Below are 288,358 nucleotides of genomic sequence, written 5' to 3'. Positions count from 1 at the left end.
AAGGGATACAAATGGACTCAATCAGGGTTTGTTGTCGGTATCCAGATCTGGATTCTCCCTGTAAAGGACAGCGCTGTTGTCACGGGGAGGGTAAGTGGAGATTTTTGTTACCATTAGCAACAGCCCGTTGCAAGGTTATCTCTGTGTGAAACGTCGTGTGTGTTCATAAACCTCAGAAAAATAGCTTCAGTATTTTTTTAAAACATAGATGTGAAACTCTTAACTCTTTAGATGCCAAAGGTGCAAAATTGCGACAAGCAACATTTCTGACTGTAAAGAGCCACAGTTGCAGATTTGATAGCTCATTCTGCCAGGAGATGGCAGACATCTGTAACTTCAATCTAAGGCACCTTTCATGTGTGTTATCATGTAAAATGTTGGAGTAAATACAGTTTGAAATAATGCATTTTAAAAGTGTCCTTACAAATGAAATAAACAGATATTCCTACCAGCTTCTAAAAAATATTTAAAAAAAACATTACCACAGTTAAATGAATTAAACACACACACACACACACACACACACACACACACACACACACACACACACACACACACACACACACACACACACACAAAGGAAAAACATGACAACACAGACAACAGTAAAGAAGTGGGAACATATCAGAGGTTCACACTTTTTATAAAAGATTTTTGTCCGACAAAAGCTGAGGTAAGATAGCCTAGTGAACTAGACCAAATTCTTGCTTTGCAAAAAATAATACATTTATTTAGTCTGGCTTGCCAGACTAGAGGTAAGAGGCTGTGGAATTAAAGGTTTCAGCTGTAATGACTTGTTTCTTACACAAGATAGCGCTAACACACAAAAATCATCAACAGGCACAATCTCACTCAGCTGACGTGCTTAAAGTCACAGATGTAAAACAACATTTTAAGATGCAGTGTTGTGATGAATATTTTGATTTGCAGACTGAAAACCGTTTTTAAAGTGAGCCTTTTTTCCTACAGTAGTAACCCCACCCCAGGTGATGCAAAGGCAGGTTACTGTAGAACGTGGAAGTAGTCCTCTGACTGGAGCAATACTGACGGTTTTCCAGATCTGTAATAAACTGGAATAAATTTCCAGTTTATAAAACAACATTTGCTCGACAAAGTCATTCTTTTGTGTTAGAATGCTGTATTCCCAGTTTTTAATTATCTACAAATGAGTTTATGCTGTTTGTTTCAGCGGAACAACTTCCAAATTACTTCACAACTGCTCTTTTTCTGCTGCCACTGCTGCTGACTGGATGCAACATGCCATTTCCCCTGGTTTCCACCTAGGTGGAGTGATGCAGCAGAAGCAACAGCACATCTGCAGTGTAATTCAGAGTTTTCCAAATGAACACACAACCAAAGTGTATTTGCTGCTATCTTTAACCAGCTCTAATCTCCTAAATTTTGCAGTGATTAATGTGAACTCACATTAATATGACCAACATATCATTTTAAGGTTGATTGAAACACAAGCAACTTTAATTAAAATAACATTTCTTTAAATGTGTGTGCAATACATCCATCCATCCATGGACACCCTGGACAGGTCTCCAGTCCATCACAGGGACAAACAGAGACAACCAGTCTGCATGGACAATGTAGAGCTTCCGCTCAACCTGACGTGCATGATTTTGGTCTTTGGGCGGACCCTGGAGCACTCCAACCATGCCGAAAGGCTGCAATCAAGATTTGAACCTGCGCCTTTCTTGCTGCAAGATAGCACTGCAACCAACTGCATCACAATGCAGCCCTACACTACAGTGTTAGATTAAAATTCTTAAGAAATGTATACATTTTTATTGAGGTTTTCTCTAATTTGATGCGGATTTAATTCCAGTTTCAATTTTGAAATTCTTAATTCAAAGCTTAAATATGTACCAATGCTACATCCCCTTTTACTACATAATTATCTTCTAATGTTAATATAACAGCCATATAATCATCAGTTGTATTTTATTATTTAGTTGTATAATAATTTAACAGTAAAAAATAAACCAAATTGGCTCTGACACTCCACCAGAGGGCAGTAGACATGTACAGGACTAGATATTCCAGGTTTCTGGTGAAGGTACTAATCCTGATTCTCCATCTGGATGCTTTGAGGCCCGAAGTGGTCTGATGAGAACTTTTGATGGTAATCTACAAGGAGTTAATAGTCTCTGCATGAGCAGGTTCACAGTTATTTACAAACTAAGAAGCAATGCACATTTTTTCTCGTAACATTTAACATTTTTCACACTTGTTGACATGATTCTCCTTTACCCTGTCATTCCCAGGCCCCAGATGGGTTTTTGAAGAGCTTGCAGACCAAACAAGTCTAAATGTTTATAATCCAGTGACATATGCGTGTACAGAAGTTGTTCTATTGAGTTAAAAAAAGTTTGCACATCAGTAACTCCATAAGGACAGATTTTTTTAATCAAGTGCTCAAACAGAGTGACGAACTGATTCAACTGCCAAACAGCTAAAACTTATCGTGAGGTTAATGGTTGGACGAGTCTTTATTTCCTGTAAGAAGATGGTCCCAAACCATTTTCCCACCCATTCATTAGAGATGTTTCAAAGTCAAATCTAATTTTGGAGCCATCTGTTATTCTTTGGTTCCCACCAGCAGTCACACGATGTTCGAGGTCATTAACAAACCTAGGATTCAAGTTTTCATGCCCAAACCCCTTTTTCCTTTGATTTGCTTCAGAATTTCATTTTATGATCCATGAATTTCGTAGGATGTTTGGGATTAAGGAATTAATTTCAATGTCCTTTTATTCCTATTGCATTTCACAAACAGGCTGCATCAAAGAGTTCACAAAGCAAATGGCAAAATTATATATCGATGTACAAAGTATTACAAAGAATAAACAAAATAAAAGAATAAAAAAGACCAAATCCAAGCAATGGATTCATGATATTTGTTATAAAAGTTATCTATTTCTGTTGTTGGCATTTATATTTAATGACACCCATATCAACACCAAGCTATTCTTATTGTTCAAAAGCTTTTCAAAGCCCACCTAATGGTGAATTCTACATTATTTTTGGAGTCAATTTGTTACTCTGATAAAAAAAAAACAATCTTTAGTAAAAAATAGTTTGTAAATGTAATGCTTTATTTATTATTCATAAGTAAGGAGCACGAAAGGCCCGAAACAGAGGAATACAAGGAGCTAAATTAGTGAATAATTTGGGTCCTCAGAGAAGAGGATATCTTCTCAGTTAGTCATCCTAGATTAAGATTTCACAAAACACAGAAGGCAAATGCAGAAAACTCTGTTGGATTTGGGCCTCAGCAGTATGTCCCACTTTCTGGTTTGAGTCAGAGCAGATGGAAGAGAAGTTGAGCCCAAGTTGAGCCCAGTGATCATGTGTGAGAAGATCATCTGAGACAACCTGCAGTCAGCTTTGTTCCTAGCTACAGTCTAACGCAGCTCATATGCGACGAGTGGCAACACTTGCATCCATGTCATTTGGATTAGGAGAGACGTTGGTCATGTAAATATGGACTCCATATCTTCAGTTCTATGAATCTCACTTCTCGTTTCCCACATCCAACACATTCTTTTTCATGCCATGCTCATTTATATTACTAGAATGGAACGATTTTGTATTCAGAGTCTACATTTGGATATCCAGATGTAGATGTGGGACTTTAATCTAAATTTTAAATTAGAATGCAAATTAAAATAGTAGAAAAACAGAAGTAGACTACCAAAATAAAAGTGGGATAACAAGATTTCCTATGTAAGGTCTTTCATAGTTTCTGAATGGGTTATCCCTGCAAGTTAAATAATTAAAGGTTAAAGAGACAGAGAGGGGTCTCTTCATCCTGCTGTTTCTGAGATTTCAGACTTCCCATTAGTCATCAAACACTGGTAAAAGTCTTCTCCACATTTCACACATTCCTGTGGTGAGCTCCACCTGTGGCTGTGCTCAGGAACCATTTGGTGGTTTAACCCTCCAATTCAACCCCTTAAAGTTGAGTATCAAGCGGGGATGCATTGGGTCCCATTTTTTTTAAAAGTCTGTATGACCTGACCGGGATTTTAACCCTGATCTCCCATTTCCAGGGCAGACACTCTTCCACTAGGCCACTGAGAAGGTGTGGAGGGTGTGATAACGCTTGCATCCATTTATTTTGTCTTAAAAAGAGAGACGAAAAAGAGAGACAAATTTAGACAAAATTAAAGTAACACTAGACAGTTTCTAGCTTCTCCGTCCTACTCATTGAAAGTCGAATTACAACTGTGGTAAACAACCTTGCAGCAGCCTAGCTAGCGCTAACAATGAGCTAACACTAACAACAGGCAACTCTGAAACTAAATGAGCCACAAATTAAAAATTTCCACACTTTTGGACAAAAATATTATTACTTACAAGTCCAGTAACAACAAAGCTAGGTCACCATCATTCTGTGATATCACAGCCTCTTTTAGCTCCCTCAATAAATGTAGGCCGCACTGATGTTCACTCTGGTTTTAGCTCTGCTTCACCTAAAAAAAATAACTCTGACTTTTACTTCCACACTCCAGTATGATACCAACAGAAAAGCAAACTTTTTTTTTGCTGGTGTTTTTTATTGATAGTCAGCAAACTGAAAAAGATAGCTGTTAGGGTGTTTCTCAATGTCAAGGTGCCTGGCCTTGTGAGGCGATGTCTTGCGAGGCCAGGCACCTTGCTTACGAGGACACTGTCCTTCCTTAGTCAAAGAAAACAGTTAAATGGAACAAACTTGCATCACGTGACCGTGGCTTCCATGGTGGTCACATAACATCACGTGACACGGGAGATAACATTATATTTTATACGTATTAAGTTTCAATATAAATATATAATGAGCCTTTTACTTTTTAAATTGTGTATATGTTTATTAGATTAAAAATATAAGTGAGTTACTACCCGCTAGCCACCGAAGCTGCAACTACTAAGCAACTAACCAACAATAGAGCTCCGGGAGTTGACGTCACTTCTCCCGGCATGCAACAGTTCAAATCGAAACGGCGCCATATTGGCAGGTAGAAGCCGGCAGCTGGACTATTTGTTATTGTCAGAAAACTCAATCAGACAGGAAATATGGAAATATGTGCCCCAGGATGCAGAACAGACATGGACGACATAAGGGATGAGCCATCTACAGGATTCCCCAAGATCCGGAGCTCTGCAAACGTTGGATCATTGTAATAAAATGCGCTAGTAATGACCGGGCTTAAATGAAGCTGTGGGATCCCGAGAGTAAAGGTTTTCGCTTATGCAGCGACCGCTTCATATCAGGTACTTAAACCAACGTTTCCTCAACTGTGTATGGTGTTTATTTTAAATGCTTTTATTATGATTCTTAGAGGGCTTCCTAAACTTATTTTGGCGTGGCTTTTTCTGTCTTATTACTCATAGCAACAAGCAAACATCACGTTAAACGTTGCCTCGTGATTTCTGCGTGCTGCCGTTTACGTGTTTTATGATCACAGCAATGAACCAGCTAAGCTGTATTTAATTTTTAAGCAATGGTTGATAAATTGTCAGATCACACATAAAAAGCACTTTGGATTGCTATTATCTGTCTCACCGAGACAGATCTCAGACAGATCCTGAGACGCTCCTGCCTGACATATTTATTTTATTCACGGAAAACAATCAAACTAGTGATTTCTCTTGGCGTTCAGTTTATACATTCAAACAGCACAGCACTCTATTTAAACTACTTACGTGTAAATCTGTTATTTGTCCATCCATCCATCCATTTTCATCCACGTATCCGGAGTCGGGTTGCGGGGGTAGTAGCGTCGAGAGGCCCAGACTTCCCTCTCCCCAGCCACCTGAGCCAGCTCCTCCGGGGGAATCCCAAGGGGTTCCCCGGCCAGGTCCGGTAAGAAGTCCGCTCCGACAGCTTCTGGCGTTTTAAAAAAGTACCCCAGGGGCACGGTAAGGGTCGGAGATGTTTAGTCTATTTAATTTCTGACTATATAAAACGATTCGGTTTTAAACTGTGAAGTAAACTCCGATGAAGTAAAATCCAAGCCATTCCCGTTCATGTTCATGTTTACGATCCGTGTTTGTTTAGCTTCTTTTACCTGCCAATATGGCGTCTACTAACTGAGAGTCACGTGGGGTCCAGAGCTCTATTGATAACTTCTTTAGATCTAAAAAAAAAACCATTTTAAATTAGATGACTTACTTTTAAACTTGAAAATTGTCCCCTAAGTAGCTGCTGGTTTCTGATCTGCCGTCCTTTTGGAAATACTGCGGTGTGTTCTGGGTAATTTTTGACCATGGCAAAGCTACAAGACACCTCCCGTGTATCCTCGCTTAGCTAGCTAAACGGCTAAGAAATGGAGAACACACGCCTCGGTAGAACATGAACATTGGAGCACGTCTTGGTGGCTCCCGATGACGTATCTCCTGGGCAACCAGGGTGGGGCCAAGACATCAAGGCAAGGTTCCTTGGCATTGAGAAACACCCTTAGGCTTTATAATTAGCTACCAGCACTGTAAACAGCTAACAGCGGTTAACCCTATAGACGTGGAGCTGCATCTTTTGAACAGGTCTGATTTGGGACGTTGTAGCAGCAAGACTCCGCCTCTCTGAGTTGGGTTTTGAATTGCAAGTTTAAAATGGAGATTATAAACTACTCCTCAGTTTTTAAATGTTATTAATAGGCCAAGTAAATGTGGAGTTCTACTACAACCTTTTTTTCAGACAATCAGAGAAGTAGTGAAAACCGTGATTATGAGCTGTCATGGAGTGCAGTAAACTGTGAGACAGACATTGAAGGGAAACTTTAGAAATTGGAGCAATCGGTAACAAAAAGATTATAATTCCTACGTAGTTGAGTGGCTTTTTTTAAAGGATGAGTATGATGAATGTCGAGCAGCTCAGATGTTTTTTAGCTGAAAGACAGGAGAGTGAGACTCGCAGCTGGTGTCTGACGCCAGAGCAAGGATTTTGATGACAATGTGTTGGCAGAGTGCTGTCAAACGTGTAGTTGGTAAAGTTTCTCCTTACACAATCACCGAACCCCACTTTTAAAGGAATTGGTTAAAGTGTTAACAACTGCTTAGTGTTGCTTTAAATGTATATATGTAGATTTGATTCTGATTATTTATTTAAGCATTAGCATTTGAAGCCAGTTGTGGTAAACTGTGGGTTTCACTCATGACTGATAGATCAAAATTTTCTTTCTAGTTTAATTTAACAGGGATACAATCAAGTCTTCCCAGTATTTTGTTTGTTGAGCTGTCGCTGCTTGTAGTAAATGCACAAACTGAAATTGCATTTCACTCTCCTTTAATACAGTATTGTGCATCCTCATCTGTGCTGTGGGCAGCAGATATGAAGACCAAATAAGAGCGTAGCAGCACTTAGGGTCCTGAGAGGCTCAGTCAGATCAGCAGTAGTAGCAGATTGGTTGTGTGGGCGCATGCATGACAAAGTAGGAAGTCATCTCTTTGGTCCTGCTGTGCTTTGCTCTGTGCCAGGGACTCACACTGCCAGAGCTGTGATCAGGAGCCTGCAGAACACCTCAGCAGAGATTCATGCTTTCCTCATGGGCTCGAATAATGGATTCTCTCCTGCAGTGTAGAGTTTGAGTGGGTGACACGCTGTTTTTATCGCTACAGTTGCAGAGTTAAAATTCACAGAAAGGTCACAGCATGTTTTGCTGATGGAGAAACCTTCTACAGTATGAGGTTTGTTGTGACTGAATGAAAAAATTTCAGTCAGATGTGAAACATCAGCAGGGTTCTAGAGGAGTTAACAGCATGAACATATTAAAAGGTGAGATCCTCACACAGGCAGGCACGTTTTCCTTGATTGATTTTAAACCCTGTTTCCAATCATCTACCTGTCTGAGCGGGGTAAGAAAAAAGAGATAAAAGAGCTGTGGTGCAGCTGATGGTCATCCTGGTGTAGTTTTCACATTGCGGTGAGGAACACAAGCATCACATGATTCACTGTGACTTGTTAACAACCATTAGGTCATGTGGCTGCAGCCGTGAAAAGAAGAGAATAGGTGAGATGAGGTCCATCAAAACCAAATGCCTTAGCACCTTCCAATAATTCAATGTGTTTTCTTTATTTTCATGACCATGACCATTTACAAAGGGGCCAACAAGTGCTAAACACCTCTGGGAACTCCTTCAAGACTGTTAAGCTGTTTTCTCAGGACCATAGAGTTTGCAAAACGGGATTTGCTCCGGCTCCCTGGGGAGGATTTTGGCATTTATAGTAGCAAAGCTGAAGCTAGAATAAACTGTCATCAGGCACCTCTCAAACCAAGACATAAAGGGAGGTCCGCTCACACGGCCAAAAGCTCCGTGGTCTCCGCGTCTGTCCAGTTTGCCTTGTTGTAGGTGGTGGAAAGATACTAGTGAGAGGCCATGTTTATCTGTGCTTGTATCCCTTCCGGCTGGCACTCGGTGCGCAGTAGACGTCACTAACGCGACCACCCTCTTTTGCGGGGGGGCCTCCCACAGTCGCTCAAAAGGGATTAGCAAGGCTGACACGCGTTTAGCCGTCAGAGGCGAGGGGCTCATGCGGCAATATTACTACGAGGCTAAGCGCATCAGAATCGAGTTTTATCACCTTTCCTCTTTGCTCCTTACCGCATTTACAAGACCCACAAATTCAGATGTATCACTCTGTAATGACGCGAGGCTTTAAAAAACCATTTCAGGTGACTATCTCTTGAAGCTCATCAAGAGAATGCCAAGAGTGTGCAAAGCAGTAATCAGAGCAAAGGGTGGCTTTTTTGAAGAAAATAGAATATAAAACATGTTTTCAAATATTTCATGTGTTCATTCATAGTTTTGATGCCTTCAGTGAAAATCTACCAAAGTACATGGTCATGAAAATGAATGCATTACATAGTATTACTAAACATATAATCTAATTACTGAACCTAAGGGTCTGAAACTCATTAATTATGGTTAAGTAATGCTTAAGTAATGCTTAGGCATCAAGTGTTTATAAATGGATAAATGTTACTGCATTAACTAAGGTTCAGTAATAGACATTACTTAACTACTTAATAATTCATTAAATAATATGTTTAGTAATGCTATGTAATGCGTAAAAGCAGTTGTTAACACTTTTTAATGGTTTAATGCAATGGCACTTGTTTAATGCTTTATAATGCACTACGAAACATTAATAAAGGGACCCTTATTGTAAAGTGTTATATATATAAATATATATACACACACACACACACACACACACACACATATATATATATATATATATATATATATATATATATACATATATATATATATATATGTATTATATATACACACATATATATATGTACAGTTATCTCTCTCTCTCTCTCTCTCTCTCTCTCTCTCTCTCTCTCTCTATATATATATATATATATATATATATATATATATATATATATATATATATATATATGGGGTGAGGGGGCTTGTTGTGTTTTAACTTGCTGTCATTGTGCTGGAGTAACAATGCTGCATGAAAACCGAGCCGAATGGGAAGAGTGAAGACCAGCTTTCATTTTTTAGCAGTAATCTGAGTGGTGATTTATTCATTACTTGTAGGAGGTGAATAACAAATGAGTGTGTGTGTGCTTAAAGGATGCATAATGATGAGGTAGAGAGTCAGTGTGTGATGAGGGCTTTCCCTGCTGTGTGATCTCTTACACCTGCCTCACTGAAGGGAAATAATGAAAATCCTCAGCTGGAGGAGCTGCAGTAGGTAAGCTCAGCTCAGCCTTCTACTCTTAAATGTTGCTGCTTGCAGACAAACATAACATTTATCCACATTAAGTTGTAAACTGACATCTCTAATGCTCCTCGAAGTAATACTGAGTGGAAATAGTGTGTGTGTGTGTGTGTGTGGGGGGGGGGGGGGGTCTCTTACGTGGGGGGAGGAAGTAGAAACTGCTGCATTGTTTCATTCTAACACACTTTCTGTTATGTGTTCATCTGCATGCTTTTTCAGCCAATTATGGGACATTTTTTCCAAAGAGCTCCATACATGAGCTCACGTAACTGTTATAATTATATACCACACATGTACAGTATGTGAAGAAAAACACATTCCCAGCCAAGAAAATGATTGTGACGCTCCATTATTTATTAGAAACGGTGATGAAAGTGGGATGAGCATGGGGAATCATCAAAACTTCCAAAACACCTGGGATGAGCTGAGTTTACAGAAAACACTGCGTGTATCCTGACAGAATGCTGCATCAACGCATATGTGAGAACACACTGGGGAGCAGAATCTGTTTCCATTTTTAGGCAGTACCAAGGACGTGAGATTTTAATGGCTACAAGTAGTGTCTGTTCAGCAGGTACATTCAATCAATCAATCAATCAATCAATCAATCAATCAATCATCAATCAATCAATCAATCAGTCAATCAATCAATCAAAGCTTTATTTATAAAGCACCTTCCGCGACCCTGTCAGGAAGCCCAAAGCGCTGAACATGGTTCAGCTGAAGGTAAATATATTGAATTAATCAAAAATAAAAGCAATTTCAATTACAAAATACAAATTACAAAATAGGTGAAACATTCTGGTACAGGACAAATGTGTAAAACAATGGATTGAGTGAACCAATGAAAACTGTGAAATTAATTCAACATAAAAGAGGGCCAAAATCAAACATGTTCAGGAAACGCCAAGCGGAGGAGGTGGGTTTTTAGGTGACTCTTAAAGACTGGCAGAGATGGGGACAGTCTAACTGAGGGTGGCAACTGGTTCCAGAGTGACGGTGCTAGGACTGAGAAAGCCTGGTCCCCGCGAGGTCCAGGTGGGCTCTCGACAGCATATGCTTGATTTTTGCAAGGCGTCTCAGGTGAAAGAAACTGGACCGGATCACAGAATTGATGTGAGCATCAAATTTAAGTCCAGCATCAAGTTTCACTCCCAAACTGGTAACAACTGGTTTTGAGTATGGAGAAAGAGGGCCAAGATCAACATAACGATCCACATTCCTGCTGTTGGGGTGAAAAACAATGAGCTGTGTCTTTCCCTCATTCAGATGTAGATAGCTGGCCAAGCCATAACTACAAATGGGGTTTTTAAAGTATTTTAAACTTGGCTACACATTGTCTAATACATTTTGTATGCTAAAGGTACAGTGTGTAAGAATAAAGTAAAATTTCTACTGTGAAATAATCTCAAAGTTGTCTAGTGTCTCAATCATGTTGGAAGGAAGATTATGCTGAAACATATTTCTTTCTCAGCCAGCTGTGGGGTTTGTCAGTTTTTTTCCTTTCAAAAAAGGAAGGAGAGACGTATACTGTTTCCCATCAGTGAATATGGGATTGCCGTGTCTTCTGCAAGCTAACGCTACAGTGCTGGCATTTGTAATTCGACTACGGTCGGCAAAAAGTTACTGAGTTGTTTAAGGAACAAAAGGTAGTAACAAGAGTAACCCAGAAGTTATTTCTTGTACTCCTAAGAAGCATCTTTTTGTTTTATTCTAATATTGGGGTAAAGATCGGCTAGAGGCTAATGTTGAGCTAACAATGCTAATAGTAAATTAGATGCAAATAGTTGACTATTAAAATATCTCAAGCCACTTTTTCACATACCAACCACTCGATATTACAGTGAAATATATGTGAAGTGATTAATGAGTCAAACATGACATTTCACTTCTTTAAATGAGTAATTCAGAGCAATCACAGCGAGCTAACAGCCAGACGGTAAAAACAACACTTCTTCTATGTCAAAGGCATATTACCGTAAAAAGTGTAGAAAGTGCTCCCTACCACAAAACATTAGCTGTTTTTACGGGACCATGGCGTTTGCAAAACGGGATTTGCCACGGCTCCCTGGGGAGGATAAAGGTCGTTAATAAGATCAGACCGTGGCGGTAATGTGGCGCAATCGTGGTAATTTTATAAAAGATTAGGTGATGGTGGCATAAAGGTGGTACGGGGGTGGCCTGTGCGCTGCCGCAGACTTCAGTTTATCTTGGACATAATTTGCTTTTTATTGCGATTGAAGCCATGATCGTAAAGTTTTTTTTAAGAAGCAGCTCCTAAAGGTGTCTTTCCCCATCAGTCCCTGTGCCGTCTCTGGTGATCTGAGCTTCAGCTCTAACAGAGAGGCTCATGAGACTTTTATGGCAATAAAATTGCACTCCAGTTTGCCATCTCAGCTGATTTTGTTCAAAAAGCTAACCTTATTGCCTGTGTTTACTTTCATTTTCAATAAATTTGCCAGCCGGAGCTCTGCAATAACTCCCCACGTCATCATGACGTCTGCCTCTGTTGTGCTAGGGCGCATACGACAGACCATAACCGCAATATTACTACCAAGCGAGGCGGAACAAATGCCGCAAAATTCACGCAACGCCATGCCGGCATGGCGCGTTTATAGACATACCATTGCGGTGATATTACGCCGATTTGCTGGCATGGTGTGCCTTGTAAAAAGGGCTAAAGAGTGCTAGCATCAGCTATGACAATGTATTTAGCTACTTATCAACTTACTGTTAATGGTTCATCTTAGCTTGTTATCTACAATCTTCTGGTGCAGATCCATGAATGGAAACAGCCATGAAACTCATGAAACAGGACTGAGAATGTCCTTGCAGTGACCAAATTTGACCACAGGATGTCATCTTACTTAATTCTTACACACTGCACCTTTAAAGGGGACAAATAATGCAGTTTATCAGCAACCTAAAACAGTGCTTTGAATCTCTTAAGAAGCATAAAAAAATTTCTTTTGGCTTTCATCTGTTCCAGGAGCCTTAATACAGGCTATCCTACGCCCCCCCCCCCCAAAATGCTGCGAAAAGAGCTGTTTACCCATCGACATATAAATATTGGACAATGGGTTTCCATAGGCTCCAATTATAAGTTTTTGTGCCAAAATGGGAGGTGGCCACCACCGCCACTTTGACCTTGTCACAGGTACCGTCAAGCCCAGACAATTCCATAAAAGGGAAGAGAGGTGGAGCTGAGGGTGTGGCTGTAAGGCTGGGGTCAACTGACGACACCCGGTCGAACTAGCTGCAAGCTAACCTGAAGCTAACCCAAAGCTAACGCGGAGGTGGGAGCTAAGCTAACGGAGGTAGCAACCTGGCTACAACCGGAGTTAACTGTGCACAACACCAGAGCTTCTGAGTCAGAGATACGCTGGGCTGACCACTGGGTAAAACCGGGTGGAACACAGAGGTCTCCCGAAAGCTGCTGAAAGCCGGCAGCCCGCGCAGCAGACAGACGCCGCGATCAGACAGAGATGCGCCGAGCTGTGGGGAGGGGAGAACCACAAGCCAGCCGGCAGACCTCACAGCAGACAGAAGCCGCGATCAGACAGCGATGCATCGAGCTGCGGGGAGGGGAGAAACGGGTGGAAAACATCGGTCTCCCGAGAGCTCCACAAGCCGATAGTCGGAACCCAGCTCCACCAACATGTTATATTTCAACCCATTTTCTAAAGTGCAGCATTATGTTAAATGCACTGGGTTTTACCCTATTACATTTAAATTTCATGGTTAAACAGTACATGTTAAAATCTAAGCTCAGCTTGGCAGTGACCTAAAATACATAAATATACTATTTTACTTACCGAAAAAAATGAAGTGGAGACTCCTTGGACGCTCTATTAGTGCAATTAATGCCACAGCAAGTCATTTTGTCCAACAATTGCACAAATAATATCCAACAAAGAATACACAAACACAGAGACTCAAAATCCCAGAAGTTTCCAAGCCAGACCGAGGCTCTACTGAGGCCTTTCCACGGAGCTAGCTCTGTGGTCACTTGGGTCGGATGCTCAGTAATTATACAGAATATTAGGCTTTTAATACACTTTAACAGAAGAGTGAGAAAAAAATCCACCCCCCTCAGAGTTGTCATGAGTGTAAACTAGATAATTTAAACCAAAAACATGTTTTGGTACCAGGCTGTAAACATGTTTATTTCTGCTGTGAAATTGGTATTTTTAACATGGGAGTCAATGAGGATTTGCTCGCTTCTGACACCAGCCCCAGGTGGATGAGGGTGGAACTGCAATTTTTGTCACTTCCGGGTTGGCCTCAATTTTTGAGCCGCATTGTGGGGGCTTGTGCTTACCCCATCCACTTGGCCAGGACATGGATATGCTAATGGACTGCTTGCTGATTGGTTGGTTTAACCCAGAAGGCCTCAGACACTGGAGACTGCAGATTGGAGGAGGAAGGGCTCCACATTGTGACATTTTTATGAGAGGTTTCTCAGAAAATAAGTTTTTCTCTGGCATTTTTAAGCTTTCTAATTTACATAAAAAGTAGGTCACACACAGCTTTGACTTTTTTTGCATGCAACTTTTGACCACCCAAGCTGTCTTTATCCACAAACAACAACAAAATATTGGTTCAGATTATTTGTCCTCCTTAACATTTGACTGTGGTTTTGTGAGTATGGAGGACTAAAACTGACAAAAGCAGTTATTTCCATCAACATATAAGGTGAATTATGTTAGACTGTGGCTTTTTGTCATAACTCTAGCTGGCTGTTATTAAAACGCAGTTGCTAGCATTTAAATAAAGTGTGGTGATACATTTTTAAAGTATGGCTCTGAGAATAAGGTGAAAGGTATATTATTGTCGAAGGTTCATCCGATCACTAACGGGGTTCTGATGTAGACCATTTCCTTTGTGTGCTGCTGCTGTTTCTATTTGGGAACACGTGTGTGACATGGTTTCTTTGTACGAATTGATCAAACTCCATTCAACAGTTTTTGATTACTGTGTCATTTTCAGGCCACATTTCACCTGTTTTATGAATAAAGATTGACCAGCAAATATTAGTTCTTGTACTTTAAACACAATAAACATTATGAAGTTTGTATGTTCCTGCTAGTTTAGTCCTGACATATTCACAACAGAGTTTGGTCTCAAATGGATGATGGCAAGCATGTGAACTTAGCAGAAATGGCATTTGACCTTGATTCCCTCACTGGATAAAGCTTTTGACGTCATTGATGTGAAAATAAATGTAGTTCAATGGGCATAAACACCAAAAACAGATCTTAGCATACTGGCTAACATTAGCATCACCTTCATCTTCCAACATGAGAGTATCTCACCAACACAGTTTGAGTTATGATGGTATTGTGATTTCACACTCTCCTAAAGTGGACAAGCTCTTATCTGCTGTCAATTTAACCTCCGTCATGTTCCAGCAGAGATGGCAAGGAAGACTATATGTAAAAAAACAACTTATCTTTCTGATGAGCTTTTAATTTCTAAATGAACAAATTAGGGTGAGTGATACTTTTTCTAGTTGCTCTTTTTCTCAAATGGCAAACTGGGCAGGGCTGCAATCGGTAGCACTGTTGCCTCAAAGTTAGAAGGTTGCAAGTTTGAATCCTGGCTGCAACCTTTCTCTGAAGCACATGCTTGTATTTCATCAAACTCTTAACAAGTTTTAGTTGGCCTCTTGCCAATTTTATTTACCAAACTCACATCATTTTTAAGTGAAGTGTAAGATGTGCTTGGACGTCTCTTTTAATGGAGCTGTCACTTTTCTCTATTATTTTATATGGCTTCAAAGCAGGCGGGAGCCCATTGGTTGCTCTTGTGTCTGTTTTGGTAAACAGAGGAGTCTTGCTGGTGGCAGTTCTATTTTCTGACACAAACAATCCAGACACAGAAACCAGTTGTGCTTCTGTTTAAAATGCACCAGCCTGAAATACTGCTTTGTTTAGTGCCAGAGCTAAACCAAGCATTGTTGGAACCTGCATGGACCATCATCGCATGGAACACAGAAAGGAAACCAAGTTGATGTACAAAACGTTGAATTCCCTCCTTGTATTTAATGTCTGTGTTGTTTTTGGCTTTGAATCTCCAATTACATTCTGCTTCACAGTGATGCAGGAGAATATTCAGTTCTGGTTCTGCTGGAACTGACTGCAGCTTTCGACACTGATGACCATCACCTGTTGAGTAACTGGATAGGCCTATCAAAAACTGCAGTGGAGGAGTTTTCATTTTATTTATCTGAGTGAGTCAGGCTTCCTGAACCTCCCTCACTCATGGTGTTCCACAGAGTTCTGTTCTGGGTCTCTACTGTTCCTCCTTTATGTTCTCCTTCTCCAGCACATCCTGAGTTCTTTTAAATTAATCTACTACCATCTTCATGCAGATGACATTCAACTGTACATCTCCTTTAGGCCCCATAAGATGTCAGCTGTTGCACACCTGTTTAGACTCTTATTAAAAACTAGATGGCTGGGAACTTTCTACAGGTAACTGAAGATTAAAAATATCATTATCTGTGCTCTGGACAAACTCATTAAAAAAATCTGGGATTCTTTTGGTTTATGTATCCTATCAAACCCTCTATCAGCAATTTTGATGTGACCTTTACCTTAGTTTTCACTTTCGATTCTAACGTCAGTTCTGTTGTTTGCTCTTCCTTCAATCATCTCAGGAATCTGAGTTCCATTGTGTCATGTTTTGAACTGGAAACTGTTATTCATGCAAAACTTCTCATGCAACTTGCTTTTCACATATCTGAGCAAAACCTCCCAGAAATTGTTACAGGTGGTTCAGAATGCCTTTCAACCTTCTGACCAAGCCCTCCAAAGACACTCAAGCACCTTGCTCCACTTCCAGCTTCACTGTCTGCTGGTTAACTTCGAAGTTCATTTCAAGATCCTTGTTCTGGTTTTTAGGGCCTTACATGGACAAGCACCAACATAAGTTAGTTATCTTCTCTGTCCCTGCACCCCCAGGTCCCTGAGGTCCAGTGACCAAAGTCTACTGGTTGTGCAACGCACCAGGCTAAAGGCCAAAGGTGACAGATCATTTGCTGCTGTGGCCCCTAGACTCTGGAACTCTCTCCCTCTGAGCCTGAGATCAGTGGACTCAGAGGTCTCCTTTAAAAAGCAGCTGAAAACTCACCTGTTCAGGCTGGCTTTTGCGTGAACTTCTGTTCCTCCACCATTTGCTTGTTAGCTTTTCTTCCAGTTTGTGTTTCTGTTGTTTCTGTATATTATGGTCTCCCTTGTGTTTATCAACCTAAGGCCCTGTGTCCATATATGTGGACCTTGGCTTCTTGCACAAAAACATTTTATTCTTTTCAACCTACACCTTTTTATTATTTAGATACACTTTATATGTTCACTTTAAGTAAAAAAATGTGTTTTCATTTTTTTAAGGAAATTTGACAAAGTTTTAATTTTAATTGATTTTTTTTATTATGTTCCCGTTTATATGAATCTGTAATAGCTAGATGTTTTTTCTTTGAAATCACACCAAATACAAATTGGGGTTACAGGAGGTTAAACGTTTATTTTTTGTGCTTGTGAAGGGCCTTTCAATTTTTTTCTTGAAAAGCCCCATACAAATAAATTGTCATCACTCTTCTAATACGCTAGATGTACTGTAAGTTATTCCTCAGACTGAAAGTTTCCCATTTATAAATCTGGTCATGTAAAAAATAAGCATATTTGTCACTTTGAATGTACGTTAACACACAGAATAGCAACAACCTCTGTGCATAAAGCCCTGGTGTGGATTCCACCAATCCTTGTATGTCAGCTTTGGTTTTATTCAACACTAAAGGGACGGCCTTTCTTATTTCTAGATGCAATACTGGTGAGATTGATCAGATGTGGAACAATATGACAAGATAATGAGAAAAAAATATTTGAGTAGACATACTGAATCAGTATGTTTGGCATCTTTTTCATGTGACCTAGTTATTTTCCATTGTGAGGAAAGGTTCAAGCCCCCCCCCCTCCCATCCCACCCCCATGTGGGTCATTGTTCCCCAGAGTTGACCAGCACCCTGGGGTCTTCAGCTGAAAAAATAAAATCAGTGGTCTCTTTCTTCTGGTCTTGGATCATCAAAGCTGACTGTCACAGCTCAGCAGATGCAAAGAAGGGAATAGAAGTGGTAAACAGTCATTTGTCATTTCTTTCAGCTCCTCTGATGTCATTCATTATAAGAGGGATGGTAACACCGATCAGTGTTTGGCTCCCACACACAATCGAACACTTGGCTTCCTTTTCCTGTTTCTGGGGGAGCAGGAGAGTGCTCACAGAGGATGTCTGCTGTGTGTGTGTGTGTGTGTGTGTGTGTGTGTGTGTGTGTGTGTGTGCGTGCGTGTGTGTGTGTGTGTGTGTGTGTGTGTGTGTGCGTGTGTGTGTGTGTGTGTGTATGTGTGTGTTTCTTAAGAAACCACACACACACATTCATGTGTTTTTGAGAAACACAATTGTGTCACAGTTTTTCTCAGTATTCGCTGCCTCCCATGATATCGGGGGTAACAAACTCTCGTCTCAGATAAGACAAGTCATCTATCATTTTTCCTAGAATTCCCACCTCTGCAGTGGTCCTTGTTGACATCTTGCCATGCTTATTGACCATGAAACTTAATGAATAATTTACTTTAATTGCTAGAGAAACTGCGATCACAGGTGAAATTTTACAACTTGTCAAACAGAATTATTTTGTTTACTGATACTAACATTTTAAGAGAATATTCTATACTGGAGCTGGTTTAGAGTCACACTAGTTACTGCCGCTGCTAAAGGTTTAGGGAAGGGGAGTTGGTACCAGATTTTCAAGTCCAAATGTTTTTTAATTAATAACTACATCTGTTTATACAAAGAATCAACATTTCATTTGGTGGTCTTCTTATTTTAAGATCTCTGAAATTCACCTTAGAAAGTTGTCAATCAGTTTCTTGTCCAAATCCTTATTAATGGCATTCCATTCTTTCATATTTAATGCTTGGAGTTTCTCAGAATTTGCGGACCTTTATTTGCTCACCAGACCTGATGAATGTCCTAGGCTATGTACCTAAAAGTGCAGTGTTTTAATCCTTCAGCCACCTTGATCAGACCTTACAGCATCTTGGTTCTGGAACGAGTCCAAACTGTTGTTGTGTATTTGGAAGTAGAGATCGACTGATTTGAGTTTTTCTATTGCAGAAACCAATGCTGATATGTAGAGGTGACGGTCAGCCGATGGCTAATATGCACTGCAGATTTTTTTGACCAATCATCATGGCCGATATCTATACATTTTCTGCCTTATTTATCTGCTAAAATGTCACAAATAACAAGGGTTAGATTTGATTTTGATTGGTTTATTAAGCGATTATCATTATTACCACAATAACCACTATTTTTGATTCATTCTTTTTCACAGTTTAGGTTTTTTTCTCATGTCATAGCTTTTTCACACTTTCAAATTAATTCAGCACGCATTAATTCAAGTGACCAGATACCCTTTACTCCTTTTATCCTATTCATGTAAGACTGAACCCATACCCAACATACTTTTGCAAGAAATCTACAGGATGAACACAAATAATGACAATGAAAGTAAGCACGTCAGGTCAGCTTCTCTTTTGAAAACCAAATCAGCTGAGATGCCTAACTGGAGCGATGCAGAAATCCGGAGCCTCTAGTCTTTAGATCTGAACTGGCTAAAACTAATGAACAAGCTTTTGCCATTGCTGTTTTGTTTTTTCTGCTGGTCCATCCCCTAAAGAGTATAGGCAGCAAGTGTAACTTTTATGCTCCTGCATGCTTCACTGCTTTTTTTAGGCATTCATTTATGAATGTTTACAAATTGATTTTGAATCAGCACATGTCAGATAGCGATGCAACGATTAAATGGTGAATCGGCACACCCCATACCGGTGGGTTGCTGGTTTGAACCCAGGCCTCATTTGTGTCAGTTGTTGTGTTCTTGGGTAAGACGCCTCTCCCTCCTTACCTGCTGGTGGTGATTAGAAGGACCCGTGGCACCTGCACAGCTGCCTCGCCCCTGTCACTGTGCCCTGGGGCAGCTGTGGTTACAATGTAGCTTACCACCATGCAGCAAACAAACGTAAATATGTGTGTGAATGGGGTAATGACTAAATGTAACGTAAAGTGATACGGCGTACTCTGGCCCTGAAAGGTGCTGTACACGTGCAGTTATTTTATTATTAAGTGAAAATTTGCAATTAGCCCAAGACAGGACTGAAATCCAAGTGACAAGACTGGGACTAACGTTTAGAGGGCTTTATGGTGTGTGTGTGTGTGTGTGTTTGTGTGTGTGTGTGTGTGTGTGTGTGTGTGTGTGTGTGTGTGTGTGTGTGAGTGTGTGTGTGTTGAGAATCCACTAAAGTCTATCAAGACAATTAGCAGACTAATACTAATACTAATGTTTGCAAAAATCAGTGATACATTGTTTTAGTTCACAAGGTTATGGTGTTCTGTCCTCCGTAGAGGTAGTCTTTCTGCCTCACAGATCAATTGTTTCTGTCATTATTACAACAAAGCTGCAGCTTTTTTCTTGTGCTTTCATCAAAAGACTAAATCTTTGCTTGTGATCACATCAACACAGGTGTTGTCCCTTAGACGATTCTGCCAGCGTACAGCAGGGGTACCATGCGATTCCAGTCTGCAGCCGACTGAAGGTCTGTGCAGAGAGGTAGACATCATGTAAACTCACCGACTACCTGTCTGCCTTGACTCAGCAGCCTTGTTCTTCCTCCTGTCTGTTTCCTGTTGCAAGAAGAATGTTGTGTACCATGACATGCCATGGTTTTGTTTGCCCATTGTCCTACAGTGGTCAAGGAGTTTGCAGCCTTTTTCCTTGGGAGACTTTCAAAGGAGGTGTCATACAAACTGTACTTTTGTACTTTCCAGTTTTGTTTTTATTTTTGCAAAAAGCAATCCCACATGAAAACATGAACATCAAACAGATATTTGTGCCTACATGCACTCTCAGTACTCAGTAGCTTCTTGTGATGCCTACATTTCCAACAGAAGTGTGTGCTTGAAAACATCCTGGGTTTTTCAACCTCACACACTTTGAATGATAATAAAGGAGAGGTTAATCGTAAAGTTTATGTAAAAAAAGATGTCAGCTCCATTTAAAAGTTTGGATAAATCTCCTAAAGATCGCTTTTAGAAGATTTTCTGAACAATTCAGTAAATATTCATTTGGAAATCTACAACGGTTGTAACCATTGTAGATTAACATAGAAATAGAACCAAGCTGTTTTTGACTAAACCCATTCCTTATTTTCAAGATCAACTTGAATCCAAACCGGATCTTCATTTGACAAAACAACAGGCTGATGGGACCTATCTTCACCTCTCAGATGCAGAAGGAAGTATGTGCATTGTAATAGAAACTAAACTACTTGTTCTATATGTTGGAAACAGACGTAGATGGATGCACAGTGTTTTCAGGCTGATTGAAGATTCAAAGGTTAGAGTGTGGGAAGGTTGGACTGAGTGTGTCCTGGATGTGGTGGGAAGAAGATGGTTGTCATGAGAAACCCGTGGCCTTGTGCTCAGTCTGCCCACAACAAATACAGTTAAGCGAAACATCTGCAAATGCAAATACCAGCAAGGCTTTAGGTTGTAACAGTGCCTTTAAGGTATCGGTTCCCTAAGGTTTTAGTTTGTAATCCACAAAATTACAAAGAACTCAGATGGTGATGTCTTCCTTACCATTCTCTGACTCATCCACTTCCTCTCAAATTTAAACAAATAAAAAGACTTGTCTCTCTGGGTTCAGGTGTTACGGCACCGACCCGCATCCTGGACTCTTGCAGAAACTCACCACCTATGTTATCTTGTGTTGGCTCGGGTCATGACCCAGTTGAACAATGTGTCTGAGAGCGGCGGGTCAGAGATGATGGCTCAGGTCTCGGCCACACGCCTTTATCCAAACAAACAACCAGGATGAAATAATGTTTGTTTTGGAAGATCTAAACCCTGCAGCAGCAAACATTCTATTTTTACTGAGAAGTTATAATAAATTAAAAGTTTTAAACAAGTGTCACAAATTACAGTTTAAAAAGAGTGAAATATCTTATTGACCTATAATATGTTTCAGATTAAATACATTAATCTATTACTGATTAATCTGGAGCTTTCTTTCAGTGGAACACACGACCTAAATTGACAAATGTTACATTTACAGCTGTGTTTTGTTGAGTTTAAGGTGTTTGAAGACCCAAAAATCTGACATTTACAGGAGCCAACTTCATTATTTATTAAAAGGTAATTTCTAGAAGGTAATTTCTCAATCTATATTCCAGGAGTTTGGTAATTTATTATACCTTTGTACCGCATCCGTAACCACAGCAATTGAAGTTCACCACCATTCGCTAACAAGGCTAAAAATCTGTCATTGATGTCTGTAAAATCCTATTCAAGCTGTGTGGTAAGTGGTTTTTGCACAACATTAAGACAAAACAGAATTTACATCTAATAAAAGTCTTAAACACACAAGTTTTATAAAGCTAGGGGTTCAGAGGAGTTGCCATTGTAGTAAAAACTTCTCTGTTCTTGTTTGGTTGGATGCATCCAGCTGAATCCAGTTCACAGTGAAATGCACTAACCAGAAAAAATGACCCCGTGTTTGAATTCTAATCAGCTGCATGCTGCTATAATTGGCATTGTAAGGAAATTAAACAAGGAACCAGAAGCTGCAGGGCAGGTTGGCAGTTTCCCTGCTGATCTAGCTTATCAGTGGTTTTGTATAAACACTAATGCTCCTTGTCCTATTGGCAGTTAAACGTGTCATTAAAAATTCCATTTATAGTGAAAATGGGATGTAATGAGCTGCTAAAATGCCTCAAGTCCATCTGTTTTACATCAATGTCAGCAAAGCTATTTCAAAATTCTGTGACTTGCACATCTCTGAGCGAGTGTGTTTACTTACTATACGTGATTCTTGATATCATCAATGTCTGAATCCTAGGTCATGCTGAGGGCGTGCATGGCACAAATAATGTCCTCCAAAGGGGCGCCCCTGGTCTTATAAATAAACAAGATCCAGTTTTTTGTTTTATTTTTCTGCTATTGACAAAATCTCATCCTATTCTGGAGAATAATTCACGGCAGGATGTGTGAATGATAAATATTAATAATCCAGGGGGCCACTGTTTTGAGAGCCGCTCATCTGGGAGAAAATTCTGGACCAGGAAAACCCAAACATGCTTCTGCAGATGCCGAAGTGACTGTGGGAAACTGACATATTCCGGAAGAATAATAATTCTGTATGGGTCAACGCCCACAAGTTAATCTAACCAGTTAATGACTGTTTTTCTTAACTGTGAGATTGTTAAATTATAAAACTTTCTGTGCAGTTTGTGGAATTATTTAATATTAATTTTTTGGCAGTTAGTTGGAGACAATTAATTTCAAAAGTAATGACTTAATTAATAATTATAAATTATTTAAAAGTATTTCTAAAATGCAACATTTGTGCAAAGTTTCTGTAATTGAGCTTTTTTTGCTGGATTTAGTCACAAATTGCCTGAATGATGTTGTCATTTGCTTGCAATTAATCAACAGTTTTGGGGTAATTTGCTGATTTGATTAGTTTGATTCCACCTTAATCAATATGTGTGTGTGTGTGTGTGTGTGTGTGTGTGTGTGTGTGTGTGTTTGTTTCCTTGTTAGATTCCACAAGTTTTTCTCCACTTGTTTAGATAAAGAAAATAATAATATTAGATAAAGAGTTTAATAATCCTTTTAATTAAAAATTGCATTATTTTAGCTGTTTTGTAGTAAATTATGATTGCAGAACATTCAATGAAATAAAATCTTTAAGATCAAGTGACAAATCTAATAAATATTGTTCCCAATGAAGCTATGGGTTTATGTTTGACATCATTATCACATTAATTCAATCACACAAAGCACCATTATATGTAAATAGTACTTTTATCATTATGTTAACTTAATAAAAAAGATATACATGCAAAACCTCATAAAATAACATCAAGCATCTCCAGCTGCTCTCAGCCTTCAGGAAATGTTGGGCGGGCACTAAAAGAAGGCTGAGGATGGTACAATGATGTGATTAGAATCAGTGACTGTCTCAGTTACATGATATTTAGCAGAGAAAGGCAGAAAGTATCTATAAAATCACAGTACGGTCTGTTTCCTTCCTCCACCCGTGCAGACGTGCATCGCACTCACAGTTTAACACCACCAGCTCATGCCCGAAAGCGTTTGCATCGTATTTGGTTTGTGTGATTCCCTGATCAACAGCCACGCAAATGTCTCACGCTGTTGTCATCTAAGCAGCATCATGCAGCGCAGAATGAGGACGTCCTCGTGCAGCTGATCACACAAACAAATACAGCTGGGGATGAACGTGAAGCGAGGTGGGGGCAGACGTAAACAAAACAAGATGTGTGTGTGTGTGTGTGTGCCTTGTAGGGTGCCTGCAGACTGTTTTGAAAAGTTCACCGCTTTTCTTTCCAAATCAGCTCAAAGTCAGCAGAAGTGAGGGAAAGAGAAGACCCTCGTCCCCTTCAGGACAGCAGGAAAAAGGCTGAATGAACTTAAAGCAGACATCCGAGAGGCTCACTGTGTCCCAGAGCGCACAGCGCGGGAATCAGCTGCCAGCAGCCTGCTGGACTGGGGGGGTAGGGCTTATATGCAGTGATAAATTATTCATTATGTTTACCACCATCACACGTGAAAGGTAATTCTTGGCATGACCTTTGCCGTGTGTGTTTATTAGCTTGAATAACTGCCCAGGCATTCTTCTCTCTGATTCAGCGGAAATAAGAAGACATTGTGATCTGAACCTCTGAGCTGCAGACTCAGACGCATTCAGCTGTGAAACCATCAAGGACACCGGTTCTTGTTTTTAACGGTTCACCCACTCCACTGTTGTTGACCTCTTGAAAGTCAAAAGTCATCAGAGAATTAGAGAGGAAGGTTTTTTTTCCCCTCTTTCATTCATTAGTTCTGACCAGTGTATCGCTTTGGCATTTACTACTTCCACTTGAAACCGATTGCAACAAAGGTTGTAGCTCTTTGTTCACAGAGGTAAGAGGTGACGCAATGTCCTTCTGACCTCAAGCAGAACTTTTATTGCAGATGTTGCTCAGCTTCAACAGCATTAAGGGAGGGGCCCATATTTGGAGCTGTGCAACTTAATTCCTTTATGTTTGCATTTAATTATGTGCAATTGGCTCTAAAAGTGTACCGTGCACATCCAAAAACAAAAAAAGTTACTTCAAAAGGAAAAGTTGTGAAACTGTTAAGTTGGGGGAAAAAAGAAGTTGAACAATAGTGCAACAAGTTATTACTCAAGAGGCTTGTTATGACAGTCGTGCTGCAATAAAGTGACTTCAACTTTAAAAGAGGGAGGCAACAGCAAACTGAAAACCTTTCTGATTCAGCTTCGTGTCAAATAAAGCTTGCACACAGTTTAGTGACTTGAGCTGTGTCTTAAAAAATTTATGAATCAGGGGTTGCTGTTTCATTTCTGATGCAAACCATGGTCGTGTATGCAGACAGTACAATATTTAAAGACAACTGAACACGCAAATTGTTTAAAATCATATCTTTCCACAGTAAATGGCCTGCATTTGTTTAGAGGTTTCTCGGGGTTCTACAACCCCATAAGACGTTTCACAACACAATCAGTCATTATGGTGGGGATGAGCTACGATGTAGCCACAGCTGTCCTGGGTGCACTGCCAGGGGAGAAGCCATTGGTCCTTCCAAGCACCACCAGCAGACAAAGAGGGTTAAGTGTCTTGCCCAAGGACACCACAGCAGCATTTTCTGGTCCGAGCCAGAATCAAACCTGCCACCTTCCGATTCCTGGACAAGCCGCTCTACCTCCTGAGCTGCTGCTGTGCCATTAAGAATACATAAAAACTATGTTTGGACCGTTTGGACACAGAAATTTGCTTGTGCCAGAAGGATTTTGGTATTCAACTGTGTTCACATTTTACTCCACAAAACAATTGATAATAGTAACTATTTATTAACCTATTATGACTTGTGTTACTTATTACACTCTATAGGTGTTAACTATTTTCAAATGTTTCAACCTGCAGTAGCGTAAAGCAACACTGACTTTGTCGAACCTCATTAAAAGTCCTTCAGACATATGAAATAACATCACAGTTTAATTAACAACCACCCAAGGTCTTTGAAATTTAACATTTCGCAGAACTCAATAAAATGATTTTACAGCTCTTGTCTTCTTTTATGTGTACTTGTGCTACACTTTTCTGTTATTGTTATATAATAAGGACGTTGCTTTGCTGGGAGGGGATGGCATGCTGGGTACTAGCTCTTGGGAAGTTGTAGTCCAGTGAAAGAAATGATCTGGTGTGTGTAGTATTCACTGCTGTGGTTGTCTGTGTAAGGAAGCAAGAGGAAATGGAAACAACGCACATGCAAATAAAACATAAGGTCATACTGACACATTATGTAGCCTGTCTATTTTAAAACAGAAATCCAGAGTTTTTCCTTTTTCAGGAATTAGGAATGATTATCTAAAAGTGTAAAAGTGACAGTCTGACCTTGGTCTGTGATACATTGTAGGCGATACGTCTTTTCTTTTTTGCTAAGGCCATGCCCCATCCTGTATAGCCCCATGAAATTTTACTTGAGCACTGCTCAGCATTAGCCAATAACAAATCATAGGGCAGCTACAACCGCCTTCACAGCAACAAAAAAAATAACGATTCCACAACTGCAGGCTTGAAGACAGAAAAAGGTAAAGAAATGCCCAATGGACTAAAGGTGCCGAGAAGCACCTGAAAGACTGGCTAAGAATTGACTTTGCACCTGTGGTTGAAGGTTTTCGGCATTCAACTCGGGCGACAGATACAAAATTGGTGACATCTCTAAATATATATACATACATATATATATATATATATATATATATATATATATATATATATATATATATATATATATATATTAGGGCTGCACGATTTTAGGAAAACCTGCGATGTGTGATAACAGTGATTAATATTGAGATGACGATCTTACTTGCGATAAACAAAAACTTAACTCAGGAACAAAAATAATCAAAAACAAATAAATAAAAAATGAGAAAAGTAAAAGATGCGAGGAAAGAGAAAAAGAAAAAAGTGTGTGTGTGTGTGTGTGTGTGTGTGTGTGTGTGTGTGTGTGTGTGTGTGTGTAAATAAACAGCTTATGACTTATGAATAATGACTGTAATTGTAGAGGTGCATGTTTGTGAATGAGTGGCATCACTATCAGCTTTATTACAAAAACAGGAAGATGGGCTAAAAATTGCTGTACATTTTTCTACCACTAGGTGGTGACATCTGAGGAAAAATTCCAGATTTCTGCTTTAACGCCAAGGGTTAATTGAGTTTATCACACAGTTAGGATTCCACTAAATATCTTATTTGTAGAGCAAAAATCCCCTGCTACATCTACACCAACTTGTTCATGTAAACCATCACTTTCGGACCCTGACGCAATAGCAAACAGCTATATAAATCGTGCTAGAAATTTAGTTTTTCTTGTATATCAAAACAAAATTATTTAGCTCTGCATGGCCTACCATTGGCCTGAGCAGTGTTGTGTCATGTCAATCACAGCGCTGTGTCGGTTTGGTGGGCCAATCCCAGCACTCTATTGGGTTGGTTGACGGGATGATGTGAAGAAGCAAAATAACAAAAATGGTGATTGCTCACATTGTTTGTTGTACAATAGCATGCAGAGACAGTTGGACACACAACCATAGATTCAGCCAATAAACGAGATTGGTCCATGGGTCGTGGCTAGACTATAAATTCATGTACGTATATAGGATGGCTTGTTATGCTACCTTTGTTTAACTCACAAAGAGAAAACATGACAATATTTGTTATTCATTACAAATACAAAATGTGTCAGATTCTATTTGCAACTGTTTAAAATATTTACCTTTGCACAGGAGCTGGCGGTATTAGCATCTCAGGTGAATTCACTGAGGAAAAAAATAGTACAGCCTTAGAAAGTCTACCATTGGTCCAAACAGTTTTTGGCTTGCCAAACAGCACTCTACATTTGTTGGGCAAATTTGCTGTAGGGCCATGATGAAGAAAAACTACAAAGATGAAGTCGGCTCAGGGATGGTACTGGTTTGTAATGGCTTTAGCATCAACTTTGGACAATTTAGACTCTGGCTTTTCTTGAGGCATGAGCAGATTCAGGTACTCAAGTAGGGATGGGTACCTTTGACATTTGAATCGATCCGGTACTAATTCCCGGTACCTACGAATCGATACCGGTACTTAACGGTACCAATTTTCGATACTTTTGGGTGTTTATTATTTTAATTCTCTTTTATAATTAAATATATATTTTTCTCAATATATAACCATATTTGATAAATATCACGATAAATAACTTACAACTGTTTGTATTTTAACATTGTCCTTGTAGTTTTATAAGCTGATAATTAAACTGAAGCAAACATCTTTACTGTGAGCTAAATTTACTGTGTATCTTCATTCCTTTTACCGTCCTTTTTCAATTGATTTTTCCTACTGGGAAGGTAGAATTTCCAAGGAGAAAGCGAACGCACCATTAGATGATAACAATGGTAACATAGGAAGCTAACATATCAAGCTAACATTTTCTTAAACCATTTATTTAGCTGCTGGAGCAGATTTAAACGATGATGCCTCACACTTAGATCGTTGTCACTGGTTTCAGCTTCACCCAATCACCCGTCACATTTAGGAAAGTGAAGCCAAACTTTAGAGCGTGTTCATGTTCTTCTAGTCGGAATTTCGGAGTTCTGAGGAGAAAGCGAACGCACCATTAATGAAACGGAAGCTAACAAATCAAGCTAACGTTATCTTAAACATTTTATTTACCTACCGGAGCAGATTAAGATGAGGATGTCTCACTTAGATCGTTGTCGCTGGTTTCATCAGCGACCGATGACATAACGCTCTTGCGCATGCGCAGTTGTCTACGCAAGTTCTCGTTGTGAAGGACGGGTACCGAAACGAGGCACCGTTTCAAATGAAGTGAATCGGTGCTCGGTCGGTACTGTGGAATTCGGTCGGTACCTTAAAAAGTACCGAATTAGGTACCCATCCCGTAATTTATTTTACAAAAGGTTGTTTTTGCTTCTTCTTCAATGGTGTAGGACGGACTTCCCCTTTGACTGATTGCTATAGCGATGAATACATCACGTTGTTTGTTTGAAAGACAATTGTAATTCTATCCCACATCTGAGTTCTGTCTTTGGGTCATAGCCCTTATAGGATGGCTTACCAAGCTAAGAAAATGCAGCTCTCGCCTTCAAAACAAAATACGACATTTAGAAATGCCATGTTTAAACTGCTAAATGACGTTTAACAGAGCATTTACCAAATGAGTCCACTAAGAGAGTGGCTACAGAGATCTGTTTCTGCTAAAGAGTCAGAGGCAAGTGCAGAAATGTAAACAGAACAGAGTACCATCGTGTCATGTAAACAAAAATAGACTTTCCACTTGGTTTACTGATTCATGTGTTAGAGCTGACCCTGCGTGAGCTTTTTTGAAGTGCTGTACAGTTAATAACTAATAGATCACGCTCAATGAAACGTTAACTAAAATATTGCATGTCATGAGTTTTGAGAAAGTCAGATGAATTTTGAAATAAATGTAACAGGTCACACAAGCTACATGAGTGTTTTATTCTTTAATCTCCATCAGTTCAAATGTTCTCTTTCACGGTGAGGATTTAATCATTGGTAGAGCTTGTGAAAAATGTAATAAATCAGATAAATGTCACAGTTATTGCCGGAAACCCAAAGCTGTGAATTAATACTACTTTCTTCAAAGGACTGAAAAGAGTAAAATCCCATTTCTCGTCTCTTCCGTTGCCTGTCTGTAGCTGGCTCTGTGTCTGTCCTTCAAAAACATAAATATTACTTTGAGAAAGGAACAAACATTTTTTCTTCTTTGTATCTGACGTGTGTTTGAAGGAGAGCCAGAATTCAGTTCTTTCCAAATGTTTTTTCCCTCTGTGAGGCTTTTTTAGCATGCGGAAGGCAGTAGATCTGAGTGATGGTGGGTAAGAGGCAGAGTCTCGATAGTGAATGGCGGCGGTGGTGGTGGTGGGGTGATGTCGTGATGCAGCAGCAGACTTTCTTTGTCATAGCAGCCAGTTGGTGTAACTTATGAGATTCAGACTGGAAAACTTACAGCCATCCAGGAAAAAAAAAAGGAATCCAGTGAGGATGGTTGCAATGCTTGATTAGTCAGTCTGGTGCATTTTCTCCTCATGTGTGGATGTGGGAATATGATCAGCAGCCAGATCTTTGTCTGGTGTTCAGATAAGATCTGAGGGTAAGCTCTGTGTCCTGCTGAACCGCCTCTGCACATTTCACACATTTTCAGAGATGCTTTTGGATCCGTCTAAAGTTTAGCATCAGAGTATTGTCAGAAATATTAAATATGTGCAATAGTGGACACATTTCTCTTACAGCTCATTGAAATAAAGTTGGATTTGTCTAATGCTGTCTTGTCTGCCTTCAGTTTGTAGAGAATAAAGTTGTATGAACAAAACCCGTGTTTGTTAAAAAGGTTTGGATTGATTTCATTTGTTTACCCCAAAGAGACTCGTAATCCTACATCTAACTGATCAGATGGATGGTGTGGATGGTAGACAAAGAGCCAAGGGGGCCATTTAAGACCAGACTCCAAGATCAAGGTACATTACTTTCTGATCTCAGCATCCACAATGAGCTTCAAAGAAGAAGACCCAAGAGGGCTTCACTACTGACAGAAAAACGCTTAAAAGATTGGAAATTACCAAAAATACATGCTGACGAGGACTAAGGCTAGGAGACGATCCTTTGGAGAAAAAACTGGACCTTTTTTTTTTCTTTGGAACTTCAGTTCTATGCTTGCAGAAGGAGAAATGAAACTTTCAAAGAAAGGAACATTGGACTTCCTGTAAAACATGGAGGGTATTTGCTGCATCTGGCACAAGGGTTTTTAAAAATGTAAAGAATAATGAAACATCCAGGCTATCAAGGCATCCTGGAGCGAAAGGTGCTGCTAGGTGTAAGAAAAGCTGGTTTCAGTCACAAGTCATGGGTCCATCAACAGGATAATGACCCAATAAGGGCTGAAGAAATTAGACTGACTTGTGCTGCCATCAAAATTTACATTGATGGCTCCATACATTCACATCTGGCCTTGCCATTTTAACTCAATTATTAAATAGTCAACTTGTATCAAAGCAGTTGTTTATTTTTACATTGTGGGAAAGTACCAACAAATCTGAATGCTGCTAACTATTTCCTAAAACCACACCAGGATCTGGAAGTTGTTGGTTTAAACCTGAATAGGGAAAGCCGTCATTAATAAGGTTCAATCAGGAATGCAAAATCAGCATAAAACCTCACATCACTCCTCACTTCTTTACACGGTCACCCCGTTCCCGGAGAACAATGCAGCTAAAATGCAATTGTTGTCCAGAAATAGAGCAAGTTTGTATCCCATTTGTTGTGAATGCTAACAGGTATCTTTGTTTCTGTTCATCTCTCTCTCCAGTCTGATCCCTGTTCCTGCTGGCTAACGCCTCGTCAGTCCAAGTCTGCTCTCAGGTCACCCTCGAGTGCTTTTTGCAACAAAAATGCCAGGATGTGGGCTTGTGAACTTTGTGCACACTTGTATTTTTATCTGTACTGCAGAACAGAGGTCAACTTCTTTATCCTGGGTTTTTTCTGAGACTTTGTTAGAGTATATTTGAGGTAAACTCGCCGTATCTGCTTGGTGGATTTCACACAATGCTGGCTCTTGTGTCACAAGTCCTATTGGACAATCTGACAGAACCAGAAGCAGAGAAGGTAAAACTCACTCTTTCAGTGCTGCACACCCTCAGACTTTTGGGCAACTGGACCAAATGACATTTTATTTGTGTTAGATGGAAGTGAATTGTCAGTGTTGGCCAACAAGGAAACTCAATGCTGCACCACTTTCTTTACTGTCTTTTGGCAAGAAACCCCACAAAATGAACATCTACAATTTAAATCAAGATGGCTGCCACACTTAATCCGTCTTTGCAAACAGAACAAATGAAAACAATTTTTTACTCATTCAGTTTCATGGCAATGGAACTAGAATTCCATGTAGTAGCTGAATGTCCTCCAGTAGTTAGAACCTTTATTTGTAAGAGAAATGCTTCAATTCTGGTATTTTTAAATGTATTTGTGTTAGCTCGCTTTGGTATGACTGACCCAGTTCACAATAATTGTCAGAAGCAGCCTAAAGCTAGGCGTTGTACTTTACAGTAATTATGAACGTTTTTTTTAATGCCTTTTGCCTGTATAAACTTCCTGTACACCAGGGGTATTCCATTCTGGGCCTGGAGGGCCGGTATCCAGCAGGTTTTAGTTAGAACTCTGTTTCAATACACCTGATTTCAGTCATCAGGGAGAGGAGCCAGTAGAGGTGGCTTGGGCATCTGGTCAGGATGCCTCCTGGACGCCTCCCTGGTGAGGTTTTCCGGGCACATTCAACTGGGAGGAGACCCAAGGGAAGACCCAGGACACGCTGGAGGAACTGCGTCTCTCGGCTGGCCAGGGAACGCCTTAGGATTCTCCCGGAAGAGCTGGCTCAAGCAGCTGGGGAGAGGGATGTCTGGGCGTCCCGGCTTAGGCTACTGCCCCCACGACCCAAGCCCGGATAAGCGGCTGAAAATGGATGGATGGACTGTAAATAACAGGCTTCTGCAGAGCCTGATGAGCTGCTGTACAGGTGATTCAACCACTGAATCAAGTGTGTTGAAGCCGAAAGATCACTAAAACGTGCTGGACACCGGCCCCCAACCCCCAGAATGGAATTCCCCTGCCACGCACAATCAGATCTAAATTAGCCTTTCAGATGAGAATTTATACATCTTCAACAAATGTCAAATGTGTGTGCTGACCACACGTTCTCACTCTGCTGACTATCTTTATCTTTGTTTTTCACTGTTGTTACAGACATTAACGTTGTTCTCTGCTTGTCTCTTTGTCTCTCAGGTCAGTGCTGCTAAGAATGATGGGAATTCTTTAAAATTGTGCTTTAATCAAATTTACTGGTTCCTTTTCACGCAAACAAATTAGACTAATTAGCATTTTGTGATAAATGTAGTCCATTAAAATTTTATTGCATTTACTGGAGTCAGTTGACTTGAATCTGGGCCTGGTATGATTTATATTTCTGTCTTGCTCAGTGCTGTGTGACGACTTCTCTTATGAACTGATGGTTTATAAATAGACCTGAACTGAACTAATTTTCACCTGTTGTAACCGTGGAAACAACGCCATTGTGTGGAAGATGCAATTCTAGCCAGAAGCTTGGTTTCAGTGGGGCATGAGTAAAATTGAAAGTGATATTTTTAATAATTATCGTGTTTGAGTGTGACTTTAGGACATCAGGCTGGCATGGCAGAAAGAAACTAAACTCTTTACACTGAAGAGGATGATTACTGATTAATTACAGCTGGACTAACTAACTGATGGGAAACAGGTGAGTGGCGAGCTGAGGGGAAGTAAGAGACGACACAGGGGTTAACACAGGAGACACATCTCTGCTGTAACTAAGAAATTCATCGCTGAGAGCAATAAAAAACCACAAAAACACCAAAATCCAAAATGTTATGTCCCGTGAAATGAACAGAAGCTTCTGCTGTTATGGACTACGACCCCTGCTGCATACCTGGCGAGACGTGGGGTGAGTTATTCTCCAGGCCTGGCTAAAGTTACATTATGGCCACAATAGTTGGCTGACACCTCTGTGGGTCTGGTTATATCACTGACAGCACAATGATGACGTTAGCAATATGAGTTGGGTCTGAAATGTTAGCAACAGCTTTGTGACGGGAACTGTGTGGAGAGAGGTGACTCTGTTTATCGTGAGAGTGTTGACACAAAGATCGACCCGGTGACCTTTAACAGCAGCTGGCTATCTGGTTGGAGGCAGCGTGTGTTTCGGTGTAGGTCACATTCACAGTGAAGATGTCTCTGGTCTGTTCTAAAACAGTGCCCTTTGTCACACAGGTCCAAGGGATCTGGGACGTCTGATGGGACATTTAGAAGTGAGTTAGGCTGCAAGTCCTTTTAACTTAAAGATCACAAGGTGCCACTCCCAGATATGGAGCTGTGACCCATTGACCTGCCGCTCCCCCTGCCTCAGAAGAATTTGAAACCTATGCAGGGAAAAGAAGGGATCATTCATCCATTCATACTTGATGCATGCTTCTGTGGCAGGCTTGTGCTTCAATAAGCCTTTTTATTCTTCAAAGACACATTGGGCATGGTCAAAAGAGTAGGGGGTGACTGAGTAGAAGTACAATTTTAGATGGAAGATGGAATGCTCCTACAGTGTTTGGGATGAGCTGCCGTCTCAGTTGCAGAGGTTCAGACGTTGGTGTCTTGGTAGGACGGAGCTAGGTGGACAAACAGGGTTTTGTCTGCTGCTATGTGTTTGTGGGCAGGTGATTGTCCATCAAGGTGAAGAAGGAGCTGGGCTGATTGCCCGATCTATGTTCCAAAACTCACCTTGATCTCCTCTATTGGATGTTTTATGTCATCTCCGAGATCTCCGGGAGGAGCTAAAGGGTGTCACTGGAGAGGAAGATATCTGGGTTTCCCATCTGGACCTGTTAGATCTGCAGCTCTTTCATAGATGAGAAAATTGATGAATAGACTGAAAGGAGATGATGAATAATAAAAAAAAACTGAAACTCACCCTGTGGATCATTTTCATTAAAACCAAGTCTTGAAAAGTAAGGATCCTAGTTAGATGATCATGTTTTTGCTTCAGTCGCTGCAAATTTGAATAAAAATGACACAAATCCTTAAATCTTATGTAGACTAAAGATTTGACTGGCATAACTTTATTTTCCTTTAATTGTGTAAGAAATGACAGACCCCTGCATCAACACGGTCTTTGGAGGTTAACCGTTTTAACAAAGATGTGAAGCAGAAGACATTAGTATTAAAAAGTCATGTAGTTTATTGTTCAGCAGTAACATTCACTATATGAGCTTTACAACCTGACAGTCCTGTGTGCTTTAACATGAGTAAACTTGATGCTTCATATATAGGTTTTCTTTCTATAAAAACAATGCAATACATAATGACTCATGTCAATATAAACATTCAGGTACATAAATACACTTGCGCAATGACATGGTATAGAAATATAACTTGATTCCTTATGAAAAAATGGAAAACACAGATTTTTAGTCTGCATTTTAGTGCAGCATTGCACAGATCTCTCTCCAAAATACATTAATAGTTCTCCTTTAACGAGCAGAAAACAATGGGGTGTAGTTCAAGGTTGATAACATACAAGCATGTGCGTTGGCACGATCAGCCCACTGAAATCTGGCTTTGTCCTGGGAAACCGTGCCTGAGGCCTCACTCCAGCAGCCCATCCATCCATTTTCAGAGCCCGCTTGTCCCCGTAGGGTCGTGGGGGGTGGCTAGTGCCTTATCTCCAGCAGTCAATGGGCAATCAGGTGGGCTACACCCTGGACAGAGAGCCAGTCCATTGCAGGGCAACAGAGACACACAGGACAAACAATTGTACACACACTCACACCTAAGAACAAGTTAGACAGACCAACTAACCTAATAGTCATGTTTTTGGACTGTGGGAGGAAGCCGGAGTACCCGGAGAGAACCCACACATGCACAGGGAGAACATGCAAACTCCATGCAGAAAGATCCCAGGCCGGGAAGCAAACCCAGCACCTTCTCGCTGCAAGGCAACAACTCTAGCCACTGCACCACCGCGTGGCCCCACTCCAGCAACCATGAAGCTTATATTAAACATCAGGAACATCATGACATGCAGCTTTGTGCGTTTCACATGTGACTTACAGTACATGAATGTAAAGAGGCTGGTTTGGAAGATTTGTTGTAGTTGTTGAAGATGTTTCCTTTTGACTCTAAACCAGTCCAATGTTAGAAAATCTGCATTTCTAGTTATTGTTTTGGGTGATCTATTAAAGAAGTTTCGGTGCTAGAACAAGAGTGGTTGTGGTTTGGTTTTCCACCATCAGGGAACAAAGTCTCCTCTAGTAAATGTTTGACATTACCTCTGTTTTATTCAGAGTTTCTGTAGAGGATCACCGGCGTTCCCTCAAAATTCCTGATAAACACACTTAACTGCACCCATTTCTTTAAACACCATTTTAAACAACAGTCATTGCTTGGGAACCTTCTGCAACCATCTCCAAAGAGTAAACGCTGCTATAAGAGAGAGTTTCACACATCCTTTCAAACTGGTTTTATAAACACCAGCTGGTGATAGTAAGAGTAAACAAGAGTAAACAATGTTTATAAATGATGCTGGTGAGGGTTCTCAGGTCATCCAGGGAATGGTAATCCACTTCTTGTGTTTCTTGAAGATGTTTTGCTTTTCATCCGAGGAGTATTATCCATTCAGAATTGAAGAAACATAAGTTCAGTTGCCTTCATTCGAATCCCTTTAGTTTATAAACGACGTTTAAAATTGCGATTTAAAAACTAACCTGTAATTTTAATAACACACAAACTAGATGAGCTCATGCTTTGCTAATTTCAGTTAGTATTCATGCTGAAACAAAGTATTTTGTCTTAAGTTAAGCAAATTTAAAAGAAACTGCGTTTTTAAGCACAGCGTTTTGTTTTGGTGCGCTAGACTCAGATCTTTTAGCAGTGGAAACAGAAAGAGCTGGTGTTTAGCAGGCTCTTGCTCCAGTTAGGTACTGGAACCAGCTTGTTTGCTCTTTACGAATTTTCTTCACAACAAATTACAGAGGACAGCTTCCTTTGTCTGATCAGACAGACTACCTAGAGCCAAACGGCTGACTGCCTTGACCATTGGCTTTGTAATGGAGCTTATTTTGTATGACCCAGGTCTGCTATCTATAACTCCATGCTGTTCACATACTCTGTTAAGAACAATGTGCCAAGTCACGGCGCCGACACCGGCTCTCAGAGCTAAAACCATTGGCAACTCACGGTGGTATTAACAGAGACTAAATTTAACCGACACTGGACAAGGTGGATGAGGCCTGATAATAAGTGTGTGTGTGTGTGTGTGTGTGTGTGTGTGTGTGTGTGTTTAACATGAGAAAATCACAACCTGATTAAAGGCTCTTGAGTTTGAGTAATCCCTTTAACTGCCTGGTATCCGTCCTCATGGCGCAATTGTAACGCTTAAATAAAATTCACTACTTCAGCAGACATGCGTGAACGCTGATCAAACCCTTACAGCACCTCTCATAAGGCATTCTTCAGATGCCTTTGTCATTTGTGTCTGAAGGGTGAGCAAAGGGAGTACCCTGCACTACGACGTGGTCCATCACCGTAGCAACCAGATGAAAAGAATGTTGGAAACACGGACTGAGATGAGGGTGTATGTAGACCTGTGTTGATGGATGTCGCAGTGCAGAAGAGCGTCTCACTCTAGTTCTGTTAGGACAGACCCATCGTCATGGCGAGGGAAGCCACCAGAAGAGTCAAGCTGACCAGGAACACGGCTCCTGCTGAGCGGAACACCTGCCGGCCATTGAGAGACTGAACGGGCCTGAAGTTCTTTATCATTGGCTTGCCATCATGATACTGGACCGTGGAGAACTCTTTCAACTAAAGAACAACACAAACATTAAAGGTTCAACGTTGATGTTGATCATCAGAAATATTTTTAAAGCAGCAGTAAAATCAGGTGGGCTCCTTCTGCTTGTTTCGCTCTCTAACCTGCTCCGCGCTCAGAGGGATGGGGTTCTCAAACAAGGTCCAAACCACAGACTCTGTACACCCCGGTGTGGTGAGAGAACCTTTGTAACGGTAGTAAGAGGTCAGATTCTGCTCAGGTGGGATCAGCTGTGCCAGTGAGATGGAGGGCAGAGAGGTATTGCCGTCTAAAAGCAGAAACCAAGTAAGCAGCAAATCTTTACAGCCATGATTTGGATTTGTGTAGAACTTCACTGCTGCTTACTTGTAGCTTTGATTCGCTGCAGCGTGTTGATGATGGGATCGTACTTTCTGTTTGCGCTGTTGGATTTCTAAAAGACCAAAAGATGAGAACTGTTGTTTCATATCACCTCAAAAAGGAGAACTCAAACCAAGAAGAACATGTGAGAACTGTTGTTTTACCTCACCGCAAAAGGCGTACTTCAATAGAAGCCTAAAAGGATTACCTCATAGAAAAATCCAAGAACAGCAACCCCTTCCTTATCTCTGAGCGCTGTGGTCAGGTCGGTATAGTGGCTCTTCATGTGAACGATATGTAACTGAAAGAAAAAGTTGCCTTTTTTTTACCAAAGTCTCATTTCTTACAGCTCAGGAGGAACTTTCAGTAATAACATTGTGATTAAAGCAAAAATCTGTTAGTTTAAAGAACAACAACCATCAACAACATTCTTCATTCTTCTGCTGAAATATTTGATCAAATGAAAATGAAATCAAAGTAATCTTCAGTGTTGTACACTGTTGTCTTCACAAAGCAGATGTTTGTTATCTGGTGTCTGCTCATTTGGATAGACTACTCACTTCCATGGGATACTGCTCTCCATCAATGGTGTGTTCAGAACCGGGCCCACCGTTGTCGCCCCAGTGCAGGTGGAACTGCACTGCCTTGTAGGTCGCTGGCAGACCTCCACCAGAGACTGTGCTGATGTGAGGAACTCCAACCTGAACTGTAAAAACCATAAATCGTGCACGGAAGGTTTTACATTTATTGGCCGTGTTAGATTTTTGGTGTTTAATGGATGCTAAACTTACCCGAGTGGCCGTTGTTCTTGATGATGCTTCTGAAGATCTGCTGGTAGTTTTTAAACTGTAGAGGAATCAGGCGTTCATCTTTCAAGGTCTTTCTGGTGACGATGTTGATGGGAGACTGGTTTGTTCCTGCACAGTCCTGGTTGGCATGGTTCCACTTTTCTGGTGCTGAAACATGATCAGCAGCACCAAGTTTGTTGGCTTGTATAACTTTCAAAAATAAAAAATTTCAGACTTTGGACAGACCTCTCAACATTGACTTATTTTCCAGTGTTAAACATCTTAAAATTTTGTTTTAAATCTTTAACAATCATTAGGAACTTTTTTGGTGTACCACATGGATGTGTCATCAGTCCCATTTTGTTCTAATTCTATAATTATCTGTAGATGAAATCAAACACACATTTGATTGATGTTTTCTTATAATGTTAAAACAGATGTGTTTATATTTGACTGAAGTACAACACAACTGGCAGCTCATTTAGTTTGAGATGTTTTACAGGATTCAGATCATTAATAAGTTTAACCCTTTGATGCATAATGGTCACTACAGTGGACAGGCATTCAAAATTGTTATTTATTTTTGCTATTAAGCACAGCTGTTGAAGACTTTATTGCATTTGAGCCCCTCCATTTGGACTTCAGTAAGTCATGCCAACATATTTCATGTTCAGAATGCATGCTGTCCACTGAGGTTGACATGTAATAAATTATTTGTAAATTAGCAAAATATCACAAAAAATATTTGTTGAAATTTGTTTCATTCACACCTAAAAATGAATGAAAAAAATGTTTAAAAAATCATGGTTGAAGATTTCATAATTCATACATCAAAAATGTATTGGCATGACTAAAATTATTCTGGAGTCAGAATCTAATGCAGTAAGTTATTTAATAACTTCTAAAAACAGTGCTTTCTAGTGGAAGACTTTAGTGAAATGTCACAAAAGTTATCATTTTTATCTCAAACGTGTTAAATCTTACCATTGCACGGATGTTCGCAGATAAACTGAGTCTGATAGCACCAGTCTGAAACAGAAACACATTTAATCAGTAAAGATTCAGTCACCATTAAACTCTGTGTGACACCACCTGAGCAGGATGGGATGTTTGCCCTCATCGTATATCCCAACAGCAGTTCAGCCAGATATACACATTTACAGACAAGTTGTTGTATTAATAGGTTGTTTTTTCCCTTTATTACAAACCATTCATTGTCATGCTGGTTGGTGCTGGCTGTTATTTACAACCACAAAGGCCTCCTCATCCACTAGAATTGTCATCCTATTGCCGCCGCTGCTTTATCTTGTGCAGTCAGAACAAACCCAGATCCAATCTTTTGCATATGCAGGGGCTTCAGTCTCACGTGTTCTTCAGGGTGTTTATTAATATTTCACAGTTGGTTTGCATGTCTCCACCCTCCTAGCTTACAGATCAAATATTTATGAGAAACACTCATTGAAGAAATCAGGCAGGGTCTCTGTTAAAACGACTACTTTCTCCCTGTGTTTGGTTATTTATTGTGTTATTGAGGCTTTTCCTGCTGCTCTGGCATGAAAATGGTGCTGAAAATAAAACTAGATCAGTGATGTTTTCTCTTATTAACTCTCAGTGGAAGGTTCGAGTGGCTGGTGGGTGTTTTGGGGGAGAGAGAGAGAGAGAGAGAGAGAGAGAGAGAGAGAGAGAGAGAGAGAGAGAGAGAGAGAGAGAGAGAGAGAGAGAGAGGAGAGAGAGAGAGAGAGAGAGAGAGAGAGAGAGAGAGAGAGAGAGAGAGAGAGAGAGAGAGAGAGAGAGAGAGAGAGAGAGAGAGAGAGAGAGAGAGAGAGAGAGAGAGAGAGAGAGAGAGAGAGAGAGAGAGAGAGAGAGAGAGAGAGAGAGAGAGAGAGAGAGAGAGAGAGAGAGAGAGAGAGAGAGAGAGAGAAGAGAGAGAATGAATCTCTGTGGTGTGCGCACAGGCGCGTGCGTTTCTAGACGGAAGGAAAGATTTAAAATGCGCCACCACATCTTCACATCGACAACTTCATCATGGCACAAAGGACGGTTTGCGCAGCGCAGATTAGCGCCTGAAAGGTTCATGGTCGGATGGACATCAGGTCATTGAATTAATTTAAAGAAGCTTTATTTTATTCTTTCTCCACATACTGGGACCTAATATTATTGGTTCTTGGTAATTAGGAAATAAAAGAATTTGCTTTTAGCGTAGAATCTAGTCCAGGTTAGAACATGCTGGTGCTGAAGCTGATGGTCCAGATGGTAAGCTTTCGGTTAAAATCGCGTTTCATCCACAATCGCGAACTCAGGAACCGGCAACCTGTCCCAAAATGGTTTTGTCTCATTCTCCCCTTTGGAGACGTGATCTGGGTGGATCGCAGCGGGGGCGTGAGGGGTGGTGTGTGTGTGTGTGTGTGTGTGTGTGTGTGTGTGTGTGTGTGTGTGTGTGTGTGTGTGTGTGTGTGTGTGTGTGTGTGTGTGTGTGTGTGTGTGTGTGTGTGTGTGTGTTGTGTGAGGGTCTGCTCCTGAATGCAGCTGGGTCTCTCAGTCGTGTTAACAGCCAGGAACCCCCTGCCTGGAGGGGAGTCACGTCCTGCGCGCGCGGGACGCAGCAGGTGCAGCGCGCCGTGCGTATTTTTGGTGCTGATGGTGCGTTCAGTCATCACCTGAATGTATTTATTCCAGTTCTGCCCTTTTCTTTTCTTTTTGCTTAATTTCATTCTAATAAAACTTCTTGGAATTCAATAAATTTGTTGTAAAATTAAAAAGAAGAAGAAATGAAAATCATCATGCTGGTTTGGTCTTTAACTTTTTCTCTTCAGGACATGAAGCGCAGATTTAAGGTTACATTAAACAGTTTTTAAATATTAAAATGTAATTGAGGGAATGTCAATTAATAAATTGAAAGGCTTAAACCAAACGTGGACATGAACCGGAGTATTTTAGTTCCCCTCACCCTCTAAAAATTAAAATCAGTAAGACGTGAACCAGTGACTTACCTCCAGAACCTGAGCAGACGGTCCAACCTGAAGCCAGGAGAGCGACCAGAACCAGCTGCTGCATCTTGAAGCGTCCCTGACTCAACCGGCAGACACTGAGACTCGGTGTGATTGCATTCCTGTGGGGTGGGGGGGTTCTTCTACTTATCTATCACCATCCACCGACAAAAAAGAAAGCGTGGCCCCTCCCCTCTGGGCATCGCCTTGAATAAAGCTCTGCAGGGGAGATCTCCGGGGGGGGGGGGGGGGATGTTAGGTATTAATGCTGATTGAAACTTCCTGAAAATCAATGGGTGCTGCATGGGTAATGAGCTAGGGTGTGTGTGTGTGTGTGTGTGGGGGGGGGGGGGGGGCACAGGTGAACCTAGGAGGTTTAAATGCGGAGCATTTTGGACATAAACGTTATGTTGAAGAAAATCCTTCAGATCCTGGTTAAAATGTCTGACTTTATTTTAAATAAAGTTGCCCTTTTAACCAAAGTGACTACTGAGGCATTCAATTGGAAATCTTTATTTTTGTTGTGGAAGTCACGATCCAGGAGGGAAACCCAGCCACCCCTTTCCCAAGCTCCACCAGAAGGCATTCCCAGACTGTGTTCTCTCAGAATCAAAAGGGTTTTATTGCCAAATGTACGGGAATCACAACATTAAGAAACTGCTAATTTCAGTGGCTGGAAACCTCCACAGGGAGGCATCCTGATCAGATGTCCAAAACACCTCAAATAATTCCTTTTGGTGAGGAAGAGCAGCAGGATGATGGTTCTCCTTGCTTCATCTCTTATAATCTCTTATTTACAGTAAGTATACAAAAATATGTATACGACTACAACTTAGGGGCTCATTTATGCGATGTCAGGAATGCAGATGCGTCAAGTAAACAGGTGCAGGAACAACCAATCACACATTAGCAAGTATCAGCAGAGCCAACAGATGAGCTCATGGACGTTTTTAATGGGAAACAGGCTTCAACACAAGCAATTGTTTTCTACTTGGTCCTAATGCTCAACTACTATCTATTGGTGTTTAGTGGGGTGATGGTGGCACAGGAGTTACGTGCTCGCCCCGTAATCGGAAGGTTGCAGGTTTGAGCCCCGCTCAAGCTGTCACTGTTTTTGTTTCCATGGGCAAGCTACCCCCTTACCTGTTGTTGGTGGTCCGAGGGACCGGTGGCGCCTATGCTCGCAACACATTCTCACTCCCAGCGCGTCAAAAACAAACGCTTGGTCAGCCACCCTCCGGGTCAGACCTTTGACGTCAAACGTGTCCTTTTTTGTCACTTATATGTGTGAAAAGGGTTTTTTCCCTTTTCTGACTGCAGAGCCCAATGCAGCGTAAAACTGACGCGATGGGATATCCGCTGATGCGGCACCGAACCACCTCATTTAACTGCACCTAAACATTAAAGGGACTATAAGGAAGTTTGACAGCCAAAACATGTATAGAAATAATAAATGTCTTCTTCATACATTCTCCTGCAATGCCCTGGTCCTGTATAATGAGCCCTGGCATTCTTACTGTGATTGCCTGTTTTCTGTAAAATCACAGAAAAAGAGAGATGCTCGGGTCGAGCAGGCTGCTTCATGCGCGTTCACGCTCAGGCATAGCCCTCCGAACCATTCTTAAATGGTACAGATACAAAAGTTGTCACTGGCGCATTGGCTCGCCTAGGTAGACGTCGGACTTTCGGGCAGACAACACGGGTTCGATTCTGAATGTGAACATAGTTTATTTAGAGTTCCTTTTTTTCATTAATGGTATATTTTTTTACAGTAAGATGCCCAAATTTTTATTTGAGACTCGCTGAACGGCATTGAATTCACAGATAAAAAAGATGTGGGTTCAACTTTCATTTTGGAACAATTTTTCAAAAGCATGCAGGAGGACTGACCCATCTTAAACCTTTGTCGGCTGTGCTGAAGAGAAAGGTATACAGAACCAAATTATTTAATTAATTAGCTGCGTGTTCTCCTGTCCTCTGGGCCACACACACACACACACACACAAACACACACACACATACACACACACACACACACACACACACACACACACACACACACACACACACACACACACACACACACACACACACACACACACACACACAGGACTGTCTCAGCTGTTATTTTCGTTAAGGAGTGTGCACGTACAGCATGTGCGCCTCGTGCACGAGCCTACTATTGAAGCTGCCGTTACGCTTTTGGCCTGAGGGGGCAATCGCGAGCATGAAATTTCAAAACTCTGCAATGTCCCTTTAAGGTTTTACTATTTATAACCTTCCCCTCTCCCTCATCCTAACCTTAACCCTCTTGCTACCTAAAACGTTACTCTCACTGTAATCAACCGTTTGTTTCCCATGCAGTCCGACTGTGAATTTTCGTATTTGCTGCCCAAGGGGAACGTTAGAACATACCATCTGGCGAGGGGGGAGGTTACAAATACCCTCTACTTTTAACTTCCACCTTGGTAGTTGAAACCTCCCCCTCGCATTACCTCGGTCCAAACCCGACCAATGACGAGGCGGCTCCCGCTGTTCACTTCATAGAGCCGGCTTTTAGAGCGACCGACACATCACTACTGTGTTAGCTAGCAAGATGGTTAAGGTTAGGATAGGGGTGAGGGGAAGGTTAAATAAGAGTATAAGGTTAGGGTGAGGTGCAATGAGCTTGTTTGGTGCCCCAGCAGCGGACATCCCATCGCATCAGTTTAACGCTGCATTGGAATCTGCAGTCAGAAAAGGGAAAAAAAAAAAAAACCTTTTCGCACATAAGTGACGAAAAAGGGCACTTTTGGCGTCAGGGGTCTGACGCGGAGGGTGGCTGACCAAGCGTTTGTTTTTGACGCGCTGGGAGTGGCAGCCTCGCCTCTGTCAGTATGCCCCAGGGCAGCTGTGGTTACAATGTAGCTCATCCCCAATTGTGTGTGAATGGGTGAATGTAAAGTGCCTTAGGGGGTTCCAGGACTCTAGAAGGCTCTATATCAAATACAGACCATTTAATATTGTTTTTGGACGGTAAAAAGTGCAGGGGACAAAAACTAACTTTGGCAAAACATGTAAACAGCTTATAATCTAATTGGCTACTATAAACCAAAATAAAGTCAAAGCACAAAACCAATAATTATTTGGTGCACTGTTATCAGTAATTATGACATTTTCCATGAATAAATGTATAAATTATTTATGATAAAGTTAAGATTTTTTTTCTGACATTGTAAAGTCAGGATTCTTTTAGAAAAGAGAGGAGGGTGCACTTTGAATGAAGTAGAGGTCATTTCCAGGCATTTTAGTGCATTTTAACGTTTTGTTAAATTGTAATTACTTTAATATTTTTGAACTAACAACAGAAATAAGTGAGCTTTAAAACTGAAATAACATCAAAAGCAAGAAATTAAATTTCTGGCTTAGTTTGTTGTTTTGTTTGAACCCAATAGTCTCATTGTCTGACTTTCAGAAATGGTTTGGAACATGCACCAATCTATATTTAGTGCTGAAAATACTAAAATATTATAAAATGTATAAACTTCAAAATGTCCTCTTACTTTCTATTGCTCACAAATTATTCATTTATTTATATATTTGTTTGTTTATTTTATTTATTTATTTATAAAATATAAGGACAGCAGTAGCTCAGGAGGTAGAGCGTGTTGTCCAGTGATCGGAAGGTTGCAGGTTCGATCCCGGCTCCGACCAGAGAATTCTGCTGTTGTGTCCTTGGGCAAGACACAACAGCCTTGCCTATTGGTGGTCGTCAGAGGGAACGGGGGCACCAGTGCTAAGCAGCCTCACCTCTGTCAGTTTACCCCAGGGCAGCTGTAGCTACATTGTAGCTTATCCCCACCAGCGTGTGTGTGAGTGGGTGAATGGCTGATTGTGTTGTGAAGAGCCTTGGGGGGTCGTAGGCCATTTACCATTTATTCTTTATGTAACCAGGAAGGTCCCACTGACATTGAAAACCTCATTTTCATGGGAGTCCTGGCCAAAAGGCAGCAAAAGTTACAGTTACAAATTTTTGAGTAACGGAATGAATATATTGTACATTTTTATTGTTCTAGATGTTTTACGGTCTCAGTTTTTGGGGTAGCACCTGAGGTGGCCAGCCCTTCTGCAACAACCCACCCCCCACCCCCATTGGTTCCCCTCTGCACACGCCCTGGAAAACATGAAGAAGAAGCCAATTAAGATAAAAAAAACATGAGGCGCTTCACAAGAACAAAGAAACGGATTTAAAAAATACCATAGAAAAAATGGGAAAAAGGAAAATTTTAGATAAAAAAAATGTGAAGGAAGAAAAAAAATGTATAAGAAAAGGTAATCACAGGACCCGATAAAGACAGCACTGGTAGAAACAGCAGCATAAAGAGAAGGTAGTGAAAAGGAATCAACATCAACAATAGGAAATAGAAACTATATTTACCTTATGGCATACCTTAATGGCATTTCATTCTAATGCATGACTTAAAACAAGGACGTGATCTTAAAAAACAGGTAGCTTTTTATATAAAGACTTCCAGCCTGACATGCAGAAATGGGATTGACAAGAGACACTTCTCTTTTAAAAGCTTCATGTTAACGGGGGAACCTTTTAAAAAAGTTTTTATATTTTTAGGCCAAGTTCACATTTAAAGATGTCAGGGTAGTGCCAAGCATTGCAAAAAATCTCAACACTATTGCTGAACTTTTCATCAAAAAGAGTTAGAGCTGTCACCTTTGTTTTCAGTCACCTTGCAGAGCCCTAGCTCACACTCGGTTTGAATCATTGATCGTGCTGAGTTAGTAGAGTAAGCAACATAAGCAAAAGTGTCTCCTAAAAACCATCTGGTGCTGTTCATCTGAAAACGTTTCACCTTTGACAAATCTGGAATGAGTGTTAGAATATCAAGTCTCAAGGGTTTTGTTTTTTGCGTCTTTTTTATTATTAAGGGAACTGATACATCAGAATCTTCTCTCAAATCTTTGACTTTACTGTGTTTTTTATTAGAAAGTTTATATAAAAACAAAATGAGTAATTATTTGGTTTTCAAATATAAAATAGTAAACTAGAAGGTAAGCTATTGTCTACATAAAACAATTCAAAGTAGAAACACTTAAATAACACTGAATAAACCGTGATGTAATCAAACAGAACACATTGATATACTATAAATGTGAAAATAAGGGCATTTAAACTAGAATTTAGTAGGTATAGAGGTTGTACATTTGGCTCAGATGATGGTACAAAGCCGTGATGTATCTTGTAAACTTTTCGTCTTTGGTTTCTGCTTCTGCGGGATAGTGTCGCCCCCCTGTGGGGATTTTGTGGCATTGTAACAAACACACAAATTCAGAAAAAGCAAACACTCCATGATTTATTGAACAATAAACAAATAAATAAACCTTAAATTTACTCATTAAATGATAAAACAGGGCAGATTTAAACCAAAGCAATAAAGGTTTGAGATTACATCTTAAGAGCTATTTGGCTTGTTTAACATGTAGCTGGACAGTGTTGGTATTAGGACGTTTTCACAGAAGAAGTATGCACTCTTTATGTAATACCACTCTTTAAGTAAGAAAAATTTAATTACATTTTAGTCTAATATTTACTCTTAAAAACAAGGTGGTTTCAAACCAAAGTAGAGACGTTTGGGAACAGCTAGTTTAACAGCTAGTGGACTCTCTTGTCACTTTTCATCTTTGTTTTCTGCTTCTGTGGGACAGTGTCGCCCCCTAGCAGGAATTTTGATGAAATGACAACAAACTTAATTTATATAAAGAAAACGGAAAGTATGGACACTCTAATATAACACCACGATTTCAGTGAGAAATTTTAAATCAAATTAACACGTTATTCCAATCTTTACTCTAAAAACACTGGGCAGCTTTAAACCAAAGTATGAAATGAAGTTAGCTAGCTAGTAAGCTGCACAGAAATGAAAGTCAGTAAACTCTCTTGTAACATTTCCTCTTTGTTTTTTGTTTTTTTGTTTTGTTTTGTTTCTTTGGGACAGTGTTGCCCTCTTTCGGTGATTCTGTGACATTGCAACAAACGTAATTTGCACGAATTCAAAAAATATGAACACTAATGTTATTTCACGAATTAATCTTTACTCTAAAACAGTGTGGTTTAAAACAAAGTTGGAGACATTTGAGAACAGTTGGCTTATCAGGTTATTAAACGGCTCGGAAACATAAAGCAGTGAACTCTGCTTTCTGATATGGCTGGAAAGCGTTACCTCTCTTGCAGGGATTTGTTGGTATTACAACAAACGTGATTTTCACAGAGAAAGTATGGACTCTATGCAATACTACTATTTGAACAAAATTAATTTACTCTTTAATCAAAAATTTCTTCGGAAAAACAAGGTGGTTTTAAACTAAAGTAGAGGCATTTGATAGCAGCTAGTTTAGGGGGTTATTAAAGCAGTGAATTCTCTTGTAACTTTTAATCTTTGGTTTCTGTGTCTGAAAGATGTGTCGCCCTCCTGCGGAAATTTGGTGACATTACAACAAATAAACGTCACACACACAAATTCAGAAAATATAAACGCTTATGTAATACCGGGATTTATTTGAGCAACTTCTAATCAACACTGCAATCGAATCTTATTCTAAAATCAGGCGTTTTCAACCAAAGCACGAGACATTTGAGAATAGCTAGTTTGTTTGAAGCACTTTTTATCTTGAGAGGTACTTTATTAAAAATCGTTTCCTCTTCTTAGTGAGCCGCACGTAAATCAGTGACCCCTCTTGAAACTTTTCATCTTTGGTTTCTGCTTTTGTGGGACAGCGTCACCCTCTTAAAAAATATATCTAATGTAACTGAATTAGAAAAGATAAGTTCAATCAACACTTTAATCAAACCATCACTCTGGGAAGTTTTAAACTACAGTTTTTAGGTATTTATTTTGTATTTTTAAACCAAATTGGGCATTTGAGAATAGCTAGCTTAGAGCTCTTTTAACGTTGGTTTATGTTTCTTACAGACAATGTCGCCCTCTTGCGGGGATTTGTTGATATTACAAGAAACGTAAAGTACAATATTAATAATATTAATATCGATGCATACAACCAGCGACTATAAAAACAGCAAAAGTACAACCAAAGTGTACACCGCATCCACACATTAAAGGGGCATTATGGAAGTTTGACAGCCAAAACATGTATAGAAATGACAAATTTCTTCTTCATACATTCTCCTGCAATGCCCTGGTCCTGCAGAATGAGCCCTGGCATTTTTACTGTGATTGCCTGTTTTTCTGTAAAAGCACAGAAAGAGAGCTGCTCGGGTCAAGCAGGCTGCTTCATGCGCGTTCACGCTCAGGCATCGCCCTCCGAACCGTTCATTGAACGTTGTTTCAGCTGTCATTGAGGATAGAAATATTACAGATAAAGAAGATGTCACTGGTGGTTTAGCTTGTCTAATAAGATTGCAGACTTTTGTGCAGAAGACCTGGGTTCGATTCTGGATGTGACATGATTGTTTTAGAGTTTCCTTTTTACATTAATGATATATTTTTTTACAGTAAGATGCCCAAATTTTTATTTGAGACTCGCCGAACGGCATTGAATTCACAGATAAAAAAGATGTGGGTTCAACTTTCATTTTGGAACAATTTTTCAAGCAAGGGAAGGGAATGATCTGAGCATGCAGGAGGACTGACCCATCTTAAACCTTTGTCAGCTGTGCTGAAGAGAAAGGTACAGAACCAAATTATTTAATTAGCTGCGCGTTCTCCTGTCCTCTGGGCCACCCACCCACCCACCCACACACACACACACACACAAGGGACTGTCTCAGCTGTTATTTTCGTTAAGGAGTGTGCACGTAAAGCATGCGCGCCTCGTGCATGAGTCTCCTATTGAAGCTGCCGTTACGCATTTAGCCTGAGGGGGCGAGCTTAAAAATTAAAAACTCCGTAAAGTCCCTTTAAGGTTAAATAAAACTATTTGGTTTTAATGATGGCCACCAGGTGGCACTGTGCTTCTTTGGACTTGGATAAAGGAATTGTCAATCCTGATGAAGGCCTCTGACTGAAAGCTTGACCAATAAACTCCTACATCTCAGATTGAAGTGTGTAGATTATTATTTTTGTTTATGCTTTTATCTTAGTAAAGTCATCTTTTAAGGCATCTCTGGCAGTAATTAGCTGCTCTTTGTGTTCGCCAATGATGACTTATTTTTACAATCCTAAATGTAAAAGAAATTTGAACTGCGGCTTTTTTTTAATGAAAATATTTTTTTAACAAAATTAATCTTACAGTGCCATCCAGGGGATCAAACACCAGAACAGCTGCGAGTGCTCCCTTAGTTGTAATGAAACTAAAAAAAATTAATAGGAAAGTTTAAAGCTCATGAGATCACGGTTACTCGTCTCTCTTCAAATTTGACCCTTTGCTAAATGAAGTTTTGGGACTTAAGTTTTCATGGAAATGGATGAAAGTAAAGCATCGCTAGAGGGAATTGATCTTTGATATATTCTTTTATTTAACCAATGGGATTGAACTTTTACAGTGCATTTTCTTTACAACAGTTATCAAGAGCCACCACTACTGATCAGATAGCTGTATGTTACATTTTTTCAGCTCCTTTTGAAGATTTGACTTCATCAATACCGTGCAAAAACTCCCAAATATTACACAATAGATAACCACAAAGGTTTACTTATTCATTAATATCCCATTGTTCTGTTTATCTAACTCAGCGATTTCTTAATCCAGAATTGTCTCAAGTGTTATAAAGCAGCTAAATGTATGCACCATTAAGTCAAACACAGATGAGGCCAATCAGAAACCTGCTGCTGTTCAGAGGAAAGAAAAAGGCTTAAAAATTAGACAAAACTAAATATGGCACAATTGGAACATCCAGTAGACGAAACATTTCTTCAAGGGAGTTGTTAAAACAACCTCAACAGAATGAAAAATAAATCTAGGTTTTCTGCTTGTCTTCTCTCGAGCGGTCTGCATCTCCAGCTCGGAGTAGAATGGAGGTTGAGCTTCGTGCAGACACTAAAGGCTGAGCACAAACCTACAAGAGACTCTCTCAGTCACGTGACAGAAAACCAACAGCACTTTTCATTTTGTCCTTTACAGATCCCTGCATCTATTCTGTCTGCACACAGTCCTCACAACGGTGATGTAGCCACCTGGCTGCACTGGAGGAAAGCATCGATAGACAGAACCACACGGACGGTGCGTACACAGAACTTTGAGAACACGTCGTAGCAATAAACATTTACATAAATCCAGGTGAACATGAACTCGATCCAGTCATCCCAGCATGTTACATTCCAGCTCCAAGAAATAAGATGAAAAAAAGCAAAGTAAACAGCAGATTTCTCCCTTTTATACTCAAGTTTGGTCTCCATCAAATTCACAACAGCTAGTAGTGCACAAAATAAGAATACAAAATTAGACTTTTAAATACTGTAGCAGCAACTGCTCTTTTTTTCTCTCTTTTAAAGATGAAAGCCTCCAGTAGAGATGGTGAAGGTTTCAAAGTCCCCGGTGCGTGGAGGGGAGAGCGATTGTCCTCTGAAGAGCAGGACAGTGCAACTGTTGAGGAACATAGGTGGGTGGACAGGTTGGAGATGTGTCTCAGAGAGGGACACTGTTAGGAGGACTGAGCCATGTGGGGCAGCAGGACGCTGCAGCACTCCAGGCTGAGAAATGTCCAAACAGAAAGGGGCTGTTCTGCATGAACTGCCTTCCTTCCTCTGAAATCACCTACTCTACACGTGCTAACATGCTCCCAACTCGTCCCCTTCCAGTCTCATGGCGTCTGTTTAAAAATGGAGCCTCGCAAAGAGAAACACTCCATCCTCGTCGCCCCCTCCTCCGCCGAACGACAGCAGGTTGAGGTCGCAACAAACCGCACTCAGCTCATCGGTCTGAAACAAGCAGGACAGAGCGGGGGCTGACCACGCTTCACTGCTCTTCTCTCAGCTGGACGCTGTGGCGATCGCCTTCTTGAGCTGCTGGCTGCGGATCTCACGTGTGCGGGACTCTAGGAGCAGGTCGTAACACGTGTTGCACACCAACACCGGGTCGTACAGCTGCTGGTCCGGGATGGGCAGCTTCAGGTGACAACAGTCTTTACAGAACACATTACCACAATTCCTGAAGGAACAGAGTAGAGGAAAATGACATTACGGTTAAATGAAAGTCCTCTTTTTGCCTCTAACAGCCCTGCTGAATTGATCAAAATTTTTCTTTCAGTTTTACTTAAAAAAATCAGATTTTTAAAGTATGTCTTCCACATAAAGATAACGCTAATGTAAATTAGCACTTAGCGATAATGAGTTAATCTGTCAGATTGGCTAATTCATTTCCAGTCATCAGGATAACTGTGGGTATAAGCGGATTTGTAAAGTTAATGAAGCTCACCTGCAGTGGTGACGTCTCTTGGCTATCCAGAACTCACAGTCACAGTTGAAGCAATGGGAGGCCATGTGGTCAGGCACCCACCTCGTGACCTACACACACACACACACACACACACACACACACACACACACACACACACACACACACACACACACACACACACACACACACAGAGCAGATATTAAGGAGGTGCGGTTGTCCAGCGGGGTGTCGTGTTAGAGAGAGAGAGATGGGTAAGAGCTGCTGACCTCCGTGTCTCTGCGCTCCACTCGGTCCCAGCTGCCTTCAGACAGGCGGTCCTCACTATGAGTGGACAGAGAGTCCTCCTCATTGCTGTTGTCCGACTCCCGCAGACACGTCTGCAGGAGACACCACAAGAGCCTTTTTAGAACTATTTAGAAAACCAAACACTTTGTTTTGTGGCTTAGTTACTCACAATGTCATCTTCGTAGTCGATATCCGGTTCAGAGGGAGGGGTCTCGTACTGTTTACTCTCCAGTCTCATCTGCAGCTGTCGCACCTGCTGCCGCAGCATCTCCACCTCCTGCTTGTAACCAGCTTCGATCTGACGCAGTCTTTGCTGCACCGCGTCCATCGGCACTGGCAGCCCGTCGTCGTCGAGGTAAGCTGGGGCCTGGGTTGGGGGTGGGGAGCTGGAGGTGGGGGGTGAGGAATAAGTTATGGGCAGGAACTGATGGCCTGCCAGTGAAAAGCTGCTGAGAGCAGCGACAGCTGGGGCACACAGGCCATTGTAGCCTGCAGTTCTGGCTGCTAGCACCATCCCAGCCTGCTGAGTGCTGCTGGGACAGCACAGGGCCTCCCGGCGGCAGCACTGGGCTCCAGAGGCAGTGGCGAAACCCTGCATACGCAAGAGTCTACTGGCAAGCCGGCGACCTTGGTATATGTTGGGTTGCAGGGCTCGGATGACACTAGTGTGGCTGCAGGCTGACTGGACCAGACCCTGGACACTGTCCCAGTGAGAGCCAAGCAGGGCCAGTTCAGAGACCTGGCTCTGGGAGCCTATGTGATGAGTGGATACCTGGGGACAGTCTGAAGAAGCTGCCAGCACTGCGACTGCGCTTCCTTTAACCACATCCGTTCTCATATCTTCTTCTTTCTGGGGATGAACATGCTCCTCGTCAGTAAAACGATTCTGGGGAAGCTGCTGGATTGCAGCAGAAGGTAAGGTGGGAGGAAGCTCTCCCTCATCTGTGAGAGTCTCAGTGGAGTCCTCCAGTGGAACCATCTGCTGCTTCAGAGCCAGCAGGCTGGCAGGTTCTGGGAAGCTGTTTGTTGGTCCATCAGTGTCACCATTCAGCAGAGGGGACAACACGTTGGCTGCAGGGTGAGTGTTCTTGCAGGGGAGAGGCAAGCAGGGATCGGATTCATGGGGAGGGGGCGTGGGGCTCTCTGCTTCAGGGGGAGGTAAGGGTGGTGGGGTTGCAGTCTGATGGAGGGCTGGAGTGGGACAGGCAGTGTGTGAGGATGTAAGAGTAGCAGCCATACCAACAGGAAGTGGGGGAGATGGCAGAGGCTGCGTGGTGAGACAAGGCTCCTTCAGGTGGTCTTCAGAGCTCTCTGGCGAGTCTTCAGAGTTTATCGTAGGACTATGATCATTTGATTGGTCCTCCTCCCGCAAGTTAGTCCTGTTCTCCTCAAAACCATCTGCAGACGTGTGGCCCACAACAGCCGAGGGCTCCAGAGGAGAGCGACCCTCCGGGCAGTGCTTATTGAGATTCGGGTCACTGGAGGTTCGTGTCAGAGGTGGCCCGTTCTCCAGTGCTGACAGCAGGTTGTCCATGGAGCGAGTCTTGGGAAGTCTGGACATCAAAGGCACACGTTTCATTTTAGTTTTTACACATGTAGAAATGACAGATTTGGACTCTAGGTGGCGGCCAAACAACAGAACTCTGAATCCTACTGCTAGGCTGATGCAACATGCAGACGTACCTGTCCAGAGAGCGGGAGGTAAGCTCGTCTCCCACCACACAGGGAGGCCAGTAGAGATCAACAGATTCATCCACTGCAGTGCAGGGAGAAGAAGTGGGTAGGTAAACAGCTGTCCACAGCTGGAGTGCTCGCGTATGGCAGACAGGCTGCAGCACCTGGCAAAGGACGAGCGACAAGGACACTGTCAGGAGTTCAAAACTGAGTAATGATGCCGTCAGCGATGTGTGAAAACCTTTGATCAGATGATTCCTGTCAACCTATCAGCTGCTGTTAAAACGAGTTCTGTTCTCACCACTTCATGACCGGGTACGTAGAGAAAGTTCTGGAAGTTCTTGTTTCCCGCACGGAGGAAGGACCACACCGAGCATGTGCGTTTATAGATGTTCTTAGCCTCCCTCTCACGAGCATTGTTGCACAGGAACGTGCCGTAGAGACATGAGTACGTGTGCTGCACCAACTTGACCTGGACAGGACGAGAAGATTCACCATTACGTCCCTCTCCTCATCACGTGATCGGTATTCTAAGGTTTGTGGGAGAAACGGCCACAGAGAACATATGAATCACCAGAACCGCCACCCACCAGGAAGGCTTCATTGAACTCAAACAGGCAGGGAAACTGTTTGAGCAGCTGGTGAACACAATCGAGCCACTGCAGGAAGACGGGACACTGCTCGCTGACGTCGTCCGTGTTCTCCTGGTGGCCACATCGGTCTCCAAACTTATGGCCATAATCCAACCACTCTGTTTCCACAAGCACCTGGAAGCCCTGTGGACGACATGAAGTCAACCGTGACGATTTCAGTGGTCTAAATATTGCTAACATCCCACTGAAATCCAAACATCTGTGCTGGTAAAGCCAGGAAAACCCTTACCTCTAAGGTCCTATAGTAGGGGTCCAACAGAATCTTGGCGAGGGCTGCTATCTGGGGCGTGCGGTCCCACCCATCAGAGCAATGTATCAGGACAGGCCGGCCCTCCCACTCCACAGCCGAACTCACCAGAGTGGCTGCCTTCAACATGACGGACAGGTGCTGCAGCCAGCGGGTGCTTTCAAGAGCAGAAAGCCAGCTGCAAACACAAAAACTCAAATGACACAACTGACAGACGTATTTTTGTCTGCTGGGGGGTGATCTTTGTAGAGCGCGCTGATCAATGCAGCAAACCACAATGGATTTAAACAAATAAGCTTAACATTAATGTCTACGATTATTTTCATTCAGACTTTTTTCATTAACTCATTCGCTGCCAGCCGTTTCTCACCGTTTTTACTGTTTTTTTAAGAGTGACAGAACGTTGCGCGCTAGCATGATGTCGATGCCAAACCAACCAAAACAAAGCGGAGACTCGCCTCTTACATCAGGAAGAAGCCGCGCGTTTCGAGCGTTATCCATTCTTTCATAATCCGTTGTTGAATTGTGATCGGCAGACGCTTTTCCGGTTTGCGCCTCACTTTTTTTTACAGGAACGGCCCAAAACGATCTCCTAACACATGGATGGTCTGCTTCCTGATCATGTGATCTGTGACGTATGCGGATGAAGATCGGCTTCAGGGCTGAGATGTTTGCTCTCTCAGCGCGGGGACTCGTTCCGATGCTCAAACAGTAAAAAAAATGCAAATGATGACTTTAGTCGTCATTGGCAGTGAATGAGTTAAAAAGCAATGATTTCATTTTTTAAAATACTCATGTAATTTCTGTTTTCTACGTCCAAATATCTTGTGTTGCCTGTAACTTTAAACTGTGTAGTTTGTCCTGAAGTTGAAGTGGTGGCAGCCAGCTGTTTTTCCTGTTCTGATATTATTGAGCGGAGAACCTCTCACACCACCGGTGACTGCTAACTGTTGCAAACTGCGGAAGTGCAGTAGTTTGGTGAGAGACAACCGGACGGTCCAATTGTTGGTGTTGGGACAAATGCAATAAAATAAAATAAAATAAAAACACTTCATTAATTTTTCTAATCTCCACAATATATTTACAGCTACACTATGTTTGAATGTTAAGAGGTTTGAAATAATTGTTTGAAGCTAGCTAGTTTTGCATATTTTCCATTGTAGTTTTAACATAAATGTGCAAATTATTTTCAATAAAAACAGTTTTAGATGATCATCACTTTGTTTTGTGAATGCTCGCTAAATGGATCAGGCTCAGAATGTCGCATTAAATACAGTCCAAGCTGAAACGTACTCTGTTAAGTTTCTGACTAACAAAATGTGATTTTAAAACACCGAGCATCTTTCATTCTGAAATTCATCAGATTTTTTTAATCATGCTTGAGCAAAGGTCACAGCAGTAGGTTATTTTTCTAGCTGTAGTTACCACAGCGAGTAGTGAGCAACCCTCAGAGACTGTCGTTCTTGTAGTAAAGTTCCCACATATCAATTCTTGTTACTCTAAGGTCACTTAGCAACAGTTTAAAAACAGATATAATCGAACACAGGGAGCCTCTGACCTACTTCTGTATCACTACACACCTCAATCACAACAAAAAGCCTAAAAATAACCTGCAACACTCTAGCTGCTGGGATCGCTCGGGTAGTTTATATTTATCCTCTCAGTAGCAGAAAACTCATTGAAAAACAAACGCAGTCACTGAGATGGTCATTTTAGTCTGGTGTTATTTTACTGCATGCATCAAAAAAAGACCGGGGGGGGGGGGGGGGGGGGGGGCGCTAAAGAGATCGACTTACTTTCCGGGATCTGGGATCTGACTGCAGACAGCCCTCAGACCCTGGAAGCTGTTGCGGATGGCATGGATGTTGGCCATCCCCATGAACATCACCTCACAGTTCGGGTAGTACTCTAAACACAAAAACAACTCAGATGTAGGTCAAACTCTGTAGGATACCAACAGCATTCAGCCCATCTTTAAATTACAGCTGGGGTGACCATCAATCAAGTTTGAAGCACTGGAGATGGTGTTTGAAACTAGAAAACAAAAGTCAACAACTACTTAATTGAAAAGATTTCATAAACGTTTGATCACACTAACCCTCGCATTCACAGCCTCCACCCTTGGCTCTGTTAGCCACTGCAGCAGTGTAGGAGCGAGCGTCAAGGATCAGCAGCTTTTGTGGTACCGAGCTGTCGTCACTACCAGAAACACCTGCCAGAGACGAGTCTGAGGAAAGAGACAGCAGGACAGAAATCAAGAATCAGCAAAGTGATGTGGACACAGACTAAAAACTATATGTAAGCAACTGAAAGTCAATATTTCTTCCTGATGACGACTGCTGGAGGTCTGCTAATATTGTTGTTGGACTGATGGTGAGTGATTGCTCACTGAACACTCTGCACATGTGTCTGAAAAAGTCTTAAACCGCTTTCAGCTCTTCACACTTTGACATGTGGTGTCATTGCCAAAAAGTGAAAATCGCATTAAAAAAGGATGTGGGGTTGTTTGTGACCAGATCTCATTCTGAAACTTTCCATAACCCGAACAGATTTCTTTTCTAACACCGCAGATCGTCAACAAAAGGACCAAAAATACAAAATGATAAATAAATGCTCTAGTAAAAACTGGTGATGCTGCTGAATGAGACTAAAAGAAATAAACAAATTCAAAATAAAGAAAATGGAACACATTTTGACTTCTATTAATGAAACAGATAAATAAAAATAGAATGTGGCTTCTGCTTCAATAAAGTAAACGCACAGACCGAGTGTTTTCTGCTAAAATGTTTATGTTTTAGTGGGTTAAAGCAGCTTATTTTTGCTGCCTGTCTTAATGCCTATTTCTGAAAATTTCTTCTTTGCCTTCATGCAACATCGAATCAAAGCTTAAAGCAATACTTAAGCATTTTAAACAGTTTAAGTTATTGCTTTCTAACTAGTGTCAGTGGTTCTTGAGGACTTGAGCAGCTTCACATTGAGCAGCCCTCTGCAGCACTCTGCTGACCAGAAACTGCACTTCACAGTTTTGTGGTTCAGGTCGGTACCAGTGGAAAGCGCTCTACCGGCTTTATAGCAGTAGCTGTTTAGTGTGCTGGTAGCTAATATGACTAGCAGTTCGCTTTTTCAGTTCCTCGACTGTCAACATCATGACTGAGCGTGGAAGTATAAGTAAGCAAGTGATGTTTTTGTAGGCAAAGCAAAGACATAAAACCAGAGTGAACATTAGCGTGGCCTACACTCACTCGAAGCTGAAGAAGGCTATGAAATCACAGACTGATTGTGACCTGGCTTTGTTGCTACTGGACTTTTAAGTAATATTATTGTGGCTTATTTAGTATCAGGTGGTTCATGTTAGTGTAGGCCCATTAGCACGGTCTACGACAGGTTCATGACAGCTGTAATTCTGCTTTCAACCAGTAGGAGGGAAAAGCAGAACATGTATTTGGTAATGCTTTAAACATGTTGCGTAAGACTGTTGGGTAGGATTTTGTTAGTGAATTAAACTGGCACTTGGCTGTGGTTTTTAACCTTTTATTATTTATTCCTGAACTGCTTGTTTTAAAGTCATGTTTTTTGCTTGCCTGTAGCCCTTTGAGATCTCCTGCTATAAAGGGCGCTGTAAATTAAATTCATTATTAAATCAGAAACCATTATATTTAAAAAATGGAGACAATATATTAAGCTTTAATTATTTACTCGTGATGCACAAACTCCAGACACGAGGTCTTCATGTAAGAATGGGATGTGTAAAACAGTATTAAAACCTCAGCTGAAAAAGGTTTTTGAATTTTCACAGCTGGATTTGGAAGAAAATCCCGTGTTTTTAAATAGCACTCAAAATAAAAGATAGCTTCCGATCTGAGCCCAAACCAGCTGATGACATCCTGCCGGGAACAGTGGCGGTGTAGGTACCGGATCTGCTCGGGCTGCCAGACTGGCTTAGGGCATTGCGCTTGCCAATGATGTCACAGTATAGACACACCAACCGGCTTTCACGCATACATTTTTGAAAAAGTTTAGTAGTTTTGTTAATAAATTCTTGTTTCTTATTGCCTAAATGTTTTTATAGCTGTAATTTGTTAATAAATCATATTGTCTTTATTTTGTAAATTATGTGAAACTACACAAAAGGCACAAGAGTCCTTATAGGTGAAAATTTTTAAATGTATTTATTTAATTAGAATCCATTTCCATTTGTATAAATGTGGAATTTCTTCTGTATATTTGACAATTCTGATGTAAATATAGAAATCCATTAATTCAAAATGTTTGCCACTTGTTCAATAAAGTTATTTTATTTTAATTTGGCCCGTTACATCAAAACCAAGAGCTGCTGAAGGTCTTAGTTTATCAGTTGATATTTTGTTTTAAATTTTACATTTCCTTTGGCAATACAAACATTTTCCCTGAAGTGTTTGGACCAATCAAAATTTGCTGCGTCAACGTGGTACCGTACCTTCCGTAAGTCCTACGTTCAGCCAATTAAACATTAGTCAGATGCAGCTTCTGAAACCTCTGATAGTCAGTCACTTTTTTCCCTTTTGGATACAACGATGAGACGTTTAACCAAATTCCGACCAGCTGGAGGTGCAGACGTGTTTGAGACTGACTCAGAAGGCCGGCAAGTCAATATGGACACCAAGGGGAATTCTGTACATCTTCAGAAATTGGTACCATTTGTTTACTTTGTTGAATGTTAAATTTTCTCGTAGTGCTTCTACCGGGAGCTTGCTGCTGATGAGTTCTTAGATGACTATAGGTCTTAGCTCCATCATACTGTCCCAATAGGGAGCCTAAGTCTCCTCTCTTTCTGGTCGGCTCAGGGGTCCCCAGAAGAACGAAAAAATTAGGGATGTCCCGATCCGATCACATGATCGGAAATCTGCCCCGAACACGTGGTTTCAGACTGATCGGGACTTGGGCTTTACTTCCCGATTCAAGCCCCGATCCGGAGTTGGATGCTGGGTTCAAATTACAGGAGAGCAACTTGGTTCTCCTTAAAGGTTGCCAGGCTCCCCTGATGCCCTTAACTTACACACCCAGAAGGAGCACAGAAAAGATCCAGTTTCTACCTTTATTATATTATTTATATGGACTCAGCGTAGCGGGGATCCTTTTGAGCAGAGCAGCAGGCAGACCGCTGATTATTCATGAACTCCAGCTGCGTTCTGCACACGGCCACAGTAACATTTTCTAAGTTTCTAAGTGGCGTCACCAAAAATATATAATTAACACACAGTCGTTCGTGTCCGTTCATTTTCTCTCTGGTAAGTTCCGTCTGTATTTGAGCATGACGTGTGGACGCGCTCGCGCTGCAGCACTCGTCACTGGCGCAGCCGGGCAGCGCAGAACACACTCCGCTTTTTTTGCGGTCAATAGATCAACTTGATCGGCTAGTTAAAAAGTTACTTGTGAAGTGAAAAAGAAGGAAGCAGGCAGGAGTTTTTCTGGAGGACTGGGAGATGCAGGAAGATCAGAGACAGACAGGACAGGAAGATAGAAAAATAAAAACCAAGAAAACAAAACAAAGTTCTTAACAAAATAAAATGTAGGTAGATTTATCCCACTACACGTTTGTATCTATATAAAGCAATAATCTATCAGCATGTAGTATTTATATAGTTGATACGATTCAGATCATCTTCAAAACTCCGACCCATGCCCAGGGACGTATCTAAGCATTTTGGGGGCCGAGGCAAAATAGACCCCTGCCAGGTATTTTAAGTTGAAGTGCTATCTGTTGTTATGTTAGACTTTTTATATTTGTAATAAAGACCAAAAGTGAAGAATTTATGTTATTTGTTACTTGATTGTTCAAGCTACCTCACAGAAGTGATCTGTTGTTAAAATAAAAATGTAATTAAATAAAAAATAAGGAACATTCTGGAACTGTTTCTTCCGTTTCTTTATTTTTTATTATGTATCGAAAGTATCGGATCGGGACTCGGTATCGACAGATTCTCAAAATCAAATGACTCGGACTCGAGGGCAAAAAAAACCTGATCGGGACATCCCTAGAAAAACATTAATGCAAGTCAATGGGGCTAAAAGAGCTATTTTCTGGATCACACATATGTTATACCTCTTTAAATGAAAAGTAATGACGGGTGTTTTGACCACGTCAGTGACATACTTTGAGATTGATCAGCTTGTAAAAGTTTAAATCTCTTCTCCCCCAGCGTAGCTGCTACTTGGTGGTTGGTTCTTTCCTCCTGAAGGAAGGATCTGAAGTTCACTGATCTCACAGCCATTTTCCCTCTGTTTTTCTCTCTGTTTGGTTTGATGATGTCACTTTTGTGAAGCGTATTTGTAGTCCTAACCTAAAATGGCATTTCCCCCTGTTCAAAAATAAGCGCTTTCTTGGTATCAACATGCGTCTTTAAAATTCACGAACATCATATGTGAAATCCATGGCACATAACAAGCGGAATTAGAAAATTGCCTTTCAGCCCCTTGCATTCCTTTTTTGTTCTCCTGGGGAACCAGGGTCCGGAAGTAGACGGGCGTAACTTAGGCTCTCTAAATAATCCAATAACCTCCAGAACAATAAAACAATGAGCTGCCAGTATTACCACTGTGTATATACTGATATAACTCCATACATATATATTTTTAATATTCAGTCGACATCTTACCAGAATATTTTTTTGAGGTGCATATGGTAAAGTGTAGTTACACTGAATTTCAACAGTTTTCATGCAGAGTCTGACCAATATCTTAAGAACAGCAACTTTACCAAAATCACTGTCAGAAGGGTCTGGGGCGTCCCCTCGCTGTCGGTTGACTGTTGTTCCTTTGGCTCCGGTGTCCATGTGACATGCCTTAGCTATGGACGTGACCAGGTACTCATCATCTGTGTTTCTCCAGCCCCACCAGCTGATCTCAGGCTGGCTGCAACGAGCAATCACGGCTCCATTCTTTTGGTGCCTGAAAAACAAGCTAGATTCAATTCTAAGATCCATACTACAAAAGGCTGATGCTCAGCCCACCATGAGTCTGGAAACCGCACCTGTAGACCACCACAGGTATCCTCTTCCAGGACCTGAAGGAAGCCACACTCTCCAGCTCCTTATCTGTGATCCATATTGGAACCAGAAGCTTCTGCGGGTAGCTGGAACACAACCTAGTGGAGAAGGTGAGAGTTTATTTTTAATGCTGCTCTGACAGAAAACCAATCTCCGCATCACTGCCACTCCATCTGTCTCTGATCTCCTCAGTAACTCTCCCATGATACATCTTCAGTTCCTATTCACCTGCTGAGAGACGGGCTGTGTGAGGAAAGTAAAACATTAAGCTGAGTCATGGACCTCAGCAGGTGGCTGTTTGTGTAATTAGTCAGTTGTCCTGTGTGTCCGTCTCTCTCAGCAGGATGTGATCTTCAGGAAGACTGACCTTTTTATTGCAGGATCACAAAGGAGACACGATGCACCGACTGAATTATCTGTTTATGCTTAGTCTTTGGAAACGGTTGTGTTACTACTAGGGATGTAAGAAAATATCGATATGGCAATATATCGTGATATTTTTTCCTGCTATTATTACATCGATATTCAAAAGCCGTGTATCTAATTCTTGAAAAAACTAACATGCAAACATTTGTTTATTTTCTTTTCGTTTTGTGCAATTCAATTGCCACCCGCTAGTTGGCAGCAGTGTGCAATGGGTTTTGTTTCCACCATTGAAATGTAAAACCCTCCATCATGGTTCAGATACCTCATGTTAAACATGTTACGTATCAGTTTGGACTGTTTATTGAACATTCTTACAAAAAATTCAGTAAAAAAAAAAATGCTTGTAACGTCTGACTGAATGTATCGCAATATATCGTGATACATCGTATCGTCTCACCTGTATCATGATATGTATCGTATTGCCAGAATTTCACCAATACACATCCCTGGTTACTACTACTACTAATAATAATAATTGTTTTTATTTTTAATCTAATTATTCAACACAGTTGGTTGTTTTATATTGTTACTTCCTCAGGAAAAACACCCCCTAAGTGGTTTGTGGCTTCATGCATGCATTTTTCTGTCTAAGCTGCAAATCGTCTCGCCTGCCTAGCAAGCTGGTTGGGAGGGGGGCTGAGTTGGACATGATGGCATGATTCTGTTGTCTCTGGGTCTGCAGTTGTGTACTATATTGTGTAGAAGTAATGCATCTCGAAAATAACTAATATTTCATCAAAAATTACAACTCAATAGTACCAACGGTAATATTTTATCATATGATGTGCCTACCATTGCTCTGGAAGGTGTAAAATAGCATGATACAGCCCCTGTAACGGCTAGAGTCATCTCCGTTTGTCAACACAAATCTCATGAACCACTGGAGGGATTACAAAGAAACTCTCAGACAGTAATCTTTGGATGTACCTCTACAATGAAGGAACTTTCAGATTGTCTTTGACAATAGGCAATTGCTTACTGATAAATAACCAAGGATTAAACACCTGACCTGATCAAGTACACGTGTTCATAAAGAGTGAAACAGCTTCAGCTGAAAGGACATTCTACCGATGATTAATCACAAACTTTTCTTCACACAATCTCCTGTGTTTAGAGTTTAGATCACACACACACAAAAAAAAGAGATGGACAATATATCGGCATCAATATCTGTATCGGCCGATGTTAGTCATTGTTTAACATATCGATATGGGTTTGATAAATAAAGCCAGGCCGATATTAACAGATATTTTTTATATCTTGTCTCCATTTGTTTGCCTGTTTCAGAGGGTGAGGTGTAATTGTTTAGACATGTGAACAGTGAATGAATCATCGCAGAACCATAAATGTGTGTGTTGTGTGTACATAATAATGTAAATTCAGCTTTAATCATTTTCATTCTGTACAAAATCTGCTGATTTTAGAAGAATTTATGTCAGCAGCGGCCCAAAAATTTCATATCTATCACAAAAAAATAAAATAAAATAAAAAAAAAGCACAAAAGGACATTTTGCAACTGTTAGCGGCAGCGCAGCTTAAGTACTTTATACCATTACTCTGTTAATGTGACATACTTGTAGTTGCAGTTGATGTCAGACACCCTCCAGACATTTTGTGTGTCGAAGCCCATTCTCCTGACCTCCATTTCCATTCTGTAGCGCACGTGATCGCCTGCTCGGACAGAAAACAATTGGTTTATTAAAAAAATAAAATAAAAACAGGTAGCTCAACATCATCGTGTTGTGGGATGCAAACCTGGGCGACACAGATGAACATGCTGGTCTTCGTCATCTACATTGCCTCCAAGACACCACGCATGATAGGCCAGGGCAAATAAGTCCTCTAACCGAGACGGGTGGGCTATAGCCCGGTTCAGACGCTTCACCCACTCCTGGCACTGCTTGAATGTTGCAAAGTGGCATCTGTAAAAATTATTACATTTAAAGACATCCATAATAAACATAGACCTGCAGAGCTACAGCACCAAAAGCATCTCAAGTCTAGCCTGGCCAGCCAAACTCGTCCTCTGTTTATTTCTACACAGATAACTAGTCTGGATACTCAAGAGCCAGAGAGGCACATGAGGGGTGGGACGAGCCAGCTCAAAAATAACCAGTCAAAAAAAAAAGGCGGATATGCTGACTGTACTGTAGTTTTCTTTTAGCTGTAGTCAAAAATGGCGTCTGGCAATGATGCAAACATTTTTCTTTAGAAAAACGATTTTTAGTACTTCTTGTTGTGGTGGTTTTAAAGACATGTTCAAGTCATTTAGAACAGAGGAAAGAGCCGCAGTAAACGCCGCTTCAGTCTTCGTTGTTTATGAGAAACCCAGCGTTGCGGTGTGTGTGTGTGTGTGTGTGTGTGTGTACGCTGCTCAGCACTGATTGGCTCGGTTGGAATTCTTAGGTGGTGAGGTTATTTGAATAGAAGAGTTCTCAGACCCATTCCCATAAGGAAGTATGGGACTGGCTGTTCAGACTGTCTAAAGTCCCCACTGTTTATACAACTTTACAGATAATTATACTAATTTCTCCCTTAAACCCTTTTTAGTTTAATGTACATTTTCTTCCATATGTTCTGGGAAAAATTAGGAGTCACAGTGAAATCTAATAAAAAATACACCAATAAAAACGACTACACTGAACTTAAACTTGTCAAGTTTATTATAGCGACATCTAATGGCCCAAACTGTAACCTGCAAACAAGGTAAAGCCTTCTAATGAGCTCAAAAACAGTTTGCTGCAAGTTGCATTCATGCATTCTTTGTTACTTACAGACTATAATAGTAAACAACATGACAGCGAGAGAAAGGTGAGTAGAAGTGTTGTAGGATGCAAGATGCCATTTCTACAGTGACAGTAAAGCAGAAATTCTCATTTTTACACAGTCAAACATGAATAAAACCATTCACCTTTAATTCTGTACAGAGAAACTTGCAATTTTCTTTTGGCATCTGATTAATTATGAAACTAAAAGGGACACAAATGAAATGTCTTATGGTGATGTTGCAGTAAATAACAAGAAGATAAAGTAAATACTAAAATAAATTCTTATTCCGAGTATCAAAACTACGCAATAAGCTCAGCTGAAGCGTTGGTCTTGGTTGAAAGCTTTGGTCTTTCTGGGAGTTTCTGTGGATAACAGACTTGCTGCAACTGGAACTATTTTAGATGGTGGAAAGAACCATCAGTCATCAGAACCACACTGCCTTTCTCGGATTTGTTTATTTTTAGTCTGAGATAGAATGACAACTGATAGAAAGCATTGATCCTTACAAGAGTATAACAAACAGAAATGAACTTCAGTAACCGTGGTTTCACTGCTGTCACAGATTTTCTCTGTTCGGCTCCACTTTGTACTGGGAGAGGTAAAAATAAAGGTTCTGCAGATACCTCCTAAAGTTTTTTTTTTTAGAAATCTGTATATTGTTGATCAGCTACTTGTCATGAAGGCAACACTTTTTGACACTTAACATCTTTTTATTAGCAAACAGGAGCTGAATCATTTTCACCCAGGAGGGGGCGGGGCTATTGCGCAGGGCCAAGATATTGAATTAAAACCATCGACATACATACATTAAAACTAATAAGAGTTTCTAAAGATATTCTTGTATAAAATATTTAGAAGTAAAGCTTGGTGAACTGTGGTAAATTACTTAAGAAAATTGAATTTTTGCACTGTATATGAAAATAAACACCAAAATCAATAAACCTAGCTCCTCTTCCCACCTGACAACTTTCGAGTCTTTGCAGATTATGTGCAGCTGGAACATATCCCTGCTTTCCACACTTTCTATCAGTCTGAGCGGCACCTGTAGAGGGAGACAGAGAGCATTCATAATCAGCATGATGATCTGCTGACACAGCAGAAAGCACATCTGAGACCATCACCCTCCAGTCCAGCACAGCACAGTCTGCGTCCCGACTAGCTACACAAAGGGAGACTTTAAACACAGTTTGAAAGGAGAATACCCCTCTTGGCCTCTTATGAGCCTAAATCACAGCTCTAAATTTAATGCATTCTCTTGTTTTTGCAAAGACTGACACACTTTTGGACCCATATTCATTTGCAGCATCTTTATAATTGCCATTTCTCTGGGTAACCCCAGTTCAACAATCAGAAAACTAAGTCATTGTCACATTCCTGCTTAATAATAGTGACATGCTTGTTAACCATGTAGTGAAGAGGAGCTGAAGCACAATGCCGTCTGGACTGTGGTAGAGTGTGATGTTTAATCACCGGGTACTCACAGAAATCTCATTGTCCACACCAGGGTAGGTCTAAAGCACAATGATACCATGGAGCCAACACAAAGAAGGGGGGGAGGACATGACAGGAGGAAATGGAGAAAAGAAAATTAAACCTAAAAGTAAATTAAGACGTAAAAAGGGAAATGAAGAGTTAAAAGGGAAAAATAAACACCTAAGAGTGCAGGATGAAAGATAACCGTGAATCACACATACTTGCAACTCATGCCCAAAGCAAATGGAAATCACGGAGAGAAAGACAAACAGACAGGGCAAAGGGCAGGAAAACAGCTTAGAAGTAAGGGGCAAGTTGTGTAGAGAGTTGTAGGTGAGAGGTTGTGGCTTGCTGACATTCATACATAGTGCATCTTTACAGCTAAAGTCAAGGCAGGAGCCCTCAGCTGTATGTGGAATCTGAGCCGACGACATTTAAACCCGATGACTTACTTCCCCTTCTTCTCCACTCAGACTTAAACATCCAGGTGATCAGGATTTCTTTCCTTCTGCTTTTTAAATTCCTGTCATTCTTTCCAAAAACCAAATCCCACAGGAAAAAGTGAAAGGATTTTGGGGAAGAAGGAGGAATTTCACTGCCACTAAATGCAAACAATATGCCTGTTTGTGTTGGAGTGAAGGCTGACGTCAGCAGGAGCGCAGGTGGACTTCAGCGCCAGCAGGGGCCGAGCTCGGTGCTAGGATCTCACATTAAGCCTCTCTCCTTCAGAGACTCTGTGACTTCAGTGGTGTAAGCCTGATGCACATACCTTAGTCCCAAATATGAAGAAATGCGACTAAAACTACTTTTATAAGTATCTTGACTAAAATTCTCACAGGCTTGTTTTCCTAATAAGCAAAGTTTTGAGTTTACAAAAGTGATATGAGGGAAAGAGTAAAGAGGAGAGGCAACTAACAACCCCTCCTCTCGTCTCCGATTGGCCTCTGCAGTGGCGTGGCATGGCAGCAGCAGGAACCACTCAAACACTTGTGCCATTTCAACCAAAGCTACAGAAAAGTTTGTTTTCCAGTAAATTTAAAGCATGAAACGTGCACTCACGTTGACGACAGAGTCCTTGAACTTGATGTGGAGCCTGTAATTGGAAATGGCAATGATGGCTTCATCTGCACGGCCAAGATATTCCACCCCCTCCCCCTGAAGAACTGGGAATGGCACCTGTGGAGAGACAAAAATCTGTTAAGGTTGGATTATTGGAAAAGTTGCTCCACAATTTTCTAATGGGATTCAGACACTTAAGCAAGTGTGGAAAATAAGAACATTTTAGGAGGAAATGGAGAGCTGATTGAAAACAAAAAACATGAAGGTAAACGGAAAAAAGAAAACCGGATCCATAATTACGTAAAGTAAATTTGCTCGACAGAAAAACAAATCTTGACTGATGTACCCAGCCACAGAGAGAGCTTGTTGCAAAAATGAGGTGCGTAAGAATTTAGCACCATTTCAGCCGACACTGCACATTTTTCATCCATCTCCAAGTAGACACCAACTCACTCTAGTCCCATTTTTAGGAAGGGGGTCACTGAAAACATCTCCGCAGATCTCTTTGTTTACTACACTTCTTTATGATCACTCACAAATGCATATACAATTAGTGCTGCTGCACATCTTTTAAGGAAAACGACACATCAATCACTACAAGTCACATTAATGCCAGCGTCCATGTTTAGTCGGCCAGTTAGAAGAATCCAGAGGTTTTACAGTCATCACTGGTGGCTGGATGAAGAGACAGGACTGAGGGAGGGATCTCACGACTTTCCATTAACAATCTTATTGTAGCCATTTAATTACAGTCACAGCCAAGTTTCTGGTCTTGGCTGCAGCAAGACCCCTGCATTAATGTAATTGGTTTCCAAGGGAGGTCGATATTTATTTTATTTTTTATATTTAAACTCGAAGTGAAGAATTACCTTTAAAGCACAGTGAGTAAATGAGAAACGGTTAAGTCTGCCAACTTCTAAAGTTTTTGTTAGTGGAGATAAAGTGAAGCTTTTGACTTCTCCGTCTTCAGCTTCTCACTTACCTTCAAGGCAAATGTCACTACACAGCTTTTTTATTTTTTGTTCTGACTGATTAAAATGCTGGGCGTCACCGAGAACCACAAATGGCCTCTCAGAACTTGTTTAGGTGGTGGTAGGGAGGACAACAGCGTTGCCTAGAGACAACACGAGCATGTATTGCTGACTCACGCAGAGCAAGCTCTCCACCCGTGCATGCAGCGAGTAGATGAGGCAGAGCAACCAGGCAGATTGGAAACAACAAGGATCCGTAGTGAAGTGAGGTCACACACAGGATCTGATTGGCTAGTAAAAAGAGGTAGTGAATTTAAGAAAATATGTCACTTTCAAGCCAACGAAAGGTCTGCTAATTATTTAGCCTCAAATGATTCTTCAAATACATTTTTTAAATCAGTTTGACTCTTGCCCTGCTTGATAAATTTATTTCACCATCATTTATAATTTATTTAATACAACAGCTAAAATAATAATGAGGCTGTTAGGTTGAATGAGTCCAAAATGCCACCTTTTCTTACAACTTCCTTCAGTCCTTTAACAACACAGGCCCCAGTCAGACACGCCAAGTACTCTCATAACATTAAATACCACAGTCTCGTCTTCACTCAAAAAATTAAAGTAGACAATGTACAACCTTACTGTTGAACAATACCCACTACTATCTGATCTTTATTGTTTGTAATTATCTTTATTTTATTCACTTGCATTTAAAATATTTTTTTCTTAGTTTATTGATCTTGTTTTAATTTTGATGTGGTTTCTTTGTGAATCCCTATATAAGGTAAGTAAACCTTACTTTCTCTTATTTGTGTTTGTGTGAAAGAGTGTTTTATGCCCATTTGCTACACATTTTTAATGCTGTCAATATATATAACTGATGAATTTAACAAACTTGATGTAATTTTCTAATACTATTTCATCCTTGGTCAGTGTGAAATATTGTCTTTTACTCTAGCCAACACTGCACATGCAGCTGCTCCTCTCAATTTAAAATCAAATCCTCAGTCCAAATAAGACACAAGCACAGCTCAACCTGGGAACTGGAGCACTATACTCAGACATCAGAGGCAAAAATAAGTACCAGGCCTCATCCTGGCACAGCAAAATCAACTTAGATATATTATTTTTAAAATTCATTAACAGCATGTGCCATGCTTTAACGAAAATAAACGGCAACTTTTAAAAATGGAAGATTAAAAAAGCCCACAAAAAAGCAGAGCTGAACAAAAAGAGGCTAATTAAAAAGAAAAGCACATATAAATGCTTTTTTAAATTTCAGGGCAAATTTAGCAAAAGCTTGTGTTAATACCACCTCGACAGCAGCAGATATGATCAGAATGAGATTGTACAGGTGCTCCTTTCTGCTGTGGGAGATACCCAACATGTCCTACTGAGACTATCATAGTTAACAGGCTGTCCAGACTGGGCACTGCATTAAACAAGCTGGGCTCTAAAAGTGGCCGCATGAGTCATGAGCAGCCAGCCGGTGCAGCTGAAGATGCTGTGTGACGTTTCCTCTGTGAAGCCTTCAGCAGCAGAAACATGAAAAAGAGAATCGGGGAGGGGAGGGGGAGGGAGCAGAAAGACCCGCGAATAGCAAGTCGTGACTTCCGCTTCAAGCAGCTTGCATGTCGGAGCATGCACGCACATCTCTGAGTGTGTACAATGGTCTGCAAACACACAAGAGGAGAGGCAGCGAGGTTTAAGCGTTGTGAGGCAGGGAAAGACTGCAGTTTGCTTGGAGAAAAAGGTGTGGCTAGAGACATCAAATATAAGACAGGAAAAAACTAAAACAGAGATTAAATGTGTGACTGGAGTGAGACGGCAAATACATCATTTATAGAATTATTGCAATGAGTTCATTTATAAAGCACCTGCTTCAAACGGATCTCAATCTTTGTACTCGTCTTGACTGGAAACCTTTTAACCCTCTGGGGGTTACACTGGGGACCCTCGCACAAAAAAAAACAGTTCAAGGGACCTCTAAGGGTTAAAGAATGGCCCTTTACAAAATAAAAGCGTTAGACTGATTGTCATTTCAATTCAAGCGGAAACATGCTTTGGTTGAAACCCACAAAACACTGGAGAATGACCTGCGGCTGGGCGGATGCCTCCACCCTCCATCTTTCTTTTGTCAAGTTCTCCATAAACACATGATTTGCTCCATTAAGCATCAGGAAGCCTGAACGCAGCCACAAAGGAAAGAGCTAAATCAGACCATCATTGTTCTGAATCTTCATCCAGTAACAGCTTCACAAGTGCTTCTCACTTTGCTATTGTAGAAGAAGAGCACCATTTAATGTAATACTCAAAAAGTCTCCAACAGAAACAACAAGCAGCATTACAGGTGTGAAACTTTTCAATCTCTCAAACCACATGGTCTGGAGTCATATCTGTTCAGTTCAGTTCAAGTTTATTTATTTTAGCGCCAAATCACGACAAGAGTCGTCTCAGGGCACTAATATATCTGTTCTGGGCCGCATTAAAGTCCCACTAGTTGTCTCACGCACGCGGTACGTGAACACCGCAGTACCACCAAAATGGCGAGTATTTTTTTTGTTTTTATTCTTTCTGACTTAATATGAACTGCAAATTATATTATTAATATTTCAACTAAAGCTATTACTGTTCAAACAAAACACCTACTTTTTATCTCGCATAGAAAAATAGACAATTTCTAATGATTCTTTTCTCCATTTGGAAAATGTGAAATTTAGATTTATTATGCGTTGTTAAAAGTCCAATCATCAGAAGCTCAACTTCAAGTCTCGGGGTCAAGCTGGACGCTGGACTCACAAAGGCCCCACAGATAAACTCCGTAGTGAGGTCTTGCTTTTATTAGCTTCGCCGCCTTACTCGCCTCAGACGAATCCTGAAACGGAGGCATTTGGAGTCAGTCATCCATGCCTTCATTACCTCTCGCTTGGACTATGCAAACGCCCTCCTCGTTGGTGTTCCAGTATCCGCCCTGAATCGGCTGCAGATCGTCCAGAACCCTGCTGCCAGGTTCTTGACGAGTACACACCGACGTAGCCATATTACCCCTGTCCTGGCACATCTTCACTGGCTCCCTGTCATTTTCAGAGTGCAGTTTAAGTTACTGACCTTTGTATTTAAAGCTCTCAATGACCTAGCACCTCCCTATCTCTCTGAACTGCTCACTCCATATGTGCCCACGCGCAAGTTGAGGTCGGCTGACCTTTTGCTGCTGTGCACTTCGCGGATGCGATTCAAATCGCGGGGTGAACGAGCATTTGTCCATGCTGCCCCAAAGCTGTGGAACTCGTTGCCCATTGGAGTTCGGCAGGCTCCATCTCTGGCGGTTTTCAAATCTCATTTAAAGACCCACTTTTATGCTTTGGCTTTTAGACAGTGACTCGTTTTAGTGTTTTATTGTATCATTGTTTTAATGTGTTCTTAGAATTCATCATGGTTTATCTGCTTTTGATTGGGATTTTTATCCTCTGTTTTAGTTCTTTCGAATGGTTGTGTTTTGTTTTAGCCTGTGCAGCACTTTGGGCAGCTCCCATGCTGCGTTTTAAATGTGCTATGTAAATAAACTATGCTATGCTATGCTAGCTAACAACTGGTTGGTTTAAATTTCTCTCATACCAACATCAATTCTTAATGTTGTACTCAAAAACTTAAGACAAATAACACAAATTGAAGCTTTTAGATAATTATGTGATAAAATAAAGAGTGCAATTGATTTAAAAACAAAAAAGGCGTTGTGCTCAGTGTAACTTTGGGGTAGTCCATGGTATAATTTGGTTCTAATTTAGATTTAATGAAAACAACACCTGGGTTGAGGATGGGCAAGGATCACATCAGCATGTCTCATGCCACGTAAAGGCTCTACAACTGTCAGCAACAACTCGCAGACAAAAAGTGGCAAATGTTTTACAAGCTGCTATTTAACAAAGGAAAATAATAAATCTGTTTGTTTCAGTTGGTGTTTGTACTAACCTGCTTTTGGTCCTAATAGGAAAACACATAGCTGCTTCAACACCTCAAAGCTTTACCTTCAAGCATGTATTTAATTTTTATTAAAATGCTCCATAAATAAAAGCCTTATCTGAAACAGCCCAGATCAGAATTACTGTCTAAAAAAAACATGAACCACGTTTAAGAGTTTAGTAGAAATACGTCTTATCAGCAGGGCCAGCAGCTGCATTCATACAAATATTGTCTTTATCAAACTGCATAAACAATTTTCTTGGGCTGGATACTGTGAGGGATAAAAAAATCCTCTCTACTTGATGTGAGGCTGTAAATCTGTCAAGTTCTTACTCCTGCTGCAACATCGCAGCAATCCCCACATGCCTTTCCACCCACGATTGAATCTCAGAGGGCGTTTCAGAGGAACCTTGTAGTTAAATATTGAACACAAGTGAACAATCTAAGAATTTAGGAATGTGTCTTTTTAATCAGTACATTGCTAGATTCCACAGACGTGTTACTGGATGTTTGAGAATACAGGATTTTAAAAGGTTGACACAAACTGTTCGGCTCACCTGCAGACTTTCATCTTCCTTCACCAGTTCCTTCTGGGGGAACAAGTCCTTTGCCTTGATGTACTCCAGACTGGGAGGCCCCTCTTCACCCTGGTTGATATAAACACACACAGAATCCCTCAATCCAACAGTCACAGATGAAGCTAGTATCCACTGTGGTTGAATTTGGCATTTATCTGTGCAATTAGCCTCTCATGTATTAGTAACATTGGACTTTGTGAGGCAAGACCTTTAACCAAACAGCTCTGTACCAAACAAGGGGAAAGTATGGCATATTTTATGGTATGTGCTTTTAAAAATACTCACACAAGACCAGACACTTCCTGCGTTTGTGCTGCAGTCGTGTGCAAACAATGACTAAAGCACTTAGTATTTTTTAATAATTCACACTGGTTTTAAAAACAAATATTTTGATGAATGTGAAATTTAAATAGCAATTCACCTGCAACCAGAAATGTTCCTAAAAAGCCAATAACGCATTAAGAGGTCCTCATCTATTTCTAATGGATGGGCTGCTAAATTTAGACTGCAGTACTGTAAGGAGAGAAAGGCGGAGAGACAAAAGAGGCCGATCAAAGCTGCCCTTGTAGCTAAGGGCACTGGTGACTGACTCAGACTGAATAAACAATCATCAGGTCATTCTTCAGTACAAAAAGAGTCATGAAACTGAAGGACACGTTCATGCCATTTATGCTCATCAATTCTAATGAATCTCAAACTCAAACTATTATTACAAGCATTTAACGTAAGTCGAATTCAGTTTGTTGGAGCTCTCAAGTGGGCTGCGCAGTGGCTAGAGTTGTTGCCTTACAGCGAGAAGGTCCTGGGTTTGCTTCCCAGCCTGGGATCTTTCTGCATGGAGTTTGCATGTTCTCCCTGTGCATGTGTGGGTTCTCTCCGGGTACTCCGGCTTCCTCCCACAGTCCAAAAACATGACTGTTAGGTTGATTGGTCTGTCTAAATTGTCCTTAGGTGTGAGTGTATGAGTGCATGATTGTTTGTCCTGTGTGTCTCTCTGTTGCCCTGCGATGGACTGGCTCTCTGTCCAGGGTGTACCCCGCCTGATTGCCCGTTGACCGCTGGAGAGCCTTTGGCTCTGTGGATCATAACATCTTCCTTAGCATGCTCAAACATATAGGACTTTCTCAGGCATCCGTGGCATGGTTTGGAAGTTATATCTTAGGCCGTACACAAACAGTGAGAACAGAGAGTTACTAATCGGCTTCTCTATCCCTATCTATGGGCGTTCCTCAAGGGTCGAAACTGGGCCCAACCTTATTCTAAATCTATATTGATAACATTGTTCATGCTGTTGACAGTTCTCATATACATTTATATGTGGATGACACCATTTTATATTCATGCAGTTCTTCTTTGAAAACAGCTTTGTCCTCCTTGCAGCACAACTTTAATTGTCTTCAACATGCCTTCTCTAACAATCATCTTCATTTAAACACAAGTAAAACAATGTACAAGATCTTCAACCATAACTTACTACAAGCACTTTCCACCCTAGCATTGTTTCCCTGGATGGTACAGAACTACAACTTGTCAGTTCTTATAAATATCTGGGTAGGGCTGCAACAACGACTCGATAAAATTCGATGAAGAATGGCGTTGGCAACGCTTTTCGTCATCGATTCGTTATGTTGTGCAACTTTTTTTCGTGTTGTGCAACCTTTATATAACAGTCAATGCGCACAACTCATCTGATGCAGCAGCAGAGCAGACCAAGGCACATCAGAACGAGATACACATATATGTTGCACGTGTAATTATTGTGTAAGGAAGAGGTCTTTTACGGGCACATAATGTGCTGTAGAGGAAAGCAGAGAAACCAGCAAAGACACGGAGGCAGAAACAGTCCAAAATGTGGTATCAAAAGTGTAACTACAAGCAGATTAGCTAATGCTAGCAGGTAGCAGGCTCACGATCAAGTGGGTTCAGAAAGAACACGATGGTTGTGAAACTAAGAATACCAACACAACTGAAGGAATACGGCAAGCCAGTGTAGCATTAAATTCACAAACGTGTCTATCTGTTAACATAATTTAAACTGGATTATTGTTAACCCGTACATAATAAATATGTCACAGTTACATTTTAAGCAGTAGAAATGAAATATTATTAGCATTTCCAGTAGCTTACTAATGAACATGTTAATGAAACACATTAAAGTTTACTGGTCATATTTTAATTATGGATATATTTAGGTGATACCATGTTATTTTGCATGCTATTGAACAGGTTTCTAATCATGTTCTGTTTTTAAAGTAAAGGAAGGAGAATAAATGTTTCCCTAGCAATGTTTAAATTTGAAAAATGAAAAAAAAAGTTTTTTTTTCCTGATCAGGTTTTTTTTGCACTCGAGTCCAAATCATTTGATTTTGAGAATCTGCGGATGCAGAGTATCGACCTGATACTTCAATAAAGAAAGTGTAGAAACAGATCCAGGATGTTTATTTTTTATTTAACTAATTTTATTTTAATAATTAACAACTGTTAACAAACAGATCACAACAATGTTCTGTTGTTAAAGTAAAGGAAGGAAAAAAAATTGTTTCCATAGAAATTTTAAATTTTTGCGTTTAATCCGATCAATAGAGTAGAGACCCCATCCGATTCATCAGTGATTCAAATAATTATTTGTTGCAGCCCTATAGCTGGGTATTTGGCTTGACAGCAAACTTTCATTTGACATTCACATTAATTCATTACTTTTAAAGTCAAGTCAAGAATTGGGTTTCTATACTGCAACAGGTCATCCTATACTCATTCTGCAAAGCAAACCTTGTTCAAAATGACAATCCTTCCCATCTTAGATTACGGTGACATCATTTATAGGACTGCTTCCAAAAAACTTATTCATAAACTCGATGCCATTTATCACTCAGCAAACCATTTCATTGCTGGTGCCCTTTCACTACTCATCATTGTAATCTGTACTCTCTCGTTAACTGGCCATCACTCCATTCCTGCAGGTTGTTACATTGGTATCAGTTCATTTACAAAACAATCATCGGTAGAACACAGTCATATCTTCGCTCATTACTCATCACTCCCAACAACCAGCTCAATTTACTTTCCAGTAACTTAATCTCTATGGTTATTTCCAAAGCTCGCACCTTTTTTGGCCTCTCCTCATTCCAGTTTGCTGCTTCCAACGACTGGAATGAGCTGAAAAAAATCACTGAAGCTCACTACTTACATTCCATTGTCTACCTTCACTAATTCATTGCAATCAATAGTTTCTGATGAATGTGCCTTCTATTGATTACTCAGTGTTTTAAGTGTTTTGATGACTTGTACATACTGAAAATGAGAACAATCTACTGTCTTTATGTCTAATTGTTTTATCTTATGTTTATCTTGTATTTTTTTTTATCTTACCTGTTTTTCTTTGATGTAAAGTTAACTACGAGTCTGTTGCTGCTGCCTTTTGGCCAGATCGTCGTCGTAAATGAGAATGAGTTCTCAATCGACTCATCTGGATAAATGAAGGTTAAATAAAACAAAGAATAAAAATACAATATTTTGGATGCTTTGACTTAGATTATTCTACTACACTTACCACTGAACTGCTGATTATTATTGTGTTATGTGTGTAGATTATGTGTTAGACAAATTAAAGTGATGATCCACTACACAAATGGAATATCTCTAAAGAAAACATGCATACAATAATTCTTCTATGACAGCGCTAAAACTTGACATGACTAAAACATGCTTCAGCGCTAACTGCTGTCTGGCATTACTGATGGCATCATCAGCTTCAAATGATGCCCTTATATTCACAATAAACTCCTGTTTTTACTGTCACAGATGCACTCAAGGTGAAATTAAAACAGGGACTTTGACAAAATGCTGCATCACTGTAATGTCTGCAGGGAGAGAACAGGGACAGGAAATCCTGCAGTAAGTTTTTTATTCCAAGATGGTTTCTCCCTCTATAAACCTTGTAAGTATAATAACACATAATCTAAAATGAGATCATTTCATCCGGAAACATTTCTAACAAGGAAAAGAAGACAGTATTTTAACATTTGCAGGCATCTGTTTTTGAATATTAGCTTTCATTACAGTCAACTGCTACCAACGTCCGCCCATGCTGCTAATCATTAAATCTTAAAATTATTATTAGAGGAATGTTATGAATTATTTTCTCTCCCAATTTAGATCTTTATAATTATTTATATAATGTGAAACATGATATTAAACAAACACTTGAAGGTGCAAATATGTACGAATGTAGTAAGAAAGACATCCTGTGGTCAAATTTGGGTACTGCAGGCCATTTTTTATGAACAAAAATGAGACTCCTTCCCCTGCTCTGTTAGTTTCATGGCTATGATCTGTTACAGATTAGCGCCAGAAGATTCTAGAATCTAGATGATGAGCAAAGACGAGTCATACATAGTAAGTTGATAAGTAGATAAATACATTATAATATCTGGTGTTGGCACTCGTCTGTGTTTTACAGCAGTGGGCACTTACTACACTTATTACGACAGTATGCCTCCATCACTAGAGGGAGTGCAGTTATTTACCACTTTTCTGTTTGCTTGCTGTTATAGTTCTAAATGACACAAAGGAAGTAAAAAAAATAAACATAATTGTCTCATTAACTTCACGCATACATTTACAGTAGGGATGTGTATTGGTGAAATTCCGGCGATACAATACATACCATGATACAGGGGAGACGATACTATGTATCACGATATAACGCGATACATTCAGCCAGATGATATTAGCGATTTGTTTAGACTAAATTTATTGTAGGAAAATTCAATAAACAGTCGAAACGGATATGTAACACGTTTAACATGAGGTATCTGAACCATGATAGAGGGATTTCAATGGTGGAAACAAAACCCATTGCACACTGCTGCCTACTAGTGGTCGGCGTTTGAATTGCACCAAAAAAAAAAGAAAATCTTTGCATGTAAATTCTTTCAAAAATTTGGTACACAGCTTTAGAATGTCAATAAAACATTGCAAGTAGGGATGTCCCAATCAGGTTTTTTTGCCCTCGAGTCCGAGTCATTTGATTTTGAGAATCTGCTGATACCGAGTCCTGGTCCGATACTTTCGATACATAAAACAAGATGGCGCCTGTGCTTGGCTTAGCCGCAGTCACCGGCCACTTTTTCAAACTTTTCTCCTCTAACCTCCTCTTTTCCACCTTGCTCCTGTCTGCGATCCTCTTCAGTAGTGTCCCTGCTACCATCTCCTATGATCGCCAGACCCTTTCGTCCTTCCGTTCGTTCACGATCGCCCAAGATGCACCGAGGACATATCATCCTGTTTGTTTACTTGAGCGGCGCACTGGCCCGGAGCCAAACGACGATCATGAGCTACGCACCTCCAGTGATGTTTGTCCAGTCCTGGGAAAACGTCGGAGGAAAAGAGGTAAACGAGCAGGAATCCAGGTGAGAATAAGACTTCTCTTAAAGCGTGGTTTACCTAGTGGACACCGTGGATCTAAACCCGCTAATTTACGTCCACTAACTCCAGCTATTTCTGTAGTTTCTGATTACTCCTCCTCACTCAGCATGGCTCTATTGAACACCTGCTCTGTTAATAAGTCCTTCCTGCTCAATGATCTAATTCTCTCTAGAAACCTGGATTTTCTGTTTCTGACTGCAGCAAACATCTGATTATTCTGGTCTGATAGAACTCTGCCCAAGTGGTTATTCTTTCCTTAGCCAGCCCCGGGGTTCTGGCCGTGGTGGAGGCCTAGCCTTTTGCTTTCAGAGACCATCTTCCATGTAGCTCTACAACCTCCGGTCACTTTGCTTCCTTTGAACTGCAGCTGATTAAAGTCGGGCGTAAGGACCCGTTCTACTGTGCTGTGGTTTATCGTCCACGTGGCCCCCCAACCTGTAAGGGACGCGTCCGTCGTCATGGTAACTCTGGACACCACCGCCCCCAGTGGAACCCCAGCTGTGAGAACATTTCGGTCTCTCTAAGGCTGGAGAGCCGACATACGCCTGAGTTATCTTCACTCTGCGGTGGAGATGACGGTGGGAGCACAGTCTTAACGACCTCACCCACCGCTGAACATCTCTCATCATAAGAAGCCCCAGTCGCACCACAGAAATCATCGACGCCATGAGGCCGAGAAGGCACAGGCTAAGTCTGTACGACACATGGATTCCTAACTGAAAACGTGCGACACATTGTGCGAAGAACGCGATCCTCTCTTCTGACAGCGAAACGGGATAAGAGAGAGAGTCTATCTGAAGACCCAGATATTCTGTCCATTGTCTGGGGAATAAACTGCTCTTTGTCCAGTTTATTTTGAACCCCAGGTCAGTTAGATGGTTCAACACCACCAGCGCGTCGCTGGCTGCTTGCTCTCGGGAGGGAGCGCAAATCAGATAATCGTCTATGTAAGAGAAAATTCTGATTCCACGAGTCCTCAGTGAGGACAACGCCACCTCCACACACTTGGTGAACACCCTCGGTGCTAATGACAGCCCAAACGGGATGGTTTGAAACTCGTAGGCTGTGCCCCGATAGGCAAACCTGAGAAATTTCCTGTGTGGAGGATAAATAGAGATGTGAAAATAGGCATCCGCGAGATCGATCGTGACAAACCAATCTCCTGGGCGGACGGAACGGCAGTGTTTTGTGAGTCAACATTCTGAAAGTGTACTTGCGTGTCTGTTTAACACATGCAGGTCGAGTATGGGACGGAGAGATTTCCCGTCCTTCTTTGGAATGAGGAAGTAGCGCGAATAAAAACCCTGGTGGGCCTCAATGCTCTGCACCATCCTGATCGCTTTTTTGTCCAACAGTGAAGCGATTTCGTTTTCCAGGATATGCGCAGAATCCTCTCTTGCCACTGACCGTATTATCCCGTTGAAACGGGGCGGTTTTGAGGCAAACTGAAGCTTGTAACCCCAACAAACTCATCAGAACCCACGAGGGAACTGCGCATGCGCGCCACCTCTCGCCCCGCGCCGAAAGCGAGCCGCTGTTGGGTGACGTCATCACCCGAGCAGCCTCGACTGGTCCCGTGGGAAGAGTGAGAGGGCCCTCTGCTGGGTGCAGAGGGACCTGATGGGGTTTGTTTTTTATTTTTTGTGGGGAGCTGTCTGCCCTTGGCTGAATGCCTGGCTGCAGAAAAGCTGTCTTTATTTTTAAACGATCCCCCTGAACATGTTTGCACACATTTGGGAACAAAGTGCTTGGTGACACTGACTGTGTGCTCATTCGAAAACTGAAAAGTGTTTGGTGACACTGCGTTTTCTGCTCCACACCCTCGTCTCTCTGAACTGGCGAGGGAGGAGCTAACAAAACTCCTGCTGGACTGGGAACCACAGGAGTGTCTGAACCCTGAACACAGAGGTCTGTTTGTACCTCTGAAAACCTCTTCTTCCGGAGAGGAGAAGCAAGAGCAGCTAGGATGTCTTCTTCCTCTTGCCCTCGCTGGGGTGAGATGAGCGGTTCCTGGCAGCTGCTGCTGCAAAAGAGTGCTTCCCCCACGGGCGAGGGTTCTCCGCCTTGTTTGGCTGACCACCTGCTGATCGCTGTGCTCTAGCCCCACCCTGTCGACCCTTTACCGCTGAGGCGGCGGCCGCAAATCCAGGCTTTGGTGCCTGAGGTGGCTGATGGTTATATTTACGAGGCAAGCAGAGATTGAAGGTCTCACCTTCCTGCTTTCTGTGGGTACTTGTCTCAGTCATCTTCTCCAAGGCAGGGCCAAAGAGACCTTTGGTAGGGTCATATGCTGCATCCATGACATCAGCTTTCTGGATGTCACCTAGGCCTGACAGGTTTAGCCACAAGGCTCTCTCACCCGAAACCGCCAAACCCATCACACGACCACAGCCCTGGACTGCTCCTCTAGAGGAGCGCAGGGTGAGATCATTCACCACACAGATTTCATCCCATAAAGCCGGGTTAGGCGCCCCAGAGTCCAGCTGACGATCCATTTCCTCCAAAATTTCTCCTTGATAAGCCGACAAGAGAGTAACCGCATTGAGAGAACACACAGATTGGCCAGCATATTTATACATCCTCTGCAAAATTGATGCCGTGAGACGATCCGTTTTAGATGGGAGAGAGATGCTGGATGATGCTGACATGGATCTGCGGTTGGGGTGAAGGTGGTATGCCACTGAAGGCTCTACCGTTGGGGGTTCGGCCAGCCCCAAGTCCCCCATTCCATGCACCTCCAGTTTAGAGCATCCCTTGGTGGAGAGTTTGCTCTTAAATGGGCTGGACCAGTAATGGCTCATTTCTCTCATGCATGCTGGGACAGCCGGCAAGAGCTGCTTCGGTGGAGCGGAGGATAGTGGGAGTCTCTTACCATCATACAGGTCTCATTCCACCCCTTCTGCCCCTTGGGCTGTAGGCCACTGAATGTTGAGCTTTGCCGCCGCTCGTCTGCAAACCTCGTACAGATCGGCGTCCCCCTGCGATGCCACCCCAGTGCCGCTAGACGGCCTAGAGCGTTGAGCTGGGAAGGTGGAATCCTCTTCCTCCTCTTCCATGTCCAAGTCGAGGAGGTCTGAGTTCGCATCACCTCCAGCCTCGTCATCACCCGCATCGAGCAGCCCGCTGTCCACCAGCCCCTCGAACAGAGGAGGTAGCGAGGGCTCCTCTTCCATCATATCCGCCCAGCTAGTGGAGGCTCGTGGCTGATGGTTGTCACCTGTATCAACAGGCGTGCCCAAGCCGAGGCCTGGGTCCCAGCCGTTAGCCACTGCCACTCTTAGCCTCCTTTCCCTTATCTTCTCCGGCATGGAGGAGCAGTGAGGGCATGTCTGCGGGTTAGCCAGCGATGCCTGGGCGTGAGCAGCACCCATGCAAGCTATGCACATAGGATGAGGGTCCCTGCCTGAAATGGAAGCCCCACATGATGCCGGGCACAGGCGGGATGCGGCCTCTTTAGCCTTTGGTTCCGACCCGTCCGTCGAGGCAGGGGTGGAAGCCATAGCTGACAATCTGACTCGTCGTGACACGTTAGTCTGAAAAAGCGTAGCAAGCTAATTAGCAGGTGTAAGTCTGCAACTAAAGCTATATTACATATGTAGGGCAACTCGTCGTGACACGTTAGCTGCACCAAAGTAGCTCATTAACAAATAAATGCTAAATAAGCACAGGACAAGCTCGCCTCAACGCGTTAGCTTGAGCCATACTTGCTAATACTACTCTGTCAATGACAACCGAGTAGCAGTAGGAGCAGTTCGCCGTGACGCGTTGACTGTTCCTAGTGAATTATGTGTGACAAGTGACTAGAAGCACTTACTCAGCTCAAATCCAAACTGCGTTGGTACTGCGTTCGGCGACGTATCCTGACGGTACGCCTGGGAACAGTTAAGCAGCTAACCAAAGATAGCCTGAAAATCGCTGAGGGAGTAAATTGTAGTTTCTCACGGGAAGAAAGCGAGAATGAGTAGGAGGGGTTGGTTGACCGTGTATATACTGGGTGGGCGGAGCCTGGGCACGGCGTAACCAGTCTGTCAGGGACAGACGTGATGTCATTGGAGCTTCCGTAGTTGGTCACTCCAGGGCGATTCCCATAGTGAAACACCGAACGAAGTTAGAAAAAGAACTTCAGCTTAACCAGGTATCCTGCCACTTTCAAAGCCAAGTTTCTTCAGCGTGCAACATGCCCTCCACCAAAAACATATCTCCAGTTTTTACACACAGAAGGAAACAGACTCCAAGTGACTGGTACATGAGATTCTTTGGCTCCAAAAAGATTTCTGCTGTGCCACCTGATTGAACTTGGCACTCTTCACTCAGTTATGACGCAACTCTGATGTTGCATTCTTGTAAGAGTCATGATTGAACAGAATGTTCTTAAAAAAAATGCAAGCGGATGTAGATTTTATGCAGCCCCAGAAAATAAACTGTTACCCTTAAAAGGTCATTTGTTTTGTTGTGCTTTAATTTCTTTTTGTGTTTTCTGTGACATTTTTATTCATTATTTAATCCGAGTAGCAGGATTTGTGACATTTCCATTGAAGAAGACTTAGATATTTTCAGCATCTTAAAACCTTCTGGAAAAAAAGTAACTGATGAAGATGGTAAAAAACAAACAAGTAGCAAAGCACCATTTTTTGGTTAGTTTTTGGTTCACTTTAGACAATCAGCTTACAGTGGATTAAAGAGAAAAACTCAGACTTCCAACAGACTCTCAAAAATGGAACACAGCTTGCCCTGCGCTGGACACATTTTTGCTTCGTCACTGCTGTGAGCCAGAAGCCCCTCCCAAACTGTTGTCTAACCAGCCATCCTAAAGCTGGAGCTGACTGCCAAACATGCATTTATACACACACCTCTATGCATTATACAAGGAGAACTGTCAGAGCCGACACCACGTGTCAGGAAGACAATGTGAAATTCCAAAAGGACGTACGGGCGGACACACACACACTTTTACAAACCTCATAAGGGCATGCATGTGTGTGAAAACTGTTTCGCTGCTATTTGTACACACGTCAGAGACAATACAAACCTTATGAGCCTTATGTCACAATACAGAGACAGGATTTCTGCAGGAACTGAAGAGAACTGTCACAGATTCAATTAATAAGTGTCCGGTTGCCATTAGTGTTGGGCATCGTTTGATTTTGAATGATTCCGATTCCAATTCCTCGTTTCGATTCCGGTTCCTATCGATTCCTGATTCCGATTCTTTGAAGACATGACATGTTTTACATGAGCCAGCTAACCACAGGTCCTACTTGATGAAATAATCTTAACTTCAACATGAATTTTAATTCTATGAACAACAACATCACCTTCATTTAGACAAAAACATGTTTTGGAGAAAAAAAGAAAAAGACTTGCAGCACAACCAATGTGTTTGTTTCTGACCACAACCAAAGTCTGGAAGAAGCCTCTGGGATGAGAGGCTAAATGTCTCCAACATATCCAGAAACGTCCAGCTGTTTTCAGCTAAAACTCTCAGGATGATCATTCCCAGGAAGACTGAGAACTACACCTCCATGCTGCAGCAGCATTCAGTCAGAACAGAAAATGAAACCTAAATGCAGCTGCTGTCAGTAACAATCTGATTTTAAACATTAAAACTCTCAACAGAAATAGTTCAGAAAATAAATTAAAATGTTCACAGCTTTGTGTGCGATTTATTATTATTATTATAATTATTTATTGTGGCAGAAGCTGGTGTGGTTCACCACAGAGAAGCTGCTCTAGCATGATGACTAATTATTCTACAGGTAATTGTTCCGTCTTCTGACGCTCACGTCTGACTGCTGACGCTCCGTGTTTTTATTTCTGCAGTGAGACAAACTCACCCCACACCGTACAGAGTTAGTTCTTAAAAGCTTCTATTAAATCCACCGTGTTGACGTATTTAACAAGTTTTCTCTACGATGCAGGAGTTAAAGTTTACGTTACGGATTAAACGTTCAGCAGACGCGTTGGTTTATATCTGACTGCTGCGCCGGGTGGGGGGAGGGGGGGGGACTTGTGCTGTACACAGACAGCTGGTGTGATCAACTCTGAAAAGCATTGATCCCAATTTGTAGATCACGTTTATTTTTCATGGAGATCGGCCGTGGATTCCTCTTCCGTTGGCATACTAGGAATCGAAATAAGAAACGCTGAGCGATTCCGGGAAAAATGAACAGTTGGAACCGGTTCCAATCGATGCTCGATGCCCAACCATAGTTGCCATAACAACGACCAGCACTTTTGGTGGCAGAGTTCTTGTCTCTCTAACAATTTGTCATTTTAGCCAGATTTACTTAATCTGAGCAGAGCTTTGTCCCAGAGTTGTGCAGATTAGAGATGCTCTATGCCAAGGTGACCTGCCAAAAATGTGAATGCTGTTTCATGTTTGCATTGGACGATTTAATATGAGACTGAAACGGTGTGGCTGAAAGCTCAAAATTATTAGAAATAAGTTTATAGGTGCTTAGAAGTAAACTGATAGTTGGAAACTGAATGCATAAAGAGGAATGGAAAAAAGCAGCAAATTTTACCTTTAAAAACAGATTTAGATAAAAACAAATTGAGAGGAAAAAGTCGAGATGAAATAATGTTTGAGTGGGATGAATCCACCCACCCTTTCCTCTCATTCCAAATTAATATTTCATTGACCACCATCTTCTAAACAATTGATTCTCTCTCATGTTAAAACCAAACTGATCTTTAAACACAAGAAAAAGACAAGACCTTTTCATAGAAAATAAACTCCTAATGACGCTGTTCACTTTATTTATATGAAAAAACATATTTATTCAATACTTATTTTTAGGATGTGCAAAAAAGAACCTTCAATAACAATGAAATATTTAGCATTACTTTAAACTAATTATACTGAAGATGATTTATGTCGTTTAGCACTACAGCTTTCTTAGCTCTTTGCCACTGCTCCCATGTTTATAAACGTGTCGTATAAAAAGTTTAAATCCAGATTGATCGAAAAAGAAAACAAGATCTGAAGCCAGAAAGCTTTAGGTTTTACTTACAGTGATGATTCATTTAGCTAGTGGTATAATATGATCTGAGTCATGGAAAAATCACAACCAATTCAATAAGACGTTTTATAGTTTCACTTAGTCAAGAAAAAATATTGAACATTGGCATCAACAAGGATGGCTAACAGACGTTTTTCTTTCATTTCCTTTTATTTCTTAACGACAGCAGGAGGATGAAAATCCAGGAGCTGCTCTTCAGCCTGACAGGACTGTGATCCACTTAACAGAGGATACTAAATTATACAGACACTGACGCAGAGCAAGTGCTGAATCAGCTGCACAACAGACATGTTTAAAGACTGATAATAAAACATTTGACGCGTGACAACAATTGTTCATAGAATTGTAGGTATTTTTACCTACATTGCTTTTTATATAAAAAATTTGTACCCCAAAACCAAGATATACGGAGTCAAAAAAGCCACAAGATGCAGTGGAATATATACATATTTATATGTGTAAAAATAATTGACGGTTCAACCTTAAACTACAATAATCTTCAATCCAGTCCTTAATTTAATCAATTCTTAATTTCCCCCAAAGCAGCTGGAAAAGTGTCCGTATGTGAAAATGTAATTCATTTTGTAAAAACACGTTCCTTATTTTGTATCCAAAATAATTCTGTTGCAATTGAAATTTAAAGAAGCGGGATAGAATAGCTGTCCTTCCTTTATTTCTAGCCATGTTAGAACAAAAACAGTAACTTTATGCTGATTCAGCCTCATGTTAAGAGTTTAAGACAGCGTTCAAACTTTTGCATCTTAATTTGAATAACAAAGGCTTCCCTGAATATATTGTTAACTGTTTATAATCAAGGCCAGAATACTACGATGTGATTAAGATGAGTTACAGCTGGGAAATAGATTAAATCATTAATTTCATTGTTTGGTCTTTTGTTGCATTTTTGTCTTGACCCTCTATTATAAACACCATCCAGATCAACAGGCTAACTAGACTAACTGCTGACAATCTGCTGCTGTGACAGTCAAAGAGGACCCTAAACATTAAACCCGTTATCAGGCTGCAAAAGTATTACCGCTGTAACTTACATATTGCTGTAGTCTACTGCTCACACTTGGCTGCACATTTTATTTAGTGCCAATAAGCAAAGTTTCGCAACCGTCACTGAATGTGTAGTGATGCTTCAATAAAATTTTTGTTCACAGCGAAACTTTAAACCACAGCCAGGAGAATTGTATTATTGAATTATTGTATAAGTTTGTAGCCAAGTTTAAAGTGGGAGTCAAGGCCTGGGTGGAGACTTTTTTCACCCGCACTTCCTGTTAGGAAAATGCTTCTAAAAGAGGCGTCGCCTAGCGGACCGAGAGGCAGTGATAGAACCACCCTACTTGCGCATGCACGAAAGCATTCACTCACTGACTTACCGCTGAGGAGAAAAGACACAGATTCTGCTGCAGCAATCTGGAGGATTTCCTGTTAACTGCAATCATTAGATGAAAAGAGGAGGAGGGCATTTTTTCAAGGAGGCAAGCGGCTCCGAGCGCCAACGTGTTAAATCGCCTGGTGAGTAGTTGAGCAAGGTGGAGGTGCGACTGTCTCACCTGGAGACCAGTGCGGTGCAGCCACGTAGTCATTTGCTGGCGTCATGTTTTTCAGCCACAGCTGATTCTAAATACATTTGGAGCAGAGTTTTTAACCTGAAGATGGAGAAATAATTATGGTTTGGGGCTGAAATATTACATTTAAAGTAAGTTGCACTAAACTGCCACACTAATGATTACACAAGTCTGCAGCACTGTTAGGCACTCATCTATACAGGTTATCAGCAAAAGAAAGTTATTTTTGTGCTTCTGTTTAACAAATGATTTGAAGAGTTTATTTCTAGCTGCAAAGAACACGTGGGACGCACTTACAAGATATTTGCTATGACACTATTTTATTTTCCATTCAGGTTGAAGAAGTCAGCTGGTCGGTGAACCTGGAGGAGTTCAACTTAAAAGTAACTTGCTCAAAGTTAGCAGCTGCTGAACAAATACATCAGTTAAGTAAAGCTAAAGATTATGAATTTTTTCAATGATTGATAAACAATTGGCCTATGAGAAATATTTGTTCTAAATCTGTTTTATTTCCCATAATTTTACTCCACTGCAGTTAGCACAATTCATCACTGAGAATGCAACAGTGGCACACTATGTCCTCACACTAGGTACAAACATTTAACTTGACCTTCTACCGAAAGGACTTCTACAACTGTAGAACATTTATGTGGCTACTTGTCTTCTCCCTAACAAAATACTTAATAAAAAAATCCAACTGCAGAGCTCATATGCCAACCAACATCCTCCACCTCCCCCACTGACTGGAAAGCAGGCGTGCACACAAGCAGCAAGGCATGGTGAGGAGAGATGTGATTCACATCCATCCAACCTAGTCAGAACACAAATAAACACTCTGACAGAAGCCTGAACTCACAAAGCAGTTGATCATGGAGCAGGAAACTCTTCCTGCCAGGCTCATGTCGAGGAAAAGCAGGACTGTGCCCGGAAGACACACAGCCAACAGAGCAGCAGCACGACCAAAGCACGATGACCCGGCATAACCATCCTTCTCCCAGCCTCGCCAGCTCTCGTCTGATCCAAACGCCTCTGCCTGCCACCCTGCTCCACCCGGTCACTTCTGCACGTTTTCCTCTCTTCAGGATGAACACACCGGCTTCTGTCGCCCAAACCCACACCCCTCCACCACTCTAGGGAGGGGAGGGGGAGCACGCTGGTGTGTGAAGATAGTCCCTGTTACACAACTGAACAACTGAAGAGGATAGTCCATAAAAACGAACAAAGAGCAGCAGTCCAACTGATGAGCGGAGTTAAAGTGAAGGAGAAATCACTGCAGATGTGCCTGCTCGGTTACAATGAGCATTTTGGGGAAGGGGGGGGGGGGGGGGGCTGCTGGAAGAGAAGCAGCAGAAAGACAGACAGAGCAGAATGCTAAGCTCCACCCTCTGCAAGTAGATCAGCCTCCCTTTCTCACATTCACGTGCTCAGATTTCTCCTCATGGTCTCCCTTTCACTCATTTCTCCTGCCCCACCCCCTCCCTGTTCATCCTTCACTCATAGCTTCTTATATAAATACGTTTCTCACTTGCCAGTAAAGCAGACAGCCAGAAGTTGCTACCTCACATAAGTACCATCCAAATCAGAAAACCACTGCTTACTGAGCTCAGACGCATGCAGCTTATTCTGAAACAACAATAATACAACCTGATCCCAACACAGAGAGGTGAGAAACATCACTTCTGGTTGGTAAAAGCAATCCCATCAATAAACCTTAGGGCTGGTCTCATGCAAAAAGCGAATGAGTGGCTAAGGACAGAGGTGGGAGGGTGCGGAGGAGAGTGAACCTACTGGGGATCTCTGGTGACACAGCGTTCTGCAAAGACTTTCTCTGCCGTCTCTGCACCTGTCTTCAGGGACACATCCTGTGCTGCATCGGGGCATGCAGAACCATCATCTGATTTTTCATTACAGAAGGTCACAGAATTTGAGGTGTGTATGGTGCACCACCCAACACCCACCACCACCAAGCTGGAGTCGTGACAACCACTCACCTGCATGACCCCCACATTACGTAATACCCGCCGTGATGCATAAAGCAGAATGCAGCACTACAAAATGATTATCCTTAGTGAACAGGGCTTTTAATGTCATCTTGTCATGGTAGCGCAATACTCATGATACATTTTTGCAGCAATTGAGGCAATTCTCTTACTAGTCCTATTCAACACATCTGATCAAAAAGGCCCATTATAGCAAATGAGAAATTTCTTTAAAGCCTGGAGCGCAATGAGATTTGCGGCCGACTTAGCCAAATCCCTCATCGGGAGCAGAATCATGTACAAAAACAGTGAACGTGAGGGTGAGTTGCATTTCTGTGGTCGTCCAGTCTGACCGGCTCTGCAACAGCATTTTGAGCTGTTTCATGACCCAAATCAGCCTCCAACAGTCTACAAGCACTGCTCGAATACCTGTGAGTCCTGTCTGCAATCGACCAATGAAAACAGATCTTTGGGATGCAGCACTAGCAAGACTCCACCTCTCTGAGCTTTGGAGTCGGCATCTGACGCCAAAGCGAGGGTTTTGAAAAAGATGCGTCTTTGAGGACGATGAGCTGACGCAAAAGTTTTAACGGTGGCGCATTCTTTTATCTTTTCAGCTTTGTTTTGGCTAGCGGTCTGCTTGGTGACGTATGCTTTCGGGATGTGCACTCATGATGTAGCGTGTCCTGTTGGAGAGAGACGTCATACAGTCTGACTCACTGAAATATTTCGCCATAATGTGTCCCACCTTTCTGGAGTTCCCACAGTGTGACACGAACAATCCTGTGTGATGGCCGCAAATCGAACAGTGTGATCCGGCCTTAAAGTAACAATGTGTAGTTTTTACCGATATTCTCTAGAAATATCCATCAAAATTTGGAAAATGAACAAAATGATGTCCAGTTGTTGAAAAATGGTGGGGGCTTTGTACCAGATAACTAAAAATCAGGTCTAAAATGCATGAGGGTGGGTTGAAGTCTCTGGACGACGCCGTATTAGACGCTGCTTCCTTCTAGACGGTTGGGGTTCTGCAATAGTCGATGTCACACTACATGATTGGCTGGACTTTACAACTTTACAATATGAACATGTGTGAAAACATTTAGGCAGTAAGAAACAAAAATTTAAGAAACACCGCTTAACTCTATCCAAAATGCGTGTGAAAGAACCAAATCGAAAAAGAGTTGAAATATATTTTGGCTGAGCGGTATTGCCGTCGTTTGAAGTCATCGGCAGGGGCAAGATTTCGAGCAGATCGGGAAGCAACACCGCCAGTAAACTAGCATCGGCATTGCCTTCTCTTGATGGAATTAACTAAAGGATCATTAAAGTCTGAGGTAGGGCTGCAACTAACGATTATTTTCATAATCGATTAATCTGTCGATTATTTTTTCGATTAATCGGTTTGTTATTGTTTAGCTATTTAACCTATACAAGTGATGAATACATTTTAGTTAAGGAAAAGAAAAACATAAGAGAATTGTGCAGTTGACTGCAATCTATTTTATTGCACATGAACACAGTCAGCAGTGTAAAATGAGCTAAACAGTGCAAAATATCAGTCCAGAATCATTTTTTGGCATCAAAATATAAGAGGTAAATTCCATAAAAAATAATGTAGAATCTAGAACAGAAATTGTAAGTGGTATGCATTGCTGGGGGTGAGTGTCTTGTTCCCCATATAGTTGTCCACCGTTGCTTGTTTTTTTTTCTGCATGAGAAACACAAATAGACTGAAATAAGTACACATATAAAATAAAGCAGCACACACACTACAACACTAAATCAATATTATATTATTTGAATTAATTAACAATATACAGTGATCATTTATTTTGAAAAAAATGTGTTGTGTGAGGCGTTTTACGGCGTTAGATAGTAAAACAGCCTTTTAATAGTAAAAAAATGACTTTCTGAATTTCTCCTGTATTTAAAAATTGAAAGCATACAACTATGCCGCGTTATATTCACCTGGACACAGCTCGTCTGTATATTTTTCTCCGCGGAGTTGTCCTTTTTTGAATGAGGAACATAGTTATGGGTTTGTGCCGTTTTTCTCTTAACGAGAACATTCTTATAAACAGACGTGCTAAATTTGGCAAGCGCATGATTCACAACACGGAGGAGATTCACGATTGCATCTAGTCAATCAGAAGTAGAACACCGTAGACTGACGCGGCAAAAAAACATGTTTAACATCCACTATAACGAACTCAGCTAAAACACTAAGTCCCAAATTTGATCGACGTGCAGTGATGGACCACTATATTTACCTTGTTTATTTTCTGTTACCGGGCTGGCGCTTCCTCTGCTGCATTTGCCCCCACATGTTTTCGTCTCAAATGTTCACTTAGGGACGTCGTGCTTCCGTGCCATGCTAGATGGTTTTTGCATATTTTGCAGGTCACCCGTCTTTTCATGGCATCTAGAGTGAAGTGCTCCCATACTCGTGAGGTGTTTGTCCTGGGTTTCTCTTCAGTATTGTCTCTTCTATTTTTCTTCCGTATTTCTTCTTGTTCCGCCATCTCTCACAGCAAGATGCGCGTCAGTAACGTGTTACGTCATGAAAACCGAGGGCACTTATTGGCTCGTTTCTTCTTCTACGGCTCCACTGGTAGATCAGTGGCTCATTACTGCCACACACTGGCGGCAAATTGAACAGATTGTAACCGATGTCAGATTGTGGTAAAAATAAGACGTTATGCGGTAAAATGTGATTATTAAACAACTAATCGATTACTAAAAAAGTTGTTAACTATTTTAATAATCTGTTATAATGATTAAATCGATTAGTTGTTTCAGCTCTAGTCTGAGGACTCACGCCGAGGTTGCATGCTTTCTACTCCACAAGTAACAACATTTACTATAATGTTTTTTAAAGTAGCGACAGTCACAGTGATAGGGTGTACAACTATCCTAAAATGTATTTATGTACTACCCCCTAGCTGCAAGAAACTGCACAGTGCACAAGATTATTTAAAGAGCAAATTGCAGGTTAAATATTTTTCCTAATTCATATAAAGTGCTGTCCAAAAACACTCGGCAACAAGATGGCGCCAGTGTTTGGCTTAGCCGCAGTCACCGGCCACTTTTTCAAACTTTTCTCCACTAACCTCCTCTTTTCCACCTTGCTCCTGTCTGTGATCCTCTTCAGTAATGTCCCTGCTACCATCTCCTATGATCGCCAGACTCTTTTGTCCTTTCGTTCGTTCATGATTGCCCAAGATGCACCGAAGACGTATCATCCTGTTTGTTTACTTGAGGGCCGCACTGGCCCAGAGCCAAACGACGATCACGAGCTACGCACCTCCAGCGATGTTTGTCCGGTCCCGGGAAAACATCGGAGGAAAAGAGGTAAACGAGAAGGAATCCAGGTGAGAATAAGACTTTTCTTAAAGCGTGGTTTATCTAGTAAACATCTGCGTGATCTTCTAGCTTCTTGTCCTTTGTTTGGTGACCTGAGCGCCACTTCCGCATTCCCGCCAGGCCGCATTGCAGCGCGGTTCACCCGTCCAAGTTTTTTAAGGTCGGTTTGTCCTCATTCCTCAGTGGTTTCTCCTTCTGTTCCCTCCATAAGTGGTTTTTATAAACACCGTGGATCTAACCCTGCTAATTTACGTCCACTAACTCCAGCTGTTTCTGTAGTTTGACTCCTCCACCTCACTCAGCATGGCTCTATTAAATACCCTCTCTGTTAACAATAAGTCCTTCCTGCTCAATGATCTAATTCTCTCTAAAAACATGATTTTCTGTTTCTGACTGAAGTTTGGCAGCAAACATCTGATTATTCTGGTCTGATTGAACTCTGCCGAGTGGTTATTCTTTTCTTAGCCAGCCCCGGGGTTCTGGCCGTGGTGAAGGCCTAGCTGTTGTTTTCAGAGACCATCTTCCATGTAGCTCTACAACCTCTGGTCACTTTGCTTCCTTTGAACTGCAGCTGACTAAAGTCGGGCGTAAGGACCCGTTCTACTGTGCTGTGGTCTATCGTCCACCTGGTCCAAACAGTTCTTTCCTTCAGGAGTTTAGTGACTTTCTATCCTCCACTGTGAAGCTGTCCAGACTGGTGATTGTTGGTGACTTTAACATCCACGTTGATGATCCCTCTGATCACTTTGCCATGAATTTCTCCAGCCATATGGACACCTTCGGCTTTACCCAGCATGTTTCTGGCCCCATACACACCAGGGGGCACACTCTAGACCTTGATTTTACCCCGAGTCTAAATGCTGACGGTGTTTGTCCTGAGGACGTTTATATTTCAGATCACCATTGCATTTTCTTTAACTTGTAAGTTTCTGCGTCCCCACCTCCTGCTCGCCGCATGGTTAGTTCTCGTTTTCTTAATGAGAGTACAGCTAGCAATTTTTCTGCTGCTTTTGATCCACCCTGTTCTTCTGATAATGACCCAGATTCCTTAATTTCTCAGTTTAACCAGCACTGCCTCTCCATTCTGGACAACATCTGTCCTGTCAAAACCAGATCAGTTGTTGCAGTGAACCCTACTCCCTGGTTTAATGACAGCCTTCGCAGCCTGAAGCGCCAATACAGAAAAATTGAGCGTTTGTGGAAGAAAACCCATCTCCACGTCCATCTGCTGCACCTAAAGGATCTTCTGACATCCTTTAACTCTGCAGTCAGAGACGCCAGGGTTTCCTATTTCTCCAACCTGGAGTGCAGTCAGAGACGCCAGGGTTTCCCATTTCTCCAACCTGGAGTCCCAGAGCAAAGGGAACCCCAAGGTGCTGTTTAACACCATCAGCAGCATCGTCTCTCCTGCCTCTCCCACAGCCTCCATCCACTCTGTTACAGACTGTGAGAACTTTCTGTCTTTCTTTGTGGACAAAGTCAATAAGGTTAGATCTAGCATCTCTCCTTCAGCCTTATCGCTGCCTCTCCCGACTCCAACCAGGCCCATGATCCTAGATAGCTTTGCTCCTGTTTCTTTGCCTGAGTTAACTAAACTAGTTAACTCTATGATGACCTCTGCATGACCCCTCGACATCTTACCCTCATCTTTGTTTAAAAGTGCTTTTCAGTCCATCGGTTCCAGCGTGCTCTCTATAATTAATGCTTCTCTGGTTTCTGGTCAGGTCCCTGCTTACTTTAAGAACGCTGTAATCCACCCGCTTCTTAAAAAACCGAGTCTCGACCCCTCTCTCCATAGCAGCTTCAGACCCATCTCTAAACTTCCGTTCATCAACAAGATCTTGGAAAAGGTTGTGGCTAAACAACTCACAGCTGCTCTTGATGAACAGAACATCTATGATAGCTTCCAGTCAGGTTTTCATAGAGCTCATTCTACTGAAACCGCTCTTCTTAGGGTCTCTAATGACCTTCTGACCAACAGTGATGCAGGGGACTGTTCTGTTCTGGTCCTGCTGGACCTGACTGCAGCCTTTGACACAGTCAACCATCACCTGCTACTGGAGAGGCTCAGAGACTGGGTAGGCCTATCAGGATCTGCTCTGGAGTGGTTCTCCTCTCATATTTCTGAGTGCTCCTTTTCTGTGGCCGTCTCCAAGTTTAGGTCCTCCACCACCTCCCTTACCCATGGTGTCCCACAAGGTTCTGTGCTGGGGCCTCTGCTCTTCCTCCTCTATCTGCTTCCTCTTCAGCACATCCTGAGCTCCTTCAAAGGAATCTCCTACCATCTTCATGCAGATGACATCCAACTGTACATCTCCTTTAAGCCCCATGAGATGTCTAAGCTGCAGCTGTTACACACCTGCTTAGACTATCAAAACCTGGATGGCTGGGAGCTTTCTTCAGCTGAATGAAGATAAGACTGAGATCCTCATCTGTGCCCCAGACAAGCTGGTTCCCAAAGTCAGAGACTCTCTTGGTCAGCTTGCTTCTCACACCAAACCTTCTGTCAGGAATCTTGGCGTGACCTTTGACCCAGTTCTCACCCTGGATTCTCATGTCAGTTCTCTTGTTCGCTCTTCCTTCTTCCATCTCAGGAACGTTGCTAAGCCGAGTCCCATTCTGTCCCGCTCTGAACTTGAGACAGTTATCCACACCTTCATCTCCTCACGCTTAGACTACTGTAACTCTCTTTTCACGTGTCTGAGCAGAACCTCCCTGAACCGTCTACAGGTGGTTCAGAATGCCTGTGCTCGGCTTCTGACCAAGTCCTCCAAACACATCCACATCACCCCGCTTCTCCTCCAGCTTCACTGGCTGCCAGTCAACTTCAGGGTTCATTTCAAGATCCTGGTTCTGGTCTATAGAGCCTTACATGGACAAGCACCATCTTACATTGGTGATCTTCTTAGTCCCTACACCCCCAGCAGGTCCAGTGATCAAAGCCTACTGGTTGTGCAACGCACCAGGCTAAAGACCAAAGTTGACAGATCATTTGCTGCTGTGGCCCCCAGACTCTGGAACTCTCTCCCCCTGAGCCTGAGATCAGTTGACTCAGTGGTCTCCTTCAAAAAGCAGCTGAAGACTCACTCGTTCAAGCTGGCGTTTGTATGACCTTCTTCACCACTCTCTCTTTATTCTGCTCTCCCCACCTATTCCACCTTCCTCAGGATCCACTGATTTCCCTCTTTCCTATTCACATTCTCTCTTAACATTTTTTATTTTTAATCACATTTGCCTATTTTTGCTCATTTTAAATATATTTTTAAACATTTTCTAAATGCCTTTTTATATTTTTACATTTTTTGTTTTTGTGAAGCGCCTCGTGATTTTTATCTTGAGAGGTGCTACAGAAATGATATTTTCTTCTTCTTCTTCTTCTTCTACTAGTTAGTTTAAGCTAACATTTGTAATGAAGTCAATAGAGGGTAAATTGGATTAAATAAATTGCTTAAGAGCCATTTATTTTTATTGTCATTACTTGTGACCCATAGCTGTAATACTCTAATATTATAGAATATCACCTTGCTTGGCCTTAGGATGATTAATTAGAAGGTTCTTATTAAACTGCACACAGACGCTATCTAACGGTGTTCTACGTACCCAAGTGGAGATGCCCTTGCGGATCCGAGAGGTCAGGGGGTTGGAGACCCCGGGTACAGAAGTCCGTAGACTAACTCCTAGTACGACCAGGTCGGTCCAGGATCGCTCCAGGTAACACACGTGGACTGGATGAAACCAAGCGTCTCAAAACCACTCTGAAGGAGTGTTGCAAAATCAGCTTTGTTCTGCAGGAAAAATCTCTCGTTCTCGGCAGGTGCAAAGGTTTAAGGGTTTGACAGCGTGTCAAACTCCTTCCTTTGAGTTAGAGATCTGCTAAGAGGTGGCCGGCCTCCGCTTGCTCTCCAAACTCTCGTTCTGTCGGATTTTCGGACTGAACAAAGGAGAAGCAGAGCGGCTGGTTTATATAGCCTGCTGTTTATCTATTACCAAAGTTAAAGAATTCTCAGAACGTACACTGTGATGCAGAGCTGCTGAGTCTGTGAAACAAGGTTAGTTTATGTGTAATGCTTCTTAATTTAGCCTTACTTCTTGTCTGGTGTGAGTGACCTAATCCAGTAAACATACTTAGCATCATTGAACAGATTCATGAAACATTTCATCATTTATAATTATACATGGCAATATTTAGTGATTATTAATTGTAAGATCTTCTTTTCTTCAAGGATTATTCTGAAATATAAAATGATTACTTATATTATGAAATCGTCTTTTAGTTTATTTTAGAAGTTCTCTTTTGAGGAACCTTGGGGAAAGGAATGCTACTGTTCATCTTTATTATCTGATGAAGCTTCAGTTCAGCTGATGAAGTAATCTGATTAAAGAGCCTGCGTGCAGACATTCCATCTCCTGTCAGGGTAAAATACAGCAGAATGTGTGTAGCCAGGGTTATTTGCTCTGGCACATTGTTAACTCACAAGACGCCTGCTGCTTAATGAGAGTCTCCAACTTGCAATTTGCTGTTTAAGGTTAAGCTAGATGGTTTCTGCTGCTTTAATTAATATTGTTTAAGAGCACTTTTAGGACTGAAGCGTAATATTTTTATTCAGTTTTACCTACGATCTGCAAAATATATACATAGTCTCAGAATGTATAATAATTTAAAGCAGAGATGGGAGTTGTGGCTTCAACAAGTCATCTCTATGCCATGTTTTTGTTCTGCTCAGCAACTTAACAAGATTCATTGTCTGTGCTGCTGATTGAAGTTACCTGGTTTAGTTGCTGAGCTGAAGAAAAACATGGCATGGAGATGAGTTGTTAATGCTACAATTCCCCATCTCTGATTTAAAGCCCAGGGCATCAACCACACTTACAAACAGATGCATGTGTATTTTGTGCGTTGGAATGATTTAATGCATTGTGTGGTATTTACCATTCTGCACTTGTCAGTAGAAATGTACCTAAATAAAAGAACAGTTCTGACCATGCGTACAAACAGCATCTAGTGGTAGAATGGGGAACTGCAATACTGAAGGTCTCAGCCAACCACGCATGTTCCTCATCCAGAAAATATTTTTACCCAATAACTATGTCAGTGGAAAAACAGCTTTATCACATAGTGTTAGAAACTATAAAACACACCTGTGACCTGTCAAAAGGAAGGATCCTTCTGGAGCTACACCATGCTTTGGGTCTTTTTGTGGAGCGACAGTCAAATAGCACAAATCCGATTACAGTCCCCATTTAAAAGTTTGACAGCTATGAGACCCCTCCACCAAACATACACTTGCTGGTATTCCTGATTTTCGCAGCACAAATCTTCTCACTGGTGTTCTGCTTACCTTAGAAAAATGCACCCAAACTTGGGGTATTTTTTTTATTTTTTAGCATTTTCATCCACGAACTGCAGAGAAGTGTTGTTGAAAGGAGATGCGTCTCTTCCACTCATAACGTCACTCAGGATCAGTCATGTGACCCGCGGTGGCACATTTTAACATCTTTTCTGATATCGGTACCTATCGAATGTTTTCCCAAAGAGGTCCAGAGTTCTGGCACCCAGCCCTAGGAGTCAGTCAACCTTTCTATGGCTGAGATTTTACGCGTTTTTCCTCTGCTGAAGCTCTGTGTGGTCTGTGTTATGTTTACCGTTTTGCATCACTGCTGTAGCGTGGGAACTGAATACATCATGCGTTCAGAGAATTTTGACCTGAGGCTGCACTGCGTTCTCAATTATTGGTTCTGCCACTCTTTATTTATGCTACATTAATTAATACAAATTATTGTTTGTGACAAATGAAACTCCAGAGGACAAATACAGTACAGATAACTTACATTCAGCATAAAGTTTAGGACCCAGTTGTCAAAATTCAAGACTAAGACTTAAGGTATCATTTCCAGATTCCTAAATTCAATGCTTTTAGGACTTTAAGACCCCGCATGAACCCTGACAAATCAGGATTTTTCCCGTTTGTTTGAACATTCTAAACTTCACTCGTAGGAAGGAATACGACATTTTCTATGAACATTTAATAAATGAGGGCCCAGAAGTCTAGAAGGCTTACTTAAATGTGAAGTCTTTCACAAAATGTCCATGTAAATAAAGAAAAAAATGCTTTAAATACAAATGAAATTAAATAAACAAATCTGTTCAGTGTAAAACGACCCTTTTGCTGCATCCAATTAATTTTTATCCATTCTAGGTCTCTGATGGATCTTTGAACTCTAAGCACAAAGATTTTCATGCAGTTGGAATGTAACTCGCTGTCCCACTTTCTCTGAGGTGCAGCGACGTATCAAATGGGACACACTAAACAAATCGGAAATTCTTGCGTGGATAACAGCAAAGAGCTCATTAGGTAAACAGAGCAGTAAAGCTGACGACAAACGCATGACTAGAGATGAAAAAAAACTTGCCAAAATCTGTTTCATTACATTTGTTTTAATAATAACTGTTTACATATTTAAATAAACACTCTAGACTAACTTTTCTTTTAAGTAAAAAAAAAAATCCTATTCTTTTGTAAAGAAAATGGTAAATGAGTACAAAAGTTGATTCCTCTTATAAACCATTTATTTGTCCCATTTAGGGACTCATTTATTTAGAAAGATTCAGATAGTGTAAAATGCTGTAAAACAACAATTTACTTCCTCAAAAAATAAATAAAATAAAAGACAGACAACGGGACACCCAGTAGTTGGAATGCACGTTTTCCAATATTTCTTTAACCGGTTACTGATACCCCTCAACAGTTAATAGCCGGTTAACTGGAAACCAACTCACCCTAACCCTACTCTTTACACTTTTCCTTATTCTTTTAGACAGATTAGAAGACGGACGCAAGCAGGAACGTCATGGCAGACTGATCTGCTTTTGCCGGTTTCGCTTCAGTTTGTTGTGCCATGTTCTGCCAGGCTCAGCGCTGTGATGCGAACCTTATTGTGTTCCAAGAACGAAATAACTAAGAATAAACGGCTCCCATGCTGTGCTCTTTGCTAACCGCTACATGGTTTGAGCACATTTGTTTGGTCATGTGACGAGCTTATTTCTTCTTCTGTGGTTGCCCAGTAAACATTTTGATAATGACGCTCTTGCACCCTCTAGTGGCACAAAATATGTTACATCCAAGTACAGCAGAAGGACTTGAAGCAATTAACCGGGCAAAACTATTTTAATCAGTTTCAGCATTAACAGAAATGAACCGGTTAACTATGTATATCCCTACCCAGTGGTTTAAGGAAGACAACTCAGCAGACGTAAAAGTGCCGGAAGTCACAGAAACTGTTCATGCAGACATGCATATTCAGCTCGGTCCCACAATAGTGAGCACCAGGCTTTTTGCCTTGTGTGTCTCAGGAGTTAGTTCGGGAAAACAGTGCAGCAAGTCTCCATCGTAGGGTGTCTGAGTACGTGTCTACACTCAACTGTGGGGTTGAGTGTCTATGTGGAAGTAAAATATTAGAAATTATCTACGCTGTAGTTATGTGTGCAAGTAATGCACAAGTACAAGTTGAAGCAAAAGTTATCCAGCAAAGTTGATACTTTGACACTAGATAGAGACAATAAGGAAAGCTTTACACCTCAAATGGCCAAAAAATATTTAATAAAAAAAATCCAAACAAAAACATACATACCAGAAATACAAATGTAATAACAGTTTTAAAAGAATTAAAATTAGCAGGCAACCAGAAACTTTACAGACAATAAGGTCAAATTTTGATGGAAGCAAAGGTCTCTTCAAGCAGAGTTGCTGTCAAATCATTAACAGAGACCTAAACTGAACCCTCAGGCTTCAATTACAACAGCTACCAGTCACCCGTGTTAAGAAGAAAAACAAACCACATCCAAGTGACTTAATCCTTTAGAAACAAGGGGAACAGTGGCCTAAAACATCCATGTCTGTATGGTTCTGGTGCATTAACTCCTCTCACTGACTCACAGTACAAGGTAGCATTACAACACAGAGCAGGAGCCGAGAGTAATAACAACCTTAATTGTTTCCATGCTCATTTTATCCTGCTAACAAACGCACAGCCTGAATGGACAACGGTGTGAACGTGATACTTTCCAGCTTAAGTGAAGGGGAAAAAAAGCTCGAGGCTGGTAAGCAATTAAAATGTGCCTCAGAAAAAGAGATTACGGGGATTGTGTTACCTCAAGTCACACAAACCCACCTGGGAATGTCACCTTTAAAGCTGCAGACAGCCAGAAACATTATTAGCTGTGGCCATTTGGACCAATTGATGTAGATTTACACCAAAAAGTCACACTATTTGCAATTTTAGATGAACAAATGCAATCAGTGTGAATGGATCTGATAATTATACTTAAAATGTTAAATGTTGCTCTGGCTGATCTGCTGTGAATGAAGTAATTCAGTGTGTGTTCAGAGCACCTGACCTTTCCGTTTGAGCTTGATTTCACATGCTGAGCAGAACTGTGACCACACCCAAACACACCCACCTACAACACACCAAGCAGTGCCAGGTAAGTGATATGATCCGGGCTTTGCAGGACTACTACAAACTGCGCCCATTAAAAGGCTGAGAGCTGGGAAACCAGCCACTGTGGCATTCATTGGACCTAGCTGACCAGACCTTCAAGACACATTGGGTGTGTCCAAATCCATGGGAAGGATGCTTGTAAAAGTGCGATGACGTCACAGCGCAGCGACGAGTACTGTCCGAATTCCAAGAATACTCATTCTCACGTCCTCAAACGCGTCCTCACTCCGCCCACATTTCGAGGACGGGTCTGTTGTCTCCTCACAGAACAAGGCTATCCCAGCATGCTTTGCGCGCCGGCTGTGGATTTTCAACAGGCAGAGAAAATGGGGAGAGCTACAACGTTTTAAACGTAAGTTTGTTAAAAGCTAGCCATAGAAACCTTAAAAGCTTAAAGTGGTTCAGTTTATAGACATTTTTCGTTTGTATATTTGTTTTTTAAATTACATTTTAGCAGAAATCAGCCAGAGCGAGTTTGTATCGCGGGTCCCAGTTATTCCCGTGTGTGCGTGTGCGTGTAGCGAATTAAACTTGTCATTTGTTTTAAGGACAACGGAGCAAAGAAGTATTTTTATTAAGCTTAGAGGTGAAGAGTTTACACACAGCCACAGAAGTTTTTCTGTGAAAAGTAGTTTTACATTCAGGGATTTACACAGCTGACACGTTTTAATGAAGTAAAAATAGTTTGTGTAAAGAATAGAATTTTTATCTTCTCATGTGGATAAATGTAAAAAAGTGTTTATTGCCTTTTTGTCACCTGTGATCTGATTTTCTCTGTAGGACTGCAGGTGTCCAGGGTCAGGAGAGGCTTTACCTGGTGGTCATCCTGGGAGAGAGGCCTTCTACTGTCATCATGCTAATGTTATTTAGCTGTTTGATATTTGAACACATTTATTAAAACAAATACTAATAACTTTCTGGTCATTGATTTTATCACCAGTTTTATTATTACAGATGTTTTTTGAACATGTTACATGAACAGAAAATGAAAAGATGATAAGGAGACAAGATTATTTATAATAGGTTACACTTATTTACATATTGAAACCAGAATGGACCAGTTTTGTATGGTTAAAGCAGGATTAACCTGAGTGACTCTTCCTGGATCATTTATTTAAACTGAGTGAGCAGGAAGTCTTTAACAGTGCAGCTGGATCTGCTGCAGGAGGATCCAGACGTGGATGGAGGGCTGGAGCAGACCCGTGGCTGGACGTTTCTGGCCAGAGGAACATCATACAGGACGGTCTGCAGAGAGAGCTTTGGGACGCTTCCTCTCACTGTCCACTCCATCGTCCATCTACAGGGACCGCTGGGCTGGCTCAGACGACGGCTGTTACATCTCTGAATGACTTGCCTGTTAACAGTAGTGGTGGTTTGCTGGTACCTCCTCCAGGACAGAGCACCACTGACCTCCTCCACACACATCTTCCTCAGGCTCATCCTCCAGACCCACAACTTCACCAGCACCGATGCAGATGTTCAGCACAGTGCATGCTGACCTGTAATAGATTAAATAAAAGTTTGTTTGTTTTTTTTAATACAAAAATATGAAACAAAACAAATAACCTGCAGTACACTGGTTCTGTTCAGTTTAAAGAAAAGCAGCAGGGAATAGTTAAATAAAAACTACAGAGAATTTACATTTTTAAGACAGATCTAATCATTATTAGGCTTAAATTGAATAAACAAATGCACATTGAAAACAGTTCCATGCTATTTTATTAAAAAGCCTGTTTTTTAAAACGTTTTACCCTCATTTGATGCAAAATAAGTTCTACGGTCCAATTTACATTAGAAAACATCCTACTGCATTCAACATTTATAATGCATTTGGTTTATATTAATTACCTACATGTTAATACTCTGTAGTAATGTGTTGTGTATGTTTAACAAGTTCATTCTGTAGCTTAAAACATACATGAAACCATCTAAAGTTAACACTTAAGTCCTGAAAGCTTCTAGAGTAAACAAAGTTACTTTACCTGAAAACGGTTGTGAACAAACGCTGCTGATGGACGTGAAGCTGCTGTAGCTCCTTAATATTCCTGCTCCATTTTCACTAGCTTTAGCATTTTTCCTTTGCGTGTAGCTGCCGCCACGGCTGTGACGGGACCTACGGGCCACCGTAGAGGTGAAGGCTAGACTGTCCGAATTCAGAGCCGCTGACTTCCGGTTTCAGCGGTCTTAACAGACCGGCGAGGACCTGTACTCATAAGAATCCTTCCTGTGGATTCGGACACACCCTTAGCCTCCTGTTACACTTCCTGTTCTATAAAATCTGTCTTTTAGTTTCAAAGGAACTAGATAGACTAGCGTGTTCACCACTTCTCTTTTCAAATAAAATGTCTCAGACTAAAGATTGAGAAATATCGTCCAAACAGACCTTCAGCTGCTCAGAATTCTTACAAATATCTCAGCGCTAAGGAGCTATTTCCTAAATGCACATCGAATAAGATCTCACTTATAACTTATGCTAAACTGTAATAATATAATATGTATTGGAATTCATAGTCTGAGAAGTGCATTATGCAAGTGAATGTTTTCAAAGCTCTGAAAATGCAGTCAAACACATATTTGGTATGCTGATTAGATTAAGGTAAAACTGAAAGTTGATTTATCCAACTTGAAATGAAAGAAGGGCAGTAAGTTTAAACTAAAATTATATTACCATGAACATTTTCACATAAAAATAACACATTGTATCTGAATTTTGTAAAAATGACCAATGTCCTTCACTTGAAGGACGGTAGTTAAGTCTAGTAGCAGACAACAGGCTTGGTCTTCTGTGATTCAATGCTGCTAATTTATTTTAATATATCCTTGAACATTCACATCTTCCTAGGGAGCAGTTATTGCTGATACATTTCACATTTGATATTTTAGTTTCTTCATATAAACGGGAGTTCAGCCTCATTAAAAGGCACCAACTGATCCAGGATCATATTCTAAACTAGTATTCAACAATTCAAGAGGCATCCCCTGCAGAGCGGGCAGGAACCTTAAGGAATGAGAAGCCGCTGGTGAAGCAATAATTATATCATCAGTAATTATTATTCCACAATAAAGCTATATTCAAAGAAGATTGAGCTAATGTTATGTTTGAATAATATGTAATATAGTGATGTGTCGGTCGTGAACAAACCGGCTCTAGGAGCCGGCTCTTTGAAGTGAACGAGGGGAGCCGGCTGTCATTGGGAGCCGTCCCCTCCCCTCCCCTCTTGCTTTGGTGAAAGCTACAGGCGATTGGTCAACATGTGTGACTGCGTGTCCAGACTGTCCACACACAGAGCAGTAGGGGCGTGGAAGAGGAGGATCAGACTCAGACACACAGCAGAGCACATGCGGGTGGAGGGAGAAAAGAGGGAATGAGGAGGAAAAAGGCAAGCGAGAGAGGAGAGTGCGACGAAGACGGTGAGAAAATGAACGCCAGCAGTCAGAAAGTGAAAATTTCTTTAAGTGCTCAGTTATTAAATCCTTATAAATGATAAATATTTGATATATTGCATTTTTCTACAGCAGTAAATCATTTTACATATAGTTTTGCATTATTTTGGTTATAAATGTACTTTACGCAACAGAAAATCTGAGGAGCCACTTGGGAGCCGGCTCTTTTTGGTGAGCTGAGCCAAAAGAACCGGCTCTCTAAAAAGAGCCATAATTCCCATCACTAATGTAATAAGCGCCTTATTTTAAATTTGCATGCAACTCTTTGCACCTAGTTTAGACTTGCAGTGGCACTTTGTTATTTTACTATTAAATGAATGTTTTAACTTGCAGTTTCATTTTCTAGGAAGTATGTAGAAGAAAAATGAATCAGATATGTCCAGCAGAGTTTGTATTAACATAAAAATCCCCTCCTCATCGTTCGATTGGCTCACCATGCTGCCAGCCCCTGGTGTAGACAGTGACGCTGGGAGCTCCTCTTCAGATCCCTCCCTCCCTCTCCTCCCGTCTCCTGGGCTTTGTCGTGCCACCAATAAATCCTGTAAAGATAAAAAAAATAAAAACACACTACCTTCAGACTTGTGAGTGTGGGCGGCTGTGAAGTATGAGCAAGTGCTTAGATCCCAAAGCTTCTTGGTTCAAGGTACAGCACACAGAAAGGAAGCTGGAACTGAAACAATAAAGCTGCCAAGTGTAATGAATGTGCATTTATTTTACAGAAAAAAACAACAACAACAAAAAAACTACAAAATTCTTATAAATGTGTGAGAAATAAAGCTTTGATGCTTTAACTGGGTGCCTGAACACAGACTGTTCTCAGTAAATGAGGTCAAGGCAGAGTAAAAACACAGCAGCACACATGCAGCGCTGCAAGCAGACATGCAGGAACGTGTCAGCCGTGTACTCTGACACAACTATAGTGACACTAGAACAGATCAGCTGACTTAACTGGAGACTCCCCGATTCATAGGAAATGCCAACTCAACATTCCCCATCAGATTACCAGCAGACACAACATTCAGGATAGCTTTTCTCCACACTTATATAAAAATATTTTTAAAAAGTCAGGGTTAGGGTTAGATCAAGATCTTAACACTGTAATGATAAATAAGTTTCTAAAATCAGTGTCACCAAAATGATCATAAATTGGCTTTAAGGTGTTCATCTAAAACTAAACACTGATCATTCTTTCTTCTTGTGACTTTATAAGCTCAGTCAGGAGGGAGAAGTGTGCTCAGTTAACGTTTAAAATGAAAATAAAACTTTTCAGCTGCTATCAGACAAAACATGGACAGTTTCACATCCTGAGGTTTAAAGATCAGACTAAACAAGAAGCTGAAGGACAATGTGAAACAGCATAGGTTTTGACTGTGAAGGGCTGTCTTCTTGTTTCTCACCACGTAGTTTTCCACCCCAGACACACCCCCTTTTGCACACCACTCTACAAAAATACAATGAACACGTACTCAGCTCACAAAATCCTCTTTTGAAAGTTTACTCATCTTACCTCTGCGGAAAGCTGAAACAAACTTCTTATTAAAACTTCTTCACTTTTAAAAGCTGAATTAAGGCTCTGTGTTTTGCTAAGTCCCAGTAGCAGCCGTCTCCTAAACACGGACGGGTTGTAATCCAGAGCATGATGAACTCCCCCTCCCTTTGCGTTGTTCCCTCCCACTTTGCTTTGCACTTCTATGAAAGAAATGTTACTACATGGCACTGACTGCAACCTATTACCCACCTTCAGCAAGCCAATAGTTTATCAGAAGGCATAGATATCTGATCAATCATACAGAAATATTACAGCATACATGCAACTAGCAATTACTGTTTTATGACTAGTTAGTTTCTAACATTTGTTTGGAGTGGGTCATTTAAAGTCTTGTTGTTGAAAGAAAAAAGGACTCAGAAAACAAGCTAATCTAGACGTTTGATTAACCTAAACAGAAGAACTTTAAGTTTTTAAGCAGAAAACAGATCTACAGAGAATAAAAGTATATTTTTAGCCAGTTTGTTACTAGGTAAAAGTTAAAAATAGTTAACTGCTGTTAAAAGCCTTCTAAAAACTGTTTACATTGAGCAAGATTGATAAGCAATTGGCTAGTTTAAGTGCAGCCATGACCAAAGTGTCCTGTCATCTTCAAACAGCTCCTACTGCCAAACTTTCATAGAAGTTGTGAGATCATTTCATAAACTTTTCACACCATAAAACCAATCCAATGGTTATTTACAATAGCAAATCTCACCAACAGCAGCAAAATGTACAATTTTGGTGCATTTAATATTTCTTTTAAATGTCTGAGCAATGTTGAATTGACAGCTGTTTGAAAAGTTTAAAATAAATATAATTTGCATGACCTGCTGTGAACCGTGGTTTTCTGACACCCCCCAAATAAATAAAAAAACTGAGCACAATCCAGAGTGGCCTTTTATTGTGGCTGGTCCATGGCACACCTGTGCAATTTTCATGCTGTATAATCAGCACCTTGATACGCCACACCTTTGAAGTGGGAGGGATTTTCTAAGCAAAGAAGCACTCACTAACACAGATTTAGACAGATTTGTAAACAATATTTGAGTGTAATTGGTCTGTTGTGAATATGGAAAATGTTTCAGATAATTATTGTTCCTATTGTGTTTTATTTTCCTGCTATTTTTTAACTGCTTTAAAGGGACTTTACGGAGTTTTGAATTTTTATGCTCGCGATTGCCCCCTCAGGCCAAAAGCGTAACGGCAGCTTCAATAGTAGGCTTGTGCACGAGGCGCGCATGCTGTACGTGCACACTCCTTAACAAAAATACCGCGTGTGTGTGTGTGTGTGTGTAGCCCAGAGGACAGGAGAACTAATTAATTAATTAATTTGGTTCTGTACCTTTCTCTTCAGCACAGCTGACAAAGGTTTATGATGGGTCAGTCTTCCTGCATGCTCAGATCATTCCCTTCCCTTGCTTGAAAAACTTCCAAAATTAAACTTGAACCCACATCTTTTTTTTTTATCTGTGAATTCAATGCCGTTCAGCGAGTCTCAAATAAAAATTTGGGCATCTTACTGTAAAAAAATACCAATAATGTAAAAAAGAAACTCTAAACAAACTATGTTCACACCCAGAATCGAACCCAGGTCTCCTGCACGAGAGTCCAACGTCTAACTAGGTGAGCTACAGCACCAGTGACGTCTTTGGCATCTGTAATATTTATATCCTTGATTAAAGCTAAAACAATGTTCAAAGAATGGTTCGGCACGAAAATGGCTATTTAGTTGCTAATTTGCAGGAAATATCTAGAAGAAAGTAGCTAAGGGTCCTCAGAAATGTAGCTAGGTTCATCACTAGGCGTTAGGAACAGCGACAAAGTCACTGAGTTGGCACTACCTTTCTCTGCTGCTAAAGCTACTGATAGCAAATGCTACGGGCTATGCCTGAGCGTGAACGCGCATGAAGCAGCCTGCTCGACCCGAGCAGCCCACGTTTTGTGATTTTACAGAAAAACAGGCAATCACAGTAAAAATGCCAGGGCTCATTCTACAGGACCAGGGCATTGCAGGAGAATGTATGAAGAAGAAATTTATTATTTCTATAAGTTTTGACTGTCAAAACTTCCATAATGCCCCTCTAATTCTCTAATCTTTATTTTTTATGAATTTATCTATTTTTACTGTTCACTGTTTTATCCTTCCCATTATGGACCTTAAAGGCCCAGAATAAAGTTTGATGATGGTGAATTGAGTTGAGCTCAGCTCATGAAAAATAGGAGCAAAAACAAGTAAGGATGGGTAACTTTGACATTTGAATCAATCCGGTACTAATTCCCGGTACCTACGAATCAATACCGGTACTTAACGGTACCAATTTTTGATACTTTTGAGTGTTTAATATTTTTAATTCTCTTATACTTAAATATACATTTTTCTCAATATATAACAATATTTGATAAATATCACGATAAATAACATTCAACTGTTTGTATTTTAACATCGTCCTTGTAGTTTTATAAGTTGATAATTAAACTGAAGCAAACATCTTTACTGTGAACTAAATTTACTGTATATCTTCATTCCTTTTGCCGTCCTTTCATTAGATTTTTCCTACTGAGAAGTTAGAATTTCCGAGGAGAAAGCGAATGCACCATTAGCTGATCACAATGGTGGCAATGGAAGCTAACATAACAAGCTAACGTTATCTTAAACAGTTTATTTAGCTGCTGGAGCAGATTAAAACGATGATGCCTCACACTTAGATCGTTGTCACTGGTTTCGTCTTCACCTGTCGCATTTAGTAAAGTGAAGCCAAACTTAAGAGCGCGTTCATGTTCTTCTAGTCGGGAATTCGGAGTTCTGAGGAGAAAGCGAACGCACCATTAGCGAAATGGAAGCTAACATATCAAGCTAATTATATTTACCTACCGGAGCAGATTAAGATGAGGATGTCTCACTTAGATCGTTGTCGCTGGTTTCATCATCACCCAGTTACCCATCACATTTATTGAAGTGGACCCAAGCTTTAGCGTGCATTCTTTCTACCATGCTGTTCTGTTTACAACTGGCTTGCAGCGAGCGACGACATAACGCTCTTGCGCATGTTGTCTTGGCAAGTTCTCGTTATGAAGGACGGGTACCGAAACGAGGAACCGTTTGAAATGACGTGAATCGGTGCTCGGTCGGTACTATGGAATTCGGTTGGTACCTTAAAAAGTACCGAATTCGGTACCCATCCCTAAAAACAAGTGTTCGTTTATATTTTTGATCACTGTATTTTTAGCAGAAATGGAAGTACCAAAAAAACCTTTATCAACTGTTTGTGCACATAGTGAAACATAAAATCAGATATGCAAACTAAACTAGGAGCCAACCGATGTTTTTTTTTAAAGGCTGATGCCGTTACAGATTTTTAAAGAATTTTGTTGCCGATGGTTGATATCTAAAGCAGACTATTAAGGCCGATATATACATTTTAGCAGCACGTTGATTGTGAAAGACAACAGAACACTCACTGTGAGCAATATAAATTAAATAAGTCAACAAATCTCTTAATATTTACTCAACTTCAAATATAAAACAAACTCAAAACATAAAAAACAATGTGTTGGGGTCCTTGGGTTCCTTCTTCAGTCTAGTGGTGGTGGCAGTTGGCCACACAAGTACTTTATTAGGCCCGAGCAGCGAAGCGCTGCGAAGGCCTATTGTATCTGCTCCGTTTATTAGGCCCGAGCAGCGAAGCGCTGCGAAGGCCTATTGTATCTGCTCCGTTTATTAGGCCCGAGCAGTGAAGCTGCGAAGGCCTATTGTATCTGCTCCGTTTATTATTAGGCCCGAGCAGCGAAGCGCTGCGAAGGCCTATTGTATCTGCTCCGTTTCTTTTTTTTTTTTTTTTTCTTCTTTTTTTTTCTTTTTTTTTCTTCCGCGTCTTTGGACGGCCTTTAGGGGGTCTTAGCATATCCAAAAACTCACCAAATTCTGGCCCAATATAGAAAGTGCGTGAAATTTACGTATTTCACTGGCAATGTGAAAGTTGGTATAAAAGTGTTTCAACAGCGCCCCCTGGAAAATTAAAAATACCCCTCCGCATTGACCTTTTTTCATAGTAGAGTGATAAAATTTGGTACACCTGTAGAATTCAACAATACGCACAGAAAAGCCTCTTGCACCCATGGTCAATATCAAACAGGAAGTCGGCCATTTTGGACTAAAGTGGCCATTTTTACCCCATTTTGGCCATTTCTAGGCTCTATATTTGGTTAAACAGTTTGGTCATTTTTCGCACGATTGTCTCAAAAATAATGTGCGATCGAACAGAAGCGATGGACGAATCAAATGAGAAAATAAAACTGACTTTTCGTAAATACTGAAGAGGCGGGGCCAGGCCTCAAAGTTCGAGCACTCGCCAAAAAAATTCAAATTGCTATAATTTCATAAATGAAAGAATTACAGTTAAAGTAATTTTCTATGGACAATCGTCATCGCCCCCCGAAGACAAATGAATGGTTGATTGATGATGTCACATAAGCCCCGCCCCCTCACGCCTTAAAAGGTCAAGTTTTACTGGGAAATTGTCCAAAATTCGCCCTTTCAACTAATCACCCCATATTTCTAGCAGGAAACTGAAGACAAGTTGGGGTTGCTTGGCGTCACTTTATGGGAGTTTTCTCCAGAAGGCGGGGCTGTGGCGGCGCGGCGAAGTCAGGCGTACCGACGTGGCCTTACGTTTGCCTACCATTTCGTCATTTCTAGAGATATCGCCACAAAACCTCTTGTGAGTGATCCTAGTCCAGCCTCCAAAAAAATTTGATGTGAACATCCGGTGGGCGTGGCCTATTTTCTGAAATAGCGCCCCCTAGGACCATTAAAACTGTCAGCCCCAAGCCATGCTTTGACTGAGGATTTCGAAATTTGGTACACTAATGTGGTGTCTCAGGACCTACAAAAAAGTCTCTTGGAGCCAAGTGCAAAGTTGCACAGGAAGTCAGCCATTTTGGTCCAAGTACTCGATTTACTGGTTTTCGCACACGTTGTTTGGAGAGTGATGCTCCATCGCCCTTTTCACCAATCGCCTTCAAGCTTCTGCTATATACTCTTAAGACATAAAGGAAAATTTTCAACCGTCGGATTTTAAATAAGTATAAAGGTGTGGGCGTGGCTAAGCCTCAAACTTTGACCTGTCGCCACGCCACTCTTTTTTTCACAGCTCCCTATTGGATTCCTTTTACCCAATCAACAGCAATCTCTGGCAAATAGCAGCTGACAAGTTGAGGTCACTTGGTCTGCAGTACTGGCAGGTTTCGAAAAAAGGCAGGGCTTTGGGAGCATGGCGAAATTTGCCATCACGCCATGGCAATACGTTTGCCTCTCATTTCTTCAATTATCGTAACATCGCCACAAAATGTCTGGTGAGTGATCTGAGTCTGACCCCCAATAGAACTGGACAGCTGAAGTTTGTGGGCGTGGCCTATTTTCTGAAATAGCGCCCCCTAGGACCATTAAAACTGTCAGCCCCAAGCCAAGCTTTGACTGAGGATCACGAAATTTGGTACACTAATGTAGTGTCTCAGGACCTACAAAAAAGTCTCTTGGAGCCAAGTGCAAAGTCGCACAGGAGGTCGGCCATTTTGGTCCAAGTACTTGATTTAGTGGTTTTCGCACATGTTGTTTGGACCTTGATGCCCCGTCGCCCTTTTCACCGATCACCTTCAAACATCTGCTATGTGCTCTTAAGACAAAGGGGAAAAAATTCAACCGTCGGATTTTAAATAAGTATCAAGGTGTGGGCGTGGCTAAGCCTCAAACTTTGACCTTTCGCCATTACATTACTTGACTTAACTCCCATGTGCATGATCAGATCGTATATCAAACGTTGTCTGTGTGATCACTGACCACATCTGAAGACAATGATAATGTGGACAGCTGACATCACCTATGCCCCGCCCCCTGACTATTGGAAGTCTAGTTTTATGGTGAAATGCCCATATTTGTCCCCTCTAATTTAGTCAACATGACACTAAGGTCATGCACTGTCTTCATGATGTTGTAATGACCATTCAGATCTGCTAGCTTTTCAGAAAGGGAGGGGCTTTGATGCCATGGCGAATTCTGGCATGACGCCGTGACCTTACAATTCAATTTAATGGTGAGCTCAGAGGGGATGCTGAGTCAGGGTGAGGTGCGGACTAGGAGGCCATTTGCGGTTTCTGGTGTCGGGGTGGTTGACGTTTCTGTTCTGCCAGACGTGCCCTGGTGCCCCGGGCTGCCGGCCAGGCCGGAGCGGCGCGGAGCTGCGAGGGCCGAACGACGCTGCTTGCAGCTTTAATTAGGCCCGAGCAGCGAAGCGCTGCGAAGGCCTATTGTATCTGCTCCGTTTCTTTTTTTTCTTTCTTTCTTCTTTTTTAGGCCCGAGCAGCGAAAGCGCTGCGAAGGCCTCTTGTTTTTGCTCTGATTAGGCCCGAGCAGCGAAAGCGCTGCGAAGGCCTCTTGTTTTTGCTCTGATTATTATTATTTTTTGTTATTCCGTGCCCCCTTTGAACAGCTTTTTGGGGACCTTAACATACCCCAAAACTCACAATATTTTGCACACTTGTCAGGCCTGGTGAAAAATTTGATATTTTAAAGGTCCCAAAAAAATCGCAAAGAAAATGGCTGAACAGCGCCCCCTACAAAGTGAAAAAAAACCCTCTCCATAAAGCTTAGTTTATCGTACAGTTATGAAATTTGGTACACTTGTAGTACTCAACAGTCCGCACAGAAAAGTCTCTTGCAAACATGGTCAATATCAAACAGGAAGTCGGCCATTTTGGGTTGAAATGGCGATTTTTTGCCGTTTTTGCCGTTTTTAGGGTCCGTCTCTGATTGGATTGCTCGATCATTTTTCGCACGATCGTCTCAAAAATTGTGTAAAATTGCTCAGAAGGGATGGGCGAACAAAATGAGATAAGGATTCTGAGTTTTCGTATATGTTGAAGGGGCGGAGCCAGGCCTCAAAGTTTGACTACTCGCCAAAAAAATTTAAATTGCTATAACTTCATAATTGAATGGAATAGAGTTACCAAACTTTCTGTGGTCATTTGTCATCGACCCACAAAGTAAATTGAATGGTCGGTTGATGACATCACACAAGCCCCGCCCCCTCAGGACCAAAAAGGTCAAGTTTTACTGTGAAAGGTCCCAAATTGCCCCATTTCACTTAATCACCACAAATTTGGAGCTGGTAACTCAAGGCAAGTGGGGGTTGCTTGGCGTCACTTTATGGGAGTTTTCGGCAGAGGGCGGGGCTGTGGCGGCGCGGCGAAGTAAGGCGTACTGCCGTGGCCTTTCGTTTGCCTCCCATTTCTTTATTTCTAAAGATGTCGTCACGAAACTTCTTGTGAGTGATCCTAGTCTGGCCCCCCAAAAAATCTGACGTGAACATCCGGTGGGCGTGGCCAATTTTCTGAAATAGCGCCCCCTAGGACCATTAAAACTGTCAGCCCCAAGCCATGCTTTGACTGAGGATTACGAAATTTGGTACACTAATGTGGTGTCTCAGGACCTACAAAAAAGTCTCTTGGAGCCAAGTGCAAAGTCGCACAGGAAGTCGGCCATTTTGGTCCAAGTACGCGATTTAGTGGTTTTCGCACACGTTGTTTGGAGAGTGATGCTCCGTCGCCCTTTTCACCGATCTCCTTCAAACTTCTGCTTTATACTGTTAAGACATAGGGGAAAAAATTCAACCGTCGGATTTTTCAAAAGTTGAAAGGTGTGGGCGTGGCTAAGCCTCAAACTTTCACCTTTCGCCACGCCACTCTTGTTTTCACAGCTCCGTATTGGACTCCTTTTACCCAATCACCAGGAATCTCTGGCAAGTAGCAGTAGACAAGTTGAGGTTACTTGGTATCCAATACAGGTAGGTTTTCTTAAAAAGGCGGGGCTTTGGGATCATGGCAAAAATCGCCATCACGCCAAGGAAATACGTTTAACTCTCATTTCTTCAGTTATCGTGATATCGCTACGAAACTTCTGGTGAGTGATCCTAGTCTCACCACCAATAGAAATAGCCACCTGAAGATTGTGGGCGTGGCCTATTTTCTTAACTAGCGCCCCCTAGAGCCATTAAAACTGTCAGCCCCAAGCCATGCTTTGACTGAGGATTACGAAATTCTGTACACTAATGTAGTGTTTCATGACCTACAAAAAAGTCTCTTGGAGCCAAGTGCAAAGTCAAACAGGTCGGCCATTTTGGTCCAAGTACTCAATTTAGTGGTTTTCGCACACATTGCTTGGAGAATGATGCCCCGTCGTCCTTTTCACCAATTGCCTTCAATCTTCTGCTATATACTCTTCAGACATAGGGGGAAAAAGTCAACCGTCGGATTTTTCAAAAGTTGAAAGGTGTGGGCGTGGCTAAGCCTCAAACTTTGACCTTTCGCCATTACATTACTTGACTTAATAACTCCCATGTGCATGATCAGATCTATATCAAATTTTGTCTGTGTGATTACTGACCACATCTGAAGACAAGGACATTGTGGACAGGTGACATCACCTAAGCCCCGCCCCCTGACAACAGGAAGTCTATTGTTTTATGGTGAAATGCCCATATTTGTCCTCTCTAATTTAGTCAACATGACACTAAGGTCAGGCACTGTCTTCATGATGTTGCAATGACCATTCAGATCTGATAGCTTTCCAGATAGGGAGGGGCTTTGATGCCATGGCGATTTCTGGCATGACGCCATGACCTTACGTTTGATCGTAACTTCCACAAACAGCCTCCCATCTGCACGAGACTGAACATGGCAATCAACAATCATGCCCTTTAGCCAATGAGACACAAATGGTTGGTGAAATTCGTATAATAACACCACAGCACCCCCTACACAACATTAAAACTGTAATAACTCCTACAGACGAGGTCGTAACTGCACCAAACTTGGTGTGCTCAGAGGGGATGCTCAGTCAGGGTGAGGTGCGGACGAGGTGACCGTTAGCTGTTTCTGGTGTCGGGGTGGTCAAAATTTTTGTTCCACGGACGTAACCTGGTGCCTCGGGCTGCCGGCCAGGCCGGAGCGGCGCGGAGCTGCGAGGGCCGAACGACGCTGCTTGCAGCTTTTTTAGGCCCGAGCAGTGAAGCTGCGAAGGCCTATTGTATCTGCTCCGTTTATTATTTTTTTTTTTCTTTCTTTCTTTCTTTCTTTCTTTTTTTTTCTTCCGCGTCTTTGGATGGCCTTTAGGGGGTCTTAGCATATCCAAAAAGTCACCAAATTCTGGCCCAATATAGAAAGTGCGTGAAATTTACGTATTTCACTGGCAACGTCAAAGTTGGTAAAAAAATGTTTCAACAGCGCCCCCTGGAAAATTAAAAATACCCCTCCGCTTTGACCTTTTTTCATAGTAGAGTGATGAAATTTGGTACACTTGTAGAACTCAACAATACGCACAGAAAAGCCTCTTGCACCCATGGTCAATATCAAACAGGAAGTCGGCCATTTTGGACTAAAGTGGCCATTTTGACCCTGTTTTGGCCATTTCTAGGGTCTATATTTGGTTGAACAGTTTGGTCATTTTTCGCACGATCGTCTCAAAAATAGTGTGCGATCGAACAGAAGCGATGGACGATTAAAATGAGACAATAAAATTGACTTTTCGTAAATACTGAAGGGGCGGGACCAGGCCTCAAAGTTCGAGCACTCGCCAAAAAAATTCAAATTGCTATAGATTCATAAATGAAAGAATTACAGTTAAAGAAATGGTCTATGGACAATCGTCGTCGCCCTCCGGAGACAAATGAATGGTCGATTGATGATGTCACATAAGCCCCGCCCCCTCAGGACTTAAAAGGTCAAGTTTTACTGGGAAATTTTCCAAAATTCGCCCTTTCCAATAATCACCCCAAATTTGTAGCGGGTAACTGAAGACAAGTTGGGGTTGCTTGGCATCACTTTATGGGAGTTTTCTCCAGAAGGCGGGGCTGTGGCGGCGCGGCGAAGTCAGGCGTACCGCTTAGGCCTTACGTTTGCCTCCCATTTCGTCATTTCTAGAGATATTGCCACGAAACTTCTTGTGAGTGATCCTAGTCTGGCCCCCCAAAAGATCTGATGTGAAATTCTGGTGGGCGTGGTCTATTTTCTGAAATAGCGCCCTCTAGGACCATTAAAACTGACAGCCCCAAGCCATGCTTTGACTGAGGATTACGAAATTTGGTACACTAATGTGGTGTCTCAGGACCTACAAAAAAGTCTCTTGGAGCCAAGTGCAATGTCGCACAGGAAGTCGGCCATTTTGGTCCAAGTGCGCGATTTAGTGGTTTTCGCACACGTTGTTTGGAGAGTGATGCTCCGTCGCCCTTTTCACCAATCGCCTTCACACTTCTGCTATATACTCTTAAGACATAGATGAAAAATTTCAACCGTCGGATTTTAAATAAGTATAAAGGTGTGGGCGTGGCTGAGCCTCAAACTTTGACCTGTCGCCACGCCACTCTTTTTTTCACAGCTCCCTATTGGACTCCTTTTAACCAATCACCACCAAACAGTGGCAAATAGCAGCAGACAAGTTGAGGTCACTTGGTCTATAGTACTGGCAGGTTTCGAATAAAGGCGGGGCTTTGGGAGCATGGCAAAATTCGCCATCACGACGTGGAAATACGTTTGTCTCTCATTTCTTCAGTCATTGTGACATCGCCACACAAGTTCTGATGAGTGATCCTACTCTGACCCCTAATAGAATTGGACAGCTGAAGTTTGTGGGCGTGGCCTATTTTCTGAAACAGCGCCCCCTAGGACCATTAAAACTGTCAGCCCCAAGTCATGCTTTGACTGAGGATTATGAAATTTGGCACAATAATGTGGTGTCTCAGGACCTACAAAAAAGTCTCTTGGAGCCAAGCGCAAAGTCGCACAGGAAGTCGGCCATTTTGGTCCAAGTACTCGATTTAGTGGTTTTCGCACACGTTGTTTGGAGAGTGATGCTCCATCGCCCTTTTCACCAATCGCCTTCAAACTTCTGCTGTAGACTCTTAAGACATAAAGGAAAAAATTCAACCGTCGGATTTTAAATAAGTATAAAGGTGTGGGCGTGGCTAAGCCTCAAACTTTGACCTGTCACCACGCCACTCTTTTTTTCACAGCTACCTATTGGACTCCTTTTACCCAATCGCCGGCAATCTCTGGCGAATAGCAGCTGACAAGTTGAGGTCACTTAGTCTCCAGTACTGGCAGGTTTTGAAAAAAGGCGGGGCTTTGGGAGCATGGCAAAATTCACCATCACGCCATGGCAATACGTTTGCCTCTCATTTCTTCAATTATCGTGCCATCGCCACAAAATGTCTGGTGAGTGATCCTAGTCTGACCCCCAATAGAATTGGACAGCTGTAGTTTGTGGGTGTGGCCTATTTTCTGAAATGGCGCCCTCTAGGACCATTAAAACTGTCAGCCCCTAGCCATGCTTTGACTGAGGAGTACGAAATCTGGTACACTAATGTGGTGTCTCCGGTCCTACAAAAAAGTCTCTTGGAGCCAAGTGCAAAGTCGCACAGGAAGTCGGCCATTTTGGTCCAAGTAGTCGATTTAGTGGTTTTCGCACACGTTGTTTGGAGAGTGTTACACCATTGCCCTTTTCACCAATCAACTTCAAACTTCTGCTATAGACTCTTAAGACAAAGGGGAAAAAATTCAACCTACGGATTTTAAATAAGTATAAAGGTGTGGGCGTGGCTAAGCCTCAAACTTTGACCTGTCGCCACGCCACTCTTTTTTTCACAGCTCCCTATTGGACTCCTTTTAACCAATCACCAGCAATCACTGGCAAATAGCAGCAGACAAGTTGAGGTCACTTGGTCTATAGTACTGGCAGGTTTCGAATAAAGGCGGGGCTTTGTGAGCATGGCGAAATTCGCCATCACGCCATGGAAATACGTTTGTCTCTCATTTCTTCAATCATTGTGACATCGCCACACAATTTCTGATGAGTGATCCTACTCTGACCCCTAATAGAATTGGACAGCTGAAGTTTGTGGGCGTGGCCTATTTTCTGAAATAGTGCCCCCTAGGACCATTAAAACTGTCAGCCCCAAGCCGTGCTTTGACTGAGGATCACGAAATTTGGCACACTAATGTAGTGTCTCAAGACCTACAAAAAAGTCTCTTGGAGCCAAGCGCAATGTCGCACAGGAGGTCCGCCATTTTGGTCCAAGTACTCGATTTAGTGGTTTTCGCACACGTTATTAGGAGAATGATGTCTCGTCGCCCTTTCCACCGATCACCTTCAAACTCTTGCTATATACTCTTAAGACATAGAGGAAAAGATTCAACCGTCGGATTTTAAATAAGTATAAAGGTGTGGGCGTGGCTAAGCCTCAAACTTTGACCAGTCGCCATTACGTTACTTGACTCAATAACTCCCTTGTGCATGATCAGATCAATTTCAAACTTTGTCCGTGTGATCACTGACCACATCTGAAGACAGTGACAATGTGGACAGCTGGCATCACCTAAGCCCCGCCCCCTGACTACAGGAAGTCTTCTGTTTTATGGTGAAATGCCCATATTTGTCCCCTCTAATTTAGTCAACATGACACTAAGGTCATGCACTGTCTTCATGATGTTGTAATGACTATTCAGATCTGATAGCTTTTCAGAAAGGGAGGAGATTTGATGCCATGGCGATTTCTGGCGTGACGCTGTGACCTTACGTTTGACTGTAACTTCCACAAACAGCCTCCGATTTGCCAGAGACTGAACATCACATCACCAGTGTGGTAAAGATAGAGTATCTCCAAGTGGTGAGACGTGTAATGCTGGGCTCAGAGGGGATGCTGAATCAGGGTGAGGTGTGGACGAGGAGGCCGTTCACGGTTTCTGGTGTCGGGGTGGTTGACTTTCTGTTCTGCCAGACGTGCCCTGGTGCCCCCGGCTGCCGGCCAGGATGGACAAGCACGGAGCTGGGTTTGGAGAGCGTCGGGGATGGAGCGGAGGGGGTGCGGAAGGAGGGCGAGCAGCTTCGCTGCGAGGGCCGAACGACGCTGCTTGCAGCTTTAATTAGGCCCGAGCAGCGAAAGCGCTGCGAAGGCCTCTTGTTTTTGCTCTGATTATTATTATTTTTTGTTATTCCGTGCCCCCTTTGAACAGCTTTTTGGGGACCTTAACATACCCCAAAACTCACAATATTTTGCACACTTGTCAGGCCTGGTGAAAAATTTGATATTTTAAAGGTCCCAAAAAAATCGCAAAGAAAATGGCTGAACAGCGCCCCCTACAAAGTGAAAAAAACCCCTCTCCATAAAGCTTAGTTTATCGTACAGTTATGAAATTTGGTACACTTGTAGTACTCAACAGTCCGCACAGAAAAGTCTCTTGCAACCATGGTCAATATCAAACAGGAAGTCGGCCATTTTGGGTTGAAATGGCGATTTTTTGCCGTTTTTGCCGTTTTTAGGGTCCGTTTCTGATTGGATTGCTCGATCATTTTTCGCACGATCGTCTCAAAAATTGTGTAAAATTGCTCAGAAGGGATGGGCGAACAAAATGAGATAAGGATTCTGAGTTTTCGTATATGTTGAAGGGGCGGAGCCAGGCCTCGAAGTTTGACTACTCGCCAAAAATATTTAAATTGCTATAACTTCATAACTGAATGGAATAGAGTTACCAAACTTTCTGTGGTCATTCGTCATCCACCCACAAAGTAAATTGAAAGGTCGGATGATGACATCACACAAGCCCCGCCCCCTCAGGACCAAAAAGATCAAGTTTTACTGTGAAAGGTCCCAAATTGCCCCATTTCACTTAATCACCACAAATTTGTAGCTGGTAACTCAAGACAAGTGGGGGTTGCTTGGCGTCACTTTATGGGAGTTTTCGGCAGAGGGCGGGGCTGTGGTGGCGCGGCGAATTCAGGCGTACCGCCTTGGCCTTACGTTTGCCTCCCATTTCGTCATTTCCAAAGATATCGTCACGAAACTTCTTGTGAGTGATCCTAGTCCGGCCCCCCAAAAGATCTGATGTGAACATCTGGTGGGCGTGGCCTATTTTCTGAAATAGCGCCCCCTAGGACCATTAAAACTATTAGCCCCAAGCCATGCTTTGACTGAGGATTACGAAATTTGGTACACTAATGTGGTGTCTCAGGACCTACAAAAAAGTCTCTTGGAGTCAAGTTCAAAGTCGCACAGGAAGTCGGCCATTTTGGATCAAGTACGCGATTTAGTGGTTTTCGCACACGTTGTTTGGAGAGTGATGCTCCGTCGCCCTTTTCACCAATCTCCTTCAAACTTCTGCTATATACCCTTAAGACATAGGGGAAAAAATTCAACCGTCGGATTTTTCAAAAGTTGAAAGGTGTGGGCGTGGCTAAGCCTCAAACTTTGACCTGTCGCCACGCTACTCTTTTTTTCACAGCTCCCTACTGGACTCCTTTTACCCAATCACCAGGATTCTGTGGCAAACAGCAGTAGACAAGTTGAGGTTACTTGGTCTCCAGTACTGGCAGGTTTTGAAAAAAGGCGGGGCTTTGGGACCATGGCGAAAATCGCCATCACGCCATGGAAATACGTTTGTCTCTCATTTCTTCAGTTATCGTGATATTGCTACGAAACTTCTGGTGAGTGATCCTAGTCTGAGCTCCAAGAGAAATAGACAGCTGAATTTTGTGGGCGTGGCCTATGTTTTGAAATAGCGCCCCCTAGGACCATTTAAACTATTAGCCCCAAGCCATGCTTTGACTGAGGATTACGAAATTTGGTACACTAATGTGGTGTCTCAGGACCTACAAAAAAGTCTCTTGGAGTCAAGTTCAAAGTCGCACAGGAAGTCGGCCATTTTGGATCAAGTACGCGATTTAGTGGTTTTCGCACACGTTGTTTGGAGAGTGATGCTCCGTCGCCCTTTTCACCAATCTCCTTCAAACTTCTGCTATATACCCTTAAGACATAGGGGAAAAAATTTAACCGTCGGATTTTTCAAAAGTTGAAAGGTGTGGGCGTGGCTAAGCCTCAAACTTTGACCTGTCGCCACGCTACTCTTTTTTTCACAGCTCCCTACTGGACTCCTTTTACCCAATCACCAGGATTCTGTGGCAAACAGCAGTAGACAAGTTGAGGTTACTTGGTCTCCAGTACTGGCAGGTTTTGAAAAAAGGCGGGGCTTTGGGACCATGGCGAAAATCGCCATCACGCCATGGAAATACGTTTGTCTCATTTCTTCAGTTATCGTGATATTGCTACGAAACTTCTGGTGAGTGATCCTAGTCTGAGCTCCAAGAGAAATAGACAGCTGAAGTTTGTGGGCGTGGCCTATATTCTTAAATAGCGCCCCCTAGAGCCATTAAAACTTTCAGCCCCAAGCCATGCTTTGACTGAGGATTACGAAATTTGGTACACTAATGTGGGGTCTCAGGACCTACAAAAAAGTCTCTTGGAGCCAAGCGTAAAGTCGCACAGGAAGTCGGCCATTTTGGTGCAAGTACGTGATTTAGTGGTTTTCGCACACATTGTTTGGAGAGTGATGCTCCGTCGCCCTTTTCACCAATCACCTTCAAACTTCTGCAATACACTCTTAAGACATAGGGGAAAAAATTCAACCGTCGGATTTTTCAAAAGTTGAAAGGTGTGGGCGTGGCTAAGCCTCAAACGTTGACCTTTCGCCATTACTTTACTTGACTTAATAACTCCCATGTGCATGATCAGATCTTTTTCGAACTTTGTCTGTGTGATCATTGACCATATCTGTAAACAATGACAATGTGGACAGCTGACATCACCTAAGCCCCGCCCCCTGACTACAGGAATTTATTTTTTATGCTGAAATGCCCATATTTGTCCCCTCTAATTTAGTCAACATGACCCTAAGGTCATGCACTGTCTTCATGATGCTGTAATGACCATTCAGATCTGATAGCTTTCCAGAAAGGGAGGGGCTTTGATGCCATGGCGAATTCTGGCGTAACGCCGTAATCTTAATATTCAATTTAATGGTGAGCTCAGAGGGGATGCTGAGTCAGGGTGAGGTGCAGACTAGGAGGCCATTCGCGGTTTCTGGTGTCGGGGTGGTTGACGTTTCTGTTCTGTCAGACGTGCACTGGTGCGACGGCAGACCGGAGCGGCGCGGAGCTGCGAGGGCCGAACGACGCTGCTTGCAGCTTTAATTAGGCCCGAGCAGCGAAAGCGCTGCGAAGGCCTCTTGTTTTTGCTCCGATTATTATTCTTTCTTTTTTTGTTATTCCGTGCCCCCTTTGAATGGCTTTTTGGGGACCTTAACATACCCCAAAACTCACAATATTTTGCAAACTTGTCAGGCCTGGTGAAAAATTTGATATTTTAAAGGTCCCAAAAAAATCGCAAAGAAAATGGCTGAACAGCGCCCCCTACAATGTGAAAAAAAACCCTCTCCATAAAGCTTAGTTTATCGTACAGTTATGAAATTTGGTACACTTGTAGTACTCAACAGTCCGCACAGAAAAGTCTCTTGCAAGCATGGTCAATATCAAACAGGAAGTCGGCCATTTTGGGTTGAAATGGCGATTTTTAGCCGTTTTTGCAGTTTTTAGGGTCCGTTTCTGATTGGATTGCTCGATCATTTTTCGCACGATCGTCTCAAAAATTGTGTAAAAATGCTCAGAAGGGATGGGCAAACAAAATGAGATGAGGATTCTGAGTTTTCGTATATGTTGAAGGGGCGGGGCCAGGCCTTGAAGTTTGACTACTCGCCAATTTTTTTTAAATTGCTATAACTTCATAACTGAATAGAATAAAGTTACCAAACTTTCTGTGGTCATTCATCATCCACCCACAAAGTAATATGAATGGTTGGATGATGACATCACACAAGCCCCGCCCGCTCAGGACCAAAAAGGTCAAGTTTTACTGTGAAAGGTCCCAAATTGCCCCATTTCACTTAATCACCACAAATTTGTAGCTGGTAACTCAAGACAAGTGGGGGTTGCTTGGCGTCACTTTATGGGAGTTTTCGGCAGAGGGCGGGGCTGTGGCGGCGCGGCGAAGTCAGACGTACCGCCGTGGCCTTACGTTTGCCTCCCATTTCGTCATTTCTAAAGATATCGTCACGAAACTTTTTGTGAGTAATCCTAGTCTGGCCCCTCAAACAATCTGATGTCAACATCCGGTGGGCGTGGCCTATTTTCTGAAATAGCGCCCCCTAGGACCATTAAAACTGTCAGCCCCAAGCCATGCTTTGACTGAGGATTACGAAATTTGGTACACTAATGTGGTGTCTCAGGACCTACAAAAAAGTCTCTTGGAGCCTAGTGCAAAGTCGCACAGGAAGTCGGCCATTTTGGTCCAAGTACGCGATTTAGTGGTTTTCGCACACGTTGTTTGGAGAGTGATGCTCCGTCGCCCTTTTCACCATTCTCCTTCAAACTTCTGCTATGTACTCGTAAGACATAGGGAAAAAAATTCAACCGTCGGATTTTTCAAAAGTTGAAAGGTGTGGGCGTGGCTAAGCCTCAAACTTTGACCTGCCGCCACGCCACTCTTTTTTTCACAGCTCCCTACTGGACTCCTTTTACCCAATCACCAGGATTCTGTGGGAAACAGCAGTAGACAACTTGAGGTTACTTGGTCTCCAGTACTGGCAGGTTTTGAAAAAAGGCGGGGCTTTGGGAGCATGGCGAAAATCGCCATCACGCCATGGAAATACGTTTGCCTCTCATTTCTTCAGTTATCGTGATATCGCTCCGACACTTCTGGTGAGTGATCCTAGTCTGACCCCCAAGAGAAATAGACAGCTGAAGTTTGTGGGCGTGGCCTATTCTCTTAAATAGCGCCCCCTAGGACCATTTAAACTAATAGCCCCAAGCCAAGCTTTGACTGAGGATTGCGAAATTTTGTACACTAATGTGGTGTCTCAGGACCTACAAAAAAGTCTCTTGGAGCCAAGTGCAAAGTCGCACAGGAAGTCGGCCATTTTGGTCCAAGTACGCGATTTAGTGGTTTTCGCACACGTTGTTTGGAGAGTGATGCTCCGTCGCCCTTTTCACCAATCTCCTTCAAACTTCTGCTATATACTCTTAAGACATAGGGGAAAAAATTCAACCGTCGGATTTTTCAAAAGTTGAAAGGTGTGGGCGTGGCTAAGCCTCAAACTTTGACCTGTCGCCACGCCACTCTTTTTTTCACAGCTCCCTACTGGACTCCTTTTACCCAATCACCAGGATTCTGTGGGAAACAGCAGTAGACAACTTGAGGTTACTTAGTCTCCAGTACTGGCAGGTTTTGAAAAAAGGCGGGGCTTTGGGAGCATGGCGAAAATCGCCATCACGCCATGGAAATACGTTTGCCTCTCATTTCTTCAGTTATCGTGATATCGCTACGAAACTTCTGGTGAGTGATCCTAGTCTGACCCCCAAGAGAAATAGACAGCTGAAGTTTGTGGGCGTGGCCTATTCTCTTAAATAGCGCCCCCTAGGACCATTTAAACTAATAGCCCCAAGCCATGCTTTGACTGAGGATTACGAAATTTGGTACACTAATGTGGTGTCTCAGGACCTACAAAAAAGTCTCTTGGAGCCAAGGACAAAGTCGCACAGGAAGTCGGCCATTTTGGTCCAAGTACGCGATTTAGTGGTTTTCGCACACGTTGTTTGGAGAGTGATGCTCCGTCGCCCTTTTCACCAATCACTTTCAAACTTCTGCTGTATACTCTTACGACGTAGGGGAAAAAATTCAACCGTCGGATTTTTCAAAAGTTGAAAGGTGTGGGCGTGGCTAAGCCTCAAACTTTGACCTTTCGCCATTACTTTACTTGACTTAATAACTCCCATGTGCATGATCAGATCAATTTCAAACATTGTCTGTGTGATCACTGACCACATCTGAAGACAGTGACTATGTGGACAGCTGACATCACCTAAGCCCCGCCCCCTGACTACAGGAAGTCTACTGTTTTATGGTGAAATGCCCATATTTGTCCCCTCTAAATTAGTGAACATGACACTAAGGTCATGCACTGTCTTCATGATGTTGTAATGACCATTCAGATCTGATAGCTTTTCAGAAAGGGAGGGGCTTTGATGCCATGGCGATTTCTGGCGTGACGCTGTGACCTTACGTTTGACTGTAACTTCCACAAACAGCCTCCGATTTGCCCGAGACTGAACATCACATCATTAGTGTGGTACAGATAGAGTATCTCCTAGTGGTGAGACGTGTAATGCTGGGCTCAGAGGGCATGCTGAGTCAGGGTGAGGTGTGGACGAGGAGGCCGTTCAAGGTTTCTGGTGTCGGGGTGGTTGACTTTCTGTTCTGCCAGACGTGCCCTGGTGCCCACGGCTGCCGGCCAGGACGGAGCGGCGCGGAGCTGGGTTTGGAAAGTGTCGGGGATTGAGCGGAGGGGGTGCGGAAGGAGGGCGAGCAGCTTCGCTGCGAGGGCCGAACGACGCTGCTTGCAGCTTTAATTATTATTATTTTTTGTTATTCCGTGCCCCCTTTGAACAGCTTTTTGGGGACCTTAACATACCCCAAAACTCACAATATTTTGCACACTTGTCAGGCCTGGTGAAAAATTTGATATTTTAAAGGTCCCAAAAAAATCGCAAAGAAAATGGCTGAACAGCGCCCCCTACAAAGTGAAAAAAAACCCTCTCCATAAAGCTTAGTTTATCGTACAGTTATGAAATTTGGTACACTTGTAGTACTCAACAGTCCGCACAGAAAAGTCTCTTGCAACCATGGTCAATATCAAACAGGAAGTCGGCCATTTTGGGTTGAAATGGCGATTTTTTGCCGTTTTTGCCGTTTTTAGGGTCCGTTTCTGATTGGATTGCTCGATCATTTTTCGCACGATCGTCTCAAAAATTGTGTAAAATTGCTCAGAAGGGATGGGCGAACAAAATGAGATAAGGATTCTGAGTTTTCGTATATGTTGAAGGGGCGGAGCCAGGCCTCGAAGTTTGACTACTCGCCAAAAATATTTAAATTGCTATAACTTCATAACTGAATGGAATAGAGTTACCAAACTTTCTGTGGTCATTCGTCATCCACCCACAAAGTAAATTGAAAGGTCGGATGATGACATCACACAAGCCCCGCCCCCTCAGGACCAAAAAGATCAAGTTTTACTGTGAAAGGTCCCAAATTGCCCCATTTCACTTAATCACCACAAATTTGTAGCTGGTAACTCAAGACAAGTGGGGGTTGCTTGGCGTCACTTTATGGGAGTTTTCGGCAGAGGGCGGGGCTGTGGTGGCGCGGCGAATTCAGGCGTACCGCCTTGGCCTTACGTTTGCCTCCCATTTCGTCATTTCCAAAGATATCGTCACGAAACTTCTTGTGAGTGATCCTAGTCCGGCCCCCCAAAAGATCTGATGTGAACATCTGGTGGGCGTGGCCTATTTTCTGAAATAGCGCCCCCTAGGACCATTAAAACTATTAGCCCCAAGCCATGCTTTGACTGAGGATTACGAAATTTGGTACACTAATGTGGTGTCTCAGGACCTACAAAAAAGTCTCTTGGAGTCAAGTTCAAAGTCGCACAGGAAGTCGGCCATTTTGGATCAAGTACGCGATTTAGTGGTTTTCGCACACGTTGTTTGGAGAGTGATGCTCCGTCGCCCTTTTCACCAATCTCCTTCAAACTTCTGCTATATACCCTTAAGACATAGGGGAAAAAATTCAACCGTCGGATTTTTCAAAAGTTGAAAGGTGTGGGCGTGGCTAAGCCTCAAACTTTGACCTGTCGCCACGCTACTCTTTTTTTCACAGCTCCCTACTGGACTCCTTTTACCCAATCACCAGGATTCTGTGGCAAACAGCAGTAGACAAGTTGAGGTTACTTGGTCTCCAGTACTGGCAGGTTTTGAAAAAAGGCGGGGCTTTGGGACCATGGCGAAAATCGCCATCACGCCATGGAAATACGTTTGTCTCTCATTTCTTCAGTTATCGTGATATTGCTACGAAACTTCTGGTGAGTGATCCTAGTCTGAGCTCCAAGAGAAATAGACAGCTGAATTTTGTGGGCGTGGCCTATGTTTTGAAATAGCGCCCCCTAGGACCATTTAAACTATTAGCCCCAAGCCATGCTTTGACTGAGGATTACGAAATTTGGTACACTAATGTGGTGTCTCAGGACCTACAAAAAAGTCTCTTGGAGTCAAGTTCAAAGTCGCACAGGAAGTCGGCCATTTTGGATCAAGTACGCGATTTAGTGGTTTTCGCACACGTTGTTTGGAGAGTGATGCTCCGTCGCCCTTTTCACCAATCTCCTTCAAACTTCTGCTATATACCCTTAAGACATAGGGGAAAAAATTTAACCGTCGGATTTTTCAAAAGTTGAAAGGTGTGGGCGTGGCTAAGCCTCAAACTTTGACCTGTCGCCACGCTACTCTTTTTTTCACAGCTCCCTACTGGACTCCTTTTACCCAATCACCAGGATTCTGTGGCAAACAGCAGTAGACAAGTTGAGGTTACTTGGTCTCCAGTACTGGCAGGTTTTGAAAAAAGGCGGGGCTTTGGGACCATGGCGAAAATCGCCATCACGCCATGGAAATACGTTTGTCTCATTTCTTCAGTTATCGTGATATTGCTACGAAACTTCTGGTGAGTGATCCTAGTCTGAGCTCCAAGAGAAATAGACAGCTGAAGTTTGTGGGCGTGGCCTATATTCTTAAATAGCGCCCCCTAGAGCCATTAAAACTTTCAGCCCCAAGCCATGCTTTGACTGAGGATTACGAAATTTGGTACACTAATGTGGGGTCTCAGGACCTACAAAAAAGTCTCTTGGAGCCAAGCGTAAAGTCGCACAGGAAGTCGGCCATTTTGGTGCAAGTACGTGATTTAGTGGTTTTCGCACACATTGTTTGGAGAGTGATGCTCCGTCGCCCTTTTCACCAATCACCTTCAAACTTCTGCAATACACTCTTAAGACATAGGGGAAAAAATTCAACCGTCGGATTTTTCAAAAGTTGAAAGGTGTGGGCGTGGCTAAGCCTCAAACGTTGACCTTTCGCCATTACTTTACTTGACTTAATAACTCCCATGTGCATGATCAGATCTTTTTCGAACTTTGTCTGTGTGATCATTGACCATATCTGTAAACAATGACAATGTGGACAGCTGACATCACCTAAGCCCCGCCCCCTGACTACAGGAATTTATTTTTTATGCTGAAATGCCCATATTTGTCCCCTCTAATTTAGTCAACATGACCCTAAGGTCATGCACTGTCTTCATGATGCTGTAATGACCATTCAGATCTGATAGCTTTCCAGAAAGGGAGGGGCTTTGATGCCATGGCGAATTCTGGCGTAACGCCGTAATCTTAATATTCAATTTAATGGTGAGCTCAGAGGGGATGCTGAGTCAGGGTGAGGTGCAGACTAGGAGGCCATTCGCGGTTTCTGGTGTCGGGGTGGTTGACGTTTCTGTTCTGTCAGACGTGCACTGGTGCCCCGGGCTGCCGTCCAGACCGGAGCGGCGCGGAGCTGCGAGGGCCGAACGACGCTGCTTGCAGCTTTAATTTTTCTTTTTTTTTCTTCCGCGTCTTTGGACGGCCTTTAGGGGGTCTTAGCATATCCAAAAACTCACCAAATTCTGGCCCAATATAGAAAGTGCGTGAAATTTACGTATTTCACTGGCAATGTGAAAGTTGGTATAAAAGTGTTTCAACAGCGCCCCCTGGAAAATTAAAAATACCCCTCCGCATTGACCTTTTTTCATAGTAGAGTGATAAAATTTGGTACACCTGTAGAATTCAACAATACGCACAGAAAAGCCTCTTGCACCCATGGTCAATATCAAACAGGAAGTCGGCCATTTTGGACTAAAGTGGCCATTTTTACCCCATTTTGGCCATTTCTAGGCTCTATATTTGGTTAAACAGTTTGGTCATTTTTCGCACGATTGTCTCAAAAATAATGTGCGATCGAACAGAAGCGATGGACGAATCAAATGAGAAAATAAAACTGACTTTTCGTAAATACTGAAGAGGCGGGGCCAGGCCTCAAAGTTCGAGCACTCGCCAAAAAAATTCAAATTGCTATAATTTCATAAATGAAAGAATTACAGTTAAAGTAATTTTCTATGGACAATCGTCATCGCCCCCCGAAGACAAATGAATGGTTGATTGATGATGTCACATAAGCCCCGCCCCCTCACGCCTTAAAAGGTCAAGTTTTACTGGGAAATTGTCCAAAATTCGCCCTTTCAACTAATCACCCCATATTTCTAGCAGGAAACTGAAGACAAGTTGGGGTTGCTTGGCGTCACTTTATGGGAGTTTTCTCCAGAAGGCGGGGCTGTGGCGGCGCGGCGAAGTCAGGCGTACCGACGTGGCCTTACGTTTGCCTACCATTTCGTCATTTCTAGAGATATCGCCACAAAACCTCTTGTGAGTGATCCTAGTCCAGCCTCCAAAAAAATTTGATGTGAACATCCGGTGGGCGTGGCCTATTTTCTGAAATAGCGCCCCCTAGGACCATTAAAACTGTCAGCCCCAAGCCATGCTTTGACTGAGGATTTCGAAATTTGGTACACTAATGTGGTGTCTCAGGACCTACAAAAAAGTCTCTTGGAGCCAAGTGCAAAGTTGCACAGGAAGTCAGCCATTTTGGTCCAAGTACTCGATTTACTGGTTTTCGCACACGTTGTTTGGAGAGTGATGCTCCATCGCCCTTTTCACCAATCGCCTTCAAGCTTCTGCTATATACTCTTAAGACATAAAGGAAAATTTTCAACCGTCGGATTTTAAATAAGTATAAAGGTGTGGGCGTGGCTAAGCCTCAAACTTTGACCTGTCGCCACGCCACTCTTTTTTTCACAGCTCCCTATTGGATTCCTTTTACCCAATCAACAGCAATCTCTGGCAAATAGCAGCTGACAAGTTGAGGTCACTTGGTCTGCAGTACTGGCAGGTTTCGAAAAAAGGCAGGGCTTTGGGAGCATGGCGAAATTTGCCATCACGCCATGGCAATACGTTTGCCTCTCATTTCTTCAATTATCGTAACATCGCCACAAAATGTCTGGTGAGTGATCTGAGTCTGACCCCCAATAGAACTGGACAGCTGAAGTTTGTGGGCGTGGCCTATTTTCTGAAATAGCGCCCCCTAGGACCATTAAAACTGTCAGCCCCAAGCCAAGCTTTGACTGAGGATCACGAAATTTGGTACACTAATGTAGTGTCTCAGGACCTACAAAAAAGTCTCTTGGAGCCAAGTGCAAAGTCGCACAGGAGGTCGGCCATTTTGGTCCAAGTACTTGATTTAGTGGTTTTCGCACATGTTGTTTGGACCTTGATGCCCCGTCGCCCTTTTCACCGATCACCTTCAAACATCTGCTATGTGCTCTTAAGACAAAGGGGAAAAAATTCAACCGTCGGATTTTAAATAAGTATCAAGGTGTGGGCGTGGCTAAGCCTCAAACTTTGACCTTTCGCCATTACATTACTTGACTTAACTCCCATGTGCATGATCAGATCGTATATCAAACGTTGTCTGTGTGATCACTGACCACATCTGAAGACAATGATAATGTGGACAGCTGACATCACCTATGCCCCGCCCCCTGACTATTGGAAGTCTAGTTTTATGGTGAAATGCCCATATTTGTCCCCTCTAATTTAGTCAACATGACACTAAGGTCATGCACTGTCTTCATGATGTTGTAATGACCATTCAGATCTGCTAGCTTTTCAGAAAGGGAGGGGCTTTGATGCCATGGCGAATTCTGGCATGACGCCGTGACCTTACAATTCAATTTAATGGTGAGCTCAGAGGGGATGCTGAGTCAGGGTGAGGTGCGGACTAGGAGGCCATTTGCGGTTTCTGGTGTCGGGGTGGTTGACGTTTCTGTTCTGCCAGACGTGCCCTGGTGCCCCGGGCTGCCGGCCAGGCCGGAGCGGCGCGGAGCTGCGAGGGCCGAACGACGCTGCTTGCAGCTTTAATTAGGCCCGAGCAGCGAAAGCGCTGCGAAGGCCTCTTGTTTTTGCTCTGTTTATTATTTTTCTTTATTATTAGGCCCGAGCAGCGAAAGCGCTGCGAAGGCCTCTTGTTTTTGCTCTGATTATTATTATTTTTTGTTATTCCGTGCCCCCTTTGAACAGCTTTTTGGGGACCTTAACATACCCCAAAACTCACAATATTTTGCACACTTGTCAGGCCTGGTGAAAAATTTGATATTTTAAAGGTCCCGAAAAAATCGCAAAGAAAATGGCTGAACAGCGCCCCCTACAAAGTGAAAAAAACCCCTCTCCATAAAGCTTAGTTTATCGTACAGTTATGAAATTTGGTACACTTGTAGTACTCAACAGTCCGCACAGAAAAGTCTCTTGCAACCATGGTCAATATCAAACAGGAAGTCGGCCATTTTGGGTTGAAATGGCGATTTTTTGCCGTTTTTGCCCTTTTTAGGGTCCGTTTCTGATTGGATTGCTCGATCATTTTTCGCACGATCGTCTCAAACATTGTGTAAAATTGCTCAGAAGGGATGGGCGAACAAAATGAGATAAGGATTCTGAGTTTTCGTATATGTTGAAGGGGCGGAGCCAGGCCTCGAAGTTTGACTACTCGCCAAAAATATTTAAATTGCTATAACTTCATAACTGAATGGAATAGAGTTACCAAACTTTCTGTGGTCATTCGTCATCCACCCACAAAGTAAATTGAAAGGTCGGATGATGACATCACACAAGCCCCGCCCCCTCAGGACCAAAAAGATCAAGTTTTACTGTGAAAGGTCCCAAATTGCCCCATTTCACTTAATCACCACAAATTTGTAGCTGGTAACTCAAGACAAGTGGGGGTTGCTTGGCGTAACTTTATGGGAGTTTTCGGCAGAGGGCGGGGCTGTGGTGGCGCGGCGAATTCAGGCGTACCGCCTTGGCCTTACGTTTGCCTCCCATTTCGTCATTTCCAAAGATATCGTCACGAAACTTCTTGTGAGTGATCCTAGTCCGGCCCCCCAAAAGATCTGATGTGAACATCTGGTGGGCGTGGCCTATTTTCTGAAATAGCGCCCCCTAGGACCATTAAAACTATTAGCCCCAAGCCATGCTTTGACTGAGGATTACGAAATTTGGTACACTAATGTGGTGTCTCAGGACCTACAAAAAAGTCTCTTGGAGTCAAGTTCAAAGTCGCACAGGAAGTCGGCCATTTTGGATCAAGTACGCGATTTAGTGGTTTTCGCACACGTTGTTTGGAGAGTGATGCTCCGTCGCCCTTTTCACCAATCTCCTTCAAACTTCTGCTATATACCCTTAAGACATAGGGGAAAAAATTCAACCGTCGGATTTTTCAAAAGTTGAAAGGTGTGGGCGTGGCTAAGCCTCAAACTTTGACCTGTCGCCACGCTACTCTTTTTTTCACAGCTCCCTACTGGACTCCTTTTACCCAATCACCAGGATTCTGTGGCAAACAGCAGTAGACAAGTTGAGGTTACTTGGTCTCCAGTACTGGCAGGTTTTGAAAAAAGGCGGGGCTTTGGGACCATGGCGAAAATCGCCATCACGCCATGGAAATACGTTTGTCTCTCATTTCTTCAGTTATCGTGATATTGCTACGAAACTTCTGGTGAGTGATCCTAGTCTGAGCTCCAAGAGAAATAGACAGCTGAATTTTGTGGGCGTGGCCTATGTTTTGAAATAGCGCCCCCTAGGACCATTTAAACTATTAGCCCCAAGCCATGCTTTGACTGAGGATTACGAAATTTGGTACACTAATGTGGTGTCTCAGGACCTACAAAAAAGTCTCTTGGAGTCAAGTTCAAAGTCGCACAGGAAGTCGGCCATTTTGGATCAAGTACGCGATTTAGTGGTTTTCGCACACGTTGTTTGGAGAGTGATGCTCCGTCGCCCTTTTCACCAATCTCCTTCAAACTTCTGCTATATACCCTTAAGACATAGGGGAAAAAATTTAACCGTCGGATTTTTCAAAAGTTGAAAGGTGTGGGCGTGGCTAAGCCTCAAACTTTGACCTGTCGCCACGCTACTCTTTTTTTCACAGCTCCCTACTGGACTCCTTTTACCCAATCACCAGGATTCTGTGGCAAACAGCAGTAGACAAGTTGAGGTTACTTGGTCTCCAGTACTGGCAGGTTTTGAAAAAAGGCGGGGCTTTGGGACCATGGCGAAAATCGCCATCACGCCATGGAAATACGTTTGTCTCATTTCTTCAGTTATCGTGATATTGCTACGAAACTTCTGGTGAGTGATCCTAGTCTGAGCTCCAAGAGAAATAGACAGCTGAAGTTTGTGGGCGTGGCCTATATTCTTAAATAGCGCCCCCTAGAGCCATTAAAACTTTCAGCCCCAAGCCATGCTTTGACTGAGGATTACGAAATTTGGTACACTAATGTGGGGTCTCAGGACCTACAAAAAAGTCTCTTGGAGCCAAGCGTAAAGTCGCACAGGAAGTCGGCCATTTTGGTGCAAGTACGTGATTTAGTGGTTTTCGCACACATTGTTTGGAGAGTGATGCTCCGTCGCCCTTTTCACCAATCACCTTCAAACTTCTGCAATACACTCTTAAGACATAGGGGAAAAAATTCAACCGTCGGATTTTTCAAAAGTTGAAAGGTGTGGGCGTGGCTAAGCCTCAAACGTTGACCTTTCGCCATTACTTTACTTGACTTAATAACTCCCATGTGCATGATCAGATCTTTTTCGAACTTTGTCTGTGTGATCATTGACCATATCTGTAAACAATGACAATGTGGACAGCTGACATCACCTAAGCCCCGCCCCCTGACTACAGGAATTTATTTTTTATGCTGAAATGCCCATATTTGTCCCCTCTAATTTAGTCAACATGACCCTAAGGTCATGCACTGTCTTCATGATGCTGTAATGACCATTCAGATCTGATAGCTTTCCAGAAAGGGAGGGGCTTTGATGCCATGGCGAATTCTGGCGTAACGCCGTAATCTTAATATTCAATTTAATGGTGAGCTCAGAGGGGATGCTGAGTCAGGGTGAGGTGCAGACTAGGAGGCCATTCGCGGTTTCTGGTGTCGGGGTGGTTGACGTTTCTGTTCTGTCAGACGTGCACTGGTGCGACGGCAGACCGGAGCGGCGCGGAGCTGCGAGGGCCGAACGACGCTGCTTGCAGCTTTAATTAGGCCCGAGCAGCGAAAGCGCTGCGAAGGCCTCTTGTTTTTGCTCTGATTATTATTATTTTTTGTTATTCCGTGCCCCCTTTGAACAGCTTTTTGGGGACCTTAACATACCCCAAAACTCACAATATTTTGCACACTTGTCAGGCCTGGTGAAAAATTTGATATTTTAAAGGTCCCAAAAAAATCGCAAAGAAAATGGCTGAACAGCGCCCCCTACAAAGTGAAAAAAAACCCTCTCCATAAAGCTTAGTTTATCGTACAGTTATGAAATTTGGTACACTTGTAGTACTCAACAGTCCGCACAGAAAAGTCTCTTGCAACCATGGTCAATATCAAACAGGAAGTCGGCCATTTTGGGTTGAAATGGCGATTTTTTGCCGTTTTTGCCGTTTTTAGGGTCCGTTTCTGATTGGATTGCTCGATCATTTTTCGCACGATCGTCTCAAAAATTGTGTAAAATTGCTCAGAAGGGATGGGCGAACAAAATGAGATAAGGATTCTGAGTTTTCGTATATGTTGAAGGGGCGGAGCCAGGCCTCGAAGTTTGACTACTCGCCAAAAATATTTAAATTGCTATAACTTCATAACTGAATGGAATAGAGTTACCAAACTTTCTGTGGTCATTCGTCATCCACCCACAAAGTAAATTGAAAGGTCGGATGATGACATCACACAAGCCCCGCCCCCTCAGGACCAAAAAGATCAAGTTTTACTGTGAAAGGTCCCAAATTGCCCCATTTCACTTAATCACCACAAATTTGTAGCTGGTAACTCAAGACAAGTGGGGGTTGCTTGGCGTCACTTTATGGGAGTTTTCGGCAGAGGGCGGGGCTGTGGTGGCGCGGCGAATTCAGGCGTACCGCCTTGGCCTTACGTTTGCCTCCCATTTCGTCATTTCCAAAGATATCGTCACGAAACTTCTTGTGAGTGATCCTAGTCCGGCCCCCCAAAAGATCTGATGTGAACATCTGGTGGGCGTGGCCTATTTTCTGAAATAGCGCCCCCTAGGACCATTAAAACTATTAGCCCCAAGCCATGCTTTGACTGAGGATTACGAAATTTGGTACACTAATGTGGTGTCTCAGGACCTACAAAAAAGTCTCTTGGAGTCAAGTTCAAAGTCGCACAGGAAGTCGGCCATTTTGGATCAAGTACGCGATTTAGTGGTTTTCGCACACGTTGTTTGGAGAGTGATGCTCCGTCGCCCTTTTCACCAATCTCCTTCAAACTTCTGCTATATACCCTTAAGACATAGGGGAAAAAATTCAACCGTCGGATTTTTCAAAAGTTGAAAGGTGTGGGCGTGGCTAAGCCTCAAACTTTGACCTGTCGCCACGCTACTCTTTTTTTCACAGCTCCCTACTGGACTCCTTTTACCCAATCACCAGGATTCTGTGGCAAACAGCAGTAGACAAGTTGAGGTTACTTGGTCTCCAGTACTGGCAGGTTTTGAAAAAAGGCGGGGCTTTGGGACCATGGCGAAAATCGCCATCACGCCATGGAAATACGTTTGTCTCTCATTTCTTCAGTTATCGTGATATTGCTACGAAACTTCTGGTGAGTGATCCTAGTCTGAGCTCCAAGAGAAATAGACAGCTGAATTTTGTGGGCGTGGCCTATGTTTTGAAATAGCGCCCCCTAGGACCATTTAAACTATTAGCCCCAAGCCATGCTTTGACTGAGGATTACGAAATTTGGTACACTAATGTGGTGTCTCAGGACCTACAAAAAAGTCTCTTGGAGTCAAGTTCAAAGTCGCACAGGAAGTCGGCCATTTTGGATCAAGTACGCGATTTAGTGGTTTTCGCACACGTTGTTTGGAGAGTGATGCTCCGTCGCCCTTTTCACCAATCTCCTTCAAACTTCTGCTATATACCCTTAAGACATAGGGGAAAAAATTTAACCGTCGGATTTTTCAAAAGTTGAAAGGTGTGGGCGTGGCTAAGCCTCAAACTTTGACCTGTCGCCACGCTACTCTTTTTTTCACAGCTCCCTACTGGACTCCTTTTACCCAATCACCAGGATTCTGTGGCAAACAGCAGTAGACAAGTTGAGGTTACTTGGTCTCCAGTACTGGCAGGTTTTGAAAAAAGGCGGGGCTTTGGGACCATGGCGAAAATCGCCATCACGCCATGGAAATACGTTTGTCTCATTTCTTCAGTTATCGTGATATTGCTACGAAACTTCTGGTGAGTGATCCTAGTCTGAGCTCCAAGAGAAATAGACAGCTGAAGTTTGTGGGCGTGGCCTATATTCTTAAATAGCGCCCCCTAGAGCCATTAAAACTTTCAGCCCCAAGCCATGCTTTGACTGAGGATTACGAAATTTGGTACACTAATGTGGGGTCTCAGGACCTACAAAAAAGTCTCTTGGAGCCAAGCGTAAAGTCGCACAGGAAGTCGGCCATTTTGGTGCAAGTACGTGATTTAGTGGTTTTCGCACACATTGTTTGGAGAGTGATGCTCCGTCGCCCTTTTCACCAATCACCTTCAAACTTCTGCAATACACTCTTAAGACATAGGGGAAAAAATTCAACCGTCGGATTTTTCAAAAGTTGAAAGGTGTGGGCGTGGCTAAGCCTCAAACGTTGACCTTTCGCCATTACTTTACTTGACTTAATAACTCCCATGTGCATGATCAGATCTTTTTCGAACTTTGTCTGTGTGATCATTGACCATATCTGTAAACAATGACAATGTGGACAGCTGACATCACCTAAGCCCCGCCCCCTGACTACAGGAATTTATTTTTTATGCTGAAATGCCCATATTTGTCCCCTCTAATTTAGTCAACATGACCCTAAGGTCATGCACTGTCTTCATGATGCTGTAATGACCATTCAGATCTGATAGCTTTCCAGAAAGGGAGGGGCTTTGATGCCATGGCGAATTCTGGCGTAACGCCGTAATCTTAATATTCAATTTAATGGTGAGCTCAGAGGGGATGCTGAGTCAGGGTGAGGTGCAGACTAGGAGGCCATTCGCGGTTTCTGGTGTCGGGGTGGTTGACGTTTCTGTTCTGTCAGACGTGCACTGGTGCCCCGGGCTGCCGTCCAGACCGGAGCGGCGCGGAGCTGCGAGGGCCGAACGACGCTGCTTGCAGCTTTAATTATTTTTTGTTATTCTCGTGCCCCTTTGAACGGCTTTTTGGGGACCTTAGCATACCCCAAAACTCACAATATTTTGCAAACTTGTCAGGCCTGGTGAAAAATTTGATATTTTAAAGGTCCCAAAAAAATCGCACAGAAAATGACTGAACAGCGCCCCCTAGAAAGTGAAAAAAACCCCTCTCCATAAAGCTTAGTTTATCGTACAGTTATGAAATTTGGTACACTTGTAGTACTCAATAGTCCGCACAGAAAAGTCTCTTGCAAGCATGGTCAATATCAAACAGGAAGTCGGCCATTTTGGGTTGAAATGGCGATTTTTTGCCGTTTTTGCCGTTTTTAGGGTCCGTTGCTGATTGGATTGCTCGATCATTTTTCGCACGATCGTCTCAAAAATTGTGTAAAATTGCTAAGAAGGGATGGGCGAACAAAATGAGATGAGAATTCTGAGTTTTCGTATATGTTGAAGGGGCGGGGCCAGGCCTCGAAGTTTGACTACTCGCCAAAAATATTTAAATTGCTATAACTTCATAACTGAATAGAATAGAGTTACCAAACTTTCTGTGGTCATTCGTCATCCACCCACAAAGTTAATTGAATGGTCAGATGATGACATCACACAAGCCCCGCCCCCTCAGGACCAAAAAGATCAAGTTTTACTGTGAAAGGTCCCAAATTGCCCCATTTCACTTAATCACCACAAATTTGTAGCTGGTAACTCAAGACAAGTGGGGGTTGCTTGGCGTCACTTTATGGGAGTTTTCGGCAGAGGGCGGGGCTGTGGCGGCGCGGCGAATTCAGGCGTACCGCCGTGGCCTTACGTTTGCCTCCCATTTCGTCATTTCCAAAGATATCGTCACGAAACTTCTTGTGAGTGATCCTAGTCCGGCCCCCCAAAAGATCTAATGTGAACATCTGGTGGGCGTGGCCTATTTTCTGAAATAGCGCCCCCTAGGACCATTAAAACTGTCAGCCCCAAGCCATGCTTTGACTGAGGATTACGAAATTTGGTACACTAATGTGGTGTCTCAGGACCTACAAAAAAGTCTCTTGGAGCCAAGTGCAAAGTCGCACAGGAAGTCGGCCATTTTGGTCCAAGTGCGCGATTTAGTGGTTTTCACACACGTTGTTTGGAGAGTGATACTCCGTTGCCCTTTTCACCAATCACTTTCAAACTTCTGCTATATAGTCTTAAGACATAGAGGAAAAAATTCAACCGTCGGATTTTAAATAAGTATAAAGGTGTGGGCGTGGCTAAGCCTCAAACTTTGACCTTTCGCCACGCCACTCTTTTTTTCACAGCTCCTTATTGGACTCCTTTTACCCAATCACCAGGAATCTCTGGTAAATAGCAGCAGGCAAGTTGAGGTCACTTGGTCTCCAGTACTGGAAGGTTTTGAAAAAAGGCGGGGCTTTGGGAGCATGGCGAAATTCGCCATCACGCCATGGAAATACGTTTGCCTCTCATTTCTTCATTTATCGTGATATCACCTCGACCATTGTTGTGAGTGATCCTAGTCTGACCCCCAATAGAAAAGGTCAGCTTAAGTTTGTGGGCGTGGCCTATTTTCTGTATTAGCGCCCCCTAGGACCATTAAAACTGTCAGCCCCAAGCCATGCTTTGACTGAGGATTACGAAATTTGGTACACTAATGTGGTGTCTCAGGACCTACAAAAAAGTCTCTTGGAGCCAAGTGCAAAGTCGCACAGGAAGTCGGCCATTTTGGTCCAAGTGCGCGATTTAGTGGTTTTCACACACGTTGTTTGGAGAGTGATGCTCCGTCGCCCTTTTCACCAATCGCCTTCGAGCTTCTGCTTTATACTCTTAAGACATAGAGGAAAAAATTCAACCGTCGGATTTTAAATAAGTATAAAGGTGTGGGCGTGGCTAAGCCTCAAACTTTGACCTTTCGCCACGCCACTCTTTTTTTCACAGCTCCCTATTGGACTCCTTTTACCCAATCACCTGGAATCTCTGGTAAATAGCAGCTGACAAGTTGAGGTCACTTGGTCTACAGTACTGGCAGGTTTTGAAAAAAGGCGGGGCTTTGGGAGCATGGCGAAATTCGCCATCACGCCATGGCAATACGTTTGCCTCTCATTTCTTCAATTATCGTGACATCGCCACAAAATGTCTGGTGAGTGATCCTAGTCTGACCCCCAATAGAAATGGGCATCTGAGATTTGTGGGCGTGGCCTATATTCTGAAATAGCGCCCCCTAGGACCATTAAAACTGTCAGCCCCAAGACAAGGTTTGACTGAGGATTACGAAAATTGGTACACTCATGTAGGGTCTCTGGCCCTACAAAAAAGTCTCTTGGAGCCAAGCGCAATTTCGCACAGGAGGTCGGCCATTTTGGTCCAAGTACTCGATTTAGTGGTTTTCGCACACGTTGTTTGGACATTGATGGGCTGTTGCCCTTTACACCGATCACCTTCAAACTTATGCTATGTACTTTTAAGTCAAAGGGGAAAAAATTCAACCGTCGGATTTTAAATAAGTATAAAGGTGTGGGCGTGGCTAAGCCTCAAACTTTGACCTTTCGCCATGACATTACTTGACTTAATAACTCCCATGTGCATGATCAGATCTAATTCAAACTTTGTCTGTGTGATCACTGACCACATCTCAAGACAACGACAATGTGGACAGCTGACATCACCTAAGCCCCGCCCCCTGACAACAGGAAGTCTATTGTTTTATGGTGAAATGCCCATATTTGTCCCCTCTAATTTAATGAAAATGACACTCAGGTCATACAGTGTCTTCATGATGTTTTAAAGACCATTCAGATCTGATAGCTTTCCAGAAAGGGAGGGGCTTTGATGCCATGGTGAATGCTGGCGTGACGCCATGACCTTACATTTGACTGTAACTTCCACAAACGGCCTCCGATTTGCCCGAAACTGAATATGGCAATGAACAATCATGCCCTTTAGCCAATGAGGCACAAACGGTTGGTGAATGTTAGATAATGTCACCAAAGCTGACCTCAATGGGACTTTTCTGTAGTTGGTCACAGCGCCACCTAGATAACGTTATCCTTCGATAACTTTAAAAAACATGGTCAGAATAGCATTAAAGTTGGTCACTGTCATCACACCACCAGTGTGGTAAAGATAGAGGATTCCCTAGTGGTGAGACATAAAATATAATGGTGGGCTCAAAGGGGATGCTGAGTCAGGGTGAGTTGCGGACAAGGTGGCCGTTAGCAGTTTCTGGTGTTGGGGTGGTCGACGTTTGTGTTCTGCGGACGTGCCCTGGTGCCCCGGGCTGCCGGCCAGGCCGGAGCGGCGCGGAGCTGCGAGGGCCGAACGACGCTGCTTGCAGCTTTAATTTTTAGGCCCGAGCAGTGAAGCTGCGAAGGCCTATTGTATCTGCTCCGTTTCTTCTTATTAGGCCCGAGCAGTGAAGCTGCGAAGGCCTATTGTATCTGCTCCGTTTATTATTATTATTTATTATTATTATTATTTTTTTTTTTTTTCTTCCGCGTCTTTGGGTGGCCTTTAGGGGGTCTTAGCATATCCAAAAACTCACCAAATTCTGGCCCAATATAGAAAGTGCGTGAAATTTACGTATTTCAGTGGCAATGTGAAAGTTCATAAAAAAGTGGCTGAACAGCGCCCTCTAGAAAGTGAAAAATACCCCTCTCCATTAAGCTTAATTTATCGTACAGTTATGAAATTTGGTTTACTTGTAGTACTCAAGAGTCCGCACAGAAAAGTCTCTTGCAACCATAGTCAATATCAAACAGGAAGTCGGCCATTTTGGGTTGAAATGGCGATTTTTAGACGTTTTGGCCATTTCTAGGGTCTATATTTGGTTGAACAGTTTGGTCATTTTTCGCACGATCGTCTCAAAAATAGTGTGCTATCGAACAGAAGCGATGGACGATTAAAATGAGACAATAAAATTGACTTTTCGTAAATACTGAAGGGGCGGGGCCAGGCCTCAAAGTTCGAGCACTCGCCAAAAAAATTCAAATTGCTATAATTTCATAAATGAAAGAATTACAGTTAAAGTAACTTTCTATAGACAATCGGCATCGCCCCCCGAAGACAAATGAATGTTCGATTGATGATGTCACATAAGCCCCGCCCCCTCAGGACTTAAAAGGTCAAGTTTTACTGGGAAATTTTCAAAAAATCGCCCTTTCAAATAATCATCCCAAATTTGTAGCAGGTAACTGAAGACAAGTTGGGGTTTCTTGGCGTCACTTTATGGGAGTTTTCTGCAGAAGGCGAGGCTGTGGCGGCGCGGCGAAGTCAGGCGTACCGACGTGGCCTTACGTTTGCCTCCCATTTCGTCATTTCTAGAGATATCGCCACGACACTTCTTGGGAGTGATCCTAGTCCGGCCCCCAAAAGAATCTGATGTGAACATCTGGTGGGCATGGCCTATTTTCTGAAATAGCGCCCCCTAGGACCATTAAAACTGTCAGCCCCAAGCCATGCTTTGACTGAGGAGTACGAGATTTGGTACACTAATGTGGTGTCTCAGGACCTACAAAAAAGTCTCTTGGAGCCAAGTGCAAAGTCGCGCAGGAAGTCGGCCATTTTGGTCCAAGTACTCGATTTAGTGGTATTCGCACACGTTGTTTGGAGAGTGATGCTCCATTGCCCTTTTCACCAATCACCTTCAAACATCTGCTATACACTCTTAAGACATAGATGAAAAAATTCAACCGTCGGATTTTATATAAGTATAAAGGTGTGGGCGTGGCTAAGCCTCAAACTTTGACCTGTCGCCACGCCACTCTTTTTTTCACAGCTCCCTATTGGACTCCTTTTAACCAATCACCAGCAATCACTGGCAAATGGCAGCAGACAAGTTGAGGTCACTTGATCTGTAGTACTGGCAGGTTTTGAATAAAGGCGGGGCTTTGGGAGCATGGCGAAATTCGCCATCACGCCATGAAAATACGTTTGTCTCTCATTTCTTCAATCATTGTGACATCGCCACACAATTTCTGATGAGTGATCCTACTCTGACCCCCAATAGAAATGGACAGCTGAAGTTTGTGGGCGTGGCCTATTTTCTGAAATAACGCCCCCTAGGACCATTAAAACTGTCAGCCCCAAGCCATGCTTTCACTGAGGATTACGAAAATTGATACACTAATGTGGGGTCTCAGGACCTACAAAAAAGTCTCATGGAGCCAAGTACAAAGTCGCACAGGAAGTCGGCCATTTTGGTCCAAGTACTCGATTTAGTGGTTTTCGCACACGTTGTTTGGAGAGTGTTGCACCATCGCCCTTTTCACCAATCGCCTTCAAACTTCTGCTATATACTCTTAAGACAAAGGGAGAAAAATTCAACCATCGGATTTCAAATAAGTATAAAGGTGTGGGCGTGGCTAAGCCTCAAACTTTGACCTTTCGCCATTACATTCCTTGACTTAACAACTCCCATGTGCATGATCAGATCTATATCAAACTGTGTCTGTGTGATCATTGACCACATCTCAAGATAATGACAATGTGGACAGCTGACATCACCTAAGCCCCGCCCCCTGACTACAGGAAGTCAATTTTTTCATGGTGAAATGCCCATATTTGTCCCCCCTAATTTAGTGAACATGACACTAAGGTCATGCACTGTCTTCATGATGTTGTAATGACAATTCAGATCTGCTAGCTTTTCAGGAAGGGAGGGGATTTGATACAATGGCGAATTCTGGCGTGACGCTGTGACCTTACGTTTGACTGTAACTTCCACAAACAGCCTCCGATTTGCCCGAGACTGAACATCACATCACCAGTGTGGTAAAGATAGAGTATCTCCTAGTGGTGAGACGTGTAATGGTGGGCTCAGAGGGGATGCTGAGTCAGGGTGAGGTGTGGACGAGGAGGCCGTTCACGGTTTCTGGTGTCGGGGTGGTTGACTTTCTGTTCTGCCAGACGTGCCCTGGTGCCCCCGGCTGCCGGACAGGATGGAGAAGCACGGAGCTGGGTTTGGAGAGGGTCGGGGATGGAGTGGAGGGGGTGCGGAAGGAGGGCGAGCAGCTTCGCTGCGAGGGCCGAACGACGCTGCTTGCAGCTTTAATTATTATTATTCTTTTTTCTTCCGCGTCTTTGGGTGGCCTTTAGGGGGTCTTAGCATATCCAAAAAGTCACCAAATTCTGGCTCAATATAGAAAGTGCGTGAAATTTACGTATTTCACTGGCGATGTGAAAGTTCATAAAAAAGTGGCTCGACAGTGCCCCCTAGAAAGTGAAAAATGCCCCTCTCCATAAAGCTTAGTTTATCGTACAGTTATGAAATTTGGTATACTGATAATACTCAACAGTCCGCACAGAAAAGCCTCTTGCAACCATGGTCAATATAAAACAGGAAGTCGGCCATTTTGGGTTGAAATGAGGATTTTTAGCCGTTTTGGCCAATTCTAGGGTCTATATTTGGTTGAACAGTTTGGTCATTTTTCGCACCATCGTCTCAAAAATAGTGCGAGATCGAACAGAAGCGATGGACGATTCAAATGAGACAATAAAATTGACTTTTCGTAAATACTGAAGGGGCGGGGCCAGGCCTCAAAGTTCGAGCACTCGCCAAAAAAATTCAAATTGCTATAATTTCACAAATGAAAGAATTACAGTTAAAACAATTTCTAAGGACAATTGCCATCGCCCCCCGAAGACAAATGAATGGTCGATAGATGATGTCACACAAGCCCCGCCCCCTCAGGACTTAAAAGGTCAAGTTTTACTGGGAAATTTTCCAAAATTCGCCCTTTCAAATAATCACCCCAAATTTGTAGCAGGTAACTGAAGACAAGTTGGGGTTGCTTGGCGTCACTTTATGGGAGTTTTCTGCAGAAGGCGGGGCTGTGGCGGCGCGGCGAAGTCAGGCGTACCGCTTAGGCCTTACGTTTGCCTCCCATTTCGTCATTTCTAAAGATATCGCCACAAAACTTCTTGGGAGTGATCCTAGTCCTGCCCCCCAAAAAATGTGATGTGAAAATCCTGTGGGCGTGGCCTATTTTCTGAAATAGCGCCCTCTAGGACCATTAAAACTGTCAGCCCCAAGCCAGGCTTTGACTGAGGATTACGAAATTTGGTACACTAATGTGGTGTCTCAGGACCTACAAAAAAGTCTCTTGGAGCCAAGCACCAAGTCGCACAGGAAGTCGGCCATTTTGGTCCAAGTACTCGATTTAGTGGTTTTCGCACACGTTGTTTGGAGAGTGTTGCACCATCGCCCTTTTCACCAATCACCTTCAAACATCTGCTATACACTCTTAAGACATAGATGAAAAAATTCAACCGTCGGATTTTAAATAAGTATAAAGGTGTGGGCGTGGCTAAGCCTCAAACTTTGACCTGTCGCCACGCCACTCTTTTTTTCACAGCTCCCTATTGGACTCCTTTTAACCAATCACCAGCAATCACTGGCAAATAGCAGCAGACAAGTTGAGGTCACTTGGTTTATAGTACTGGCAGGTTTCGAATAAAGGCGGGGCTTTGGGAGCATGGCGAAATTCACCATCACGCCATGGAAATACGTTTGTCTCTCATTTCTTCAATCATTGTTACATCACCACACAATTTCTGATGAGTGATCTTACTCTGACCCCTAATAGAATTGGACAGCTGAAGTTTGTGGGCGTGGCCTATTTTCTGAAATAGCGCCCCCTAGGACCATTAAAACTATCAGCCCCAAGCCATGCTTTGACTGAGGATCACGAAATTTGGCACACTAATGTAGTGTCTCAGGACCTACAAAAAAGTCTCTTGGAGCCAAGTCCAATAGCGCACAGGAGGTCGGCCATTTTGGTCCAAGTACTCGATTTAGTGGTTTTCCCACACGTTATTAGGAGAATGATGTCTCGTCGTCCTTTCCACCGATCACCTTCAAACTCCTGCTATATACTCTTAAGACATAGAGGAAAAAATTCAACCGTCGGATTTTAAATAAGTATAAAGGTGTGGGCGTGGCTAAGCCTCAAACTTTGACCAGTCGCCATTACGTTACTTGACTTAATAACTCCCATGTGCATGATCAGATCAATTTCAAACTTTGTCTGTGTGATCACTGACCACATCTGAAGACAGTGACAATGTGGACAGCTGACATCACCTAAGCCCCGCCCCCTGACTACAGGAAGTCTACTGTTTTATGGTGAAATGCCCATATTTGTCCCCTCTAATTTAGTCAACATGACACTAAGGTCATGCACTGTCTTCATGATGTTGTAATGACCATTCAGATCTGATAGCTTTTCAGAAAGGGAGGGGCTTTGATGCCATGGCGATTTCTGGCGTGAAGCTGTGACCTTACGTTTGACTGTAACTTCCACAAACAGCCTCCGATTTGCCCGAGACTGAACATCACATCACCAGTGTGGTAAAGATAGAGTATCTCCTAGTGGTGAGACGTGTAATGGTGGGCTCAGAGGGGATGCTGAGTCAGGGTGAGGTGTGGACGAGGAGGCCATTCACGGTTTCTGGTGTCGGGGTGGTTGACTGTCTGTTCTGCCAGACGTGCCCTGGTGCTCCCGGCTGCCGGCCAGGATGGAGAAGCGCAGAGCTGGGTTTGGAGAGCGTCGGGGATGGAGCGGAGGGGGTGCGGAAGGAGGGCGAGCTGCTTCGCTGCGAGGGCCGAACGACGCTGCTTGCAGCTTTAATTTTTCTTTTTTTTTTTCTTTCTTTTTTTTTCTTCCGCGTCTTTGGATGGCCTTTAGGGGGTCTTAGCATATCCAAAAACTCACCAAATTCTGGCCCAATATAGAAAGTGCGTGAAATTTACGTATTTCACTGGCAACGTGAAAGTTGGTAAAAAATTGTTTCAACAGCGCCCCCTGGAAAATTAAAAATACCCCTCCGCTTTGACCTTTTTTCATAGTAGAGTGATGAAATTTGGTACACTTGTAGAACTCAACAATACGCACAGAAAAGCCTCTTGCACCCATGGTCAATATCAAACAGGAAGTCGGCCATTTTGGACTAAAGTGGCCATTTTGACCCCATTTTGGCCATTTCTAGGGTCTATATTTGGTTGAACAGTTTGGTCATTTTTCGCACGATCGTCTCAAAAATAGTGTGCGATCGAACAGAAGCGATGGACGATTAAAATGAGACAATAAAATTGACTTTTCGTAAATACTGAAGGGGCGGGACCAGGCCTCAAAGTTCGAGCACTCGCCAAAAAAATTCAAATTGCTATAGATTCATAAATGAAAGAATTACAGTTAAAGAAATGTTCTATGGACAATTGTCGTCGCCCTCCGAAGACAAATGAATGGTCGATTGATGATGTCACATAAGCCCCGCCCCCTCAGGACTTAAAAGGTCAAGTTTTACTAGGAAATTTCCCAAAATTCGCCCTTTCAAATAATCACCCCAAATTTGTAGCAGGTCACTGAAGACAAGTTGGGGTTGCTTGCCGTCACTTTATGGGAGTTTTCTGCAGAAGGCGGGGCTGTGGCGGCGCGGCGAAGTCAGGCGTACCGACGTGGCCTTACGTTTGCCTCCCATTTCGTCATTTCTAGAGATATCGCCACGAAACGTCTTGGGAGTGATCCTAGTCCGGCCCCCCCAAAAATGTGATGTGAACATCCGGTGGGCGTGGCCTATTTTCTGAAATAGCGCCCTCTAGGACCATTAAAACTGCCAGCCCCAAGCCATGCTTTGACTGACGAGTACAAAATTTGGTACACTAATGTGGTGTCTCAGGACCTACAAAAAAGTCTCTTGGAGCCAAGTGCAATGTCGCACAGGAAGTCGGCCATTTTGGTCCAAGTGCGCGATTTAGTGGTTTTCGCACACGTTGTTTGGAGAGTGATGCTCCGTCGCCCTTTTCACCAATTGCCTTCACACTTCTGCTATATACTCTTAAGACATAGATGAAAAAATTCAGCCGTCGGATTTTAAATAAGTATAAAGGTGTGGGCGTGGCTAAGCCTCAAACTTTGACCTGTCGCCACGCCACTCTATTTTTCACAGCTCCCTATTGGACTACTTTTAACCAATCACCACCAAACAGTGGCAAATAGCAGCAGACAAGTTGAGGTCACTTAGTCTATAGTACTGGCAGGTTTCGAATAAAGGCGGGGCTTTGAGAGCATGGCAAAATTCGCCATCACGCCATGGAAATACGTTTGTCTCTCATTTCTTCAATCATTGTGACATCGCCACACAAGTTCTGATGAGTGATCCTACTCTGACCCCTAATAGAACTGGGCAGCAGAAATTTGTGGGCGTGGCCTATTTTCTGAAATAGCGCCCCCTAGGTCCATTAAAACTGTCAGCCCCAAGCCTTGCTTTGACTGAGGAGTACGAAATTTGGTACACTAATGTGGTGTCTCAGGACCTACAAAAAAGTCTCTTGGAGTCAAGTGCGAAGTCGCACAGGAAGTCGGCCATTTTGGTCCAAGTACTGGATTTAGTGGTTTTCGCACACGTTGTTTGGAGAAGGATGCTCCATCACCCTTTTCACCAATCACTTTCAAACATCTGTTATCCACTCTTAAGACATAGATGAAAAAATTCAACCGTCGGATTTTAAATAAGTATAAAGCTGTGGGCGTGGCTAAGCCTCAAACTTTGACCTGTCGCCACGCCACTCTTTTTTTCACAGCTCCCTATTGGGCTCCTTTTAACCAATCACCAGCAATCACTGGCTAATAGCAGCAGACAAGTTGAGGTCACTTGTTCTATAGTACTGGCAGGTTTCGAGTAAAGGCGGGGCTTTGGGAGCATGGCGAATTTCGCCATCACGCCATGGATATATGTTTGTCTCTCATTTCTTCAATTATTGTCACATCGCCACAGAACTTCTGATGAGTGATCCTACTCTGACCCCCAATAGAAATGGACAGCTGAAGTTTGTGGGCGTGGCCTATTTTCTGAAATAGCGCCCCCTAGGACCATTAAAACTGTCAGCCCCAAGCCATGCTTTGACTGAGGATCACGAAATTTGGCACACTAATGTAGTGTCTCAGGACCTACAAAAAAGTCTCTTGGAGCCAAGCGCAATGTCGCACAGGAGGTCGGCCATTTTGGTCCAAGTACGCGATTTAGTGGTTTTCGCACACGTTATTAGGAGAATGATATCTCGTCGCACTTTCCACCGATCACCTTCAAACTCCTGCTATATACTCTTAAGACATAAAGGAAAAAATTCAACCGTCGGATTTTAAATAAGTATAAAGGTGTGGGCGTGGCTAAGCCTCAAACTTTGACCAGTCGCCATTACGTTACTTGACTTAATAACTCCCATGTGCATGATCAGATCAATTTCAAACTTTGTCTGTGTGATCACTGACCACATCTCAAGACAGTGACAATGTGGACAGCTGGCATCACCTAAGCCCCGCCCCCTGACTACAGGAAGTCTACTGTTTTATGGTGAAATGCCCATATTTGTCCCCTCTAATTTAGTCAACATGACACTAAGGTCATGCACTGTCTTCATGATGTTGTAATGACCATTCAGATCTGATAGCTTTTCAGAAAGGGAGGGGCTTTGATGCCATGGCGAATTCTGGCGTGACGCTGTGACCTTACGTTTGACTGTAACTTCCACTAACAGCCTCCGATCTGCCCGAGACTGAACATCACATCACCAGTGTGGTAAAGATAGAGTATCTCCTAGTGGTGAGACGTGTAATGGTGGGCTCAGAGGGGATGCTGAGTCAGGGTGAGGTGTGGACGAGGAGGCCGTTCACGGTTTCTGGTGTCGGGGTGGTTGACTTTCTGTTCTGCCAGACGTGCCCTGGTGCCCCCGGCTGCCGGCCTGGATGGAGAAGCGCTGAGCTGGGTTTGGAGAGTGTCGGGGATGGAGCGGAGGGGGTGCGGAAGGAGGGCGAGCAGCTTCGCTGCGAGGGCCGAACGACGCTGCTTGCAGCTTTAATTTTTCTTTTTTTTTCTTTTTTTTTCTTCCGCGTCTTTGGGTGGCCTTTAGGGGGTCTTAGCATATCCAAAAAGTCACCAAATTCTGGCCCAATATAGAAAGTGCGTGAAATTTACGTATTTCACTGTCAACATGAAAGTTGGTATAAAAATGTTTCAACAGCGCCCCCTGGAAAATTAAAAATACCCCTCCGCATTGACCTTTTTTCATAGTAGAGTGATGAAATTTGGTACACCTGTAGAACTCAACAATACGCACAGAAAAGCCTCTTGCACCCATGGTCAATATCAAACAGGAAGTCGGCCATTTTGGACTAAAGTGGCCATTTTTACCCCGTTTTGGCCATTTCTAGGCTCTATATTTGGTTGAACAGTTTGGTCATTTTTCGCACGATTGTCTCAAAAATAGTGTGCGATCGAACAGAAGCGATGGACGATTAAAATGAGAAAATAAAACTGACTTTTCGTAAATACTGAAGGGGCGGGACCAGGCCTCAAAGTTCGAGCACTCGCCAAAAAAATTCAAATATCTTTAATTTCATAAATAAAAGAATTACATTTAAAGTAATTTTCTATGGACAATCGTCATCGCCCCCCGAAGACAAATGAATGGTTGATTGATGATGTCACATAAGCCCCGCCCCCTCAGGCCTTAAAAGGTCAAGTTTTACTGGGAAATTGTCCAAAATTCGCCCTTTCAACTAATCACCCCATATTTGTAGCAGGTAACTGTAGACAAGTTGGGATTGCTTGGCGTCACTTTATGGGAGTTTTCTCCAGAAGGCGGGGCTGTGGCGGCGCGGCGAAGTCAGGCGTACCGACGTGGCCTTACGTTTGCCTCCCATTTCGTCATTTCTAAAGATATCGCCACAAAACCTCTTGTGAGTGATCCTAGTCCAGCCCCCCAAAAAATTTGATGTGAACATCCGGTGGGCGTGGCCTATTTTATGAAATAGCGCCCCCTAGGACCATTAAAACTGTCAGCCCCAAGCCATGCTTTGACTGAGGATTTCGAAATTTGGTACACTAATGTGGTGTCTCAGGACCTACAAAAAAGTCTCTTGGAGCCAAGTGCAAAGTTGCACAGGAAGTCAGCCATTTTGGTCCAAGTACGTGATTTACTGGTTTTCGCACACGTTGTTTGGAGAGTGATGCTCCATCGCCCTTTTCACCAATCGCCTTCAAACATCTGCTATATACTCTTAAGACATAAAGTAAAAAATTCAACCGTCGGATTTTAAATAAGTATAAAGGTGTGGGCGTGGCTAAGCCTCAAACTTTGACCTGTCGCCACGCCACTCTTTTTTTCACAGCTCCCTATTGGACTCCTTTTACGCAATCACCAGCAATCTCTGGCAAATAAAAGCTGACAAGTTGAGGTCACTTGGTCTACAGTACTGGCAGGTTTTGAAAAAAGGCGGGGCTTTGGGAGCATGGCGAAATTCGCCATCACGCCATGGCAATACGTTTGCCTCTCATTTCTTCAATTATCGTGACATCGCCACAAAATGTCTGGTGAGTGATCCTAGTCTGACCCCCAATAGAATTGGGCAGCTGAGATTTGTGGGCGTGGCCTATATTCTGAAATATCGCCCCCTAGGACCTTTAAAACTGTCAGCCCCAAGACAAGGTTTGACTGAGGATTACGAAAATTGGTACACTCATGTAGGGTCTCTGGACCTACAAAAAAGTCTCTTGGAGCCAAGCGAAATTTCGCACAGGAGGTCGGCCATTTTGGTCCAAGTACTCGATTTAGTGGTTTTCGCACACGTTGTTTGGACATTGATGGCCCGTCGCCCTTTACACAGATCACCTTCAAACTTATGCTATGTACTTTTAAGTCAAAGGGGAAAAAATTCAACCGTCGGATTTTAAATAAGTATAAAGGTGTGGGCGTGGCTAAGCCTCAAACTTTGACCTTTCGCCATGGCATTACTTGACTTAATAACTCCCATGTGCATGATCAGATCTAATTCAAACTTTGTCTGTGTGATCACTGACCACATCTCAAGACAACGACAATGTGGACAGCTGACATCACCTAAGCCCCGCCCCCTGACAACAGGAAGTCTATTGTTTTATGGTGAAATGGCCATATTTGTCCCCTCTAATTTAGTGAAAATGACACTCAGGTCATACATTGTCTTCATGATGTTTTAATGACCATTCAGATCTGATAGCTTTCCAGAAAGGGAGGGGCTTTGATGCCATGGTGAATGCTGGCGTGACGCCATGACCTTACATTTGACTGTAACTTCCACAAACGGCCTCCGATTTGCCCGAAACTGAATATGGCAATGAACAATCATGCCCTTTAGCCAATGAGGCACAAACGGTTGGTGAATGTTATATAATGTCACCAAAGCTGACCTCAATGGGACTTTTCTGTAGTTGGTCACAGCGCCACCTAGATAACGTTATCCTTCGATAACTTTAAAAAACATGGTCAGAATAGCATTAAAGTTGGTCACTGTCATCACACCACCAGTGTGGTAAAGATAGAGGATTCCCTAGTGGTGAGACATAAAATGTAATGGTGAGCTCAAAGGGGATGCTGAGTCAGGGTGAGGTGCGGACAAGGTGGCCGTTAGCCGTTTCTGGTGTTGGGGTGGTCGACGTTTGTGTTCTGCGGACGTGCCCTGGTGCCCAGGGCTGCCGGCCAGGCCGGAGCGGCGCGGAGCTGCGAGGGCCGAACGACGCTGCTTGCAGCTTTAATTTTTCTTTTTTTTTCTTCCTCGTCTTTGGGTGGCCTTTAGGGGGTCTTAGCATATCCAAAAAGTCACCAAATTCTGGCCCAATATAGAAAGTGCGTGAAATTTACGTATTTCACTGTCAACATGAAAGTTGGTATAAAAATGTTTCAACAGCGCCCCCTGGAAAATTAAAAATACCCCTCCGCATTGACCTTTTTTCATAGTAGAGTGATGAAATTTGGTACACCTGTAGAACTCAACAATACGCACAGAAAAGCCTCTTGCACCCATGGTCAATATCAAACAGGAAGTCGGCCATTTTGGACTAAAGTGGCCATTTTTACCCCGTTTTGGCCATTTCTAGGCTCTATATTTGGTTGAACAGTTTGGTCATTTTTCGCACGATTGTCTCAAAAATAGTGTGCGATCGAACAGAAGCGATGGACGATTAAAATGAGAAAATAAAACTGACTTTTCGTAAATACTGAAGGGGCGGGACCAGGCCTCAAAGTTCGAGCACTCGCCAAAAAAATTCAAATATCTTTAATTTCATAAATAAAAGAATTACATTTAAAGTAATTTTCTATGGACAATCGTCATCGCCCCCCGAAGACAAATGAATGGTTGATTGATGATGTCACATAAGCCCCGCCCCCTCAGGCCTTAAAAGGTCAAGTTTTACTGGGAAATTGTCCAAAATTCGCCCTTTCAACTAATCACCCCATATTTGTAGCAGGTAACTGTAGACAAGTTGGGATTGCTTGGCGTCACTTTATGGGAGTTTTCTCCAGAAGGCGGGGCTGTGGCGGCGCGGCGAAGTCAGGCGTACCGACGTGGCCTTACGTTTGCCTCCCATTTCGTCATTTCTAAAGATATCGCCACAAAACCTCTTGTGAGTGATCCTAGTCCAGCCCCCCAAAAAATTTGATGTGAACATCCGGTGGGCGTGGCCTATTTTATGAAATAGCGCCCCCTAGGACCATTAAAACTGTCAGCCCCAAGCCATGCTTTGACTGAGGATTTCGAAATTTGGTACACTAATGTGGTGTCTCAGGACCTACAAAAAAGTCTCTTGGAGCCAAGTGCAAAGTTGCACAGGAAGTCAGCCATTTTGGTCCAAGTACGTGATTTACTGGTTTTCGCACACGTTGTTTGGAGAGTGATGCTCCATCGCCCTTTTCACCAATCGCCTTCAAACATCTGCTATATACTCTTAAGACATAAAGTAAAAAATTCAACCGTCGGATTTTAAATAAGTATAAAGGTGTGGGCGTGGCTAAGCCTCAAACTTTGACCTGTCGCCACGCCACTCTTTTTTTCACAGCTCCCTATTGGACTCCTTTTACGCAATCACCAGCAATCTCTGGCAAATAAAAGCTGACAAGTTGAGGTCACTTGGTCTACAGTACTGGCAGGTTTTGAAAAAAGGCGGGGCTTTGGGAGCATGGCGAAATTCGCCATCACGCCATGGCAATACGTTTGCCTCTCATTTCTTCAATTATCGTGACATCGCCACAAAATGTCTGGTGAGTGATCCTAGTCTGACCCCCAATAGAATTGGGCAGCTGAGATTTGTGGGCGTGGCCTATATTCTGAAATATCGCCCCCTAGGACCTTTAAAACTGTCAGCCCCAAGACAAGGTTTGACTGAGGATTACGAAAATTGGTACACTCATGTAGGGTCTCTGGACCTACAAAAAAGTCTCTTGGAGCCAAGCGAAATTTCGCACAGGAGGTCGGCCATTTTGGTCCAAGTACTCGATTTAGTGGTTTTCGCACACGTTGTTTGGACATTGATGGCCCGTCGCCCTTTACACAGATCACCTTCAAACTTATGCTATGTACTTTTAAGTCAAAGGGGAAAAAATTCAACCGTCGGATTTTAAATAAGTATAAAGGTGTGGGCGTGGCTAAGCCTCAAACTTTGACCTTTCGCCATGACATTACTTGACTTAATAACTCCCATGTGCATGATCAGATCTAATTCAAACTTTGTCTGTGTGATCACTGACCACATCTCAAGACAACGACAATGTGGACAGCTGACATCACCTAAGCCCCGCCCCCTGACAACAGGAAGTCTATTGTTTTATGGTGAAATGGCCATATTTGTCCCCTCTAATTTAGTGAAAATGACACTCAGGTCATACATTGTCTTCATGATGTTTTAATGACCATTCAGATCTGATAGCTTTCCAGAAAGGGAGGGGCTTTGATGCCATGGTGAATGCTGGCGTGACGCCATGACCTTACATTTGACTGTAACTTCCACAAACGGCCTCCGATTTGCCCGAAACTGAATATGGCAATGAACAATCATGCCCTTTAGCCAATGAGGCACAAACGGTTGGTGAATGTTATATAATGTCACCAAAGCTGACCTCAATGGGACTTTTCTGTAGTTGGTCACAGCGCCACCTAGATAACGTTATCCTTCGATAACTTTAAAAAACATGGTCAGAATAGCATTAAAGTTGGTCACTGTCATCACACCACCAGTGTGGTAAAGATAGAGGATTCCCTAGTGGTGAGACATAAAATGTAATGGTGAGCTCAAAGGGGATGCTGAGTCAGGGTGAGGTGCGGACAAGGTGGCCGTTAGCCGTTTCTGGTGTTGGGGTGGTCGACGTTTGTGTTCTGCGGACGTGCCCTGGTGCCCAGGGCTGCCGGCCAGGCCGGAGCGGCGCGGAGCTGCGAGGGCCGAACGACGCTGCTTGCAGCTTTAATTTTTATTTTTATTTATTTATTTTTAAATCGGTCCTTAACTCATTCACTGCCCTTGACGACTAAAGTCGTCATTTTAGATCCATCCGTTCACTGCCAATGACGACTAAAGTCGTCATTTGCGGGGTTTTGTTTTTTTTTTTTTTTTTTTTTTTGCTGTTTGGGCATCGGAACAAGCCCCCGCGCAGGAAGAACAAACATCTCAGCTCTGAAGCCGATCTTCATCCGCGTACGTCACACATCACATGATCAGGAAGCAGAAAATCCATGTGTTAGATTGTTTTGGGCCGCTGCTGTAAAAAAAAGTGAGGCGCGAACCGGAAAAGTGTCTGCCGATCACAATTCAACAACGGATAACGTTCGAAACATGCAGATTCTTCCTGATGTAAGAGGTGAGTCTACTCTTTGTTTTGGTTGTTTTGGCGTCGACATCATCCTAGCGCGCAACTTTCTGTGACTCTTAAAAAAAACTGTAAAAACAGTGAGAAACGCTGGCAGCGAAGGCCTTTAGCAATCAAGAAACGGCTGGCAGTGAATGAGTTTTAAAAAATTGGCCAATGGCCAATAAAGAATAGATTAGTTTAGATATATCGGCCCGATATATCTAAACTAAACTTTAAAGATTCTTCTTTGTGCCAAACATACAGCATACACTGAAAGTGCAAGGACATTTCTCAATAATCAAAGACACTAGTACGTTCTTATATACTAGACAAGTATGTTCTTGGCAAGATCACCAGAAAGTCTGTTCTACCGAGTACGGGAGGACGAGGATGGCATTTGGAACAGAACCGTAGTCCGTTGTGTCATGGCAGCAAGCGCTACTTCTTGCTAATGTAAAAAAAAAAAAATAATAATTTAAATAAACGACCTGACATTAAAATAAAAGTCTAGTTTGTTCCTTAAATAACACAAAAACAAAAACGTATCATTTGTATTATATTTAGTCCACTTTTGATGAAAACTAGGGCAGCGCGAAACTAGGAAAGCCTGCGATATGAGATAACAGTGATTAATATTGCAGTGACGATGTTACTTGTGATAAATAAAAACTTAACTCAGGAATAAAAATTATCAAAAATAAAGAAAAAATAAATGACAAAAAATCATAAAAATGAGAAAGGCAAAAGATGTGAGGAAAGGGAAAAGATGTGAGGAAAAAGAAAATGAAGAAAAGGTAACCAGTGGAACCCGGGAAAAGCAGAATCAGCAGAAAGAGGAGAAAAAAGCTAACTCAGGTGTTATCAAATTTAAGTGTTGGGGCCAGATGGGTGAAGAGCTCCATTTGATTTGTAAAAAAAAACATCATACTTGCTTTTGATTGACAGAATGCATTATGTGTAGCAAACATTGCGATATTTATCTGTTCTTTGCGATATGCAAATTGTGCATGCTGATATCGCGACAATATATTTGCTTTATATTGTGCAGCCCTAATCAAAACTATTAAAATACTAGCATTTCCCGCTCTTTAATAAAAAAGCTTAATTTTGATCAGAAAAGAGCTACGATGCTTTTATTTTGATAGTGTGTTCGTGAAGAGTAAAACTTAAACACACAGCAAAATTTACAATAACAGACAACTTTTTATTATTCTGTTATTTTTTAAGCAGTGTATATTCATATGGACCTTTCACTGAATAAATAAGAAATTCTTAAGAAAGCAACTAATACCATGGAAGCTTTTTGCCATGTGCCTTTTGTTAGCTGACTGGCTCTACGTCTTCCCTGGAAATCGAAACAGTCATTGCTCAAGCTAAAGGTGTGTCCCACTGGCTACAAAATAGACTAATAATTCCAGTTACCGGTACTCTTCACATCACTCACAATCGCTTGAACACAACTGTGTGTTAATACCTACTTTAAGGTAATATCTTATGACTGGAAAAATATCGTTTTATTCAGTAAATCTTGGGATTACATTACATTACATTAGGGCTGTCGCGGTAACCGCAAAAATGAAATATCGCAATATGAAGAAGCCCACCGCGCTGCATCATGGGCCACCGCGATGACTGAACTTGGTTCAACTCAATGATGCATGTTGAGAAGGATGGCTGCACTGGTATCAAAACGAAACGTTACTTCGCTTCTTTGGGAGCACTTTGGTTTTCAGTACATCAGCTGCTGCGCAGCCAGGGCCCTTGGCCGAGACAGAGCTGCCACCAGCGGCAAAAATAAATAAATGCTCGGAGACCTGCTGAAGTCCCGGACAAGCACTGCTTCTGCAACCGTACCGAAGAGAGTTTGAGCCGAGCTGGAGCTCACTCGCTACCTGCAGGAGGAACGCATCCACCCTAAAGAAACCCCCCTGACATGGTGGAGCAACAACCGGGAGAGATTCCCTTTGCTCGCCAGAGTCGCACGCAGGTACGTGTGCGTTAGCGCAACGAGCGCACCATCCGAGAGGGTTTTCAGTGTTGCTGGAAATGTTACCACCCCTCTCAGATCCTCTCTCAAACCGTATATGGTTAACAAGCTGGTTTTCCTTGTGGGTAACAAGGACATGACCGAGCTATAAAGCACCGTCATTCGTGTGAAAGTGAAATGATAGTGCGCCCGCCCCCCGGCGCGCGCGCGCCCGGTACATGTAATTTTTTATGCTTGATTTTAAACAACTAAACAAAATGGGGACTTGTTTCTTATTTGTTAGATGCTGCAGCCAAATTTGCATTTAAAAGTTTGACCTCCTGAATTTTGTTGTTTTTAAGTTCAGTCGGACTCCGACTGTCGGAGAAACAAACGTGCGGTTGTTACTGCCCTTTGCATTCAGTAAAGCGTTATAAAAGAAGGCACGGCAAATTTTAACCCTTTTTAAATGTGTAAACATTATGTTTAGATAGTACTGCAATAAAAAAAGGGCTGCAATAATATCGCACACCGCAATATTAAGCCACCCTGAATCACCGCAGGGGGAATTCCTCAACCGCGACAGCCCTACATTACATTATCTTTAATGTTATTAATCACAAAAGGTTAGTGTATGCCAAAACTGATCTTTAATTACCTTAAAACAACAAAATGGGTATTATTCTGACACCAGATTATAAGATGTTTTAGTAACCAATTTGATACAATAGCACATTTTAAAATTAGAAAGCCAATAAAGCATATAGTTCAAATTGCACAAGATGTGTTCTACAGTATTTATATCCATCCATCCATCCATTTTTGGCCGCTTATCTGGGGTCAGGTCGTGGGGGCAGTGGCCTAAGCAGGGAGGCCTAGACTTCCCTCTCCTCAGCCACTTAGAACAGCACCTTCGGGGGATCCTAAGGCGTTCCCTGACCATCCGTGAAACAGTCTCTCCAGGGTGTCCTGGGTCTTCCTCATCGACATAAAAATATATGGACAATGGGTTTCCACTGGCTCCAATAACACGTTTTTGAGGAGAAATGGGAGGTGGCCACCACCGCCATTTTGACCGCGTCACAGTTCCGTCGAGTTATCCTTGATAACTCCACGTCTGAGAGCGTTGCTAGGACTGGCTGGTCATTCATGGATGTAGGACCATTCCCTCCGGGAAAATGTAAGAAATAAATATTCGTGCACTTTCTGATCTGATCTGAGTTAAAATCTGCTCTTTCACATAAAAACTACTACTGCTTCGCTCTGTCTTTAGCTGGGTCATGGACATTACCCGGCTTTGGAAAAGCAATAAAAAGTCCCCTCCGACATCTGATTTGGGTAACTAGTGTCCGATTAGCACCTCCCCCAGCAGCAGAGCTTAGTTCCTCGCCGTTTCATATCCTTTAGGAAAAAACAACTTTAGCAAGATCGGAGCAACTCAGACCCATAGGAAACAGTAATAAATCCCTGCTTGCTTGTATGACCCTGCATCCCCGAGTGCTTTGTGTCATTACGTCTCAATTTATTTTTAGATACTGTAGCAAACCTTATTCAGCCAACAGTTCAATCTCTGTTCTCTATTTAACCATGCTTAGATCTTAAGAGTTTAACTTATTCTATATGATACAAATTTATTACTGCCACCGAAAAAAATAAACAAATCTTCAGCAAATTCCACCTTCCAGTATGGAAAATTCTCCAAGGGGCTCAGTGTTAATCAGGACAGAGACAATCAGTGCATTTATATGTGCATCTAGTCTAGCTATGACAAAACTCATGGTAAAACTGAGAGCCTTAATCCAGATTGTATGTCTGTTAGAAAACCAAATTGTTGAATGAGACAATGAATATGTGTTGGTTCTGATACAATTCAGGGAAATTTTGACCTTAACTGCAGCTCTGCAGAGCAGTGTGTAATGCTTGCGTGTGTTTGTGTCACAAGCCGGTTTCTGTAACCACTAGATTCTGTGACTCTAGGTGGATGAGTGGAGCTTAATGAAAGGGGTTGGACCTTTTGAAATTTTTTCTCCTACCGGTTTTGTCTTGCTAGTTTATAACCTCATCATGAAGGCAAATTTTTATTTTATCATCTTTAAAAAATTAAATTCTATATCAAGACTGATGTTGCATGCTCTAAATTTAGTCTTGCAAATCTGTCAATTACTTAGTGACTAATCCTTCAACCAAAAGGTGAAGCAAGCCAAACATGTAATCTCTTTACACAGTGGTCTGTGCAACTGCAGAGCATCCAGGTGTTTAAAAAAAAAAGGCAGCTGTGAGTCTCTGATCACCAGGAACTCCAAAGTTCAACCATATTTTACTGAATACTATTTGTAGAATATTTTTGGTAAGTCTAATTTGGCCATTTAATTTCTGACACAAGCAGAGCACTTTATGACATAACTTCTGTTTTTATTGTATAAGCATCCTCTTCACGTTTGACTTGTATAATATCTACATGGCAATTTCAACTATAACAAGAATTATAGAAAATTAAATTGACATTTGTGTAATTTGCATTAAAATGGTTTAGATCTTAACATTATGCACTGACAAGACAATTCAGGTGATGGTCAAATTAAACATTTTACTCGTCAGGTACTTTGTTACATCTCAGGGTCAAACACTGTAAATAAACAGGTGGTACAAGCTCGAAAACCTTGAGATTGCATTGCTAGCATGAAAGAGACCTGGTGGAACCTGGTGTACCATTTGTTACTCAAATGTTAAGTGAATGCAGAAACAACTAAATCCCTTTAAAAACTTCCTTGACAGGAGAGCATGGAGACACAGTAACAGTTTCCAAATTCATAAGCCACTAAAGCAGTCCAATACTACTTAATGAAATCATTAATTTTAAAACTTTAGATATAAAACAATTCATTTGTATGCATGATGCTGGCCTGAAACAATTCTACACATTCTGAAATTGTTCTAAATGTCAAATTGAATCAAACTTATCTTTGTGAAATATGGAAATTAATAAACCCTCATCCTATTAAGTCAAATAAATCCATGAATCTAATTTTTGCAATAAAGCCATCTAAATGAAAATAATTTAAATAATTTGGATTACTAAAGGCTTTAGTTTGTCTTTAGAGAAAACTGATTATCCACTGATCTATAAGCATTCGTCAAAAATATTGCTGAAATCTATTTTATCATTAGCGATCAGATGCCGTGCCGTTTCAGTTCCATCTCAGAAAATAAAAAAAGCCTTCCAATAAAACGAAAGTAATTAGAAGGGGGATTTCCCAAACCAAAAGGTTATATATGTCCAAAAGTACAACATGTGAAAACAAACAACAGGTGAAAACCAAGTACGAGGTCTAATAAAGTTTGAACAAACATATGGGGAGAAAGTGAAAGTGGGCGGCAGCTTCTTCACAGACCGATACTGTACACCTACAACTTGACAAAACGAAAGTGAGCCTGTTTGAGTGGGATGTTTGCAAAAAAAAAAAAAAGGGTACTAGTAGCATGTTAGCTAGATAGCAACGTTACTAGAAGCTAGTGGGCAAAATTCACTTATTCATGCGCAAAAACGACAATAAAGCTCAGCAATCACAAGCAAACCCTAAGCGTGACAGCCTAAGAATATGTTACAGAAAGTAAATTGTTTAGAAGTTACTTAATTTGATCGAAAATAAAACCAGTTACTCACTCAGAATCAGCTGACACAACGGTGACTCAGTAGACTACACTTTTTCCGCATTCTTGTACGATGATTTCAACGCCAGCCAATGGTGAAGAAGGAAGCGAGGCAGTTTCGACCAATTGTGCTACAATATTCGTGGTGGCCAATAAAAATCGGCGTCATTCAAGCCAGTGAATAGCACACGCCCACAGCAAAGCCAATCAGACGCCACGTAGCTCGGACAGCGATCCAATAGAAAATCACAGCGCGGCAAAAGCCGTCTCCACACAAACTAGGTGATACGTGCAGAAACTCACATGTTCCGCCGACAGGGTACAGCCATCGGGTACAGCCCACAGCCGAGCAGAAACACAAACGCATATAAAACGAGAAGAAAAGCGGGGAAATAAATAATGTGCCTGTAAATGCATTTTATTTAAATGTGTATTTTTTCTGAAAAAGGAAAAAATAAATTGTTTCAAAGAAAAACATTTACGTTTTGAAACATTAAATCAAAATATTAAATCAAAACTTTCTTCAAACGTCATTATCTTTAACAGAAAATAAACATTTTTTCATGGTTTTTTTCCCACAAATTAAAAATTTCATTATTTGATTAATTAAATAATTATATAGTATCAATTTAGTAATGTGATTGTTTAAATAACTAAAAATAATTGTTTGTGTAGTGATCCACTACACTGTGGTGATCTAAAATCAGATCACACACCTGTTCTAATTTTTGTCATTTATATCAAGCGACTTTGCTCCCTCTGGTGATGGAAACCAGAAACAAGAGATTTTAGGGCACATCTGTCTAGGATCAGCAGATTTATGTATATTTTAACTATATTTGCATTTTTGTTTAGTTTTGTTTTATTCTACTCGCACTTTACTACGCTACTCTACTAGCCTTATCATTTCTACATTGTACATATATTTTCATATCTTTATGAAGTTTGGCATTTTGAATAAGTTATGTGTGAGGTGTAGTAACATCATTATTTTTGTCTGCCCACCCTCTCTGCAGCCGCGGTGTCAATCATTAGTGCCTATGTCTGTTGAGACACCGGTTCCACAAGAAGAGACATACAGTAATCTGGATTACTGTAACTGAACCTTTTAACTAACAAAGAGCGAGGGGGCAGACAGGTGGGTGTAGATTCTCTAGGACCAATCACAGCTGGTCATCAGGTCAGTACTTATCTGCAGGTTGATTTTTGATCTCTCTCTCTGAGCTGAGACCCATCTGCCATCACAACATGGTAAGAGACTCCATTATAGACACCGATAATGAGCTGAGGGACACTGGATGGTCTCACAGCTGGGTTACTGTGATGATAAGACATTAAAAATATAAAATATTGCTAATGAAGTTCTAATAAACTATATCTTCATTTCCTTTAGACAAGCTACACAGATAAGGGCGAGAAGGTGAGCTTTCATTTTTCTACTGAGCCAGGAGCTTGAATGAGATGTATATATTTAGTTATTCTTATTCTTCTACTTTACTTTTTAGCATGCAAGGGGAAAGTTTTTGAGGTTTCATCATGTTACCTTCTGGGTTGGCAATGCTAAGCAGGTTAGTGTCCAAACTGTCACAAACAGGACATTTATAGTTTTATTCTAGTTCTGCACAATAGAAGGAAGCAAACTTGGTTTCTTTTAGTTGAAGTTCATTAAACATTTTCTCCACCAACCCATTACTGCACAGGCAGCCTCGTTCTACTGCGATAAGATGGGCTTTGAGCCTCTGGCCTACAAGGGTCTGGAGACTGGCAGCCGGGAGGTGGTGTCCCATGCCATCAGACAGGATAAGGTATGGAGTACAACCTTTTCATGTATTGTTTTGAGTTTACACCGGTTTACACCTGATCCATCTCTGGCAAAAACTCAACCTTCACCTCCACCTCTTCTTCTGCAGATAATCTTTGTGTTTCAATCTCCCCTAAACCCTGGAAACAAAGGCACGTTTGCTCCGTTGGACATGTGAGATTACATCAAAGAACATGACATTCAGCTTTCATCATGCTTTTGTTCCAAATTCAGAAATGGGGGAGCATTTGATCAAGCATGGAGATGGAGTGAAAGACATTGCTTTCCAGGTGGAAGACTGTGATTTCTTAGTCAAGGTAAAACAGGCGGGTTCTGATGGACACGTTATTTAAAAATGTAAAAGTATTAAACATTAGCCAAGTAAAATTCCAAATAACCAAACATTAACTGTTTAGGTGCAGTTATATAAGGCCTAAAACGTATTTATATGTTCTTTTATGCATAAGAAGCCTAATTTTGTATGCAATTAAATATGATTTATTTACATTTATCTTTAGTGTCAGTTCAATTCATTTGTTGGTGAAATTTGCTGCTTGATAAAATAAATGCAGAGAAATGAAAAAAGTCGGCTCATAAAAGTAGAGCAATAAAGAAAAGAAACTAGGTAAAAAAAAGTCCCTTAAATATGTGGAAAAGTTCAGTAGATTTCCTTACTTGTTTATACACCATTGAGCAACAGCAGCTATTGGGTAACGGGAGATGCTGGGATTATAGATTTGTCCACTGCTCTCATTTTAGCTTGTTTTTACTCAAGTTAAGCAGTTTTTTATACATTATACACACAGCGTGTTGAAATCTGGGCAAACATGCCAGCTTTGCACTGGGACTGATTCTACTCGTCTGAACTTTTTACCGCAGTCAAGGTCAAAACGAAGGTTTAGACAAACGGAGTCTGTTGACTGTTGGAAATCTCAAAGTTACAGGATCACTACCAAGTCTGCAGAGCTCACAGCAGGAAATCTGATATTTGCAGAACAATAAATTCATAGTCAAAAAGATATTCCCTTTGTAGCCACTGGAGGGTATTAGTCACCAGCTCTCTCTCCAAGCAGGCTGAAACTCCTGTTTTTCCCCCCGCCACCTTTTCACAGACAGCAAGGGAGCGAGGAGCTGCTATTGTGAAGGAACCCTGGGTGGAGCAGGACAGCCACGGGAGGGTCAAGTATGCTGTGATTCAGACGGTACATAAAGGGTGATTCACTTTTAGAAGCCTTGGGTAAATACACACATGCAGCTGGAACTGCATAATGATGCTGTGTGGATGTTTTATCCCCAGTATGGCGACACGACTCATACACTCATTGAGAACCTTGAACCGTACAAGGGCCTTTTCCTGCCGAGCTACAAGGAGCCCCTCTTCAGGGATCCCCTGTTAGCCAAACTGTGAGTTTTAAAAGCTTCTAATACAAAGATGTATAAAAATCAACGTGGGACTCATTAATGTGACTTTGTGGTCGAGCTGGTTTGCAGTCAGAAATTGGAAATAATAAAAAGGTGTAAAGAAAAAAAAAAGCTTTTTTTTTAATGGAAGATAGGTTGGTCAACGGGCAATCAGGCGGGGTACACCCTGGACAGACAGCCAGTCCATCGTAGGGCAACACAGAGACACACAGGACAAACAATCACGCACACACACACTCACACCTAGGGACAATTTAGACAGACCAATTAACCTAACAGTCATGTTTTTGGACTGTGGGAGGAAGCCGGAGTACCCGGAGAGAACCCACGCATGCACAGGGAGAACATGCAAACTCCATGCAGAAGGATCCCAGGCCAGGAAGCGAACCCAGGACCTTCTTGCTGCAAGGCAACAGCTCTAACCACTGCGCCACTGTGCAGCCCAGTTTTGTAACCATTTGTTACAAATCAGTAAATGCATTTTGTCCTCACGGGAACCTGTAGAAGGAAACATGGCGTCGCCCAGAGACTTAGACCCGCTCCCATGTATTTTAGACCCAATTTTTTTCGTTACAAAGCCACAAGTATTTTTCAACAACTGGGCATCATTTAATTTTTTTGAACAACATTTCCACAGATATTACCAGAGATGAACAGTAAAAACTACACAGTCTCTTTAGGTCATGTAAATGTGTCACAGGAAAATATCCACCCATGTGATGTTTAGGTAGAATTTATTTTAATTTGTTTCTTGCTGGGATTTCATGGAAAAATACCCATCCACTGCTTTTTCCCCTTTTCTCTCTGTAGTCCACCAGCAGGGTTGAACTTCATCGACCACATTGTGGGAAACCAGCCAGATGACCAAATGGTGCCAATTTCTGACTGGTAAGATTCCTGATGGAGTGCACGTACACTCGCTACATGTCCGGCAGTCACACAAGGTTAGAGGACAATGTAAACACTCCACCGCTGTTAGGGTGTCATGCTAGGGCACAAAGGCATGCCTCGACAGAAAACTACTGCTTCAAATAAATTAAAAGTCTCCATTCTGTTCATGAAACATTTTGAAGGAAAGTACAATTACCTTGTTCATGTTTCAGGTATCAGAAGTGTCTGCTGTTCCATCGGTTCTGGTCAATAGATGACAAGCAGATCCACACACAGTACAGTGCACTGAGGTCCATTGTGGTGACCAACTATGAAGAGACCATAAAGATGCCCATCAATGAACCTGCCCAGGGGAAAAAGAAGTCTCAAATCCAGGTGGGGCTCATTTCCTTTCAGCCTCATGGTTTCCAGCAACTGGAGGTACAAACATCCCAGAGAACAACTATAGAAATATTTAGTGAGCAGTTCCTCTGTTCATAGGAATACGTGGACTATAACGGTGGAGCAGGCGTTCAGCACATCGCCCTGAACACGTCAAACATTATTCAGTCTGTGAGTCCGTTTTGATTGATTTCTACATTTTTCAAAATCACATCTCTGTAAAGCACAAATTATATCCTGCGTCTTTAAAAAAAAACATTTAATTAACCAGGTAACAAAACTACGTGAACGAGGAATGGAGTTCCTCTCAGCTCCTGACACGTACTATGACACCCTGCGGGAGAAACTCAAGAGCGCCAAAATCACGGTGAAAGAGGATCTCGACCACTTACAGGTGAGGAATAGTTCAAGCTTCCTTAAGCAAACCTTTGTAACATAATAACATTTATTCTATGTTGTTTTATAGGCATTGAAAATCTTAGTTGATTTCGATGACAAGGGCTACCTTCTTCAAATCTTCACCAAACCTGTGCAGGACAGACCGACACTTTTCTTGGAGGTCATTCAGAGGAATAACCACTTTGTAAGTGACCAGTTAGTATTCACTCTACATGTTCTCCATCCCATGAAGCCCTGCAGCCCTGACCTCCCCACATAAATAAAAACCACAAACAACAAATAGGAACAATAGATAAGCTTTAAAAAGGGGGGGGATCATACATAAATGCTGGACTCAATAGCTGTAAAAAATTGTGACAGACTGGCCAGATGCCAGCTATTGATGAATGGTTATCCTTGACTGAATTTCCGGGCTTGTGATCATTTTTCCCATTGAAGAGGCAGAACGGGAGCTGCCTGAACACCTGTTTACAGCTCCCACACAGAGCAAACACCCCAAGATCCACCCACTTGTAAAAGCTCAGTAAATCTATCACAGATGCAGATTAAAAGGCTCACTTCTCCACAGTGAGGGGGATCTGTGGATTGGGTTGCACCCTGTGGCACCTAATTTATGACACTCAGCACCCGTTCTGCTTGTCAGAGCAGGCGCATCTTGTCACTCTCCAGAGCGCACTGATGTGGATGAAAGTGAGAATCTGAGTAGAAAACCACAGCAAAGACTCCATCAGACATGCCACTAACACTCGATCGTTGGATCATCATTAAAATATTTACATGATTAATTGGTGATTTCACAGTAAGTGCTGCTTCTGGTGAGAGCCAAGGGGATATTTGAAACTTGAAAGAATATTTTATCTTCTTTTTGTGATCTGACTTCAAAGTATTGAAGCTGAATGCTGTCAGTGAGACAACTTCTTGAAATATGACAAATGGCAAAGAAGAAGGCATATCTTTGGGTAGTTAGCCATCTGCATGTGTGTGTGTGTGTGTGTTCTGCCTTTAGGGTTTTGGGGCTGGAAACTTCAAGTCTCTCTTTGAGGCCATCGAAAACGACCAAGATGCCAGGGGAAACCTCACTGTGCTGACACCTGAAGGGCAGGCCAAAGCCCTTCGCTGATCCTCTGACTGCCACCAAACCATGCTGAGGCTGCAGGACGTGTTTCAGAAATAAACAACGCTCACCACAACTGAGGAAAACCAAAAGTGTTGGAAATCTTCATGTTACATCCTTCAAGCATTACCACATTCGCTTTTAGAACTAAGTAGGCTGAGCTGCAATTGGCTAAATGAAGACGTGTTAATATGTTTTATGTCATGTGGTTTGAGAAACAAAAATTAAATCAAGCAAAAATTATATATAATAGTTTTCATTTACGTTGGTTTTTGTTTTAAACGACAGACTCCATTCATCTTTCTAGAAGATAAACGCCAAAACCATTGATTTCCACACTAAGTCATGTGTAATAAGGTGGAATGACACTGAACATATGGTAAATGGTAAAATGGTAAATGCCCTGTATTTGATATAGCGCCTTCTAGAGTCCTGGAACCCCCCAAGGCGCTTTACAACACAATCAGTCATTCACCCATTCACACACACATTCACACACTGGTGGGGATGAGCTACAATGTAGCCACAGCTGCCCTGGGGCGCACTGACAGAGGCGAGGCTGCCGAGCACTGGCGCAAACCAGTCCCTCCGACCACCACCAGTAGGAAGGTGCATAAAACCATGGCAGTTTGATACCAGATGGGACCTATCAGTAATTATAAAGCAATCCAGCTACTTTGTAAAATTCTATATCAGCTGCTCAAGTCCCAACTCGTGGAATATGAGTTAATTATACTACATGGTATAAATAGTAATGATAGTAAGACAACAGTAATGGAAGGTAATCACAAACGTCTTTTTTTAAATCGAATTGTTTTTTGCTTGTTTTTTGTTTACTAATAACACTCATACATTTCACATTAAGAACTGGAGTGTACAAAACAGCATGTAAACTATAAGCTAATTTCCATACTTCCAACTGTTGAACAATAACTTACAACAAATGTAGCTTTGGCACAGAAACAAATACATGTAAAACTTTAGTCATACAAATTATTCGCTTCATAAATGTACCTTGTTCCTTTATCAAGAGGCTGCTAATAACGAAAACCCATCAACACCCAAGTGGTTTAATCAAAATGCAGCTAAGCTGACTTCAACTAAATGTTAAACAGGAACTTGTCCCTTCAAATTAAAAGCATGGATTTTAAACAGTAAACAAAGTTACAAAAGTTCTAAACAGTAGCTTCTTTAAATACCTAAAATAGTTGGTCAGGCGTTTTTTTTAAATTTCTAGATTTACTGGTTTACATTTTTACTTGAAATTACAAGTTTCTTTAATAATTATTTAGTAGATCAAAACCTAAAAAGGCAACCATTGCTCTCCTAAACACTGATCAGAAAGACATTCAACCCTTTAAAGCCTGAGATATGAAATGAAAATAAAAAAACTGTGTATTGGCTAATGCTGATTTCTTAAATGTGTGGTTTACTTGTTTATGTAATACATTTGCAGGGGATATTTGAACCTTGAAAGAATATTTTATCTTCTTTTTGTGTAAATCGATGCCTTATGAGTCATTAAAAATGCCACGATGCTCCTGTTCTGAAATGCATGCGTTTGCTGGTGCAGAGGTGGACTGAAAAAAACAGGATTGCTCTTTATTATTAATGATATACACACACCTCACACACCTTCTGATTCATTCATTCATTCAATCAATCAATCAATCAATCAATCAATCAATCAATCAATCAATCAATCAATCAACCAATCAATCAATCAATCAATCAATCAACCAATCAATCAATCAATCAATCAATCAATTAACCAATCAATCAATCAGATTTATTTATAAAGCGCTTTTCAAACAAAGTGCTACTCAAACTGCTTTACAAAATGACCCGATTCCCATAACAGGTTAAAAACATTAACAGACATATGCAAGCACACACACGCACGCACACACACACACGCACGCACACACACACACACACACACACACACACACACACACACACACACACACACACACACACACACAAGTAAAAATTATATTTGGCTGAGTCCAGATGAGCCAAGTAAGGTAAGGCAAGGAAACGCCATCAGAGGAGCCGTCTGCCCCGGTAGCATCAGGTCTTCCACACTAAGTCAGGGCGCTCAGTGGAGGGGGAGCATAGACCCCCACCTATAGAGCGCCCAGGAAGCTACAGTCGACCACCGCTCCTGGGGTAGAGGGCCCCCTGATTGGCAACAGAAGGCGTTAACCCATGTTACAAAGTCACTATCACCAAGACACTATGCTATCTCTCCTTGCTGCAAAAAAAAAAGCCTTCTTGTGGGTGGGCGCAAACCAAGATGAGCGAGTCCATGAATGCAAATTCACTGTGTGACATAGATCCGTAAGGATTTTCAAATCGTAGTGTTTCGCCGACTATTTTCTGTCAGAAGCTAATGCAGGAGATAGGTGTGGAACACTGTTTCATGTTCAGCCTGCATGTACAACTCAGAGGGACTGATTATAATCAGAAGTACCAATTTAAAAATGTTTTTTTTTCAGTCAACCACATCTATTTACTATTCATTAATCTACACCTTTTCCCACAATGAAGAAATAAAATTGGCCCTTGTCACTAGTAAAATGTCCATCAGAGGGCAGTAGACATTTATAGACTGGATATGGCAGGTTTCTGATAAAGGTATTAATCTTACTACTTCTGGACACTGTATTGCCAGAAGTGGTTTGGGGTAAATTAGAAGTTGCAGGTATTCAGCAAATTCAGAAAGCTTCATAAAATGAACCTTGGTGTGTGTGTGTGTGTGCTCTGTCTAATTGATCCCCAGTGAGTCGTGGCGGATGGCTGCTTATACTGAGCCAGGATCCTCTGGAGGTTTCTTCCTGTTAAAAGGGAGTTTTCCTCTCCACTGTCGCTAAATGCTTGCTTAGTATGAGGATTGCTGTAAAGTCACTGACACTAGTCAGTGACTTGATGCAATTTGCTGGGTTCCTTATGTAGGAAACATTTTTTCTGATTGGCTTAATGAACTGACCTGTATTGGAATGTTTACTATGTGAAGCGCCTTGAGACAACTCTCGTCGTGATTTGGCGCTATATAAATAAAATTGAATTGAACTGAATTGAGGGCATCATCCTAAAAATGTCATAGTTGATTCTCATGAATGTGGCGTGTTTCCTGTTTATGGTCCACAAGCTCACAGTCAACCAGCAGACTTTTCCAGAATTCTCCAGAAAACTCCCAAATTTGTCTTCTGGGATACATTTTCATAAGAAGAGGCTTCAGACTGTTGGTCTGTGATTTAACTATCTCAAATAATGACAATTTTTGGAACACATAAATAAATAAACTTAGCACAGAAGTGTTATTTCAAAATAATTTATTTGCATATAACTGGAATGAAGACAGGTTGATACATTTGTGATGGCACCAGTCAGTTTCCATACAGAAACATTCAGTCTATACAGAAACCATTCTTTGACATCTGGACAAAATGGATAAATATATTAGTAAATAAATATATTAGTGACTGGTCACTATATTGAAATGTTCTAATATATATATATATATATATATATATATATATATATATATATATATATATATATATATATATATATATATATATATATTAAAATACAACACTATTTCATTTCTGGGTTTGTTGTTCTCTTTTTTTTTTACACAAAAGTATCCAAAATATACTGACATACAATATCCCTTAGAGTTCTGGAGGGACCTTTATTCTTTACTTTACTTTACTAAAAAAAGGCAGTTCCAGCTCATAATTCTTGCAAAACAGAAGAAAAACAAACAAACAATGAGAAAGAGCCAGAACAGGATGACACACCACCAGACATTCAGAGGTAAATGCTACAAGCTGATGATTATGGGCTGGTTTACACTGATGTCATTTGTTGTTTTTGACAAATACAATCTGCTTAAGCAAAAGTGCTGCTTAAAATTCAGTCATTATCTCAGTCCCTGGGACTGTCTGGGCACAAAACAGGAAATCCTCATGTTTTATATAAAGAAAAGCTGTGCCGACACATTCCAAGTGAGGTATTTGTCAAAAAATATAACTGCAGCTGATGCATTTTGCATGATTGCCTCAAATAATTACTGTAACGTTATACATGATATCATCCTTATAACGCTTCTTTGGTTTGACAGGTAAGAGCTACGTGTTGGGAGTCTACTGATAGAGATTGAATGAATAATTAAGGCACATGCGAGGATTTATAAGTGCTACTGGCTATGCCGTAATACCCAAAAGCCCTTTGACTGTCTGCAAACAACAAAATAATCCATTTTTCTGTTTAATGGGTTTCAGAGAATTTAAACAGATTTTATTTTCCATCTCAGCTTTTTTTTTTTTGCAGTTAAATCCAGATTTAAATGGCACAGCAAGGTTTCATTTACATAGTCTGCCTATTTAAGCAGCTATATGGGATTACTAGGTAACACACACTTTAAACTTAATCAATTTTCTTTTTTTAAGTTTGTTTTGAATATTAATTTGTCAAAATGTGCAAATTCTTTATTTAAAGAATAAAAAAACATTTTTGATTTCAGAAAGATATTTTTGTAGAATTCTGACTGGTCCTGAGACATTTATCAGGCTCTGCCCATTTTTGTTAGAAATTATCATTAAAAAAACAAGTTTTTATAAAACTGGCGTCATCGACAGTGAGCTAACATTTTACATCTGCATGGCACGGCTTTCCTTAGAGACAAGAGAGATGTTTTCTTTATGTAGTTGCTGTAAAACACTTCCCTATCACTCTAAAATCTGGAAGACAAGAAAAACTTTGCAAAAGACAATAAAACACAACACAATGAGTAAGAAGAACAGAAGATCTGATTGTCATCCTTCTGACTGGGCTGCTGCCCAAGGACCATAACAGCACTGAAGTAACCTGACAAACAACAAAAATGTGGCTATAGCTTGTAATGACAAAGTTGTTATTCAGTCAGACCAGTTTGTCTGAAGCATAAAAAAGTTTCAAACTACAAAAAAAAAAAAAAAAAAAAAAAAAGACAAAGATGAAAACAGCTGCCATTGTTGAAATAATGAAAACGAGGCCTGCATGAGGCCGAGGAACCTTGGCGAACTCTTGTTTCTGAAGGGGCTGAGGGACTTGGACTGTCAAGAGGATAACTTTCTGTTCAGTTTGTGGAAGCTACACAAGCTGTGAGAAGAAAGGTAAAAGAAATCCACTACAGCAGTACCTTTAAAGGTTAGGCGAGTTAAGAAGCTTGAGCTGAGGTAGGCTGGAGAGAAGGGTTTCTCTCAGCTGAGACTGGACTCAGCGAAGGATGAAAGCTTGGTACCTTTACGATGGATCAAGTGGTTTTGTCAAAGGAACAACTGATGAAGGGATGCAGTTTCACTTCATGTGGGCTAAACACCCCAAACAGGATCATTCATTGGTTGGTTGTCGCCAAGGATCATGGGAACTTGTGACTGCAAACTGAGCTGAAGGAACCTTTAGTGGCGTGAGAGCCACTTCCCCTTGACACAACACATCTTCACATATTGACATCATAAAGTGTGTAGTCATGTTAAATATCAGAAAGAAATGACTGCTATTCTAAAATGAGAGGGTGTCACTCCAACAAAGGCACTGCTGGCGGGATTTTTGTGAGAAGCTTTTCCATTCTGGCTCCTGTTTAGCAAAAATTGATGCAACAAGTTCTCACACCCCAGACTCTTCTTCTGATCCTGTGGGAACGATAAAAATGTTGAGTTAAATTCCAACTACGGCACCCTTTGGAATTTCTAGATAAGGAGAATTGGCATTTCTTTTAGAAATACTGTTTGAATGCTGAGAGCTGATTAATACAACTGAAATCAGCTGCAGACGTTTATCTGATGCTGAGCTGTCAATGAAAAGTGAATTTTTTTGGAAGACTTTAATTTTAAGCTGAAAAAAATGGAGGTTGGATAAAAATGACAGAAGCCATAATAAACATTATTATTACCAAAATGAGCTTCTCTCTCTCTCTCTTTTTGGAGGTTACGACCAAACATCAACCAAAGCTTTATAAACTCATGTGATCTGAACAGTAACCTTAGACAGACACGTTAGTGCAACTCACCCTGATTGTTCTGTAATGACTGGCAGTATAAACAGATGTCTGTGGTGCGGTCCGCAGCGAACCCGTGGTGATGAGACCTGCAGGGAGGTCTGTCCATAGAAGTCCCAGGACCCATGAGCTGAGGCTCTGAGTGGGCCTGCTGCACCTGTTTCTGCCACACAACATGGGCTCCGGCACAGCAAGGCCACTCCTCCATCCCTGCCGAGTCCAGAATGAGGGGCACGGGGAGCAGGGCCGGGTGCAGCTCCGAAGAGCAGCAGAATCCCGAACCCTGACCGTAGTGGATATGGATGCTATGATCGTCCTGCATGTCCAGGCTCTGGTGGAAGCGAACAGAGGGGCCGTCAATCAGACAGCCTCCCACTCGTCCCAGAGGAGCAGGAGGGTGTCCGTGTCCTTGGTGGCAGCAACGGGGCTGGAGCTGTAAGGGAATGGAGGACATAAGGACAGGAGGTCCTGTGGGGTCTCTGTCCTGACACTCTGTCCCAGGACTGGGCCGGTCAGTGGGGTCTGGCTTGGAACAGTGACAAGGGCTGTGCTTTGGGGGGCACATAGAAGAGTCTTTGTCCAGGATGGGAGCAGAGGGACCAGCTGCAGCAGCACAAGCCCCTTGCTCCTCATCAGATCCTCTGGTCAGGCCTTGGCTGTGCTCCCCCTCCTCGTAGTGGTGGTGTCTGTGGCGATGGTAGTGGATGTGGCTGAACACAGTCTGTGGCTGCTCTTCAAGGCAGCCTTCTTTGTTTACCACAGAATCCAGAGACCTGGGCCGGACCTGGGCCCCAGCCTCCAGGCTGTTCCTGCGAGGGCTACGCCCAGGACCTGCCCCGTAATACCCAAACGGATCATAGTCACTGCTCAGAGAGCTACGGAAAGTGGACCAGCTGCCATAAACTCCCTGCAGGGACACATCAGTACAATTGAGAACTGAGTCACTGGAAGAGCCGTGACAGGGACCAGAGCTGGAGTCACTTGCTGGGCCATCGGCCAAGTACCCACTGCGTTCTGTGTGGTAGCTGCCACCAGAACAGCTCCCCTCGTCCTGCCGACTGCGGGCCACCGTTCCATGGCCCGGTGGTGTGACTGAGACATTGTGCTGCGGTCTGGAGCCAGATGTGTTTCTCTGTGCGGGACAAGAAGAGCGGTAGTTATTGCAGGACCGACGAGAGAAGTAGTGATGGTTAGAAGTCCTGCAGTTCCCTCCAATCCGGTGGGGCCTCCCTGGAACCTCCACAGGAAGGTGGTACCCACACCCTGCACCCAACTGCCTACTGCTGAGGAAGTGTAGTGTTTGACTGTCCATGGGAGCAGAGCCACTGTAGTGGCCCAGATTGGGGTAAGGCCCAGAAGGTCCTCTGGGATAGTGGGGCCTCATAGAGAAGGGGATGGCGTGCTGGGGAAACAGGTGGCTGTGAGGGGTGCTGTAAGGCTGGGGGTGCAGGAACCTCTGGCTTTGCTCTGAACTCTGCTGGGGTCTTGTCCTCTGAGCTTGACGCTCCGTTCCTGTGGACCAGCAACCATTAGAATGAAGAGATGAGCATTTTTAACAGCAAATCAGTCAAACGTAATAGGGAGCATGCGTTTCCTCACCCATGATGTTGCGCATGCAGAGGGGACAGGTGCGATGCTGCAGCAACCAGGGATCCACACACTCTCGATGGAACTCATGAGCGCAGGAAATAATCCTCAGATTCTGGACCAGCAGGGATGCAAAAACCAATTAAAACTGACCAAACATACAAATAAAAAACACACATCCATGGTCCTCTACGTACCTGCCCTTCCTGAAATTCCTCCAGGCAGATGGCACAGACAGGGCTGGAATTGGAGCTGCTGGCTGAGCCCCAGGCCCCGCGATGGCGTTGCGAGCAGCTCTGGGAGCGATACGTTCTGGTCTCCAGTCGATTGATGGCCCGCATGGTTTGCTGGTGAACAGAGTCCTGGGAACATGGGACATGGAGAGTCAGTAAAACCTATGAGAGATAATGTGTGTGTGTGTGTGCTGTGGATCACAGCCGTTGGTTCTGCTGTCACTCACCCAGGTTCTGTTGGACTTGCACTTGTAGCGTAAAGCAAAGATCAGGACGATGGTGAGAATAACCAGGATGATGGTGAGCAGGATAGTCATGTCATAACTGGGCTGTAAGCCAAACAGAAGAACATCGTTTTTAATTGTTCAAAAGACTTCTAGGTCTTTCTTTGAAAATAAGATATTTAACAACTTCTAGCTGCCACCCAGGAATGTTACTCCTGATTTGTTTTCCTCTGCTACCTCCCAGCCAGCAAGAGAAGGTGAGGAAGATGAGACATCATCTGAAAAGCAAACCCATGCTTACCCGCGTCTCGATCTTGATCTCAATAACCACATTGGCCTCCTCGTTTTTGTTGACCAAACCCATCAGTTTCTCTGCGCTGTCCCCCTTCACCAGAACAACTGGATGGGGGAGGGACTCTGTCTCCAGAAACTGTGGAAGAAGCAGAAAACAGCACCGTGTGTGTCTGCACCATCTTTCTTGCACAGGAAAGTGGTAGGATGTGAGTTTTCCTGTGACCAGTCCTGGTGCCAGGTTTTAGAAATCAGATGATCTGATGGTCGTGATTTATACGTTTCTGATCAGAAAACAAACTTCAGTATCTAACAAAAAAAAATGGACTGATTTATCTTACCTAATAAATGAAATAATAACTGAAAACTACATTTTGTACGTGCTCGGGTTATCTATGTATGATACTCAAATTAGTTTCCTGATCTGACGTAACACTTTTGTTTGAAGCTGCTCACCTCAGAAGCAGCATTGGCGTCGTCACTGATATCAAAGATCACAGCCTGAGCTCCTTTCTCCAGCGCCATGCGAGCCTGATGGAGACAGAAACGTCACATTTTTAAACGTGTGAGCAGTCTGATTATCACTGTAAAAGTGATCCTTTATTTAACGCGTCGCCCAAAGTACAAACACCATCTCTACGTCATAATTTGGTAAATGACCTGTACTTGCATAGCACCTTCTTAGGGTTCTACAACCCCCCAAGGCGCTTTACAACACAATCAGTCCTTCACCCATTCACACACACATTCACGTGCTGGTGGGGATGAGCTATATTGTAGTTACCGCTGCCCTGGGGCGCACCGACAGAGGCGAGGCTGCCGAGCACTGGCGCCACCGTTCTCTCCGACCACCACCAGCAGGCAAGGTGGGTTAAGTGTCTTGCCCAAGGACACAACAAATCAGCTTGCAAGTGTCTTACATCACCACTAGGAGGCAGTCATGTCCCGCCACAGCCTCTGTCATGCTGTTATTCTACCTGAAGCAATAGTCCAACAAACATTTTAGGGTGACTGTCATTGTTTGCTGCTTTATCTGATCAGACTTTTTCTCCCATAAGTTATTTTTTGCCACCGACAACAAAAGGGGAACATTTGTGAAAACAAAACACGGCAAATGCTGAATAACAGCTCAGTTGGTGCTTTATCAGCCCGACAAGCAAATTAGGACAATTTTTGTATTCAAACTAGGATCTGCTGAAGCTCTCCTCCTCCTTCAGGTCTCTTGTGATTGACATCATTTCAAAGGTGATGGATCATTTCCAGACCAAATAATGTGTTTCATGTATCTTTGCACAAAATTATCACTCTGCACAAAATGTTCATTAACTCTCCATTATGTGAGGATGCATATGCATGTGTTGGGGATTCTTAGCAACTACTGCTCTAATTTCTGTAAAACTCTCTTTTCTGTTTGCTAAGTTCAAGTAGCTGTGGTGGCCATGTTGAATCAGGCGGACTCCCAAAGCGAATCGGCTGTAGATGTCGGTGTAATGATTACTTTCTGTGAGTGACAGTCAGCTAACAGACAGGTACATGAACACGTGTGTGCATTTGCACACAGAAACAATCCTGGTTTGGCTGATAACCACATGGGTTGATCCACAATAATGTAAATAATGAAAATACATACATACATACATAAATACAAACTAAATATTTACATATATGTATATACGCAGCGTTACCTATCAAAGCTACAATAGATTAGAATAGTTTCCCTGCAGTAAAATTTAACATAATCTACAGTAACTCTTACTTTCACTCGATATTTATCTGTGCCGTGTCTGTTATGAATGTATTGATTCGTTTAGCCTTTTAAATATTTATGTATGTTAAATGCATATACATATCTGTATAAACATGCATATTATTTTTGTTTTTGTTTTATCATTTGCAGCACAGTCATACTTTGTCATTTTTCTTTCCACCTTGGTTGTTCAATTTAAAATCTGTGGATTAGTATTTTGTGGTTTTTCTTTTGTTTTTATGTCATTTGACTATTTTGCCTGTGTTGTTTTATCATGTACAGCACTTTGGTCGGTTGTAATGCCGTGTTAAAAGCACTCTAAAAATAAAGTGGTTTAGTTTTTTTGTACTTGATTTTTTTTCCCACTTACTTTTTTAATAGTTTTTATTTTGTTATTTTATGTTTTGTGTTTTTGCTTTTACCCTATTTATATTATATTATAGAAAATGTTTTATTATCATAGTAAATTTCTGTGTCTCAGTTAGAGCCTCAGAAATGTTGTAAATGTTGTTCAGGCCATCAACATGACTCCAAAACTCAGAAAAGCTTATGGAGGAAAAAAAGAGCAACAAAACAAACAGCCTTGGTTTTATTAATGTCGCATCACCTGCTCTTAAACGTCCATCATCAGCCAACACACTAATGGTCCGGTCCAAACGCAGCCATGCACAAAATACAGCATCTGGTTCTTTTTAAAATATCGATCAGGCGAGATACCAAGAGGTTTGCTGCTCTGTAGCAGAGGTTTCATCAGAACAGTAACTGCGGCACATGCATGGGCCCAAATGTGGGTGTGGTCACATGAAATAGAAAAAAAAATAAAGAAATTAAATATCAGGATGTTGGACAAATGGAGATTTGCTCTATCTGGGGTTCAAAAGTTCCCTTCGCAACACTGAGCTCGTTCTGGGAGGACAAAGTCCACAACACACAGATCAGAGCTTCAGCAACACAGTCCAGGAATATATCACTTCCTAAACAACCACTGTGGTCTTTTTATATCTCAGTATTAGTAGTAGTGGTTTCAGATTATGGCTGCCAAGCCATATGGCTGCAGCAAGCCACAAACCTGGAAGCATGCTGAGAGATCTCATTACGTGATTAATAGGAGATATATTTAAACTTTAATGGTGCAAAAAATAAAAACACAGGTCTGATGCTGACAAGACGGTTAAGAGGACTATCAACACACGTTTCAACATCTCCAGGTTTGTCACAGACGTGGCTGCTGCGGTTAAGTAAACACTTATCCTCACACGGAGCAACCTGACACATGTGATTACACACTATCTGGCATCGGCGCAGAAACAACTGCAGCGTCGGAAATGACTGTGGTTTACAGAGCTAAACAGCAAAGACGTCATCACAGAAAAACTAACAGCCAGGAAACTACAACAGGGCTGCTTCTTTTTTTAACACGGACGGGCTGTGGGAAAACATGAGAGGAGGGTTCGGCAGCAATCGGTTGGAAGGACAGAATAGATCAGATCAAGCAGCAGGTGGAGCGGAGAGCTTTTTGCAACTGCAAACTATAAAATATTTATCACTGCATTCATTTTTCCAAGTTTAACAGATTTTGAGCTCAAATTTGGAGTAATTTTAGCTAAGCGTCATCCCCAAGACTGATAAAAATTATATACGGTTGCTTTTTTATGGATATTCTGTTGTCAGAACTAAAATGTGATAAAAGTGGCAACAACCCAGGTCATGTGGAGATGGAGGCATTATAAGTTGCCATGGTGACAGTGATAACATCCTGAGCTGAACTGAGTCTATAGGGCAGCAGTATCTTAGGAGGTAGAGTGGGTTGTCCAGTACTTGAAAGGTTGTTGGTTTGATCCTGGCTTCCGTCCGATAATGCACTGTTGTGTCCTTGGGCAAGACACTTAACCTGCCTTGCCTGCTGGTGGTGGTCGGAGGGACCGGTGGCGCCTGCATATGGGAGCCTTACTCCTGCCAGTGTGCCCCAGGGCAGCTGTGGCTACATCGTGCCTCATCATCACCAGAGTGTGAATGAGTGGATGACTGTGTTGTGAAGCGCCTTGGGAGGGTTGTAGAACCCAAAGAAGGCGCTATACAAATACAGGCCATTTATCATTTATAGAAACATTCTTCACTTGAAGCAACAGGACAAACACAGGCGTGTTGTTAATGAGGCTGCTTTCACTTCTAGGAAGCCCCCCCCCCCCCCCCCCTCCCAGCATGCACAGGTCCAGGTGTGAATTACAGGTCTTCTTACAGCACCACCTGAGCTCCTTCTATTTAAAGAGCCTCCACTGCCACCTCCTTACTCTCTAATTTCAGCAGGTGATAATCTGGGCTGCAATTTATTCTGACTTTTAGAATCACAACGTTATTCTTGAGTTGTTTCTTTTACCAGAATCTGATAAGCTAAACGAAATGAACTAAACTGCAGAGAACCCAGGAGACCTGCTGGCTGAATCCATCAGATGGAGACATTTGATTTAAAACTAAAAAGTTACATTTTAAAAAGTTGAATTTTAAGCACGGCATCTTAGAACTGCTAGTCAGATGAGCTGACACCAAAATATGACTCACACAAACTTTGTGTTAACCACAGCTCGTGGTGCATGAACATCAGCAGGAGCCAGTGATCTGCCCTCCCTGGCGATGGGCGGCCGGTTCGAGCTGTTTGTTTACGTCCCCGCCAAAATGTGGTTTATGAGGCAGGCCTGGCATTGCATTGAGCAGAATCAAGCTGCACTGATGTCTTTATTGTAAACGGAAGGGCTGAAAACCTTCTTTTCCCCGTCGCCTGACAAGATGTTTTGCTTGTTGACGTGTTTGTGTTTGCCGTGAGTTTAATGTGGAGTGAAGAGCAGAGTTAGTCAGCTCAGAAAAAGGAGAAGAATAAATATATATTGGTGAGAGTCCTCTACAAGGAGTTAACCAGACAAAAATATTATTTTTTCATTTCCAAACTGCCTGGAAACAACCTGGAGGTCTGGTCCAGAGGAAAGCAGCAACACCGCATCATCTACAAAGAGTAAAAACCCAACCATGAGCTATTTGAATGCTCCTCCTGGCCACCTGGAGAGACTTAAAAAACCACAAATGAGGCCGACTTAATGCTGGAAATAAAACCAAATAATTTCTCTGCTTCCCCTAAAAGAGTCGTCTATAACCGCCCTCCAGGAAACAGCATCCATATAAATCCTACCGCTAAACAAACTCCATGATGTTTCTCTTTATTTGTCGTCTTTGCTACCCGTAACTTTATGGCTCTTGTGAAAACTTTGTGAGCCCATTATCCCTTTATCAGATCTCCCCACTTCACCCACTGCACATTACACTGTGGGATAACATGTGGGAGAGAAGAGTGAGAGTGAAACAGGTATGGAAACACAGCGAGGAAGCGGGGCGATGTGTCTGACACCCCACTGAAGACGTGAAATCGTTATTTAGGCTCTGGGACTCGCCAGGTGACTGACGACAGAGCAAATAAGTGCTTTCCATGTCTAATTCAGTCAAAGTTACACTCACAATTTCATAAAGAAGTAATACAGTCACTGTTTATTTAGCTGTTTTGAGCTTTCAGACTCATCGGATGATACTAAAACACAAATCTGCACCTAATGTTCTGCATTTCGTGGGGCGAAAATAAAATAAAGTAAATATATTTGCAGCGTTTGAGTTGGAAAAAAATAAACGTATTCACTGTGTTGATCTGTGATAAAATCAGTTAACTTCACAAAAGAATAAGAACATAAAACCCCAAAAGAGCTGTCATATATCTAGCGGAGGGCTGCTTTGTTGTAATAAATAAATAAATAAATAAATCAACATAATTTCACATAAATAAATGAATCATATAACAACATAATGCAACAATATTTTTTACCAAATACATGCTAAATAAATAGTCCATGTAAACCCCTAATGTTCACTTTAGTTTAATTAAATGTGATCCCATTAAAATAGCATTTCATTCAAACAGGTTCAGCTTGAATTTAATTGACATACAGCAAACAAACAGGAGATCATTATGATTATTACACGTTTTATCCCATACCTATAATTAAACAGTTTTACTCCGGCTTATAAATTTGGACCTTTTTTGGTCTAAAACACTGGAGAACGAATTTGTTTATGACCATACCAAAAAATCAGAAAGCTATTCTTCATGTGGGACAAAAAAGAACATAACATAATGTAAGTAAATTATGCTTTAGATTACACTCAAATATCCCAAAATGTTTACGTTTTTTTTTCACATGCATCACTCAGATATCGCAGCAGAAATGTGCTCAGCAGAGTATCTGGCCTGCCAGCCAAAGGGTTAAAGACACTGATCCACAGAGAACGTATCGCCAGGACCTGCCTGAACTTGGACCAACTTCACTTTAAATTCCCTGGCACGTACTATTCAACATGAATATGTATGAGAATGAAGGCTCAAATTTATAAATGAAAAAAAAAAAACAGATTGAAGGAAATAAACAAGCAGTCTGTAAACTGAGATTACTCTGTTCAGTAAATTACATCAAAATAAATGCAGCTTTGCTTTTAAATATTATTTACCTAGCTTGTGAAACTGTATATTTAGATCTAATTGTGTGTGAGTAATTGATGTGTGCATGCATGTGTGTGTGTGTGTGTGTGTGGCTGCTCTGAGTTGGCTGAACGAGGCAAGGGCGTGGCCCCACTGGGTATCCATTACTCACACAAGCTCTTTGATGTGGGGGCCACTGTAACTGGGGGAGGGGGCACATGGCACAGGGGTAGGAGGGGGAGGGGTCAGGCAAGTCATGGCAGGTGAGCAAAAAAGTTTTAAGCCTGAGAGAGGAAGGGCCTGAATCACACCTTTCTCCTACTTTTACTTCACACACACACACACACACACACACACACACACACACACACACACACACACACACACACACACACACACACACACACACACACACACACACACACACACACACACACACACACACACACACACACACACACACACACACACACACACACACACAGGGCTTTGCCATCATTCTCATGCACACGATGAGACTTATTTTAGAAAGGTCACCTGGAGCCCCAACCCCTCATGAACAGTTAGACACATTTGAAATGCAAAGCACAAGGTGACAGAGGGACCGCGGTCGTCTGATACATTATCGCTTGCTAAACACGTCGTCGGGACATCAAAGAACCACGCAGCAAGCGTCCGTACCCTGGGGTGTGTGTGTGTGTGTGGGTGAAGTACATCGGTTTGATGTGTCTGCCAGCGACAACAGCAATGAGAAACTTCACCTCACACATACCACGTTTAACCCACGGAGCCCTCCGCCGGGCACCGAGGGCCTTAACAGGAAGGTTAAACGCAGTGAAGCTGTCAAAAAGGAGAAAAGCTGTACAACAGGCCGAGCCACTTCTCAGTAATGATTCAGGGTCATTAGTGCTCGTATCTGTAAACCGAACACGGGTCTAGAGGCTTAGACTTAGAAGTTTAACAAGACCAAGAAAGAACGAAAAAAAAAAGAAAAAACTCCCAGACTTGTTTGTTTCTCTGTGCAATTTGTTTGAAACAACCAATAGTGTAGTTGTATTTTACTAAATAACTTTTGGTTCTGACTAAAACTTTTCTTACATTTTGATTCAACTGGAAATGCGTTTTTAAAAGTTACATGTGATAAAAACTAATCCACATATATATTTATTGGTACTACAGTTGAGGGTAGCAGAGACAGGAGTTTTCAACTGACATATTTATATACATGTCTGTCTGTCTGTCTATCATCTAATGGGCCATTCCCATCTGTACCGGGTCGGCCCGGGCCGGGTAGCCCCAGTCGGCCCCAGCCTGGCCCGGCTGATTCCACACATCCTTGTCTTAAGCCCATGTGGGCTGATTCTACCCACCAATCAGAGGCTTGCTCTAATGGAAGGTGTGAATTTGCTGTCAGCAGTGGGTGTGTTGGCCCTGGTCGGCCTGAAGCAGACCCCCTCGAGAAGAGGGCTGAGAATGAGCCTTGGTTGGCCCGGAAAAATACCAGGCCACCCAGATATGTAAACAACCTACGCTACCCGGCCCGGGCCGACCCGGTACAGATGGGAATGGCCCAAAAATGTATTACATTTGTGGATATTGTGATGCAGTGCTTTTGGTCGGTGGGAGAAAAACTGGAGTAACTGAAGAAAACTTACACGTGAATGGGGGAAACATGCTCCCTAACCCTAACTCTATGCAATAAGGTCGCAGCTGGGTTTTGAATCTGCAACCATCTGCGCTACCAAACAGCCGTTGTAAATTACTCCAGTACTGAAACAACTTCACTGGCTCCCAGTTCCATACCGGATCCATTACAAATTGCTCCTCAACACTTACAAATGCGTCAATAGCCTTGCACCATCCTACCTGATGGAACTTCTCCATCACCATTCTCCTTCCCGGCACCTCCGTTCTGCTGACACCAACCTCCTTTCCCCTTTCAAAACAAAACAACGCACCATGGGGGATCGAGCCTTTGCAGCCGCTGTCCCCACACTTTGGAACTCTCTCCCACTAAACATCAGGAATGCCGTCTCTCTTTCTACTTTTAAGTCACTGCTTAAAACCCATTTGTTTAAATTGGCTTTCATTTAGGATCAACCCAGCATCCCCCAGTCTGTTTACTATGTTTCATTTTGTTTTATTATGTGTTTATTGCATTTTTTGTGAAGCCTCTTTGAGTGACCTAAAAACGCTATATAGGTTTGATGTATTATTATTATTATTATTATTATCACAACAATCAGATCACTGCTAATCAAATACGCTAATGACCTTTCTTTTCCTATTATTACATTAATTATTCAGAGCTGATGAAAAATGGAATAGCTCTTCTTGCATCCTCCATGTCCAGGGAGGTTGGCTACAGCACTGACATCATAAACGTAGACGGCCCGTGGACTGGTGCTGCCTATTGGAGCGGGTGTAGCAGCAGACTGCCATCTTGGATGGGTCCTCATTCACACCCCAGTGCATTTATTTATACTGAGGAAGGTGTTTACTCAACTAAAAAACACATTTTATCATGCTTTTTCACAAAGTCAGACATATAGTATGGCATGATGATTAAAGCATAAATATAATTAAACAAAAACGAATTAAAATGTAAAATTCTAACAGGTAGGCGAGAAAACTCAATAATAATCCCACGTGATCAGTTTCCAATAGAGCGCCGGTTGTTGCAACCGTAGGCTGCAAAAAAAGGGGGCATGGTTGCTGACTCTGTGTTGACTCCAGTTGGGTTTGGAGAATGCGGAGCCCACCCAATATGGCGGTGACGCTGTTACGTTTCCCAGCACCCAATAGGGCATCTACGTATTCATGTCTATGGGCTACAGTCCCATGGACGTGGTCCGATTAATATGTCCAACTTTAGAAACATCAAAGCTTCTTGAAAGATCGTCTTCTAGCTGTTACCTTTAACATGCAAGTCCATAATTGTCTTTCTAAGTTACTGGGACAACTCTGTCCTCAGATTTCCACGTTCAGTGTGTTACACACCCTCATACCAAACAGCGCGGTGACTACCGTCCACCTTTCCAGATAAGACTAAAGTCACCTTTGATGTTCCTTTGGTCACATTTGTTTCCATCTTAGGGGCACCTTATTTTTGTGCAGGCCAAATAATTCTGATGAACCACAAATCAAAAGCAAAGTCGGATTTTTATTAGTTGATTTAAATATTTATTTTTCAATAATTTTGTGAGTTTCAAGTTATTTCAGTGACCACTGTAGGTTTTTATTTTGTATTTGAATAGAAATCCATGTGTTGGCGATGTTTTTATCCAGATCTTTAGTTTACTGGTGAATTTCTGATACGGCAAAATCTAAAACTTACCTTTGTAACGACCTAATCAAAGACAGCATGACAACTATTTTGACTCAACAAAAAACATTAATGACATGCACATGCATATGAAATGTAGCGGTACTTGTCTGAGCCTCATGTTTTGACGTAGTTTTTTACAACTATGCACTGATAAGTAGGTCCGATTGGAATGTTTGCTTTAAAGATGACTCTTGTGAATTGGCTCTCTATGAACTGAATTGAATTATGTTAAAAATGTTAGATTAACATCATGATGCATCTGTCAGCAATCAATCAATAAACCACATGGGTTGGATGGAAAGCAGAAATGTAAAGAGAAGAGCAGAATATTGCGTAATGTGATCTAAACCATCTCCAGACACCTTTTTAAAGCCGCAGGTGCATAAATTACCACGTGTAGCTGTCTCATGCCACTTGCTCTCAAACTGGAGTCAACCAGAAGATTCATTTAGGGGTAATCTCCCCACAAGTTGCAAAACGCATTTTTGTGGGTCTGTTTTTTTTGTGCCCCTGCAGTATAGTAATGAGGCTGTATCTTAGTCCTGGGCGTAACCACGGAGACTCAGGGGAAGCCAATTATAGAGCTTTTCCTGGGCTTTTAAGAGGCAGATAATGTTCTTGTTTTCATAAAGCATCCTGTTATTTAATGAGACCTGTAAGTGAGAGCTTGACACCCCTCCTGCAGAGCAGAGGAGAACAGAATCCCCCCCCCCCCCTCCCCTTTTCCTCCCTCCCATCATTCCTGTCCCGAACCCTCCATCTCATTCAACAGCTCTTGTAAGCCTCCAGGAATTCACTCTTGGAACAGGCCGTGCAGAGAACCGTGTCTCTTTGCAAAGCAAACACACGTACACAACCGACGCAGCGACAAATGAACACACACACTCTGTAAATGAGGTTAACCCAGATACAAACAAAAGAACAAAAATTGCACCCTATTGTTTGTATTATTATTGTCAATACATAAACGCGTGTCAGGGATTTTACCGTCATCACGGGACAAGCTTACTAACATTACTGTTGGCTGCTTTGATCGACAACTAAGTCGTTTGGTTAATTTAGAGGACTTAAACATTCTTTAGAGTACTTTATATTACACACACACACACACACACACACACACACACACACGTGTATATATTATACACTGTATTTATTTATACTTTACTTTTTGCTCCTCTTGACCCTGTTTCAGAGACAAAGAAAACGATACAAATACTATAATAAAAAACAACACAATAAACACAATTAAATTAATAAAAGATATTAATTTTGTGATTTTGTAGTTACTTTACGTGGAAAGGCAATGAGTATCTTAGCCGATAGGTCGCACCCTGAGTAGCCTCTGTTTGGAGAAATAATGCCTACTTTTACTAACATAGATTTCAGTAGCAGCTATAAAGGTTCATGTAAAACACATCATGAACCCTGGATAAATTTAGAGAACTGGGTTGGTTTTAAGATGGTGGAATGGTTTTGGCGATACCTGGGAATGAAAGACAACAAAGCCAAACTTTGTGGCAGTGGGTTTGATATGTTTTAATTACTTTTAAACAGAAATTCTTTTACCTTGACAAAACCTTTTCCTTATTATCAAAAGCTAGGTCAATAAATCAGGTTTGCGGTGATGATTTCTCTGAATATTCTGAATTTCAAAAGTAAATAATGATCTTGTTTTCCTAAGCAGGTAGTTGGAGCATTTTGAGTTGAACTCAACACAAAAATCTGCTTAACTCTGTGGAAGATTACATTTATGAACCTTATTTGGTCTACGGTTGTTTTCAAGTTGTGCTCCAAGGCCAGTGGATGCCTAATGAATGTCTATGCCAAGCAAATGTGAGTCTAAATAGTTTCATTCTATCTCTGTGCACTGAAGAGCCTTGCTGTCTGCTCTGTGAACGTGTTTTGTCAAACCCTTGTTAAAGGCGGATGGGGTGGAGATGGCGGAGGGTACATTTGGCACCAGTCCACCTGAATCACAGTGAAACAGGGTCAGTGTGCAGAAGGGAAACTAGAACCTGCTCTGTCTGCCTGCAGTTGGGGGATGAGACCTGTCTGCTGGTTGTTAGTTATTTTTGCATGTAGAGGTAGCTTACTGGTAGTTAAAACCTGTTTACTTTCAACTTCACTTTATGCACTAGAGTGCCCTTGTCTTAACACTCAGGCTCAAGATAAGCTTTGATAAAAGGACGAACAACTAAAGTCCTTCAGGGGTACTTCTGAGTTAAAAATGCTCATGAAACACGTACATGGAGTAACCAGGTAGGTAGGTTTTAACGTTGCAAATCTGCAACACCTGCCTCCAGAGGGTTAACCTGAGGCAAATGGGGGGGGGGGGGTGAGACGCAAAAAGTAAAAGGGAATGAGTTAAAGACTGAGGAGGAGACAGAATGAGAAGACACAAGGAAATGTCTTTTTTATGGGAATATTTCACTAAATCTTAAAAAGGCAGCGTTAAAACCTCCTTCTGTTTGCTGAGCAGTTCAAAAGAGCCTCCACATGCCTCCGCTTGCTGTTATATGAAAACAACATTCTAATGCAGATCTTAAAGAGGGCCAGCGGCTCAGCCTGCACAATGAGAACAAGGATGTGCCAGATGCACCAATGGAGGACGGGCTGGTGGAGGGGGAGAGATCTCAGTGGGAATGCTAGTGGCTAGCTTTTTACGACCCTGTAGACCAGACCGGTGAGGGTCACCTCTCCTGTCACGCCCCTAAATCCACCCACTCAACCCTCCACACTTGCTCCAGCTTCTGTTAGATTCTTCCACTTTCACATGTCACCTCGAGACATCTCACCTTTGTTGTTGTTTTGACGAGGAATGTCCAGACAAGAAGGACAACTTCTGGTTTGGTGCCCCAAAATGCACACCTTCACATGTAACGTCACTAATAACACAAAGGTACACATCAAGGAAGTAATCAAAGACCTCCGACAAATGTTTTCTTTGATCCATCCATGCACCAGGAACCAGGGGTCCAATAGACCGTGGCAACATGTCTCTATAGCCAGCTTTTCCTGCACGTTGGTGCCTCTACACACCTCCAGGCCTCCTCTCCCATATCCGAGGCAAGACCAGGCCCATCTGCAAAGCTATTTTGACGAGCCACCCCTCTAAAATCTCCAGGGTTCAAACTGTTGGAAGATCAAAGGACTAATTCTGCAGTAATAATAAGTTACTGCCCTATGAATGCCTTGTTCATCAGGGAGAGGCTGTGCTATAGTACAGTTGTAACTGCAGGGCCATTAAGCACTCATCATATGATCCTATTTGCCATCCCTATGTGGAAAAACATCTTCAGCATCACAAGCAAAAGGTGACAAAGGCATGACCAACAGTAGTAATACCACAAGTCTGAACTAAACTCACCAACAGCTTAAACACAACAGAACCACCTTGTCCTCAGTTGGCATGGCTGCACTTTAACAATAATACTAATAATAATAAAGAAAAATTGGCACAGAGCTCTATCCTCTGGTTTTCCTTCTTGAGCGTGATGAAACCCTGACCCTCGCACGCTCCCTTTGAAGTGACAAGTGAAAGATGTGCCGACCTAATAAGAACGCCTTGAGATGCATTCAGTTTCGAATTCCAGAAGCACCCTTGAAACAAGGTGGCGTGTTTGCCCTCAGGCAGCAGATAAACAGCCTTAACGAGCACAGATGCTCGCGAGTGGTGCAAAAAAGTCAACTGTGCAACCGGAATGTGCATTCCCTCACTAATAGTGAAAGGATTAGTTGACAACAACTCCATCCAACTGAGAAAATGTCACATATTTTGGATCTCATTTGATGGGTCATTCGTGTCTTATTATACTGTAAAACACTTCCAGCTGGTTGCCCTGCAGCTCAGTGAGAACTATTACACTGACTCCTGCAAATAAGATAATACTTTACTGAATTTCACAGAAGTTCAAAGAACATCACCATTACTTGACCTAAAACACTTACAAAAAACCCTGTTAGAAGGGATATTTTGGCATATTTTTGGACAGAATTGACCAAATACATCAGCAATACATTTAATTTAGATTAGTGGTTAGCTCATCAGTCCTCAAGAGCATACATTCCATTTTTCTTTCAAACTAAGCCAGTAAAGTTCCTGAAAACTGAAGATACATTTTAGAAAACAATAATTACAAGGTTGTAACTGAAACAGTCAAAACTTCTAGTCAGTGTAGATTTACACTTTTCATTCAAACAAATGAAAGATCATGGTATTCAGTATTTAATCTATGCGGTCCATGTAGAGACACAAGCAGGTGAGAGTCCAACTGCTTCTATTTTAAGAGCTGATTCCCACAGTGCAACACTGCAGATATCTCGCTGTTTGGGTGCAAAAACTTTGCGGTTGTGCTGTTGACGAAGCCCAGCTGAACACGAGGAGCCAGCCTGAGCTGGCAGTGTCTGCAGACCAAACACCGGCATCATTCAGGTGAGGGAAAATGGGAAAAGCAGAAAAGTGAGAACGTAGGAGCAACAAGCTGTTAATCGCCAGCAGCCGGTAGAAGAGTGGGTATCTGAATACATTGACTCTCAAAGCAAACAGTAAACCTTCCAGATCTTATGTACATGTTGGGGGAAGAGTCAATGTTTAGCTTAGCAATGCAAGCATCAGGTGCAAAACCGACAAGACACGATGAGTGGAAAAAGGGAGCAGCAGAGACCCTCCTGCACATCACTCTCACCTTGTTGGTAGAAGTGATGACAGAGCTGGACAAAGCTGAACGTCCACAATGCTGCAGGTCAAGGTGATGCGCTGCGCCACTGACCTGTGAGTCTGTATGAGCCCCAAGACCAGTGATGAGAATTGTGGCATCAACAAGCCATCTCCATGCCGTGTTTTTGTTCGGCTCAGCAACTAAACCAGGTTCATCCACTGTGCTGATTGAAATCACCTGGTTTAGTTGCTGAGTTGAGGAAAACACCGCATGGAGATGACTTGTTGATGCCACAATTCCCCATCTCTGCCTGAGACTCACAGAGGAACTCAAATAATCCATGAACATTTCTTATTAACGTTTTGAAAAGGTTAGGGTCACTTTCTAATGTTTTTATTTAATCTGAGGAGGAGAATTGTGGAGTGAGAGCAGGAGACGCATTAGAATCAATACATCTGCATCTCTTGCATTACTTTAATCAATTGAAAAGGTTTAAACAGAAAAACACACAGATACTGTTTATTGGTAAAAAAAAAATAAAAATAAAAAAGCACTATAAACAATTTATTACTCTCTAAATATGGTAAATGAGGAACAATTCACAACTAGCTGATTTGTTGACTTTAAAAATGAAGACACTGGTCTAGATTAAATGTGGAGGCCCCCAAGGTTCAGTGTTTGGTCTGTTTATGGTTTATATTAAAGTAAACAATAATGTTTCTCTTGTTTGCAGATGATGCAGATATGTTTGCATTTAAATAATGATAATGAATTAGATTTATGTAGCGCTTTTCCAGGCCCTCAAAGCAGTTTGCATTATTCATGCACTCACACAATGCTGTTGATGGTAAACTATGTAGCCACAGCTGCCCTGGGGAACTCTGACAGAGGTGAGGCCACCATTTTGCACCATCATCCCCTATAACCACCAACATAAGCAAGTTAGGTGAACTGTCTTGCCCAAGGATACAACAGAAGAATTACCTGGAGGGAGCTGGGATCAATCCTGCAACCCTCCAATAACTGGACAACCCGCTTTACCTCTAGAGCTACTGCTGTCCTTTAAATTCTAAACTTAGTTGGAAACATCATATGAATTAAATAAATTGTGAATGCTGTACCAAAGAAAGGGAAAAAATCATTAAAATGATCTTATCAAAAATTTTAAAAAATCGAAAATTTAATTGATTTGAGAACTTTGTGAAGAGTGAAATTGGTAAACTAAAGAAGATCAGCAAGTCTGACAACAGGTTACTTGTGTAAGATGGTATTTTTTTCTACAGGATTTTAATGTACTTAAATAATGTCACAGATCGTTTCAGCCACCATGTATATTTAAGCTCACTTTGCAACTCTAGGGGTCAAAGTGTCTGAACAAACAGTTAAACCCTCTTCCCCACCCTGTTAAAAGAGCATGTTGGACTTTTGTTTCCCACCTGCCCACCTGGACAAACACACTGATTAAGAGTGTGTGTTTCTCAGCTTCTACCGGGCCAACAATCGCTCTTCCCAAAACTACAAGGCTGCAAAATGCAAAGGACACCACTTGTTTTTGAAGCGGTGACAAAAAGAGGAATGCACTTCTCGTTAAGTAGGGAAACCTGCAGCACTCCCCTCATTGTTGCGCTGCTCACTAAGCAAAGCTCTTATTGAAAGGTCTACCCTTGGTAATAAAGCCTTATTCACCCCACGATTTGTGGTCTCACTCTCCCACTAATAGAAGCACGTTACATTTGCGGCCACACCCACCCCCACAGATCTCATATCAGTGTAACCAATGGGAAATTTCTCTCAGGATGAGTTTCCACTTGGCCGATGAAGGTGAAGGGCAGTATGAATACAGCTGTCTGTCTCTAATGTGCTGATAATCTTCTGGAAATTGAGCCTTGAGCCCTCCAGAGATAAGATGAGGTCAACAAACAGCAGTCTGAGGCTTGTTTGGGTGACAGTGGAAATAAAACATTCCTGCTCCTGGAGCCTCTTCTTGTCCAAAATATTCTTCCCATGAGAATGCACTACAGCAGTATTGCCTTCTACCACTGTGAAGGGTGACACGCTGTTGATTTTCAAACTTCACCTGCTCATTTTTACCCCCCCAAAAAAAAACAAACATCGATGTACATTAGAATTCATACCAATGGATTCCAACTAAAACATTCATGTTTGGGATTCTTGACAGTAATTAATCTCAGCTGAAGCATTGGCTACTGACTAAAGCTGGGCTCATGCTGTGAGACGACTAGTGTAGGCCTGTCCTAAAAAAACCATCAATTTATTAGCAAACTTATTTAGTGTGGAGAGTGGCTAAAACGCTGGTTTTCAGTGCTGCAACTCTTCCTACTGCTGTGTGGTGGAGAGCGTTCTGACATCATAACTGTCTGGTATGGGAACCGTTCTGGTACGACTGAGGAGAAGCAAAGAATGGTTAGACCTGTGCTACACCAGCCTCTCTCCTCTCGAGAACATTTACACCAGCAGGTGCAGAACCAGTGCTGAGAACATACAGTAATATCAGATGCTGCTTATCAAGCCTGGGAATTATTCACACTCCTTACTTCATGTAGAAGATTGAGCAGCTTCAGAAAAGTTAAAGTCCCATTAGTTGTCACACACACAGGTGTGTGTGCGAAATTTGTTCTCCGCATTTGACCCATCCCCTGGGGGAGCGGTGAGCTGCAGACAAGCCGCGCTCAGGAACTATTTGGTGGTTTAACCCCCCAATCCAACCCCTTAATGCTGAGTGTCAAGCAGGGAGGCATTGGGTCCCATTTTTTCAAATGGGCCATTCCCATCTGTACCGGGTCGGCCCGGGCCGGGTAGCCCCAGTCGGCCCCAGCCTGGCCCGGTTGATTCCACACATCCTTGTCTTAAGCCCATGTGGGCTGATTCTACCCACCAATAAGAGGCTTGCTCTAATGGAAGGTGTGAATTTGCTGTCAGCAGTGGGTGTGATGGCCCTGGTCGGCCTGAAGCAGACCCCCTCAAAAAGAGGGCTGAGAATGAGCCTTGGTTGCCCCGGAAAAATACCAGGCCACCCAGATATGTAAACAACCTACGCTACCCGGCCCGGGCCGACCCGGTACAGATGGGAATGGCCCATAAGTCTTTGGTGTGACCCGACCAGGAATCGAACCCCTGATCTCCCAGTCTCAGGGCGGACACTCTACCACTAGGCCACTGAGACAGGTGAGAAAATAGGTGAGAAAGAAGCAGAGAAAGTAACCTCTTCTAATGAACTCTGACCCTTAATTTGTTCTTTGTGGTTTGTTCACCATTGCATGATTTAAAGGTTGAATATGGAACATGAACACCATAGCGACAGGTAGTGTGTGAAGGTTGTAGTTGCAACAGGATGTCAGGTTCACTGCCGAAACGTAAAGTAACCAGCTAGCACCATGTCCAGGGACTAATCATCAGTGACGGGAATAACAGCGTTACTAAAAAAAAAAGATTTTTCAGTAACGAGTAATCTAATTATATACCATCTTCTTTTATCATAACGCCATTTCTGTTACCGATAAGAAAATGCATGCATTACTAATTCAGCAGCGTGGTGTGTTGAATCCGTCATCAGCTGATTGGGAGCTAAATAGGGGGATGTTTTCATCCAAGTGCATCACAGCCAGTGAAGAACAAGGAAGACGTGATGAACAGTCTACAGCTGCAGACCCGCAGATTTGCTGCTTCAGGTGTGGATCTGCAGCCGTGCTCTTCTTTGCGTGACAGCAGGACATCCCGAATGTCCGCTCACCAGTTCACTGCTTAGACATCATGATCTTCTACCTTCCTAGATCATCCAACTTCAACCTGTTTCTGATCATTTCTTTAGTCCCGCTGGTTATATCAGTCTCAAACATCATGGGCGCTCAGGTGTTATTAGAACTACCTGTGTGTCTTTACCCCCCAGCTTCAGCTCTTCTGTGTTTGGGTCTGATCCAAGTTAGTAAATGTAAGTCCTCCATCAGATTTGTGCCTCTTCTAGTGTCATTTTAAAGGATTTTATTTATTTATTTAACCATTACCAGCAACATAAATGCTACTAAAAACACACAATTGTGTGAGGCTGGAAAATTTAAATACCGTACTGTGCAAAATTACATTTATTTCAGTATTTTAACTAGACTGAGAGACCATTTAAAGGCTCAGGAACCTTTGCAGGTGTTTCTATTTGCAATTATAAATTTTAGCTGATTGGGGTCTTGTTAAATATCACACAGTGACATTTTAATAGTCTAGATTAGTGTAATGTTCCTGTTTGCAGTTCCTCCTGGTAAGTGCCCATTTATTTCAATAAAAACATCTGGAGATACATTTTATTATGTTCCAGTAATTAGTCATTTATATTTCAGTATTGTAGTAATTTATAGTAAATTAAGTAAGTTTCATTAAGAGAGGAACCCATTTTTCTTGCATTCTTTAATGTAAAAAAGTGATGAAATAGATATTTTTCTTGGTATTTAGTTACTTTTATAATCTTGAAACTCTGTAAGCAACTGAGTTACCTTTTTGACAAAGTAATTAGTAACTATAACTAATTACTTTTTAAAAGTAACATTCCCAACACTGTTAATCATACAGTGTAAGGACTCATTTCTAATAATAAGTTTATTTTACAATAGTATTTAAAGTTAGAACATCTGGACTCAGAAGCAGCTGCTTGACTTGACGAGTCCGCCATTTTCCACAGAGCCAGCCTCGCTGTGCTGAGCAGATTGTTTAACATATCTGGCAACCCGCAAAAGTGCCCTCTATTGACTGGTAGATGAAAACATAAACCCAGTGTCATGCCTGTCAAGTTACATATTTGATTATTTTTTTATTAAAATATAATTCTTAAAGGAAATACTGTACCTTCATTCTGCTCACCTCTAAACGCCCCATGGAGGTATTACTTTTTGAAAAATAAAGCTTTTTTAAATTGTTCAATATTCCACCTTTAAATAACTTTTTTTAATAAAAAAAACTAAAAAAGTAACAAAACTGTGACAATTATTGACTTTCTTATAGATTATAGACCTTTATAACAGTTCTTTGATGCATGAGCCCCACTCACTGAATGGTGTGCATCAAACTGTGGTAGATACAGTTTATCTGAAAAAAGACTGGCTGAGACAAAGGCGTCTTTGTGTTTTAATATTCAAACAAGATCAGTTCACTCCTATTTTAAAAAGCTAAACTAAAAAAGAGTAATAGGAGGTAATGAGTGTCTATTTGACTGGCAAAAAGAGACAGGAAGTCCTAGTTCATTGCCTTAAAGACAGACGTCCAACTGTCTGGCGTGGATGACCAAATAATGAACTTTTTGGGAGCAAAATCAAAGTGAATTCAGGAATCTTCAAACGCTGACGCATTTCAGTAACATCCAGAATGTTCACTGTATACCTGCTGCTCTTTGCATTTACTCTCAAAAGCTGAAATATCCACCTTTTTCCAGATGTTCCCTTATGTTCCTCCTCCTCAACTTGTCCCAAATAAACTGAAGACGTTGGCCTCAGCTAACCAAAGAAGAGATGCCAAAGGCAGATACACTTCCAGCCTGTCTCTGCGACATTAAAAAACAGCTTCAGGAATATCCTGAGGTTGGTGTCCCCCCCGTTCAGACAATAAGACACGAAGACAGAATAGCATAAGGGACATGATTTATTCCTCTCTCAAAAGGCTTCTCGTGTTCCCAAGTCACGGTGAAGTCTTTAGTCTAAACATTTGGGCAACAATGAACTGATTCAGTCAATGAGGGAAGTTTTTATTACTTCTTCTTCTTTTGTTTAATGGAGCAAAGTCTGCAAGATGTCTCAGCCAGTCAACTGGAGCTGAACCACTACAGTCACAGGTGATCACACACACACACACACACACACACACACACACACACACACACACACACACACACACACACACTCGTTTTTGTAATTGTTTTAAATCAGCGAAACTGGAGGGTTTTCCAGGATTAACAACCCGTTTAAGGTCAGACATTCTGCTTCAGGACTTTAGAGCAGAGTTTATGTTTCCATCGATCACAGAAAGTGGTCCATATCCTGATGCACCCAAAACAGCCCCAGACCATGTCTCTACCACCACCATGTCTGACTGTTTTAGTGTTAGGTTTACTCCAGATGGAGCGGTACACACATACTCCTGAGGTGTGAGATGGAACTTTGTGTTATCTTTGTTTTCTCTGACCTTAAAGAGCAAGTCACCCCCTACCAGAGAATTACTCCACTCCCACTTCCTGTTTGAAAAATGCAACAAATGCTGTTGCCTAGCAGACCGAGAGGGCGGAGCCGCTAACAAATACACACACACACACAGGTTCACGACAGCATTGTGACATCATAATGTACCAGTTTACATCATAGCATACCTCTTAGCCAATAGCGGTGGCAGATTTAAATTCAAATACAGTGCAGAGTTTTTACCTGACAACGGCACAACACTGCCAGTTTTAGGCAGAATATTTAAATTTGAACTAAGATGCACTGAAGTGCCAAATTATTGACTACACGTGTCTGCAGCACGATTAGACACTCGTTTATTTAGTTTATCAGCAAAAAAAAGTTTATTTGGGGGTGACTTGCTCTTTAACCATTACCAACTGAAGCCTGTGATTCCTTAAACATGGTTCTGGGGTACTTTGGTCTTGTATTTTGTTAGAATGGGACGCAATGTGTTGCTTTTTCCGACATTATAGCCTAGTTAGCGTTGTCAGATGTGTTCTATCGGAGTGTTTCCTGCATGTATGTGCATGCTGCTGCAGCTCTGCTTCAGTCCACCAACCCAACATCTACCCGTAAGATGGGCTCAGAGCCACAGTAGCAGGATATAATTATGCTATCCACAAAACTCTAAAACTACACATGTTTTCAGACTCTGGTGACAAATCTGAAGAAAACCCACTGGTATCCCATACACCTGCTGCCTCTGATTGAATTCAATCAAATTATTGTGCAACAAGCACCCAGTGTTTCAAATTACCCACAGGAACCTTCATGGCCCTGTGCACATCAAACCTGTCATTTTGATGAATTATTCTGCCCTTTCAAATCTCCCTCTGATGTCTTCTTTCAAAACACCTGGTTGCCAGGGTAACGGCTGCACATTTCACTATCTTCACCACCTTCATCTTTAAGCGTTAGCCCAGAGGTAGACGTGTTGCTGCAATCATCAACTTGATGTGGCAGAATTTATTCTGGATCCCTTTTTTTAATGATGTTCCCACAGACAGCTATAAATAAATTCACCATTTTATTTACAGATTTACAGAATCGGATGTAAAACATTCAGCTTCTGAAATGTTGACCTGAGAACACAAGTTATGTTTACCTTGAGGTGCATTAAGAGGCAGTGGTTCAAAAACGTTCAAGCCTGATATCGTTTCTGAATGAATGTCTTGCACGAGAATACAGCCAAAACCAGAACACAGGTGTTGCTTTTAAATGACGTGGGTGGCTGTGTTATCGCAGCATGCCAGTGGTTTTAAGCACAGCTTCAATGAGCTACTTTACATCATAATTTAAGACTTTTTGGAACAGCTTAAAGCTTAAGCTAAATAAGGAGAGAAGTCGACAAGACATCTAAATCTAGTAAAACTTAAAAAAATACGTTGTGCTCTTTTTGTGTGACAACTATAAATAACACATTATCCACTGGAAATATTTGTTGTTAGCCTCAAGGGCAAGCTGCTGTCGATTTGGACAAAAGTGTCTGCTAAATACATAAACATAAACAAATAGCTTACTAAATGGCCTAACTTCTAGTCCAGGGGTGTCAAAACTCATTTTAGCTCAGGGGCCACATTGAGGGAAATCTAGTCCCAAGTGGGCCGGACCGGTAAATTAATACTACTTCAGATTGTTTTCTTTGTTTTAATACGATTGATATAAAACAATGCTGGAGCCTAAGGACAGTGTATCCAAAATAGTACAAGTACAACACCTGAAGTGTACTTGAAAATTTGAAGAAAAAAAAAATCAATAAATAAATAAACATTCCTTAGTGATTCAAAGTCCTTACAGATCACATGGCTAGATCAGTTTCATGCAGCACTTAAAGTATATTTGACTCATTTTACTTTACATCTTTTAGCTTTCACCAGCACATCAATATCAGAAGTCACATCCTGAGTGGCGGCCAACTTCAGGATGTGATTCAAGTTCTTGTGTGAGTCTTGAGCACAGCTTTGTTTTATTTATACTCATTACAGAGGAAACTTGCTCACAAAGATAAGTTTGTTTTCACTCTACATTGTAAAGTATGAAAATAAAGTTTACACAACGTGGGCCGGATTTAACCTGCTTGCGGCCCGGATATGGCCCGCGGGCCGCATGTTTGACACCCCTGGTCTAGTCTACATGCAGCCAGGACCAAAAGTGTCACTGACGCCATCTTAACGGCTCAGTTCTTCAAAATTTCAGTGCTTCATGTGAGATGATTGTATAAATATGTACACCGTTATTTACATGAAACTATGTGCAGCAACATGTGGAACCTCCAGTGCATTCAGGGGTCAAGTTCAAGTTTCGCAGATTAATACAGCAGGATAATGTTCCGACTTTTGACCCGAGTCTCCTCTTTCGACAAAAAATCTTATCAGATATTCCTACCGTGTATGGTGTGTTAAGAGCGTTCTGGTCTGCTCGGTAGTAGGCCGGGACCGCTCAGATCAAATCGGACTGTCTTGGCCAAAGTTTGAGGACAAACAAGCAAACTGCCTGTCGAATGTGACATGTAGCCAATCAGAAAGCAAGTACGCTGCACGCTCTTCAGCCATGTTTGTTTACAGTGAAATCACAATTGCGAGATTTCCTGTCTCACAGGGAAATGTTCGTAAGTGAAATCGTAGGACCAAAACTGGCTTAGCAGACATGCGTTCTCGCCACATGTCGGGTCTCTCATGCTTTCAAAGTCGTTCAAATATTTAAAGAAGCCCTTCCATCTGGAGCGGGCCTAAGGCTGCTTTAAGACAGCAACTTTACACTTTGGATGTGGGTCCAATGCTGAAGTAAAACTTGACCAAATGGAGCCATGTTGAAAGTTCATTACTGCTTAAAAACATCCAGTTATGTAAACACTATTTTATTAATTTAGAAACTTGAAGCTGTTTTAAGATGACAACAATGCACCATATTTCTGTTTGAGGGGAAACAGTGTTTGCAAATAAAGTTGATGGCAGTGTAATAACATCTGCAATAATGTCACGGGAATTGAAATGTTCTGAGATTAGAAGTGTATTTAGGAATGTATTTTGGTCTTGGATTCATTTAAATCAGGATTTAAACAAACTGAAGTTGGTGCCATTCAGGAAGTCAGATTTAACAGATAAAATAGTAACTACTTATAACAGAAATATCCTTCAAAATAGCCCAAACATCCTTATTAATTTTAATTTTTGGTATTTTTCACTGATAAAAGACTCCCAATAGTTAGTTGTTGGTTAGGTTATGCAATGTTGTGTCACCAGCACAAAAATGTGACAAGGATGCCTGTTTATTTTTCAAATGAACATGTAAAACTTGGTGATGGCACTTGATGAAAAGCCAAATGATAATTAAAGTTTTTTAAATAGTCACAAAGGAAATCCTTCATCATAGCTGGGAATTCTCTGAAACAGCAGAAACAGATTATTGAAAAGCTGACTGCACACGCTCTCTGTGTCTAGCGCCACATTTGTTCCCATAAAGTTAAGCAAAAGTGCACCTAAGATACGATGATCCAGTAAAACACACAGGAGTATAAAAGCTGCACAGTCAGGACAAGAGACCTTTTCAGCTGAGGAGCAGAATCAGTAACGGCTCAATGAGAGGTACAAGTTCAGACTGGGCCAGCTACTAGGAGCTGTTTTCACAAAACAACTTAGGATTCATGCAGGAGTAAATCATCTAAGAAACAGCTGCCATTAAGAGTTGTGCCCTGGGGTCCCGTGCTGCTCAGCAGATCAGCCCAAAACCATCTCTCTAGAGCCTCCGAGCCAGGCCGGTGAGTCTAAATCAGAAAGATCGTTTCCACTGCAGCACAACCACACTTGCAGAAACATCTCTCTGCCTCTGCTTATTTTGTGTTGTGTGATGATGTAAAACTACCAAAGCAACTTTAGGCCCAAATATGTGCGTTAAACGTAAAAAAAAAAGCATTGTTTAGATTACGTCTGTTCTAGAATTCTACTTTCATTTGATTATTATTATTGAAGATAAGGTGGTCAAGTTGTTTCAAAGTTGTCGCGTGCCCGCTCGCTTGTCCCTGTCGGCCGTGACGTGTGTGTGTGTGTGACTACTACAGACAAATGCATGAGAGAGTTAGCAGCCTTGAAACAGCTTGATGAACAACTCTCCCCACATGTTTTAAAAATGCTAATATAACGTTTCTGCTATGCTAAATAATGATTTCTCTATAGAACTGCAAAGTCCAACTGGGGGAGGAGAGTAAGGTCTGCACTGTGGAGTAGGGGTTGTATGAACTAGTCGACTAGTCGACTTCATGGCTCTGTAGTGACTTTTTATGCCTGTCATCGACTAGTCGCTGTCACGTGATAATGACTGACAAGATGCCGTCCTCCAGCAGGTGATGAGCCCCTGCGTCGGGAGGCGGAAGCGACGCGCTGTGCCAGAGTGTCGGTACTGACACCGGCGGTAAAACGGACATTTAACCAAACTGTGACCTTTTCCCTCTTGCAATTTTACCTTCCCCTCACCCCCATCCTAATCTTAACCAGTTTGCGCATGCAAAGCTCTGATCGTTGACGTGCTCCAGACATCTGCGTCCTGAGCACCACCAAATCAGGTGTCACCTCCGGTGACGCCCCCCCCAAGATTCCACTATCTCCGCTCCGCTCCGGCACGAACTCCGCAGCAAAAACGGTCCCGGCGAGCAGCGGCACTCCGCTGTTTTTGCGGTCGGTAGATCTTTTAGAACTGCAGTTCAAAGGTAACTCATGAGGTGAATATATATGAACCCAGGTAGCAGTTTTTCTTTAGGATTGAGAGGAGATGCAGGAAGATAATAAACAGACAGGACAGAAAAATAGTCAAATAAAAACAAGTTAGTTTTTGTACCTGGTGGTTGCAACAAACAGACGCCATTGAAGGTAATCAGAAGTGAGGAACAGAAAATGAAATAATTATTTTAATGTTTAGAGCAGCAGGAACTCCGAGAGGCTGCAGGTGCATCAGTGAGTTTGTGGCTGCTGCGCAGGGGGAGGGGGGTTAGGGCTGAAGCAGAAACTACCGTTGTTAAAAGAGATGTGTTAACTTAGAAAATTCTTTCTTTCGATTTGGGCGCAATTTTAATCGTCAAAAACTCCAGCGAACCTACCGACCCCCCCCCCCCGCGTTGCTTCAGGTGTATTACGTCATCAACGACTAGTCAAAGTCGACTCGATTTTCATTACTTGACTGTCGACTTTGAAAAAAATTAAGTCATGCAACCCCTACTGTGGAGGGGGGCGGAGTTTACAGCTCCTTCTCCAGATTTAAAGAGACAGTACCCAAAAACGGCTCATTCTCAAGACTCTCCTCAGAACAGGGGTAGATGAGGATCTGTAGAGCAACAATAATGAGGAAATCAGAACAAAGAACTGCAGTTCCACTGTATTTAGACCCCAACTGAAGGATTTAGATGTAAAAAGGAATAACTTAAAAGCAGCATGTTGTGTCTCCTTTAAGGGCAAAATTTTAATAAGTTTAAACTGTAATAACAAGTATTTTTCTGAATAAGGATCAGAGCTGGAGAAGAGTGTTCATAAAAGACCTAATGCACCGTGTCTTGAGGTTAAACTTCAATGTTTTTCTCTTTGAAGATAAGTAAAAAAGGTCATAAATCATCTGGTAAAGGGGTTTAAAGAGACAAAGACAAATCAGTGAAGGAATCTCCCTGCGATGGAAACAGGAATCTCTGAAAGCCAATATAAAAACAAGAATGAAACTTTATCCTTTAAGGTTTCCAGCCACACTTTGTTTGCTTTGCAGTCTATTCTAAAAGTAAGTGGTGCAACGTGAACCCTGTGGCCGTCTGAGTTTCTATAGGTCGGCGGGGCGGGTTAGCAGTCAGACTAAACTGTAAACGCTCTGTCCCGAGCCCAGCAACACCACTCATCCTGTTTGGTACCGTCTGATTCATCCTCTTCAAAAGAACAAGAGCAAACTTCTGAACAGCTGCATGCTGACGCGCCAGTAAATCCAGCATGACCAAAAACCCTGACTCTCACCAAGAAAAGGGAGGATGCAGATGGCTGGATTGTAGTTTATTGCAACACATCGTTTCCAGGCAGCCAAAACAACAAAAAGACCCCCCCCCGCGCACACAGAAACATACACTTCTGCTCTTTCCTTAACATCCCGGGATTTCAAAGGCTGTCAGCAAAGAAAGAGCAACACTGGGAGCACGTTTTGTTTGTGGGACAACACAGAGATGCCATTAGGGCTTTAATCAGAACTATTATTTGGAGTCAGCCTTGAGTGACAGCACTCTTCCCCGATTTGCTCCCCCCTCCCAACCTCTTTGGAAGGAGTGACGATGGGTGGGGGGCAGGAGGAGGAAGAGCGGAGCGGGGAACTGTGGGAATGTCTCTACATCGTCGCCACGGCGGGCAGCTCCTCAACATGGCTTTAAATTAGAGGAAAAGAAAACACAAGCTAAAAAAAGACGGCCTCCTGACTTTACTCCTGCCTGCTAATTTGTTGCCACTTGAAAAAAACGAGGGGAAAATAGCAGCAGTTGAAATCACGCTGCTTTAAAGTGAGCTGATGCCAGCCGGCGTGGATGGCAGGATACTTAAACACAGGGAGAGATTTAGGTCAGCTCTGTCAAACTTACACATACATTTAAACCAGTGTGGGTGGACTCTACGGAGGTCTGGTTGCATTCTTATTAGAGGGAAGCAGAAACAGAGAACCAAGAGTGTCTGGCTGGCCCAGATCGGACCCGTGACAGCTGGGGCTTGAAAGCCTCACATCCGAAGCCAGGGCTCGTAGCCACATAGCAACACCGAGTTCTTCCCACCCCCTCCTTTCCAAGACCTCACTGATGAACAAAAACAAACGGCCCCTAAATCCTTAATCCAAGTGTGACAGAACTGCCGTGAAGGTGGCAGCGTGGCTAGATGTTTTATCCGCTGCCATGTCTGCATGTGTGAGGGTACCTTGTCGATGAGCGGCAGGCAGCGAGCCACCCTGTGCTCCAGTTTGACGATGGTGATGAAGGCACTGTCCTGTCGTTCATCCTCGCTCGTGTTGCACAGAGACAAAGGGTGATACTGCAGAAAAAAGCAGGGAAAGATCAGTCTAACTCTCATTAGGGTTTGTCGTTGGGTCAACCTTAAACCTACTGAAAAGGGCCGCTGCTGAAACCCCGAGTTCATAAACAAACCTCAGATGAATAAGAACAGTGAACTTATAATGGAGAATATAATTTTCATGTCAGGTTTTTGCAGAACTAAGGAGCAGTCCTAGTGCTGATGCAGCTTTGGATAAAATCTATCATCATTTTATTACATCTGATCTAGTGAAAACTGGGAGGAAATGTCTGCAAACAGGCCCAAGTTTTTACAGAAATCTGCTAAAATGTCGAATTAGTGTAGCTATGTTTGCGTATGAAGGTCTGAGCTCTTCTTCTGGTGGCTTTCTTGCTGCTCATTGGTATTATTTCCCTTATTAGCTATGGTCTAAAAAATAAAGGTTAAATTATGATTTGGTGTTTGTAGCATAGAACACACATTTGTGTGTTTACAAACCTGTAAAAAGGAAAGTTTTAGGAAGAAAACTTTTGTTTTCATCAGTGAGACTCCGCCTTGAAAACAGTGACTTGTTAAAGTGACAACGTGTAGTTTTTATCATTAATCTCTGGAAATACCCATCAAAATGTTGTTGAAAATGAATGAAGTGATGCCCGGTTGATGAAAAAGATTTGCGCCTTCATAACATATAACCATAAAAATCTGGTCTACAATACATGGGAGCGGGTCTAAGTCTCTGGGCGACGCCATATTGGATGCCATGTTTCTTTCTACAGGAACCCTTGAGAACAAAACACATTTACTGATTTGTAACAAACAGTTACAAAACTTTCACCATTAATAAACATTGTTGTTTTACGCATTTGCCTCTTTACTCATTTCCACTGATGATAAGGAGTCTGATGTGCTCGTCATTTTGCTTAAGTTTGCACTCCCCAGGCCTTTTTGACCCTAATGGGCATCCATTGGTAAGGCCTTACTCCAACACAAAATACAGCTTGCTTGCAATGACGTAGGTATCTACTGCCCCCTATCACCAGACAAAACACACACTGCCACTTTAATATGTTGAGTCTTGTGTGAGATGCAGGGAACAATCGGCCGCATCACAGGAGTCTGGGACACATTCACAAAATGTAAGCAACAGATTTTCTTCGAGGAAAGGTATGAGGCAACTTTGGAAACCTCGTAAATAAAGAGTCGCTGTGATTCTAACAGAAAAGTCACATATTTTACCAGCTGTTTTGAGTGTCCAGCTGATCACAAGAGCAGAGATTTTCATAAACATTTTGTAGGTTTAAAAACATATTTCTGTTAAATAACATCAAAATCATGCAGTGAATTTCTTACACAAAGCTCCAAAAGCGTTTGTGACCTTAAAGATCACAAAGACACAAGTCGGAGTCAAGAACCAAAAGAAGAAATGTTCAAAATGAGCTTTTAGAAGATAGTCTAGACAGAATTACAAAAGCTACTTTCACACTATTAAAGGACAAAAGTTGGAGGCCTCTGTGCGTGAAACTAAGCCTCTTCTCCTCTAAACTGTCTCTTTTGATATCAAGAGGAAAAACTCTGGCAAGCTACGAAATCAATTACATGGAAGGTGATGTTCACTCCCAGTTTAAGCCTTGAGGATTGAAAGAATGAGAGGTAGCCTTTGGTAGGAACATTTGATCCCCTCTGAAAGGAAGAAAATTCATAGCTGCTGAAAGGCTGCATTTAATGGCTCAAAGGATAGCAGCAGTGTTTGCAAGTCACAGACATGCTGTCACGAGTACGAGGATCTGTGGGGAAGACAGCGATGTGCTTCTGAGGCATCCTCACGGGAGCGCACATCCATTTGAAAGAGTCAGAGACAATTGGAGATCGCTCCATGGTGAATTTATGGGTGCTGCTATGCCCTTCCCTGTTATTGTCCCAGTCCAGGGCTGGTTTTGCCCCCCCCCCCCCCCCCCCCCCCCCAGTAGGCCCCTCATCATGTGGCTGCAGACCTCCCCCTCAACTCGTCCAGCGGAAATCCCTAAATTAAAAAGACCCAAGGGTGACATCAACAGCTGGCATCCCTGGGCAGGGGAACTGAAGTAATGCTCTGCTGAGGGCTGGTGCATGTCTGTCAGATGGAGAGGAGACAGAACACAGACTGAAGAGAAACAAGAGTGGGAGAAGAAGATAAAAGAAATGGTCAGAAACACAGCAGCACCTGGCTGGTGTCCTAAATTCCCATGAAGACAGGAAGCATGAAGGGACAGTGTAATGATCACTTTTTACACACAGATATGATATTTTAGGACACGGTGGGGCCCTTAAACTTTTATCTTACTGACTGTAGCTGTAGAACAGCAGACTGCGTAAAATAAAATCCATCAACAAGAAATTAAATAATAATTTTGACCAGGAGGAACACAGGAAAATAATGAGTTAACACCAGGGATGTGTATTTTTTAAATTATGGCGATACGATACATATCACGATACAGGGGAGACGATACGATGTATCACGATATATTGTGATACATTCAGTCAGACATCACAAGTAATTTTTTTTACTGAATTTATTGTAAGAATGTTCAATAAACAGTCCAAACTGATACGTAACGTGTTTAACATGAGGTATCTGAACCAAGATGGAGGGTTTTACATTTCAATGGTGGAAACAAAACCCATTGCACACTGCTGCCAACTAGCGGGTGGCGATTGAATTGCACAAAACGAAAAGAAAATACACAAATGTTTGCATGTAAATTCTTTCAAGAAGTAGATGCTTTTGAATATTGATGTAATAATCGCAGGAAAAAAATCACAATATATTGCCATATCGATATTTCCGATACACGGCTTTTGAATATCGATATAATATTGCTGGAAAAAATATCACGATATATTGCCATATCGATATTTTCTTACATCCCTAGTTAACACCATGGGCTCCATAAGCTTAGATCTAAACCATCATCATAAATCTGCTCAGGTGCGTGTATTTCTACAATTAGGGACAATCAAGAGGCAAATGGGGAGAAAATGTCTAAATTAAATAGAGAAACAAATTTAAATATCATAAAAAAATACTCTTAAATAAATACTAGAATAAAGTGCAAATGTTTCTAGAATTAGGTGAAATGCCAGAAAAAAATACTTCCACAATAAACCAGAAATTTCAAAATGGCCAAAATATCAACTGAAAGAAAAAACTTCGAAAGGTGGAGAAATTCTTAAAAAATTATTTCCAGAAAAAATTATGAGACAAAAATCTAAACAATTCCACAGTAAATTCGAGACATCAAAAGGTCAAAATATTATTATAAATGTTTCTAAAATATATTATTCAAGAATGAAGTCAAAATGTTATTGTTACAATAAAGTTTAAATGTTGAATATTTTCAAATAAATTCTAAATGATGACAAAAAAATTGAAACGTTACAAAATGAAGTCAACATGCGGAAAAAAAGTCCAAACATTATATCAAGGGGAAAGTTTATCATTTCATTTCTAAAGAAAGTCAAAAACCAGCAGCATAAACAGACTCAACCCTGACTAGAAGAGCTTTATACTGTACATTTGATTTTATAAAAAATACTTGAGCAGATCAAGTCTTAGCATGAGTTTGACGAGAGGAAAAAAACAAAACAATAAATTATATTTTGTAAAATTTTAGATGTTTTGAGAGTAATTTGAGATGTTTGACACTCTTATTTTGAAGGACTGAGGGAAGTTACACTGTGGAGCTGCTCTGGAGTGAAGACCGCACCTTAGACGGATTTGAGGAAATGCTTTGTGCTGTTATTAATAGATTAATCAGTGAAAACACACCCAGAATCCTTACTTACAGGAACAGGCCGGGGGAACAGCGAGTGCCTTCTGAGTTGCACGAAGATGCTGTTGCATATGTCGAACCCTTGCATGTTGCAATAAGAGCTCAGGGAGGAAGGAAGCTGTGGGGCAGTAGAAACCCTGGCTTTCCCTACACGCTGCGCTGCCAGCTGTCTCCACCAATCTGCATTTACTAGGCTCAAATTAAAGGCCTACAGTTGAACGTGGCCTTTAAGAAAAAAGAAATAAAAAAAGTATGTTTAAAGGCATTACTTCTGTGATTTTTTTGTGTGTGACCTGGGATGTTTTTGCGGTAGATTTGTGGGAAATGCAAAAAAAAAAAAAAAAAAAAGAATTTTACAAGATTGTACCTAAAAATGTCTTCTAGTCTTTAGGCTAACCTGGTGGTGTTTGGACATTAAACAAGTCGATGCACGGGGCTTTCGAAAGGAGATAATAACCCCAGAGCTGAGCCAAACGGGCTCAGAAGGAGTGGCTGCCTTTACTTTCTTCTGGCATTCTGACGCTCTGAGGCCAACCACCTATGTTTTGCATCGTCGACTAGACCAAGCATTATCTTCTATTTTGGTTGTGCCCACACCGCTTACAATCCGAGGGCTGCGAACACTCTCCATGTGCCACCATTGGTGCCGTCTACCACTTAGAAGCACGCTGCTGCTGGACTATAAACAGCTACCGGGACAAGTCTGGAGCGTCTTCTTTTGGTGTTTGTGTGGCCCTGAGAAAAAAAAAGAAAGGGCCTGGGAAACCAAATCACTGAGTCTCTATTTCACAGGCACTAGAAACCACAGGCAACGCAAACTGTTCCCCATAGACTGGTAACAATGCTCACTCCTCCGTTCTGCCTCCTCCTCATCTGTCTAGATCTGTTGCAGAACTGACGAGGACATGTCCCTCTGTTCCTTTGTAGACTCGATTAAAGGCATTCCTTTCCAGTTCAATCAAAGACGTCTCCAAAAATATTCCCAGGCAGGATTCTAACAGCCCCTAAAAGAAATACAGGGACAGAAAAACTTGGAAGTAAATAGTAGCTGTGGTAAAAAGTCAATAACATTTTTCCCCTCTCACTTAGCCCTGCGGATCTTCTTTTTTCATCTGCCAATAATCAGCAAGAGAGCTTTTCTAGTTCATCTGCTGCCAGCAGGGAACCAAGCCCAGGCAGTTATGTCAGTGCTTTGGGGGTGGAAGGGGTGGATGGGGGGGGTGGGAGCGTTCACCTCCCACCAGGCTCCACCGTTTAATTACCAGCTGTTCAGGTCACAGAGCTTCTGAGCTACGAGCGAAACGCTCAACACAGAACCGCGAAAACGAAGCGGGTCGTCTTGGTGAATAAAATATTAGAACAGAGAGCGAGGATGGGTACTAAGCGGAGTTCTGCCTTCGGGACGAGAACGCCTGCCAGGTGGCTGCACATCAGGGAGGAATTCAATCAGCTCGGGAAATGCAAACGTGTATTCATTTAAGCACACGCAATCCCAGCTTTGCAATGAAAACCACCGACTCCTTTACTAAAGACACTCCTGTTTAGTAGTACACACACACACACACACACACACATGCAGAAATGGTGACGCTCCACAGATTTTATTAAGCAAAGTGTAGAAATAGTTTTCTATGTTCAAAGGACACTCATCTAATAATTGTTATATAAGAAATTTTATTTTTTTCTACAAGCAAATCATTGATTCACCCCTTAATTCTTCATATTTTGCTTTCAGTAACCCTTTAAAGTAGATTTGAATATTTCTTATTCAAGATTTCTGGAGGTCTGTTGACTGTTGATTTAACCCTCCCACTGTCTTCATGGGTGACCCCGCCAGGAAAGTTGACCATTGAGCAGGGTTGATGGTTTATCCCTTGAAGTCCATGTGGCAGGAGTAAGCACCACCTCACCCCTTTTTGTGCTTTCCTCAGTTCTACAGTAAATGACTCGGATGTCTTTAAAACCACAAGCAGAAGCGCTGAAAGCCTTTCTTCTAAAAAATTAAAAGATGTTTGCGCCGTTGCCAGATGCCTTTTTTTTACTACAGCTAACAAACTCCAGCGTTGCGCGGTACAGTCGGCATTTACGTCTTTTTTCTGATTGGTTATTCTTGAGCTGCCTAGTCCCGCCCCTCAAGTGCCTCTCTGCCTGTGAGTTACCAGACTCTTTGTGCAGAATTAAACAGAGGATGAGTCTGGCAGGCCAGGCTAGCTCTATTTGACCTACAGGACCTATTCAAACTAGGGTTGTCACGATACTAAAATTTCTAACTCGATACAATACTGGGGAAAAAAACTCGGTACTCGATTTCGATACTATTTAAAAACACCAACTTATTGAACAAGTTTATTCAAAAAATAACATTCCTCAATTTATATTGCAAAAATTAAATGTTAAGAATTAAGTGTGTAAAGTGCTTAAACCTTTCAAGTATCAGCATTTTTTTAAACGTGCATACAGAAACTGGTGAAAGTTAACACTTTAAATCATGAATTGTCTCACTGTATATACACTATTTGCAGAGTGATGTTTTGCTGCTTAAACTCTGTTTAAGGTGCATTTTTGTCATAAGCTGTAATGCCATATGTTTTGTTCTGTACTTTTGAACAACTCTGTTGGTCAATAAAGGGAGAAAATGAATTTCTCCACAGTAGGACAAAGGTACAGCTACCGGTAATCTTAATAAAAACAGATTGGCGCACGGCAGTGACGTCATTAAAAGCGCCGGTTAGATTAGCCGCGGCTAGTCTGTTCACGCCTAGAAATCACAGACTCGCTCCAAACGAACAGGGGAATCACGTTAATGATTCCTAACAAAACCTTTCGTTATTGAGATGTTTTGGTGCAGATAATGTCTTATTTCGAGGCTGCACCATGGGTGCCCGTCCGCACCCGTTATATGGATATACACTGACGGCGATTCGCCAATGGATCTACGGTAAATACCCCGGGGAATCCAAGTAGCACCAAAGTTGTCAGCGTGAGTAAACAAACATACTGCATGCTAGAAATTAAGTCCGGGTTGCAATAAACGGGAGTTTTCCTTTAAGCATATAAGCGTGAATATACAACTACGTGTCAGACTTGGTATGCTAATTAAGTTGGGCTGTGAAGCGCCTCCCAAATTCGCTGTTTATGTTTTTGTTTATTTATTTGGCAGACAAAACTTGGATCGGAGACAACTCGCGTGGGAAATTGAAATGTAGCCATGCGGCGTCTTCTTCTTCTGTTTGTCTGGGAGGCGGAGGCTGCTTTACGGCATCTGGCTGTCGTGCGTGTCGGTGTACTTGAAGAAGGCCGCGTATAATAGTCCATAATATCGATACCACAGGGATGGAATATCTAATTTAGATACCACTTTTAGCATCGATTTACATCTAGGTATCGATTTTTTTGACAACACTAATTCAAACATGAAGCTTGGTTGTGGTTCAGGAGGATCAGCTGTCCGTCAGAGAGAGGTGATGGTAAAGTCCACTTCATTCCTGCCAAGGCTCTGCAGACCATCCACATCCAGGTTGTTTATTTTTTATTTTGGTAACGTCTTGATCTAGTATGTAGTGGGAGATATGCAACATTTGTTCATTACTTTGATTTATTGCACGAATGATGACTCCACAATAAAGCCAACTGTTTGTTTTAATTACAGGAAAAAGAGGTTGCTTCAAGAGCTAATCAACCACAAGCATTAGCTGAAAGCAATCACAATCTGGTCGCCAGGTTACGGCGCAGTGAGCACAGCAACAATCTGGCCTGTGATTTTTTTTTAATGAGCTAGTCTGAGGTGACAGGACAGGTAGAGACACTGACCTTATGCTGCATGACTCGCCACGTTGGAAGCGAGTCAAATCGACATTGGTGTGTGAGAATTTGCATAAGAGAGCTGCTGTGTCTTTTAGCTAAAGGCACCTTAGCCTGTGCTTGCAAGTGGGCATGCTTATTTACAGGAGCACAATGATGATTGGTTCAAAAAGCTCCAGTGCGCTTCTGCAGAGTAGTGAGCAACTGAGTGTTGGTGTCTGTAAACACACACACATACACAATCCACTCCAGCTGTCAGTGGTGACACTGATACAAACTCCTCAATTCAAAGCCCTCGTATCCCCTGACCAAACGCTGCACACGTTTATTTTGAAGGCTGATATGAGAGCTGTTGGAGCGCTCAGCGCCATGGGAGAGGAGAAGAAGTCCTTTCTGTTTCGGAGCATCTGGAAAAGTGGGATCTGAGGCCCTCGTCTCTCTCTCTCTCTCATTGCAAATGCAAACGAACAGGAGGCATTACTGCTTTGCTCCTGTCAAAACAAAAGGAGTGTCATCTTTCCCCCCGTTTTATTGACAGTGTCAGCCCCATATCCAGTAACCCTTACCACAGAGAATGACTCGGGGGAAACGTGATCTCTTAATGAAGCCCGAGTAATTACCAGCAGACCCAAATTTGCCCGGGCGCTTTCTTTAAGTAGTGCCCCCCCCCCCCCCCCCCCCCCCCCCCCCCCCCCCCCCCCCCCCAGTCCTGGCCCGTCAGACTGTCTCTGCTCTATAAAAGGGATTAGAGTAGAAAGAACCTGGAGAAGGACAGGAAGCTGAGGGCTGAATTAAGAGCAAGGACCTGATGAGCAAACTTTGCATCTCTTATCATCTCTGTAGGTCACTTTTGCCATTCCTTTCCTCCTCCTTAACAGACTTGTTTCCCTCTTTCTGTTAGATAACTCATGGCACAAAAGTTCACGTGGGATGAACTTTGCACACCAAGGTGCAGAGCTGGGTATGGCCACACCTGCGCTTTGAAGAGTGCAGCAGATTTTCTTTCAGCCTTGCCAAATGTCATTGCTCCTACTGAATGTTGACGCTAAACTGTGGAGTTCTACTTGCTTGTGTGCACGCACAGACAACAAGCTATGGTTTACCAGCTCAAAGCAACCAGTCAGACTGATAAAGCTGCAACAGTGTGCTTTACAACCAAAAACTTTACTCATTTTGTTCTGAGTGCACAAACAAGCAACCCTCTGCAGGAATACGCATACATTCAGATTCTATGTTTAGTCTGTGCAAAGAAGGACAAACGTGGAAAGTAGGGATGTAAAAAAAATATCGATATGGCAATATATCGTGATATTGTTTCCTGCAATATTATATCGATATTCAAACGCCGTGTATCGAATTTTGGGAAGAATTCCATTGCAAACATTTGTGTATTTTCATTTCCTTTGGTGCAATTCAAAAGCCGACTTCTAGTTAGCAGCAGTGTGCAGTGGGTTTTGTTTCCACTATTGAAATGTAAATCTCTTTCTTATGGTTCAGATACATCACGATAAACATGTTAAGTATCAGTTTGGGCAGTTTATTGAAATTTCCTACAATAGATTCAGTCTTAAAAAATCGCTACTATTGTCTGGCTGAATGTATCGCAATATATCGTATCGTCTCCCCCGTATCGTGATGCCTATCGTATTGCCAGAATTTCACCAATACACATCCCTAGTGGAAAGATAAAGAAGTTATGCTGAGTTAGAAATTTAACAAACTGTATCCAATCTTGCTTGCATTCACAGCAGATGTTTACTTAACTCATTCACTGCCATTGACGACAAAAGTAGTCATTTTAAATTCAACCGTTCACTGCCGTGTGGGCATCAGAATGAGCCCCCGCGCCGTGAGAACAAACATCTCAGCTCTGAAGCCAATCTTCATCCGCGTACGTCACACGTCACGTGATCAGGAAGCAGAAAATCCACGTGTTAGGAGATCGTTTTGGGTAAATAAAGTAAAGCGCAAAACAGAAACGCTTCTGCCGATCCCAATTTGACAGCGGATTATAAAAGAATGGATAAAGCTCGAAACGCGCAGATCTTCCTGATGTAAGAAGTGAGCCTACTCTTTGTTTTGGTAGTTTGGGCGTTGACATCATCCCAGCGCGCAACGTTCTGTGACTCTTAAAAAGACAGTAAAAATGCTGAAAATCGCAGTGAAGGGCTTTTCTGATCAGGAGACGGCTGGCAGTGAATGAGTTAAATTCTAGAGGAATAACGAGATGAGGTGGAAGAACTGGATCAACTCTGCATAGAACAAAAGTAGAAATGGAGTAAAACAGATGGTGAAAGTCCCACACACCAGCTCATGAATGTTTGTGCAATTTAAATGTAGTTATGGCACTAATCAGACAACGGTGTGAAGTATATAGGATAAAACCGATCTATTTGTTGTTTGTACTCTTTTAAACACCTGGCAATTCTAAAATCTCCTGAGCTGTATTCAACAGTGTTAACGGCATGAGAGGAAGTTTCAAAGATCACAAATTATGAGGTTTTTGGCTTTCCATACTATGGCCTATCAACTTCTTACTACAAAATATTTCCACACAGCTGAAAGAAACATGAAGCTCCAGTGAGGCCCTCCAGCCGTTGATGCCAACTGTAGACAACATTACATTTTGGTCTACTAACTCTTCCGTAAGGAAAGTATCGGCTGGCCTAAAATATGCAATAAATGGTCCAGCACCTAATTTGCATAACTGACATATGTATGTACACCTTATGGACACTGTAGAAAAGAAGAATAATGACGTTGAGATTTGAGATTAGTCATTGTAACGCAACAGCAAAGCACTTCATAACTGGCCTTGATTGAACTAGCCTTTAGCTTCTCAATCTGGTCTAAACTAAACGGAGGTTGTTCAAAGAGCTTTTCACAACATAAGAAGCGTTAAATGTTCATAAACCTTTTACAGAAACGTACTTTAAACAATCTCAAGAGTCAAAGTCAAACGGTTAGTTACGCAGCTTCAGGTTGGACCCCCCTCTCCTGCCTGCAGTCCACGCAAAGGTTGTGAGGTCTTACCAACATAAACACCCAGTGTATACAACACCATTAACAGGCACCAAAAACAACTAGAGTCCCTCCATCAGCCCCGGGCCGGAGCAGCATTATACATTTCAAAGCCCAGAGTTGAACATAAACACACCACTTCCCTGTCATAACAAGTCAGCGGCTTGCTAAGGCCACAGTTTGTTGGTGTTGCAGTGATCCTTCGTCCCTGTGGACGCCCTCCAGGCTTACTTCAACCCATCAGCCTGCAGGGTGACTCGCAAACTCCCACATCAGACGGAGAAAAGCACGTCACGCTTTTAGATGTGTCAGTCACTAATTGTTAGAACCTTGAGGTCAGGTATGTGGAAATTGCTTTCCACATGGCAAGTGTTAAATCATGTGACAGAGGAACTAACAGACAAGAAGAATGAATACGCTAAAACACACTTAAATGAAGAACCGTTCACCTTTTTAAGCTCGTAAATGTAGACATGTTGGTGCTCTGAAGCCTCCAGAAGAGCTAAAACCCTCTATGTGGTTTGTTGTTGGTTCCCAAGTCTCATTTGTTGGCTGAATGGCAGCCCATTCATCCTGCTGTCCTGTCACTGGCCGGGATGTGGCCACTCACGGTCCACCACAGGGAGCTCATCACAGACAAGCAGCCAAGCTCACATTTTGAACCAGTTTAGAACCTAAATTCACACGCATGTCTCCTGGCAGTGGATGGAAAGCGTGGACAAGCCTGGAGAAATAAATGCGAAGCAACTTTAGGTTAAAGAGACATAAATGAAAGGTGTTTATCATCATTTACTGTGTGATGCAAGTCAAGTCTTTCATTGACTGGGCTAATCTTTTCCCAGCAGACCTGTAGAGCACACTAACATAGTTGTTAAAATCAATGCATGTGAGTTTCTATAGAAGATGACAGCGTAGAGAGACACTGATCGTAGCTCGTCTCGCTGTTCCTGCAAACAAGAATCAAATATTTACTGAGAGACTGTCCTTCAAATCAAAGTGATGGATGGTTACAAGTTATCTATGCGAGAAAAGCCTCTAACGTTGGTCCTGAGCCAACGGTTCTGGTTCTTTATTGGAGTTAAAGGTCTGACTGCAGGTCAGCTAAAACTGAGAAAATGTCTGCAGGAACTCAAGAGACATCATAGAGTTTTACGGTGGCTCTTTGTAATAAGACAGGTGCATTTTTAACACGCTTGCACGTAAAATAAAAACACAACAGGCTGCTGAGGGTGACTTTTAACACCACACTTTTATTAGGAAATACAATCCAAGGTTTAGGGGCCATCTCCGCCCCCTCCTGCCAACAAGTACCTCTTTAACGTCTGGCTGTTTCTAAAGAAGGGTCAGATTTACTACGACAAACCAAGTGGAGACGTTCGTTTTATTCTTCTGTTTTAAAACCTTCCATACAGATACAATCCCAAACCCAGCTCCTAGACCAAAAGTGAATGGCTCTGGACTAATCTTTACACAAACCACTAATGAGGAACTATACTATTTTAAACATCAAAACCTTTTCAGAGGTCATGGAAAAGAGTCTGCAAAGGGCAAACATTGTTTTTTTTTGTTTTCTACATCAGAACATGGATGAAATCTGATCAACAAAATAACCAAAATAAGATGAAGGAACATCACTCCAACATTGACTTGAAACTCCAACAAACTTCTAAAAACACCACCTGCAGATCTAAGACCACTAAAATCCAACATTAAGATTATAACTGACTCTCCAACATGCAGGCAAAACATTTAAAAAATATGTCAACAAATAAATAATTATTCCACTGTCTTTTATTTTGAGCTTCTCAGTAGAGGTCGACCAATATTGGTTTTTCTATTGCTGATACCGATGGAGATATGCAGGAAATGTACTGCGGACTTTTATGGGACGATTTTTCACCGAAAGAACGAGATCGCGGATACAAGCGGCCGAAATGAGTTTCCTCTGTTGGGTGGCCGGGCTCAGCCTTAGAGAAAGGGTGAGGAGCTCGGACATTCGGGAGGGACTCGGAGTAGAACCACTGCTCCTCCGGATCGAAAGGAGTCAGTTGAGGTGGTTTGGGCATCTGGTCAGGAAGCCTCCTGGACGCCTCCCTGGGGAGGTGTTTCGGGCATGTCCTGCCGGCAGGAGGCCCCCGGGTCGACCCAGGACACTTTGGAGAGGTTACATCTCCAATCTGGTCCGGGAACGCCTTGGGGTGCTGCCGGAGGAGCTGGTGGACAAAGCCGGGGAGAGGACGGTCTGGAGCTCCCTAGTTGGGATGCTGCCCCCGCCACCCGGACCTGGATAAGCGGAGGAAGACGATGACGATTTTCATGGCTGATATCTAGACATTTTTTCATGCTAAAATGTCACTAATAACATCAGTTGTTGCACAAAGTTTCTGAAGCTTAATTAGTTTTTGAACTCTGAATTTAACTGACTCTGAAATCTCACTTTGTGCACTGCTCAGAGTTTAGGTCAGAAACCTAAATAAAGTTGATTTGGAGTATTTATTAGCGAACGTAAAACTAAATTTAAATTCAATTCTGCAACAGCACCGGGCAGCCCGAGGATGTGCCTGACTTTTAATCGACTTTACTAAGGACAAATATTGGCAGATGCACAAAAAAAGGTTAATATTCACTCAATATATTGATCTACCCCAATTTCTGTCCCAGCAGAAGTGTGCCTTGGTCTTTTTCTCAGCAAAAACATGATGCATACATTTTCTTCATGCATTTACTTTAAAATTTTGCTGACTATGGAAGATTTTCACATCACATTTTGCACACGTTTATGCAGAGAGCACAAAATTAAAGAAAACACCACAACAAGTTTGTCTTCCAAGCTAAACAAGATGCTAATTCAGCCTTCAAGGGCATGCGCTAACATAAATAAATGTTCGTGTGTTTTCATGAACGCAGCCAAACAGCTAAGTGAAAATAAAACATAAATAACTGCACAACCCCATAGGGATGTTGTGTAATAATATGGATCTGAATACAAGTCTCTGTATGATGGAGGAAAAAAAATAAGATATCCATCTTCACTGGCACAAACACACTCATGAATGATTGCAGGTAATTGTTTAAGCCTGATTATCAGGGTTGAAGTTTACACCATAAATCATTTTTTGAGAAAACCCTGCGAGGCATTTCTGTCCTCCCATCTGCACGTAGCAAACGACAAACAGGGATGACTTCGTCAGCAGACTTCCTCTTTTCTCACAGTCGACTTCTTAAGCATGTGTCCTAGTGCATGCTGATTGCATGCATTACAAGGCTACAAACTTCGACTAAAATGTGATGTAATTACATGCTTGGCCTTTTGTCTGATTTTCTTGGGAAACAAGACATCTGTCGTAAAACAAAGCCAGTTTGGAAGACACGGACGTCTGACAGATTGAATGATTGGAGGCTTCAAATTAAATGAAAGCTCTCTGTAGTTTTCACGGGTGTCATGAAGCACCTTTAATATGACCTATGGGAGGACCTGGTAGAAATTAGAGACACAGACACGTTTCTTTCACCACCCCACAACCACCTAACTATGAAGACAGCTAACAATATATTTTATATGTGTTATTTTTACCCCCTACAAATGTTAATGTAACCATACTGCTGGCACACTCGACATACTTAGCAACGCGATCAGTAAACAACCACAAAAACATCTAAACACCAGCTCTGAGCTCTCTGATGTGGCCCACAGACTGCTTGCAACACACCTTGTAATTGGCAGCATAACTGTTTTCTTTTTTGCTGCCATATTTCATTCTGGCTCTGAGGGAGGTGTCAGAGGTGCTTGATTTACGACCGGGGGAAGGCACTGCGAGCTTTTCAGGACAAATCTGCTCAGATGCACATTTTCAACATTTAGAGGAAGGCCACACAGACGTTAGTGGTAGGGATGTAAGAAAATATCGATATGGCAATATATCGTGATTTTTTTCCCAGCAATATTATATTGATATTCAAAAGCCGTGTATCGGAAATATCGATATGGCAATATATCGTGATATTTTTTCCTGCGATTAATACATCGATATTCAAAAGCCGTGTATCTAATTCTTGAAAGAATTTACATGCAAACATTTGTGTATTTTCTTTTCATTTTGTGCAATTCAATCGCCACCCGCTAGTTGGCAGCAGTGTGCAACGGGTTTTGTTTCCACCATTGAAATGTAAATCCCTCCATCATGGTTCAGATATCTCATGTTAAACACGTTACGTATCAGTTTGGACTGTTTATTGAACGTTCTTACAATAAATTCAGTAAAAAATAAATTGCTTGTAACGTCTGACTGAATGTTTTGCAATATATCGTGATTTATCGTATCGCCTCCCCTGTATCGTGATATGTATCGTATTGCCAGAATTTCAAAAATACACATCCCTGGTTAGTGGGGAGGCTGACTTTCCTGCCCTCCTGCGGAACTACTGTGCAGATGAGCCTTAACATGCTCCAGTTGGGGGTGTTTCATTCACAGCTGGGTCTCGTCTTGTTTGAGCGGCCAAGTGGAGAGCACAGTTGTGTGTACAGAAGTATGTATATACTGTACAGTGTGTGTTGGGGGACGGACGTTGTAGGGCACCAAGCCAGAAGAACTGAGCTCTTTGTGGAATGCCATGGAAAAATGAGACGGTGGAATGCAGACTTTACTGAGCAGTGTAAACAGCCTGGGCTGAGCGAATGCCGCCTCGCCGCTTTGAAGTTGTCCCATCTCCTTATCACAAGCACGCACACACACACACACACACACACACACACACACACACACACACACACACACACACACACACACAGTTGTGCTGCTGTTGTTTAGACACGTACAGTGAGTGTGCACTTTCATCTTCTATTACTCAAACAGATGCACACACTTGAGTGCACATACATGCACACGCAAACACACACACACATTCAGGATGTCTGCACACACTCATAAAAACGCTTGCACCTGCTCTCCCTCTGCGAGTACACCACTTCAAGGCTTCCGGCCCTTGCTGGCAGCAGCAAGAGACCATCTTTCTCCTCATTCCGATCCCCAACCCTATTAATGCTCCACTCCCACTTGAACATGGCCTTTCAGTGTGGAGCACAAAATCAGCCTGAGAATGACTTTTGTGTAGATGGTAGACACCAAAGCACCAACACCTGTATCTCAGCAAATGAGGAATTCAACTCAAGTTAGCCGGTAAACAATTAGGAACGCCACTTTCTCCCAGTGAGCATAAGGAAAAGGCTTAACATAGTTTATCAAAACTAGTCGCAAAAAAGTTCGCTGCTCGTCTTTAGCATTAGCAATGCATTTTATTTTTTCAGGAACTTTCTCATTTTTTAGAGTTGAAATCAGCCACAGCCGGACTCTTCCCAGAACACGGTGGTGGTACTGAGGGGAGAACACAGGTGCTGCGCGTTTACTTTCCCAGCTCGGTTTTGCCCTGCGTGGCTTTAGTTCAGTGACCCCTTAGTGTCTGATCTTTTTACCGCCACTCCCTGTTGCAGCAGTGACATTATATGTAGCTTTGTTTTGATCCAGTGCTTATGAAAGTTTCTAGAGAAATTATTTGTAAAAACAAAATCATATTTAAAGCACTGTTTTCCTTGATCTAAGTTATTTGAAAATTAATATTGTGCATTGAAACAACACATCCAAATATACAGATTTTGGAGTTTGACTAACGTCTTGCAGCAGTTAGTTACAATCTCAACATTTGCCCTATAATTATGTAATTAGGGATTTCCTAATCCAATCTTAAGGGATGCATTAATTTTGATGGGTCAAAATTATCTCTGATTCTTGTGAATGCAGATTTGGTCCTGTTCCAATTATACCAAAATATTAACTTTGAAATTCAATAAGTAAAAACATCTGCATGGAAAATCACATTTGTCTTTCTGTCTCTATTGATCTCAGATTGGTACTCATCAATTTCAATCACTAATTTGTTGGGAAATCTCCAATCTAAAGTATTGGAATGGGGTACCTTTTAACTTAATTTTAAAATGTGATCCTTTTAGTGGTTCTAGTCCAACAACAATTCCAATCATTATAAAATATTTTCAGTGAGTTATTTGGGCGCCAAACTAAGCAAAATGTTCCTGACTTAGTTTTTAACTAATGAGGTGAAGGGGCGAGGGAAAGCATGATTACTGTGGGAATTATAACAAAAGTCTGAATGCCTTTGACTGAAATTGACTGAAATTTTAAACTGTGAAGAGTCTAATGTTAAAAACACAAAATATGACATTTGCAATCATTTTCAATTGACACTTAAAAGTTTATTATCTGATTACCACATTAAATAGCTCTGCATCATCAGCATAACAACAAAACCTGATCTTTGGTCTAAACTACGTGTTTAAAGCCAACAGAATATGTCCTAGTCCATAACCCTGTGGAACACCATAACAAACGTAAGAGCTCAGTGTGGTTGATGCAACATTTAGTTAGCGATATTTGTAAATATTATATATTATACGGAAGGATATCTCCTTCTGTCTTTTACTTTGAATCAATTTTGCCACATTTGCATACAATTATTATGAAGCCACTCAAGTCCTACCTTTTAGCTGAATCACTACTTTAAACTATTTATCTAAATTTGAAGATTTTTTTTCCACAATATACATCTATGGTAGTAGAGAAAATAATTAAAGTTGAATCATCATCCATTATTATTAGCTCTAATTTACTAAACAGATTGATTCATAACAGGGTTTCCCTTGCATAGGCGTAGCCGTGGCGGCCCGCCAAGGCTGAAATCCCACCGCCACGCCTAAAAGATCCCAAGTTTTTTTTATTTTTAGTTTTTGCGCTGTTTCCCGAAGAATCAGCGGGAACTACTATGTTGTCACTTGTGATCACAGCCGGCAGGCAGCAAGGAGGAGCAGGCAGGGAAGGGTGAAGTTACAGCATAAGTTACTGAGTTTAAAATTAGAAAGTTAGCAGTGGATATAATGCTTTTTGGTTTACATGTATCAATAGCATTAAGATAAATAAGTGTTGACGATCTTGACAGGGTTTCCTCCCCCCACCAGGGTAAGCATCACTTATTCATGTAAAATTTATTTATTTTTTCATGTCCGACTTTAACCGCATCTAATACTGTATTACAGCGTGAGCGCAACAGCGACAACTTAAGATTGATGTGTGAGCAGCCTGAGAGGTCGGGTGTTTTCATCTGAACCCTTAAAACCTCCAGCAGGCTACATTGCACTATTGACGTGTTAGCGCCGCGCGCAACTTAGCGACATGACATGTCTCGGAGAAAGCGTAAAAACACGTTGGACGCTTCTTCTGAAGCGGGAAAATAACACCTCTTCTTAAGCTGAGCACGATGTCACCTCGGCTCGTTCACGGCCGAGCCGGTGTCGGTACAAGATCGGCTTGGGGTCCTTCGACTGCCGATGACGTCAAAGTACGGCAAACCCACTCGGACAAAATACAGTACACATCTATACTGTTGGAAAGAATTTAGCAGTTTCGTGATTAAAATAATGTTTCTTACGACGTAAGTTTGTGTTTATAATGGTATTTGTAAAATAAAACACTATATTGTATTCATAATGTTGAACTCCTCTTTGAGCACATCCCTTGAAGGATCATAGGTATTAGCAATAATAACACCTGTGAAATTGTATTTGCAGGAAAGAAGTGTGTCCTGTTTATTGAAGTAATTTGTGTTTAGAGTTTTTGACGTCTTGTCCATGCTTAGTTCAGTTACGCTCATAGCTGCTAGCCAAAACTCTGGAGTTAAAAGTTTTCTGGCTTTACTAAAATACCTGTCTGTACTTATTTGATTGATGGTAGTTTTACTTTCTATTAGACTCCAAATTTAATCATTTGGCACGTTTCTAATTCATAATTTGTAATAATGTAATCGGTGATATTAGCATTAGCATTCCTATGGGTTTTTCCATGTATATTAGCATTGCGCTAACCACTCTCTGCCAAATTGCAGCCTTTGCGATTAGAAAATCTCCTTTTATCACATCGCAATTTAATTGCACATGCAGTTAATCGTTCAGCCCTAATATACATGCAGCTCTATGCTAAAAGTGTATTTTCAAAGAGGTAATGATGGATTTCTTTGTAAAAGTTGTCTATCTTTCCAACAGAAAAATTTGCCTGGACCAACGTAACGTGATAACAACGTAACGTGATTATGTAATTCCGTAAGGTTCATGTTCAGCCAATCGACTACTTTGACGTCATCTGCAGTCGACGGACCCCAAGCTGATCTTGTACCGACACCGGACTGAGCTCGATAACATTGACCCAGCACAGCCACTGGGTCGTTGGAGCTGCCCGGTGACTGCCTGATGGAAAACCAGCGGGTTTCATCAGACTCGTAAAGTTTCTTGTTTTTGCTGGGGACCCCCTGTATTTTACCGCTCCCTCCTGCAGTCTTCCCCTATTAAAATTTAAAATGATTCTGAAAATTCTGTGTATCAATCGAAAAAATCTCTGCCTCTGCCAGCTGCAGTAAATGTAGTCTCCAAATAATAAATAAGAGGTGCATTCATCTGTGTATCTCCTTTGATCCGCATTAGTGATATTCTCAGCACCAGAACAGTGAAGCAAAGAAACAGATTCCTGAGCTTGTTAGTAATTTTATTTATTAGGTGCAACTAACCTGTGCTAATAATCAATGCTTCTATGGGTTGTCTCCACTCTGCACTAGAAAATTTTACTTTACTAAGTGTCTGAGAAAACAGTTCCGGTTAAAAACTGGATTGAATTGTCCACACATATTCCAGAATGTCTATCTGAAAAGGGTTTTAGAGACGTGTCATAATCCCCCCCCCCACACACACACACAGCTGGAAAAATTCCTAGGGGAAACACTGCATAATGTAAACAAATAAAAGTTTGTAAATGTTTAGACACATAAAATCACACGTACTCAAAAACAGTATGTATACATATGTATATGTATATTTTGAACATTTGCACTGTCAATAAACTGCAGCCTTTTGTAAAAGAGCAACATCCTAAATATCAACAGGCTCTGGACTTTTGCAGAAAACACGTTAATATAAAAAAGCTCTCACAGAAATTGATGTGATGCCTAAGTATAGCAGCATACAGTTTGCTGACTGTTTTGAGCCAACTTGAGATATCAAAGCTCAAGGCATCCTTCCACTGCAGCGGAAACATAAAGCTTTCTGAAGTTGTGCTTCTGTAGGATGAAAGGTGGAGGAGCCAAGAAAACAGTGTGGCCTGTCATCACTACAACGATGTTGTATCATAGAGTAGCTTTCAAATTGGTACTTTTGCTGCCTGGCAGCACTGGACTGCTTGTGTTTTCTGGTACCAAAAAGATCAATGTCTTCAGCAGAAAAAGAGATTTATTGTCTGTGATTTAGAGGTTAGCCGACTCCACAACTGGGCGCTGCTCCACTAAACTGTAAAAAAGTAGCACTGGTATAGGTACAGAAAAAGGTCGGCGACTCTTCCTGCTCTTGTTGCGAAAGCTCTGCAGGCCTGCCTACCAAAAACTGCAGTTTTTCCTCCAAATTCCTAAAAGCAGTAGAGAAGTCCTCACTAATTAAACAACAGGGAAACAGATCGACTCTGTGAGCATTTTGTTTTTCTTTTTACTATCACTGGCTTAGCCTAACTCAGATGGATAGTGTGCCTTTCCTTCTTAGCTACTGTCTTTTATCTCAGTAAACACAAATGACTAAAACAGTCGAGGGTCTGTTCCAGGAAGCTCCTTAAGTCATTTCCTGCAGGAAGAATTTGTTTCCATCTCAGCTCATCATGGGGTTATTCTCTTCAATCCTGAGTCTTGTTTTTTGGACCCTGTAAAAGCATTCCTCCATCTGCGCTACTGAGGTTTTTCTTTTAACTCAGTCTAATAACTGCTAATGCAGTTGACAGACGGACATTGTAAAGACTGGTAGCATCATCACTCTCTGACTTTTGGCGCAGCTCAGAGAAGTGTCAGTGCCCTTTTAGCAAAAACTTCAAATTCTGACCAATGCATTCTGGTTCATTCAAAAATAAAAAAGAAACTAAAGTCATGAATCACGGAGTTGCTGAGTATCTTTTTTCGAGTTGTGAATGGAATTCCTCTGCTAGACAAAGGAATACAGATTTCCACACAGGAATTCTTTGGTTAGCGCCTAAAGGCAGGTTCACGGGTCTGCGACATCAACACGACTCTACTGATGGATGCAAAGCTCATTCAGAGACAGATCAACTCATCTTCACAATACAGACTCGGTTGGCTTCGCAACCTGATCTGGAAACCTTCCAGAGTCACTCAGCAGTCTCACATTAGACCTCCACACTTCCTCTGATAAGTGTCCTTCCTCTGGCCTTTGGGGTGTAAGGACCCCAGTTTCTGTACCACTGCGATGTGAGCGTGTTTTTTTTAGTGGACACAAAAGAGGGTGACCTCATATGACATAAAAGGCGACTTAAGAATTTGGTCTAAACTGGAGTCAACTGACAGTCCCTTAGCGGCTGATTAACTGCCACCTGAGTCGTGCCGGTGGCTGAAATCCTAACGGCACAAAGAAAAACTCCCTTGACTTGGATGTTTTATTATAATCTTCTGTCTGATCAATATAACACTGATAAGAGCAACTTACTTGTTCAGTGTTAGTGGAATTTACTGGTATGTAAAGGGGGAGGAATCCATAGTAAAACCAGAATTGCCTGCTTTCTTTTATCTCAGTACCTTTGTGAACGTGCCAACCAATCTCCCTGTTGGCAATCACACACACACATGCGCGCGCACACACACACACACACACACACGCACACAAACACACACACCTGTGTCGAGTAAAAAGGAGGAGGAGGAGGAGGAGGAAGAGCAGTGGAACACTGTAAATTAGTGCTTGGATCGGGGAAAGCACAGAAGTCTCTCGGTTAGGTTCGTATCTGCTGCATCGCTTCGTGGGTGGGCAGTAGAATCAGAACCGGCTCCTTCCAGGAATTGGCGCTGTGTGGCAAACGATGCATCATGCTCCAAAACCACATCACAGCCAAATCAGCAGCGGCTCTGACCCAAACACCGCTCAGCACCTCCTGAATCTCACACGGCTCCTGTTCACATTTATACACGACAACATCTCAGGGAACATTGATGAAACAATACGAGATCAGGGTGCAACAATAACAGGTTAAACAGCTCATGGCACTGCTTCACTGATGTTGAACATCGCATTAAGTATCAGTTTCTAATCCGTACCTCAAAATTACACAGAGACTCGCCCTGAGGGGGAAATGTGAACAAATAGACCAGAAACAACCCAACAAATCATAACTGTACCTTCTCAGCTGCTACCTTAACTTCCTGTAATGACTATCTTACTTGCTAAATGCACAACACTCCCTACAGTCTTTTTATTGGCATTGTCACTCATGAAAAACTTTTTTTTTACTTAACTTTTTAGTAAAGTTAGTGTTAAGTTGCAAAATCCTTAAGCTGACAGAAGTGGACCCACCTACGTGTTATGCTAATTAGCAAAAAAGAATCCAAATCTAAAGCCTATTCCACACCAGAGAAAAGTTATGTATGCATATTCTGAGTAACAGAACACTTGTGTCTCATATTTAGCAAACATCATTTTGGGCTGAGGGGAAGAGGTCAGCTGCAAAGCAATAACCAAACAATTTTTGTGATTTTGGAAAACTAACTTTTGTGTAATATGTAGTTTTTAAAATCACTGGAAATATCCATCAGAATGTTGTTGGAAATTAATTAAATGAAGCCCAGTTGTTGAAAAATAATGCGGGCTTTGTAACATAACCATAAAAATCGGGTCTAAAATACGTGGGAGTGGGTCTAAGTCTCAGGGACACGCCATTATTTCCTTCTACAGTAGCCCGTGAGGACAAAACACATTTACAGATCTGTAACAAATGGTTACAAAACTTTTGTTATTCATGAACGTTGTTTTACACATTTACCTATTCACTTGATGCCAGTGGTGAAAGGAAGTCTGGTGTGCTTGTCATTTTGCTGGAGGTTGCACTCCCAGGCAATGCTTAATCCCAGTGGGCATCCGTTGGTAAGGTCTTACTCGAACACCAAAATATCGCTTGCTTGCAATGATTTCAGGTATGCACTGCTCCCTATCATCATCAAAAATGCACACTGTCACTTTAAGTGTTTTATCTGGAACTGCAACAAATCACTTGTCAACCCAAACAGGAAATCAGCTAGCATTAGCCACACTTTCAGCTAAATTCAACCAAACATATCTGAAGAGGGATGTGAGGCTGTTGTAGACATTGTTGATGGATTTGCAGAAGAGATGCTGCACTATGAAAATAGCACTAAAGACTTTATGAAGTATTTACAAATAAAAGGAAAGAAATAACCAAGCTTGATTTCAAATGTAAAAAAGAAACAATCACTTTAATGGGTTGACTGTGTAAACAAATTATAGAAAATAAAATAAAGAGCATCAAGATATGAAGCTAAAAGTTCCTTCTTTGTTGGATATTTCCCATAAACATAAATATCTCCAACCATTGCATGCTTGTGCCAAGAAAAACTGCTTGGACCAGTTTAGTGCAGCACAGGAATATTCCAGTTACATGACAAGAAAGTATAAAGAACCATCTGCTTCTATCAATGATTAAAAAAACTCTGTGTTTAGAAATAATTACAATAATTAGAAATCAAAACTTATTCAATTAGAAGATATGATTCATTCAGTTTAATAAGGCGTTTTGTAATCTGTAGGTGTGTCTATGTCTTTTAGTACTGGGACCAGTCCCGGAGCTGCGACTGAGCAGTTGTGGCGGCAGACAGGTGTGATTCAGGCATATGTTTGGTCACGTTAGCTCATTAACACAGTGATGTGATGTGACTCATCCTGATAAGCAGACTGGTGCATGGTTTCAGCAGTGTTACCATGAGTTAAAGGAACTGCCACACACACACACACACACTCATTGAAGCACACATACACACACACACACACACACACACACTGCGCACATTGATGAGTGTGCATAGTACCATGCGTACGAACAGCATCTAGCAGTAGAAAGGGGGAACCATGCGTGTTCCTCCAGCCCACATAAAATTTTTGACAGGTTTGAGAACCCCTATGAACTTCCCCCCCGGCTCTCCTTACATACATGTGTTGCCATGGTTACCACGCTAAATGACAGCTCAGAACAGAGAGAACAACAAACTTCTCCAAATAACATAATTAACTCTAAACAGAACAAGCATACAACTGTAAACTGTAAATGGAAACCCCGTATGCTTCAATTTTTCATATAATTTCTTTTGTTGAATAGTTTTTTTCAGGGATCTCGCCACTGTTCCGGACGCATTTACAACTTCTTCAGCTTATTGGGTTCTCTACTACTTTGGCAATCAGCGCCTCAATCTCATCAATAACGTTTTTTTTTTTTTTTTTGATGAGCAACATAGGATTCCCCTCATGAGCTGAAGATGTGGTGTGACCAAATATGGTCATTTTAGGGTGTTTCTGTATATAAATGACTGTGAATGGACACAAGCCCCCGAGTACACACAGGTGGAATTTATCAACAGTCGATTGCGGAGGAACATGCGTACGAGTGGCCACCGCACGTTTCATAAATCACGATTTTGGATTTCAATCCAATAGCTTGTTAAAGACCAAGTTAATTTTTTTTCAACACATCTGCAGGGCTCTCTAGTATAAATGAATGCCTTGTGAGTCGATCTTTGTGAGGAAAAAAGCTCTGGTGCTGCTGTTTCAGGAAGCTGAAGTGAGCCAGGTCAAATGGCAGGATTTGGAGTCTTCCTCACTGATATTGTGATATCTTGTCTCTGATTGGTTAACTGCAATGCGACTCTTCAACTTTGCTTTGCAACCTTGATGTTTTATTTCCACAAATAACAAAAGCCTGAACGAGGTCTGTCGTGTTGTGGAGTTGCTAATGCTAATGGTTAGCTTCTACTAGCTGATACGTGCTTTATTCTCTCCTGGATGCTAAATCAACAACAGCCTTCCTCGTCACACGTCAAGATGGGTGAGTCCATGAATGCTAATCTGACATTAAGATGTGCAGTTATCAGTTTCCCCTGTCTATTTCCTATCCACGGCTAATGCAGGACATAGGGGTAGAAGGCTTTTCATGTTTCACGAGAAGCTCAGAGTGGCCGACCATAATTAACAAGTTAAGAAATGGTTTCTCAGTGAACGTGAGCTTTAGAAAGAAAGAAAGCAGAAAGATGATCTTTTATAAAGCGCCTCTCAAGATTGCTTCACAAAAAAAAACATGTAGACATAAAAAAATTCATTGAAAAATATGTTTAAAATGACCAAAATTTAAAATGTGAGATTAAAAAATATGAGGAAAGGGAGAGAGAAAATGAACAGGAAAGGGGGAAATTGGTGGATTCTGGGAAAGGTGGAATAGGTAAAAGAGCAGAATTTTAAGCAGAACAGTTGATCAGCCAATCATATGTCAGAAACTCATCTAGACGACTTGCTGACGTTCAAACGGAGCATCAAAATAGAGATGATTTAGGGGGCTTTGAACATGAATCGTTTGTTGGTACCAGGCTGGTCTGAGTGTGTCAAAAAAAAGTTGATCCTCCGTGACTTTTACCCACAGTGGCTCAAAAAGCCACTTGTTGTAACCAAGGTCTGCAGAAAAGCATCTAAAATATAATCATAAAGTTAATGCACCATCAGATGATCTCCTGTTTTCTAGAACACGACCATGAGACCTCAACCCAGTCCAGAATCTTTGGGATGTGGTAGAACTGGAGATTCCCATCATGGATGGAACTGTGTGATGCTGTGTTGTCAGCATGGGCCCGAACCCCTGATTAGTGTCCCCAACGCCTCACGCAATCACACAAAGAATTAAAGCAGTTCTGAAGGCAACAGGGTCCAGACTGATACTAGTAAGGCGTCCCTAAAAATAAGTGTGATAGGTGAAGCAACACAATTAGAACATTTACATAATTTGAGAGCACTGGTGTGATGTTGGCAGCGTTTTTGCAGGAAGGGTGTGTCTGTTACGTTGTGTGGACCCCACAGGCCAGACAGAAAAAGAGAAGGAACATTCGCCCCAGGAGGATGGATGGGATGGGAGATCAGAGCATAGGGTGTGAAGGAAAGGCAGGAAGGAGAGAAGAGTAGGAGGGAGGGGTGTGTCTCAACATGCAGCCCCTCTGGGTAGACAGGCAATGACATTCAAAGCACTTCCTCTACTGTGCTCAGTCCAAAGGAGCATCTTGTTAAAAGTAAGGAGATGTGGTAAAATTCTTCAGACCGCAGCCCTAAAATAATAAACCAGGAAAACTTCCCAACTGTTGACCAGACAGTCTAAACATCAGTCACATTTCAGTGGAATAAACCCATTTTAAAGGGTACTGAAAAACAGGCAGGTGAAACTCTCCGTTGCCCCAGGAGGAAGTGAGGCCTGTTGAGGGAGTATTCCACTTAACAAGAAGCTGATATGAGAGGAGATAACAGCTCCAGCTGCCACTCACTGGAGGAGCCGGTGGCAGCAGCCTCTTCTGTATCCAACAATCATCAGCTAGCATGATCCACAAGTGCAGCCGCACATTTGTTTTGTCACAAAGGAAAAGTAAAAGGCATTAAATCTCCAAAATAGTTACAAATAATACAGTTTTTTCACTAATGTGCTAGAGATACAAAACAAAACAACAAAAACCAGACAGGAAACTGCTGTACGTTACATTATATCTATATATTTAATAACCTGCACCCTTCAGGAGCCTAAGTAGGGACTGAAACCGTTTCATGCAATGGATCAGGCCGGAGGCATCGAGCTGCAAGAGTGGAGCTCTTTGGTGTGGATTTGCTCGGAAACACGCCGATTATTTTGTCCTTCAGGCCAGTCGAGCTAAAGGTGACTGGACGCACATAGGAGTACCAGGTATGAGTTAATAACGCTTCTGTCAACCTGAGTGACCCTCAAGGAAAGGCTAACTTTTTCCCATGAAAGTTCAGAAAAGGTGCATTTTTTCTGTTAAACCTGTTTGTGACAATCAATACCCCTCCTTCTAAAATCAAAGCTGCCGCAACAAAAGCTTAGATTTACTTAATAGCTTCATTACTTCCTTGTGGAGTCGTTTGCAAACAATTTGTGGCTTTCACGGAGCACTCTGCTGTGTTTTTGCCAGCTACCGTGGCTTCAAAGTTTTGTTTTCACCACGAGGCTGCTGACTGTGCCCTTCATTATGTTTACAAAAATGAGACTCCTCCGCACAAAGTCAGCAAGAACCAGCAAACTATCTCTGTCTCGAGGCAGTAAAGCTGACTGATAAATGCCGATTCATCTGCTATTGCGCGGTCTATAAAAAGTGCAGGAGACTGTTGTCTCCAGGATTGAAAATAACACACAGCAATAAAAGAGACAAAACTGTGCCAGTCTTTTCCAAAAGGTTTGATTTTTATTTGGCTCAGGAAGCAAAAAATGTTCAATGATTGTTTATTTTTGGACATATCAAACTCTGCCTGTGGCTATGGGGTGCCATTTGTAAAGTCAAACAGTCATAATCTAACAGCAATATTTTTGGTTATTTAGCATCTCATAACAGAAAAAATTGGGAGTTCACTTTTTTGAAGTCATATTTTCACCATGTTATTCATACATTTATAAATGTTAAAGTCTCCAATTAAATATTTAGTTAGCAAGCTAAATATTTCATTTGTAGTTAAATATTTATTTTGCAAACTAAATATTTAGGTCTGATCTAAATATATAGTTTGTAAAATAAATATTTAATTCACTAACTAAATATTTAATTTACTAATTAAATTTTTATTTTGGAACTAAATATTTAATCAGTAAATTAAATATTTAATTAGTAAATTAAATGTTTATTTTCCGAAATAAATATTTAGGTCCCAGCTAAATATTTATTTTGGAGCTAAACATTTAGTTTGAAAAATCAGTATTTGGGAAATAAATATTTAAGTCTGACCCAAAAATATAAAATATAGTGTGGAGCTAAATAACATTGTGGAAAATAAATATTTAGCTGGTACTTAAACATTTAGCTATATGCAAATTCGCTTGCCAATAGGCGAAAGTTGGTTACCAAAATAAAAGCTGGATCTTGCTAACTTCTTTATAAACTCTTGCTCCGAACCAGAACTTGTTTTATCCTCGGTTCTATTCTTCTGAACATGTCCGATGTGTTGGCTGAAGAATAGAACCAGAGATAAAACAAGTTCTGGTTCGGAGCAAGAGTTTATAAAGAGGTTAGCGAGATCCAGCTTTTATTTTGGTAACCAACTTTTGCTAATTGGCAAGCGAATTTGCATATTAGCTAAATGTTTAAGTACCAGCTAAATATTTATTTTCCATGATGTTATTTAGCTCCACACTATATTTTATATTTTTGGGTCAGACTTAAATATTTATTTCCTAAATACTGATTTTGCAAACTAAATGTTTAGCTCCAAAATAAATATTTAGCTGGGATCTAAATATTTGTTTAGGAAAATAAATGTTTAATTTACAAATTAAATATTTAGTTCCAAAATAAATATTTAATTAGTAAATTAAATATTTATTTAGTGAATTAAATATTTCTTTTACAAACTAAATATTTAGATCAGACCTAAATATTTAGTTTGCAAAATAAATATTTAATTACAAATGACATATTTAGCTTGCTAACTAAATATTTATTTGGAAACTTTAACATTTATAAATGTATGCATAACATGGTGAAAATATGACTTTGAAAAAGTGAACTCCCAATTTTTTCTGTTATGAGATGCTAAATAACCAAAAATATTGCTGTTAGATTATGACTGTTTGACTTTACAAATGGCACCCCATGTGTGGCACTCGAGAGTTCTGTGATCAAGTTGAAAATTACATTTTATCGGTAGTGAGTGAGCGCAATAATTCAATATATAAGCCTCTAAACACAACCTTTAAACAGGACGTTCTGCTAGCTGCTAACCTCTCAGATCCTTCATTGTATTAACTTCTAAAGCTAAGCTAGCATGCATGGAGAAAGAAAACATGTCAGTCAAAACAAACATTATTACTGGTCTAACATTCATTTTCATGTCATAGTTCTAAACTATCATATTGCATAAAGACAGATGGTCTGGTCTAAGAGGGAGTCTATATCTCCTCCTGTTCCAGTCTGCTCATGGGTCCATGGAAGAATGAAAAAAAGAAAGTCAATGGGGCTAAAAGAGCTATGTTCTAATCCGCTTTGCCTGACAACCTGGATCTCACATATGTTGCACCTCTATTTAAATTAAAAGCAATGATGTGTATTTTGACCACGCCAGTCACGTGCTTTGAGATTTATCAGCTTGTAAAAGTTCGTAATTAGCACGACTACAATCAGACGTCGGTACGTCGCCACATAATCTCCTCTCTCCTAGCGTAGCTGCTATTTACCACGTGGCCAGATTTATGGTGGCTCTTTCCTCCAGAAGGAAGGATTTTAAGTTCACTGAACTTACAGGACTACAAATACGCATTGGTAATGCGTATTTGTAGTCCTGCACGTATTTCCACACAAAACCTAAAATAAACGCATTCTTGGCATCAAAATGCATCTTTAAATTTCACGGACATCATGTGAAATCCATGGCACACAACAGGCGGAATTAGAAAATAGTGTTTTAGCTCCATTGACTTGCTTTTATATTTTCGTTCTTCCGGCGACCCATGGTCCGGAAGTACATGGGCATGACTTAGGCTCCCTATAAGGTTATAAAAACACCATCTGACTTCAGGCCTCATGATGAACTTCACTGATCAAGACGGACTCAAATCCTTTTGTATCTTTGCCGTTTATTCATGTAAATTTGCTAAATTTTGAACATGTGAAAGTCAGCTACCAATAAAGTTCACATCCACCCAATGTATGTATTGTAGCTGCTGTATGTTTGCTAACTTCATTAAAGAGGTATTCACGCCATTCTGAGGTGTGATCATGTGAAAAACAAAATGAATATCGTACCCCTGTTAGAAACAGAATCTTACAGGACTGAAGAGCTAACAGCTATGCTAAAGTTGATTGGTTTAATCTCGCCGTTAGCTTGTCAATCGCTCTAGACACAATTTATTTTTAAGCTGATGTCATTCAAAGTACTATCTTCATTTTTTCCTCTGATCTCAATGTCAAAACAGCTAAAATATTCCCTCATAGTTTTGTTCATAACTAAATTTTTCACCTCAGAGGGAAAAAAAAACTGGAAGTTACATTACAAGTCTGGTTTGAACAAAGGGCACAAAGTGGGCGGAGCACCAGAAAAATGACCTAAATCTAAACTTAGTTTTTGTCATTGCAGGAAAAATAAAGGAAAGTTTAATTTATGAGCATTTTAGTTTCTTCTGTCTCAGTCTCTGAGTGGAAAGCATCACTGGACCTGGAGCAGAGCTGTTCTATGGTGGACTTAGAAAAAATAAAAGCATGCCGACAGCAGACAAAGGAGAAAAAGAAAAATCCTGTGCATAAAAGGGTACAGATAAGCAGTGCAGGTAGGCGATAAGAGACAAAGGCTGTACGTGCTGAAACGCGCCGTGGCCAGAGAGATGAAGGCCGCTGATTAGAAACACAGAGCTGAAGGTGGCGAAACACAAGCTTCAGAAACAGAGTGACAGGAAGAAAGAAAGCATAAGAAAGCAAGAAAGAAGATGGAGCCTCTCGCAGTTGCACCTGTGTGTAATCTAGAGTCGGTCAGAGTGCGTGGACAGGAATCTGTGCAGGCTTCGCTTCCTGTAAATGGGCTGCTTGAATACGCAATCTGTCCTCTTTCATCCCCATCCATTATTTCCATCGGGCCACGTACAGTAACTCTGCTACGATGTTGATCAGGGTGGCATGAAAACGGCTCTGACACAACAAACTGTGTGTAAACCACACAAAGGAGCCCTTGCAGGTTCATATCTCTTCTGAACGTGGTCTTTATCACGTCCGTTCCTACGCTCTAATGTATGGAAGGGCTGCAGAAAATAAGAGAACAGAGCAATAATCTGAACTTTAGTCCCATTTAGCAGAACCAGTGACTCAACAATGACTTCTCCAGGTGTTCGGTTATTTTGGCTGGACTCGCTTGTCCTACCCGTACTCTGTTTTGGAACAAATATAAAACTCCCCTGATATTGGAATGTCAAGACTTTGACAACACACACATTCCTCCCATCTGTCTCCTCACTCAAAGCTTCTACTTCAGCAGACAGAAAACACTGTCACACCACACACAGCTACGATGTTAATGTGACAGAACAGAATCAAGAGGCTGGGTGTTTCCTGTAAAAGAGGAATTCATCATAAAATGTGGAGCTTTGTGGATGTGACCTAACAAATCTGGGATCTTAACAAATTCAAGTCTTGACATTTTATGATGACATTAACAACAAAGAAGAGTATTCTAAGAAGAGTATAGTATAAGATGTATTTTAGCCATTGAAGGGTTGGGAGCATAGGTGAAGTGGTACGCTGCAGACAAATGATGCATTTAACACTAAACACAAAGTTTAAAGCAGAAACTTCAGTTTTTCACTTATTTTGACTTGGATGTAATGAAAAAAAAAATAACACATGTTTGAAATAGTTTCACTCAATCACCGCCAATGACGACTAAAGTCGTCATTTGCGTTTTTTTACTGTGCGGGCGTTGGAACGAGCCCCCGCACTGTGAGAACAAACATCTCAGCGCTAAAGCCGATCTTCATCCGCGTGCGTCACACATCACGTGACCAGGAAGCAGAAAATCCATGTGTTAAGAGATCGTTTTGGGCCGCTGCTGTAAAAAAAGTGAGGCGTGAACCGGAAAAGCTTCTGCCAATCAACATTCAACAACGGGTTATGAAAGAACGGATAAAGCTCGAAACGCGCGGATTCTTCCTGATGCAAGAGGTGAGTCTCCGCTTTTTTTGGTTGTTTTGGTGTCGACATCATCCTAGCGCGCAACGTTCTGTGACTCTTAAAAAAAACAGTAAAAACGGTGAGAAACGGCTGGCAGCGAATGAGTTAATTAAAATCACATACAATATGTATAATGTTTTTGTTTATAAGGCAAGGCAGCTTTATTTATATAGCACATTTCATACACAAAGGCAATTCAATGTGCTTTCCAATTAGCAAGAATAGAAAGAACGTTCAAAATCAACATGACAAAACGCACACAAAAATTTAATTTTTATTTAAAAATTTAAAGAAAAGGACAAAGTTAAAGGGTGAACAGTTACGGTGCAGAACAGTCATTCAAAGGCTAATGAATACATGAAAGTTTTCAGTTTTGATTTAAAAGTTACCAGAGTTCGGGCACATTTGAGGTCATAAGGAAGCCGATTCCATCTGTGAGCAGCATAGTAGCTAAAAGCAGCTTTACCCTGTTTGGTTTAGACCCGAGGTTGTACCAGCTGACGGAAAGAGATCCAACATGTATTTATTTTGGCCCCATGCCATTGAGTGATTTATAAACTCGGAGAAGCACTTTGATATCAATTCTGTACTTTACTGGAAGCCAGTGTAGAGATTTAAGAACAAGAGTGATGTACTCGGTTCTCTCTAGCAGCAGCCTTCCAAAACCTAAGTGAAAGAACATAATTGAAAAAGAGATGCAATATATTTTGGCCAAGTGGTACTGCCGTAGTATGATGACGTCATCGACAGGTGCAGGACCCCGAGTAGATCCGGAAACTACAGTGTGGGAGAAAACTACAATCGCCATTCCATTCTCTCAGTGGAATTAACTGGACCATCAAAGTCTGAGGAGTCACGCCGAGGTTGCATGTTTTCTGCTCCACAGATAACAAGATTTACCGTAACGTTTTGTTAAACTAGAGACAGTCACAGCGATATGGTGTAAAATTGCCCTGAAATGTATGTATGTACTGACTTCAGTGCCAGAAAACTACACACTGCCACTCAAAAGTGATAATGTGTATTTTCCCTGGCAATGGGGGGAAATATACCTAAATCGTTGCACGCAAGCAGTATTTTTGTGTTTGAGTAAGACCGTAACAACGGATGATCATTAGCATAAAAAAATCCCTGTTTGTGCAACCTCCAGCTAAATGACAGCCACATCAGACTCCCCTTAATCACTGGCAACAACTGAAGAGGTACCGTATTTTCCGGAGTATAAGTCGCACCAGCCATAAAATGTATAATGAAGAAGAAAAAACATGCATAAGTCACACTGGACTATAAGTCACATTTTGGGGGGAAATTTCATTATTTTTCGTACAAAATCTGAGACCAAGCATTTCCATTGCAAGACAAGTACCGGTAACAATAACAGAATAAACAACCAGCTGTTGCGTCAGTGGTATGCTGATGCAACATTGAGGCATTGAGGTGTGGAGCAGAGGATGGCTGGATGTGCACCCCTGGCAGCGGGCGGGGAGAGCTGCAGCCTGGGTGGGGGTGGGGGGGAATCCAAGGCGCAGCAGCTCGCCACAGACTCCAGCAGGTGATGGCGGGGCTGGGGAGTTCATTCCTGGTCCGGCGCCGGCCGGCAGCAGCGCGGTATACATAATTTGGTATATAAGTCGCAGGATCAGCCAGACTATGAAAAAAAGTGCGACTTATAGTCCGGAAAATACGGTAAATGTGTAAAACAATGTGAATGAATGGCAATTCATTTTCAACAATATTTAGATGGATTATTCCAAAGAATAATGGTAAAAACTACACATTTTAATGAGTTCCAGACAGATTTTTAAGCACATTATAATAAATATTGAATGATCTGTTGAGAATTCTAGTCGAAATTTGTCAATATTGTGAAAAAAATTAACATTTTTTTCTAGAGTTTATATAAAGTAGCAGTAAAATTTAACAACACAGATAAAAAAAACACAATAATTTAAGACCGAGGGAAAATAAAAACACAATCTTTTTACTTGTTTGTAACCATTGAATGAGAAGTTTAAACACATCCTCCCATTTTAATTTACCAGTTCCATAACACTGCCATTGTCTAGCTAAGCCTTTGGAGGTCCTTATGGGACCTCATCTGATGCTTGAGTGGATTTATAAAGTTTTAAAAAGTCAGAGAGCCCAAAGGAATCAAATGATGAGGGTGTTTAGTCTGTCTGCACCTTCCGATGAGCCGTGATAGAGACGGGGGACAGAGGAACCCACAGGTTAAGACAGAGTGTGTTGCTGTTTGATGTTGTCACAGTCTCGGGCATGAAAGCGGCACAAGCAGATTATACTCAATGGAAACAAGAAAAACATCTCATATGAAATATGGAGGACGTCAACTAAACTGGAAAAAAGAAAGGCAACGTTGAGTTACTTTCACTTCAGGTCCTGCTAGAAAATCTCTCATCTACTCCTAATTCCCTGTCTTTTCCCACCTGTCCTTTGGTTCCTATGGATTCTTGTGCAAGTGGATCAGAGACTCTTGTTTTCTTGGAGACACAGCAAGCTGCCCATCAGTTCACTTCAAGAACATCCAAAGCACAGAAACCGAGGCTCAAGATTGGGCACTGAGCCAAATACACCAGATAGTTTCATCCACAGCTGCACACAGACGGCTGCCCTCAAGTAATAATAGAGTCCTCTCATTAAAGCTGACCCATCTCTGCCAGGAGGAAAGGCAGGCAACAACACATGTCTCAAAACGTCTTCTTCTAGTGACTCTCAGCAAACTTTACCCAGAAAACATCTGTTAGTACAAAGTAAAAGCATCTTGTTACAGAGAGAGCAGTGTGCAGCCTGTCATGGATGAGACGCAGAAACTGATCGTAGCTGATACCAGATGTACGAGATATCTGGGTTTGTGTCTTCAGGCTACGCGCAGCATGTTTCCCACGTGCCAAAATGTATCCGATCTTTCTTTTTGTTAAGAAAACACCACCACGGCTATCTGCGAAGGCCTGTTATCGGTTTACTCCATGCTGCTTTGTTGTTTCGTGTCATACAGTTAAAACGCAGAAAAACAGAAATGACAGAAATAATCATCTTCATCTTCTGTTTGTTGTCTGTGTGTATTCTGATGGATCAATGAAGCGAGACGCGTGGCTTTGTGGATTGATCAAGAGCCTGTTCTACGCTGGTCCAAACCTTAACGTGGAATAAACAAACAAAAACCTCAGTCACCTCAGCCACATCTCAGATAAGTGATTAGTCACATAAGCTGCAGAAGGCACCAGAAGTGGGTTTCTGCGGAAATATCATAAATTACTGGCTACTTGGATAGGTCTTTGATCCACCTCTGCTTGGAGAAAGTGATTAGTTCTGACAGAATGGACAAGCTCATCAAAGTGGGGCCAAGACAATCTGAACATACCCTAATCTAAAAAAATATATCAGTAACCTGATCATAGTTACTTTAAATGACTAATCTGGATAAAATGTCATTATTTTATCACTGGGAAAGCTGTATATATACATACATAAATACACATCCATATATGTACGATTAGCTACAGCTATATATACATATATATATATATATTTTTTTTTTGTTTTTTTTTGTTTATGTGTTGCTATGATGCTAGCATAGCTACAAAGACAGAATGAAAGAAGACATGTTGCAGTTCAGCTGTAATTATATTATATTTCATAGCCACAGAGACATTCTTCTACACCATGTTTGATTAGCAGCTACAGCGTCTGAAAGTCAGAGATCCTATAGGAACATATGAGTCGGCCACAGTCGCCTTCATCTATTCCAGGGAGTCCCACCAGCAGCCTGCGTTTTCACGGGGAGCCTCTAACATTAAAGACCGCTGCACTCTATTTCTGTCCCATGGTTAACGTTTACAGAATGGCCTCAGAATTGTGTGTGTGCATGCATGTGTGTGTGTGTGTGTGTGTGTGTGTGTGTGTGTGTGTGTGTGTGTGTGTGTGTGTGTGAGATTGGAGGGGAACAGTGGCCTGCAGTGAGTACATTTCTGGTCAAACCTTGCAGCGTGGATTTAGCTTAGTACTGAGCCCCCGTACCCCGACGCCCCTCTGTGACGGCATTTCATGCTTTCACGAGTGCCTGGGCTGCAAGAGTGTGTATGTGAAGTGTGTGTTTTGGTGAACTTGTGTGTGGCTCGAAGTGGAGATCCGGTTATTTAACTGAGACGGGCCAGCAGAGGGCGGGGGAGCAGAGGGCGGGGGAGCAGCTGGACTTTTTTTGTTGGTCTTTTGATAAGACCAGGGACAGATTAGCTAAAATAATAGAAACACAAATTTGAACAAAGCTACAAATAGTTTCTGTAGAATGATTATAATTAATTCACTCTAATAACAGTAGAATTAATTATGTAAAAAGCACAGATTCTATTACATCGTTCACTGACTCCATGTAATTATTTTTAGCACCTAACAGCCTAGCTCCTCCATCATCCAACAGGGTGGTGCTGTGCTCTTCTAACGCCCAGAGGCCCAATGACCCGCTGCATCCCATAGCCTGAGTAGAACTAGGCCACCCAGTGAAGACATCAACATGCTGATTGTTAGGCTCCAGAACATTTACCTCATCTTTCACCCCCACCCCCAATCCCCTGCACACTGGCCAGTTGGTTCCCACACTCCTCGTCTTCAGCAAGCATCACTGCCCATCGACCTTACCCCCATGAACAGGCCAATGAGCAGTGACCTCATCGTGCACAACTTCATATGCACTTACGGTAACCATAAACGTAAAAACACACAGAAATCTCAACATATCCAATAGAGATGGTGATAAAAACTATTTGTGCCCATTCAATTACTTGTTAAAAACTGAAGCATTTTTTCAAGTTAAACTTTGTTTTTACAGTGCAGTATAGAAATGCTTAATCCTAAAGGATTGGTATTAAGAACAAAAAACTTGATCAGAACATCCCAAACCAGCCTCTCCCTGGGCTGCCACCATACCGTGGTGGAGGGGTTTGAGTCTCTCAACGATCCTAGGAGCTAAGTTGTCTGAGGCTTTATGCCTCTGGTAGGGTCACCCATGGCAAACAGGTCCTAGGTGAGGGATCAGACAAAAAGCAGCCCAAAGACCTCTTATGATGAATTGTATAAATGGAAACCGTGTTCCCTTGCTCGGACGTGGGTCACCGAGGCCCCCTCTGGAGCCAGGCCTGGAGGTGGGGCATGTTGGCGAGTGCCTGGTGGCCAGGCTTTCACCCATGGAGCTCGGCCGGGCACAGCCCGAAGAGGAAACGTGGGTCCCCCTTCCCATGGGCTCACCCCTTGTGGGAGGGGCCAAAGGGGTCGGGTGCAGTGTGTGACGGGTAGTAGTCGAGGACGGGGACCCTGGTGGTCTGATCCTCGGCTACAGAAGTTGGCTCTTGGCACGTGGAATGTCACCTCTCTGGTGGGGAAGAAGCCTGAGTTGGTGTGTGAGGTTGAGAGGTTCCGACTAGATATGGTGCACTACCAACACTAGTGGGGACGGTGTGCTGCTGACCTCTACTCAGGAGGTTGTGGATCGGTGGGCAGAATACTTCGAAGACCTCCTCAATCCCACCGGCACATTTTTCAGTGAGGAAGCAGAGTATGGGGACTTTGAGGTGGCCTCTCAAATCTCTGGTGCTGTGGTCAATGAGGTGGTTAAAAAGCTCCTCTGTGGCAAGGCTCCAGGGGTGGATGAGATCTGCCCGGAGTTCCTTAAGGGTCTGGATGTTGTGGGGCTGTGTTGGCTGGCACGGCTCTGCAATATCGCGTGGACATCGGGGACAGTCCCACTGGACTGGCAGACCAGGGTGGTGGTTCCCTTATTTAAAAAGGGGGGTTGCAGGGTGTGTTCCAATTACAGGGGGATCACACTCCTGAGTCTTCCTGGTAAGGTCTATTCAGGGGTTCTGGAGAGGAGGGTCCGTTGGATTGTTGAACCCCAGATTCAGGAGGAGCAATGTGGTTTTCGTCCTGGCCGTGGAACACTGGACCAGATCTATACCCTTAGGGGGATCCTGGAGGGTGCGTGGGAATTTGCCAAACCAGTCTGCATGTGTTTTGTGGATTTGGAGAAGGCGTTTGACCGCGTCCCTCGGGGGCCCTGTGGGGGGTACTACGGGAGTATGGGGTACCAGGCCCTCTGATACGGGCTGTTAGGTCCCTGTATGACCGGTGTCAGAGCTTGGTCCGCATTGCCGGCAGTAAGTCGGGCTCGTTCCCAGTGAGAGTTGGACTCCGCCAAGGCTGCCCTTTGTCACAGATTCTGTTCATAACCTTTATGGACAGGATTTCTAGGCGCAGCCAAGGTGTGGAGGGCATCTAATTTGGTAGCCTGAGGATCAGGTCTCTGCTTTTTGCAGATCATGTGGTCCTGTTGGCTTCACCAGAACGTGATCTTCAGCTTTTGTTGGAGCGGTTCGCAGCCGAGTGTGAAGCAGCTGGGATGAGAATTAGCTCCTCTAAATCTGAGACCATGGTCTTGATTCGGAAAAGGGTAGAATGTCAGGGATGAGGTCCTGCCCCAAGTGAAGGAGTATCTCGGGGTCTTGTTCACGAGTGAGGGACACTGGAGCGTGAGATCGATAGGTGGATTGTGCTGAATCTGCAGTGATGCGGGCATTGTACCGGTCTGTTGTGAAGAGAGAGCTGAGTCAGAAGGCGAAGCTCTCGATTTACCAATCGATCTATGTTCCTACCCTCACCTATGGTCATGAGCTTTGGGTAGTGACCGAAAGAATGAGATGGCAGATACAAGCGGCCGAAATTAGTTTTCTCCAAAGAGTGGCTGGGCTCTCCCTTAGAGATAGGGGGAGATGATCGGTCATCCAGGAGGGGCTCGGAGTAGACCCGATGCTCCTCCACATCGAGAGGAGCCAGTTGAGGTGGCATGGGCATCTGGTCAGGATGCCTCCTGGACGCCTCGCTGGTGAGGTTTTCCGGGCATGTCCAACCGGGAGGAGACCTAAAGGTGGACCCAGGACACGGTGGAGGGACTATGTCTCTCACCTGGCCAGGGAACACTTTGGGATTCCCCTGGAGGAGCCGGCCCAAGTGGCTGGGGAGAGGGAAGTCTGGGCCTCTCGCCTTAGGCTACTGCCCCAGCGACCCGACTCCGGATAAGCGGATGAAAATGGACGGATGGATGGATGGATGGATGGAGAACATCCCAAAAATCGAACAATCTCTGAGTTATTAGAAACAGCGTATAATTTGGAGTTCTTTTTTAAATAAACAATAAAATATGTTTAACGTATAAAGATTACTGATTTTCACAACAAATTCTTTATAGGAGCCAAGAAAAGACACATAAGAGTCAATCAAACGGCATCTAAACTGTGTGAAAACCCAGGATCTCACATTAGGTTACAGTCACTCAATCAATCAATCAATCAATCAATCAGTCAGCACACCAACTAACCAATCAACTAACTGACCAACCAACCAACCAACCAACCAACCAACCAATCAACCTGCCATAAATCAAAAAGTTCTTCTAACTCTCTGAACACGGTGTCCAGCCCTCTGCTAGCTTCTCAAGTGTCTTTGCAGAATAAAAGTCTCCTCTGATCAAAGGCTCTGAAGCAGCGTTCCAACCAAACAGCCTGCAGCTACCCAAACCGTTTGTTTATTCTACATCACCATGACAATGTTAGATAAGAGATCTAAAAATATAGGAGACAAAGAGTTAGAGGATGACAAAACCAAGCGTGCAGGTTACAATGACTGAATCTGTATAGTGGAGAAAACAAAAGGAGATAAAGGGAGAAATGCTTGTTTCCAGTGCAGCTGGTTCCAAACACTAGAAACAACAACTTTACCACATGGTCCTTATGCATGAATTATCTACTAAAGAGCTCATTTCTATCTGTGCTTGTGTATGAAAAATATACAACAAAATAATAGTTTTTGCATTTTTAGCAATATGTATTAAAATTATCCTGTATATAAATGTAATAATAAGAACAATTTTTATGTTTTATTCAAACACGCTCACATTTTTCTCAGTTAATTCTTCAATAAGCTATAGGAATTAAAAGGAGACCTGACCAAACGGGTGAAGGGGTAATAAAAGTTTGTCTTCTGTTGACTTTAGACAAGCCAGATAAATAGCTGTTAATGTTATGTCCCAAAAAGATCCAGGTCTCGAAAGATAAAATAATGAATTACAGTTCACAAGGGCATGAGATTGATTCAGTTTTGGCCTGAACCCTGACTGATAATTCTTGCTTGATTAATGCAAGGAGTTTGTTAGTACTGTGTGTTTTTGTTCCCTATTCACCAATTCTTAGTCTATTCACCACTTAAATATGGACCTCAAGCTCTCATTGGCAGTGGAGACCTTTGTGACCCTGGACCCAAAGTTTTCATATTTTGCTCCAAAAGCCCCTTAGTTCTAAACTTTATTCATATGGCATGCTGCTCCATCAGCAGACATTGTTAATTACCAAACTGTTGGAGGAGTTCCTCTGGGAGGATGTTTAGGTACCATTTCTATTCTTGACTGTGTTCTGCGGCTAAAATGTAAGTGAGCCCACTCCCTTGACTGAGAAGCAATACCATGCATTAATGGTCTCAGGATGCTTAAGTGTTGGTAGGACACAGAACTGATGGAAGCCTTTGCCTTTTCCCAATCAGTCAGACTTTCCCCAGTCCTCAACGGTCTAATCCCTGGACCTATCAATTTGTCCCTGATGTATTTCTTATGGAAGTGGCATGTATGCTGTCCTTCTTGACACCAGGCCAACCTCCAAAAACATTTTTCTCATTGTAGATGCAGATGTGTTTATGCCTGCATGATGCCTAGACAAGTTCTGTTTTGGTGGAGACCCAATCTCTCAGCTTTAAGAGAAACTCCTGTTGGTTGTTGGACTTTGTGGGCGCCTGATGCCTTAGTCACAAATGCAGCAGGCATGAGTCATGACAAAGAGTACCTTTGCGATCATTGCATTTTATTTGATCACTTTTCATAAAACGCTAGAGTTCATTCGAACTGCCATTATGAAAATGATGGTGGTGAATGTTAGCAGTGAACTTTTGATCCTAATGGCTATCTGTTGGTAAGATCTTACTCGAACAAAAAAATACTTGAATGCTTGCAATGATTTAGGCATGCACAGCCTTTTCACTTTAAGGTCCCTTTGGAAAAACTGCCATCGTGCCAACCGTAGTGGAACACTCCCGTGGTGGCCAGAGGTCTCCTAAAAAAATGTCACCCTGAAAAAACACGTGCAGAGCAGCAGCTTTGAAGGTTGCTGGATGAAACCCATACTGCATACCCATGCAGCAAGGGAAACATAACTCACATCTAGAGTTGCATCCCATGACTCCAATGCCTCCAACTCAGACCACAGCTGTGAAACTCTATATCTGCTAACAAGGCAGCCTGACATTTTACCTCCACAATTTACATTTCCCTGTATTTATGATTGCTTGTTTTTGAAGCCAACTCATCTCGACTTTCCTTTGGATTTTCTTGTACTTTTGTGCTCTTACATTAAAAATGGCGCCCATCACAGACGGCCCAGTAGGTGAACTTTAAACATTTGTGGAGAGGTTAACTCATTTACGATTCGCACCATAAAGCTCCCTGAAAGGTTGCTTGGGCTGACTGAGCACGGGTATGTTAACCTTTCACCTTCCCATGCACCAAAAGTGTAGTCACAAGAAGCAGCCCCGTGAGGGCGCCTTTTGAAAACAATGTTTGTACGACTTAGTGAAAAAGGCTCGTAGACGTAGAGCAGGTGTTTGTGTAAGCCGTCCCAGGAGACAAACCTAGGCTACAGAATTGTGTGATCACTCCCACCTGTGGAGATCAAATATGAGACATTTATTATACAGGGGGGACTTATCTAATGCTTCCTATCTGATGGACTATGTAATGGAGAGGACATGGACAGATCCACTTTCGCTGCCCTGAAAGGCTGGAGAGGTGACCCAAAAGGAAATCATTATCTGAGAACACAAAAGCGTCGTAGGTGTGGAGTAAAAGCTCTGTGAAGGGTGCTGCCCTCTCTCCTCCCAGCTCGCCATGAAGACTGGAACCAGTGCTCTGCTGCAGGGCGTAAACACGTTACAGTCTCCCTACAGTTAGTCTGTGGGAGGTCTGTGTAAGTCCTACAACATCACTAGTTTCCATTGGGATCTTTAGATCAATAATTCCACACTCAGGAAGTGGCAAGTCTTACCCTAACCTTATATTTCACTCTTAATTATGTGCTGAAACTATCCCTATTTAAAATGGAGGGTTTTAGTTCACCCATTTTGTGACCTGTGCATCTTTGTGCTCAATGCATTGTGCGAGTCGGTGGTGCCAGCAAAGTTTAACACCAGTTACACCATTCATTCACAGACTGGAGTAAGCGGACACTTCCTGTTATTGGTCATGTGATACTACTTTTTGGTCTAGAAATATCTCAACAACTGACGAAGCCCTTCGGCTTGTCCCTGTGTGCAAATGCTAATTAGCATATTTCCAAGTTGATAGGACTGTGAATCTTAGCAATGTCAGTGAGGGTATGTTAGCATACAGAGGTTAGCTTAAGTTGTGCCACAATAACAAGGTTAAGCTGTTTGTGTATTGAAGCAGTGGAGCAGCAAACTTTTCAGCTTTGACCATAGAGGGGTCATAACCCAGCTTTAGAACCCTTTAATGCAGAGGGATTTTGGTTATTCTCTTTAACAATATTCTTATGTAACCCCAAACTGTTACTATTTTTTGTTATGTAATTCAATTCAATTCAAGTTTATTTATATACAGCCAAATCACGACAAGAGTCATCTCAAGTCACTTTACACAGTAAACATTCCAGTACAGTTTAATAGCTTAAATTTCAACCAAATGTGGCACTTTTGGTGCAACCAGGGATTACGTCCACAAGGAATTCCTTAATATTTCTGTTGAAATAATCATGTAATGTGAAATTAATGGCAGTGTGACGTTTTTAAACTAACTTTAAGCTTTTTTAAAGGAATACTTGGCAACTTTTTCATATTTTATAATCATTTTCTTCAGCCTGTGTGTGCTAAAATGACCCTTTAGACTAGAGGGTTAAAGAAATATCACTCAGACCCCCACCGCCCTCTGTGGCCAGAATACGACATTTGCAACTCAGGCCCTGTCCACACGTAGCCGGGGATCTGCCAAAACGTAGATATTTTTCTACGTTTTGGCCTGTCATCCACACGAAAACGAAGTTTTTTCACACGAAAACGGATCTTTTTAAAAACTCCGGCCAAAGTGAAGATCTGCGTTTTCTCCGTTTTGGGTGTCTGCGTGTGGACGGACAAAACCGGAGTTTTAAGGTCCGCAACGTCACTTTCCGCGACAAAAAATGCTGACATCACGTGTGCGACCTGTGTTTACACTAGCCGGCATCATGGAAGCACTCAGAGCTGCGCTCTGTCACTACCCGATCCATCAATTGTCCAAGCGCTTTTTGCTTGTTTGTTTTTGCAAGCGGAATTACTGCTCCTTGCGGAAGACCACAGACGAAGGACGAGGTTAAGAACGGGGGAAGTACTGCCGCCTACAGGTCTGGCATGTCCTTAACAACGTATTTATCCGGGTACGTGTGGACAGAGTTTGTTTTTAAAACGCGGTGGTGTGGATGCAAGTTTTTGGAGGGGTGGATATTCGTTTTCAAAAAACCCCGGCTACGTGTGGACTAGGCCTCAGAGTGTCGGCCCGGTCTGTTTGAAAAAAATGTTGCTGACATACCTGCCGTCTTCTTCCAGAATGTTTCCTTTAGATCATGAACACAGCTGAATTGTTGAATTTAGTGAAGAAGCTGTGATGTATCTTTAATGAGATGGAATCGAAATTCAAAGAGTAAAAGAAACCAAATTTCTTGGAGTCATGTTCGATGAGAGTCTCACGTGGAAATCACATGTAGGTTATATAAAGGGGAAAATCGCCAAAGCCATAGGTGTATTAGATAGAGTCAAGTTTCTACTAAATTTGTCGGGGTTGTTAACATTGTATCACTCACTGATTGAACCATATTTATTTTATTGTTTAGAAATTTGGGGAGCCACTTGCAAAACTTTTACACAACCGTTGTTCATTTAGCAAAAAAGAGCATTGAGAATCATTAACAACAGTAACTATAGAGATCACACTAATCAATTATTCATTAGATACAAAATACTGAAATTTCCTGACTTGGTCGAGTGGAAAATATTGCAAATAATGTACAGAGCGAATACGAGTAATCTACCAACTAATATTCAGAAATGTTTCATAAGAGAGTAAGTGGGTACATGTTAAAAGGAACTGATATCTTTAAGAAACCTAGATTCAGAACCAAAGTTAGGGAATGAAACATTAGTGTAAATGGTGTAAGATTGTGGAATGCCATTAGCAGGGAATTTAAAGAATCAACTTCACTTGCTATATTTAAAAAATGCATAAAATCTAATGTATTTAGTAATTATGGAAAGGTGAATTATAATGTCAAAGATTAGACATGAAAATATTAGAAAGTGACTGAGTTTATATTGTGTTTGTTTGACGGATAATTTTATTTGGTAAAAAGGGGCAGAAATCATAAGATTTTTTCTTCTATCTGCTCCTTTTCATTCAAATGTTATTTTGTTTCAATATGTTAATGTATGTTGTATTTGTTTGTGTTTATTTTATACATTTTGAATGAAATAAAAGATTTTAAAAGAAATAAATTGCTCCTGTAAACAGTAATGATGGGGGCAGCAGTAGCTCAACAGGCTGAGCGGGTTGTCCAATTATCGGAAGGTTGCAGGTTCGATCCCGGCTCCAGACAGAGAATTCTGCTGTTGTGTCCCAGGGCAGCTGTGGCTACATCGTAGCTCATCACCATCAGTATGTGAATGTGTGTGTGAATGGATGAATGATACACTGTAGTGTAAAGCGCTTTGGAGTCTTACTCTGAGAGGCGCTATACAAGTGCCATCAATGATGGCTGGGGAGTCAGCTTTCAGAAAAAGTGTTAAAAAGACAAACGAACAGCAAGGAGATATGTTTAGCATTTGGTTCTACTAAATGGGCACTAGGGGGTGCTAAAAGCAAGCCAAAACTGCCTAGTCTCTCTTTAAGACACTTTAGAGTGAAAAAAGCCAGGTTTAAGATCATCAGCATAGTCTAAATGGGCCAACTCCAAAGTGTCCAACTTGAAAACAAAGCTCATCTCATACGACATCAGTGACTTGTTTTACACCACCATAAAATTTATATTTAGCATAAATTTTTAAAAAAATACTACAAAAGTTGTGCATTTTGCAATGTTTCCTTCCTATTGCAAAGATTCCCAATTTTACATGAAGGCTAAATTCCGTGTAAATAACTACGATGCAAGATTGATAGTGTAAGAGTTATAAATTAATTAGAATATAACCAAAGAATACTTTGGTTTCAGACAGAAATTTAACTAGCCATTAGCTTGTCAATCCTTAAGGGCGTAAACACTATTTCTCCAAACAGAGGCGTTTAGGTTTGGGTAGTATAGCTTAACAAATATATCACAATATTTTGAAATTGTTGCTACAATTTTATAACAATAAATAATAAAATATGTAAATGAAAACCAAATATTCTACCCACGACAGCAGCATTTAGTAGCACAAACAAGAAGCATTTTTATTCCCTATGCTGGGCAGAATATCATCACAAAACCTTCTGTGCACAATTCAATGAAACTTTATTACACCTACATAGTGTATTAAATTGATATCTATATGGATAGTATGATAAAGCACAGGCCTGCCAATGAAAGGCACGAATGCTTTATGACACTCCAAAAATCCATTTAAACCCCTAAATAAGGAACATACTTCAAATTAACCCAGATACAGTTAAAGCAGCTTTAATATACATTATTAACTACATTCAAGTGATGGATTAAAGCATCACAGAGCTGCTATTGTGTTCCTCCCCTGTCTTTAAATAGCAGGGATGACAGACCAGCGACTAAACGCCTCAGAGTTAATTAAAAGCTTTAGAGATAAGGCTCAGATGAGAAGCTACTGTCTGCCCTGCCTTGTCAGGGTGAAAAACGACCGGGATGTCCAGCTGGGGAGGGTGAGGGTGAGGTCGGTAAAGGCGTGTGCTGGATTCTCCACATTAACCAGCTCCAGTGACCCAGCAGAGGAGCGAACCATGAGGCCCAGGGCTACATATCTGGTATCAGATACAGTCCATGCTACACAAGCACATCAAAGCACCTTCTGTTTACACACCAGTTATAAAGAATCTGGGTCCAAATTTAAAACACACACACATACACACAGCCTATTAAAGTATGAGGTGTTTACATGCCACAGAAAGTGCCATGTGAAGCAATTCAAGCTAATAAGGGTGAGCACCTGGTCGGGTATGACGCAGCAGACACCTGATCAAATAAGCCACATAATACGGTATTCATTCAGCTGCTGTCAGCTTCTCTTGTCTAGATAATACATTAAAAATAAGAACGCTGCTGTCACAGACGAGCTGCCTTTACGGTGACTGGAACTGGGAGGACATGACAGCATCAACCTAGAAGGAGCAGAACAAATGGATTCTCCTGATCCCAACGAGCGGTTGACCAGAGCATCACATCTGGCTCACATGTGCCCCGTAGTGCAGCACAACGATTGGAGCACAGCTGTAATGAATTCCTCGTGACATCGTGGCAGAAAAATCAAGCATCCAGCTTTTATTAAGACAACAAAAACATTAAGGACTTTTATTTCAAGCGTGCAAAGCAAACTGAATGAAAACTGACAGACGTGGAGACAAAGCATGATTTGTTCTAATCAGATTACCAGCGCTGGAGATTTTAATTATAAAACGGCTTTTGTTTTTAATCGTCTCGTAGGGAAAATCTCCTTATCTTAAAATTGTTCATTTTGAATTTTCTGGTCTTCGCAAGCTTGGATAATGACACAATTATCTACTTATTTCTAGGTAAAATCAGTTTCTTGTGATCAGTCAACCTCGCTGTCTCATCAAAAGAAAATTCACAGCTTTTCTAACACAATTACATGAGTGAATCTATCAAACCAGGCCAATTTCTTAAGCAATTTTTAGACTTTGAAGTCAATAACTGACTCACATCAACTTTGACTGGACAGTTAGTGAAGCGTCCTTCTGTCTTCAGCTATGTATTGATGAGTAAACAAAACCACTTGTGTTTACGTTAAGAAAAAAAGCAAGAATCTGTTAACATAAAGAGATAAATCTCTGGATGATGATGAACTAATCTAATTTTGATCTCGCTATCTAAATACACTGCATTTGTTGGCGACATCAAAAATATTGTCTTCCTGAAACGAAACTGACAGGCTGTTGAGAAGACTTTGAGACAGCTTTCCAGACATGAGCAACACCTTTGTTGCAATTTTTGAGAGAAAATCTGTCAAATCTGTTGAAATTTCAACTACAGTGATCCCTCGTTTATCGCGGTAGATGCGTTCCAGACCTGGCCGCGATAGGTGAAAATCCGCAAAGTAGGGACACCATATTTACAGTATTTATTTAACAGGCACGTATTCAGTATCCAGACTTTTAAAACCCTCCCTTTACATAGATTTTTTTTTACTTGGTTTATTTATAGTTTTATTACAAAAAGTGCATTTTATGATGAAATTGATGAAAAAAACAGGAACTTGATAAACGCATAGAAAAATACCGCAAATCGGTGAAAAATACCACGAATCAGCAAATTTCCCTTGAATAAGGCTCCAAAGAAAAAATCCGCAAAGCCGTGAATCCGCGATAAACGAACCGCGAAGTAGCGAGGGATCACTGTACATTTTGAGACATTTTGGAATCTTCCTCACAAATTCTGTTCACAAAAACAGATGAGAGCTACATCTGAAACTAAATGTATGTGTTCGAAAAGCTTCTTACTACAGACGTAGGACTCCAAAGTGTGGCATAAAAAAACTTCTTCAACTCTTTTTTTCATTCTAATATCTAAAGTCTATATTTAGGAATCTTAATGAAAAGAAGCAGCCTCTCCGTCTGGTTTGTACGTCGCCATAGCAGAGAGAGGCCTTCATTTATTTGGTCATTTTTCTTTCTTTGTCATGTTCATACACTGAGAGCCTTGAGCACATGTGAGTGCTGGCTGCTAAAACTGTAACTACATACAGAACACTTTTTATTCAGGACAGAATTACACAATCAGAGCATTCACAATAATAATGATAATGGAAAAAAAAAGCCAGCAATGCGAGAAGTAAAAAGACGACTGTTTAGGGCTTTTCTTTTGCCTCCAGGCTTAGATTTTGCTTCATAAATCTGTTTATTACACAAATTCCTTGTGTGTCTAGATTACACATTTTCTATAAGCACAAAATCCCACATAATGCCATTAATAAATTGAGTTTTTTACTTGAAAACATCCATTATTCAAGGTCAGGTAGTGGAGGTAACGGAGCCCAGACGTTCCTAAACCAATAACACTTCCCAGCTCCTCCTGGGTTATCCCAAAGTGTTCCCAGAGACTGGGTCTGACTTAAGCCTGGTTTATGCTTCTCCGTCAGCTCCGCAAGGGACAGACACGCACGGATTGACGGAAGCATTTTGCTCTCACACTTCTCTGTCACTTCTCCGTCTCCTGGAGAGTGTTGCAAAGCAATTGCCCGGCAGGACAACAGAGGGCGTAGCGCTGTTCTGTGGTGTCCTGTCATGTATCGGTCCAAGATCGTGTGTTTATATTGTGTTTTTTGTGTATATAAGAGACTTTTAACACGAACATATTTGTCTCTCATTCTCCCACCGCTTCATGCGCTCCCCACCTCTAAACCCACGTTTCCTGTCATTTCCGTCCACAAATAAAACTCTTGCTGCGCATCTTTTCACTCCTCCAGTCACGGGAGAATTAAACGTTCATATTTTTAGAGTTTTTTCGCGAGATATTCTTCAAGCTTCTCCGTGTCTGTCGCTAGTTATCCTCGGCTCTCTTTGCAATGGCGGCGCTGTAAACAACAGCGGCATCCTGACCAATCACAAGCTTGCGTAATCCGTCTCGTTCGACGGATGTTTAAAAAAGTGGGCTCGACTCCGTACGTACTTGCGTGTCTGCCGGAGCCCTACGCAAGGACGGATAATGGCGTTGCGTGTCTCCGCACTGACGCAGACGGAGAAGCATAAATCAGACTTTCAGGTCTCTTCAAGGGGGGGGCAACCAGAGTTGCTTCCTAGTCAGAAGCCTAAACCACCTCAGCTTTCTCCTTTAGGTAAGAATGAGCAGCAGCTCTATTCTGAGCTCCTCACCTAATCAACAATAATTACAGCTTAATTTCAACCACTTGTATCCAATAATGACCTTAATCTCACTAAAGTGTTGGAATGTCCATCCATTATTGATACCCACTTGTCCATGCAGGGTTTTTTGGGGGGGGGGGGGGGGGGGGGGGGGCACTGGTGCCTATCTCCAGCAGCCTTCGGGCAAATGGCCAGGTACACCCTGGACAGGCTGCCAATCAATTGCAGCCCACTTTGCCTTTCTGCTTTCTGCAGAAGACTCTCTAATCGCTCCATCTCTCGTTCCGTCTGTGAACAAGAGACAGAGACATCCGAACCCTCCTGCATTAAGCAGATAGTCATTCCAAACTCGGAGGGACTGTTCGAGTCTTTTCTGGTGAAACGTGGCAACAGAACTGGTAGCAATGTTTGTCTGCTGCAGCTTCCAACCTCTATAACATCAAAACTACTTAAGAGGTTAATCATGTGGAGAAAACATAAAAACAAAAAATAAAAACACACAAGAGGGATAATTAAAAACATGGGGGACTTAGTTTGATGAGGTACCTCCTGAGCACACTTGAAGCAGCATGAGGGTGCTGAAGCAAAGCGAGGGGGGTCAGGAGAGCAACAGGAGGCAGCGCTAAGATAGTGCTGCGGTGATCTTGGAGCACTAACTGCAACTCTTCTGGATGGACTCCAGGGCTTGTAGTGCAGGTCTGCTAAGATAATGGCCCGCAGTTTGTGTAAGAGTGCTGGGCAGCAGCAAGGTACACAGCCTTTTGCTAATAGTTAACTGAGTGGGCAAACAGTGGAAGGCAGCAGCACGGAGGTAGGTCAGAGAACTGCAGCAGACACACTCTTCCCACTTCGCTCCCCAGTGGAGCCCAACCCTCCCACCTCCTCGTTGCACTGGAACACTTGGCTCTGCTCTTAGATTTGGACAGGAGGTTTATAAACATGCTGTTGACTCATGTAAGACAGAGTGGAGCGACAGCCACTCTGCACAACTTCTTCTATACTAAGAATAAAGCTGATTCCCTTTTCTGTTTAGTTTTGCGCAACATCTGGGTGTTCGAGATAATTAAGCTTTACAAAATCACTTCTTGCTTGGCAGTGATCCTAAATGTGAGGTTTGTGAGCATGGTCAGATTGCCGTCAGAAAGAGGAATTCTGTGAGTAGGTGTGTTTGTGTGCCTCTTGCTTTCAAGTATCCCGGTCGCCTCAGACAGTCCAAGGACTGGAAAAGCGGTAGACATGTCATTACCCGATCCTGCTGCTAATCTCAGCGTGAGCAGACCAAACACCAAACCACACACAGCTCTGCTTTAGTCTTCAGATCTGGCTTTCAGGGCTGCTGTGGCGCAAACGCTGTGCTAACCTCAACCTAGAGCCCAGAACAAAGAGCGACACCATGCTCGGCTCCACAGCGCACTGCAATCTGGGGGTTCAAATAGCAGGCTTTGAGGGAACGAGGTCTGGCAGCTGGAGTCACAAACAGACCATCTCAAAGAAGAAAAAAAGAGCGGATATAGCTTCTTACTGCTCTTAATACATGCTTTTCTTCTCGGCCTTTTCTTTCTGGTCGATGCACTGGAGCAGCTCCAATAAAGAGCGCTGTCAGGTAAACAACCTCAATGAAACACCATGGCCCAGTTCTCTCAAACACAAACTGCCTTTTGATCCACCCGCTGGATCTCAGTCAAACACCGAGCACCGAGGGCAGCTGACATTGAGACAGCGAGGATCTGTTTTTGACTTTACGGCTGTAGGAAGCTTTCTGTTGGAGTGCTTGTGCGTACACAGAGGTTATGTAACCCACTTTTGGATGCTATTCCAGAAACACTATCGCTTCCCTGCAAAGTCATGTTCGGTGGTCAAGGGCGTTAGAAGAGAATAATCTGAAAGTGTAACAGGTGGAGAACCAACACAGCAAAGATTCACACTGAGCTATTTATATTATTCATCAAGAGCTTCCAGAGGTGAATGGAGGAGGTGAGTGTCCAAGCTCAGGGCACTCTAAAGACACTCTGTCAGCACTATCGCTAGGTCCCAAGGTATTTACTTTGGACCGCAAAGGGAGGCGCTGCCAGAGAGGGCTTTAATTAGGGGCAGGTAGTCAGGAGGTCATGACCAATTGGAATGGTCTCCTAGCTACAGAGTCCTCTCCAGGGTGCAGCTGAACAGTCAACCAGACACCGGCTGGACTGGGTTCAGTTGTTTTTGGCGCACACAACAAGGTCACAGGTTGGCTCTAAATCAGTTATTCCACCTGATGTGAGACCAATAACTGGCTGGGGGTGGCATTGTTGTAATGTTTGAAATTACTATTCAAGTTTAAAACCAACAGAGCCTTTGAAAGCACCGCAGTGAAGAGGCAAACAATGTCAAAGTGTGTGTGTGTGTGTGTGTGTGTGTGTGTGTGTGTGTGTGTGTGTGTGTGTGTGTGTGTGTGTGTGTGTGTGTGTGTGTGTGAGATGGATCCATAGGACTGACCCTCAGACAGACAAATCAATATATTTTACTTCCTTCATATCTTGAAATAAGCTAAACAAACTCAGCGCCTTTTTTTGGTTTAATCAGAACTTATTTGGCATAACAGTATTTTAAAGGTACTTTTTCAGCCATTTTGAATTGTATTTCTGTGCAGGGGATATAAATAACTACTATCTTACCAGTCGTAGATAGCTTCCTGAACAGCCCATTTAAACAGAGTCCATGTTCAACGGAGCCGATGAGATAACACGGAGGAGGACCACTAAGGGCTACTGTGCTGCACGTCTCCGACGTTGACTGATTCGAATAGTTAAATGACCTCCTTGACATGTCAAGTTCTGAAAATAAAAACATCTAAATGATGCAAGATGGAGGCAATAATATTTCATAACCCTTTACACTGCAATTAACTTTGCATACTTTAGGCAGCAGCATTACAACATTCCTGCTGGACCTGATCCCTGGACGCACCAAACGGCTGCTGATCATACTTCAATATGTAAGGAACCACAGAATTCCATCTAAATACCCTTGGAATGCAATACTGACCGTGAAGTCCCTCATTTAAAAATTTGTATGATTCAAAAGAAAAGACCCTTTATAAGAAGTTTGTTCCTCTAAGACAAACAAGCACTCAAAGAGAGACCAGCTCCACACTGCAAACCTTTGTTATCATTTTATCTCTTTGAAGGACAAGAGCAGAACTAGTAGTAAAAACCAAATGCCTCTGTCTTGCACAGTGGCGGGCCCTCTTTCATATCCTGAAAGAGACGTCTATCATCTTCTGGCACACATTTGACTGCATGAGTGACTATCAATCACTTTTCTGTCAGAGAGCCATCATCAAAAGGGAACGGCCTTATACCGTCATAGATTTTTTATGGCATACAGTTAAAGATGGTATTTGTGTAAAATGATGTGAACTTAAGCTGCTTGTCCAGTTTATGCTGCAGTTTTACCTTACAGAGGAGCAGACAACCTACCTGAGATTGCTTGTGGAACTATGGCAACAGCTGCAACTGATTATTTTTCCTTCACCAAAATAACGGCCTAACAATCTGTTTGTTGTTTATTTTAGTGACATAGTACAATAAATAGTTATTGCCTGTTATGTTTTTACAACAGGAAAGGGCATCATCCGGTAATTTGATCTTTATAGGTCTAGACTGAGTCATCAGCAGTTTCTGGTCATTGTAGGGATGCTCTGATACTGGCATCACGTATCTAATATTCATAAAAGCACTCCAATGCCACCTAAACCAGGGGGGATCTCTCTTTTTCACTTTTGTGTGTGTGTGTGTTTGGGGGGGCTGCTGCTGCTGCAAATGCAAAACGGGCTGAATAGTGTTAGGTCTGGGTCCTGCACCGGTAGGGTTTGTTAGCACACAATTTATAAGGAATGTGTAAATCTCAGGGCAAGTGGGCAAGGCAAACGACGTGCGGAGAGGTCTGCGGTGTCTCCCTTAAATTAAACAAAGCCAGAGAAAAAGTGACAGCTTCAGTCAGATGCATTGTTTACTACACATTATCCAGAATGGTTATGATGAGGCACATGGAATAAGCCTCCTGCTGATTCTATTCATGTAATCTACATAGATATGAAATTGCAACACTGCAATGGTCTTTTATTTTGAAAATTCCCGGGGGTTTTACACTGAAATTGATTTTCTGCCAAGCTCTACAGAAGTTGTCGTGTTCCAGAAGACATTTGCGGCAAAAATATAACCGAGTCCATCTTTAGCGAGGCGGCGAGCCACTTCTGGGGTGCGCCTGAAATTTTCTGAGTTGCGGCTGGTTCAAATCATCCCCGTAGACTTTAATGTGTGAATGGGTGATTGACCGATTGTGTTGTGATGCGCCTTGGGGGGTTGCAGAACCCTAGGAAGGTGCTTTACAAATACAGACCATTTACCATTTTACCATATAATGGATTCTGATTTGGAGCTGTGCCGTTCCACGCCGCTGATGCGTCTAGTGTGAGATTGGCCTGTCTCTGTGTCACCTTTGTGCAATTTCAGCTGTTAACTTTATTTTCTCTGTAAGTGTTTTTCTCCCCAGAAGAAGCTACAATGACGTTCTGCTGAGCTGTGGTGGCCTCATGGAGGGGGCCATCGACTAGCACACTGCTGCTAACCACTAATATATTCTCCCTCTCCTGATAATAACTTTTTGTTTTCATTGACTTTTGATGTGCTAATACTAGTTTATCCGTTTAATTATAGATCCACTAGGATAAATACAATAAAGTTTATCTTTCACCAATTACAATATTTACTTATACATCACAATATAACTATAGACACATTACGTGTGTGTGTGTGTGTGTGTGTGTGTGTGTGCGTGCGTGCGTGTGTGTGTGTGTGTGTGTGTGTGTGTGTGTGTGTGTGTGTGTGTGTGTGTGTGTGTCTGTGTCTTTGTCTGCCTGCTCTGTCTTCTCGATCCCCAGTGAGTCGTGGAGGATGGCTGCTTATACTGAGCCAGGATCCTCTGGAGGTTTCTTCCTGTTAAAAGGGAGTTTTCCTCTCCACTGTCGCTGCATGCTTGCTTAGTATGAGGATTGCTGTATAGTCACTGACACTAGTCAGTGACTTGATGCAATTTGCTGGGTTCCTTATATAGGAAACATTATTTCTGATTGGCTTAATGACCTGTGAATTGGAATGTTTATTATGTGAAGTGCCTTGAGACGACTCTTGTCGTGATTTGGCGCTATATAAATAAACTTGACTTGACCTTCCTCTGGAGGTTTTCCAGGCACATCCCACTGGGAGGAGACCCCCAGAGGAAGCTGGGTAGAGTGGGACTAAGGTTGGGACGACATCAATAAATCAATTAATCGTACGATAGATGAAAAGGAAGTCAATAATTTTTCCAGCCTTGATATATCGAGGTTAAGAAATGCACAACTCTGTTATCATCATTATCATTATTGAAGTGCAGTTTTGGTTGTTGACACTGGATAAGCTGAAGTATTTATTGTTCAGAGAGACAGGGTCTATTCTATTGTTTTTGGTGAAATATTTTCTAACAGAGAGTGAGTCCTTTTTTATTTTATTGTTTGTTTGTTTTACTTATCTACAGAAGTTCTGATTCTGGACATCCTTTTGCACTTTAAAGGGTGTACTTGCATTATCATGACATATTACCATTACATGGTTATTTTGGTCTCTATAATGTTGACAATAATATCGTTTTTCATCAATAATTTGTTGGACAACATATCATCCAGCAAAACTTGTTTTCGTCCCAGGCCTAAGTGGGACCCAGTCCAACCTTGGATAAGGGATGCATGGATGCTTTTGTTAGTTTGTTTCTTATGTTGTATGAATTTTTAGACTTGTATGTACTATTTCCTGATGCTGCTGTTTTATTCAAGGCCTGATGCAGCTTTCATTGTGAAAATACCACGACAGACAATCTGTTTGTCACCAACGTTGGCACAGCATGTTCCTCTGATCGTCCTTGTTTAGCTGTGCCAGTTGTTCCGGACATTCACCTGACACCACTCGTGCATCGACTAACGCGGTTGGACACGGCGGCTGGTCGGTGCTCTCTGTCAAACTGATTATTTCGTTATCATGGTGTTAGAACACAAACTCAACGCTTAGATGTGATTGTTTGCTTGCTCAATTCAGGTGAAAATTTCGATAAATGAAAACATGGTAGCATGAGGATTATTATCAAACTACTACAAGCAGAAAGCTGGGGGAGAGGTCAACAGCGGGACATGCTGTTTGCTGTGTGGAAGTGACCATGTGACTCCTGAAGACATAAAGCATTTTTTGTCACTAGCGTTATCTCCCCTAATCTGGGCTTACAATATGTCTTTTGTAGTCATGCTGCACTGAAAGATCTAAGTCACTTTGATCTCATTTAATAGAGTTTGGTAAATGATCGCAGTATGGGAGCTTCACCTCCTGTGTGTACACACACACACACACACACACACACACACACAGGTGAAAGCTCTTCCCCTTGCGGCTCGGTGAGCCAAGCGTTCAAGCAGAAAAGTAGAAAATGTGCTTCTGCTGTTTGCTCGCTCCAGATGCTGCTTTTTAAGCGATGCTGCTCTGCAGCTGCAAATCCTTCACTCAGAAACGTGTTGCACAAACAGTTTTGAGCAAGGAACCCAAACAACTTTGAAGGAGATTGCGTTGCTTTAGGAGGTTTTATTTACCAAAGCAGCATGCACAAAGACATATTTTAAAAAAAAAATCATAGCAAGTGACTGAAGCAGCCACAGGAAGCCTACCAGAGGGAGGGAGGGAGGGAGTTTGTCTGACAGCATTTATCTGTGGCGCGATGATGACTCTTTTCCTCCAAGCTCTGAGCAAACTAAGCGCTTCCTGCCTTTTGAGTGAGTGCAGCCAGTTCTGTCCTTGAATCTTAAGTATTTGCAATAAATTACAGCCATTTAAAGAGCTGTCAAGAAACAAGAGGGCTGGTTGAGGGAGGAGAGGAGGTGAGCAGGGGGAATGTGAAGCCGCACTGCAAGGATGAATAGGAACAACATGAGCTGCGAAATGAAAAACTGCAGAGGGGCTTCGGAGCCTTTGATGTCAACGGGAGCAGAAAAGTCAACTTCTGCCACTGCAGGCGAGAAAAAACTTGTTAGTGGTTGAATTTGTGGCTGAAATGAACTAAATATTAACTTATTAAGATGTAATAATCTCATAAAGATGCACGTTTTTAAGAAAAATGTAATGATTTATAAAGAACTGGTCCTCTGGCTCTAGACTTACTGGTTAGTTAATCTTAACCAAACATCTGTTTCAGGCCAAATAAATGTGGCTGAAGTCTAAAATAATTTACATTTTAATGTCTTTACAGATGCTGTCTTGTGTCTGCTGATAATGTTCCAGGTGTGCGACCCTTTTCAAACATGAGATCATCGCTGGCTTTGCTCAGACATTTGTTACATTAACGTTCTTCGCCAGGAAACGTCTGTAAAAGTAACAGGCCGCCGTGATACCTGTGATGTTTACTTTTCTGTTGCTTGAGACACAGTTTTGTAAGTTGATTTAAAGACTGACTAAAAATATGCAAAGCATTGTGGTTGAAAATGTTGCCATCATCAGGTGGAGAAGCTTCGACAGCAGAAGGCCACTCATCCTAGTCTCGTTTAAAATGAGTTATTACTTTCCACTGTCACCATTCGTACTGCACGTGTATGAATGAATACCTTGTGCGTCATTTTCGTTGGAAATTTAGCTCTAGTGCTCCGTTTCAGTGTGTAGAACAGGACTATGGGCCTCGAGGGCCGGTTTCCAGCAAGTTTTGGTTTTAACTCTGCTTCTCCTGCAGAGCCTGATGAGCTGCTGCACAGGCGATTCAACCACTGAATCAAGTGTGTTGGACTAGATAAACCTCTAAAACGTGCTGGATACCGGCCCTCGAGGCCCGCAATTAAATAGCCGTAAGTTTGTCGGAGGAGTGGAATAGATTTGGAGCCTTTAAAGGGATATTCTACCCAAAATAGGAATTTTGTCTGTTGACATGTTTTGCAGTTAGATAAGTGAAAAAAAATTTTTTTTTAACCAGCCCAGTGAGTGTCCTGACCCAGCTGTACTCCTTTAGCTTTAGCTTAGCATAAAAAACTGTAAGTTTACAGGAGCAGGTGTCTTTGGGGCTGCCTTGCAGCTTTCAGCTGGGGCTTACAGCTGAGCTTTGTCATAAAGAAGTCCCAAGTCTAAAATGGCGTCTGTGATTTCTTTATGTTACTAATTATTTTCACTTGCAGTCAGTCTGATTATTTAGGTCAACGAGCAGATTTGGGATCACTACTGAGTGATTTTAAGGACCTTTTTTTACTCACAATGCTAGTTGGATCCATTCACTTACTGTGTTTTATGCTAAGCTAAAGCAAAAGGAGTACCGCCGGGTCAAGAGAATGACTAGACTGGTTACAAATGTTTTTTTTCCCACTCAACACTGGAAGATATGTCTACAAACAAATATTCAATTTTGGGTGGAACATCCTTTTACTATTCAAGAGATACAAATGCCTGATCTTTGATTTGCTAACAGCAATGCAACTCTTGTGCTGCCTTCGTTCAGTCTTTTTTCTTGGGTAAAAAATGCAACATTGATGTGTCGTCTCCACAGATAACATCCTCTGCTCTGTCCGGGCTGCAAAATCAACACAGCCTTCTGTAGTAGAAAGGTGAGCGAGGAGTTGAATGCTAATTTTTGCTGTGACATAGAAGCGACTGGCCTTTTCTGACCCGACTGTTTCATCGTCTATTTTCTTTCTGCAGCTAATGCAGACGATAGGGGTTGAAGATTATTTTTATGTATGGCATCATTTAACGTGTGTATGCAAGTCAGAGTGACTAGGGATGGATACCTTTTGACATTTGAATCGATCCAGTACTAATTCCCGGTACCTACGAATCGATACCGGTACTTAACGGTACCAATTTTCGATACTTTTGAGTGTTTATTATTTTAATTCTCTTTTATAATTAAATATATATTTTTCTCAATATATAACAATATTTGATATATATCACGATAAATTACATTCAACTGTTTGTATTTTAACATCGTCCTTGTAGTTTTATAAGCTGATAATTAAACTGAAGCAAACATCTTTACTGTGAACTAAATTTACTGTGTATCTTCATTCCTTTTGACGTCCTTTATCATTTGATTTTTCCTACTGGGAAGTTAGAATTTCCGAGGAGAAAGCGAACGCACCATTAGCTGATAACAATGGTAGCAATGGAAGCTAACATACCAAGCTAATGTTATCTTAAACAGTTTATTTAGCTGCTGGAGCAGATTAAAACGATGATGCCTCACACTTAGATCGTTGTCACTGGTTTCATCTTCACCCGTCGCATTTAGTAAAGTGAAGCCAAACTTTAGAGCGCGTCTAGTCGGGAATTCGGAGTTCCGAGGAGAAAGCAAATGCACCATTAGCGAAACGGAAGCTAACATATCAAGCTAACGTTATCTTAAACATTTTATTTACCTACCGGAGCAGATTAAGATGAGGATGTCTCACTTAGATCGTTGTCGCTGGTTTCATCATCACCCAGTTACCCATCACATTTAGTGAAGTGGACCCAAGCTAAGCGTGCGTTCTTTCTACCATGCTGCTCTGTTTACAACTGGCTCGCAGCGACCGACGACATAACACTCTTGCGCATGCGCAGCTGTCTTGGCAAGTTCTCGTTATGAAGGACGGGTACCGAAACGAGGCACCGTTTGAAACGACGTGAATCGGTGCTCGGTCGGTACCTTAAAAAGTACCGAATTCAGTACCCATCCCTAAGAGTGACTGATAGTAATATTAAAATACAAACTGTTTTTTACGCTGTTTATCAGTGAAAAGGGCCTTTAAGCTTTACAGACAGAATAAGTTATTTATGAGATTGTTTAGTCTAGTAGGTCTACATAAATTAAGCATGGCAGTATAGACCCAACAATTAAAGCTGTTGTTATAAATAGTAATAGTGTTAAAACCTTAACTCGGGTATGTGAGCATGACCTTTCTCTAAAGAGAGGGTACAAATCAGTCCAGTAGCTCATACTGTCATGTCCGGGGTACAATTGTCATCTGCAACACGGTTCTCTGTAAATCTCTATAAATATGGGCTTGATCCCAGAAGAGGGGAAACCTTGGCCTCCACACTCGCTACGGATCAGCAGGTTCTCCTGTGCTCCCAGTGGATCAGTTTCAACTGGAAAGAGACAGGTGCTTCACTTGACTCGAGCTGTCAAACTCTGAAAGGTCGAGAATGTTCCGGTTTTTTTGTGCCGTTTAACCCCGGATGCTGTATATAATTGAATACTGCTGACCCTGAGTGGCCTGGCCTGATGTCAGCTACACTGCAGTCTCATGAATGTGTGCATGGGAATGCCCGCCTCCGTAGACAAGAATGACTCACTCCTCTAATAAAGGCCTAATTAGATAATAGTGAAACCTGAAAGATTATATGTGTATCTGTACCTCCCTTGGTGTGCCTGTGGCTTCCCTAAGGGGTGGACGGTAAAGTTTCACTTCAACACGAATCCTTCCTCACAAGAGCGTAACTTTCAAAGCACACCTGAAAACAGCAGTGTGGGAGGACACAGCCTCACTTTACTGTGAAGTCTGGCAGCACTGCTTGCCACTTCTTCCATCCTGTGGGCCACTTCAAGTAGCAATGGCTTCTCCATACAGCGCTTACTTTGTATCTGCATGCTTTACATGTAAGAAAAAGTGATCAGGTACATGAACGTGACTTCTTTTTCAAGAGAGAGCAGCTCCTCTAGTGACAGGGTGACACTCTTGATTGAAAGATTTTTGGGTTATTTGCACAAGGAGAGCCATGAAAGGAAGAGAGGCATGTGTTGTACGACGCTCAAAAATTCCAGACCTGGTTTAATGACTAAAAAAGAAGGTGGCCGGAAGGATTAAGAGATCTTCCATGTTTCCTCTACCTGAGTGCCCCCCTCCCTTCCTCCCAATGCCTGAGGACCCTTCTCTGCAGCTGTTTCTTGTGGAAGAACGTGGACAGGACAACGCGAGCCCCTAGCTTCCTGTGCTGCAGGCCTCAAGCTTTGTCAGATCCCTGTTCAGGAGAAACCATTAGTCCACGGCTCGTCTGATTGGCTGGACGCACGTAGGGGTCTGCTGCTCACAGCATGAGCCAGAGGATACGTAAACTTTCACTCTCACTGGAGGAAGGAGATGGTAGCAAAGCTGAACTGATGACCATATGGAGGAAAATACTAAATAATTACAGATCGATGTTATAGATTAGTGGATGCACGGTATTTGGAGTAAATGCAACTGCAGTAATATTTTGAACATTGGCTTTGGAGGGGTATAAGGGCCAGAATTAGGGATGCACCGATACTGATATTGGTATCGGCACAAATACCAATACCAATATCGGTATTGGTAAAAGTTAACAGATACCAATGCAGTTGCTTGAAAATGGCTTCACTGTAACTTGTCAATTCTGTTCACCTAATATTTAGTTTTGTGATGATTTCCATTCATATTTTTACTTTTTACCTACCTCACAGTCTTTTCCTGTTGAAAGCAGAGAAGAAAATAAAATCTGTGTTCCAAATCATTGCATTTTTTTGTGTGGTAGAAGTATCGGTGTTGGTAATCGGTATCGGCGAGTACTCAGATCCAAGTATCGGTATCGTATCGGTTTGGAAAAAAGTGGTATCGTTGCATCCTTAGCCAGAATGAGCCCAAGTTTAAATGTATACTCTTACAAAATAAGGGAGAAGTAAATAATCGGAGCGAGAATTACGTGCCTCTCATGTTCTAGCTGACCCCGAGTGCCTCCCTCTTCTGCACCGAGGACACTAAACACTATGGTGGTTGTGACAAAGCAGGGGGAAATTATGAGCTTATGATGGTATTGTTCACACCTTTATGTGACTGCCAGCGCCGACGAGAGGCAGACGGGTCATGAAGGGAACACTTTTAGTCAGGTTTATGTTCAGGTCTCATATGGTGCCCATGCTGGTGGAAGCGAGAACGCTCTGAATACCAGACATGAGCACCTTTACTGTCGATGTATCACAGCAAGATGTGGAAATGTTAGGTTTATCACCTGAAACGCGAGAGTAGTGTGCAGATCTGGAACATCAACTGTCACATTAACATTACTCCAAAAAAAAAAAAACGTCAAAAATGTTGAATATTTGCGTTGCAAGTCATGCAACTTAAGGAGGAATAGGAAAACTGAGGAGCCCTTGGAAGGGCCGACATCTCGTCCAGGAAGATAGGAAGTAATAGACGGGAAATCTAGAGGGATGGTGGGAGGGGGGTCGTATGGGAAGTGCAGTGTAAACAGTCTCAGCTTTTAATCATCCCAGCTCACGTTCGGAACTGGACGTACTTTGATGTTTTCCCTCAGAGTCCCCTCCGCCCTCCCATCCCTCGTTCCCAAACGGCTGCGCTAAAAGGGCCAGGGGAGAAGGGGTCCGTGCAGATAGCAGCTTCGGACACTCAAAGAGAGCGGGTGGGGCGCTCAGTCAGAGAGAGGGAGTGGGAGGCGAGGAGGAGGCACGAAGACAGGGAACGGTGGAATGTGAAGTGGTGCAGAGTTAACTGCTGGCCAGCCTTAATTGCATCTGATGTATCCTGAGGGAGCTCTCACAGGTCAATACAACAGTTCAAAGAACAAAGAACCAAAAATGTGATGCTGAAAAGGAAGAAAAGAAAGTCAAGATGGCTTTCAGTGGGAATAGGTGGAGCTTTAATGATGTCCTGTAATTGGACTCTGTGGCTGTTAGAGGATAAACTCCATCTCCTTCTCTGAGAAAAGTCCAGCATTATCTCACGGGCTTTGGGACATCTCCTCTGATCGCTAAACTTCACTTTGGAACTTCACTTTGGAAGGGAGACAGAGAGAAAATTCCTCAGCACTTGTGTTTGTCCAAATAGCGCTGGCCAGACCCCAGCCAGTGTTCCAATGAGCGTGTTCATTCAGCGGATGGGGCACGCTTCCAGGGACATCACAGTTTAACATATCAGAGGGAGATACCTACTAAAGCAAAGACACTCCATCTATCTAACCCATGCAAGCTTGTCCCTTTCATCAACACGACCATTAGAAAAGGAAAGGATATAATTTTACCCCTAGAAGGTTACTAATGCTTAAGATAACTCGTGATTTGCTGGTGAGCAGTGGTTTTGCCTTGATGTGATGAAAAACACAACACTCCCATTTCTCTATCTCTGATCTTCCTCTTCCTAAACTGACATATTAGGATTTGCTTTTAACACTGTGAAGCCATTCTGAAAATACCCCATGATCATGGAAAAGGGTGATTTTAAAAAATCAAAAACAACAACAACTCAGTTGATGTTGTTTGACCTGATCCCTAAGGTGAGCCTGTAGAGGACACAGAGAAACAGATGTTGTGTTTCCCCCACCTTTGTGGACCACTATAAACTCTCTACAGGCTCTAGTCAGCTGTGATTCTGCTTATTTTTCCCAAGCATGTCCTGCCGTCTCCATTGCACTTTGGTACTGTTCCAGCTTCCTTCTCATCCTCAGCTTCTGATCCCACCTGATCTCTAGGTTACAAGGACCATGACAGGGGCAAAGCAAAAAATAAATAAATAAATAACAGAGCATACATTGGTGAATGAAATTATGAGAGTGTTGCTGCAGAATAAGTAGGGATGGGTACCGAATTCGGTACTTTTTAAGGTACCGACCGAATTCCATAGTACCGACCGAGCATCGATTCACGTCATTTCAAACGGTGCTTCGTTTCGGTACCCGTCCATCATAACGAGAACTTGCCAAGACAGCTGCACATGCGCAAGAGCGTTATGTCGTCGCTCGCTGCGAGCCAGTTGTAAACAGAGCAGCATGGTAGAAAGAACGCACGCTTAGCTTGGGTCCACTTCACTAAATGTGATGGGTAACTGGGTGATGATGAAACCAGCGACAACGATCTAAGTGAGACATCCTCATCTTAGCGCTGGTAGGTAAATATAATTAGCTTGATATGTTAGCTTCCGTTTCGCTAATGGTGCATTCGCTTTCTCCTCAGAACTCCGAATTCCTGACTAGAAGAACATGAACGCGCTGTAAAGTTTGGCTTCACTTTACTAAATGTGACGGGTGAAGACGAAACCAGTGACAACGATCTAAGTGTGAGGCATCATCGTTTTAATCTGCTCCAGCAGCTAAATAAACTGTTTAAGATAACGTTAGCTTGATATGTTAGCTTCTATTGCTACAATTGTTATCATCTAATGGTGCGTTCGCTTTCTCCTCGGAAATTCTAACTTCCCAGTAGGAAAAATCAATTGAAAAAGGACAGCAAAAGGAATGAAGATACGCAGTAAATTTAGTTCACAGTAAAGATGTTTGCTTCAGTTTAATTATCAACTTATAAAACTACAAGGACGATGTTAAAATACAAACAGTTGAATGTTATTTATCGTGATATATATCAAATATGGTTATAAATTGAGAAAAATATATATTTAATTATAAAAGAGAATTAAAATAATAAACACCCAAAATGATCGAAAATTGGTACCGTTAAGTACCGGTATCGATTCCTAGGTACCGGGAATTAGTACTGGATCGATTCAAATGTCAAGAATAAGAAATGCATCTGCAGGAATGTAGCACTGGGCGATAGGATGAATTATTCGAGCATCGACGATGGGTTGAGCCGTTACGGTTGTTTATACAAGAGGCAATTTGTTTGTTTATTTGTATGTTTACCCGTGAGTACGTTTGTTAACGACAGATATTTGACATGTTACACACAGAAAACATCGCGGCGGTAACGAATAGGGTTGTCACGGTAACTGGTATAGCGGTAAACCCCGGTAAAAAAGTTGACAATAAAAATAACCGTCCAGTTTTTAAAAAACTAAATTATCTCGGTGGATTTACCGTGGCCGCGGTTTCGGCGCGATGACCCTTACCAGCCACCGTCGCTTCAGCTGAAGTTCCCGCGGCGCGCACACGCACTTTTTAATTTGCAACGGCACCATAACTTTGAAGCTGAAATAATGGCCGAAGGAGGAGACGGCAGCGCCCAGGACATCCATCAGCCCTCAAAGAAGACTAAATCGGAAGCATGGGCATATTTTGGATTTCTGAAAATGCTGAGGGACAGTTAATAGAAGACTGCTATCCCGTTTGCAGAACGTGCAGGAAACAAGTGTCTGCAAAAGGCAGCAACACTTCGAATCTAATGGCACATCTGCGTGACCATCACCCACGTCTCTACAGCCAGTGCAAAGTAAGTTAACATTAGCATTTTAGCTTAAATGCATGACGTGAGGACTTTTGGTTGACGGAGAATGCAACGAGTCGCCACAGCGTCCTCTGCCAGCATTTAAACCGTGTCACGGACACCCTGTTGCTGGATGAAGCATCTTATTTGTTGATGATGAAGAGAAATATACAATTAGTTCCTTGTCATTGATTTGTTTACTTGTTCAATGCCATTTATACTTGAACATTTGGATTTGATTACATAGTGTAGTAGTTATTTTAGTAATTTGTTTAAAGTGGATATTTATTTTAAATACATATTTTTTTAAGGTTGACTTCAAGTCAAGTGTGGACTGGAGTTTTAGATTTTCATTTTGATAATGAAGAAAACAAGTATATGAGAAAACAAGTGGTGTTTCTTTGATTTGTTTACATATTGTTTATGTTTCGAATGTTTGGATTTGTATAATTTAAACCTGCACTGACTACTGTAACATGTTCCAGAAAAATAAGCTATTTGTTCCTTTACTTGTGAAACGTTGCACTTTTGCTAAGGCTTTGTGTCATTTTAGGTTTAATAAACACTGTTAAACCTTTTCAGAACTATTTCAGTTTGTGTAGAACAGGACTATCAATGCTTTCTGAACATATGCAACACCGTTTAAAAAATACCGCGATAATACCGAAAACCGTGATAATTTTGGTCACAATAACCGTGAGGTTAAATTTTCATACCGTGACAACCCTAGTAACGAACAAGAAAAAAATCTCCACCATCTCACTTTCTCCACATCTCGCTGCTGACAGTGCGCAAGAGAAACTCTGAGAGCGTCCGTGACACGCTCAACATTGTGCACAAGAGCGCAGTGTCGAGAGGTAAGTGGAAACCCTTCTATCTTTCAGAGAATCTGGAAGACTTCTGGTTATTTCATTTGAAAAAAATGTTTCCTGATTTAAAAACTTTGGCTTGAGTAGCGCTCGTTATTCAGCACCTGCTTCGAGTGTGTCAGCGGAGCGCAGATTCATCAAGAGCAACATTTAAACAGCCATCTGTGTGAGGCAAAACCTCATAACGTCTTCAACAAGCTCCCTGGGACGTTCGATTGTGCACAAGCTGCAGGTGACCAGTTCAGGTTTAGGCAAAGCAGAAGGAACGTGTGTTTGGGCCACAGCAGGTGAAATGTTCCTAATGCAAGTGAAATTGTTTAATTGCATTGTTTATGTGTTGCTGGGACACTTGCTTGGACTAAATATCAATTTAAAATGAATAGAAATGTAATTGCATCTCTAACAGTCTACATAAGTCACTCTCCGCTAGCATGCCCATGTTACTTGTTGTTCTCATTCCAGCAGCTCTCTTTTCTCTGGCCTACCACACATAAACTTTGAATGGTGCACATTTCGGCTGTTTGCATCATTACCAGAACGCCATGAATTGAAAGCATCCCTCTGGTTCCAAAGCAGATCGATAGATTGGCTTCCTGTCCGGGATCACATAACATTTAAGATTCACCTTCTCACTTTAACTCATTCGTATCTTTTCTGTCTGCCGACCTATCCACAATGGGTTTGAAACCCGTCAGTCCAACTGGTGACAGCCTCTGGAATCCTCTTCCACCATCCATCCAAACCAAAGCACCACATCCCACATCTCAAACCTGACTCAAGACAAATTTACTAAGTTACAACAAAGTCGTGAATCCCAAGGAACTAAAAGTTCCTTTTGATTTCGGCAGCAGAGCTGTGATACGCAGCATGTTTTCAACATCTCACACAGACACTAAAGTCAAAGCAGCTTTAACAGCAGAGGAAACTGCCGCAGCTTTTCACCACTCCATGACGAAGTCTTATCAATTACTGCAAAGTGAAGGATTACTATTCACAAACTCCCCCACATCTGGTGAGTGAGGAGAGACAAGATCTTACAGTACCTCACATCTGTCGTTCTGTTCCTTAGGAGACAGTAAATAAATTGACACAGGTGAGCTTTATGGCCCTGGAACCTTAATCCACTCCTGAATCCTAAATATGCATGCTGAATAGGCCACATACCTTACATTTACCGAGCTAACGCCATGTTTTTATCTAAGTGGGGGAAGGAAAAAAGTTTAGGGCTTACATGAGTTTCAACATGATTCGATATTCTTTCACAGGCTTTAGCCACACCTTGATATTAACTAACTGCAGGAGAGCTAGATTCCCAAAACAACTCAATAAAGACACTTTAAGAAGTTTTATCTAAAACCATGATCTCGGGCATTAAAAAAAACCTAATGCCAGTGACCTTGTTGGGTTTTTAGAGATTGTGTCATGATGCTGAGGGAAAGTTACTGTGCGCATCTCCATAATCATGCAGCTCAGTAATTTGAAGCTGCACAACCACAGTTACAGGTGTTAGCATCATAATCAGACTGGTGGTGACATGCACACCGGTAGAGACAGGAATGGGGTCAAAAGGTCACTTTGTGGTGGAGTGATGCTGGTGGTCTAATAACTGCATCTTGCATCTGAGTGAGTCATAAATCTGTAAATATTTAGTTTATGAGTCAATCCTCATATGGATGAGTAAACGGTGTGATAAAACTTGTGTTTACTAATTTACACCATTTTCTTCGTGTTTGAGCGTTTTTCTCTAGAAAGTGGGCTGATGAGAAGCAGATCGGATGGCTCTCTGGGGTTGAAGAGGGAGAAGGGAAGCCCTGGTGAGCTCTGTGTCTTTACCTGCATCAGCTTCCCCTCCGCTTTGCCGGCACTTCCTCCTACGAAATCCCCCTCCAAAATGATTGGCTCCCCAGTCGACTCGTAATGGACCAGCGTCACCTTGATGCCCGCTCGGAGCGCCGACCGCTCGGACTCCGGGCCCTGCTGGCCCAGCACCACCTGCAGGGCCGCCATGACCAGCCACGGCCAGAGCCCGGCCAGACGCCGCGGAGGGGCGGTCATGGCCTCGGCTGGAGCGGCGGTGCCCAGCCGCACATGGTGGACTTCAAAGCACTAACGTTCAGTACACAGGTCTTTTTTTTTTTAAATAATGTTATTTGCACCTTTTCCTGTCCCAAAATGCTCAATAGAAATAATCAAAACGATCAAAGCTGGATGAATTCCACCAGAACTTCCATTCAGAGTTAATATTTAAACTCTGCAGCTTGCAGACGTGAGGAAAACAGATCAAAACACTTAAATCCAGAGGCGGTTTTTCTGAAGACTCCTCTCATTCAGTTTCTGGTAGATTAGCTGATGAATCCCCGTCCAAAGAGCCTGGTCCTGGCCATACTGTATCCGTAAATCACTGTACCTTCTCCCGATCACATTTTGAGGCACCAAACGCCACTTGGGACGCGAGCCCGTCCACCGTGCGCCACATTTTCTGGATAAATCCACCAAAAACTGTTCAGAGACGCGACTTGAACTTCAAAGGCTGAGCTACAGGTTGCCGCCAGGGAGCTGGAAGTCATGCTGGCAGATAAATGAGGAGCAGAAAAGTTGTGCAATGTGTTTTACAGCCGAGGAACTTGGAAGAGGGGGGAAAAAATCCTCGAAGAAATTCAGTTTTGTACTCCCTTCAATCTAATTATTAACCAGAACATGCGGACAGTTGTCTTTATAACGCTGTAACTAAACCGAGTCTGAAACCAGAGGGGCTTCTATAAAACAGCCAGTAATTTGGGTTCAATATTCGGCTTTCAAGCTAAACTAAACGGCTGTGAGGAACCCAGACGGACCGGGGAGTCTCCGCTGCACGGTGAGAAATTAGAGACGACCCTCCTGGGAACACCGACCGAGGAGAACTCATCAACATCATAAACATGTGAGCAGAAAACTAAATAACGACAGTAAACGCGAAGCATAACAGTAGTCCGGTGTCCACGTAGTCCGCATTTAACGTGAGACACAAGAGCGCAAACGTGACACCGTCCCAAAAGTTTATCTCCCGGACTCTCTGTCGCTCCCCAGGGAGCTCATTGTCACTCTACCTGCTCGCTGTCCCGGTGCGTTCACGTACAGTCGGACACCACGGCTCTCTCAAGCCTAATTAAAAACACCTACGATTCAATATTAAAAAATAAATCATCAAATGGCAAACTAACTTAAATTGTGTGGGTACGTTATGATGGATCAATTATTTAGTTTTTACTGTAACTTTACTCAGACAGGTGAAAACAACAATTTGCTGTGACTGTTAACTAAAGTGTACGTTAAAGAAAAAACGTCACGGAACATATTTCTTACTATTCTGTTAACCCGATAAACTTAGCTAATTGTAAATTTAGGTATAAACAAAATTAATGTCTTTCTCGGTGATTCTGTGCGCGGTTTTTAAATGGCCTTGAACGCAACATGTGGGCGGAGCAACAGAATGGCAACAAAAGTTTCATAGAACACAGGTAAGTGGCTCTCCCTAGCGCCCAGACTGCACACTGGACTGCAGAATCACAGCAATAGCAAATAACATAACCACTTCAATTTATTATAATTAAAATTCCATTTTTTTACAAGCAGCAATTAAAAATCAGTTACATATTTAAAAAATCATTCACAAGACTAAATACGCAATAAAATATGTCTGAACTGCCACAGTAATATTTTTACTAAAAATTTAAAATGTCACATTTTCTCCTTTGTTAACAACTGCTGCAAAAAAATTATTTCTTTTCTAATTTTCATAAAACTGTCAAAAATATCCACATTAATATCACATTTTTTGTTTCATTGTAAATTACACATTTCTAAAAACATTGCAAGCTCATGTGAACGAAGATGAACAAGTACAATATGTTATATGCATTTAAAAGTGGCTCAGTTCATTCAGTATCATATATAAAAAAGCAGATTACTGTCATTCAAATTTTAAAATTTTTCATTAAAAGTAAGGCCTGCCATAACTGTCTGACAGCACAGGTAAATGAAACGACTCTGCTACAAACAAAACAGATTTATAATAAAGCAGTGAACCTTCACTAAACAAATAATCAAAATGAAGACTGAAGTCCTCTGATAGGTGAGTTGACAGAAGGGAGAGAATAATAACTTCCTGTCAAAGAGATTCAAATGAATGAGCTGAGATCTAAATGAGAGACGTAAACACCAAACAAATATTCGAACTCCCCACCCCCCCAAATGTGCTCCTTTAATTAACGTTTCTTACCTAAAGGCTGTCATTTCCTGCTGTTTTACTCTGGAGTGAAATCTCCAGAAGTTTCAGGAAGGTCAACACAAATGATCTCTGCATCCTTCAAACCCCACCCACACATGGAGGAAGATCACAAATGAACAACGTGGGTGAACATTTCAATTTCTCAAATCGTCTGCAGGTTAACTGCAAACAGGAGGAGTGGGGCGTAGATGGTTACCTCAACTAAGTGATCTCCAAGCATCAGTTCAGGCACTGAAGTGACCAACTTCTTCTGCAGAGGAAGAATGTTGGGTGCAGGTGCATTTGCTGTAGCAGAGCTGGAATTGTTTTCCCGTGGCACGTCAGAGACCGAAACCTCAGCAGTGGACTCAACTTTAACTGCAACAGTGCTGGGCGAAGTCGGCATGAACTCATCAGCTCTCTGGAAAATTGCCTCGAAGTTAAAAGTTTTTTTCACATCCTGGTTTTTGTTATGCTGGGAATCCTGGCCAAAGTCAAGGATGTTCACTTGATATCCAACCTAAAATAGTGACATTTAGAATTAAAGACCAAGCATTTTAACATTAGTGGAGTGAAAACGCTCTAATTGTCCTACCCGATAGTTACTTTGTGGAGACAACAGCGTCGGCAGTTCAGGTCCATTTGGTGAAACCATATGTGAATGGTGGCTATGGCAAACTAAAAAAAAGTACAACAGTATTTTTATTTAACGTGTAGACACGTTGTCTAATTATTTACAAAAAAGTTTGGGGTGGCCCCGCTTAAATTAATTACAAAAAATATATTAACATGAACACTTTCTATCCCTGTGCTTTGGTCTTGTTGTGTCTAACATTAGCAGCATTTTGAATATTTGCCCTCTAACAGATTTCCTTTGTTTCAGATCGGCAAACAAATGTAATATCAGACAAAGATAACTTGAGCAAATCCAAAACGCAGACTGCATAGGATGATTTTGCTCACTGAGGGGGAAAAGCTGTCCAAAAAAAATCCTAAATGTCATAACTGGGTTAGATGTTGTGGCTATTGTGTTCTTTTATTCTGGAATTCCTTCGGAACAGAGCATGACATTGCTTTTTGAGTTAACCTATGTTTTATTGGTTCGATTTGTTAATCCTACAGACCTGGCAGTAATACAGCTTTCCAAATAAAGTGGTTATCGGCTAATTTGTGATGTAACATGAAGGCCCGGCCGGGAGTTACTTTTTCATACTTACCCGAAGGATTGCAGCCAGGCCGATAGTGGGCATGCCAAGGAGCGCCCCTAAAGAAATGTGGGTTTCCATTTTTTATCTGAGTTGGTAAAATCGGGTGACTGTGCATGGGGCACAAAGGGCTCTGAGACAGTGGTATGGGCTGGGATGGAACAAACGCCCAGGAACTGGCTCCAATGTCCCCCCTCATCAGGTACCGAGGTGGGACAGGGGTTCCTCTCTGAGCATTCGTGGCCTGGTTTTTACTGGGAAGAGGTGAAGGAGTTGACGAAATCTCTGCAACAACAGGACAGCGTCAGGGATCTGTGTGTGCTAACTTACAGCTGATAGGAAAACATTAAAAACTCACTTCTTTTGAGAAATCCCCCCATGCCTTCTCTGCCTAATCGAACATTCACCTCCAGACCGGCTTCAAGCCTGGCTTTATTGCTGACTGTGAGCCTCTTGAGATTCACCAAAAGTTCGGGGTGGCCCCGCTTAAAGTTCGGGTTGTCATAAAAATGAGTGGACGTGGAGTCGTTTGTGACTGTCGGCATGTCCTTTTTCTTAAACCCGTACAGGTTGAGCTGCCGGACGATGCTTGTGAAGTTGGCGGTCTTGAAGGTGTTGTGAGGGGACAGGATCTGGCTCTCGAAGAGCGACTGGTCGATCACAAGCCCCTCGCCGGATGAGCTCCAGGAAACGGCTCCGTTTGTCGGATCGTTCGCCATCACCCAGAGCTTGGCTGGGAAATTATTGTGGTTGATTGTGTCTGGAAGGGACTTTTCTTCATGTTCCATGTTTGTAAAGCTGGAAACCTCAAAAAACAAACAAACAAAATCTATGATAATAAAATATATATAAAAAAACGGTAACGTAGTTTAGCGTTTTTTCTTACAGATTAGCTTTTTATGCTAACAGCTAAAACATTTGGACTATTTTACAAAACCTGCATTTATTAACAACAACAAAGTCACATTTTTTCATTCAGTATTAAAAGTGTTCAGATATTATCAAAAATCGTTTCAAGAAAAGTTAATAACATAATTTAAGTGACCTTTTTGCTGCTAGCTTATCGTTATTAGCTCACCACTAGGAGGCGTTTCTGTATTCAGCAACGTGACGTTGTTGAAGCTGCGAAACTGTAAAAATCCAGCTGTATTTAATGAGAATCTACGTGAAACGGCGCCGTTGGGTTCTGATTCTGGATCCAACTGCCAGAATCACATAAACTAAAGATGTCAGTTTATTCTTCTATAAGAATCTTTAAAATTATAGTTCAGATGTTTTGAAAAAATCAAAATCATACCTGTTCTTCTAACGAACTCAGTTTGGAGAAACCGAGATTATTTCTGATTTAACATCTTAACAAAAAGGCTCAAATAAAAACTATTAAATATGTTTAATAAATTTTGTTTGCATGCTTCTCCTTTTTCATACTCTGTCAAAATGATATAATTTCAGTCAAAATTACTACTAGCTCTGTAGATGATCGTTGGCAAATAGTTGAAGTTAAACAACTGTGTACACAAGGTGTGAATATCAGAACTGTTACTTAGCAGAAATAATTTAAAACCCCAGCTGGTTATGATTAGTATGTTCCTCCAAACTGAGCTTCAAAACGCTTTCTACAACAGGTGACATATTTGTTTTTTAAATAAACCTTTATTAACAAAAATAGAATATACAATGTGACAATGAGGTTACAAGCTCACAGTTGACAACGTATAAGAAAATTGAAATGTGAACAAAATGAAAACAAAGTGCCAGGGGCAGGGGGATATAAAAAAACGGTGGATGTACAGAAAAATACCGATTAAAGTAGCATATATCTAGAGAGAACATCAACACAGAAATAGTATTAAATCAGCTTCAGGTTACCTTAAAGCGGGTACATATTTGAGCAGTCTTTACAGCCTTCTGGTTTTGTGAGAACCATATAGTCCATATATTGCTCCACCAAGAAACAGTTAAAGTTGGGTTAGCTTTTAAGAAATTTATGTTTATGGATATGAAATTTGGCCAAAAAAATTACAGATTAATACAAAAATTAATAGAGTTCTGGTGAAGGCCAAACAAAACCTGCTTCCAATAAAGGTTAAAATTGACAGAGAATTTACAGCAGATGAAGTCACAGAAAGACTGCCAAAACCATTTGGAATGAGGGCACTGCCAAAAAAAGATGAGTTGTTGTTTCTGGAAGATCTTCACAAAATGTACAAGATACATCCAGGTCTGATTTAAAAAAAATTAAATGACATTTAGAGGGGTAGAATCTATGTAATAGTTCAAAGGAAGTTTCTTTAACGTTGTTAGTGATCAAAAATTTATCGGGTAGAAGCCAAACCTTCCTCCATGTCAAGTCATCCACAAATCTATTCCAGTATGATGCGGCACATGGAAGAGATATCATGTCTTTAAGAAAGAGAGTTCTAATTGCTTTATTTTTATTATTAGGAGAGCAATTAAAACATACTTCACCGACTGGGGACAGAACTGGAGAAAAAAACAGGAGAAAACTAACTATAAACTAATCTAGGTCTCTGGTGGAATAACATACACACTCCTGGAGAAATGGCTCCAAAAATCTTTGCGTATTCGCCCAGCGTAATCGGAATATTATACCAGATGGAGAGCGCCAGAGCAGTTCTGAATTTCTGAAATAATTTATGACAACTGCTACCAATGTGGATTGTGGAATAAAAAGAGATAAACTGTTAGTTTTCTCTATATTGTCATTGCAATCGGGGCACATAACGCCATCTGTCGGCTTGAAATGGGTTTTGCAGCAAACTCCTTAATCTTTTTGAAAAGTATGATTTGAAAACAGAGCCCTAGCTCTTTGTCTCTTATATATATATATATATATATATATATATATATATATATATATATATATATATATACATATGTTTGTTTATATATATATATATATATATATATATATATATATATATATATATATATAAACAAACATATACATGTATATATATGTTTGTTTATATATATACATACATACATGTATATATACATACATACATGTATATATATATATATATATATATATATATATATATATATATATATATATATATATATGTTTGTTTGTTCGTTTCTTTCACAAATATTCTTTGCTTTCCATGCAAAGTGTCTTTTGTCATTCTTCGCACCTGATCTTTGGGAATGCCAAACAAAGGAATTTATGCCACGTTGTTTGTAAATGAAAAAGTTAAAATAGAAAAGTAAATAAATAAAAAATAATAAAAGTGCCACTGCCGCTGCCACAAATTGCGCTTGGTCCAATTGGAAATTAGGGAATTGTTGAGCCGGGTTAGGACATATTTGTTTGTCCTTTTTCCAGAAAGTCATTTAAAAGCATCACAAAAAATAAAAAATAAATAAAGTTTCAGAAAAAAAAGTAAGAATTCTTTATTTGCATTAGGATTATATTAAAACAGGTCTTATACTAGTATTTTCTATACTTAGTCGAACATTCAGCTCGTTAAAATTAATTTTAAATTCTGTGAAAACGTTCACGCTACAAATCAGAAATATAATTTCTATTCAGGCGCAAAATGAGAACGCCTCTGTTCGGGTCCTCTATTCTTATTGGTACGTAATATCCCTGCGACGAGTATTAAATCACCAACGGTGGGCCTTAGCTGTGTTTAGCCTATTTTCTTCTTCTAAAATCATATATAATGGCACTGGAGACAGTACCAAAAGATCTGCGCCATTTGCGAGCGTGTCATCTTTGTTCGCTTGTAAAGGTAAACCTGCGATTAAAAACAACAAACACTAGCATCTTAGAGCTAAGATGCTAGTGGCTAACATTTTTTTTACCATAGTATATAGTTTTGTGTCTTAAAACTGTTATAAATTCATTTTCCATATTTTCTTCTTTTACATTCAGACCATCGACCAATTTGAATATGACGGTTGTGACAACTGTGAGTCGTTTCTTCAGATGAAGGGTAACAGAGAGATGGTGTATGAGTGCACAAGCTCGTCGTTTGATGGGTAAACATAATCAAAGCACACACGACCCTTCCGTTAACTGGACTTGTATTCAAATTGTTGATTTTTGTGCCCGTTTATCCACAGCGTCATCGCCATGATGAGTCCTGAAGACAGCTGGGTAGCTAAATGGCAAAGAATCGGTAATCATACAGAAAACAAATGTTACATTTTGAGATATTTAAAGACTGAAAACGTAGATTTCCATCCAGTTAGGGACAAAGAAGCAGCCACGCATCTGTCAAAGGAAATTGTAGAATCTTCCTTCAGTCATGTTTACGTTCCTCAAATGAGGCATTTTCCATTCTGTAGAGGTCTTTAAAAATCATCTAAAAACTCACCTTTTCATCCAGGCGTTCCCTCCCTAAATGTTTCAGAATGATGTCTTTGTTCGGGTTCACACCTTCACTTTTTTTATACTCATGATTTTATTTTCTACGTTTATCACTGCTATTGTTTTTCTGATGTTTTTATTGGTTAGAGGTATTTGCCCTGATCTTTATCATGTTGTAAAGCGCTTTGTGATTTATATCTGTGAAAGGTGCTATATAAATAAACTTTTACTTACTTACTTACTTTACTTACTCCAAACCCTGATCTATTCTGCCATTACTCTGCCTGAATAAGACTAAGGATTTCACTTTTCTCCGGTTAAGAACAAAGGCTACAAATTTAGAAAAACTGTCATCCACAAATAATATTTCAATAATTTTTGAAGACTAAAATGTTCCTTTTAAGGACACTTGTGTGCATTTGTGTTTGGCTTCATTCTACAGGCAACTTCAAGCCAGGTGTTTATGCAGTGTCGGTGACGGGAAGATTACCTCCAGGTATGTTAAAACAATTAGCAAAGCTAACTCTGATTGTACATGTGTATGTTACCTCTCATTCACCCTGCTGCTTTTCCCTTTTGTCCAAAGGTGTGGTGAGAGAGCTGAAAAGCAGAGGAGTGATTTACAAATCCAGAGACACAGCAGTGAAGACATAATCCTGTTTCCTGTTCACGTTAGCTTCCACTAGAGCTGAAGCATTCTGCCACATGTTTTCGTGGATCTTTCATTTTGGTGCATATATAATTTTTTATTTTATTATTTTTTTGTTATGAAAATTATCACGTCACAAAATGAGGGGAAATGGAAGTTTTGGATTAAGAAGTAATAAATGTCAGTTTTATAAGAAGTGTGATTTCATTGTTAAAGTAAATGGTAGAATCTGGATTTTGATTGTTTTGAAACATTTAATTCAAAGTCAGGGGGTTACATATGTACACCAGCTTTCTTGATTAAAAACTCTTTAGCATTGAAAAACATAATATACAGCAAATTAAGTTCACTATATATTTATTCTGTATTCTGTCATTTATTGCAGCTTTTAATAGAACTGAAATGTGACAAGTTGCCTAGTGAGCAATGGTGTGAATGTCAGCTTTTACAGCATGTTTCTCAGTTAAATTCCTTTTTGTGAAAATGGAAGAAAAAAAAAAGATCAGCAATCTGTTAAAAGTTCTAGCTTAGCATCCTTTTGTCTTCAAAAGTCAGGTAGTGATGACCACCTAGGATTCAGCTCACAAAGCTGTAGAGGTTTATTCAGTGTTTGAGAATAAAAAAGCTACTAAAAATTGATTCTGAACAGTTGCTCATTAGGCAAGATGTGAGCATCCTGTAGTCGCACATCAAAGCCTTTTATCTATGAATGATCCTACAGCAACATGCCTGTTTTTCCATCTCAGCCACAAGATGGCACTTTTACAGAGTTTCCAAATCACCTTCGAATACCTTTTTTTTTTTTTATCACCTGTAAATTCTACTCTGCAGGCTCCTCGGTTTCAGAAGCTGTTGTGGTTCCTGTTTCATGCTAGAAAAGCTTGAAAAGATGAACATCTCATGTTTACTAGATGTCATCCTCATCTCAGGTGTGACAACTATAACAATGGCCTGCAGGCTCAGGCTTGGTCTAATTTTTGATTTCCTTAAGTATCAGGGCCACAACCACAGTAGAGGTGAGCTCAGCGGATTTTAGTCCAGCTTCAGCGCAAGAACACTCCATCAACTCTTAGGTCAAAAATAATAATTAAAAGATATAAAAGTTCAACAACATTTATCAATTTGGTTTTAAAGGATAACGTTTTATCATTTAATAGCCAGAAAAGCTGTCCCAGATTTTTATTTTTTTTTTGTACAGAAATGTCTCCATTTACTTTACTGGAAAAGCCACAAAGGCTCATGAAAGTTCATTCTGGGGAGGAAGCCAGGAAATGATACGTGAAACACGGCATGACCCAGAATAATGAAACTTGATTTTGTGTCATGTTCAAAGACAAACCCCATGTGGTACAAAGTTATAATAAATTTATAATAAAGATACTTCAAGGAAATGAGCAAGTTTGGCCTGGAAGACAAAAAAAAGCAGTCTTATTAAAATTAGATGTGCACATTCATGTCAACTTTAAAGCATTTCTGCTGCAGTAAATTATAAAAACAGTTCAGCAATGCCAAGTAGCAATTTAAATGATAATTCATACTCAATCACATCATTATGAGTCATATCAAAATAAATACATAGGCGTTATAGACCCAAAAATAACCTAGACACCTCAAAATATGAGTAACAGCAGAGATAATAAATATACTAATTTTTACTTTAAATAGGGGGGAAATTCTAAATCACAACAAACATTTCAAACTCACCAACATAACCAAGAAGCCACGTGTAAACAGAAGATACGAGACATAATGGCACATTTTCAGACAATTCACCAAACCTGGAAGAATAATGGAGTTGACTTATGAGTAGAAACAGTAGTAGTGAACCTCGCACCAGCTGGAAGAGAATTTTTTTAATCAGAATAAATATAGAATCTGCTCAAACTGCACAACATTAATTATGTTTATTTGCATGCAAGATCTTAAATGAACTAAATCTGTTATTCTTGCTGTTAGGAGGCCTACATATTTAATTCTGCTCAGGATGAATGAACTTCTGATTTCTGAGAAACATTTTCATCACATCCCGGTGCTTTCACGTTTCCAGAAAGTGGTAAATTGCTCCTTTGTCTGGTTTAAAGACATTTTAAATAATCAAGTCCCTAATGATGCTGATGCTTTTATATTAGTTCATAGATGAGTGAAACAGTTTTTGCTGTCGAAAGGATTTTGGAAAAATAATTTCCACATGTTAAATGATTCTAAAAGTCATGTGATTAATATTCCTAATAAATGCATTCAGTGTTTTCAAAAAGTTCTTAAAAATATTCTGAAACTTTCAAAGGTCACGTCAGAACACATTTCAACTGCTACATCACAGCTATCCACTAAAGCTCAGAGAACTAAGGAACGAGCCCTGTGGAACTCCAGGAAGAGTTTCAGTTTCTAGTTTACAACTAGTTACTGATTCAGATACAAGTTTCAGTTCCTTAAACCTTGAATGAACACTAGTATGACAGTTATGTCAGTGGTCATTAACCAAGATGCATCATTCTTCTTGAGTAGAGAAAACTACCAACACTTTACCAATAGCAGAATACTTATCTGACAAATCTTGCTTTTACTGCTCCATTTTTCATTTTACAGGCTGATTTTTTTGTAAGTCTTGCTTTCTTTCCTCACTCAGCTCTTCTTATCTGCTGTTTCTTCACTTCCTGCTTCAGTCATTTCCTTCTCAAATATACCTGGTGAAATCAGGAAGACCTCAATGGATGGAAGACTTTTTTTATGTTGAGATATGTGATGACATTTTATTACAGGAATTTCTGAGTAAGATTCACCAACGTTAAGCAAATTTCAACTTTGTTTTTTTTTAATCTCCTCTAAAACGGTGGCCTGAAACTCATCAGCCACTGAAATGTGAAGGATGCTGGTGATCTCGTTCCACTGCAAACCAAACAGAAACTTGAACCACAATCTGCCCTCGTGTGGGTTTGAACCTGAACCCAGTGGGTGAACGTGCAGACAAGTCAATCACTTCTCACCGATCCCACACTATTGGTGCACCTTTTTTGTCTTGACTTTAAACTTCACGCGGGTAGTCATTTCACGAGAGGTGTCAGCTAAAAACAAAACCGAGAACTGAGCTGAGACGACCGCAGAAGTTGTCAGGAAGACTGTCAGCTCCACCCATGTGCCGTCTCTCACACACGAAGGGCTGCAGCAGCACACCCTTCACATTTACACACACACACACGCATGCACGCACACACACACACCAGGGCCACTAGCAAGGCCTCTGGTGATTTTGCCCTTATTTGGTGACATCAACTTGAATTCAACAGGAAGAATCAGACCAGAAAATGAGACGTTTGACTTCACGTTTCTTTGCTGCTCTTTGACTCGTTGTCAAAGAAAGGGAAAATGCAGCACTGTCTCTAAATGTGCTCGCGGTGGATAACAGAGGAGAAAGGGAAGTCTGGGGGACACGTTCTGAGTTTGTGTTTCATAAGGCTGACAAAACTTCCTCTGTAAAGCAGATTGGAAAGCAACAGCAGAACCGAGAGGAGCTCAGCTTCCTAATAGTAACAGTTTAACATACACAGGTTTCGGGTCAAGCCAAGCAGCTCGGGTCGACGAGGGATCAGGGTGGCTCGGCGGTCTCAACATCGGGTTGTTGCCCTGTCAGGGGTGGGAGAGGGGAGGGGAAGAGGCTGAGGGGCCAGATAAGGTCTATCAGGAGCACCAACACAGGCTTGGGAAAGCCTGTGTGAGTCTCCCTCTCACACAGAAAATTGGGATCACTTCCTGAATACGCCAGGCATGGAGGAACGAGTCCCAGGGCTCTGCAGGCCTTGGCTTTGGGGCCAAATGTGGATCTTCAACCCCTCTGAAATGGCTCAATAAGTCCAAGAGTGATGAAAGTTTAAATAGACATTTAGTCCTACATAAACCTGTGTTTTAAGGGTTTGAAATGTTGAGACCGGTTTAATTGCTGAGCTAATGTCGCTAACTTGTTCCCTTGCTATAAATTTAAATAGGTGTGTATTGTTCTGATCAACAAGTGAACTTTTATATAAAATTGTAATTAGTTCCTCTCTTTTGGCCCCATAAAGAAAGAAATCACAATGGCGTTAAATGTATACTTCATGTTTTGTGTCTCTGTTATTTAATATTGTAGAAAAGATACGTTTACCACAGAAAAAACGCTAGCAGAACGTTTAGTCTCCGCATCCACTCGTTATCTTCACTTTTGGCAAATTATTTTGTGTTTATTTATTCTTTCATTAAAAGTTGAGCAAATGTCACATTTGTTGTTGTCATGTTGTGTGGTAGATGCCTAACCCACGACATACAGAATCAGTCCACAGAGTCAAAGAAGATCGCAAACAATAATTTATTAGAAAAGGAGAACAGAAGGAGCTGCTAGGAAGTCTAGCAGTATTCGGCAGAGAAGCGAGGTTCGGGTGTGGAGAATCCTGGAGGAACAGGGAGAGTTAGGTCTGGCACTCGGAAATCTGAATGTTGGATCTGATGGAACTTACAGGTTGGAGGTGAGACCTCGTGAGAGAGGGAGGAGTGACCGGTCTGGGGAGGGCAGGAGGCTTACTGGAGGCTGATGAGCTTGGAGTCCAAATGAGGAGGGAGCTGAGCATGAAGGGTAATTGAGATCCAGGAGGGAGGGTGGGCAGCCTGGAGTGGGAAGACCAGAGGAGGACGCTGAGAGACGAGTGGACAGTGAAGAAACCAGGTTGGTAGCAGCAAACGAGGTGAACTGATAGGTGATATCCAAGTTGAGCTAATCATCCAGCGAAGTGAAGGCGTCTCTCAGGAGCTTAAATATCCCTGGCCAGCTAATCAGCAGATTACCTGCAGCCTCCCCACTTCCAGGCACGCCCACCTGCAGAGGAGAGATGAGACTCTACACCAATTAGTGTGTGAAAAAACCCCAGACCGTGACAGTATCCCCCCCTCAAGGGACGCCACCCGGCGTCCTGGCAGAGGAGGAGGAGGCGGAGGAGGAGGCAGACCGGGCAGCCTCAAAATCCCTAATGAGGGAGGGGTCGTCAATCCAGGACCCCGGGACCCATTGCCCGTGCTCGGGCCCATAGCCCTCCCATTCCACCAGATACTGGAGACCTCGGCCACGACGCCTAATGTCCAGGAGGCGCCGGACCCGAAAACCGAGACCCCCATCAGCCAACCGAACCGGAGGAGGAGGAGGAGCAGGAGGAGGGCAAAGGGGACTGGAGGAGACAGGCTTCAGGAGGGAAACATGAAAAACCGGATGTACCTTCATATGAGGGGGAAGCTCCAAACGGACAGACGAGGGATTGATGATTGAGGAGATGGTGAAGGGGCCGATGAACTTGGGGGACAATTTCTTGCAGTGGCCCTTCAATGCAATATCCCGGGTCGACAGCCAGACGCGCTGACCAGGCACATAGACTGGAGCCGGCCTCCGGTGACGGTCGGCTAAACGCCGGTTACGGTCAGCAGTCCTTTGCAGGGCCTTCTGCGTGGCTGACCAGGTACGTTTTGCACTCCTGAGGAACTGGGGAATGGAGACGACTGAGGAGGGAAACTCAGAAGGGAACAGGCAGGGCTGAAAACCAAGGGAGACCTCGAAAGGAGACAACCCGGTAGAAGAGGAGACATGTGAGTTATGGGCGTATTCGATCCAGGGTAGTTCTAAACTCCAGCGGGAGGGGTTGGAGGAACATAAACAACGGAGCATGGCACCTAGTTCCTGATTCATCCTCTCACACTGGCCATTAGATTGAGGATGAAATCCGGAGGTGAGGGCGACCTTGGCAAAGAGACAGGCGGCAAAATCCTTCCAGACTCGAGAAATGAACTGGGGACCTCGATCAGAGAGTATTTCGAACAGAATGCCATGTAACCTAAAAACGTGTTTCACCAAAAGTGCAGCTGATTCTGCAGCTGAAGGGAGGGCCTTTAAGGGGATGAGATGGCAAGCCTTAGAAAAACGGTCAACTACTGTCATGATTACTGAGAAGCCACGAGAAGGAGGCAGGCCAGTTACAAAATCCATGGCGATGTGGGACCATGGTCTAGACGGAACGTGTAATGGGTTGAGTAAGCCAGAGGGTGATTGATTACTGGTCTTATTGCGGGCACAGTTCTGGCAGGCGGCAATGTACCCCTTAGTGTCCTTAAACATAGTTGGCCACCAAAATGTCCGTCTGATCAATGCTACCGTACGACTAACCCCAGGATGGACAGAAAACCTAGCTGTATGCCCCCAGTGGATTACCTTGCTTCTGACCGAAGGGGTAACAAATAATGTGTTTGGGGGTACCTTGCTTGGGCCCGGAGTGGTCTTGAGGGCCTCAAGTACTTGGTCTCGGACCTCCCAGGTTACGGACCCAATGACACAGTCAGGAGGGAGAATGGATGCTGGTTCTGGATTGGAGTCAGCCGAAAACTGTCGGGATAGGGCGTCCGGTTTGATGTTCTTAGTGCCTGGTCTGTAAGAGAGGACAAAATGGAACCGTGAAAAGAACAAGGACCACCTAGACTGTCTGGGATTCAACCTCTTTGCCTCCTTCAAATAGGCTAGGTTTTTGTGGTCTGTCCATATGATGATGGGGTGCTCAGCTCCCTCCAACCAGTGCCTCCACTCCTCCAGGGCGAGTTTCATGGCCAGGAGCTCCCGGTCCCCCACATCATAGTTTCTCTCGGCTGGGGAGAGGCGCCGGGAAAAAAAAAGTACAGGGGTGGAGACGGTGGTCTGAGGGAGAAACCTGGGATAGGACGGCACCCACACCTGTATCCGATGCATCCACCTCGAGTGTGAATTGCCGAGAGGGATCTGGTCGGGTAAGAACCGGTGCTTGAGTAAACTTGTCTTTGAGGGCAGAGAAGGCACTCTCGGCTGTGGAATCCCAAACAAAAGGTCTCTTGATGGAGGTTAACTGAGTCAGCGGACTGGCAATCTGGCTGTAGCCCTTAATGAAACATCTGTAGAAATTTGCAAAACCCAGAAATCTTTGCAGCTCCTTACGTGTTGTGGGTGTTGGCCAGCTCTGTACCGCTTGGACCTTCTCAGGATCTGGTCCCAGTCTCCCACTCTCCAGAACAAAACCCAGGAACTTCACACTCGGGACATGGAATTCACACTTCTCCGCTTTCACGTAGAGGCGATTTTCCAAAAGGCGGTGGAGAACAGCACGGACATGTTTGGAATGCTCTTCAGGTGTCCTCGAAAAAAATCAAGATATCATCAAGATACACAGTAACAAACTTGTTCACAAAATCAGCCAAAACCGAGTTCACCAAAGACTGAAAAACAGCTGGGGCATTGGTGAGCCCAAACGGCATTACCAAATACTCGAAATGTCCCACTGGTGTCTTAAATGCCGTCTTCCATTCATCACCCTCCTTTATTCGGACGAGGTGGTATGCGTTCCTCAGGTCGAGTTTGGTGAAGATGGAGGCATCTTGTACAGGCTCAAAGGTTGACGATAACAAAGGTAATGGATATTTGTTTCTTACTGTTATCTGGTTGAGTCCTCGATAGTCGATACATGGTCGGAGAGTGCCATCCTTCTTTGTAACAAAGAAGAACCCCGCTCCCAGAGGGGATGTAGACGGTCGGATTATGCCAGCTGAGAGTGATTCTGAGATGTATTTTTCCATACACTCACGTTCTGGTCTTGAGATGTTGTAGAGACGGCTAGATGGAAGAGGAGCTCCAGGAAACAAGTCTATAGCACAATTAAAAGGCCTATGGGGGGGGGGGGGGTAAGGAGGAAGCTTTATCCTTTGAAAATACCTGCAGTAGGTCGAAATATTCCTTGGGGACACCAGTGAGATCGGGAGGTGGTTGTTCAGGGGTTCTGCACTCAGAGCGGATTCGAGCTGTGCCCAGACAGGAAACGTGACATTGGTTGCTCCATTCCTCCACCCTGTTAGACACCCAGTTGATGCGGGGATTGTGGAGACTTAACCAGGGATGCCCCAAGACGATTTCTGACTGGTGACATAGAAAAACAAAAAAGGTCAGTGTTTCATGATGATTGCCAGAGATCGAGAGGTTAACCGGAACAGGTTTATGGGTTATAGAGGTTAGGAAGCTGCCATCTAAAGAACCAACCCTCGTTGGGGCCTCGAGTGGAATAGTGGTTATGCCGAGCCGATCAACTAGTAGTTGGTCTAATAGGTTCTGTTCACATCCAGAGTCAATCAGGGCTCGGGTGGATATTGAGGTTTTACTGAAGGTTAAAGAACAGTCTAAAGCACACAGAGACTTCATGAGTGCAGATGAACCGCCCACCAGTATCCTAGGTTCTACTGGTGGGCTCTGGAGTTTAAAGTCTTGGGACAGTCAGACACGAAATGGCCAGCTAGGCCACAGTACAAACAAAGACCAGATCTCATTCTTTTATCTCGTTCCTCCTGGCTTAGTCTAGCCCGGCCCAACTGCATGGGTTCGCTGGGGAGAGAGGATGGTGCTGGTTGGGCCGCCCTGGACTGAGTATGGGTCTGAAGATGAAAAAACGAATTGTTACCTTTATGACGGTCATTCAGTCTCCTCTCGATCCGGTTGCAGAGCATTATCAAGTCCTCCAGGTTTGTGGGTTCCTGGCAGAAAGCCAGCTGGTCTTGGAGGCACTCGTTTAAGGCTTGTGAAAACGCCCCTTTTAATGAATCCTCGTCGAGAGTGGAAGCCGATGCCAGGGTCCTAAACTCGATGGCGAAGTCAGCCACTGATTGCTTGCCTTGGCGGAGGTTCCAGAGCCAAATGTCAAGTTAAACTCGGATAAAAACTCAGTAAATGGGCCCGCAAGGAAGTTCGGAGAGCGGCTCTTGGCTTCTGCCCACCTGAGGGCCTTGCCGCGCAGTAATCCGACAATGTAGGAAATCTTGGCTGCGTCGGTTGCAAAAGACTCCGGGAAGCGTTGGAAAGCCAAGTTACACTGGAGGAGGAAACCTCTACAAACGTTTCGATCCCCGTTGAACGTCTCGGGGGGAGGAGACAAGGCAACCCGGAAGTTGGGCGGGATGGATGGTGCCGAGGTAACGGGTCCGGGCGGACTCGGAGCAGGAGGAGCAGAGGGTTCCGGATTGGTGAGCTGTTCACTTAATTGTTTAACCATCGCACCCAACTGAAACAGAGTCTGGTTAGCGTCTGACAGTTGTTTGGTGAGGGAATGAAGGGCTAAACTGTGTTGTGATAAGGTTTCGGTGATAACAGGTGGAACTGATTCGGTACTGAGGTTAGGATTCTGGCTGGATGATTCTGTCATGTTGTGTGGTAGATGCCTAACCCACGACATACAGAATCAGTCCACAGAGTCAAAGAAGATCGCAAACAATACTTTATTAGAAAAGGAGAACAGAAGGAGCTGCTAGGAAGTCTAGCAGTATTCGGCAGAGAAGCGAGGTTTGGGTGTGGAGAATCCTGGAGGAACAGGGAGAGTTAGGTCTGGCACTCGGAAATCTGAATGTTGGATCTGATGGAACTTACAGGTTGGAGGTGAGACCTCGTGAGAGAGGGAGGAGTGACCGGTCTGGGGAGGGCAGGAGGCTTACTGGAGGCTGATGAGCTTGGAGTCCAAATGAGGAGGGAGCTGAGCATGAAGGGTAATGGTGATCCAGGAGGGAGGGTGGGCAGCCTGGAGTGGGAAGACCAGAGGAGGACACTGAGAGACGAGTGGACAGTGAAGAAACCAGGTTGGTAGCAGCAAACGAGGTGAACTGATAGGTGATATCCAAGTTGAGTTAATTATCCAGCGAAGTGAAGGCGTCTCTCAGGAGCTTAAATATCCCTGGCCAGCTAATCAGCAGATTACCTGCAGCCTCCCCACTTCCAGGCACGCCCACCTGCAGAGGAGAGATGAGACTCTACACCAATTAGTGTGTGAAAAAACCCCAGACCGTGACAGTTGTGTAACAAAATAATTATTTATTTGGCTGAAGTAAAAATCCAGAAAGGCTAGTTGTTAGTTTAGCCTTAACTTAGGATAACATTATGTTAGTTTAGCCTTAACTTAGGATAACATTACAGTTGTTGAGGTTTTTGGAAGTGACAGACCTTTTAAATCTGATTAATTTTTAATAAACAAAGCTCAGTTAGATATTTTCTGTTTGGCTGAGGTTGTCGGTTATACATGATGGAGGAATTTGTGAGAAAAACCAAATCTGTGTCTCAACTTAGCATCCTTTTTAATTAAAACTGTGTTCTGATTATTTAAATTTCTTTTGAACTCATATTTATGATTTTTGACTTCTATATTTGATAAGTACTTTAAGATTTTTTCATAAGTATATAAAAGTTTGTAATTATAACTTCCTCTTTTCTGACTTTTGAAAGTGTAGTATTTTCAGATCTCTGTAGCAGGTTTCCGCTCCACCCAGGAGCTCAAACTGTTAGATCCTACATGAAGCTCCAGTTGACTTTAGCCTACCTTTTTTACTCAGGTAGGGGTTTTAAACGTAAACGACAAGAAAGTGTTGGCAGGAGAACTGAAAACCTTGCAGAGGAAGTTCTGCGGAACTTCTGCAATAAAAGTTCAACAAACTGATTTATAAGCAACCAAATGAACAAATATTCTTGTCAATTAAAGATCATGAAGTATTTGAATTAAAAGTGACTGTACAAACGAACCCTGTTCTGCATGCTGGCTGTTCAAAAGAAAAGGAGGCCCACTCCTAGCTCTGCATCTACAGATGACCTAGATTAGACAGTCAACTGTCAGAGGAAGAGGAAGAAAGAAACGTCATGGTTTTAACAGAAGGCAGCTGCTATCTGGTTTGAAAAGTCATTAAAACCATCAATCCTCTGATTCAATAGGAGAAAAGTGATGAAGAAAATGTAATCTAGTAAAAGAAATGGATGTTGTTTCGTAGGTTTTTGTTATTTTGTCATTTAAATGTTTCACATCAGCAAAAATAAATAAAATAAAAAACTATGAGCAACAAAGATAACTAAAAATCAGCCTCCACCACATCAGAGTGTTTCCCTAGCCTCTCTCTCTCTCTCTCTCTCTCTCTCTCTCTCTCTCTCTCTCTCTCTCTCTCTCTCTCTCTCTCTCTCTCTCTCTCATATTTATTTATGAAGCACCATTTCAAAATAGCATGGCAGCTGACCAAAGTGCTGCTTGATCAAGAAACACAATAAGAACAGGCAAAATACATAAGAACAAAGCATAAATAGTCGGAGATAAAAAATTCCTAGTAAAAAAAATAAAATAGGAGAACAGTTAACAGCACTA

General features: G+C 42.1%; 6 protein-coding genes and 1 long non-coding RNA gene across 13 annotated transcripts; 3 read left to right on the top strand and 4 right to left on the bottom strand.

The window, feature by feature from the left end:
• Window positions 1-36,939: 36,939 nt before the first annotated feature.
• On the bottom strand, window positions 36,940-41,618 carry ca4a (carbonic anhydrase IV a). The gene is made up of 8 exons (XM_015961801.3): window positions 41,466-41,618; window positions 39,460-39,504; window positions 38,479-38,643; window positions 38,248-38,393; window positions 37,896-37,988; window positions 37,694-37,760; window positions 37,453-37,616; window positions 36,940-37,341 (listed from the first exon to the last, which is right to left on the bottom strand). The coding sequence occupies exons 1-8, from the start codon at window positions 41,527-41,529 to the stop codon at window positions 37,171-37,173; spliced, it is 915 nt and encodes a 304-aa protein (XP_015817287.1). The 5' UTR covers window positions 41,530-41,618; the 3' UTR covers window positions 36,940-37,170.
• A 9,538-nt stretch (window positions 41,619-51,156) lies between these two features.
• On the bottom strand, window positions 51,157-160,238 carry mtmr4 (myotubularin related protein 4). Of its 5 annotated transcripts, none has more exons than XM_070555921.1 (20): window positions 160,148-160,238; window positions 104,678-104,782; window positions 72,909-72,998; window positions 67,421-67,537; window positions 66,370-66,399; window positions 65,848-65,930; window positions 63,875-64,041; window positions 63,694-63,790; window positions 61,678-61,791; window positions 61,405-61,595; window positions 56,767-56,895; window positions 56,465-56,576; window positions 54,651-54,846; window positions 54,359-54,544; window positions 54,070-54,240; window positions 53,778-53,932; window positions 52,264-53,647; window positions 52,076-52,186; window positions 51,828-51,916; window positions 51,157-51,560 (listed from the first exon to the last, which is right to left on the bottom strand). In XM_070555921.1, the coding sequence occupies exons 2-20, from the start codon at window positions 104,678-104,680 to the stop codon at window positions 51,383-51,385; spliced, it is 3,603 nt and encodes a 1,200-aa protein (XP_070412022.1). In that variant the 5' UTR covers window positions 104,681-104,782; window positions 160,148-160,238; the 3' UTR covers window positions 51,157-51,382. The 5 variants fall into 5 exon arrangements, with proteins under 5 accessions (XP_070412022.1, XP_070412023.1, XP_015817286.3 ...); XM_070555922.1 differs by lacking the exon at window positions 160,148-160,238 and adding an exon at window positions 105,751-105,988; XM_015961800.3 differs by lacking the exon at window positions 66,370-66,399.
• LOC139072264 (uncharacterized) lies at window positions 86,765-87,509 on the top strand. Its single transcript, XR_011521834.1, has 3 exons — window positions 86,765-86,902; window positions 86,996-87,086; window positions 87,291-87,509. It is a non-coding gene; the product is annotated as an uncharacterized lncRNA (long non-coding RNA).
• Window positions 160,239-161,267: 1,029 nt separating the features above from the next.
• hpda (4-hydroxyphenylpyruvate dioxygenase a) lies at window positions 161,268-166,385 on the top strand. 2 transcript variants are annotated; one of them, XM_054730916.2, is made up of 14 exons: window positions 161,268-161,385; window positions 161,528-161,554; window positions 161,640-161,702; window positions 161,835-161,939; window positions 162,045-162,087; window positions 162,170-162,252; window positions 163,009-163,137; window positions 163,233-163,339; window positions 164,168-164,245; window positions 164,461-164,623; window positions 164,729-164,800; window positions 164,901-165,023; window positions 165,096-165,212; window positions 166,035-166,385. In XM_054730916.2, exons 1-14 carry the CDS (start codon window positions 161,383-161,385, stop codon window positions 166,146-166,148), a joined length of 1,227 nt encoding a protein of 408 aa, XP_054586891.1. In that variant the 5' UTR covers window positions 161,268-161,382; the 3' UTR covers window positions 166,149-166,385. The 2 variants fall into 2 exon arrangements, with proteins under 2 accessions (XP_054586891.1, XP_015817282.1); XM_015961796.2 differs by having other exon boundaries at window positions 161,269-161,385; window positions 163,048-163,137.
• Window positions 166,386-171,642: 5,257 nt separating this feature from the next.
• On the bottom strand, window positions 171,643-268,993 carry LOC107387041 (E3 ubiquitin-protein ligase RNF43). Its single transcript, XM_015961792.3, has 9 exons — window positions 268,573-268,993; window positions 201,905-202,018; window positions 174,983-175,057; window positions 174,537-174,665; window positions 174,239-174,340; window positions 173,976-174,140; window positions 173,791-173,893; window positions 172,204-173,703; window positions 171,643-171,826 (listed from the first exon to the last, which is right to left on the bottom strand). The coding sequence occupies exons 1-9, from the start codon at window positions 268,792-268,794 to the stop codon at window positions 171,801-171,803; spliced, it is 2,436 nt and encodes an 811-aa protein (XP_015817278.3). The 5' UTR covers window positions 268,795-268,993; the 3' UTR covers window positions 171,643-171,800.
• Window positions 268,994-270,298: 1,305 nt separating this feature from the next.
• On the bottom strand, window positions 270,299-273,594 carry hsf5 (heat shock transcription factor family member 5). Of its 2 annotated transcripts, none has more exons than XM_070555393.1 (7): window positions 273,488-273,594; window positions 272,549-272,996; window positions 272,203-272,475; window positions 271,581-271,663; window positions 271,203-271,505; window positions 270,998-271,082; window positions 270,299-270,883 (listed from the first exon to the last, which is right to left on the bottom strand). In XM_070555393.1, exons 2-6 carry the CDS (start codon window positions 272,976-272,978, stop codon window positions 271,023-271,025), a joined length of 1,149 nt encoding a protein of 382 aa, XP_070411494.1. In that variant the 5' UTR covers window positions 272,979-272,996; window positions 273,488-273,594; the 3' UTR covers window positions 270,299-270,883; window positions 270,998-271,022. The 2 variants fall into 2 exon arrangements, with proteins under 2 accessions (XP_070411494.1, XP_015817279.3); XM_015961793.3 differs by lacking the exon at window positions 273,488-273,594 and adding an exon at window positions 273,269-273,375.
• A 2,181-nt stretch (window positions 273,595-275,775) lies between these two features.
• Window positions 275,776-277,817, top strand: supt4h1 (SPT4 homolog, DSIF elongation factor subunit). The gene is made up of 5 exons (XM_015961791.3): window positions 275,776-275,948; window positions 276,092-276,198; window positions 276,283-276,338; window positions 276,972-277,025; window positions 277,116-277,817. The coding sequence occupies exons 1-5, from the start codon at window positions 275,880-275,882 to the stop codon at window positions 277,181-277,183; spliced, it is 354 nt and encodes a 117-aa protein (XP_015817277.1). The 5' UTR covers window positions 275,776-275,879; the 3' UTR covers window positions 277,184-277,817.
• The last annotated feature ends 10,541 nt before the right edge of the window (window positions 277,818-288,358 follow it).

The sequence above is a fragment of the Nothobranchius furzeri genome, chromosome 10, assembly GCF_043380555.1.
Source record: "Nothobranchius furzeri strain GRZ-AD chromosome 10, NfurGRZ-RIMD1, whole genome shotgun sequence".
NCBI lineage: Eukaryota > Metazoa > Chordata > Actinopteri > Cyprinodontiformes > Nothobranchiidae > Nothobranchius > Nothobranchius furzeri.
Note: the sequence above shows the minus strand (reverse complement) of the source record. Positions and strands in the feature narration are given on the sequence as shown.

What these genes read in the sequence shown, in the direction of transcription:
- ca4a (XM_015961801.3), bottom strand. Translation starts at nt 41,529, where the DNA reads ATGCAGCAGCTGGTTCTGGTCGCTCTCCTGGCTTCAGGTTGGACCGTC. An exon ending in GAGAGCAGTATCCCATGGAA is followed by an intron (nt 37,989 to 38,247) that starts GTGAGTAGTCTA and finishes TTTTTCTTTCAG; the next exon opens with TTACATATCGTTCACATGAA. An exon ending in TTCTTGGATTTTTCTATGAG is followed by an intron (nt 37,761 to 37,895) that starts GTAATCCTTTTA and finishes TTGGTCTTTTAG; the next exon opens with AAATCCAACAGCGCAAACAG.
- mtmr4 (XM_070555923.1), bottom strand. Translation starts at nt 87,856, where the DNA reads ATGAGCCTGGCAGGAAGAGTTTCCTGCTCCATGATCAACTGCTTT. An exon ending in CCCTTCTGACAGTGATTTTG is followed by an intron (nt 56,896 to 61,404) that starts GTAAAGTTGCTG and finishes CTCTTTCCTCAG; the next exon opens with ACTCGTCTCTGGCAGGTGTT. An exon ending in TCGACTACGAAGATGACATT is followed by an intron (nt 52,187 to 52,263) that starts GTGAGTAACTAA and finishes TGTCTCCTGCAG; the next exon opens with ACGTGTCTGCGGGAGTCGGA.
- hpda (XM_054730916.2), top strand. An exon ending in ACACAGATAAGGGCGAGAAG is followed by an intron (nt 161,555 to 161,639) that starts GTGAGCTTTCAT and finishes TTTACTTTTTAG; the next exon opens with CATGCAAGGGGAAAGTTTTT. An exon ending in AGGATCTCGACCACTTACAG is followed by an intron (nt 165,024 to 165,095) that starts GTGAGGAATAGT and finishes GTTGTTTTATAG; the next exon opens with GCATTGAAAATCTTAGTTGA.
- LOC107387041 (XM_015961792.3), bottom strand. Translation starts at nt 268,794, where the DNA reads ATGACCGCCCCTCCGCGGCGTCTGGCCGGGCTCTGGCCGTGGCTGGTC. An exon ending in ACGCCAATGCTGCTTCTGAG is followed by an intron (nt 174,666 to 174,982) that starts GTGAGCAGCTTC and finishes CTTCTTCCACAG; the next exon opens with TTTCTGGAGACAGAGTCCCT. An exon ending in CTGCATGCGCAACATCATGG is followed by an intron (nt 173,704 to 173,790) that starts GTGAGGAAACGC and finishes GCTGGTCCACAG; the next exon opens with GAACGGAGCGTCAAGCTCAG.
- hsf5 (XM_070555393.1), bottom strand. Translation starts at nt 272,978, where the DNA reads ATGGAACATGAAGAAAAGTCCCTTCCAGACACAATCAACCACAATAAT. An exon ending in GGGGGGATTTCTCAAAAGAA is followed by an intron (nt 272,476 to 272,548) that starts GTGAGTTTTTAA and finishes CTGTTGTTGCAG; the next exon opens with AGATTTCGTCAACTCCTTCA. An exon ending in CTCCACAAAGTAACTATCGG is followed by an intron (nt 271,506 to 271,580) that starts GTAGGACAATTA and finishes TCACTATTTTAG; the next exon opens with GTTGGATATCAAGTGAACAT.
- supt4h1 (XM_015961791.3), top strand. Translation starts at nt 275,880, where the DNA reads ATGGCACTGGAGACAGTACCAAAAGATCTGCGCCATTTGCGAGCGTGT. An exon ending in ACAAGCTCGTCGTTTGATGG is followed by an intron (nt 276,199 to 276,282) that starts GTAAACATAATC and finishes GTTTATCCACAG; the next exon opens with CGTCATCGCCATGATGAGTC. An exon ending in AGCTAAATGGCAAAGAATCG is followed by an intron (nt 276,339 to 276,971) that starts GTAATCATACAG and finishes TTCATTCTACAG; the next exon opens with GCAACTTCAAGCCAGGTGTT.